The 205,349-nt window shown below is 46.1% G+C and overlaps 8 protein-coding genes and 3 long non-coding RNA genes across 23 annotated transcripts; 6 read left to right on the top strand and 5 right to left on the bottom strand.

The window, feature by feature from the left end:
• The first annotated feature begins 1,514 nt into the window (after positions 1-1,514).
• Positions 1,515-5,439, top strand: LOC125704952 (uncharacterized). The gene is made up of 3 exons (XR_007381299.1): positions 1,515-1,934; positions 3,028-3,144; positions 4,147-5,439. It is a non-coding gene; the product is annotated as an uncharacterized LOC125704952 (long non-coding RNA).
• Positions 5,440-35,753: 30,314 nt separating this feature from the next.
• Positions 35,754-89,019, top strand: LOC125705302 (LIM domain-binding protein 2-like). 5 transcript variants are annotated; one of them, XM_048971787.1, is made up of 9 exons: positions 35,754-35,969; positions 50,938-51,040; positions 65,227-65,399; positions 72,798-72,920; positions 74,922-75,005; positions 78,052-78,175; positions 81,848-81,901; positions 83,514-83,647; positions 88,755-89,019. In XM_048971787.1, exons 1-9 carry the CDS (start codon positions 35,829-35,831, stop codon positions 88,983-88,985), a joined length of 1,167 nt encoding a protein of 388 aa, XP_048827744.1. In that variant the 5' UTR covers positions 35,754-35,828; the 3' UTR covers positions 88,986-89,019. The 5 variants fall into 5 exon arrangements, with proteins under 5 accessions (XP_048827744.1, XP_048827742.1, XP_048827743.1 ...); XM_048971785.1 differs by having other exon boundaries at positions 83,514-83,653; XM_048971786.1 differs by having other exon boundaries at positions 83,511-83,647.
• Positions 88,871-91,400, bottom strand: LOC125705304 (uncharacterized). Its single transcript, XR_007381464.1, has 3 exons — positions 91,323-91,400; positions 89,270-89,489; positions 88,871-88,974 (listed from the first exon to the last, which is right to left on the bottom strand). It is a non-coding gene; the product is annotated as an uncharacterized LOC125705304 (long non-coding RNA).
• A 423-nt stretch (positions 91,401-91,823) lies between these two features.
• Positions 91,824-103,783, top strand: LOC125705227 (transmembrane anterior posterior transformation protein 1 homolog). 2 transcript variants are annotated; one of them, XM_048971669.1, is made up of 14 exons: positions 91,824-92,449; positions 93,233-93,363; positions 94,858-94,976; positions 96,709-96,871; positions 97,241-97,376; positions 97,998-98,095; positions 98,549-98,618; positions 98,854-98,934; positions 99,044-99,153; positions 100,644-100,703; positions 100,780-100,848; positions 101,753-101,829; positions 102,255-102,415; positions 102,903-103,783. In XM_048971669.1, the coding sequence occupies exons 1-14, from the start codon at positions 92,260-92,262 to the stop codon at positions 103,130-103,132; spliced, it is 1,695 nt and encodes a 564-aa protein (XP_048827626.1). In that variant the 5' UTR covers positions 91,824-92,259; the 3' UTR covers positions 103,133-103,783. The 2 variants fall into 2 exon arrangements, with proteins under 2 accessions (XP_048827626.1, XP_048827627.1); XM_048971670.1 differs by lacking the exon at positions 94,858-94,976 and having other exon boundaries at positions 92,311-92,449.
• Positions 103,784-107,480: 3,697 nt separating this feature from the next.
• Positions 107,481-149,356, top strand: LOC125704602 (prominin-1-A-like). 7 transcript variants are annotated; one of them, XM_048970387.1, is made up of 27 exons: positions 107,481-107,955; positions 121,548-121,597; positions 122,936-122,962; positions 124,093-124,298; positions 131,080-131,200; positions 131,348-131,411; positions 131,819-131,908; positions 132,714-132,931; positions 133,379-133,453; positions 133,643-133,706; positions 135,127-135,286; positions 136,531-136,683; positions 137,549-137,672; positions 138,231-138,334; positions 138,772-138,856; positions 141,322-141,468; positions 142,060-142,131; positions 142,494-142,586; positions 143,301-143,354; positions 144,162-144,239; positions 144,329-144,397; positions 144,493-144,582; positions 145,929-146,044; positions 146,854-146,938; positions 147,558-147,634; positions 148,172-148,198; positions 148,283-149,356. In XM_048970387.1, the coding sequence occupies exons 1-27, from the start codon at positions 107,733-107,735 to the stop codon at positions 148,335-148,337; spliced, it is 2,727 nt and encodes a 908-aa protein (XP_048826344.1). In that variant the 5' UTR covers positions 107,481-107,732; the 3' UTR covers positions 148,338-149,356. The 7 variants fall into 7 exon arrangements, 5 of the variants coding, with proteins under 5 accessions (XP_048826344.1, XP_048826346.1, XP_048826345.1 ...); XM_048970389.1 differs by having other exon boundaries at positions 148,164-148,198; XM_048970388.1 differs by lacking the exon at positions 122,936-122,962.
• Positions 128,429-129,842, top strand: LOC125704606 (uncharacterized). The gene is made up of 3 exons (XR_007381193.1): positions 128,429-128,522; positions 128,638-128,780; positions 128,820-129,842. It is a non-coding gene; the product is annotated as an uncharacterized LOC125704606 (long non-coding RNA).
• Positions 149,357-151,266: 1,910 nt separating the features above from the next.
• fgfbp2a (fibroblast growth factor binding protein 2a) lies at positions 151,267-152,888 on the top strand. Its single transcript, XM_048970394.1, has 2 exons — positions 151,267-152,094; positions 152,324-152,888. Exon 1 carries the CDS (start codon positions 151,295-151,297, stop codon positions 152,084-152,086), a length of 792 nt encoding a protein of 263 aa, XP_048826351.1. The 5' UTR covers positions 151,267-151,294; the 3' UTR covers positions 152,087-152,094; positions 152,324-152,888.
• A 3,532-nt stretch (positions 152,889-156,420) lies between these two features.
• On the bottom strand, positions 156,421-166,527 carry LOC125704603 (annexin A5-like). Of its 2 annotated transcripts, none has more exons than XM_048970392.1 (13): positions 166,373-166,527; positions 166,171-166,215; positions 163,127-163,211; positions 161,398-161,492; positions 160,545-160,658; positions 159,988-160,078; positions 159,645-159,724; positions 158,461-158,511; positions 158,115-158,208; positions 157,901-157,996; positions 157,559-157,617; positions 157,146-157,268; positions 156,421-156,731 (listed from the first exon to the last, which is right to left on the bottom strand). In XM_048970392.1, the coding sequence occupies exons 2-13, from the start codon at positions 166,171-166,173 to the stop codon at positions 156,669-156,671; spliced, it is 954 nt and encodes a 317-aa protein (XP_048826349.1). In that variant the 5' UTR covers positions 166,174-166,215; positions 166,373-166,527; the 3' UTR covers positions 156,421-156,668. The 2 variants fall into 2 exon arrangements, with proteins under 2 accessions (XP_048826349.1, XP_048826350.1); XM_048970393.1 differs by having other exon boundaries at positions 166,399-166,510.
• A 3,255-nt stretch (positions 166,528-169,782) lies between these two features.
• Positions 169,783-171,085, bottom strand: LOC125704943 (small integral membrane protein 43-like). Its single transcript, XM_048971113.1, has 2 exons — positions 170,524-171,085; positions 169,783-170,250 (listed from the first exon to the last, which is right to left on the bottom strand). The coding sequence occupies exon 1, from the start codon at positions 170,791-170,793 to the stop codon at positions 170,563-170,565; it is 231 nt and encodes a 76-aa protein (XP_048827070.1). The 5' UTR covers positions 170,794-171,085; the 3' UTR covers positions 169,783-170,250; positions 170,524-170,562.
• Positions 171,086-172,079: 994 nt separating this feature from the next.
• Positions 172,080-175,452, bottom strand: ccna2 (cyclin A2). The gene is made up of 10 exons (XM_048971194.1): positions 175,333-175,452; positions 175,199-175,234; positions 174,885-175,100; positions 174,116-174,341; positions 173,881-173,987; positions 173,572-173,795; positions 173,277-173,481; positions 173,088-173,201; positions 172,710-172,843; positions 172,080-172,408 (listed from the first exon to the last, which is right to left on the bottom strand). Exons 2-10 carry the CDS (start codon positions 175,223-175,225, stop codon positions 172,357-172,359), a joined length of 1,305 nt encoding a protein of 434 aa, XP_048827151.1. The 5' UTR covers positions 175,226-175,234; positions 175,333-175,452; the 3' UTR covers positions 172,080-172,356.
• A 582-nt stretch (positions 175,453-176,034) lies between these two features.
• Positions 176,035-183,809, bottom strand: bbs7 (Bardet-Biedl syndrome 7). The gene is made up of 19 exons (XM_048971193.1): positions 183,318-183,809; positions 182,836-182,901; positions 182,308-182,370; positions 182,021-182,196; positions 181,734-181,920; positions 181,417-181,489; positions 181,067-181,180; positions 180,261-180,391; positions 180,049-180,133; positions 179,872-179,974; positions 179,282-179,474; positions 178,672-178,746; positions 178,480-178,548; positions 177,815-177,954; positions 177,505-177,669; positions 177,127-177,236; positions 176,942-177,045; positions 176,688-176,811; positions 176,035-176,511 (listed from the first exon to the last, which is right to left on the bottom strand). The coding sequence occupies exons 1-19, from the start codon at positions 183,351-183,353 to the stop codon at positions 176,378-176,380; spliced, it is 2,148 nt and encodes a 715-aa protein (XP_048827150.1). The 5' UTR covers positions 183,354-183,809; the 3' UTR covers positions 176,035-176,377.
• Between the last annotated feature and the right edge of the window lie 21,540 nt (positions 183,810-205,349).

Genomic DNA, 205,349 nt, shown 5'->3' with positions numbered 1-205,349 from the left:
GGCCCCCACTGGCTGTGGTTCCAAGGTGCAGCCGACGTACACAAAGCGTGGTGCTGCTTTAACTTTTCCGGTCCTATATGGTGGGGAGACGAAGTGAAACACAGCAGCGGGGGACACCGGAGACTGGCACCCAGAAGATTCGCTGTGGCAGCACCCCGACCCAGAGCACCTCAGGTGGGGCAGCATATGTCACTGAGCCTACAGAGGCTGCCACGGGCGGAGACATGCACACTTAAAATCGGAGCAAAAAGCACGGAGCTCAATATATTTGCTGTGCTTCCCAGGTAAACGTATCTCAGATCTGTTTTCCAGTTTGCATCAGGATGCACAGGAATCCCAAAGCACAAATACGAGCCTCACAAAAGTAAAACCGCCGTTATGTTTTCTCTGACACATATTTTTCAGCTGAAAATTAAAACCGGGATTTCCTGCAAAGCACTGTCGGTTCCTTTCGAGAACAGTGTTTTAAGTTTGGTGCTCTGATCTGTAGATCTGCTCCTGATTGGCCCACAAGGAAGAGCAGCTTCCTCTGCGAAGGATTGTCCGCAATCCTCTTTCTATCAGACATATTCCTCAGCAGTCTTGATCCAAACATCGTCGGATGTAACACTGAAATATTATTGTCCGGTATTATCTACTTATACATGCATATAACATAAATGCAGTAGCCTAAGTGAAAGTAAATGCAAACTAATTCACGATTTATATAATTGTAAATACAGATATCCCGTTTATGTATAGCTTTATATGATGTGGGGTTTTTTTAGTGGTGGGAGCGAGGCTTGGCGATCTTTGTGATCCTAGGTTCGAATCCCATTGGGTTTGTGAGAAAAGTACTCAACTTCGTCTGGGACGCTGCATGCTAGTTCTCTGATCGACAAAAATGCTTGCTAAATAAATGGATGTAATGTACCCTAATACATACCTACAAGAGAGTCCTACATGTTTAATTTGTCGTAATTTCTACAAAAGATTTATGGGGACATCTAGCGGTTTCATTACAAATTACTTTCTAAAGAGGTGTAATTTCGACAGTTGTGTGACATTTTACGGGCATTTACTCGCATTTTACGCACAATTATGTAGCCGCGGATAAGTATGCTTGCCTTTTATCTTAATACTCAAACTGAACGCGATCCATATGAGCCCACCTTATGATTTCTAATCCTACTTATAACTTCCTGCGCATGTGGGCGTGAGGTCATGTACCTTTCCAGCTGTAATTTCATTAAATCTTTTTTATAAGGACTACAAGATTTTTTTCACTGCTTGCCTGACAACTAGGGGAGTTTCTACCCATTGAAAGGATCATGGGGTAGATCAGCTTTACCTGGGGATTGAGGTTTTTTTTAAATTTTTTTGAAGGAAGATAATTGACATCGTGGCTAAAATACTCGAGGCTGCAGCCCGACTGATCGGACCTAACGACGCCCGCGCTGTCAACCAAACAACAGCTCGTTAGACTCAATATAAATAAATGCAAGTCGTGCCAATTATGACATGGGTGTATCACGCAGTTATACAAGACGCAGACCCTATAAACGCGTAACTGACACTTTAGATAAATGCACACCCACAAAATGCATTTCACATTTGAGACATGAGATCCGATTGCATTCTGGATTATCTAAAGTATCATTCAGCAGCATTTGTGATTCATATAAGTGCTATACCCGTCATATTAACTAGTCCGCTAAATGGAAATTTAACCTCTGCGGTTATTTATCTTCCTACAATTTTATGTGTGTTACTAGCTACAAAAAAGACACAAAAGACCAGTGATTGAAACAGAAACTTTCCCCGTTGGGGTGACAAATTAAAACCATAAAACTGGCGCTTGCTTCCATCCTGGAGAGCGGGTTAAAATTGCGGTGTTGCTGTATATGCAGGCCGGCGTCATTCCGGCGTGACGAGCTTGGGAGCCACATTAACAGGTCAGATGCGTTACGCAACCGCCGCTTCAGATCTGCTATTTCGCACGTCCCCTCTTACGGGGACAGCATTTCACAGAAAAAGGCTAAATGATCGCCATTTCTGTAGCGATACGGTACTTTACCAGAGAGAGGAATTGCTTTTTATTTTTGCTTAATTAATGCTTACTGCAGTTTATCCGGTAACAAAATGTACGCTTAGATGAAACTATTTTCTGTAAATTTGGCGATTAGTGCATGTTTAAAGGCAGGTTGATATCAGGTTTATTAACTGTGAAACTAAATGAACACACGTTAATAAGTGATATCCATGAATCCCGAGGGGCCTGTTGGTTATACAGGCCAAGAACCAGAAGAAGCCATAAATATCACTAGTCCCCGCCATAGGTTTGCCATCAGAAACAGACTAGTTGGGTCGGAGTTAAACCCTCAGCTGGCAGGTATGGTGACGGTGGAGCAGAAGCTGGTGGATCGAAAGCTCTTGGCTCCCTTTATGCACAATGTTTCTAGGAAAAAGTTGTGTATTACGGTTTTTGTTATCATACAGTGTTAATACTTTGCTTCGCTCCTGCCTTCTATGATGCCTTTAGTACACGCTTTTTCAACGGGCAGCATTCAATGCAAAGGCGGACGCCGCTGTGCATGTAAGCTGGACCGAGATTTTGCCTGTTAGCCAGTCTGGTCTCTGGATTTGGTTGTTAACCTTTACTCTGTAAAAGATCGTGTTTCCTACTCACATGGATACGGTTTGATTGATTTTGTTTTGGACGGATATAAATGAGGGATTGAGTTTGATCACTGGCCAGAGACAATATTCAATTATGCATTTTATACTTAAGTGCTGTATTTAAGCGTCGTATTTAAGCAGCAAAAATACGCAACATATTCAGCTTAAGTACCACACTGACATTAAGCAATAATCGTGATTACGTCGATAATTACGGCGATAAAATGGCTGCGTGTGGTTTTGTGTGCTGTTTAATGATATGATTAAGTACCAAAGACCATTTTGTGAGAAATGGAAAGCAAGCCAATGTGGTCTTTATAGAGGACAGAGTAACTGACACTGAAAAGCCTGTCATTTGCCACCCTGCAGGTGATAGCAGATATCTCTTCATTACTTGGGGAGGAGATGGCAGACACTGTATTCAGTTTGGCAGCAGCTGGGGCTGGAGGGATTGAGTTTGATGCCCTACAGTAATGATGCGGCAAGGTGAGTAGCATGCGCTGGCAGCAAGCTTGGGGTTAAAACCTGAACTGGGGTGGTGCCCAGGACAGGTAATCAAACCGAAGGACCTTGTTGTTCAAACAGCAAACAAAATGGGGACATGGACCCTTTTAGGAAAACCAGCTTCTACAAGTTACTACAGAGTTCCTACGTGATAGACACTCAGCAGACATACAATCCTCTCTACTCCCTGTGTGCAGACAGCACCCCCCCAAAGGGAGTGCACCTCGCGCGGCGGCTCCCTCGCGCGGCAGTAGCTTAACCTGAGCCCCATGGTGGCCCAGGCTTAGTGGGTTAAGATGCCGTGCTTCTAATTGGAAGGTTGCTGGTTCAAATCCCATGGTCATCAGAATGATGGACCCTGAGCCTCAGTTGTTAAGGATATGAATATGGCAAATAAAAATGTTAAATATACCCAAATAAATTTCCTGGTTCCTGTCAACAGTTGGCAAGGATGACCAGGAGGCAAAAGTGTTGATCCCAGGCACCAAAATCTGGTTAACCTGCGGTTTTGGCATTTATTGCAAGTATTGTATCTCAATTTTCTTGTTTTCTTCATGAAGTCGTGTTCATGAATGCAGACCAGCACTGGAGGCAAAGGGTCTGGACATTGATTGTCTCGGGTCAGTTAACAGCCAAGCACCTGAAGGACAAAGGCTCACTTCCTGATTAGCGACACTATATTTAGACTCTTATTTGTGAGACTGGTTAATGTCCACACGAGAAAAGCAAACGTGATGCTGTTTGGGGTGGTGGGGCGGTCTGTGGCTCAGTGGGTTGTGCTCGTGATCAGAATGTCGCTGGTTCGAATCCCATTTGTATGGGATATGTACACCTGTCCTCACCCTTGTATGAATGACAAATGAAGCATCGTTATATTAAGCTGGATGTGGAATGTAAATCAGCGGAGTTCATTTAGCTTTCAGCCTGTTGAGTTTGAGATCTCTCCCCATATTCTTTGTGATATGTGCCGCTTTTACATTCTAGAGGCTTCCTGAGGTTCACTGCAGGAGGAGGGATTAAGGTCGCGTGATGCCCCCCCCCCCTCCCAGTGAAGGCTGTGAGAAACTTCTGCCTGGTCCTGGTGACTCACTGGCAACAATGACAGGTCTGTCACCCAGACACTCCGGAATCCCCCTGAGCAGAGCCGCTGCATGGGGTCCTTGTTGCGTCCTTTTCACTGCCTGAATCATTTCATGACCGTTTAACCGAAAAAACCGGGAAGCTTCAAAAAAACTAAAATGGGGGGAAATGTCCCTCTTTGTAAGGCAGCCCTTGTGTTTGATTAGTCAATTTTGCCAGGAGTCGTCTTATTAACCAATAAATATTAAATGGTGCTCTTGGTCAGTGTTTTAAAGACGGCCATCAAGGTCTAACTGTATGCTGTATTTTAAGATCATGAAAGTATCACTTAAACAAAAATGTTCTTGGGGCAGAAGGAAACATTGGTTCAGAGAGATAACCAATCAGATTGTAGAGGAGGCAGGTCCAAGCAAATAGAGGAGGTGGGACCAATCAGATTTTTGTGTAAAACTCCCACAGGTGTATTGTAACTGAAATAATTACTTTCATGTTTGTATGTTACATTAAAACGACTAAAATTTCCACTTTTTAGAAAAATTTTCATTTTAAAGCCATTTATCTCTGCAATTAGAAAGAACTTTAACTTGGTCTTTTCCCAATTGTCTGCATTTTTATTTCAAAATATTTTCCATTATTGTTCTTATCTCAGTTCACTTGACATTTCAGGCATTTTCTTTCTGAGCTGGGGTCACTTCAGGTTCCATTCCTTTCTAAAAGAATCATATCAGGCTGCATACTTGGCAGCTGCACCAGTAAGGTTTTAGTTATAAATCTCTCTGGGACCCCATTCAAAGAGTCACCACCCCCGCAAAAGTTTCAAAAACCAAATAAATAGCTCGCGAATAGAGTCAGAAGATCGTAGCTAGCTAGATGGATAGCAGAACATCCTGCTTCAGCATCTCCTACGTAATGAGCGCGCTAATTTATTATTCAGTGTAGTAACTGTTTGTGGCCAACAGGGGGCCTAAACCTTAGGGGCCCCACGCAAATGCTGGTTTGAGTCACAGTAACCGCCGCTCCTTGCAGCAATGCTTTTTGTTGTTTTATGCGACTTGTTGCCAGTTTGCATTAAAGTGTAACTCGCCAAAAGCAATATTCATGCTATGCAAATGAAATGTTAACGCGTTAATTTATTCTTTACATGTAATTTTTTTACAGCATAATATTTGCTTGTCTGTTTGCACTTAATTCTCAGAGCCTGCCTGTCTGTACGTGTACGGTGAAAAATCGTAAATACAATTAGAAATCATGTTTATGTAGCAGTCTTATTATGAGTGTTTATTGTTTCACTTTTTAACATTTTCATTTAAAATGAATTTTGACAAAAAAAAAAAATTTAAACGACACACGTCCGTTGCGCATTTCAGCAGCATTTTAACCAAAATGAAATCTAATTATATTCTCAAAGTAGACGTTTACTCATTAAAAGATAAAGTCTTTAAAGAATGGTGAGGGCTTATAGTGTGCTTAAGTTATTTTCTAATTATGCAAATAGATTTTCAGATTAATAATCAGAATATTACAAATGAACAAGATTGTTTCAATGCGTTAACTATCTGTGTTTTCCATTACGCTGTCGTTCAGCTATAACACGGGGTTAAAAAGGAAAGTTTGATTTTCATTTACTCCACGCTTCAGCACATCATAAATTAAACACTGAACTCTAATGCATATTTCATTCAGATACCATATTATTACATCATCCTCGTCTGTGCATTCAGTCCAACGTGCGCACAAGTGTTTCGCTTTCGAATTTGCAGCATTACCTTCGATACTCCAAATAAACGAAAATTGATGCCAGGCATGAATTTCGTGTCTTAGACTCTTCTGGTACTCGTGGCTACGTGAGAGTTCGCTTGATGTTCTTGTCGTGATCATTCTGTCAGCTTTGGGGCACAAGAGGCATCAATTGTCAGCTCTGCCTTTGTTGCTCTGAAAAGTCCGACTTAATTGCGTCCTGTTTCAATGGGTCTTTGCGGGCTCCTGGTCTTTTGCCCATTTGTCTTAAATAAATAACGCAATTCTACGCTTCACCAGATGATGGCAGTATTTTACTTCTACGAAATGCCAAAAATGTAACAAAACAGATGACGATTTTGCATATAAATAAATATATATTAAATGAGACTTCAAAGAATGCATATTATGTATGTCGTAATTGCGTTTACAAATATAGACACTGCAGAGTTTTGTAGCATAGAATGTTTCAGTTCATAAATGACAAACCGTCTTCTAAGCTCTAAGAATACAGCATGGTTTTAGGAAGAATTTTAGCAATTCAATTAAATCCTTCACCAATGGCTGTTAACCCCAGAGTTAACCCCTGGGGTTCATTTAAGAGTCAAGTGGTAGTGAAGACGGAATGATTAAGAAGTTTGGGTGTAAAAAAAAAATAATAATCTATCGCTTCCAGAACCTTCTTTAACTGGGCAGTGAGTCGGATGGCCAGCCTCGGGTGATCTTGGACAACTGATAACTTCTGTTACTTACTACTTGTATGACATATTAATAATGAAATCATTCAGAGATCTGAGGTGATCCACAGTATATACATGGAATACTGCACATTAAGAGCCAAAATAGTTGTTTTATTCTTTCTTTGCGATGCAAACATACATGCAAAAAATTCAATTGAAGTAATGAGGAGTGTCATGGCACCAAGGAATTCTCTTGGCACCAAGCATGTCTGATTAATTTACTTTAATCTGGAGGGAAAAGAACAGATTACAGCGATCAAGCTCCAACTGGGAACATCTACAGTCATTTCTCTCATTTTTCCCTTTATATATTTTGCTTTATATGACACCACATCCATTGCGATGATCCATTCACTGTCTGAGTCTCCTTCACATCGCATGACTCCAGTGTTTTCCTGCATTTATAATCGTTGTGAATTGCAATTGATATCTGGACAGCTGGTGGCAAGTCTTCCAGAGGGACTGACGTTATTCAGCGTAGATATACCCTTAGCAGTTAGATTACATGTATGGTCAGTCGTTTGGAGAGTGACCGATAGGCTCAAAATGAATCGGGAGAATATATTTCATCCAATGACAATTCAGAATTAAAATGTATGCGGACGGTCAGCCATTAGAGCTTTTTAATGAGGCTGCTTCTGCATGTATCCTAACCTGACAGTCGTGTCAGAATATCAACACCTGAAACCCACTAGAGTGTGAATGTACGAGGACAGAGACGTTCGAAACGTGAGCCTCCTTTGGGATGTTAATCTTATTTCATTTATTTTTTTCAGATTTCAGATGACTGGATCCCAACAACAGGTAAGTCACTGGTGACTGGTTCCAGTCAACTGATAATCTCTGAATAACATGGAACCACTCTAGCAATCCCCCAAAATCCCATAAAAACACTCCGCGATAACAGGAATGTCACTGGGATCTATTTTTTAATAAATGCAATTTAATGTTCTAAGTTTAAATGTAATGGTTTTATAACGATGCAGGATTTAATGTATTACTGGTGCCATTTGATCGGAGCCATATGAACGGACCCAAAACCATCCAGCCAGCTCAATTGCTCATTAAAACACAGACGGTAATGGAAATATTCAATTATTTTTCATGCATATCATACCATAATTCAACATGATTTCAATGTTGATATTTTAACGTACATTTAAAATGTGTGTCTATAATGTAATACATAATTGTTTGCTTTAATACGCAACGCAATGGAATCGTACTGTAGATATGCTACTAGTACCGTGAGACTGTAATGCATAATAGCTCCAGCAGGGGGCAGCAGTGGGAGACTTTCAGTTTTCTTGGTATGGTGTCTCAGCCCACATGTCAGAGAGAAAATTGGAGAAGTAACATTTGTGTAATTTTCTAAGTCACCCCTTATCCAAGTTTAAAGTTGCCCTAAAATAGATGTATTTCAATCATACTCTCAGTGATAAATATTCCTCACCACAAAATAAAAGGTTTCAGCAACAAAAAAATAAGGTTTGCAATCAAAAAGTTGCAGGGCAACTATTGATGTTACTCTGCACAGTAAGATGTATAAAGCAGATCATGAACACCACTGGCCCCTCTTGATATCTGACCCTGCATCTTTGTTTCACAAGCTTTCCTGAGCCGTGAGCACCCTCCCACGCATTTCCGCCAGATGCAATCCTTGGAGAAATCTCACCATTTTCCCAATGGCCTCCTTTAACAGGATACGTCAGATTAACAGCTGATTTGCTGTAAAAGCAAGTGGAAAGGTGGACTATTTACCAAGAAATCATTTTCATTTACAGGTTCTACAGACAGGAGGTGTTCCTCGTGTGATGTGAGACGCGATATGTTCATCAGTTTATATACACTTCAGAAGCTGATATACACAACATAGACTAAGACATACTGATTTTGGAGACGAAACTGCAACGTAATGCAGTTTGTCCAGGAGAAAATTTTAGATTCTAATATGTAAACATAATTCAGATGTACATGGCATGTAAACAGATGTGTAAAGTGCACTTGTTTACATGGCATTGTCACCATCTGAATTTATATCAGCAAATACTTAAGATCTCAGCAACATTGAGTACCTGAATATACTGACTGGCCAGGTTACACCTCCAGACATCAATGGATTTTTTTCCTTCCCTGTTGGCATGGGCATATTCCAGGACAAGGATGCCAAGATTCATTGGGTTCGAATTGTCAAAGAGAGTTTCAGGGGGCGTGAGGAATCCATTTTCAGGCATAACTTGGTCACCACAGAGTTGTGACCTTAACCTCATTGAAGGTCTTTGGGATGAGCTGAAGGAGGCCTTATGGAGGTTCGACTCGCTTGTCAATACAGGATCTCGGTGAGAAATGAATGCAAATCTGGATAAAAATGAAGGGTGCGATGCTGCAGCAGCTTGTGGAAACAATGGCATGACAACTGTATGCCAAAATCAAAGCTAAAGGCGGTCCGCTGCATGGCAGGCAAGCGCACACTGGCGTCTTTACGGCCGCAGAACATTTCCGCTGCATGGCAGGCAAGCGCGCACTGGCGTCTTTACGGCCGCGGCACATTCCCGCTGCATGGCAGGCAAGCGCGCACTGGCGTCTTTACGGCCGCGGCACATTCCCGCTGCATGGCAGGCAAGCGCGCACTGGCGTCTTTACGGCCGCAGAACGTTTCCGCTGCATGGCAGGCAAGCGCACACTGGCGTCTTTACGGCCGCGGCACATTCCCGCTGCATGGCAGGCAAGCGCACACTGGCGTCTTTACGGCCGCAGAACGTTTCCGCTGCATGGCAGGCAAGCGTGCACTGGCGTCTTTATGGCCACGGCACATTTCCGCTGCATGGCAGGCAAGCGCGCACTGGCGTCTTTACGGCCGCAGAACGTTTCCGCTGCATGGCAGGCAAGCGTGCACTGGCGTCTTTACGGCCGCAGAACGTTTCCGCTGCATGGCAGGCAAGCGTGCACTGGCGTCTTTACGGCCGCAGAACGTTTCCGCTGCATGGCAGGCAAGCGCGCACTGGCGTCTATAAGACCACAACACTGGGGCTGGCTTAGCCAGCAGGTACAGCAGGGGTTTCACTTGAGATTTCGTCAGATATTTTTTTAAGGGGGCACAGAAAAATAATTCTTAGATTTAAGGGGGATCAGAAATGACTCCAATATGTGTTCATATTTAATGCAGTTTGACATGTAAATTATATAGATATTATTTAAATATGAAATCTTATGTCCTACTTCATGAAGTCTTATTCTGACAGTTGACCACTTAGACAAAAATCTGTAAGATACTACAAGGAATGAAGTCTCTGATTGACATAGTTGTCAGCGTCTAGCGTTTGACATTCTGGAGTCCTGTGGCACCTCTTTTTGATGCTGACAATCTGGGTTATGAGCAGGATGATTTCACACCCCTGCTACATATTTTTCTTTCAGGAATCATTTACTTATCTGCATCACCATTGTTACCAACAGCTAATAGCTAACAGCTCCTGTATAACAACATAAGGCAAACTGGCTCAGTGAAGACCAAAGGCTAGTCAGTCATCAGTTCCTTTAAAAAAAAAAGCTGTAATCAATGTCTCTTTTCTTTATGGATTACAGCATGATCTTGTAAAATCAACTTGATTAAAAGATCAATTCTCAAAAGCATTACTGCTGATTCAATTAAAAAATACGTAACACACAAACGTTTAAAATCCAAAACAAATCAGATAATAGTATTTGTTTTTGCATCTAAAGATTGTGATATTTTAACGAAAATTCCAAAATGGACCATCAGCCTGAATATCCGTGTTCTGGGAGAGCATTAGCCAGCAGAATGCGAGCTGCTGTTTCAGGGCTGCTGTGCAGTGCTGATCGCCGGATGCAGCGTTCCGGGCTGCTGCCTGGCTCACTAAATAAATCAGCAGTAGCCACCAGCTAGTAAGCGAATGGTTATTTTATCATGCTCCTGGAAAACAGCAGAACGTCGTCGTTTCCTTACCGGCAGTATATGTGGCCACGTAAGGTGTAAGATCTGCTTTTTAAAATCAAATTAATGCAAGATGGCAGCATGGGGAAGGGAGACGGTAGGGGCCACAGAGAAAGCAGGCTTCGGGAACAATGGCCCTTTCAGCGAGGGGGCCGGCTGCAGAAAGCCAGTGGTGGCAGGAACAGAGCACAGATTTTACAAGCAGCCTGTAAAATCTGACTGGGATGCTGATTCGGTGTTTCTGCACAGACACATAGGCAGTGACTAAACAGAACCTTCCGGAATCACCGGGGAGAAGCCTGCTGTTTGCCTTATTTACTGTTTAAAGATCACAGGAAGTCTTGTTTGAAGCTAAAGCCCCCCCCAGAATGGTTTAGAGGACACCCCACGTTGATGCTCCGCACCCTTAGATGACAGCGTCATTGTGATCCAGTTTGCAGTGTCCAGTATCTTACCACAGAGAAAAGACAATGCAGCTAGAACAGTGTGGATCTCTGTGACAGGTTCACAGCTCTGGACAGGCTGCTATGAAATGTCTTTATTTTACCTGGCTGTGAAAATATCTTGGCAACGCTGGCAAGGTCCAACTGGCACGGTTCTTGGTTCTCAGTGTCCAGATCATCAAATATCCTGCATTTGACAGGTGGTGCCTCTTCTGTATACAGTGATGCTATACCGCAGTAAACCGATGTTACTCATTTCACACTAATTTCTGCATCTCGAAAGGACCACCTCCGCCCAGGCCAGATTAGGTGCCGATTAGGTGCTACTTTTGCCTGGTGTGTTTGCCAAGCGTTTCGGTGGAGATGCCAGAGGAACACTTCATTCAGAAGTGACAAAAATCACCCCACTCCCCGTAGGAGTAACATATCAACACATCATACGCGCAGATCACGGCGCGGTCTGTCAGCCTGCTTCCGGAATGTTACGATTCGCCCCAAAACAGGTTTGACCCACCTCTCTGGGTCTCACCCCCGCACACTATCGGGTCATTAACCAATTAACGAACCAGGTAACTCGACAGATATAAACGACAGAATCCACTAGTACTATAGCAGACGACTGTGACGTTTCCTCATACATAAACGCATCAGTTAAATGCAAACAAAAAAAACAATGAATACTAATTATGTTTGTGCCCATGAGAAGTATGACCTTTGGAGCTTGACGCTGGCTGACGACCGAGCTGTAGACTGACTGTTTAGGACAAACTGGGCCTGCAGGTGTGGCTCCGTTCTCGGTCTATACCGCAAACAGCAAATAAAGTGACTTATTAAACAATTAAAATCCCAGCCAGTGACATTTATTATTTCCATATGATGGAATGGGCTCTTCCTCAAGGGCTATATGACGAAAATAAAATACAGGACTGACTGGGTAGGCAGGAAGAGCGGAGAGATTCAGATGATGGCCGAGCTGTCTGAGGTGTTCGGCTAAGTCGGGATTGCGTTTGTGTCACTGACGGCCCTCCGTGTTCGGCCAAATTAATAACGACCAACTGCCTCTTGTTGGATTGGTGAGTAGCTGGTCAATGGAGATAGGAGAGCGTTCTGGAGTGTGGGAAAGCGCAGATAGCGCCCCCTAGTGGCGTGAATAGAGCCCTCGGGGCACCCTGAAAGGTCAGGTGATGAAGTCGGTTATTTTAGTTGGATTCTCTGTTTGATTATGTGTGCTGTCCAGGTGATTCTGCTCCACTGAAATGTAGTAGGAACTTCATTTCACATGTTATGGAAATTAATCTTTTAAAAAAAATATTGACATAGCGTTTAGGATACATACGAGTTCCAGTCCGGACGGTGTGTTACGGAGGCTTATTAGGACCAAGTGTGTAAATATCATCTGAGGTGGTGGCAGAAGTAGATCTAATTGCACAGACAAGTGATTTATTGTCTTGAGACTAGACACCAGTGTAGAACAGAACTTTGTTTATAATAAATGTCGGGAAATGAACTTGCTGATTAAAGTGGACCTTTTTTTTTAGACATGAGTGTTGTTGGGATTAAGTCTGGGCTCAGAGCTGAACATGTGGAAGCCATTGACTCCAAGCAGAGCCCGAGAGAAATATGAGAACTTATGGAAGTGGTTAGACTGCAGCATGCTGGTGAGGGAGCAAGCTGTCTCAGAAGATGGGAGATGTTTAATGCTGGGCTGGAGGAGCGTTTTGGTGTCACTGGGAGACCATCAGCTGAAGATATTGAAGTAGGACTTGCACACTTATTCAAAGGCTGCAGAGTGCCGGACAGGCTTCATGTATAAGGTGTGTGTGTGTGTGTGTGTGTGTGTGTGTGTGTGTGTGTGTGTGTGTGTGTGTGTGTGTGTGTGTATTGACATTGTGGGGACCATTTTTTCACTACAAGGGAAAATTCTATTTTATTAAAATCTAAAAAACTAAAAAAGCCAAAGTAGTCAAATGACTTCTTGTTACCATTTCAACCATATGCAGTTGGTACGATATGCAGTGAAACAGAACATTCATCCAGGACCAGGGTGCTATAACAAATCAGCACGGGACTTCAAACTGCACGTGTGTGCAAGCGTGCAGACACTGCCAGACAGTGCAATAAGACTAGACAGTGGCACAAACAAAGACCGTGCAGTGCCAACCAGTGTGCAGTTCTGATATTTACAGTCCTGCATTTTCTCTTATGGTTGAGGTCTAAGAAAGTGCATCCGCTTCAGCCCCGCATGACACCTAATAACATGAGCGTAAGAGTTTCCAGGTTGGTTGAGAAGGGGCGACGCTGTCCGTGTGTGTCCTCAAAGGGACGGCTCCACCTAGAGGCCTGCTGAGGAGGCGCATAACCAAGCAGCAGGCACCTTTAATAAAAGATGCAGGCACTCATAGCAGCTGCCTTCTCTGACAGCCTGAGTGATGACTGAAGCACAGGACGGCGAACACTGTGCTCAGGGTCACGGTGTCAGTTTAACCTGCTCCTATTGCTCCTATTTATTTTTATTTTAACTGATCCAAGAGAAATATTTATGTTCCCTTGTGGAAGAGGAGTGTGGAGACTTCTGCCCACGGACCGTACCATTTAGGAATGGAGGGACTGCAGATATTTGATATTTTGCAAACCAAACAAAATTCCAAAAAAATATTCCAGTTGAACAAATGTTGGCGTTTTGGTAAATGTTGTGTCTGTGCAGAGTGTTAATAAGTGTTCAGTCTTCAGTAGCTGTGTGACTTTAACCAAACCCTGTTTTGACTGAGGGAAAATTTAATATTTCGCTTGGCATCACCCACAATTCCACAGAGCGCATTATCAGAGAAAGATTGCTTGAAGTTTGGTCATGAAAGAGCATTTCCCAAATACTGCTGTTCAATATCCTTTGGTTTACGTCATAGCTCACTGATAAGTGTTTAAACTACGGAGAAACCATATAGTAAATGGCATTAGAGTGTCAGTCAGGCTTTCGAACTGAGCCTGTGTAAATTCCCCATCCCCCCCCCCCCCGCGCCCCCCCCCCCCACCCCCGAGATGAGCTCTCAGACCGTGATCATGTGACTGTCCGGTCAGTTAAACCCGGTTTCTGGAAGCAGAGCAGGGCTGTACTACAGCACGTTCTCCAGTGCTCTGCTGGTGGACATAAACAGACTCAGTGGTTGGTCATCCCAATGGGTGACATTGCAGCCTGGCGCCTCGGGTGGTTGTGGGTTCAGTTCCTTTTTCCATGCCACTTTCCTGTCGCTGTCTAAAAACGGAGCATCGATCATGTGCGAGGTTAATGGTGGAAACGGAGTGGAGTTATTTTAATACAGTATTTTTATTGTTGTTTCACATGTACAATAAAACACTTTGTGTTCTCTCCACCAGTGCGACAGAAAGTATTTCTTATATGTAAATAGAAGGATGAAATAAAGTGCAGTAGAGCAATCATATATTGAATTTATCAGCGTCGCATAGGTGACACTATAAGATTAAAAAGGAGCAGCCCTGTACTCATGTCCCAGTTACAGCTGCTGCCTGAGCACATGGTTTTAAAGGGGTTTGTACAATATAACATGCTGGTGGTAGCTGTTCCTGGCCAGGGACACAGTGGTCCTGGGGGGTATTCCAGTGGACACAGGGTATGGTGGATGCTAGAGGACATCCTCCATTCAGTGTACCCTGTCCTCCTAAAACCCACCCCCAACCACACACATACACACACGCACACACACACGCATATGCACACATGCATGCAGCTCTACAACCAGGAACCGAACCAAGTGTCCAACTGGATGTAGAAAGCCCCTCACCTCAACTGGTGATATGCACTTTTATTTATGTATGTGTATGTTTGAATTATTTCCCAAATTATTGTGAAATATGCACACATTTTCTAAATGAAGCCATCGGTTTTTAACTAGCTGCCATTCTCTTCATAACAAGCTGTTAAGGTGGACTGCACCTGCAGGCAGGCTGAGCTGAAATCCCTCACACTGCTCCGCAGAAACAAAGCTTCTACACTTGTATTTCATCCTGTGGTACTGGATGCGGTGCTGCCATGGCAACCAAACTTGGTGACCTCATTATTTCATCCTAATCATTTTTTTTTAAAATAAAGTTACTCTGTGTGCTTACTGTGCTAGGTTGGTAAAAAAATCCCACTAAATGGCAATATAACAAGAAAGAACGAGATTAATTCCCACGAATGTCACAAGCATAAACGCGTTAGAGATCTGCATCTTTTGCAATAGCCTCACGCATCTTGCGCATAACCTGAAACCTCTGGCACGTGCAAGACCTGAATATAATGAAGCAGCATTATTCTACATTTATAAATAAAAAAACATATATTAGAAAGAGGTATATTTTAACTGACGTCAGTTAGCACCTTTATTTATCACATCCAGATAAATATACACACATTTTATGATATGCGTGTGTCACGCATTTTAAATACTGAAACCTGATTTAGAGTAAGTTCCCTAAGTCTGGTCCTTTTTAAAATTCTACTGAGGCTCTTGTGCGATAGATTAAAGTAATTATTTCCAAAATATATCACGATTTTATTAGTACTTGTTTTGCAGGAAAACGGGAAAATCAGCAAGTACTGTGCCCCCCCAGGACAAGATAAGGGTTTAGAGCAGGACGTGTGTGTTTATTGACTGAGGGGGCATGAGTGCTTGGGTGTCGGAGCTCCTGACTGATATCTGTGGCTCACTGGCCATGCAAACATGTCTGCTGTTCTATACAATTAGCCTTAGAAAACATTCCTGCGGTCTCCCTCTTCTGGGCTGATGGGTTCATCAGCGGAATGGGCATGTAAGTATGAAATACACACAGAGACATTAATTTATATGAATCGGTGTTTGGAAGTTTAGCTGAGACACAAGGATAGCTTCCGAACAGTGAGATCTCCATGAGTGCCCATCAAAAACAAGACCAGTCTGAGCGGTTCAGTGCTGAATCTGACGACGTAAATGTAATTTCTGTGCTTTAATCCATCCATCCATTTGTAGCGGCTGCTACATTCTACATGTACACGACATGCTCTGGAATGACAGGGTAGGAACTGCTTCATATTTGGGCTCCTATGACCCTCAGTCACATCCCTCCGTCCAGCCCGCTCGTGGACCTCTCGTTAACCCCATGTTTCTTTTCGGTTTGTCCAGTGTATTTCAGTCCGCGTTCAAGTCTGTTACCCCAGGTCTGTCATTAACGCTGTTGATCGTGTAAACCCCTTCGTTTTGGATTTCGGTCTCACGTATCCTGCTTCCCCGACCGATCAATACACTCGGTGTCTGATTGGGTTCGTTATGCTTGTTTATGATAATCATCTTTTAAGTTTGTCCCAGATATTAATATATAATTTTTATAAATTATAATGGTGAATGTATGTAGTTGCATTATAATGTTATACTAATGTGAGGTAATATGACATGCCGCCCAATCAGATGGCTCATTCATCCTATACAGAAAGTAGTGGCGGCCATGTTGGTGCCATGCAAACAGGAGCGGTGTCGACTCATTTTGTCCTCTTATCCACACCCGTTGCTACATGTTTTTTGGGGGTCTAGTTTCAGTAAGAAGTTGTAGCAGATCATTTGATTTGACTGTTTAGAAGCTGCATTATGAGAACTGACAGCTGTCTTCTCTGAACACCAAGCGAAAGGGGCTTGCCATTTTCACTGGGATTACCACGTAGCACCTCTCTAAACAGAGTAAGTCTCTCAATCTCCAGTCCATCATCAATTTTCCCCGGACTACGTAAACCAAATGATATCAGCTATGCCCAAACCTAATTATTTCTTCTATATGAAACATGAAAAAAAATCGTTAGCAGGGAGTTTTACTGACAAAACTCAAGGAAATCATTGCAAATAAAATTCCATTACTTTATTACATTAGTCTTTAATTTATCACATTAGTCTTTAATTGTAAAGGGAGTGTGTCCCATTTACATATCATAGTCCATAAGTCAATGGATACAAAATGTAGGTCTTCCAAAAAGGAAACTATTAAGTCACACCCCCCATGGAACAGAAAAACAACGTCTGTTCCCAAATGTGACCCATAAGTTGGGGGGCTCTGTGCTACCGGTTTGGCTGACTTTATCTCAAAAGCCCCACAACCCAGCAAGAAGGTCAGCAATAGAGGAAGAGTTCATGTTGACTTGGGATCCTACTGGTAGATTCTGGTTATTAAGCCTGAGACCTGTATTTTATTGGATTAAAATACGCTTTTCACCAAAGGCCATGTGTGACATTAGAACTCTCAGGCTAGCTGATGAAATCCTTTGCAGACTGAGGACATCACAGTTAGGCAGGGATGTAAACAGGCCTTTTGGATTGTGAATCTATTTCAAACTTGAGCTCTATTCACAGAGTGAGCAGTAAGATACTGTCTTTGTGTAAAATCGCTCCTCTGAGCTGGTTGTATTTTATCAATGGCTGACTCCAAAGCTGTCGGATTGGACATTTGTTTCTCTTGTGTCATGTTGCACGTGCCGCGTGTCCAATGTCTGCAGCCGACCCTGGGACGTCAGGCTCGCAAGAAGAGACGAAAACGGCAAAGGTGTAACCAAACTAACAAGGGCTATAAGCTAAGACGAATCCCGTGCTCTCGGTCAAGGCCAAGGCCCAGATAAGCTGTTTTGGTGTTTCTGGGTAAGGCTGAACTGTAGAATTTCGTTAAAATGGACCGCCGCAACCTTGCAAAGCACATGTAGGTACGGATGGATGGATGGATTGATGGATGGACTTCAATATGGAGATGTGCTTGGGTAGCATCCAAATCTTAAACATTTATTTAGCCCCGAATCATCTTCTAGTTCAATTAATTTGGACGGGCGTTTCTTAAAGCATATATAGGACACTGCATAAAGCTGCCTTCTTACTTAAGGGAAAACCTACAAAATTTGATCAGTGTGATACCTGACAGTACATGCATTTCTGTACTAAATACACAAAATTCGCTCCTGCTAGGACTTACCCACCATATGCTGTTTGAAAGCGTATTGTGTTATATACAATGGCAGTCAGTGGTAGGCACTAATTAACAGCTAACCAATCAGGTTTGTCTGCTTAAAAGAGCACCCATATTAACACGCGGCGGATGTCAGAGGGCATATGGTCACCTCTGCATCGTGGAGGAATTAAGTGAATGACATACTCGCTATTCAGACCAAATTCTGTCCATGGCTAGAGCCTTTACCCTAAGGGTGGCACTGCTAATATTACCGGTGTGGTGAGCAGATGACTGTTAGCATAGAATGCAGGTGAGCTAAAAATGCCAAGCGAATCGACAGGAGGGTAAGAAGATCCGAGCAGATTTGAATATGAATTGTGCTGAGGCTGATTCCCTGCGTCAGGCCGATACACAGCTCCGGGAGGCGGGTAATTAGCATTCATGAAAGACAAATGTCCAGGGACCTTGTCATTTCTACAAGGTAAAATAAATGATTTTCTTCCCTCCATGAATACATTACCACTGAAAAACGGGCAATCAGTGTGTTTTTTCCCCCCCTTAAATAATTCTCTCCATCTACAAGCACAAATAAATAAATAAATATTTTATAATCGTTTAAAGCATCTATTGTCAGCAAAATTGCATTTGTGTATCTGTGGTGATTGGAGAGATGCGGCTTAATCAGACAGGTGAGAGTCGCATATACGATTCTAAACCAAATGAAAACTCAGACGTCCTCTCGCACACAGGACCGCATGTAATAAATGCATTAATCATGTAGGGCGGGGGATCCAGCGCCCGGTGCAGAATCGCCCGTGTTACGGCTCATTTGAATGCAAAAAGATTGATGACGGCAACAGCTATTGGCGTTAGGCTAATTGCAGAATCTTAAAATTAAATCTTTGGAGGGAAAAAGCACCACGTAGCACGTACCTGAAGATTGTTCGCATCAAAGGAATGTTTCGACCCTGAAATCACCATGGTGTTTATTTCTGCAAAAGGGGATAAAGATGTGATTTGGAGAATTACATGGAATATTCAAAGTTTAATAGTCCTTCGCTGACTTGCTTAGCGTTAACAATGCATATGTTTTGTGTTTAATTTGCATTTATCATTGTCTGGAAGAAAATGAATAAGATTTTCATTGTATGCTGCACCTTACAGTTTATTGTGTGTAAGACAAAGTCTTCAACGCATCGGGAACTCATGGACTTTCTGGAAATAACAGGTGGGCAGGAAAGAAGTTACGAGTGAAGCTTGAGCTAAACTCGGCTCATTTCAATGCCACTTGGAGACTCTTCTCTCCGTAGAGTTTTCATACCGTGTTATCACTGCAGCGGCCATGCTAAGCTCTGCATTACAGCCTTTGTGTTGTGTTATTTTTGGGGGTCGTGTGTCAGGAAAAACTAGTTAAGGATCAGGCGTCTGTTACTGCTGACATGTGGGCAGTCCTCTGCTTTATGGAGTAGTACACAAGCAGGAAAAAGTTTAACATTGTAATGAGCACGAGCAGAGGCACGAATGGGTCTTCGATAAAGAGGCCTTGGTGCCTGCGGTGGGGGGGGGAGGGGGTGTGATGTGAGGTGGGAGCGGTGGCTTGTGAAGTGTGACTCCTGTGGGGGGAGAGCTTTCTCCGGGGGCCGGCGTCTACCCAGGCCTCATTAGCCAAAGAAAGCGGACCGGCAGCCCGCGTGGGTCTATTTGCACCTCTGTGGGGAGTCGGGGGGGGGGGTCGCAGCCTAACCACTTTTGTTGTCTCCCTCAGCCTTTCCGATGGAATATTAACCAGACTTTTGGGCTCATGGAGAGAAGAGCCGTGCATGAGATCCGGCTCAACATGGGCCGTCTGAGCATACTAGCGAGAGCAGTGTAATCTGGTTTAATATTCTGGAAAAGTCTACAGGGAGAGAGAGGAATCATGTTAGGGAGGTGTTCAGGCTTCCTGTTAAAGGGGATGTGTTAAGGTGACCTGGAGATCCACACATTCGTTATGATGTGAGAGGAATCATGGTAGGGAGGTGTTCAGGCTTCCTGTTAAAGGGGATGTGTTAAGGTGACCTGGAGAATCACCCGTTCGTTATGATGTGAGAGGAATCATGTTAGGGAGGTGTTCAGGCTTCCTGTTAAAGGGGATGTGTTAAAGTGACGTGGAGAATCACACGTTCGTTATGATGCGTGAGGAATCATGTTAGGGAGGTGTTCAGGCTTCCTGTTAAAGGGGATGTGTTAAGGTGACCTGGAGAATCACACGTTCGTTATGATGCGTGAGGAATCATGGTAGGGAGGTGTTCAGGCTTCCTGTTAAAGGGGATGTGTTAAGGTGACGTGGAGATTCACACGTTCGTTATGATGCGTGAGGAATCATGTTAGGGAGGTGTTCAGGCTTCCTGTTCAAGGGGATGTGTTAAGGTGACCTGGAGAATCACACGTTCGTTATGATGTGAGAGGAATCATGTTAGGGAGATGTTCAGGCTTCCTGTTAAAGGGGATTTGTTAAGGTGACCTGGAGATTCACACGTTCGTTATGATGCGTGAGGAATCATGTTAGGGAGGTGTTCAGGCTTCCTGTTAAAGGGGATGTGTTAAGGTGACGTGGAGATTCACACGTTCGTTATGATGTGAGAGGAATCATGTTAGGGAGGTGTTCAGGCTTCCTGTTAAAGGGGATGTGTTAAGGTGACGTGGAGATTCACACGTTCGTTATGATGCGTGAGGAATCATGTTAGGGAGGTGTTCAGGCTTCCTGCTAAAGGGGATGTGTTAAGGTGACCTGGAGATTCACACGTTCGTTATGATGTGAGAGGAATCATGTTAAGGAGGTGTTCAGGCTTCCTGTTAAAGGGGATGTGTTAAGGTGACGTGGAGATTCACACGTTCGTTATGATGCGTGAGGAATCATGTTAGGGAGGTGTTCAGGCTTCCTGTTAAAGGGGATGTGTTAAGGTGACGTGGAGATTCACACGTTCGTTATGATGTGAGAGGAATCATGTTAGGGAGGTGTTCAGGCTTCCTGTTCAAGGGGATGTGTTAAGGTGACCTGGAGAATCACACGTTCGTTATGATGTGAGAGGAATCATGTTAGGGAGATGTTCAGGCTTCCTGTTAAAGGGGATGTGTTAAGGTGACCTGGAGATTCACACGTTCGTTATGATGCGTGAGGAATCATGTTAGGGAGGTGTTCAGGCTTCCTGTTAAAGGGGATGTGTTAAGGTGACGTGGAGATTCACACGTTCGTTATGATGCGTGAGGAATCATGGTAGGGAGGTGTTCAGGCTTCCTGTTAAAGGGGATGTGTTAAGGCGACGTGGAGATTCACACGTTCGTTATGATGTGAGAGGAATCATTTTAGGGAGGTGTTCAGGCTTCCTGTTAAAGGGGATGTGTTAAGGTGACCTGGAGAATCTCACGTTCGTTATGATGTGAGAGGAATCATGTTAGGGAGGTGTTCAGGCTTCCTGTTAAAGGGGATGTGTTAAGGTGACGTGGAGATTCACACGTTCGTTATGATGTCACTAGCAGCAAAAGGGCCCACATCCCACCTCTGATTTGAACAGGCTGTCGCTCACTGGACTCCACATTAGCATCTCTAGTGTCAGCTGTACATCAAGATGGAACAAGACCATGTGCTTTCACTCATCTTTCCCCTCCATTGATTTTGCACCCTTTAGTGATTTTGATGTCCACCCAGCTCCTGTAGTCAGACCATAGCAGAATTTAAAAGCCATTGCTTTTAATAGGTATTAAATTAAATTTTGATAGGAAAAAACCTGAACAGTCTTTATTTTTTGTTGATAAAATAAAGAGTGAAGTAACATTAACATTCACAGACAATATTTACTCACATTTGGAAAAAGTGTAGCACCCTTGAGTAGCATGAAGGATGGATGGATGGATGGAGAAAATGTAACATGCATTGCTAGTGTTATTGTTCTTCGCTCTTTCACACCATAAGAGAACTCGCTTTTATGATTAATCATAACACTTAATAACTGATCTATCTGACATCTGCCCTTTGTACTATAGCTCTGGTTTAATTTGATCATTTATATTGTATTTTATGGTATTTTTTTATAATTAAGACTTGTTACATGCCGAGTAATAGATGAACTTTTTCTGAGAAGCAGGGTCAGATAGCCCCAAGATCAAAAGGGCCTCACTCAGGGGCTCAACAGTGACATCACTCTGCTGACCCTGGGATTTGACCCGGCAACCTTCCGATCAGTGTCCTAGCACACCGCCCCCATATAATAATATAGGTCTATCATGTATGTTTGCATATAAGTGCAGTTTGTTAAAACTGAAAGCTACTATATGTAAATAATTCATTTTGTATGCACTGTGCCACCATACTACTTCAGTAACAAATTCATCGTGCATTTTGTGAGGTCTCGCCCCACTCCTGACCCCCCAGGAGCAAAATGCCAGGCAGCCCCACCTGAGAAGTCGCCGTCCCTGGTGAACGGAGCCCTTTGCTCTGGATCTTCTGGCTCATATCTCAAAACATATGTAGAGTGGGTGTGGGGGGAGGGGAGAAGCGGCACTGGGGGAGGGGCGGTTATATATGGCCTGAAATTTTATGGTGTTAGGATTTTACGAGCAGAAATCTAAGGGGTGCCTTTCGGACTGCATAAGGCAGGCATGGTGGCATCCTTCGGGGATTGCTGCCGCACGCTCTCTGCACGAGACCGCCTTTCACTTTTCACTTTTTATACTTCCTGACTCACCAGGCAGCCTCTGACTGTTTCCTGGTTTTTTTCTTTTATACATCTTTTCTGGATTTTATCGAATGGACCTCGCGTGACATTTTTTTTAAATAAACCATCACACAATACGCCGAACTCCTAGCAGCTCGTACCATGGTGCAAAGCTGACGCCGGAAAGCGGGTCTCTCTGTTTAAAGGGAAAATGAAATTCATCGACAGGCATAAGTGAGTGAAAGTTTGGAGCCTTAAATAAGGTCACATAAGGGACATCAGGTCGTTTACAATCTGACAATCCTTCGGTGCCTCCTGTCTGCCCTCACCTCGGTCGCTTTTAGAACCTCCATAAATAATCTCATTTATACCGACGCAGTGCCGGCTGATCGGCGTGCCGGTACCCGCTCTGTCCCTGCGCAGCCTGAGCTCAGCCTACGGGCGATCTGCTGCTTCGGGGAGATGTCTTGCGGCCTCCTTTTCATCGCGGCGTTAAAGCCACTGGCAGTTTCTCTTTTGAGGTGTCTCTGCACCTCCCCAAACAAACAGCGGGCGATGGTCCATTTTGCGCCTCATGTAAACGCGAAGCTTACAGATGATGACAGATGCAGGTACTGTGTGGGCTGGGGCAGGTATCGTAGTGACTGAACACACGGACACGTGGCAATGAGCATAAAGGTCATTTTCTTCCTTGCAACATCTGCCTGAAAATGCAGCTCGTGGCTCTGTGTGTGTTTGGGGGTCTCTGCGTGTTTGGGGGCTCTGCGTGCTTGGGGGTCTCTCTGCATGTTTGGGGGGCTCTGTGCGTGTTTGGGGGGCTCTGCGTGTTTGGGGGGCTCTGCGTGTTTGGGTGTCTCTGCGTGTTTGGGGGTTTCTCTGCGTGTTTGGGTGGCTCTGCGTGTTTGGGAGGCCCTGTATGTGTTTGGGTGGCTCTGTGCGTGTTTGGGGGGCTCTGTGCGTGTTTGGGGGGCTCTGTGCGTGTTTGGGGGGCTCTGTGCGTTTGGGGGGCTCTGCGTGTTTGGGGGGCTCTGCGTGTTTGGGGGGCTCTGCATGTTTGGGGGTTTCTCTGCGTGTTTGGGAGGCCCTGTATGTGTTTGGGAGGCTCTCTGCGTGTTTGGGAGGCCCTGTATGTGTTTGGGTGTCTCTGTGCGTGTTTGGGGGTTTCTCTGCGTGTTTGGGAGGCCCTGTATGTGTTTGGGTGTCTCTGTGCGTGTTTGGGGGTTTCTCTGCATGTTTGGGTGGCTCTCTGCGTGTTTGGGTGGTTCTGTATGTGTTTGAGAGGCTCTGCATGTTTGGGGGGCTCTGTGCGTGTTTGTGAGGCTCTGCATGTTTGGGGGGCTCTGTGCATGTTTGGGGGGCTCTGTGCGTGTTTGGGGGGCTCTGTATGTATTGGGTTTATATGCTTTCCCTGAGTTGTGTGGGTTTCCTGCTTCAGTCTGAAGATGTGTGGCAGGATGAGTTGGAAATTGAGTTTTATTGACCAGTTCAGTTCAGTCCAGATCACAAGGATTTTTTTTTTGTTCACTTATCCCATCATTCTCTCTGCCCTCTGCATGCACACATACAGGTGAGAACAAGGCTTGGGATCTGAGTACGAGGTCAGCTGTTTATCCAACTGCTGCATTTTTGGAAGGGGTCAAGGGCCTTCGCTCAAGGGCCTAATAAAGATGTGGTTACTCTGCTGAGAGTGGGGTTCAAACCAATAACCTCCTGATCATAGGCACAGGGGTCTAAACACAGACCACATTCCTGACCCTTAGTCATGGAGGGTGGATGGATATGAACTTTCCTCTGGGATCAATAAAGTTCATCTAGTCTAATTTTATATATATGTGTATATATATATATATATATTAGACTAGATGAACATTATTATATATATATATATATATATATATATATAATGTATATATGTATATATATATAGTGGTGGAGGGGTTTGCGTGTTCCAATAATCCCAGGAGCTAAGTTTATGCCCCTGGTAGGGTCACCCAAGGCAAACAGGTCCTGGGTGATGAACCAGACCCCTTATGATGAACAAAAACATTGCCCGGAAGCAGGTCATCGGGGCCCCCCCCTGGAGCCAGCCCTGAGCTATGGTTGAGTATGGTTTTTGTTCTGGCCGTAGAACAGTGGACCAGCTCTGTACTCTCAGCAGGGTCTTGGAGGGTTCATGGGAGTTTGCCCAACCAGTCTACATGTGTTTTGTGGACTTGGAGAAGGCATTCGATTGTGTCCTTCGGGAAGTCCTGTGGGGAGTGCTCCGGGAGTATGGGGTTCCGGGTTTCCTTATAAGGGCTGTTCGGTCCCTGTATGACCGGTGCCGGAGCTTGGTCTGCATGGGCGGCAATAAGTTGGACTCGTTTCCGGTGAGGGTTGGACTCCTTCAGGGCTGCCCTTTGTCACAGACTCTGTTCATAGCTTTTATGGACAGAATTCCTAGGCACAGCCAGGGTGTAGAAGGTGTCCGGTTTGGTGACCTCAGGATTAGGTCTCTGCTTTTTGCAGAAGATGAGGTTCTGTTGACTCTCGTCTGCAGCATCGCGTGGACATCAGGGGCAGTGCCTCTGGACTGGCAGACCAGGATGGTGGTCCCCCATACAGTTGAGTGTGCTCCAGCTATAGGGGGATCACACTCCTCAGCCTCCCTGGTAAGGTCCAGCAGGGTCTTGGAGGGTTCATGGGAGTTTGCCCAACCAGTCTGCATGTATTTTGTTGATGGAACGGGAGCTCAACAGGCGGATCGGTGCAGCATCCGCAGTGATGCGGGCGCTGTATCAGTCTGTCATGGTGAAGAAGGAGCTGAGCCAAAAGGCAAAGCTCTCGATTTACCAGTCGATCTACGTTCCTACCCTCACCTATGGTCATGAGCTGTGGGTGTAAAGTAAAATCATTAGGACAGTAAAATCCTAATGTCGCGCTGCAGCTTCGAGTCCAAAGGGGATGTGAGTCACCATCAGCCCTGATGTGCTGTGGCGGGCTTGGGGTGGGGCTCAGCAGCCCCAGTGCACTCCAGGCCGCCCCCCCCCCCCCCCCCCCCCCCTCCTCACCGTCCTCCGTGACCCTGGCAAGCTGTGTGTCTCAAAGACAGGAAATCCGCTCCTATTATCTGAGACCCTCACCTTTGATAGACCATCCTGCATGTCTCTGGGCCCCTCGGAAATGATGTGATTGGTTGAGAGGAGCTGAGGTTCAGTCCGGTTACCGGCCACACAGCAGTCATCCCTTCAACGTGTGTTTTTCGAGAAATTTAGCTTCACTACCATCAGTAACGAGGGAACTTGATCTCCTGCCCCAAATAGCGGCTGGCTTGCACACAGCACATTTTCTTTCTGTGATTCTTGTTCTCCTGGCTTTACATGCAGTACCACAGGCCAGCACTTAAATGTGCTACGGATTAAATTTTACATTTTGGTTTTACTTTTTGGTTTCCTGCCCTGGCAAGGTTCCCATTTCTATGCACTTTTAGTTTCCACTGATATAAAAATCGTATCACTCCCATAGCCTTAACACCCATTTCTATTATTTCGTAATAAAATTTCATCTGAACAAAAAACCAAACCTTTCTAATTTGTACCGGATTAATTTTCTTTATATTTACCAAATTTCATATGGAGTGCTTGACCCTGACACCGAGTCAAGTAACATAATTTCAGGATTTGCAGGTCATCATTTGAGTCACCTGACCAATCCGGTTAGAGATCGCCCCGCCCTGTCTGTAAACACACAGACGATGCCTGAGCCTTTTCCTAAACCTAACGCTCTCGGTGGAACGCCGGCATTCTCCTGATTGGCCGGCTGTAAGCCGTGTGGGTAAAATTCCACTCTCTCTGTGGGGCAGCGTTTTGCACTAACCAATTCCCGGGGGAAATTGCTCCACGAGTTCTCCAGACTGCTTGGCTCAGGCAAACTCGTGCTTATTAACTGACCAGAGGGGGATGGGAGGCAAGGTGGGGGGGGGGGGAGGGGGGGTGTGCGCGCATGTGTGTGTGGGCCGTGCTTCTGTGTGACCTCGCAATGGTGCAAAAATGGTGAAAAATGTTCAGGCTTGAAGGTGCAGCAGCTCTGGGCTGTGAGCCGTATCGTAAGACTGTGATGTGAAAAGATGCTTACTGCAAACTGCAAGCAAAATCAAGGTACTTTGTAGGCATTTCTGAGCTTTTACCCTCTAATATCTGTTATCAAGTTTAATTTTTACGGTTATTTTGGCACTGTATGTATCACTGTTGGAAATGGAGAATGTGCTGCAAGAAATTGCACTGATATTGTGAATAATATGATTTATGTCTTGCAAATCTCTGTTCTGGGCCTTTTTTATGTCTGTACACCATTTACCACCTTCTGTCCTGTACTGTACTGTTTCGCCATGGCATGGTTTACAGACGGCCACTGCTGTGCTGTAGAACCACCAGAAAACGCTCACATGTTGTGGTTACTGCGTGGTGTCATCGATCAGCCCTAGTAGCTGCTGCGAATCCCGGACCGCATCTCCCACCAGCGGCCGAGGGGAAGGAGCCGGGACAGGGCAGCACGGAACTAACCAAAGACCTCACTTGTTTCTTCGTAATGATGTGCCCGATGAGGTGCACTGCATCGTTACAGGACACTAGTTGTTTATGGTAGCCGTCAGGTTCTGCATTGCAGAAAATAGCGTGTCGTCTGTGATGCGCAGCGCAGGTGCGAGTCTCGAACATGCCGTTTTCACTTTGAGTAACGCTGACGCGGCGAACGATCTGTGCATTGGGGAGAACAGGGGATGCATGAAGTGTCGCTCCTTGTTTCATGAATGGCATAATAAAAATAAGAAAATGGGTATAAACAGCTGCTGCCCTTTGCAGTGCTTTGCCTCGTAAAATGCAGTGTAGGGTGTTACTCAGAGGCAAACTGCAGCAGAGCATTTATATTTGGCATTATTTATATTCTGTGTTCATCTCCAAGGAACCTTAAGATTAAGATGGAGCTTTATTGATCCCGGTGGGGGGATGGGGGTCTTTGTCCAGTAGTACAGAAAAAATAAATAAATAGGAGAATCAATAATATAAGTGGAAATAAATATCACAAAGGATAAAATGAATAAAAATAGATAATAAATATGTGAAGGAAAATTAGTAATGTAGTGCACTTTAACAATAAATAAGGAACACTACAAACAGTGGTTGTTGTGGACGTCTTACAGGTTAGAGCAGATAATAAGATCATTGGGCGTTAAGCAGACAGTGGCCGTCAACAGGAGCATCTGCAATAAGTGCGTTGAGTTGACAGCCAGAGGAGATACTGAAATATCACTCTGAGATGTGAGCGTGCAGCACGCAGGCTCTGCTAAGCTACAGCGGATGTGATAGCTTGGCCATCTCCGGCTGTACAGTCAGCTATACAAGAAGCGTCAAGAGCAGACCCTGGAAGTTCTCGTACTGCAGCTTCATGGATTTGCTCTGGATGCAGCCATCTGGAGTTTGGGGGCTGATGTGAGGTCTGACGAGATGAGTTCTGGGTCCATCTCTGAAGAGCCGGAGGGATTTAGCATTCCTGAGGGGCCAGGGGGTGGGGGCAGGGGGGGGTCGTTCCAACCCACAGGCCCAAGGTCAAAAATATGCGGGATTTTGATTTGACTTTTTAGACAAAGGAACTCTCCGGGGGCCTGAAGCGGAGGGGGGTGGTGACCTTGCAGGGCTTTAGGCTTCGATGGGGTCTTGCAGATATGGCAGTGTGCTCCCCCCTTGGCAGCCTAGAGCGGCAGTAACCATCAGACCAGTAAGTGATTCTGGCAAAAAGCTGCTGTGGATTCTGAGGTGTTGGGGGGGGGGGGGGGGGGCTGCATTTCTGTGCAGCACTGCGCTGGGATCCGGAGTCGGCTTTGTTAGCAGGTCAGAAGCCCATTTCACTGTAAAGGCAGTAAGGAGCCAATGGAAACGGATGCGATAAATTTGAAGTATGTGAGGAAAGTGGGTGGAGTCAAATTAGCCTGGTCTCCGCCTCCTTAGCAAGTTTGCAGTGTGAGATATATATGAAATAAGAAATATAAATAAAATGAAAACCTTATTGATTCCAGAGGGAGATTCTTATGCATGCAGTAGCGAGATAACACGCTCACAAACATTTAGTGCAACACAAGACACAGTGCAAATACGCACATACATTTATATGGAGTTTTTACATATAGATCTCAAGTTCTCCCAGTATAATACAGATCATCTGGATGACAAGGCTGACAGAAACGTGTATTGCTAGGGGTGAGATGTAGCGCCCCCCCCCGATTTGAGAAGGGTGGTGCAGGGGTGGTGTAGGGGGTGCCACTTAATTGTCTGTGAGGCGAATACAAACTGCTCTGTTAATGAACTACTAATTACAGTTGTTTATTTGTTCATTCGTTTTATTTATGCGTTTGCTTGCCAACTTCACTGGAGCTGCCAGTGATTATTTGATGTGCCTAATAAATCCTTTATGATATATGCTAGAAACTGATATTGGTTTTCCAGCTGCACATACATAATATCATGAAAATCCGACACTTTACCATTGTGAGGTTTATATATGGCCTTATACCTGCCTAAACAGTATCATAAACAGTGTCAATGCAGGTCTGATCATACAGTTTTACAGTGATGTCCCTACAAACCATGTGTGCATTTTTCAGATTTGACGCATTGATATTAAAAGTATAATTTTACTCCAAACATTGAATAACTGGGCGACCAGCGTTGTTTATCTTTAATCTTTAACATTCTGTTCAGGTTATCAGCATCGGTTGACTTTGTTCTCTATGAGGTATTAGAATTTTATGGCTAATGGCACCGAGCACTTTAAATGTCACCCCTGTAAATGGTAAAGGCCATTGTTTTCGTTGCTGCGCAGATGCAACCTGGAACTGGCTTAGTCTCGGCGCCGCACTGATGCTTTGGGGGTGACCTGTAACAGAATGAGTCATAAAGAAAATGAAGAGAAATGGATTGTGAGGGAGAAAGCAGACCTGCAGCTGCAGTGGGTCCTGCAGACAGTGATCGCCGGACGCGTGAGATTTCTCAGTCCATCATAACCGATACCAAACAGAAGCCATACAGAGGGCATGGATTCAGGTCCAGGTCCCATTGAGGCATCGAGAAGGCATGGATTCAGGTCCAGGTCCCATTGAGGCGTCGAGAAGGCATGGATTCAGGTCCAGGTTCCAGTGTGGCATCGAGAAGGCATGGATTCAGGTCCAGGTCCCAGTGTGGTGTCGAGAAGGCATGGATTCAGGTCCAGGTCCCAGTGTGGTGTCGAGAAGGCATGGATTCAGGTCCAGGTCCCAGTGTGGTGTCGAGAAGGCCGGGCCCCAATCCGGGCCCTCGCTGCTCTGGATTTGCCTCAAGTGAAATGAAGACTTTGTGCATTCAGTCCAGCTTCGGAGATTTCATTACCTAATAATAGCATTGCAATCGCCATCCGGACTCTCCTGATATCATTTACGGGCGCTGTTGCACTTGGCTCATTAATATTCCAATTAGATACTTTGGCACATTATTGGGTGACGACGTTAAAGCCGTGGGATGCAATGAGATTAAGAATTAAAATGATATCACAGCGGACCTCGTAAGGGGTTCAGTCGGTAAACCCCAGACCAGCCGCCTTTTTATAGCTCCAGGCCGATGTGAGTTTAAACGGTTTCATCTACCAGCTGAGACCCGACGGATTAAAAGTTAGATAATGAAGGTCTTTGTTGGAAGTTCAGAGTTGGTCAAACCTCCACAATTTCCAGCTAAACATGCAGCGGTTTATTGGTGGAGATGATTCGTTAATAAAAATATGTGAGAGAGAAGAAATGCATGGGGGGAGGAGCATGCTGGGATGTGGGGAGGGAGTCGGGGGGGTCCAATCCCACAGGCCTTAGCTAACTATGGAGTGAAATGATAAATGGGAACCAGAGAGCGACCCATGCGTCCATGAAGGATGGACCCCCTCTGGACAGCATTGGTCTTCACCACTCAAACTAGGCCAGCTTCACCGCCGGCGCCCCCTGTCTGAGACAAAGTGAAATCGCCTGGCTAAGTCAGCGCCCCCTCAGAAGATGGTGCCCTAGGCCAGCTTCACCGCCGGCGCCCCCTGTCTGAGACAAAGTGAAATCGGCTGGCTAAGTCAGCGCCCCCTCAGAAGATGGTGCCCTAGGCCAGCTTCACCGCCGGCGCCCCCTGTCTGAGACAAAGTGAAATCGGCTGGCTAAGTCAGCGCCCCCTCAGAAGATGGTGCCCTAGGCCAGCTTCACCGCCGGCGCCCCCTGTCTGAGACAAAGTGAAATCGGCTGGCTAAGTCAGCGCCCCCTCAGAAGATGGTGCCCTAGGCCAGCTTCACCGCCGGCGCCCCCTGTCTGAGACAAAGTGAAATCGGCTGGCTAAGTCAGCGCCCCCTCAGAAGATGGTGCCCTAGGCCAGCTTCACCGCCGGCCCCCCCTGTCTGAGACAAAGTGAAATCGGCTGGCTAAGTCAGCGCCCCCTCAGAAGATGGTGCCCTAGGCCAGCTTCACCGCCGGCGCCCCCTGTTTGAGACAGAGTGAAATCGGCTGGCTAAGTCAGCGCCCCCTCAGAAGATGGTGCCCTAGGCCAGCTTCACCGCCGGCGCCCCCTGTTTGAGACAGAGTGAAATCGGCTGGCTAAGTCAGCGCCCCCTCAGAAGATGGTGCCCTAGGCCAGCTTCACCGCCGGCGCCCCCTGTCTGAGACAGAGTGAAATCGGCTGGCTATGTCAGCGCCCCCTCACTGTCATGTCCTGCCCTGTCTGACCCTCCTGTTTCCTCCCTACTGTGGCCCTAACAAGCCACGCCTGCTAATTGTCTGCCCTACCTCTTGTTCCAGCCCTCGTGTGATTCACTCCAGCAGCCCCTCGTTTGATCCCTCGTTAGCCCTGCTTATAAAGTGCTTCCCTGCCTTGTGTTCGTTAGTCCCATCATTGGTGTGACGAGTCCCAGTCATATGTGCCTTTCCCAGTTTGATCCACTCTGATCTTGTTTTCAGTTCTGTTAAGTTTTGCCTTTCTCCTCATAAAACTTTCTTTGTTTGAATCCCGCTCCCACGTCCTCGGTCCTGCCTCGCGCCGTGAGAAGACGCCGTCCCACACCACTGCACACAGCAAGTCGCTCTCAAACGAGACGAGAGGCAAGTTACTGCCCAGATCTGCAGATCAAACATACCGTGTGAATGGATGCATTTTTTAATTACTCCTGATGTCTCCTAATCACTTATTTGTGTCTCTTGGCAGTTATCGTCTTTTGCCTTTGTTTCTGATCTGAACACTTTTAATTGCTCCCATGCCTTTTGTGATCCCATTTTCTGTAGCCTATTATGCATTATTTTTTACTCTCTAAGCTTTGTCTGCTAGTTTTTTGCCGTTCTCAATATAACACTTGGTAAATTAGTCTAAGGACATAAAATGCCCCATTTTTTCTCTTTTCTTTTACACCTTGTTTACAATTGACGTATATTGTGAAATAATACATATATATTAAGTGCAGTATAATTTTTGTGAATAATATTATCCCCATGGTTCATTGGGAAAAATTCGAATTCTTTACACAATTGCTGATGTTTCATTTATCAAGTAAAATACTAATCGAAGGAGGTGTTCCATCTGTGTATTAATTTTGCTTTACGTTTGGGGGGGGGGGGATTTCAAAGTTTTTGCCTTTCTTTTTCTCCCACCTCCTTCCAGTGAAACAAAATCACTGGAGCCGAAATGCAAATGAAGCCGCGCGCAGTTAGGATGCTAATGAGATTCTGCGCTCCGACATCTTCCGCTTATTTCATTCATATTCAGAAAACATTTACACACTAGGCGAGGGGCTGCCTCTCATTTCAGCCAGCCCTCCTTATTTGCCCACTGCTGCCTCTCTCTCGTTTGTTAGTCTTTTTTTTATAATTTTTTTTTTTATATAACCGATTTCTACATGTCAGTCGCGACATCTTCAGCACGCCCACGCAACAAAGAGACGGTGTGAAACGACGACGGGAAGTTCAACTTTAATATGTTCGTTAGTATTATCAAAAGTAATGAGCGTGTTTTATCCCTGCTTTATTCAGGAAAGATATGTATGTACCGGCCGACGCTTTAATGCCGTTTTTCCGGTTTGTTGTTCAGTGTTTCTGCTGATACTCTTAACTATTACTCATCATTTGTCAGACCGTTTAAATAAGTGCCAGAAACTCCCCAGGCGACTATTTTACAAATTAAACTGTCTTGGCAAATGTAGAGACGGAATTGAGGTGAGCAATCAATTAAGACCCATCTTGAAATGTTGTCATTTCATTACTTCTGGACGGCAAATTGCTCCGGTGTTTATACACAAATCAGCGGCATGTGGAAAGTAATCATTTTAGTCGCCCTGAAACCAGAAATGTTTCACTTGTCCCTGTAAAACGCGGGATATTATTGCAATTTCAAAACCCAAATCAAGTTATGCGTATGCCTAATTGCAACTCCATTGACTGCAGCATCACCCCACCGGCCTCCTGAGTTCTGGAAGACTTAAAACAAATAGGCCTGTAGTTTTGTAAAAAAAAAAAAAAAGTGATTTAAATCCAAATAATCGTATATTTGGGCATATTATAATGATCCCTAACTGAACACAAACAAAAAAAAAATACAGACACATGTACTGTAGTTGAATATACTCTGCAGACCACATACACATCTAAAGGGACCTGCTATGTTTGGACACATATGACATGACAAGGAAACTTTTTCTGGTTTAGCGCTAGCAGTACAATAATATGCAACAATGCAAATAATAGTGAAACGAAGTATTTTTATACTCACAAATGAGCACTGCTAGTATTGTTTCTGACAAAATTATACCCGGAGGGAACATATTGTTTAATTTTGAGTATTGTAGTAATTGACCTTAAGAGTAGGTCATGCTATAAAACACAGCCCTTTTTTGAAAGCCAATTATTCTGCAGTAACTGCAGTAACTGGTTTTAAACCTGCAAATCAGCTGTGATATTGCAGCACGTTACCATAGAAACATGACAGAGAGACTCAGACATGAGGGCCCGTATGTGTCCTGACCCATTTTGATTTGTCTTAACAAACATTTAATCTTGTACATTGCGGGATTTATTAAAAAAAAAAATCACTATTTTATATTTAGGTTTAATATTTGTAATCTGTTAAATTCTGATTAAAGGAACTTGTGTCTATATGTGTGTATTCCTTGATTTTTGCAAATAAAGTGTGTTAGAGATGTAGGGGGGGAGATCTGTATGTTCATTGCGTATTCATAGGAACCTAAGACCACTTTGTACAACCCTTTGTCTGTTTTGAGTTATGGCGAAAATTAAACTTTAAAAATTAAGAATGTTAAATGTGATTAGACCCTGAAATCATTATCTATGATTGTAGGGGTGTGGCTTAAGTTGGTGTAAAACAGTCAAGCATATTGCTGACCTGCCAAAGCAGTTGTTAACGAGTCTTTCATTTAAAAAATTTCCACTAGCAATTAATCAGTTGAGCCCATGACTGAGGTGGGAATCTGGAGAATGATAACTGATTTCTGGTTTATCTGTACACTCGCATGGCAGCGAAAAAAGGTTTGGGTTGAACCTGTATTTTCTGCACCCCGACTCCGGTCTTTTTCTGTGGATAATACGTATCAGACTGGGCAGTGCAGAAGTGCATTTGGGAGTTCAGGAGTAATTAATCACGCAGAAACAGGCATAAAGACGATGTGTGCAAGCCACCATCAGCTGCTGGTCCGTCCCACGCAGCACGGGCCAGTGTAAAGTTACACGGTGCTGACGCTGAGATTACCAGAGTAAAGTAAGTAAACATCCATAGGCATTAACTTAAATTCATGGTAGCACTTTCTAAATACGCATAAAAGCCTCACAAAGCTCATACCACGAAGAAAAGTCTGAGATCTTCTAAATGCCGCTGCCAATGCACTATTAACAAGAAATGAAATCTGGTCTAATGGGAGCTCGGCATCTTTTCACTCCTGGTCTGTGGCGATGTAACTATTATCAGTTACGCTGGATCTTGTTATTTGTAAATCTGACCTCCATTGGGTTTAAATACACAGGGAATTTTTTTTCTTTTTTTTGTTTTCTATGTTCTATTCCGTCTTATTTTAGTATTTAAATAAGGTATTTTCCAAATGTCTCCATGTCGTACAATTTTAGGCTTTGCTGTGTACCTTTTGTAAAGACTCGCAATGGCCTTTTTGTGGTGAGTAAAGCGCTGTCTTGTAACACAGTGATTGTAACACAGTGATTGTAACACAGTGAGAAGCTGTTTTGTAAATATAGCCCAGTGCCTTCTGAAAGGACGCAGTGAAATGCCAGTGCAATGCTAATATGACAGATGAGAAATGATTCCGAATGTGGAGCACATCTGTAATGTGACTAATTAGTCTCCCTGTTTCTTTGACTGCGTTTATGTTTTGTGTTATTTTTCGGTGCATTGTGGTAGCAAAGGGTGTATGTCCATTACGCAGACTGACAGTATGAGGGTGACTGTCAAGAAAAACGTGATAAAAACCGCTTTTTACACTTTTTTTTGTGAACTCATAACTTTTGTACTCTGTACGCCATAATGTAATATGTTAGGCCTATAGCCATAAGTATTTTTTATTTAATGGTATAACGTTAAATGGAAGAATTGGGAGAATTAGTAGAATAATAACTGGTTGTTTCATTGTGATAATGAAAGACTTTGCCCTGCAAAGTTTTCTTGTCCTCTTGCTAAGGGGGGGTGGGACATGCATCTGAATATGTCTCTTAAAACAATAAAAACGTAAGACAAACAGCGGGGAGGTTTTTAGTGCATGTTGCTGTGCTTGTTGAATTCCCTTTTTTTTTCCTTAGTAAGTAAATCCACATAGCGGCCAGAAAATTTACCCTTCAGCAAACTGCAACTCTTGGGGCAGCTTGAAGCCATTGAGCGTAACCCCCTCCCCGTCCTTCCCCTGACTGCTGCCCCTCCCCTCCCCCTCCCTCCCTCCCTCCGTACGCCGGCAGTGTGAGCAGCGCTCCGGAGCATCGCGGTCCATGTGCGCGGCGCGGATGCTGAGACTGCGCCGCATCTCCTGAACCGCCACCGGCAGCATGTCCACCATGTCCAGCGCCCCTCACGACCCCTTCTACTCGTCCCCGTTTGGACCTTTCTACAGGAGACACTCTCCCTACGTGGTGCAGCCCGAGTACCGCATCTATGAGATGAACAAGCGGCTCCAGTCCCGCACCGAGGTGAGTGGAGAGGTGAGCCGCGGATCCGCTCCGGTTCGGGCACAGACCCCGCGTCCGCCGGCACTGGGAAACGAATCCTTTCCGCATGCATATGCCGAACCAAAATGCATGCTTATACCCCTGATTTTGGAGACCGGGCAGTGCGCGAAAGCACCTCCTTTCTTAGCATCGGCATTCTTACCCCTTACATTACTCTGTCTTTTAATAGGAATAAAACAAACCCACATGGCTGAACAAATGCGAAACGGACTGCAGTGAAATAAACGCACAGTCGAAGCAGAGAACTTCGAGGTTTTTGGTCTAAGCGGATCCTAAACGTACTGGCATGCAGGACGGGAGGCGAACTAAACAATCGAAAGTTTGCGGGCACCTGGGCGCAGCGGCTGCCAGTGTCCTCACTGCCTGTTTTACTAAAGCTGGATTAATACCGTTTGTGTGATTTCAAACGCAGGCATGCAGACAGAAAGCCTGATGTCCGCTATAACCGGCCTTAATGGAGAAGTTACTGTTTTTTCTTTAATAGTTCCTAGAAGAATGGAGCAGTTCTCTCTCTTAACATACCACCTGTTTATTAGACATCATATGACATTTATTGTTATATAATTATGATCTGTCATCGGATCACTACATATAAATTCAGCCAAAATGAATCAGAATCAGGTTAAATCGTTAGAATGGCTGAAATTGCTCCGCAATACACACAGGCTACCTGTTGCAGTTTGCAGTTCTACACCATCGGCACTGATCCGTCCCTTGTTAGCCTGGAGCCTGGATGGCCGCTTAAATAAGCAGGCGGGCAATCAGAGAGATGTGCGATTTAGTGACGGTGTGGGGTCCAGGGATCATGTTTTTCAGGTACTGCTGGGTTTCCCGGGGGCGCTGCGTGCTGCCTTTGCCTATCCATCCGTCTCCGGCAGCTGCTAATCCAGGCAGGATGGGAAAGCATGTTTTACAGGGATCTGACACACAAACATCCCGCAAAAGATGGTTTAGAGACGTTGGTTTGCTGGAATCAAATGTTCTTGGATCGCGTGTGGAAACTTACCGGGCAATGGAAACATGCAAATAGCACATACACCTCAGTGGGGCGGGAATTAAATCCTCAGCCCCCACTAATCACTGTGCCACCATACTGTCCTTAACGTATGCTATATTTAGAATTTGCGCGTATATATTTTAAGAAAAATAGCACATTTTGAGTTATGTTGAATGTTAGAACTGAAACCTTAATCTTGTACAAATATCACCTGGAATATTTTAGGGCATTAATTGGGTTGAGATTGTGAAGGTTCTAAAACGAATTGCTCCATGTGTGTTTTATAAAAAGACAAAAAAAAAAGTGAACAACAGCTTCTAAAAACAGCCCAGTTCTGCGTGCGCAGCCTAATCCCATAACTGTAGCGTTGTGTTATGTTTTTAGATGCTTGTAAATCATGTCACCTATGGGATTTCAAAGGGCATTGTTTCTGCACATTGGGGGCACTGGGCGTACAGTACCTCTGTGAGCCACAGAGGGCGCCATAATGGCTCGGTGGTCCCGTTTAGGAGAGGCCTAGCAACCTGTAGGGAAGACTGGGGACTCATACGGCGAACTCATGAAGGTCACAGCAGTTCTTGGAACATTAAGAATTTACGTAGCTGAGTCCATGAGCACCGGTGTGACTGTTGAGGCAGAGCAACACGGACAAAATAATGCCCATATTTTATATTCAAATCTGTAGATTAACATATTATATATAGCAATTTATTAACTCCATTTTTTGCTCGACCCTGGAGACTGGGAAACAGCCTTGCATTATGGGTAAAAAACAGTGAAATGTCTTGGAATTGACTTAAAGGAAAAGACATTTTTTGTTATTCAACAAATATGTACAGTTGTGTGTCACTGAGAGTGAGAATCGTGCAGCAGAACTGAGGAGTGCGGGATTTGTCTTTGCGCGTCGTGTTGAGAATAGCATTTAATAAACACCGTTTATGCGTGGTCCTGTTTCGGGAGGATGTTCGTAAACCCCTCCAGAGAAAAGAGCCACTTAAAACCCGTTACAATTTCATATCATGGTAATAGCTAATAATTGTCAAAATTGTGCAAATAAGGGTTGCAGCCGATCTCCAGGAAAAAGAGAAATCCTTCGATGGATCTTTGCGGGGAAACGCACTGCTGAGATGTTGTGGGGCTGCGATGGAAAAACATGTTGCATTATTCATGAAGTGTAGCATGGGCACCAGACGCCTCCATTCTCGTGCATCAGTTACCTAGAAGGAGACATTAGCTCTATGTTATGTAGACCAGTGTGATTCTCATTTCCTAATCTCTGTGGTTTAATGGCCGGATGACGAACTTATTGATAGATAGAGGGGCGAGGACCTTACTGCGATACGAGGTATTTAGGTCAGCGACAGAAACTGGGAACTGGGATTCGTAAAGATACTGGAAAAACATGTCACGTGCAAGCAGATTTGAAAGCTCAGGAAACAAACAGAATTAAGATGGTTTTATTTTGACCTGCATTTAACAACATTCCTTTAGCGTTAAATATGAATATTTTTGCTTGGTGCTTTGTTTTAGGGCTGTCAGAATTCTTTTGCTATAAATAGGCAGTAATCCTACTATATGTTTTTATATGATTTGAGAATAGATGTCTACTCGTAGATATAGTTTATATGGTTATAACTAGGATAGATATTTAGCACTTTTACGTAGAACAGAGGGACGTCACACAGCATGAAAAGTCTTATCGATACATTTGTGTATAGAATTCATGTTTCATGTTCAGGAATTTTTCACCATTTCCTGCCAGTCTGGCAAACAGTTTTAAGGCTGATTGATTTCCCGAGTCCCTTTATGACGCTCCGTTGCCTGTCACCTGCACGCTGACATGCCGGACGCCGTCTTGTAGCTGTCAGAAAGGTTCTGTATGAACGACTGACAGTGACTGTTTGTGTCACGTCTTAATTCCGGAGCTTGTTAAGTCAGTAATGAAACTGATGCAACCTGCTGGTTAACTGTGTCTCTTTTGACTTTGCCTTAATGTCTGTGTCCTAAAAATGGCATGTTAATGTGTCTCAAGTACAGCATAGAATAAAAATATTATCAGCAATATGACCAAAGTGAACAATATTATATTTCAGTGTATGAGCCATCCCAGTTGCCACCCATTACCAAAAAATACGCACCCCTCGCCCCCGTATTTATTTACGCACCCCCTTCCGGTGAGCAAAATTCTCCAAGGTCTGGCTCTGCCCCTGGACTCATGCAGCATGTGTGAAGTTGACAATGAAGGGTCCTTTGACTGTATGCATGCTTTGTGTAATCAGAACACTGTGCGACGTCCCTGCTAAAGCCCAGTAGCTGTATAATGACACGCAACTGGATCCAAGTCAGTCACAGATCTGAAAAAAGAAAAAAATTTAGTCAACTGCCTGCTAAAGACCTTTGGCGAAATTGATATAATTCAGAAGACAAAACGTAATGTAGCTAAGGAGGCTGCCAGAGTACATGGGCAACCTCTGGCAAGCGAGTTTGTCATTCACAGGCGTCTGAATCATTTATGAATGCCTTGAAATGCATGGATCTGAAATGCATGGGCTGAGGTCCTGCCTAGCTAATGTTCTGCGGTTTGAGAACAGCACCTTTAATACGAGTTTTATGTAAGGAGATGAGTCTGGCTGTTTGGTTAATTAGGGCGTTTTTCTCCTGGTTTGGCTCTGGCCCTCTCTGTGGTGACATAATTAGCCCCCCTAATAGAATAGAATTTGGTGACTGTAGTTGACGGACGTGTCAGGCTTTGTGGTTTTGTTGTTTTTCCATACCTGGTTCCTCACAGCTGACCTGAATAATGAGATATGATTGATACCCAGAAGTGGTCCCACCTAAAAGCCAATGAACCCGTCATGGATTGTTAACTGAATCTAGGTAACTGGGGACAGGCGAATTGTGCGACTGGCACATCTGGCTGAACGGCGTCCCGGGCTGTCTGGGAACAGCCTTCTGTGGCCGATCTGGTGCGGGCTGGCTGTAGCCTGTGGATCGCCCAGTGATCTGAGGTAGCAAACGTAAAGGAGGCCGGAGCTCAATCAGCGGGGCGCATGACGGCAGACACGCAGTGCAGGTCGTAATTAATGAGGAGCTCGAAACAGTCTGAGGTGCTCGAGTGCAGAGCAACTGACGATTTTATCTGCTATTGGGGTCCCTGGAGGCGTGGAGGAGCTCCTTTGTTTGCGAAACCTTCACAGCTGCTTTCAGCCAGGTTGCATCAGGGTGCATTCTTTGAGAGCGAGTGCTTAAGTTCTGCATTTTAATATTGTTTTTTTAACAATCCTGCTTTAGGATTCCTAGAATTAATGGACGCTAAAAGTGGTTTTTTAGTGCAAAATGACCTCAGTTTGTCAGACGCGCGCTGGGCCGATGTTTGTGTTTCTTCCCGCTTAATTGTTAAAATGTCGAATTTGATTATCGCTTCTAGATTATCCCTTCGTTAACCTCGTTAAAAACACTGTTTTGCACGAAAATAGCCCCAGTCCTTTCATCTGTGTTCCCAGAGCTGTTATATGGGTGGGAAAATTGAAGAATTTATTTTTTGTCCTTCAGCAGAAAGTTTGCAAAAAAAGATGCACTACCTGCAAAATTTGACCTTTGATTTCTGCTTTTTTTGCCATGTTCTGCCTTTGAATGTGAAAATATTCTCTCCTTCTGAAAGCCTGTAACGTTGGTAGTACTGTAATCAACTTAAATTACTCATATGAAGATGGGCTGGAACAGCACCATCCCCTAAATCACAGGTAAGAGTCCCTCTATGTATGATATTTTCCAGGGTATTTATCAGTAAATGCGTCATCACCGGGTGTGTGTCTGCGGTCTCTGTCTAATGGAGCGTGTTATTTCAATCTTACAAGGAATTATAGTAATGTCCGCTTCGCAACAGCTCTGCATCCTGGCTACTTTACATAGAGCCAAATTGTTTTGTTTTAATGATCTGTTTAAATGGCACCGGCACTTAAATAGTTCAGTGACTAGATCCAACAATTATTATTGGATTTTTAAAATAATTTGAACGTGGTTTTGAGTACCTCTCCTCTGCTCCTTTGGAGACTCAGACTGGGCCCATGATACAGGTCATACCTAATTGCTGACTCGTTCCTGGCTGGGATCTGTTTGTTCTTCTATCCTACTGCCGAGGAATCCATCTCGCTTGAAAAAAAAACACTTTTTAATGCAAAACAGTTTGCGGCCATTAATTGGGCTGTTGAATATAATTAATGGTCTGTCATCTGAAATGTAGGTTCCAGCTGTACTTATAATGTTGTTACTCTGTTTAAATTAAAAAAAAATATATTTTAATGCCATAGTTTGGCTTGTGCATCCTGGTAGTCCTGCAGCTATGGAGGTCAAGGGGTGCACACACAGGCATACACACACACACACACACACACACACACAGACGCAGACGCACATACACACACAGACACGGGAATTCACACACAGGTGCACGTACACATGCACAGACAAACACACAGCATGGACATGCACAGGGACGCGGGAATGCACTCTGACACACACACACACAGACGCAGACGCACATACACACACAGACACGGGAATTCACACACAGGTGCACGTACACATGCACAGACAAACACACAGCATGGACATGCACAGGGACGCGGGAATGCACTCTGACACACACACACAGACAAACACACAGCATGGACATGCACACACACACACAGACACCCCCACATGTATGCACACACACTAAGCCTGATCAGCATTCACAGAGTGACTTTTCATGGTCAGCATCAGTACAAGTACATTAACATAAACCATTAAAATTCGGCTGCCAAGTAACCACAATGTTGTAATTATTATTATTATTATTATTATTATTATTATTATTATTTATTATGCCCCTCCCACAGATGAACCTGTACTTTATGGTCCTGTATGTTTGCTGGGTGTGGATATACCCTGGACATCCGCACTGGTACCCCTGCTGAATCTGGAGGGCGCTACCTCCAGGTCACTCAAAGCCTCGGTGTCTTTCTCTCGGGGACGTGATATGCGGTGGCTTCGATTTTCCAGGTTCCTTGCAGGTCTGATGACAGGGGGCGTCGTCCTCAGTGGCCCAACAGAGGTGACTTTGGTGCTTTTGATAATGGGCTTTCAGATCATATTTTCTTGTCGTCTCATTAGAAATCCCATCACTTATTTCCAATGTGGTCTTAATGACGCCAGTTATGATTCCACTGATCAGAAGTGCAAAGGATGATGCCACAACAGAAATTAAAGCAAATATTAACTGTCTGGAAATCCTTATGGTAGCAAAGGAGTTTTATTTCTTAAGGTATTAAAATACCATTACAAGCGCTTGGGACTGGCTCCAGGCTCGACACGAGCCTAACTGGGAAGATGGATGGATTATTATGGTACCTTTCAGTATTATGTTAATAAGGATTATTGTATCTGAGCACAATCAGACGGCACACTCAGTAACTGCTGTTAACTAGTAATTACTGCAGGTACTCATCCATATCCATATCCTTATCTTAGCAGGACAGGGCACAGGGCTGGGGTACACCCTGGACGGGATGCCGGTCCATCACAGGGCACGGGGCCGGGGTACACCCTGGACGGGATGCCGGTCCATTACGGGGCACAGGGCTGGGGTACACCCTGGACGGGATGCCGGTCCATCACGGGGCTCGGGGCTGGGGTACACCCTGGACGGGATGCCGGCCCATCACAGGGCACGGGGCTGGGGTACACCCTTGATGGGATGCTGGTCCATCACAGGGCTCGGGGCTGGGGTACACCCTGGACGGGATGCCGGTCCATCACGGGGCTCGGGGCTGGGGTACACCCTGGACGGGATGCCGGCCCATCACAGGGCACGGGGCTGGGGTACACCCTTGATGGGATGCTGGTCCATCACAGGGCACGGGGCTGGGGTACACCCTGGACGGGACGCCGGTCCATCACGGGGCACGGGGCTGGGGTACACCCTGGACAGGATGCCGGCCCATCACAGGGCACGGGGCTGGGGTACACCCTTGATGGGATGCTGGTCCATCACAGGGCACGGGGCTGGGGTACACCCTGGATGGGATGCCGGTCCATCACGGGGCCGGGGTACACCCTGGACGGGATGCCGGTCCATCACGGGGCACGGGGCCGGGGTACACCCTGGATGGGATGCCGGTCCATCACGGGGCTGGGGTACACCCTGGACGGGATGCCGGTCCATCACGGGGCCGGGGTACACCCTGGACGGGATGCTGGTCCATCACGGGGCACGGGGCGGGGATTCACCCTGGACGGGATGCCGGTCCATCACGGGGCATGGGGTACACCCTGGACGGGATGCCGGTCCATCACGGGGCCGGGGTACACCCTGGACGGGATGCCGGTCCATCACGGGGCATGGGGCTGGGATACACCCTGGACGGGATGCCGGTCCATCACGGGGCACGGGGCCGGGGTACACCCTGGAGGGGATGCCGGTCTGTCATACACAATCACATTTTGGGTGATTTACAGACACCACTTCGCTCACCTGCATATCTTTGGACTGCAGGAGAAGCCAACGTACATGGAGGAAACTCAGGGAAAAACATGTGAGCTGCACACAGAAAGAGTGGATGGAGGGTGGAGGGGCCTGTTCCCATTCAGACACCGTGCTACCATTACTTATTATTCATACACCATTATTCATTCTCCATATACCATTACTCATTCATATACCATTAGTCATTGTCCATGTACCATTACTCCTATGAAACCTAAATAGGTCTGCTTTAGAGGTTGACATGCTACTGAGACTACCTTTGTATGTAAGGTATATAAAAAACATTGACAGTTAGTTGGCTTAAACATTAAACTACTCATTTTAAAAACTGATATCATTCAGTGAGTCTGCGCTTACATATAATTGAGAAATAGGGTTAATGTTTATCTCTTGTGGATGTACAGAACGTGACCTTTGCAAAGCCGTAATGTTCGCAGTCCTCAGATTTTCACTCAGAAAACGTGACTTAATATGAATTTAAAGTTTTTCATAAGCTGGTTCTAGTTTTTTTTTTTTTAATTATACCATATTTCTTCCAAGGCCTTTTAAAACTATTTTAATACCCAAATGAGCAAAATTAATTTCATACCTTCCAGAACCCTGATCATCAGTCAGATCAGAATTAATCATTTTTCTATTTTGATGTGCCAGTTTTAATTCATATTTTGATGTATTCCACTTTGTTTGGATTTGTTTATTTATATATTGTAATTGATTAAATTAAATTTAATTGATTTAACATTAAGGCTCTTCAGAGTAATAATTTGGCAGTTATGTGCTTGTATCGATCTGTTCTCCTAAACTCAGGCAGGCTGCGTAACGCATTTGACCGGACTGATGTATAACACACTGTTGGCCTTTTCTGTGCGATTCCTCTCCCTCCCATAGGCTGCAGGATGGACAAGTAAAAAACCCCTTTTCTGAGAACAGCTTTTCTTCGTTTATTTCTATTTGTTCTATATGTTAAATATTAATCTGTGAGCCCAGGCCTGTCAAATGGATTTGGTCAAGTTGCGTTTTCAGTGGAACATTCCAGAAAGTTTTTGTTGTGAGAGGTGTGGCACTAGCATGGAGTCGGTGCTGTTTCGCTGACGTTCCCTATATGATTGATGTTCCTTATTAGCATGGATACCCTCCTGTCTGATGTTGGTCCATGTTTGACGGACGTCGTGTTTCTGATCGGTAGCAGTATGGTGGCAGCACTGGACTCCGGGAGTGAGAGGACGTGGTCATGTTCGCCTTGCCAAGTGCTCCTTAAACCTCCACCGCAGGGTGTAGAGTATTTAATAACATAAGATTAGGCCGGCATTAAAAATAAATCCAAATGCATTGCTGTAGCTTTCTAGCCGCGACCCTTTTCAGGAAAACTTTGATGTATTGATTAATTGTCCAGACAGGGAAGATGGTTAAAAATCAATATGCAGGTCAGTGAGAGAAGAGAATGTTTGTGCAGAGTAATTTGACACGTTTCTATATAGAAGTCGTATCAATTTCCCATATCGACGTTATAAAGTAGGGGGAAAAAAAGGAAAACCGAAATGGAGACTGCGCACGGACCCGACTTCAGTGTCGCCTGTACTTCCTAAGAATGCTTCATGTGAATTTAAAAGTAAAGTGAATTCTCCAAAGTCCGCCGAACGGCATGTACCTGCCGATCTCTGACGCCATCTCCGCCATCGATTTGGTCTTGTTTGGGTCGCGCTCGCTTGGTCTTGCTATGCGGCTCATATTTTCGGGGTTCGTGTCTGTTGACTTTCCCAAATTGCCTGTATAGCTTGACAACACGAGCAGAACAGAATCGCCTTTGGGAAGATGACTGGGCCGCTGCCCAGTTTGTTGGAAATGTCTTTCCAGCAATAGATGTTATCCCATAAATGTGTGGCGGCTGGTTTTGTATGTGAAGGTCATGGTCATGTTCAGGAGACAGAACTGAAAGAGAGTTGGAGTTAAGTTACCTCTCGGTCTTTTCTTCTATGAAGTGTCTGTGCCCAGTATCGGCCCACAGTCATACTGGGCCTCGCATGCTGGCGCCCCTCTCTGGCACTGGATGGTGGGAAATTATACTGGGGTGACACGCTAATCAGAGGTGGGCATTTCAGGTTCTGAAAGTAGAGATCCAGACCAAGATTCTGTTTCAACCAACCAGTTGAGTCCTCTGCCACTGTGACTCTATATATTCGACTGGCCTGGTTGAAACAAAATCCTGGTTTGGATTTTTAGATTCTGGCCCTGAAATGTCCACCCCTGATGGTAATTCATGCAAACTGCACTGGCTGTACAGGTGGGCCAGCATTGTCTCCTCGGTCCCCCCCCCCGAATCAGCTGCTTTCCACTTGACCTTTATGTCGTCCTGAAACGGCCGGGGACAGACATGGCGTCCTGCTTGTCCCTAATGTCACCATAGCAGCATGTGTACACATCCTTTCATGCTGAAGGGATTATAACGCCTTTTTTGTAACACTGTGCTATATCCACTGCACCCCCATGCTGCATCCATAACACTGTGCTATATCCACTGCACCCCCGTGCCGCACCCATAACACGGTGCTATATCCACTGCACCCCCATGCTGCATCCATAACACTGTGCTATATCCACTGCACCCCCATGCTGCCCCCATAGCACAGTGCTATATCCACTGCACCCCCATGCTGCCCCCATAGCACAGTGCTATATCCACTGCACCCCCACATCACCCCCATAACACTGCATTATAAATTGACGTACATTATTACAGCAATATGAGACTGAAGTTTTTGGGAGGACCCTGAGTCCGTGCCCCCAACCCCACTCATGGCCGTGGTGACTGAAAGGACACCCCCCCCGTACTGGCTGTCATTGGCGCGGTGGTTGGTGGCCTGAGACAGACATACCCCCATTGGCTTCCATTGGCACAGTGGGCGGTGGCCTCAGGGCAGACACCCCTCCTATTGGCTGCCATTGGCCCAGTGGGCGGTGGCCTCAGGGCAGACGCCCCTCCTATTGGCTTCCATTGGCCCAGTGGGCGGTGGCTTCAGGGCAGACACCCCTCCTATTGGCTTCCATTGGCCCACCTGCTCCCACCACGGTCATTTATGTTTATTTCATTTGGCAGATGCTTTCGTCCAAAGCGATGTACACATGAGGGAAAGATTACGTTACAAATATAGAATTTTTAAGGAGTCCGCTAGGCATAAGTGAATGTTTCCAGTGAATGCCCAGGTACAGTTGTGAGCCGCACTGAAGGAAGCACAGTCATCAACAGCAGAACAGTGATGGATGGATGGATGGAGGAATGTAATGATTGTAATTGACAGGTTAGTAAAATAAGTGTAGAGTTGAGTATTTGGTTACATGGCAGTCAGACGGAGACAAACCAGCCGCTGCAGTGGCATCGTGGGATTGTTCAAAGGCAGATTGTGGTCTGTTCTGGGTCCGCGCCAACAGCGAGAAACGTCGGCCAGACTTCAGTGCAGTGGCCCGGCTGCCAGGGGGAGAGGACATCCAGGAACACAACACCCCCCCCCCAAACACAACCGCAAATGATAATTCTTAACAGCCGTGTGCCGTTTTTCAATAAATCCTTGAGGCATCTGTAAGTGGATAGAAATAGCAGCTTTGCTAATTGACTCTGCGAGTCCGTTGGTTTGCACAGAGCCTCCTTCCCGCTGCTTCTCAGCTCTCTGCCATTAGACATACTTGGCTGCGCGTCTGGGTTTGTTCGGAGGCCTGGAGCCTCCAATCACTGTCACCGTAGTTCATGACCGAGCGCCGCGGACGTTGTAAGGCCCTTTTTTATTGGACGGAAGCGGGTGACTCCCTCCGTGCCATTGCTTGCTCTTTGATGCGACATGTTTGTGCGGATCAGAAATGTAAATTCCCAGAAACTGCTCTGTTTAAATTAGAGAGATGTTTCAAGTTTTGTGTCAGTAGCTAAACAAGCCGGAGTAACATCGTTGATCCTCTTCTTGTGTTGTTATACTGTAAATACTAATAAAAATAGTAAATGAAGTAAGTTAGGAGCTTCATTGTAATTAATAAGTAATAAGGAACAGACTCCAGTGATGTTCTTAATTACACAAACACAACAAATCCCACTTTATAACCATTATTTATCACTCCTTAAATACCACCGTTACTCATTATAATTGGACTTAGGATTTTTAGGGTTACTGCAATTAATCGTAATTAAGATGCCACAAGAGCTTGTTTCCTGATGATCTGCCTTGCAATTAATTACTAATAATTTCACCGGGAAGTATTTTTAATGTAATTACACAGGAGAAAGTAGTGCAGCTGAGCGACCGAACATGCGGCCATGCGGTTTATCAGGTGACACAGTGCGTGAGACGCGTCTGAATCCACAATCACGCGAACACGAAAAGAATTCTGACTCTGATTTAAGCCCCGTTTTGCTACACCGCACTCTCAAGATCTCTTTACAATTTTCATCAATCTTGACCATTTTCCAACCACCACAAAATGTTCAAGAGGGGAATTTAGCTTAATCTAATTACGCCGTTATTGTTTTAGCTTTGAGATTATAGCGCTAATGTATTTATCGTCTGTTGTTTAATCCTCTCGGACACAATGAAATTTATCATGTTTGTTGTGTTTCCAGGCCCAACTGAACTTCCGTTGTGTGTCGTCTTGCATTTATTAAGTTTAATGAGATTTAATGAGATTTTTTTTGTTTCTTTCTCCCGGTGTATTTTCAAAGTAATTATAACAGCAAAACGACACTCAAGTTATTGTCAAGCCTAACTTGGCTTGGTGTAGGGATGCAGTCTGGGGGTGTCCCACGTAATCCGCGTGTTGTCGTTTGTGGAGCCTGGAAACGGGGGCACACAAGTAACTTCTCACATGCTCTCTGCACTGATGTTTATCCCCACTCACACCATGCATTTGTGTGGGGCCCCTGTGGTTTGCAGGCCCCCTGTTGGCAACAAACACTCACTGCACTAAATATTAAATGAGCTTGTTGCTTATTTAGAACCAGCTAGCTACGATTTTCTGTCTCTGCTTGCTAGCTGTGTATTTAGTGCTTGAAAGATATGGGGGGGCCCTAAAGTGGCATTTTCAGGTTGGGCCCCAGATATACTAAAACCCTTCCCTGCATGTTTTGCCTATTACCAGTATGTCTCCGAATTTAATTAAAAAGAGGACTGACAGTAACTAACATAATGTATTAGTGTTATTTGATCTTTCCTCATAATATCTTAGTTAATCACACTCTGTCTTACAGGTAATCAGGCAGGTGGTAAGGATGGCTTCCTTAAAGGGCCAGTGCGCACGTCTGTGGCGGTGATCATAAACGGCTGGGAAAGCTGGCGCTCCGAGGCTAGCTATGGGAGCGCTGATCCCGAATGATCGGTGTATGCCTGACTGAACCGACATCTCCCTGCCAGGCGTGTCCCTCTGTGCCAGTCAACCCATTGGGCCAGTACTTCCCAACCAGGCCCTCGGGGACCCGCAGACAGTCCACATTTTTGCTCTCTCCAGGATCTGGAAGCACCAGACATACTTTGGTCACGCCTGTGCAGTCCTGCCACCAGCTGTAGTCAGACTGTAGGATTTAAAGTGTCCATTACCTGCTATTTGTTGCCACTGAAGAACAAAACCACACCTTGGTCTCTTCCAAAAGTTTTTAGTTTAACATTCACACCTAATTGTTGAACTTACCAGGTTTAGGCTGCAAATACCAGCTAAGCTGAAGCGGCCTGCGGGAATGTTTATACATTTGTGATGTGTGATAAAGAATCTGCTGTGCAGCTTGTAGCCAGTAGTTTGACGGCAGCCTGAGCGCCTGCAGACCAAAGCAGCGAAGGTAAAGAGGGCTTCGGGATTTACGGCACAGGGGAGTCTGAGAGGCAGGGGAAGCTGGGAGAGCACAGCGGAGGTGGGCTCACTGGGGGGAACGTGTCTGCGTTGTTTACCACCATTCTCTAGTTAATTAGTGTTTAATTAAATAATTGATGACTTGAAATCATCGATAGTGCATTGTAATTCTTTATTTACCATATGATAAGAATAATAAATATTTATAATAAACTATGATTTTAATTAAAAAGTGTTGCTTTTTCTTCGTTCTTACAAATAATTAAATATTTATTTTTGTCTCTCTTTTGTATCTTGTGTTTTGGGGAAGTGTCTGTGTTAATTTACTTCATATCTGATCATGTAAGCCGTCGGGGGAAGTCATTCCCCGTTGCCCGTCTTCCTCACCCGTCATTCCCCGTTGCCCGTCTTCCTCACCCGTCATTTCCCGTTGCCCGTCTTCCTCGCCCGTCATTCCCCGTTGCCCGTCTTCCTCGCCCGTCATTCCCCGTTGCCCGTCTTCCTCGCCCTTCATTCCCCGTTGCCCGTCTTCCTCGCCCGTCATTCCCCGTTGCCCGTCTTCCTCGCCCGTCATTCCCCGTTGCCCGTCTTCCTCGCCCGTCATTCCCCGTTGCCCGTCTTCCTCGCCCGTCATTCCCCGTTGCCCGTCTTCCTCGCCCGTCATTCCCCGTTGCCCGTCTTCCTCGCCCTTCATTCCCCGTTGCCCGTCTTCCTCGCCCGTCATTCCCCGTTGCCCGTCTTCCTCGCCCGTCATTCCCCGTTGCCCGTCTTCCTCGCCCGTCATTCCCCGTTGCCCGTCTTCCTCGCCCGTCATTCCCCGTTGCCCGTCTTCCTCGCCCGTCATTCCCCGTTGCCCGTCTTCCTCTACCGTCATTCCCCGTTGCCCGTCTTCCTCGCCCGTCATTCCCCGTTGCCCGTCTTCCTCGCCCGTCATTCCCCGTTGCCCGTCTTCCTCGCCCGTCATTCCCCGTTGCCCGTCTTCCTCGCCCGTCATTCCCCGTTGCCCGTCTTCCTCGCCCTTCATTCCCCGTTGCCCGTCTTCCTCGCCCGTCATTCCCCATTGCCCGTCTTCCTCGCCCGTCATTCCCCGTTGCCCGTCTTCCTCGCCCGTCATTCCCCGTTGCCCGTCTTCCTCGCCCGTCATTCCCCGTTGCCCGTCTTCCTCGCCCGTCATTCCCCGTTGCCCGTCTTCCTCGCCCGTCATTCCCCGTTGCCCGTCTTCCTCGCCCGTCATTCCCCGTTGCCCGTCTTCCTCGCCCTTCATTCCCCGTTGCCCGTCTTCCTCGCCCGTCATTCCCCGTTGCCCGTCTTCCTCGCCCGTCATTCCCCGTTGCCCGTCTTCCTCACCCGTCATTCCCCGTTGCCCGTCTTCCTCGCCCTTCATTCCCCGTTGCCCGTCTTCCTCGCCCGTCATTCCCCGTTGCCCGTCTTCCTCGCCCGTCATTCCCCGTTGCCCGTCTTCCTCGCCCGTCATTCCCCGTTGCCCGTCTTCCTCGCCCGTCATTCCCCGTTGCCCGTCTTCCTCGCCCGTCATTCCCCGTTGCCCGTCTTCCTCACTTCCTCACCCGTCATTCCTGTTGTTGTTTCAGGAAAGTGACAGCCTTTGGTGGGACGCCTTTTCCACGGAGTTCTTCGAGGATGACGCCACATTGACACTGTCATTCTGCCTGGAAGATGGACCAAAGAGATACAGTAATGTCGCTCCCTTCGCCCCACCTTCCCACAATGGCTCCATCCCTGCATGTTCCCTGCTGTTTAGGATTCTTTGTTGGGCGCTGGCCAGCAGCACAGTTAAAGTGACATAACAGCGAAACACAGCAGCAATAAATACCCCGGAATTTTCTGTGATAGGCGGCATAGAGATGATGAGAAGCTGCACTTTATATTTCTCACCAGACAAACACTTATGTGCGTCGTTTGTTTTCTTCTTCTTTGTCATTCCACTAAGCCAGTAAACATGGGATGTAGCACTGATATTTTACAAACACTGGTATTTTGCATCACTGGTATTTTACAGTGTACAGTGCACCATAACTGTAGTTCAGTTTTGGAAATGGCACTGGGCCACAGTCTCACAGCTAGCAATTTACACTGCGCCGCCATCAGATGTGTGTGTGCGTGTGTGTGTGTGGTCCAGGTATACATTACATTGTGGGGACCAAATGTCCCCACACTGATAAAAACTTATTATTTTGATGTTGTGGGGACTTTTCCTAATTGTTTTGCGTGATTGCATGTTGTGTAAGGTCCATGCCTGGTGAGATTAAGCAAACACAGCCATCTATGTGAATTCATCATAAACAGGCAACTGTGAGCAAAATAGCAGAGAAAGTGACCGTCCGTCCCACCTGCCCCTCCGTAGTGTCCGGCCCTCCCACCTGCCCCTCTGCAGTGCCTGGCTTTCCCACCTACCCCTCTGCAGTGCCCGACCGTCCCACCTGCCCCACTGCAGTATCCGGAAGTTTGTGGGTCTCTAGTGTGGCTTGGGTGAAGGGCGGGCAGGTTTGGACAAAAAATAACCTGACTAGTAAAACAGGATGCTAAATTAATTCTAAAATTCTAAATTAAGTCTAGAATCATTGTAACTGGGCCCTTAGGACCAGCATTAGTGCATGAGGTGACGTCTGTGGTGGAGACTAGTTAAATAAAGAGTGCGGGATTAGTGCTGGTTAACCAGCCTTTTTCTCTCACAGCTTTATTTTAATGAGCCTGTTCCCCTACTGCTCCTCCCTGACTGTTCTTACCCTTTGTCTGGACCTTAATTCCCTCAGTATTGCCGTAATACCCTTAATATGGCAGACAGTTCTGAAGTGTTTTTTTGTCTGTCAGTTTCCTACTTCTGTGATTGGTTCCATATCCACTAAGCCCTTCACTTACGCCTTAAATGTCCCATTTATGTGCCAGAATGGACTAAATTGTAGAATGACTCAGTGATAGTATTTCATCTTGATTCAAGCGTGTCTAACAGTCAAATACGCTTCTGGGAGGGTAGGGCATGTGGTTTTTTCGCCTCCGTAAGCTTACTGTGCAGCTGAAACTTCAGAAACCATAGAACGCCTCATATTTAGGTATGGCAGCCTGCGGGACCACGGGACTAATTAGCCGGTCTTTTCTGACACTGAGTATCCATCCCATAATTGTTTAGTCTGGGTTTCTAAGCGGCGTACATTTATCCGAGGGGACCTGGCCTGGTCCTAAGCTGGACACGGTGCTCTGTGACTTTTAGGGACCTTTAGGAAAACGTGAGAGGAACAGCTGGGGTACGAATGTTGCAGCTTTAGGAGAGTCACTGTTACACCCACAATGGCAGATTCTGGAGTGAATAACAGAGAGAGTGATTTCCAGCAAATGTTGGTGTTTCCTGTGCAGGAACGATGTCCAGCAAGTATCCAGACACCTGTAGCGTCTGTGTCAATAGATGAGACTCTTTTGGGGGGGTGATGCTGTTATTCTGTTCATTCTGCTAGCTGCTTGTTGCCACAGAGGTGACGATTATAGGGACAGTAATCCACACAGGCTTCCGTCTTGTGACCACTTATATCCTGGGCAGGGAGCAGCAGTAATGAAAGTTTGAAATGCACAGTGATCATTACCAGTGTCTCAGTCTAGTGTAAAGTTCACGTCTGATCAATCGTGTCCTTGCGATAGCTGCAAGTTAAACAAACAAAAATAGCATAAATGATACTTCACGGTAAAAGTCTCGGGAAAAGTTTGCTTTTCTCCTGAAAGCGCTACATTGTGCCATTCAGCGTGAGTCGATTATAGGTACTTATGTTTGCGCATTACAGCTCGTGAATTATTAGTCTCGCTCGTTAGGTTTTTGCCCTCGATTCGTTTCATGCACCCACCACCCCGCCCCCCCCGGCGCTTGCTGTCAGCTGAGATTAATCGCGTCTCCCGCAATTTGCCATTCACAGGGTTACACTTACTTATTCCTGTCAATGACGGTGATACCAAGCAAGGACGCTGTTTACCAGCGGTCAGACATGCATCTGTGTGCGCCCCCTATTGTTCACAAACAGTCACAACACTAAATATTAAATTAATGTGCCTTATGTAGGACAGGCTGAAGCAGCACCTTCTGCTAACGAGCTAACTACCATCTTCTGAGGTAGGGCAGGGCGGCGGGGGAAGCCCCCCCCCCCCCCAAAGGGACACAGCTCAGGGAATGAATACATCTCACAGGTTGGTGTGGGTTTAGGCCCGTCTGTTGTCCCTTTGGTAGGACACCGTAAAGGTGGATGGAGATCTTTGGGTGTGAATCCCTGCAGCGATTGAGATTAGCTGCTAGCGTTCATCTGGTGGAGGCATTTCGAGGCTGCAGTGTTTCCTCAATGAGTCGGTCTGTCATCGTTATGCAGATGAACGATGATGCAAGTTCCTGTGAAGCCCGGGGATGTCCTCAGCCAATCATAACAATGTGGGCGGGGCTGATATAAGCAAATGAGGGGCCAAATCACTTCGGAACCGGCCTTTTCAGTGAAGTATCTCAGTTTCCCCCATTTGACTACCCATAAACTCGGGCGAGACGTTTAATGACGTCTTCACTGTCCTTTTTTATTATAATATAATGTAGCTGTTTATGGGTTTCCTGTCCAGTTTGCTATTTAAGTGCAATAATCAGAAAATGATGCATATATTAATATAACGATAAACGCATGCGTTCTCTTAAACATTTCACCTTCAGTTCTTCCCATTTATACTTTGTTACAGAAATGAAAATGGATCTTTATGATTCTTTATTCTTTTTTATTTGTCGCGTTTAGTTCACTCAGGCGTGACATGCTATCTCCCCGCGCCCCTCGCAGTGGTCACAGGCACGCAGACATCTCTGTGCCCTGCCAGTGCTGTGGCGGGTGCCTTATTCCTGCCGGTTTGCTCTTGGGCGTCAGGCTCAGCATAATTAACCTCGCAGGCTGCATACTTCTACTCCAAATTCCCAACCTTCCCAGCTTGACAGGTTCGCTGGTTTTCATTCCGCCATTTATTTTAATTAACTGCTATTCTGTGACCTCCTGAATGACTACCAACAGCAAACCAGTTATTTGTGGGTGTGCTGTAATTGTCTAGCAGTAATGCAGAAGTTGCAAAAATATATCTGCAATAACAGATATATAATTGTATACAAAGCCCTTAAATGGACACATTTCCATTTATCTGATTCTCTTGGATCTTGAATAATTAAGCAGGTAAATATCTAGATAAGTAAAAGTTCAATGCAAAATAATTTCACAGCTAATCGACTGTGGGGAGCTGATGGTATTAATGATGTGCAGCTGTGACAGTGCATGCGGACAGACGCCGTTAAAATGCGAAAGATCCTGAACCGCATCTCCTGCGCGGCTTGGGCCCTCGCATTCGGTCATGGAACAGCTCAGGTAAAACAGGAAGGTTAATGATCGAGATGCTCCGTGGCATGTAGGCCAGGAGTCAGCTGAGTGATTCCACCACGGAGCCCTTCAGTAAGGCCCTTAACTGCCTGCTTTCTCAGTTGTATGTTGCTTTGGATAAATGCATCTAATAAATGTTATACTCCCTGGAAAACAGCTGCAATGATCTGTGACCTGAATTTTTGGCCTTTGAGTTCTGATATCAACCATGTAGAGATCAGAATGTGTGCGTGTCATGAAGGTATCTCCAAAATGAGTGAGAAATCCCTCCTTCAGCTCTGCATTCAATGGTGCCTTTGTTGTCATTTAGCTGAGGTCAGTCCTTCGCTTCCACAGCAGTTTGCTGTTATATTCTGTCACCTGGATTCTGCCTGTACGCTTGTGCCCAGCTGCATCCTGGGGATTTTACCCAGCCCAAAGCGGTGCCTGTGTGCCCATCCCCTGCCCCCATCTCCAGGCTGCCCCCCAACTCCCCACGCCTTCGCATTTATCTCCTCTCTCGCTGGCAGGCAGCCAAGCTGTGGCCTGCAGATAAGAGCGTGACTTTAAGCTGTAGTTAGGTGTACCTATGGGGTTAGGCCGTAAGGAGGTGTACCTACGGGGTTAGGCCGTAAGGAGGTGTACCTACGGAGTTAGGCCGCAAGGAGGTGTACCTACGGGGTTAGGCCGTAAGGAGGTGTACCTACGGGGTTAGGCCGTAAGGAGGTGTACCTACGGGGTTAGGCCGCAAGGAGGTGTACCTACGGGGTTAGGCCGTAAGGAGGTGTACCTACGGGGTTAGGCCGTAAGGAGGGGTACCTACGGGGTTAGGCCGTAAGGAGGGGTACCTACGGGGTTAGGCCGCAAGGAGGTGTACCTACGGGGTTAAGCTGCAAGGAGGTGTACACAGGCATGTGCATACTTGTACACAGATATGTAGACACATGTGGAAACATGTAAACAGGCATGTAGACACGCATAGACAGGTATGTAGACGTGTAAACAGTCATATAGACACGTGTAGACAGACACGTAAACATGTGTAAACAGGCATGTAGACACGCATAGACAGGTATGTAGACGTGTAAACAGTCATATAGACATGTGTAGACAGACATGTAAACATGTGTAAACAGGCATGTAGACACGCATAGACAGGCATGTACTCCCCCATTTTAATTTGTCAGCCTTTATTTATGCATAGTCTCAGGAACATCACGATTTATATTTCACTTCAGATTCTACCAGTACAATTAAATTCTACTTATTTGTATATAGCACCGTTAACAATCACCCCTAGGTACCTTACAAGAGTGTGTGGCAATTCATAATTTATAAACTGGTGCAGGAGAGAGGGAGAAGGGAAAGAATGAACGTCAGAAGGCGGTGGAGGAGAGGAAGCAAAAACTCCAGTATGAGAAGAATAAGAAAACGGGGCAGCTGAGGGACGTGGGAGGGGCCGTTTCTCACGGTCAGGGTGTCACGTGACCTGCGACCTACGGTTTCTTAGCCTGGTCGCGGGCCGACGTGGAACTGGATTAGATCAGAAAGCAGCTTCCATGGCGATCCTCTCCTCCCCATCACGAGGAAGGTTGGGCTCCTGTCAGCATCCCCCCCCCACCAGGAACACCAGGAAACATAAACAGAAGCTTCCAGAAGGCCGAGCGGCGGCGTCACAATCCGCGCTAACGGTTAGAAGCTATTAAGCCGCTCTGTTGTACGGTTTCATATTAATTACCGAGCTACAGACGGAAAACTGAGGACTCCAGCGCCTCAAGCAGAATCGGCAAATTAATTAAGCGTCCAGATGAACATTTATCACTCTCATGTGTTCCCACCTGTGCCAGTAGCTCCGCCTCTGTGTTTAGTGACTCTGGCCGGCCAGCAGTTTTTCACATTTTACTTTTTTGGGCTGTTTGTGATATTGTTGGTTGTTTCAACACGGTTTGCTGTATTATCCATCCATCCATCCATCCATCTTCCAAACCGCTTATCCTACTGGGTCACGGGGGGTCCGGAGCCTATCCCGGAAGCAATGGGCACAAGGCAGGGAACAACCCAGGATGGGGGGCCAGCCCATCGCAGGACACACTCACTCACCATTCACTCACACATGCACACCTATGGGCAATTTAGCAAGTCCAACTAGCCACCCCCTCACCCTAACCACTGCACCACCTAGCCCACTGAACATCATCCCTGGTGTTCAGGAGGGTCCAGGAATAGCCCAGCTACAAAACCCTCGAAAAAGCAGTAAATGTGAAACTGCCCAGTAGAATATAAGGCTGAATAAAGAGTTAAAAATGGATACATTTCCAGCCAGACCCCAGAACCGAGCTCGCGTTTGGGACATGACCGGGTCCGGCTGCTCGACCGAGCTCGCCATCTGCGGTCGTACACCGAGCTGCATTTCTGTCACGCCGGAAGCTTCATGAATCCTTCATTTCCGGTTAAGAACATCCACACCGCAGCCCTGGACTGACCCTTAGCAGCCAAAGTCTTTAGAGAGCAATAGTAATTTATTAATGTCTGAGTTTGGATGTTATGGTGCGGCTCTCCGTAGGGCTCTCATCCACGTCACGGGCAGCCTGGACTTGCTCAGCCCGCTCGCTAACTTACCGGTTCATCTGTCCCGATTTGATAAACAGAGTTTTAATTTGTCCCCCTCTGGCCATTAGGGTCAGTTATTTTAGTAGCTATTCGCTGCTTAGAAATCATGCATTACGTTGGTTTGTGAAGCAGATTTATTGCTTTTTATTTTTAATTTTTAAATGGGGTGTATAATTGTGCCCTAGTGCTACGCCATTTAGCATTTGAGTTCCGTGCTGAGCATCTAGAAGGTTCCTGTGCAGAGGGACTAGACATCCTAGGCTTAACCAGCCCATCCAGTTACTAAAATTGTCTAAGGCATTTATGGAAAGAAATACTGGAGACTAATTTAGATGAAAAATGCTAATGCTTATGCTAATTTGATAGCTTTGGGTGCCGTAATCTTTCTTACTAATGGCTCGATAGAGAAGCTAAAAATGTAAATAGTGCACATATTAATCTCTGAATGACCAAACATTCAGTCACGCTGGATGGTAATGCTCGTTAGGTCAACAATATACACTGTTGTTAGCCTTGTTGGTGTCAGAGTTTCTGCTGTTCTGTGTGTGTGTGTGTGTGTGTGTGTGTGTGTGTCTGCTTGGATTATGTTTATATTACATTGTGGGTCCAATTGTTCCCTCATAATGTAATAAAAACCTGTTTTTTTAAGTTGTGGGGATTTCAGGTCCCCACAAAGACCTGTGAATGCAATCCCAAAAGTAAGGCAGGGTGTACCCCAGCCCCGTGCCCTGTGGTGGACCGGCATCCCGTCCAGGGTGTACCCCAGCCCCGAGCCCTGTGATGGACCGGCATCCCATCCAGGGTGTACCCCAGCCCCGTGCCCCGTGATGGACCGGCATCCCATCCAGGGTGTACCCCAGCCCCGAGCCCTGTGATGGACCGCCATCCCGTCCAGGGTGTACCCCAGCCCCGAGCCCTGTGATGGACCGCCATCCCGTCCAGGGTGTACCCCAGCCCCGAGCCCTGTGATGGACCGGCATCCCATCCAGGGTGTACCCCAGCCCCGTGCCCCGTGATGGACCGGCATCCCATCCAGGGTGTACCCCAGCCCCGTGCCCTGTGATGGACCGGCATCCCATCCAGGGTGTACCCCAGCCCCGTGCCCTGTGATGGACCGGCATCCCATCCAGGGTGTACCCCAGCCCCGAGCCCTGTGATGGACCGGCATCCCATCCAGGGTGTACCCCAGCCCCGTGCCCTGTGATGGACCGGCATCCCATCCAGGGTGTACCCCAGCCCCGAGCCCTGTGATGGACCGGCATCCCATCCAGGGTGTACCCCAGCCCCGTGCCCCGTGATGGACCGGCATCCCATCCAGGGTGTACCCCAGCCCCGTGCCCTGTGATGGACCGGCATCCCATCCAGGGTGTACCCCAGCCCCGTGCCCTGTGATGGACCGGCATCCCATCCAGGGTGTACCCCAGCCCCGAGCCCTGTGATGGACCGGCATCCCATCCAGGGTGTACCCCAGCCCCGTGCCCCGTGATGGACCGGCATCCCATCCAGGGTGTACCCCAGCCCCGAGCCCCTGGATTCCCTCCCAGAAAGCTTGACTGAGAGGTGGAGTGCAGCCTCAGGGAGACGCAGAGGGCGGCCTGGAGATGCCCAATCGTCTCAACTGGAAATCTTGGGATTGTGGGTGCGAGTCACACTATTGGGAGGAAAACGGAGCACTGGGCAGGGGGTGGGAACGCGACGCACAGCCCTCGAGGTCTGACGGCACATCGGCACAATAATGAGAGCCAGTTAACTGGCAGACACTGGCACAGGGCCAAGCCAATTTGGGAAATATCTCTAACTCCCAAAAAGTTTATTTACCATTATTTCGTTCTTCAGAATAAGTGCAATGGGTCTGTAATATGGGGCGTTTTTATCACCCTCCCAGAGACTAAGCACACTGCTGGGCACTTAACTCCGTAATTGTCAGATAGCAAATGTGAGCTGAATGGGGAGTAGAGTGTCTTTACGAGCCCCAGTTTGTGAGGTACAAGCTGGCTGCGTGCGGGGGCAGGGGGGCGGGGGGGGGGGGGCTCCCTGGAGACATCATTACCCGCACGCTGGGTGGCTTTCTTGCTGTGGGATTCTCTCGATGGAAAGTCTCACTCCGCCACACATGTGCCCAGCAGAAATTCCTGGGGAAAGCCGGTTCTGGAAGTGGTTCCCTCTCGCCTCATGGCGCCGGACCTCGGGTGCTGAATCCCAGAATCTTTTTATTTTGACGTAACAGATCTACATGCTTTCCTGGAGCATGGTTTTTTTTTGAGTAATGTTACTACTCTGTACTACGCTGATGGCTGAGTATGGCCTGGGGATATAGAGTAACTGGTATTATAGGTTGGTTTGTCCTTGGTATAGTTTGTAAGCACCAGCCTGTTGATTCACTCTGTCTACTAACTCTCTAGTCTATTTGAAAGTAATGATACAGATTTACCCCTAAATACGTAATAACTTATTTACGTTCTTTTTTCGCACTGTACAGTGTAGGAAAAATGCTAAAATTACAAACCTGCAGCGATTTTTTTTTAAAATACGGGGTAAGCAAAACGCCATTGAATCCTTTACAGCGTAATGAGTCGTTCCATTTTTTAACTTGGCTTCGCTTGACCTCACAGCGACACATTTTGCCTCTTTTGGCCAATAAGTGCAGAAAACTGCTGGTACAGCGGAAGATGTTCCTTCTAAAAGCATTTTATTGGTCCTGGACAATGACAGTCGGTTCATTTGCGGCCCCTGTTCTGCTGTTCCACTGAAATGTGTCCATATTTATTGCACTGGCCAGATGCAGATTTTTTTGTGCTGTTCCCTTTTTCGTAAGTTACTCTGCTAAAACTGTACTGTCGAATTGAGGAAAGGGATCGACGTGAACAGCAGGCCCTTACGTCAGCAGCTGTACTCTGACGGGACACATCTGTAGATGGGCAGCCTTAAGGAGCACCTCTGTAAGGAACCCTGTAAGGTCTCTCACCATCTGGACACCACTGCCATGGTGACACTTAAGGCTCCAGTTTTTAGGGCTCCATCCATCTGTCCATCCATCCACCCAGTGAAACACACAAACATTACGTATCTATATCTTTGTGGGGACTCTGCATTAATTTCTATGGGCAAAACCCTAATCCCAATGACCACCTTAACCCCTACCCAGCCCTCACCTTAACCATAAGCAAACAAACAAAATACAATTCTTTTGACATTTTTCAGTTGCATTCATGTATTTTTTATATATAAAATTGCAGTTTCCCCAAAAAATATCAACACAAGGTCAAAATGACAGGTTTTCATCAGATCGATCGATCTGATGAATCCATCCATTCATCCATCTATCCATTCATCCATCCATTCACTTAACGTGGACTGTGTCTCAGGTCTGCACGGAATGTTTATTTTATTTTTAAAGTCCACCTCAGTCTCTGGTCCGCTGCACTTCATATCAGGGAATCGCCGGTGCCTGTAATTCCTCGTGTTGCACAGTTTGAACCCCCCCGGCTTGCTTCCGTCACACTGGTGTGGGTTCCAGATACCTTCAGGGACAGAACCGCTTCACTGCTGACACAAAGCGGTGCGTCGTGGCGGGTTCATGCCACTCCGCTTTCCAAACCCGGATATTTTGCCTTCAGAGATGCAGGGTATGGGTTCCTCCCTAAATCTGTGACAACGGGGTCCCAGGCGCGGCAAAGAGGCGAGGGGGCAGACCCGGGCGCGGCAAAGAGGCTACGGGGCGGACCCGGGCGCGGCAAAGAGGCGAGGGGGCGGACCCAGGTGCGGTAAAGAGGCGAGGGGGCGGTCCCAGGTGCGGCAAACGGGCGACGGGGCAGTCCCAGGCGCGGCAAAGAGGCGAGGGGGCAGACCCGGGCGCGGCAAAGAGGCTACGGGGCGGACCCGGGCGCGGCAAAGAGGCGAGGGGGCGGACCCAGGTGCGGTAAAGAGGCGAGGGGGCGGTCCCAGGTGCGGCAAACGGGCGACGGGGCGGTCCCGGGCGCGGCAAAGAGGCGACGGGGCGTACCCGGGCGCGGCAAAGAGGCGACGGGGCGGACCCGGGCGCGGCAAAGAGGCTACGGGGCGGACCCGGGCGCGGCAAAGAGGCTACGGGGCGGACCCGGGCGCGGCAAAGAGGCGAGGGGGCGGACCCGGGCGCGGTAAAGAGGCGAGGGGGCGGTCCCGGGCGCGGCAAAGAGGCGAGGGGGCGGTCCCGGGCGCGGCAAAGAGGCGAGGGGGCGGTCCCGGGCGCGGCAAAGAGGCGAGGGGGCGGACCCGGGCGCGGCAAAGAGGCGACGGGGCGGACCCGGGCGCGGCAAAGAGGCGAGGGGGCGGTCCCGGGCGCGGCAAAGAGGCGACGGGGCGGACCCGGGCGCGGCAAAGAGGCGAGGGGGCGGACCCGGGCGCGGCAAAGAGGCGAGGGGGCGGACCCGGGCGCGGCAAAGAGGCGAGGGGGCGGACCCGGGCGCGGCAAAGAGGCGAGGGGGCGGACCCGGGCGCGGCAAAGAGGCGAGGGGGCGGTCCCGGGCGCGGCAAAGAGGCGAGGGGGGCGGTCCCGGGCGCGGCAAACGGGCGAGGGGGCGGTCCCGGGCGCGGCAAAGAGGCGACGGGGCGGACCCGGGCGCGGCAAAGAGGCTACGGGGGCGGACCCGGGCGCGGCAAAGAGGCTACGGGGGCGGTCCCGGGCGCGGCAAAGAGGCGACGGGGCGGACCCGGGCGCGGCAAAGAGGCGACGGGGCGGACCCGGGCGCGGCAAAGAGGCGAGGGGGCGGACCCGGGCGCGGCAAAGAGGCGAGGGGGCGGTCCCGGGCGCGGCAAAGAGGCGAGGGGGCGGTCCCGGGCGCGGCAAAGAGGCTACGGGGCGGACCCGGGCGCGGCAAAGAGGCGAGGGGGCGGTCCCGGGCGCGGCAAAGAGGCTACGGGGCGGACCCGGGCGCGGCAAAGAGGCGAGGGGGCGGACCCGGGCGCGGCAAAGAGGCGAGGGGGCGGTCCCGGGCGCGGCAAAGAGGCGAGGGGGCGGACCCGGGCGCGGCAAAGAGGCGAGGGGGCGGACCCGGGCGCGGCAAAGAGGCGAGGGGGCGGACCCGGGCGCGGCAAAGAGGCGAGGGGGCGGACCCGGGCGCGGCAAAGAGGCGAGGGGGCGGTCCCGGGCGCGGCAAAGAGGCGAGGGGGCGGACCCGGGCGCGGCAAAGAGGCGACGGGGCGGACCCGGGCGCGGCAAAGAGGCGAGGGGGCGGACCCGGGCGCGGCAAACAGGCGAGGGGGCGGTCCCGGGCGCGGCAAACGGGCGACGGGGCGGACCCGGGCGCGGCAAAGAGGCGAGGGGGCGGACCCGGGCGCGGCAAAGAGGCGAGGGGGCAGATGCTAATCCTCTTCCTAGACGTCCCCAGCGGCGATACACTGACACTTCCCAAGTCCAGGTACAGATCTATGTTTCTATAGCTTCAGAGAAACGTGTAAAACTGTAAATGTGGTTTTTACCCAAGAAAATTTCCCACTACATCCCCCCACCCCCCTAACCCCATGTTCAGAAACCAGGCCCAGGTTACCAGAATCTATCCCTGCTTGTCCCTAAAGTACAGACAGTGTCACTGGAGAATCGACCCCAGACGGAACCCAGCACCTTCCCTGCATGCGGGTTCTCTATATCGTTCTGGATCCTTCCTTCATGAGCCCCAATTCTTGCATCCTGCATCCCACCGACCACATCTGGGAGAGACGTTCCTCAGCAGTCATTCGGAATGCTTTAGGGTCCTAGTCAGTGACAGAGTGCTAGGGAAGGTAGTCCCCCTTCCTGCAGTTCCGACACCGCCCCCCCCGTCGGCCTCCCACAGGCCGCTATCGCTGGCGGTAACTCGTGTCAAATTTCACACTCTTCCGTCTCCGACCGCTGGCTGCACTCCCAGAGAGCAGCATAAATTAACGCAGCTAATTAACGCGGTGTTCGTCAGTTGTGCATCGCGCGTGTACGCTGTGCTCATTGTTCAGCGAGACGCGCAGGCGACGATGCCGTCTCCTAGCTGAGCGTCCCCGGCGCCAAGCCGGCCCTTGGTCTGCATTCCAAATAAAACAGCAGGGAAAACCTTGCCGGGAATCCCGGAAACATAGTCAGATTTTAGGTTTTAAGACGATTTTTAAATGTTTTTTTCTGTTTACTGTAGTATAATGAGGCCTGAGATATGGGTCAACTTCATGCAGATTCTGTCGGGGGAAATATTGAAAAAAAAATGCACAGTTGGTCATTTGTAATCATCGTAATGGTACTTACTGCACATATTTTTATAGCTGGTTGTCAGCGTATATTTCAGGGGCCAGTTCATGTATTAAAAAAAAGTGGAGAAAATGTACATGGAGATGATGTCCTGAACTACTGGAACGAACACAAATTCAGATTTGATAATAAATGCAAATTCTGTACTGATGGAGGAGCCAATATATTTGCATCAAAAAGAGCAAACATACAATGAAATCTAAAGACGTTTTTGGATGGAACGAGTCCCGAACACCAACTGGTGGGATTCGCTCTTATTAGCATGTGACCCCTGAGTCTGGAGAGCAGCATTAATATGTATGACTCGCTGCGGCTGTTTACCATCTCGATAAATATTTAGGGGGACCGCGGCTCGCCCCTCAGAAGGTAACGGGCGTGGGATTGACGCACCCGCCCCGCTTACCTCTGCCCCCGCTGTAGTGATTTTCCAGTCCGTTTGCCGGCAACCCGCCATGCGTGGCTTCCGGAAGCTTCCAGAGCGGCTGTCAGGTGTGCTGCTGTAAATGCGGCTCCCTCTCCAGAGCGGCGGCCCATTTATTCCGCGGAGCCCCCCCCCACCGGGTCCGTCAGCCTGCGTGTTCAGTTACTGGTACCAGAGTTCATCAGCTCTACATAAAGCAGTCACGGCAGCTTTGCCCTTGCAGCGCTGTACTCTGGCAAAAGGGGGAAAACCCGGACCATGGAGGGGTCTGGGGGGGACTTTGTGTCGCGGGGCAGCTGGGCTGCACTGGTATGCAGGCTTAGAACCCAGAGCTGTGGGTTCGATTCCCGCCCGCAGGTCCGCCTGTTCCTTGTATCGTCTGGGATTCCCGTTGCAGACCACAGACTTGCAGTTAGGTAACATGGTGTCTCTAAAGTGCCCGTAGTGTGTGAGTTTGTGACCCAGCGGCGTGCTGCGACCCCATGCCCCTGTGCTTCCTGGCACTGGCTGCAGGCTCACTGCCGCCCTCTGCTGGCGAAATCCTACAGAAAATAAGTGGGTGGAGGGATGTACATCAGCGTAACTGTATCACTCATAAACATTCATATGAGTTTTTATCTTCTTATAATTACTAATTATCGGTGGGTCAGATATATTAATCTGTGTTGCACTAAGCGAGCTCTATAATTATTACCTGTTAAAGAGCAATATTTACACAATATAACAATATAATAAGCGTGTAATTGTCCTTCTGGGTGCAGACCAGCAGCATATTGTAGCTGATTTACTATGTAGTCATGCAGCACCTCTTAGCATTCAGCTAATAAGCATGAGAATATGGGTCTAGACTGTGAGATCAAAAAGACGAAGCCCCAACATTTCATCACCGTAGGCTAGAAACTCAGATACTTCATACAGTCTTGGTTTTTCCTCCCCTGGACCATATCATCCTGAGCTGTAGGACATGCAGCACTTACTGTCGTCTCAGGGGATCGACAAAGACCTTTGAGACTTCAATCCACCCTTGCTTGAGGATTGCAGTTCCAATCAAAGCCTTTCTAAGACCTGCCCGTGGTCTTTAGATTTCCTTACACTTTGCGTAAGAACGTGGGTCGAGAAGCAGTGATCTTTGGAAAAGCACCAAACCCCTCACCTGTCCCCGGGTGCCACCTTGGTGATGCTGATTCCCAATCCGACGGCCGTTCCCGTTATTTTTTCCTGTGTCTCGCAGCCATCGGAAGGACGCTGATCCCTCGCTATTTCAGCACGGTGTTCGAGGGCGGCGTCACCGACCTGCACTACGTCCTCAAACACTCGAAGGAGTCCTTCCACAACTCGTGCATCACAGTGGACTGCGATCACTGCACCATGGTCACTCAGCACGGCAAGCCCACGTTCACCAAGGTAACGGTCGCCGAAGGTCTCCAACATCCGCCGCTTTTAAAACTCGAGGTCACACGTTTCTCGTGTGGGGAAAGGGAATAAAATCACACCGGGAGATACCAGCGTGCCGTTTCACTCTGACTCTGATTTTGTGTTTTAATTTTTGTTATTCAGATTCATCGTACCAGTTGTGATTTATTTTTTCTTTATCATTTAATGTGTTAATTACCAGAAAATCTTGGGGTTTGTGGCATGTCAGCTCCATACTGCTTAATAATTGTCTTTCCAAAAAAAAAAATTTTAGGAGCTAAAAATTTCATGCAGAGCCACTCAGAGCGACTGGATTCTTTATTTTTTATTTGTGCATGAGATTGAGTGTGTGCGCCTCGGAAATCCGTCATGCCCGACAAAGGGTTTTTTTTCTTTTATAATTATATTCGTCCCTCTAGAGGCATACCAATTAAGGGGGGTCAGAATTAATTACAGCCAAACAGCTTAAAACAACAAAACCGGCATCGGGAAGTTGGATGTGGTTCGGCACACGGGAATCGGACCTCGGAAAGGGTTAAAACGTTCCGCTAATCCGCCGATGCGCTCGGGACTTGACAGAGTGGGGTGCGGAGCCGGCGGCTCTGTGTTTACGGGATATATAGAGGAGTGAACCATTTGAATGGGGGAGGGGGGGGCACCTCTACAGAAACCCACCCTTGAAATTCCCCTGCCACAGCTGCAGTTCAACTGGATCCTGACAAATCACTGCAAGCATCTCTAAGAACAAATTTACTGAAGTCTTGAGGAAGCAGGCCTAACTCACTGGCCACTTTATTGGCTACACCTGTTCAAATGCTCTTTGTGTCGCTGACATGTGATTGGCTGATCAGTTTCAAAGTATAAAATCGTGTAGATACAGGTCATATGGGTCGGGATCTTTAGTCAGTGTTCACATCAAACACCAGACTGGTGATGACAGGTGATGTAAGTGGCCTTGAATGTCACATGGTTCTTGGTATTTCAGCAACTGCTGATCTACTGGGTTTTGGAGAAACAACCATCTCTAGGGTTTACAGAGAATGAGCCGAAAAAGAAAAAGCATCCAGTGAGAGGCGTTTCTCTGGGAGAAAATGCCTTGTTGGTGGCAGAGGTCAGAGAAGAATGGCCAGACAGGTTCAAGCTGATAGGAGGGCAACAGTAACTCAAATATCCACTCGATACAACCAAGGTATGCAGAAGAGCATCTGAACATACAACACGTCGAACCTCGAAGAAGATGGGCTACAGAAGCAGAAGACCACACTGGGTGTTACTCCTGTCAGCAGGAAACTGAGGCTACAGTGGGAAAGGACTCACCAAAACTGGACCATAGAAGACTGGGAAAACGCTGCCTGGTCAGATGCGACTCGATTTCTGCTGCGACATTCAGCTGGTAGGATCACAATTTGGTGTAAACAACATGAAAGAATGCATCTATTCTGCCTTATATAAACAATTCAGCCTGGTGATGGTGTGATGGTATGGAGGATATTTCCTTGGCACCCTTTGGGCCCCTTAGTGCCAGTTGAGCATCGTTTAAACGTCACAGCCTGCCTGACTATTGCTGCTGACCATGTCCCTCCCTCTACGACCACAGTGTACCCAGCTTCTAATGGCTACTTCCAGCATGATGACGCACCATGTCACACAGCTCATATCTTCTCAGACTGGTTTCTTGAAGGTGACGATGAGCACACTGTACACAAACGGCCTCCAGAGTCACCAGATCTCAGTCCAATAGTGCAGCTGTGGGATGTGGTGGACGGGAGATTCACGTCATGAAGGTGCAGCCAAAGAATCTGCAGGAACTGCGTGATGCTCTCATGTCAACATAGACCAGAGTCTCTGAGGAACGTTTCAAGCACCTCTGCTGAATCTATGGCACAGAGAATTAAGGCAGGGCTTAAGATAAAAGGGGGTCCAACTTGATAGTAGCAAGGTGTACCTAATAAAGTGGCCAGTGAGTGTAAAATTGCTCATATGTTTTAATACCGCTGAGTTTTTTGTTCAGTGCTGGCCTGCTGGATCAGCACATGGCACACAGATGCTCAATGCTGGTAGTGTCCCCCCACCCCAGCCCCCCTAGTAGCCACTCCCCCCCCCCCCCTGCCACCAGCAATCGGGGGCAGCATCCCTGCTGCGTAGCATATAGCTCTGTTAGCCTTGGCAGTGAACCTGCCGCCCCCAAGAAGCTATACCCTGCTGTCAGGGTTCAGCCATGCCAGAAAATGAATGTACTGTCCTCAATAATCAATACTCTTTATATTACCAGTCAGATGCTATTACACGTTGAGCCGTTTCCGTAAATCAGGGCTGCGTGCTGCTTTAATCTCTGTCATCACCTCAACAATTCAGTTGCCGTTTAATTTTTTACTGTGATTTACAAGATCTTACGTTTAACTTAACTGCATTGTTGAAGCTATATTGTTAGGGAGCAGTTGTACTATAACGGTGCAGTGAGATGCAGGGAACATTTGTAATGTCATACTGATTTGTGACTGAGGTAATGACTGTGTGGACTGATGCAGCCCCTGTTTGAGTCCAAGTTCCTGCCCAGCTGCTCTCTTTCCAGTGTGGCTGTAAATTTTAATAGCGCACTGTATCCCTGAGAATAAAGACGACGTCCAGCCCTCTATTAATCATAAATAAATCTGCATTTTTTTCGACATTGTCTCCCCACGTCAGTGAATTCGAAGTGAAGATACGGTTTCCTCTGTGTTAAAGTCCAGAAACTCCTGCTGTTTAAATCATTCTGCTGGTTTATTACACGTATCGCAGCCATACGCGTCTCCCAGAGCCTGTTTCTCGATACGGCCACAGTTTCGTGCACTTGTTCGTGTTACCGTCTGCGAGGTATGTCCCTCAGAAATCATCGCATAAACACTTTTAACCAAACTCTACCTGGCGTGAATCGTAAACAAAACTCTAAATGGTGCAAAATTAAGTGAATCTTCTTGCCATTTTCTGGGCATAATTACTCTGTTTAAAGTGAGTGCTGCACATACAAGAGAAATAACAGCTTTAATATTCACAACAAGATTTGACTCCCTTGGAAAAGCTTCATTTGTTAAATTAGGCAAAGATGGTGACCACATTTGTCTGAGTGCCTGTGCCCTGCAATAGACTGGGATCCCATCCAAACTGTGTCTCAACCTGTGCTGTCTGCCTAAGGTTTTAGGCCATGCCTCCCCCCCCCGACCAGGATTAGTCTGGAGGGTGGGTGAAATGGTTCCTCTAAAATGTTCTTTGATTTCAATTGACATTCACTGACATCAAACAAGTGAAGTTTATAAACTACCCCAAATGTTTACATTTGGCAGGTTCAGCTGTGAGAAACAGACAGATATTGTAGGTTAATCCCAACAATTCAGCTTGTCTGGTACCTCGGCTACCACACAAGACAGATCCCGCAGTTCTTTGATAAAGATCTGCAGAAGAGTCTACACCCCTGTCCAAAATTATGGGAGCACTTCAGATTTTTGGAGACTGCAGAACTTCATTCCAGTTACTCCAGTTACTTAATTAATCGTCCAGTGTATGATATTTGTAAACATTTGTTAAATGTTTATAAACATTACCAGCAATATTTGTGTAGTAATTTTTAAAGCATAATGCCAAAAATGCTAGGTGTTTCCACACTTTTTGCCTCTAGTGTGGAAGAGACTGGGTAATTCTTCTAAGTCTGATCTAAACTGGAGAGGAAATCCTTCCCAAGACAAGACCTCAACACATAACTTAGCATCAGAAGCATGCAAAGCCTTGGTGAAAAACTAAAAAAAAAAAACCTACTACAGATATTCCTGTAGAACAAACGTAGAAGTCCTCAAAGAGAAGTCTTCAATGGCAGCTGATAGGCGCCGTGTTGGATCTGTATTTTCGGCAGCCTTAAAATGGAAAAATGTAGGCGAGTAGTAGAATGGATTCAAGTAAATATCAGCCAATCCAGCAAGTAAATGTCCCAGAGTCAGTCAGGAAATGGAAGTTGAAAAGAGGGTGAATATCTGGGCGAGAGCAACGCGAGACACACCTCAATCGACCATGAAGCATTTACGAGGAGGAAGAGATGAAGAACGTGCGCTAGAAGCCCTGGTACTGGAGTCTGTGAAGAGATCTGAAACGTGCAGAGCAAGCGAGGAGACCCCAGAGAAGATCTGCAAGCGGGATGGGGAGGGCAGGGGGGGGGGCTTTTCCCTCTGGCAGGTATCCGGCGATGCAGGAAGGCTCCTGGGTGAACCCGTGCATTGAAATATAGAAAAAAAAATCTCTGCAATGTAGAGTTCTTTTAAGCTCCTGTTCAGTAAAACGAACAATTTTTAATTTAAAACTGAATTTCTTATCCATCCATCCATTTTCCAAACCGCTTATCCTATTGGGTCGCGGGGGGTCCGGAGCCTATCCCGGAATCAATGGGCACGAGGCAGGGAACAACCCAGGATGGGGGGCCAGCCCATCGCAGGGCACACTCACACACCATTCACTCACACATGCACACCTACGGGCAATTCAGCAACTCCAATTAGCCTCAGCATGTTTTTTTTTTGGACTGTGGGGGGAAACCGGAGTACCCGGAGGAAACCCCACGACGACATGGGGAGAACATGCAAACTCCACACACATGTGACCCAGGCGGAGACTCGAACCCGGGTCCCAGCGGTGTGAGGCGACAGTGCTAACCACTGCACCACCATGCCGCCCTGAATTTCTTATGCCTGTTGTAAATAACCATTGCATGCTTATTGCATTAATATTTTTCCAAAACCTTCCAAATATGTCACAAACTCGTTCAGATAAAATTGCACCAGTTTGATGCAGGCAGTTCTGCTGAAGAGGGTCCGTTTGGATCATATCGCCTGCTCTCATTACAATAACGATTTCCACTTGCCATTATTTCATTAGTTAATGTGAACCCAGAGTGCATGCGTGCCCTGTTTACACATCCATAATGCTGATGTCTGTGGCTCTGGCCATTTGATTTATCTTAATTCTCGGCATATTAGGCAGTAGTACCTACAGAGAAATCACAGACATTTGTTGAATATTCTGCTTTCTGATAATGTTATAATCTTTTTATTGTTCTGAGCTGTTCTCATAGCTAACAGCAGGAAGCTCTTCTTTCAGGTCCTTATGAACCAGACTGTCACCCCAAACTCAGGCCACAGAACTCTGTGATATTACTATATGTATTCAGCCATTAGCAGCTTTCGTGACTAAGCTGTCATCTTGCGGAACTCAGTGGTACAGACGGTACAGATTCGAATGCGAGGTCATTCGTCACAAGGAACTTTACATTTGATTTTTGTTTCTACGAAGCAGAAAGGCTCAGTCAGAACCGGGGGGTGGTGGGTGGGGATTGGATTTTGAGGGGGGAGGTGCCCCCCCCCCCCTACCCCCATTTCAGTCATACGCAGAGGGCGAGAACCTGTTTTCCTAGAAGCATGAGGCGTAAGATATGCATGCTAGAATTATTACGTAATTTAAGAGATGGATGGTATCATATTATTTATAAATGATCTGTAGCCCCCACTGACTGGAAAGAACATGTCGATCGCCATCAGCATTCATTTTTGAGCCGGGGGGGTGCTACATTGTGTTTGCCACAGTATATGAAAATTATGTTTATTGAGATCACGTGCGACTTTCTTCAGTCATTTGCAAAAAATGTTGCATATATTGTTGGAACCCTTGATGAAGAACTTTGTTGTGGCCCTACAATGCGGCGAAAGTCAAACGTTTACCTTTGGCACACATGCCGTCAGTTATAGTTTTGCGTCACTTCTGCTGATGAATTCACAATAGCTTAAGTGCTGGGTATGACGTAGCGGCAGATGGCAAATAGCAACGAGTCACATTAAGGATACGATGTTCTGTGTGTGGTTTGCCCTGCTTTAGGCTGTCAGTATGTCTATTACATTGTGTGTGTGTGTGTGTGTGTGTGTGTGTACACCCATATATGTGTGATAAGAATAAGATTACCTTTCATAGGATTATCGTGGTAAATTCATATAGTTTTCAGTGGTTTTACTTTTTTGAGAGTGATCAATGAAATTTGTCAGTTAATTATGACAGTTTAGCTTGTGGTTCTACTTATGCGCTCTCAGTCATATTATAAATGTGTAACATCTTAATGTATATCACAGCTTGTTCGGTCCGCTTGTTCTGGTGACTGGTGTTGTGACTTCAGCAGAGCGTCGGACAGAATGAGGCACGCTTGTCGTTCCTGGGGAAGGCTGTGTCCTCCCTGTCTTCCGTGCGCTTATAGTGGAACGCACCTTAATCTGGACTGTTCTACTAAAGAACTCCCAGGTCCCGGAATGGGGTGAATGATGTGTTTGCTGGTCAGAGGGGACAGAAGCCTCTTCCACTTTTCCACCAGGGTGTAGTAACCCCCTCACGCCAAACTGTGTCTCTGCCATCCCCTGTCTTGTTGATTCTCCAGAGAGCATCTGTGCTGGGGGCATTGATTAGAGTGTGTCTGCTGGGATTACATCTTTTCTGTTGCTATGCCAACTAATCAGCTGATTTCGGTCGCCATAGCGACAAAATGTCAGCACTCAGAGTACCATAACATGAATTCAGTAAAATAGCTAAATGTTTTCTTATTTGGGAATTTAGGACTCATTGTCTTACGAAAGAGGCACGATTTATGTCAACTCTATTTACTTACATTTTTCCATATAACAATGGGCATTTTGAGACCAGACATTACATTTCAATGGCTTCCATATTCTGGTTCTGTAACATAACAATTATTTAGAGATGCATGGAAAGAGCAGCTTTGATTTAATATATTTAATACAGGAACAATATCCTGCTAAAGACCTCAGCATGAAAACGAGGACGTAAAATGGACCTAGCACTGCACAGCCTGCACTGGCAGATGTAGCACTGCACAGCCCGCACTGGCAGATGTAGCACTGCACAGCCCGCACTGGCAGATGTAGTAGGACTGTGGTGTATTTTTGTTACTTGCTTATTACTATAATGACCCTTGTGACTGAATTATGCATTTTGCCACCTTCATATTTTAGGACCATCTATGCAGTTTGAGTCCAATTTCATCCTGGACTTTAACCTAAAACTAAAGATGGGGGAACATTAACCAATCAGCTGTATTTGCAGCAATGTTCAAATTCATAGATGATTCTGTCGGTAGAACCAAGTATCAAAGACAAGTGTGAAGAACAAATACAACAGTGGTATAGCTTCTGACATCATCCTGAATGCCACATTGGAGATGATCTAACACTGATGATCTAAATGCGATGTTTGGCTGTTTACCTTGTCATGCTGGAGACTGTTGTCATGCTGAAGCCGTTTACGAAGACTGTGAGTTTGTTCTTCACCGAAGATGAGGTCCTCTTCTTTTCTCGCCCTTCCCTCCGCCAACAGGTCTGCACAGAAGGGCGTTTGATGCTCGAATTCGCCTTTGATGACCTCATGAGAATCAAGACCTGGCATTTCACAGTGAGGCAGTTCAGAGAGCTACTCCCCCGTAGCATATTGGCCATGCATGTAAGTGTGTTTGTTTTGTTTTTTTTGGACTGTAGAAACGATATTGCTGCTTTAACTGCCTTGTGCTTTTTTAAGGAGTATTGATGTTCAGATACAGTTTTATCTTTCTTGCAACATTAAAAGTAGCTGAGTACTGCTGGAATTCGGAGGGAGACTAGAGTTTCGAAACAAAGAGGGATGCCTCTTAATCTCTCCGGAATCTTCTTAGTCCTCGCAAGTGGAAGGATTTACAAAGTCCCTTAATTAAGATGGAGCTGGACGACCGACTTTAAACATATCATAAGTCGCCTTGTGAATTTGGGGTCGTATGTTATTCAGCTGCAGCGTTATTGCATGTTAGAACGAAGCTTGGAGGGAGGAAGCTGCTAATCTGCAGGAGCACATATGAAATTACAGCCCAGTCTGACTGTCATCTACTCGGCCCCCAGCCAAGGCTCCCGATTCGCCGTCTCACACAATGTCTGCTTTGTTCCTCGACATCTGCCTGGATTCTAATGCTTTACTCATATAATGAAGTTACAGGTAGCATCTTATTAGTGCAACAGTGAGATCTATGCTGCTAGATATAATAGCATTTAAATGCATGTTAGCTTGTTTGATTCGTTGCTGGGCTAATTATATTCATTCCTTAGATGCAGCATGTATTTTTAACAAATTATATTGAATTATATTGTTAAAGAAAAACATTTGGGCTTATGTGTTCAGGATTGGCGACTTTCATCTCTAAATGATACGAACAAATAGCATTTAGTTTATTTTTGAGCTGATGTGTGTTTGGGCGGCTCAGCCAGAAGCTGTACTGCCGCTTACCTCCAGGATTGGGGGCTGGGATCCAGTTGTAACCGTGTGTGTCTGTGTGTGTGTGTGTGTGTCTCTGTCTGTATATGTGTGTGTCTGTGTATATGTGTGTATGTGCCTGCCTGCGGTGTGTGTGTGTGTGTGTGTGTGTGTGTGTGTGTGTGTAGATCTGTGTGTCTGTATATGTTTGTTTGCGTGGATTTGGTCTATATTACATTGTGGGGACCATTTTTCAGGTCTGGGTGGGGGTTATGGTCATCATGCTGGGATTAGCAGTTTCCCCATAGAAATAAATGGAGAGTCCACACAAAGATATAATTACAAACCTGTGTGTGTGTGTGTGTGTTTGTGCCTGTGATGAGCTGGTATCTCTGTCTGGATTTAGCTCCAAGTCAGCTTGACCATGATAATTAGTTAAAAGATGGTTATGGGTTTTTAGAGTTCAATGCACGTTGAGCAGAATCTGGATTAAACACGGAGGCACATTTCCAACAAACTTAAATATGAGATGGTGAGATGACAGGCCGCACTCACTGAGGTTTGTGTCCCCCAGTAAACACACACAAAACCCCTAAACACTGTTCTCCCCCCTCCAGCGACCCCAGGCCTGATTTGCCGTCTGTGGTCTTTTTTGCCCCCCAGTGCTGAAGACAGACCTGTCCTCTGCTGCGATTATTAAGCAGGCCTGCATTCCCTCCCCAGCATGAAATCCGGCATCTTGCTCTCAGCCTGGTGTTATGACACTCTGCATGGCAGGAGTCTCGCACAAACATTACCTATGAGGCGGCAGCACACAGTCACTATCATTTTGCATGTGTCTATACCACAAAACATTCTGACATTTAAAAATAAATTATGTGTTAAGTTTTAGATTGAAATGGTAACACTGACAACAGGAAGGAAGTAAATATGAGATGCATCTCTTATAGCCCCAGAATCATTCTAGTCTATCATCTGATTCTTTAGAAAATACAAAATAATTCTTTAGTTTTTCGTAAATATTTCACATTAACATTGATTTCATTTCAAATATGAAATCTTCTTAAAAGGGAACAGAATAATTGTACTGCGAAGTATAAAACTATCAAAAGGTAATGCGTGGGGTTACTGGTGATTACTGGTGATTATTCTACCTGGTGGTTACTGGTGGGGGAAACGCCGACATGATCCTGCTACAATCCACACTCCTTCCCACTCTTGCAGGCACAAGACTCTCAGGTTCTGGAGCAATTGTCGACAAACATCACCAGGATGGGCCTGACGAACCTCACCCTCAACTACCTCAGGGTAGGAGTCCGATGCTCTGCACTGGGGCAGCCTGGAAGGTCGTCCTGTTGTCCTCCATGGCTAAATGAAGCAGGATTCCTTGCTTAGCCAGATAACTTGTCAGATTTAAGGTAGTCTGAGCTACATTTAAGCGGACAAACATATAGTACATTTAGCTCAGACTAAATTAAATCCAACAAGTTATCCGGCTAAGCAAGAAATCCTGCTTTGTGAAATACCCCCAGGAGTCTCTAGTACCTGTTAATAAATACTGCGTCGCATTAACTTCATTAGTAAGTCAAGTGGGCTTTATTATCTTACCGTCCATTCATAAATATATAGTGGCACGAAATAATGTTCCCCCAGGACCACGATGTGACATACAGCAAGTGACAAGGGGAGGGGAGGGATGTTACAGGACAGGACAGTGTGAGACAGGGGGGCTGGGAACGGGGGTGCAGTGTTTATGTTAAAAATACATACGTGTCATTATGGCCTCAGCTGCCTGATATGCACTTGAATCTTTAATTGGTTTATTGATGGGTGATCAGGCAGTATGGACAGCAATGGATTGGCAGCTGGGCTCAGGGCGGGGGCGGAGCTAATGTCAGGCACTGGTATGGCCTATGAATGCTGCACTTCTGTGGGGCGTATTAAGCTGTGTAATTTGGTGTAATTACAGCTGTGTAATTAGGTGTAATTGCTCTCAATAAAGAGATGTGTAAATACATTAGCAAAAAAAGGTTTAGAGTGTGTCATGTTTTATATGGAGTCATTTTGAAATTAATAAGTTATTGACAGTTTTGATGAATGAATTTACGGTCTTTGTAGCAATAACTGAAGGGGCGATGTGATTAAAGGGGCTGTTTTACATGCGAAATAAACCATGGCAAACAGAAAATATTAAATTAAATTGAAATTAATTCATCAAGAAAAAAATGGCAAGGGGCCCACAGTCAATCAGCACATAGCTAAAGAAAATCAAAGCAGTTTTCCATTCAGCCTGATGTACCTGATGTCGTTTCAGCATTTCATTTAATTGCATTTAATTTAATTGCATTTCATCATTCATTACTCCTCCTTCCCCCACCCACAATAAAAGGCATACAGGGATCCCCCGCCTATCGTGGAAGTTACGTTCCAGACCCATCAGCGATAGGTAAAAATCCACGATATAGAAAGACCATATAAATAAACATTTTGTTTTATAGTTTAAGCCTTAAAATACCCCTCCCACACACTTTAAAAGCGATAGGTGAAAATCTGCGATATAGCGGGGGTGCGATAGCTGAACCGCGATATAGCGGGGGTGCGATAGCTGAACCGCGATATAGCGGGGGTGCGATAGCTGAACCGCAGTATAGCGGGGGTGCGATAGCTGAACCGCGATATAGCGGGGGTGCGATAGCTGAACCGCGATATAGCGGGGGTGCGATAGCTGAACCGCGATATAGCGGGGGTGCGATAGCTGAACCGCAGTATAGCGGGGGTGCGATAGCTGAACCGCAGTATAGCTGGGGATCACTGTAATAACCACAAACTGTATCAGCAATAACCGTGTCACCTACTTCAGGTTTGAAAATGCGACCAACCGTGGACTGTCTGCTCCAAGCCGGCCATAGCATGTACGAAAACATGGATGATGTGCCGAGATTTTAGATATGGCTTTAGAGGAACTGCAAGCAACACATCTATGCTGGAAGAATACCTTCACTTAGTCTTCACTGTAAAGGGCTGAAACCTGATACAATTAACATTCAAAGAAGGGAATGGAAGGTCAATGAAAAAGATTTCTTTGTGGACCAAAAATGTAAAAAAACCAGTTTATGACGCCAGTGGGCTGCAGGCGACTGTCACCCACATATGTGAGGGAAAACTGGGGGAAACAAAAAGCAAATATGCCGGCGGGGATCAATCTGGCGTCATTATTATTATTATTATTACTACTGTTGTTGTTTTTTGGGAGCCCCCTGTTGGCCACCAACAGTAACTACACTAGGGAGAGAGGGATCCCACAGTGACGTTTGGGGCCCCATAAATGACAGACCCGGCCCTGTTGAGCAGCGATTGACTGGGCCGCAAGCAGTCGGCCCTCGCCTGGGCGGGCACCGCAGTCCCGTCACGCGCACAAGCTCAGTCTGCCTCTCATACCGCCGCTGCGATTAAGGGGGGGGGGGGGCGCTTCCTAACCACGCGGCAGCACCCGCATCCAGCTGATGGCTTTGTTTTCATTCTCAGATTAAATATTTATGCCGGCTGTTTCCGCTTAATGGCGGCCTTACAGTCAATTTCCCACGACCGCCTCATGAATTCTGCACATTGCTTCCCAAGCCTTCAAGTAAATCTCCTCCATATATTTTTTTTTCTCAAAATTGAATTATTAAAGTGAAATACCTCTTTTAGGGGTTTTTTTTTTCCAGATTCGCCACCCCAGGTTCAGGCTCGTAATAGGCTGGCCTTGAGATGTATTGAATGATGTACCTTCAACAGCGATTAGGTTAGTTGGGTTAAAGTCCGTCCAGACCTCTTGGTCGGAGTGTAGTTGTAGATTTTCATTCATTTGAAATATAGTGTTCAGGAACCAAATTCCAAATTCAGGGCAGTGTGTGTCGAGATTGACACACTGTTCCGGATCACGGACAGGCCGCGTCGTTGCAGCAGCATTAAACTGGAGGCGGAATTTTGCCTCCTAATTTGACTTTTACCTGAACCTGTGCTTCATGATCCGGTCCTCAGGGACTCACAGCCAGTCAGTGTTTTTGATCCCGGCCAGACAACCCACAACACTGACCTAAACAGTCAGGACACAGTTGTGTGTGGATCCCCGTGAAATCATACATTCCTCAGAATCGCAGTCTAATTCGCAGGAAGGCAAATGTCTTGTTTATAAGTATTTATTGATATTTAGGAGTGAGTTTGTTAGAACATTTTCTTTCAGATTTCATAAGGGCGAATCGCAAGGACGCCAGTGGCCAAGGGCAACACCGGATTCATGTGCTATTAATACCCGCTGTCTGGCGAGGTCCCTCTCCGCCACGAGCCACACGCCATGTCTGTGTGTTTTCAGTTGTGCGTCATCCTGGAGCCCATGCAGGAGCTGATGTCCAGGCATAAAACCTACAACCTCAGCCCACGGGACTGCCTGAAGACCTGCCTGTTCCAGAAGTGGCAAAGGATGGTGGCCCCACCAGGTATTTCAGGGCCCCGCGATCCCAGAGAACCTCTTCTGCTCATGGCAGTGTATGGTTGTGTGCTTGTGTTAGCATGTGTTAGCTTGTGTTAGCATATGTGAGCATGTGCTAGTGTGTATTAGCATGTTAGCTTATGTTAGCGTATGTGCGCATGTGCTAGTGTGTATTAGCATGTTAGCTTGTGTTAGCGTATGTGCGCATGTGCCAGTGCGTTTTAGCATCTGTTAGTCTATGCTAGTGCATATTAGCATGTGTGGCTTCTCCTGGCACTGTGCTGCTATGGTGATCACCAAATCCATGCCAGAATGAATACTTTGAGTTAGGACAGGATTTGTAAACCACCATTTCATTCAAAAAGACCTGGGGCCGGTTGCACAAAACACCTTAAGTTAAGATTATCCGTAAAGTTTGAGTTAAGGTCGCCTTAAAATAAAGTCCGTTGCACCAAACACCCTTAAGTCTCCTCTTTAAGGTTTCCTTCAAATTTTCCCTTAAGTATTTAAGTTTTTCTCCTTATCTTGTCCTTTTCTCCTTACCTTGTCTTATACTTAAGGTATCCCTTAACGGTTGCACAAATGACCTTAGCAACCAAACTAAGGGGAAAAAATTAAGGTACCTCTAACTGTACCTTAACTGCAACATGACCGAGTTTATGATAATATTGATTTTGCTTTATAAATTTGACCGCCAGTCAGTTTATGATTTGTCCGACCGTCTGCAGTTGGATCGCCCCGCAATCCGGAGCTGTGCTCCCCCAGCTGCGTTGCAGTTAGTGATTCCTCTGCGGGTTTGTGCTACGGGCTCCTTCCGGGCTGTAATAGACGATGTATTTCATGTCCACAAGATGTACCGCGTCATTCATGTCCGCTACCATCGCTGCCTCATTCGAAGGAGGTGTTGGAGGTGGACCTCCACCTGGAAAATGACATTTTGTATAGAATAAATTCTGATAATGAATTATTTATCTTCTAGCACATTAGGTTGCGGTCTAACCGCAAGTGTCATAGAATGTTAAGCCTGTTTCACGTTCAGCCGAGCTCGCTAACTAACCATAGCCTATAACGTTACCCACCCGTTACAGTCGATTTTATATCTATACCTTAAATACTTTAACGTGTAATAATAACTTGTTGAAAGAAGATGAGCAACTTATGTTCAGAGACCTATTTCACTGTCAGCAACAGTTCCCTCAAGTCATGTTAGTCATTTAACAATCTGAAGTTGTAAGTTAACGTCAGTTGGTAAGAGTTATCTTACCAGTTTTGTCGCATTCTCTCCTGTAATTAGAATCTCTTTTTTGGGCAGAACAGATAAGTTGTAATTGTTTGGACCTCTTTTCTTTTTTCACCAGACTTCTTGAATTAATCTTCATTGCAATTTTCATCTGTTTGCTGTTATTTGCGGATCAAATTTACTTCTTAGTATGTTCTTTCTTTTACTGTATTCCTCCAAAAGTATCTTTCCCCCTCTGACCAATTTGGCTTTTCTTGTCTTATTTTGTCCCATTTTTTTTACTTTGTGAGTAACTTTGCAGGCGCGAGTGCAAGTGTATGAAGTCTCCATGGAAACGGGACAGTTTTACTGCTGTAAAACGTCTTTCAATGTTGTAAATCCCTTAATGTTTTTCCTTAACTAAGGAAACCTTTTAAGGGGTTCTGTGCAACACCCTTAAATAAATCGCTTAGCTAAGGAGAAATTTAACCTTAAGTGTCATACTTAAGGGGAAAACTTATGGTGTTTCGTGCAACCGGCCGCTGCATTTCACTTACACGCCGAGTTCTTGCTGTGTGCTGATTGGTCAGTCTCCTATAATCATGCATGTGTCACTAATGTTAATGTGAAACAGCTGGTCAAGTCTTTCAATCAAGGCAACAAACCAGTCAAAGCTAGTAGCTCAAAGTATCCCACCAGACATGGATTAGGTGGTCACGCCTAAGTTCTGCCATGTTCAACACTTCTGCATGTTGTAACCTCAACACAGGGATGCCTGACCTTCTAAGCGCTATGATGTATATACAATAAAAAATATACAATAAATGTTAAATCACATGCAGAACAGATGAAGTACAAATGAGTCCCATTTAAAAGTAAAATATACAGTTTAAGATGAGTAATGTACTGACCTCACAGGTAGGCAGCATCCCACACACATCCAAAGACGCCCCGCCCACCACATACATAAGTGGTTACTGGACCCAGATGGATGAAACCCACCTGGAGAAAGCTTACAAATCACCATGCATCTAGCATATGTCCGAGGTTACATTTCACCGGATACGTCTGTCAAATAAACCGTATATCTGTGTGCTTATTAGATAATAATAATAGCATACAAAATGAGGGTATGAAATACTGTTTGTTTCACGTATTTTACATGCGGGCCAGTGTAGCATGGAAATCCAGGTTTGAAACCAAAACCATTTGAAAGTTTTATGAAACAGCAGCTCAAAATCGGGTTATGAAGTCAGTCTTTCGTAAGATTCCCTGTGTCTCTGTGCTGGATGAAGCGCGGGAGTTTCAGCGAACCATTCTTACCGAAGGTTATTCCTCATCTCAGCGTCGGCGAGATTTTTGTGTTCCAAGGCACATAATTAATAATTAAAGACTTAATCTTGGCGAGACACTGCATCTCATTCTGCTGCACTGTCTATTTTCGTTTGTCTTTTTTGCACATATCAGTTAAAAGTTGAGGCGCTTCTCGCGATCCACACGAGATTTAGGTCAGTGGTTCTCAGCCTTTTGTGCACCGTGACCCGATGTGTACCATGCCAGCTCGGTCGCGACCCTATATCAAGTATAGGTTTACATTAACGCTGTGATCAAGCAGGCACTGCCGTTTACACCAATTTTAGCATCTGCCGTTCGGCTCCTAGTTGAGTGTTCACTAGATTTGCCCTAAGCATTTGCAGACCCAAGACCCAAGACCTGTTTATATAGGTTAATTCTAGGATGGATTAGTTTTGGAACTTGTTGGTTTTAAAATGCTTTCACTTACATGCCTGCCTCGTTACCCTTTCAGAACTTTGGGTCGCAACGCATGGGTTGAGAATCGCTGTTTGAGGTCGTAGAGATGTGCACGGGGAATTAATTTTTCACGGTGGTTTGGGAAAAGTCATATATATTCATGAGAGAACTGTTACCTGATTGGCCATTGAATGCCTTAGACCGAGTTCACCAGCCAATCAGGTAGCTTCTCTCATGAATATTGATGAGTTTTCTAGCCTCTAAAACAGAAATTCAAGCTCAGCGATGGGGGTGCTTGAGCACCTGCCCCATTTTCCTAAGCGAGTAAATGTGCCTCCTTTTTTTGGTCCAGAGTGACCGGGGGGGACCTCTCCTCTCTCCAGTACCCCCCCTCAGAAAGTCGCGGCCCTGTTAGGTTCTGTGTACATAAATTTAGATTTGTTTAGTTAAAATGCAACGATAAAAAGAAAAGATTAAAAATAAAACAGTAAAAATAAAACTTATGTCGCTGGTCTTGCAAATAATTGCAAGCGGCTAATCGCTTCATAACAAGATCGACTCGTATTGCAAAGCGATGTTGTGAAGCACCTGTCTGTAATGTAAGAATTAATATATGCTTATTCATTCACAGTGATTCATGTGTGTTTTTGTTGCGTTTCCTTAAGATAATTTGATGAATAAATACAGTCCGTTTGGCTCCGATTTCAGCGGGACATCCACAGAACTTCAAAACGGAGATTTTCCCCACGAATAACAAAAAAGGTAAAGTTTCACGCCGCAGTCCTCCCATGTGACGCTCGCAGTGACAAACGAAATGCGCTTTTGTGTCGTGAAAGTTCATTGAACCTGAACCCTATAGATGTCTTTCTGACATGTGCTGTGCAGTTTAAGTAAAACGGAGCAGAGACACTGAGTTACCAGGGCTATGATGCACATTTACTCGTCCTGTAGTTTGGTTGTAGGTAGATTGTAGGCCTCGGCTGGCGGTGCCCTGGGGTAGCGCCTGGCCCTGGGAGTTGCATCCGTTCTCCCGCACGTCGGAGGGCAGTCCGGAGTGGATGAGCCTATGTCTTTGTGTCTCTGTGTGTGGGTGTCTGTGTATGTTGTGCGGATGTGTGTATGGTGTATGTGCATGGCTGAGAGGTGTGTTTGTGGATGGTGGGGGCCTGGGTCCAGGGCTTGCTGCTCCATCCTGGGTGCGGTTGGTCTCCTGGGCATGGTTACTGGCCTCTTTCCTTGGGGTGGGGGCCCAGGGGGGGCTCGTGCCTCTCCGGCATGGATGGGGCTCTCTTCCGGGGGCTGGTTGGCCCTCAGCCGTCTGAGGTCCTAGGGGCCCTGGCCTTGGCTCGTACGGGAGGAGCAATTGGAGATTGTGTTTTATACTCTATTCATATCACTCTTGACTTTCTCACTTACTCCTATTTTTTTTGTTCTTTTCTTTTATTTCTTTTCTTCCTCCTAATCTGTCCATCCTCTCCGGCCAGCTCAGCCACTGCGATATTTTACATGTGCTAAAAATGAAATAAATAAATAAAAAGAAATCAATCGACATGAGGGGCCCATGCGGGCGGCATGGTGGTGCAGTGGTTAGCACTGCTGCCTCACACCTCTGGGACCCGGGTTCGAGTCTCCGCCTGGGTCACATGTGTGTGGAGTTTGCATGTTCTCCCCATGTTGTCGTGGGGTTTCCTCCGGGTACTCTGGTTTCCCCCCACAGTCCAAAAACATGCTGAGGCTAATTGGCGTCGCTGAATTGCCCATAGGTGTGCATGTGTGAGTGACTGGTGTGTGAGTGTGCCTTGCGATGGGCTGGCCCCCCATCCTGGGTTGTTCCCTGCCTCGTGCCCATTGCTTCCGGGATAGGCTCCGGACCCCCCGCGACCCAATAGGATGAGCGGTTTGGAATATGGATGGATGGATGGATGAGGGGCCCATACAGAGTTTATAGAGCCCCTCATGGTAAAGCAAACATGTTTGGCACAGCAGGGCTTTCAGACCGTGATTCTGCTTGCTAAAGCTGCCGGACAGGACAAGGGGGAGAAAATTAATAAATAAAAAATAGTAGGCCCGCATTTAACAAGATATCGATAGCGATGAGGGGAAGCGACTCAGTCTGGCTTAAAGCTGTGATATTAACGGTTGGTAAATTGTATTTAGGTCGCTAGTTCGTCTCTTACTGTGCATTTATGGAACGATTTTTAAATGGAAGGTTTTGTTACAAGTCCGTGCCTGGAGAAGCTCTTTCATGATAGTCCAGAATACATAATGCGCAGCGATCCGCGTTCCACGTTCCGTGTTCCGCGTTCCATGTCGGTACGGCCGTCACGTCAGGGACCAAGGGGCACCTTTTCGTCATCCTCCTTTTATCCAGCAGCCGAGCCGACGAGACAGACGACGACGAAGCGGCGGAAAAGAAAGAACTCGGCAAGCAACGCGTCCAATAACAGCGCGGGGCAAGGCGGCGGCAAGAAGCGCAGCCCAGCGGCCGGATTCAGCCTGTCCAGCCAGGTACCTGTAAGCATCCTCCGCTGTGCGAGCCTCCGGCAGCACGCAGGCACACACACACACACACACACACACACACACACACACACAAACACACACGCACACACACACAAATGGCAACACACAAACGCACGCACACACACACACAAATGGCAACACACAAACGCACAGACACACACACAAACGCACGTACACACGCACACACACACACAAATGGAAACACACAAACGCACGTACACACAAACGCACACACACATAAACTCACACACAAAGACACACACACGCGCACACACATTAGCGTTCCTGTCTTTCTGACTACAAAAAACAGGACTGTTAAGAGACTTAACAGGGGGCAAACAGGGGTGGTTATGTATTTCGACCACCCCTTAGATCCGACCATGATGTGGGGGACGTACCGAAAACGGAGGTCAGAACCCTGGGAATTCAGAAACAGACCCGATTTAACTTTCCTTTTTACCAAAAACTTCTCCCCAGTTTCATCGGGGGACAACACCCACATCCCTCGCACCAGTGTATGTGTCTCACGTGAAGGACGGCAAGAACACACGCATCAACACAGTAACACACACGCCCAACACGCTAACGGCTGACTCACAGGCCGGGCACCTTCACTCAGCCCCCCGGGACGAGTGTGACCTCCAAATCCCTTTACACAGTTTGTTTTGCTAGATGTACTATGCGGGAACATTGACTCTAAGTTTGTCCACACAGATACAGCAAAGCCTGTACACACAGAACACACCCGCAAATAGAAAGTAGAGTTCAAAGGTGACCAGAAGACACTCGGTTTGGTGAGGCGTCTCTGAGGTTCATCGTGCCCTTGATTAACTTAGGGACAACTCCAACGGAGCCGGGGAAAGTGCAAAGGAGAATCACTTACCCTCTCTGAAAAAGGCTGTCTGCTATAAAGTACCGGCCCAAGCCCATGTGGCACTGGCGCCCCCTGTCTGAGACAAAGTGAAATCGGCTGGCTAAGTCAGCGCCCCCTCAGAAGATGGCGCCCTAAGCAGCCGCCTATGTCTCCTAATGGGTTGATCAGTACTTGTCTTTTGAAAAAGTAGGATTGGGACACACTGCCTTTCAAAGCACACAATCACAAGTCCAGTTTGTTTACGCGTATGTAGGCTTCCTCCATGGTAATACATGGTCAGACCTGGGGAGGGTTCCAGAAGCAGGATGTCTCGGTTAGCTGGGTTAACTTAAGCTAGATGTCATGATCATCCAATAAGAGTTTACATTAGGAACATTCCAACTGGACAATCATGATCATGCAATAAAAGTTTAGGTTAGGAACATTCCAACTGGACAATCATGATCATCCTATAAGAGTTTAAGTTAGGAACATTCCTACTGGACAATCATGATCATCCAATAAGAGTTTAGGTTAGGAACATTCCTACTGGACAATCATGATCATCCAATAAGAGTTTAGGTTAGGAACATTCCTACTGGACAATCATGATCATCCAATAAGAGTTTAGGTTAGGAACATTCCTACTGGAGAATCATGATCATCCAATAAGAGTTTAGGTTAGGAACATTCCAACTGGACAATAATGATCATCCAATAAGAGTTTAGGTTAGGAACATTCCTACTGGACAATCATGATCATCCAATAAGAGTTTAGGTTAGGAACATTCCTACTGGACAATCATGATCATCCAATAAGAGTTTAGGTTAGAAACATTCCTACTGGACAATCATGATCATCCAATAAGAGTTTAGGTTAGGAACATTCCTACTGGACAATCATGATCATCCAATAAGAGTTAGGTTAGGAACATTCCTACTGGACAATCATGATCATCCAATAAGAGTTTAGGTTAGGAACATTCCAACTGGACAATCATGACTTCTAGCTTATAGGAGCAGTTCACCCCAAACTCAAAAAATGTATGTTTCAGATATGCTGTTAGGCTGTTTATGCCTTTATATTGTTGCGGTGAGGGTTGCCCACTTTTGGAGACATCGGTGAAAGAAATGTCAGTTGTGAGCTGATGTAAAAATCAACGCTGTCTCGACGTCTGACCCCTAACATGAGGTCAATCTCCTCGGGGTTCGGTGCTGGGTCACTTGTTTAACCGGCAGCTTTTGAGCATTTTTCAGTTTTATTTTTTAAGGGAATCTTCAAGGATCTTGTTCTAGGTGCAGAGGCTTAGTGTGCTGAGCCTGACAGCCGCCCTCTTGTCAGTGTGTTTCACCGCCTCTGTGGTGCTCCACAGGACAGCGAGATGTCTGCATGCCCTGACACAGTTCATGTGACAGAACCTTGGGTGATGGTTCTCTAATGAACAGCACAAAGAGGAATTCATCCTGTCTGCTGTGCATCAGCTTTCACAGCAGGAGATGCGACTGGAGTGTGACAGAAGGCCTGTGCTCTGAGTCGGTCCAGGGCGGGGTCACCTCATGTCCAAATGTACGGCCTCATCATAGCCTTGAATCACAAACCCCCCTTTGCTGTGTCCCCAGCATCCGATGACATAGCTCACTTACACTAGTCTCTTCTGATGGGTGTTATCAAATTTTATCTGTGTTCTGCTTCGATGAGTGGGAGGGAAAAAAACGAGGGCAAATCCCACACCTTCCTAAGTCCAACTACAAGAAGCAAGAAACCATAGCACAAATATAAAAAGTATATCCACAGACAGCTCTGGCTGTGATAAGCACAAGAATCTAAGTGCTTGTAGCTGCTTACAAGCGGAATAGAATGTGCATCATCACAGAAAGAAAATACTGGAACACGCGTTCGAGCACGCCCACTGCTCGTCGTCGGGAAAGTTGCACTTTTGCGACTCTGTACACGCGTACGTGACGGCAATAACAACGCAGGCCCCCCTCCGCAAGGTTCACCGGGGTGGGGAGTGCAGGGAACCTCCCATTCAACAGTGACCTCTGCTGGCGAATGCGCTGAACAGCAAGCTGTTCCTCAAAACGGCGCAAATTCCACTGAAACGTCGCATCCATATTTTACAACAAGCGCAATGTGTTGTTAGCCCTGAACACGGCAGTATTGATCAGAGGATCTGACCAGAGGTTAAAAAACCCATAAATTCCCTGCCGCCTTTGTTCCCCTGCATACCCTCTACTGTTCCTCCTAGATGTTCGCTGCATGCCAGCCGCGATGTAGCTTGTAGGCATGTTTGTTTATATTCATCGACTGTGAAATGCCTAATGAGATGAGCATGGTAGGAAGCGGCATCCTAATTGGCTGCTAATTATCCGGCTTCCCAGCGCATTACAGCTGCCGGACAGATTGGAATATTTTTTTTCCTGGAAATTGTTCAGGTTTAGCTTTTTTGTGCAGAGGTAGGTGACAGGCACCGAGCTCAGACAGATGGCAAATTCAGGGCTTGTTGGTAATCAGTGGATTTTTGTTAATGACTTAATTAGCTATGCAAATTGCCGATTCAGCGCGAATATTGTTAGTCAAATCTTTTACCTAAATTAATTTGCATAATTAAGTAGAGGATCTCAATGTATATTAGTGGTAGCTCTGAAATAAACATTTCAGAAGAACAAGCTTCCTCTGTAAGTTCTCCCGTTTCCCAGGATGCTGTGGGGCAGGTGATCACTGTGAACTGTGCGTGACACATGTTCCTCATAGCCAGCTGCAGCGTTTTCCTCCGCTAAAACTGCACAATTTTATGGGTGCCCCCTGTTGGCCACAAACGGTCGCTACACAATGAAACAACAAAACTGCTTCCGCACGTAGCCATGCCAGGCTGCAGCATTTGCAATCCCATCATGCACTGGGCATCACTGGGCAGACAAGTAACAGGAGCCGGGTCAGCTGTACACACAGCTAAACACAGAGCTGAACACCAGGGTCGTCAAAACAAGGAAGAGGTAGATAAAATAAACACACTCACAACTACAAGCTCACTCCCTGTTACTTTTTCGTACATTTTTACATTGCATTGGAAGCTGCTACCCATGAAGAACCAGTCAGAACCTCACTGTTGCCAAGACTGTTTGCCTGACTTGCACTTTCACAGTTCTGCTTTGCAGTATTTGAATATTGTTACTTCATTTTATATATTTATTCTGTCTTAAAATATTTTTCTTTGAAAATGCAATAATTGAACTGTAAAATACATGGCAGCTAAAAGAAATGAAAATGGTCCTGTCTGTTCTAAAGAACAAACGTTAGACATGAAAGCTTATTATGAAACTGAACAGACGTGATGTAAATAATGTAAATAGATTTATTGCATTTTCCATTGTCTTTATTACAATTAAACACTAGGGATTTGTAAATGTTAGGGTTTGGTTATGATTTAGGTGAAGATTAAGGACTAAGTTTAGATTATATTAAAATTTCATTCTCTGCTGCATAGATTGATAGTCAGTGTCTGATAGTGTTTCGAAAGTCGTCCCATGATGGAAGTGTGGGGGTCTTGGCGCTACGCTCTCCCGTGGTGATTTTTCAGGACGTGCCGGGGTCTTGGCGCTACACTCTCCCGTGGTGATTTTTCAGGACGTGCGGGGGTCTTGGCGCTACACTCTCCCGTGGTGATTTTTAAGGACGTGTGGGGGTCTTGGCGCTACACTCTCCCGTGGTGATTTTTCAGGACGTGCGGGGGTCTTGGCGCTACGCTCTCCCGTGGTGATTTTTCAGGACGTGTGGGGGTCTTGGCGCTACGCTCTCTCATGGTGATTTTTCAGGACGTGTGGGGGTCTTGGCGCTACACTCTCCCGTGGTGATTTTTCAGGACGTGTGGGGGTCTTGGCGCTATGCTCTCTCGTGGTGATTTTTCAGGACGTGTGGGGGTCTTGGCGCTACGCTCTCTCGTGGTGATTTTTCAGGACGTGTGGGGGTCTTGGCGCTATGCTCTCTCGTGGTGATTTTTCAGGACATGTGGGGGTCTTGGCGCTACGCTCTCCCGTGGTGATTTTTCAGGACGTGTGGGGATCTTGGTGCTACACTCTCCTGTGGTGATTTTTCAGGACGTGTGGGGGTCTTGGTGCTACACTCTCTCGTGGTGATTTTTCAGGACGTGTGGGGGTCTTGGCGCTACACTCTCTCGTGGTGATTTTTCAGGACGTGTGGGGATCTTGGTGCTACACACTCCTGTGGTGATTTTTCAGGACGTGATGGTGGTCGGGGAACCGACACTGATGGGCGGCGAGTTCGGGGACGAGGACGAGCGGCTCATCACACGTCTGGAAAACACACAGTATGACGCCACCAACGGCATCGATGACGAGGACGACTTTAATGGCTCGCCGGCCCTGGGAAATAACAGCCAGTGGAACAGCAAGCCTCCTAACAGCCAGGACACCAAAGCAGAGGTCACAGTGCCGCCACCTGCACAATAATGTGGTTTCACCACTAGGGCGGCGCTCTCTGACCATGTCAGAAACGTCAAGCATTGATTTCAATCCACAGGGAAGGAAGGGAATAGACAGTTTATATATATATATATATATATATATATATATATATATATATATATATATATATATATATATATAATCGCTTATATGATGACTCTAAATACACATTTTTTGTAAAAAGGCATGCAAATACTTCTTAGCTGGATGTTGGAAAAATGTGAGAGACCAAGATTAACTGTACGTACAGTATCCCAGCAAAGAGTCACCTTCAGCAGCAACTGGCAAAGTGAAGAATCCGGAAGACTTGCCATCAAGTGGATATGCAATCTGTGCACGCGCTGTCTTGGCGCCCCCGCGTGGACGCCCGGCTCTCTTGCTCAGCCCGGTTGGAACGTCTAACAGGACACGTTCAGTTTCTACTCCTTTGTATTTTCTCTTCCCGCTCTTTACTTTCATTTCGTTTGAGTTTTTTGTTCCAAATCGCTCCTGCACGTGGGGAGTAAAAAAAAGAACTCTACTTTCCTGAATTGCGAATTTTACCGTATTTAATTATTGTTACTTAATTTTATATATATATCTTATGAATTTATTTCCTAATGACGTTTGTCCCCAGAAATACGATAACTCAACTGTAAAATACCTGGCAGCTAAAAGAAACGAAAATGCTCCTGTTCTGAACAACAAACCCTGGAGATGAACGTTCATTACAGAACTGAACAGACTTGATTTAAAGAGCAATGTAAACATTTTCCTGCGTAAATTTACAAATTAGGAATTGGTAAGTGGTACTTTAGACTTAGGTTAGGATTTAGTTGAAGATTAAGAACAAAATTTAGATTATATTAAAATTTTATTTAGGAATAAATAGTAAGAGTTAGTATTTTTGGTCGATATTTGTCATATGACTTTTTTATTCTATTATTAAAACTGTACATGTTTTCTCTTCGTTTTCCTGAATAAGTTTAATTATGGTGTTTCTAAGCAATGCATTAAGAAGTGTTACGAGTTCATTGTTAAAGTCTGAAATTCTTCCTGACCTCAGTTTGATATGGACAAAATTTCGTGAGGCTGCAGACATTTGCCAGTATCCTGTCATTTTTTTGTGAAGGGCAATAAGTTTGTGTCGGACTTGTACAGAACCGCCCCCCCCTTCATAATTAACAGTAAGAATCTAAAGTGGTGCCAATGACTCCAATAATAGTCAAGCTTTTCCTTTTTTTGTGTTAACTTTTGTATTTGATTATTTGTTAAGAACCGATGTTGACGTGTTTGATGCGGTGTAAATAAAAAAGTCATCTCAAGGTCATTAAACACATTTCTTAGAGGGAAGCTTTATAGAGAAGCTGTTGTGTTTTATTGTGTCTTAATCTGTTTGTCTTCAATGCATTTTTATTTACACTCCGCATTTTTGCAAAGGAAAATGACCTCAGCTGTTTTTTTCTATTGCATTTATGTGATAATTTGGAAATAAAGGAGCCCATTTTAAAATTCCTTTGGTCTATTAGTGCTCTTCTGCGAGCTGGTGAAGTGCTGTCAGAAATATATGTTTCTTGCTAATGTGTGTTATGTACGCTTTGAGATAATGTGTGCCAATAAAAATGTGCTTATATAACAAATTCTTCATTATCTTCTGGTAGAAGACAGCCTGTCCGTGGTTTTCCTCGGTATTAAAGCTATGCTGGAAAGTGCAATTTCAATCTGACGTCAGTTATATGGACATAAGTTACAATAATTCTCTAACTTCAAGCTTGGGTTTTCTGTAGAGGGTGAGATTAATGAGTGGTTTAATCCACTTCCTATTTTTTTTGTGGGAGTGAATGTAGCGCTCCTGGAATGAATGAATTATCTACCTGTATTTCCGGAGGCACAATCGCCGTATTAAAACTGCAGTAGCATTCTGTGTGCAATACTGCCCCCTGTCTGTATTTTTAAGATATATATATTTAAAGTTTTCGTCTTTTTCTTAATGGCTGTGTCTTTTATAAATTGTCTCAAGTGGGAAAAGATCGGGTGAGGTTGAAGTTGCAAACAGGCATCTTCTATATCACGTGATATTTCAGAAGTGAGCATCTGCGCCTATCAGCCCAGAAAGGTTTACAAAAACCCAGAATCACAGTCAGGGCCACGTTGAGTAGATGGAGAAATTTCGGTAGCACTGATTCTCGCTTGGCCAGAAAAACGACAGAGCGGACACGCGGAGGACAGACCGCCGTGGCAGTAATGAAAGAGAACAGCAGGGAAGAGCAGTACCTGGGGAAGTTGGGTGGGGGGGCACCTGTGTATGCAGAGGGGGGAAGCAACCGGGGGGGATAGACATACCTGGGAGGAGACGGGCCTTGGAAAAAAAAAAAAGAAAAGGAATCACATGAGAGTAAATCCATCCTCTTTCGGTTCCTGGTTCCGCTGGAGGGCTTTTTGGGGGATGTAGTCAGGACAGCATCAGCCTGTTTTCAAGGGATTCGATCAAACCAAAACAGAACATCAGAAAAGGAAGGACCCTTTAAGCGTAATGAGCGACAAAACATCAAAGATCCAAGCCCGGTGTTATGGTCATATGAGTGAGTCGTGGTTATTAGTTTTCACACATTAATAAAAGTATCCCAGTGCCGCGACAGTCATAATTTCATTGGTGTCCAGCCTCCTACCCCCAGCCTTGGGATCACACACCATACTGCCGCCCTGATCTGAAGCACATGTCTCCTGCTGTGACCCCCTGCAGGTGATATACAAACAGCTGCTTAATGCTGTACTGGAGGTGCCCAGCAGGGGGTGCTGCACCGGGGCATCAATCCCAATAACCTGCTGGTGCAGCACGATCCCTGCATGCGCTCCTGTGGACTTTGCCTGTAGCTGCCTACGGTGTAAAGAGCCCTATGGTGACTGTGCCGAGAGACGGAGCCGCAAGTGTTCATGTCAGCGGATGCAGGGACGGCATGTAATGAAGAAAAATCTGTGACAGCTTGCAGGAGGACTGTGTTCATACCGAATCATATCCGTCTCTCTGAGACATACATGTGTATATTCGTAAATAAGCCGCCGGACATTTGTCCCTGAAGCCTGTCAGTTCACCTCCCAGACCTACGTTAGGAGTTTAATCCCTTGTGTTGTTTTGGGTGTCGTGTGGGGCCCACCCCTTCAAAACGCTCTGACGGTTGCTCTTTCGCAATCACTTTCACATGGATTAAACGTAATTTAGGATCGCTGAAATACCTAAAGGCGGGGGGGCAGCTGCGGTGCACCGGCAAGCCGCTACCACATGAGAGGAGCGAAGGAGGAGGACAGGAGTGAGGGAGTCTCGGCACCCCGGCACAAGGCACTGCTGCATCGGAGGGGACGGGAGGGATCCCAGCACAAGGAAACCACAATGGGAAGCAGGTCGAGGTTGGCGGGGACTGTGGGCTCCAGCGGAACTAGTGCCGCGAAAAGAGAGAGGCGCCCGCTGGGAGGCGAGTAACTGTCCAGTTAAAGCCTAATGGTGCATTTATGAGTGTTATTTATGCATAATTGTTTGCACGCTTTTAACTTGATGCTTTTGTAACTTTTGTAACTTGAAACTTTTATATAGCGACACCCAGAATATGCGCGTCTGCAGGCTAGCGATTAATGCTCTGTGTGGGTGTCAGTCACACACTGCAGTCTCAGTCTCAATAAGGGGTTTGAAGGATTATACATCTAGGGAAATAGATGTTTTATTTGTGTGTGTGTTACGGTCAACTCGGTGGTACCTGCGAAACAGAAAGTGAATAATCGATAGCTCATAATACAAAAGTTTATTGTTTGTCGTTAAAGTTGGGACCTTGACCTGTTAGAGTTCCATGTAGTTAAAAGACGCTTTTCGGTATTTAACAGCACTTGCCGTTCATGATGATCGGTTAACATTACACGACGCTAGTAAGGACACAGTCTGCTCGTTAACTAACTGGTAGGTTGAGGCTTGCTAACGACCTGTCAGGCTGCAGCCGCGGGCGCTGAACCCGTTCCGGTGTGAATTGTATGAGCTCCAAAGCGAAGGGACGCTTCCCCCATTATGAGAAACATGAATCTGTGATTGTGAAATGAAGCATGTGAAATGGTGGCTTTCAAAAGCGTGGGACAAAAGTCCCTAAACTATCCCCAGTGTTTGTGCGTGGTCTTAATGGACTGACACCCCGTCCAGAGTGCCCCCTTCTTTGTGCCCAGTGCTTCTTGGGATAATATTATTATTATTGTTATTTATTTGTGCCACACAGATGTGTCGCTCCTGCATTTCGTCAGTGCCGAGCTGACCAGAGGATACTTCCTGCAGCACAATGAGGCGAAGTTCATGGAGCGCCGGCAGCGGGTTTACACCTGCATGCGGATTCCCAGGGAGCTGGAGAAGGTACCGCGGAAGCCCGGCGCCGCTTGCCCTCTCATGGGGCTCCGCTGGCAGTTAGCAGAATAGTTCCTTTAGCGTATCATATTGTAAAATGTGGTATTAGGTGCCGTGGTTTGGAACATGAAATTTTATTTGAATGGCGAGTGTGTTCGCTTAACAATAGAAAACTATTAATAAATGAATAACTTTATGACAGTTTTTTTTCCTTAACATATGGTCAAAGCCAATTATTTATGTGAAACACAAGAGGGCGCCAAAGTACACGTGATATCCAGTTGCCCTTAACGTACTTTCTTATTTCAAGCTTTATTACCTTATACCAAACAAAATGTTATGTCACAATATTATGCAGGAAACGGCGTTTGCCTCCCGGCTCCTAAGTCCAGAACTTTGTCCTCTTGTCCTGGGTTATGCCAAATCCCTCCTTGACAGCCCCAAGCGTTTAATTTGCATGTTCTATTCCACCACCAGTCAATCTGATTAATTAAATCGTTTAATCTTCTAGCCTGTAATTAGGTACATTAAGTGAAAACGGCAAATACATCGGGGGGGGGGGGATGCAAAAACGAGCTTTGGAAATTGCTGACGTAGGATATCGAAATAAATGTCCTCATTTATGTGTCAGTATAACATTCTTACATACACACTTTTTAAGCAGACAGTGGGCTGTGTTCTGGAGAGCAGATGGTTCGTTTTTGGGCAGATTCTGCAGATTATGCTCAGAAGGCATAACTGGGCATATCCTCAGTGATGCAAAAGCAATTAATTCTCTTGCTTGGATGGTTTGCCATGAATTTTGCTTTGACAGCAGCATTCTGTAGCCAGTCCACACGCAGAAGGCTCATGTTTGTGGGGGGAGAACAACCACTTCGAAAAGTAGGTCGGGCCAAAGTTTGCTTCTTGGCCCTTTCGGAATTTCGGAATGATCAGATCGTCCCTCTTGACTTCGGGACCCCGAACGGGATTCACCGCTCGGACAGTCAGCTGCCTGCTATTCCAGATGAGGACAGGCTGATGCAGACAAACAGAAAATCGGGTTTCTAAGTGACTCCTTCCCTATTTCCGCTTAGACAGGGAAAGCAGAGATTAGCCTCTATATTACTGAGCACACAGTGACCCCCCCCCCCCCCCCAACAACAACAAATTTTGTTGTTTCTGTATCAGGTTTCAAATATAAGACACTTATTAGCACAAGTACAGACTACATTAGAATTCTTTACTTTTCACATCCTGTCTTGATCTCCTTAGAGATGCTTGAGGTCTGAGCCCAGGGTCAGCCATTTATGCAGGGGGTTAAGGGCCTAAGACATTTCTTATGACAGTAGGATTCGAACCTGCAACCTTCTGGTCCGATTTGGGTAGTGTGACAGGCTGACTGATGGTGACGTAGCTTTGCCTTAATCAGATACACCCACTCATTAGTAGTCATGGGGCCCAGCAGGGAGATCTCGGCAATGATGCCCCTCTCGTCTCACTCCATTCCTTTCGGCCTTGCAGCTGATGGTGTTCGGCTTCTTCCTGTGCCTGGACGCCTTCCTGTACATGTTCACCCTGCTTCCCCTCAGGGTGCTGCTCACATTGCCCCGACTGCTCCTCCTGCTCTGCTTCAAACTCAGGTTGTGACCTCCTACCCCCCACCACCCAACCTTAACCCTAACCACACCACATTCACAGCAGAGGCGGGGGTCGTGGACCGCCTCACATCATCTGCTGGGGGGGAGGGGGAGGATGGGTCACGGACCGTACCACATCATCCACGGGGCGGGGGGGGGGCGGTTGCGGACTGCGACACATTATCAGCAGTAGGGTGGGAGGGTCACGGATCACAGATCACGCCACATCACACCGGGGGGGGGGGGTCATCATCATGACTCTGCCTTCACATGCCCAGTTCCGTCTGTTAACCCAAATCCTGAACATGACCTAAATCTTGAATTGTCCTTATTAATATTTTTAATTCTATTGTTGTAGCTTTTAATTCCTTAATTCACAAGTGTTGTATTACTTTTGTAAAGTCTCTGGATTGACCTCATTTTATTTTGCCAAAAACCTGAGTAAACAAAACTGTCAGCAAACGGTATTAACTTATGATCTGCTGTTAATACAAACATGGCAGACAAGCACTGCTGACACGTCTCTGGGGAAAAGGGTGTAAAATGCTGGTGTTTCAAGGGGGCGTCAAATGACAGAACATGGTGTAACAACACAGTGAGAATGTCGGACCTGCTTGTGAAGTGTTCCTCTTCTCTGGACACAGTGTCCTGTAGGCTATGTGTCTGTCTCTCTCTCTCTCTTTTTCTGTCTGTCTCTCTCTCTCTCTTTGTCTCATTCTGTCTCCTGGTCTCAGGCAGCACGTTGGGTCATTTGAAGATGAAGATCTGGTCCTCTGCACTTCGGCTGCCTGAGCCGGCTTCCGATTCCGTGCTACAGAATCCTTCATATCGCGAGCGTCTCCTAACGGGAGCTGGAAGAGAACCAGGACTGGTTACCTGGGGAATGCGACAAAAGTCTTTGATCCTCACATCGAAGACTTAGATGCAGAAGTTGCGCTGTCATACTAATAAAAGATGCATTGTGTATGTCTGCAGTACAGGAAGACAGTCTTTGAACTGCCAGAGATTAGACTGAAAGATAGTTGTCCTCTCATGGAAGACTACAATGTTATTGTGTATGTTGGTTTTGGACCTGGTGTGGATGTGGCGTGATGCGTGACCCCATGAGGTGGGCCTCATGACGACAGAGTAAAACCCAACCGCCTCAGAAATGCTAAGATGTGCAGTGTGCAGTGTCAGTACTTCCGTTTGTCACATCATCTACGCTTTGATAGAAACGTCAGGTCTTCACAGGAGGTCAGATTCCCGAGCCGCATCCACCCTGCCGGTTATGGTCCTGATCGCCCGCAGGTGGAGCCCATGGGAAGCTGCAGAAGTAGTGGCAGCCGTTGTTAAAAACAGCCCATCGCTCTTGCGTCGTCTGCGGATGCCATGCTGATATTTTTTCATTCAGTTCGGACGTGTTAAATTCTCTCCTGAAGACAAGGGCAATCCTACGATGTTTTTAAAGCGGCGGCCATGTGTCATAATGAGGGGCCAACCTTATCAGTAACCAATGATATATCTTGAATTGGTGAGTGACAGTGGATGGGGTGCTGTAGAGACCAATCAGCTTTCAGCAGCGGCCAGTGCCCCTATTGCCCGCCCCATTCTACGCCCCTGTTTATAGAGCTACTCCTCTCTGACGCTCTCTCTGCTCTTCTGCCTGCCATTCCCTTCTACAGAGTCCATTTGTCTCATTTGATGTTCGCTCTGGTTTCTGCCTGACCAGTCACAGCCCCTTGTCTGCTTCCAGAGGCCCATGCATGGTGCAGCCCTCCCAGCTATGCGACGTCCTGAAGGCCTTCATCATGGTCATCTGCTGCTGCCTGCTGCACTACGTGGATTACTCCATGATGTACCACATGATCCGCGGCCAGTCGGTCATCAAGCTCTATGTCATCTACAACATGATGGAGGTGCCGCCATTTTTTTTTTGCTTTACTAAATTTACTGAGTTTCTTTCCCCAAGACAGAGTTGTGCTAATTTTTTTGGGACAGTAAAAGCTGCACGACTCAAAGAAGGCAGCTGAGGTTAAGTGGTGTGTGGCTCTTTCGGGATTTACTCACTGCCCATAATCGGAAGGTAGTTGGTTCGAATCCCGAGGCCCGCAGTGATATCACAGTTGGTCCAATGAGCATGTCCTTTAATCCCCAGCTGCACAGGGACCCTGCTATCTCACTTGGATAAAAGCATCCGATCAGTAAATGAATTGATAAATCAGTACTGTGTTTTTTATTGTGTTTAAATGGCTTTTTTTTTTTTGCTTTCCCTTCTTGCTCTTTAGGTAGCCGACCGCCTGTTTTCCTCTGTTGGCCAAGACATATTGGACGCCCTCTACTGGACAGCTGCTGAACCCAAAGAGAGGAAGCGGGCTCACATCGGCCTCATACCCCATTTCGTCATCGCTGTTCTTTATGTGTGTATCCTTACCTCAATGCGAGACTGTAAAAATGCTAAGGGGTTTGGCAAATCAGGTGATCAGTGTTCTTACCTGTGGCGAGTTACTGGTCTGTAGTGAAATGACACTTCATGAACCATCTGCTATATTTTTTGACCCCACTAGGTGGTGCTCTTGGTTTGCTTTGGGCATGGTTTGTGCCCTTTTTCAATGGAGAGCACCATCTATTGAGGTCAGAAAGTCCAGGAAATGTTTCATGAAGCGTCATTTTGTCCATCGCTACAGGTCGGGCATGGACTTCCATCCCAGTTTCTCAGTCCCCAAGTGCATGCCTAGATCTTGTGTGATCCTGTATGAAGTTGCAGCCCATCCTAAGAGACACTGTGATTCTCTCATTCTCCTTGTTCTTCATCCATTGCACGTGATGCTCTGCTCTTTTGTTAATCCCCCACCCCCACAAATTGGCACTCCATCCGCTCGTCCTGTTTTCTCTCCTCACTGACGCCAGCCTCCCTCTTCGTGTCGTTGTCGTGCTACAAAGAAGGAGAATCTCAGTGGGAGGGTAACTTTCACTCGTCGCGGCTGAAGTACCAGGTGCCGGATCGTTCTGAGACGTTTGCCTTCCTTAGTGTACATGTCGCAGTTCTGCATGCTGTACTGATCATGATCCAGGCGACGACGCTCAATGTGGCCTTCAACTCCCACAACAAGTCCCTCCTGACCATCATGATGTCCAACAATGTGAGTATTAAGGCTCGTGCTGTTTCCCGGCTTCGGAGCTCACCTATAGTGTCATGTTAGGTCTCATTGGAAGTGTAGGGTTAACCAAAGTTGATGTCAGGTGGTGCTCAGATGCTGGCTCACTTCTGCCCCCTACTGGTGGAGCTACACCTCAACTCAGTTAGCAAATATCCAAGATTTAAATATTCAGGAGTTAATTGTGTGAAAACTCTGTAAAGCAACCAAAAAAATGTATGTTTCTTTGGTCAGACACTTTCCATTTACTACATCTGTACAGGGAATAGTCCTCTTCTGTACCCATAGTTTTCTGGTTGTGTGGGTGATGTTTTTTATATATATGCTTAAAGAGAATTCTTGGGTTATGTGAATAAATGCCATAGTGGTAAAGCCATGCTCAGTTTAGAGCACTTGTGGGTCAAATGTGAGGAGTTTGAGAACTTCATCTTTTCACAGTTTGTGGAGATTAAAGGAAGTGTATTCAAGAAGTTTGAGAAGAATAATCTGTTTCGCATGTCAAATAGTGGTAAGTTACCTACTGCCACTTTAAATGTGGACGTGTGATTCATTCTGAATCTGACGACTCTAAAGGGGAAAGAGTGAAATGTCGAAGTAAATGGATGGATCCATGAATGCAGATTCCCTGAGCGTAAGGATGATACTGAATTCTGTGATGTAATATTCGCACAGCTGTGTATGCGTGTGTGTGTAGTGCTGCGTTTTTATGTGTGTTTATGTGTGTTTATGTGTGCTAACGCCAGACATCAAGGAGAGGTTCACAAACTACGTCCTGGTGCTCATTGTGTGCCTCAGAAACATGGAGCAGTTCTCCTGGAACCCAGGTAATGGCTTGATGGTCCCGCCTGGCGTCCTCGCGATGACGTCACCCCTTCTGGGTGCGGCTCGCTGTGAATGTAACCAGCTGTGATGTTCCTCCTGATTTCTGCCCAGAACATCTGTGGGTCCTGCTTCCCGATGTCTGCATGGTAATAACCTCGGAAGTAGCGGTGGACGTGGTGAAGCATGCGTTTATTACGAAGTTCAACGACCTCACAGCCGACGTGCGTACTCCTCTGTTAATTACGTCCCCCACGCCCCCCTGAGCTGTATAATTATGTTTATGTCTAGAATCACAGATCCATAGAGATGGTAATTTAATCGTTTTCGCTTCCGGGATACGTCTTTCTCTGTGTTCGCATTTTCTGCATGTGTGACTGTTTGGTACCTTTGTGTAAAAGGGGGGGAGATTGAGATCCACTCAGGAATCTCTGTTTACATTTTAGTTTTGACGTATTAAAATGTGCCACATTAGACCGGTGTGACGATATTATTTACTTACTTACTGACTTCCTTACATACTAACTCACTGAAAGGCTCGCGTCAGACTGGTTAGGATTCTCACCAGTACTATGTGACCAATTCTCTTTACACCTCATTTCTTTCAGAATCTCCTCAAACTGAAGTGATTTTGATTCACTGACTGAGGTATGCAGTGCTCACTGAAAGTATTGACACGTACTTAATTCAGTAAAAATATTGCAAATTCATTGGTTTTATAACAAAAATTCATTACTTTATTGATTTGTTTTCAATATATATATATATATATATAACATTGGAAACAACAACCAACTTTAAGTAAAATATTAATTTCAAATAGTAATAAATTGAAACCCAAGTTATAGTTCTAAAAGAGCTGTTCTGAGTTAAAGATCACTGACAAGCGACCTCATTGGGTGCTTTTTAATTAGTAACACCTTTGCAATAACATAAAACAGCAGACATTTGTGTTTTATATTCATTTGGGAGATAATGACTGCAATAGCAATTGACACTTAAAATATAAATCAATTTATGGAAAATATGTGTAGATATGTTAAACATTGCTTGTCAAAGGACTTTTGTTATGAACCCAATATAATTGCAACATTTTTGCAGAATTAAGCAAACGTCCCAAGACTTTCTGTCAGCACTGCATGTGTACCCTGTGTGTGTAGTCTACATCTGTACACTGTATCCCTACACTGTATCTGTACCCTGTGTCTGGTCATTGTATCTGTACCCTGTATGTGTACCCTGTATCTGGTCACTGTATCACTACAGTGCATGTGTACCCTGTATCTGGTCACTGTATCTGTACAGTGCATGTGTACCCTGTATCTGTACAGTACATGTGTACCCTGTATCTGGTCACTGTATGTGTACCCTGTATCTGGTCACTGTATCTGTACAGTGCATGTGTACCCTGTATCTGGTCACTGTATCTGTACAGTGCATGTGTACCCTGTATCTGTACAGTACATGTGTACCCTGTATCTGGTCACTGTATCTGTACAGTGCATGTGTACCCTGTATCTGTACAGTGCATGTGTACCCTGTATCTGGTCACTGTATGTGTACCCTGTATCTGTACAGTGCATGTGTACCCTGTATCTGGTCACTGTATCTGTACAGTGTATGTGTACCCTGTATCTGGTCACTGTATCTGTACACTGTATATGCATGTTCCCCAGTTAACCTGACTGAGATGTGTAAACCCCCCTCCCCCTAGGTGTACAGTGAGTACAGAGCGAGACTGGCCTTCGACCTTGTCAGCAGCCGACAGAAAACCGTAAGTCCTGAGCGTCCGCAGGCATAGCGAAGCCCCCATTCTGCTGCTGTAACTAACTGCCCTCTCTGATTGCCAGGCCTGCACTGACTACAGTGACTCCGTGGCCAGGAGAATGGGCTTCATTCCTCTTCCTCTCGCAGTGCTGGTGCGTCTCACTAATCTGCTCTTGTGCTTAAAGTCCTCGCTCATTCTGCGCTTGTTTGCTGACCTGACACACACTGACACACACTACCCCCGAATGCCTCTTTTCCTACATATATCAGGCTTGATTGAGATCACAGTGTTTATCACCTCCTACAGGCCACCCACCATTACTGCAGGCGAGCAGCTCAGACAGGTTTACGTTGTAGTTTCAAATGACTAATCGGACATTTACCCACAATCCTCCTCAGGACCACAGGATAGGTTTCAGGTTCTTGGAAATAGCACTTCGAGGTAAACGTCTGTCTTCACCGGGGAGTGGAGAGTATTATTGATCCAGGCTTCTGCAGTGTTAAAACAAATATGAAGAACTTACACGCTGATGACTGCGGTCGCTCTGCATCCTGGAAGCTTCTCCAGTAACGCCGCTTAAGTTTGACGCCCAGTAGGAATTTCGCTTGGGGAAAAGAACAAGTACAAGCAACGCGCTTCGAGTTCGCAGCTGACTGACGGAGGCAGCGTTCAACCTCTTTGCAACTGGAGCTTCATTCCAGAGTTCTAACACCTTAGTATCAAACCACATGAAATTTCTAAATGCTTTAATCACCTATGTGTAGCCAGCACATGTCTACAAGCTCCAGAGTCTTGGCCTGAAATGTTTATAATGTGTTTTTTTTAGTGTCTGAATACTGGTGCTAAGTTTGTGTTGAATAAAATCATCTGTAGGACATTGGGAGAAATGGTTTTTAGATAGGTGAAGTATTTAAAAATGTCAAGGCATCTCAGACTACCTCGAAGGGGCTGAGAGGCCTTAGACCGCAGAGGGTTAAGTGGCCGCTAATGACTCATCCGAGTCCCTCATCATGTGTCAGGAGTGTGTCAGCTGTCTTCTTGCCGTTACTTAACAGCTAATCCGCGTGGTGCTGAGCTGTTTGAGAGCGGAGGGCCCCCTCTTCTACGTGTGCTTGGTGCTTTTCTTCATGGGGTGAGTCTCGATCCACCGGGCCTGCGACTCCCCAGTCCATTCTGATACTCATCCATATAAATTATCTAGGAACGCGTTCGTCTTTGAGATGAAGAATAATTTGACGTAGAAGGAACACAGCAATAATTCCTGTAAATGGTAATCATATTTTTTTTTGTGATACAATAGTTCTGATAGTACAATAAAAAAAAGATTCTATATGGATAAATGATTTAAAAATTGAAGAGACACTGTTCTGCTTTATATATTAATAACCTTTTTGCGGAGAGTCCCTTACTGACAGCTGAAAGATCCCCAGTTGTGTGAGCAAGGAAATCTGCAAACTGTGTTGCAGGCCGGCCCAGCAGGACCAGAACTGGGCATCACTGCATTCGATGGTAAAAGGGTGGATTGATTGAGGTCATGGGGCTTTTTTCCGGTTGCAGAATGATGACCCTGAAGGTGCTGAACAGCATCATCTTGGTGGGTAAATCCTGCATCTACATTAAAGAGGCCAACCTGGAGGACAGGCTGACGCGGCATCGCTCAGCGTCGGCCCCGAGGAAGGCCACCAGCCGGCCCAAATGTCCAGTCGGCTCCCCCAAAGGTGAGCACCACCCCAACCCTCTGCTCTTAGATCTCCACCCCGGCTGCTCGTCCCTCTCGCCACCTTGTGGCCATGTTGAGCATCAGCGAGAAGCCGGAAAGGTCAGAGTCACTTGGACTGCATGGTTCCTCACAGCCCGGCCAGAGAAGATGGGATTTCACTCTTAATGCTGTGATGGAGCCTCATCACATGATGTGTAACATCAGAAGTGTGTCGCTTGTGTTTTACGGCATAACCGAACTTTAGCAATAGAAGTTACTAGATGTCAGGGAGAGAGAAGCTCATGTGACCTCTCTGCTGTGCAGAGCTTCACCTCCTTCGCTGTAAGGGACGCCACCTAGGGCGTCCCATCGGACTCGACCCACACCCGTTAGGATACGGTTGTATCTGTGTTCTTATCCAATGAAGACATCTGCTGGCTCTTGCTGCATTGTAACGTAAGCGATTTGTCCGTTAGCCCTAATTTATCTCCCCCCCCCCCCTTCAGCGGATCCTGTGGACAGCCCCATCTCCACCCCTATCATCCTCCAGCCGGCCGAGCTGGGGAGTCTCGTCCCCAAGCCCTCCATCTGTACCCCGGTCCGACCCCCCCCGGAGTCGGACAGGGCGGAGGGCCCCGGCGCGCCCCAGAACGCATCCGAGGCCAAACTCAGGACCCGGAAGGATGACCTGCTGGGCATAGACCGCTTCACCATATGTGGCAATCGGATTGACTGAAACCTCCGGCAGTGTCCTCTGGGGGGAGCTCTAGAGTCACATCACAGCACACAATGGGATCGTCCATCGCAAGTGCATAATCGCTGGCCACACGGACGACTTGCACTCTTGGTATTCTGACGAAGGACGTCGTCGCATTGAGCTGCCGAAGACTTTACTGTAAGAAATATCTGGGGGAGGAAAATAACATTTTTTTAAACGAGAAACTAAGTCTGAGAAAAGTCTTGATTTTTACGCAACCGGTTTTAAAGTATATTTTTGCTTGTGGACTCTCAGCAGCCTGCGAGCAGTAACACGTGGGCAAAGACAGACAAGCTCATTGGGCTTTACTGATATTCAGTTGAGTCACCCGATCTGTCGGAGGATTCGTCTTGAGAATGTTTCGGCTCATGTACAACCCCGATGTTTAAAGTGAATCCTGAATCGCTTTTAGCTCGGTACAGTACTTCCTGTTTGGTTACTGTATTCTCCAGTGCAGTGGCAGCTGAACAGCCCTAAGAACATTCACCAGTATCAGGAGTATCCTTCCATGTTATTGGTTTCACTTATTTGCACTGATTGTAGGCAATTTTTTTTTCTTCATTTTTCTCGAAACTTCCCAACCTTTTGCAAGGAAATGCTGGGATTGATTTCAGATGTTGATCTGGACCCCCTCCCTGGACCTCAGGGGGGGGGGGGGGGATCTGGACCTCGGGGGGGGGGGGGAAATGTATGAAACTAGTAAGAAATTATATTCATGGTTTTGTTAAAAAAATTTATTTGAAAAAAACAAAAACCACAAATAAAGTGTATGTCGTTAGATTATGCAGAAATGTCTTTTGTTTAATGTATTTTCCACTGATTCCAGAATGTTTGTCAGAAATACCTTTAAACGTTAATTATATATCTTTTGCAAAATCGGCGATATTGTTTCATAAGCTGAGTGGCATTTTTTGAAATCCTGGTTTGTCCTGTTGATGTGTGATGCATTCAGCCCCACTTTCCCAGAATTTGAGATCTTAATCCCATTTCTGCCTCTGTGTGAGTCTGCACAACCTCCCTGTGTTTCCTTACAAAGTTTAATAGCATTCAGGTGGGTTTTGTGTTGTGTCACTGAATTATCGATGGGGGCCCCGGATGGTGGCCCCGGATGGTGGGTCCGGGGCCACACTCAAAAAGTCACTTTGGGGGCCCCTGCCCAGCCCAGATGTCTCAAAAACTGACTAGCTAGCAACTGGAGTCAGAAGATCGTAGCTGCTAGGCTTGCTAGCAGAATATGCTGCTTCAGCATCTCCTACATAAGGAACGTGTTTGTTTAATATTTAATGTAGTGACTGTTTGAGACCAAACGCATGGTTTGAGTGACAAGCACAGCTGCCTATAGTATGTGAGTGTGTGTGCTGATTGGCTGACATCCTGTCCGGGGTGTCCCCTGCCTCGTTCCCTGTGCATTCTGGGATTTTGGTTCACCCTGCTTCAGGCCCAGTGCTGCATATGACGTTATGGAAGACAGATGGAGATGTGCTGTTTGATTTTCTTCCCAGGTGAGAGTTTATACCTGCCTATGAAGGACCTGGCACATCCTGATTTTCAACGTGCACCTGAGTCGGCAACGGACAGGTTCTTGCTTCTTGTGGTGCTTTTCCACTGCCACCGAGAACCGAGCCGCACCTGACCAATCACAGTCTTCATTGTATGATGTCACCACATTGGTTCATTTGTTTTTTTCCTTCCTTTCAAACTCAAGGCTTCCAGTCGTCTGGCCAGAAGCAGAAGCAGCATGTGGTTCTGTTGGCTGGGCTCCTGCGCTTGTGGTAGAAAAATCACCAGTTTGATCCCAGGCTCAACAGAATAACCACATATCTATGGGCCCTTGACCAAGGTCCTTCAGCTTTCTGTTACTGAATGAGCTGGATCAGAATGCAGCAATTTCACATGCCAAGGTCTCTGCAGGTTCGGGGGCTGTGCTTGTGCTTGGAAGGTGGCCGGTTCAAAGCCCGTGGTTGGCGGAGTAATTTCATCATTGGGCCTTTGAGCGAGGCCCTTATCCACTGATAACTCCATGGTCCTGTTTTCTCAGTTCTACATCTTTGAATAAAAGGATCTACTAAATTAATGTTTGCTTCACTGAAAGGAATAATCAATTAAGACCAGTGTTCAGCTTCAGCTGGAGGGTATGTCATAAGACAGGGTTTCTTCATTAGCCAGATAACTTAAGCCAAATGTAAGGTTGGTCCAACAGAGATATCTCTTACCTCTCCTCCTATTGGGTAGTTTTGGCTTATGTTATCCTGCTAACCAGGAAATCCTGCTTTGTGGAACATCCCCCCCCAGGTGTTTAAGCAGATCCAGCCTGTTGTCTGCATGTATGGAAATGACAGCCCTTCAAAGTCTGCTACCACGTGGGAGTTGAGATACGTCCCATGCTTTTGATCTCAAGGGCATTTGCTAGCCGTAGTAGTTGTTTGCCGTCTAAGGCTCCTACCCCTCGTCTCCCAGTGAGAAGACTGGTCAGGCGGGATGACGGTAAGTCAGACTGTGTCGCGCAGATTGAAACAGGCAGATGCTGTCAGGGAGAAACGGAGCAGTTTAATCTTCCCGGCTCCCTCTGCACACGGAGGTCAGACTTGCTGTAAGCGGCTTGCAGGTGCTGCTGGAGGATGCATGAACGTCACGGGCAGCGAGACGCAAACCCAACGCGAGCCTGAAGAGTGAGTTTGTGTTAATGGACGCCGAATGCCAGTTTGTTTTAAGCTGAGCCTATTTCATTGGTCTGTTAAGCTTAGATAATTCACCTCACTTTTAATTAAATTAAAATCTAATTGTTTCACAAAAATGGGATTAATTCCAGCTATTTTAGAGTAAGATACCTTATAGGCACGTAATTGTTTTGATACTGAGACAAGCCACTGTTTCTGTAGTCTAAGCTAAAATGTTGTCCTCATTATGGGGGGGGCAGTGCCTGATTCATCTCAGCATCATCGTGGAAGCAGCCAGGTATGGGCACCACTGAGCAGCCGCTGCTCGCTCGTGTTCCAAAGGTACGCTGCTCTCTGTTAAACGTAGGCTTTGTTCTGTTTGGGTCACAGCTAAATGCTCCTTAAACACTAAGGCTGTACGGTGGGAGGATTTATGCTCATTTTTAAAAGAAAATCAGGATCTGAGGTCCCTGGAGAGGCCAGATTTGGGGCCCAGGTGCTGGACTTAGTTTCTATAAAAGTTGGCTTTTGTAAGCATTGTGAAGTACTGTACACTGCCTGGGGTATCAAACCCCCAACCAACTGGCGCGGTTGGATATTTCTGCCGCCTGCTGCTGGATTTCTGTGCTTCTTCATAACTCTGCTGCCCCATTTTCCAGGGTCTCCTTCGTGTCTGTTTACTCTGCGCAGACGGCAGGAGAAGCTCCCCGTCGTGAGTCATGGACGCCCCGTCCTCCCCAAGCCGAGCTCGTCTGGAGCTTCACCCCTTTTTGCGGTGGGCCTGCTGAAATTACAGGAGCGACGACACGAAACTCGCCATGCACTGCCTAGCGGGTCAGGATGCGGTGCCTGTGACCAGAAGGTCGCTGGGTCAAATCCCAGGGTCAGTAATTTCACCATCGAGCCCTTAAGCATGGTACTTAACCCCTAATTAATCGAGGGACTGGTTGACCCTGCTTTATCAAAACGATATGTTGCTTTGGATAACACGCGTCTTCAGTTAACCTCCCGCAGTTCCCGGGTTACAGTAATTCCCAGATTTAGTTGCCAGAATCATGGATGTGAATCTTCCAGACAGCTTGAGAGATGCAGGATGAATCTTAGCGTATTATGACTTGTTGATGATTCATCCCGTGTTCAGTTCAATATTCACGGGGGAGATTCTGCACCTTTCCGGGGGCCTGTATCATAAAGCAGGATTTCTTGCTTAGCCAGATAACTTGTCGGGTTTAAGGTACCCCAGTTTAAATGGACTGTATCTTCGTTCATTTCAGTTTTGCCCAGAGTATGTTAACCCTGAAAAGTTATCAGCTAAACAAGAAATCCTGCTTTGTGATACGGCACTTGGTCAGCGCCTGGCACCCCTGTATCAGTGATATCAAACACACTCCTGCTTTGTTTATCTTTTTATAGGCTCATCCCCATAACGACGGGCTTTTTCCTCTGCTCCCACCCTCGCAGGCCGCCCTGCCTCCAGCATGACGACCTGCTCCTCCCCCGGCCCCCCTGCTCCCCCCCCCCCAGCACGAGCTGGCCTTCAATCCTGCCGCGGTCTCCACGGCAACCGTTACAGGGAGACGCGCCGCTCTCACTCTCACCAGCGTGCGCACGCGCGCTCAGTGACACACGAGCACTGACACACGCGCACACACACACAGACTGGTGCTCCTTCCGCGCTCAGAGACGGCGCGCGGCAGAGGAGAGCAGGACGAGAGCAGCACCGCTGTTTGCTGAGGAGGTGCCAAACTGGGCGAGATGTTTACCAGGAGTTCCACCCCGAGGAGCCGGACTTAAACTTTGCAGACCTCTCCAGCTTGACAGCTTGTGTTTTTTCCTGCTTTGCTTAGGCGATTCGGGCACAGCGAGATACATTTGCCCCTCGCCGCCTTCCTGTCATCTTGCTCCCTTTCCTCCTCTCTACAATGGTGGTCAAGGTGGTGCTACCTTTCCTCCTCTGCTGGGGGGTCATATCTGGCCAGCCCCAGGCCACCACACAGCAGGGAGACTCGGGAGCTTTGCAATTTGGGTCTGTCCCCCCTGGGGTCTACGAGACGCTGGCGAGTTACGAGCCCGGGCCAATGGGCGCCCTCTTCTACATGGTCAACACGTTCTTGCACGTGGTCCAGCCTAACCCCTTCCCTGAAGGTAAGTCCCCCACCTGACCGGTACCAATTTGTGGGTCACGTCCCCCCACCCCGGATGCTCCTACGGCTGCGGCTCGGGAAAACGCGCAGGGGGGCGCAGGTGTGGGATCTCGCCCCTCCAGAGCCGCGGACCTTTCTGTCACTATCATGTCTGTCCGAACGTCGAGGCTATTTCACACTAAGTTATTCTCATGGTGTTTGATGAAAAAACAACGTCACCCTGCAGAGCACTTGAAAGAAAGAATTTGCATCTGCAGTAACGGCTCTGAATTAAAATTAGACAAGGCGGTAAGGTGCATGATGTAAATAAACCCAAATGATGTCCGCTGAGGTTGTTTAAAGTCGACTCCGGGTGACGCGCGAGTTTGACATTTCCTGAGATTCGGCACATTTTCTCTTGTCAAGATTCCTGCAAGTCCCAGTCTGAGCGAGGTGGCATTTTTATTTATTTTTTTATTTTTTTTTTGCATAAAAACATTGAGGGGAGAGAGGGCTGAGGGGATTATTTTTAAGTCTGTACCATTTTAGTGTTTATAATCAGTTACTTGCGATTAGGTGGGGCGACGGGCTAATCCTATTCACTGCCATATGCCGCTTTTATTTCCCAGCTTGACAAACGAACATTTTATCCGGGAGCAATTCAGCGGTAATTGGTGAAACCTGGCAATTTATACATGTATATTTCGCAACGCATAGTTTATTGTTCTTACAATTACTTCAGAACTTTAATATATAAAATCTATTAAAAGCACATCCTTTCTTAAACCATTTATGGGACCTTCTGGTAATATTATGTCATGTCAAAATCAGCAATGAATCACCAAGTCCTCCTACTGCAGTTGTGTCCAACCTTTTTCACAGTGAGAGCTACTTTTACGGAGAAAGTACTCTGGAGAGCTACTGAACTGCGACGATACATTTGATTTATCGGGTGGTCAGGGTTCCCCTGCCGACCAGGAGGAAGAGTGGAACTTGTTCCATGATAGACCCAGACTGATTTAGCGGTTCTGCAGCACGAGGTCCATCCTCCCTGAACGCAGCTGCTAAAATGCAGAACAGCATCTCGGCCGTGTCTAAACATTACGCTCTAAAATTGGTCTTAGAAAGCGCTGGCTGTACACCTCCAGCAAGTGCGTTTTCTGTTTAATTCCTCGCCTGAGTTGCAATATCTGTGTGTATAAATTTACAGCGATGAATCTGGGTTAGAGCATGAATCAGGATCGTCAGTGTTTAGTGTGACGATACCCCTGCCTAGATGGCCTATTTCAGCTGGAAGGGGGCCAACTCCAGTCTGCCCCTGTGGGGGGTGGGTACACTTAAGGGACACTTAGCATAGTGTTACTTAGGCTTGCTCTCATGTATACAATATCCATTTTGTGCAGGTTACGTATACGTGTTACAAACTGTGTACTTCTGAAATTCGGACATTTTTAGTGAAGAATAATAGTTATAATATCATTGTTTTCAGTTGTTAATGTTTAATATCTTATTAAATATATTACCTCTGTATTCGGACATTATGCTTAAAATAATATATGCAGCAATAAGCAATATTTTCAATAATTGCAGTTTGGCAGTAAACCTGATTCAGGATGCAGGGGACAGAGAGACAGCCCCCTCCCCAGAAGGGGCTCCAACCTGTCAGACAGCAGTGATGATATTTACACCCCCCATTTTCCTCTCTTCATTTTCTCGGCCAGGTTGTACCGCCTTCCTTCATGGTGGAGTTCCTCCTATCGCATCAAATTTCTCTCACCCCAATGGGAGGCCACCAAACGTAGGAGACGCAGTCGTAGGCTGACTGTGGGACAGGCGACTCGAACCCTGGGCCTGAGCTGTCGTGTTCTTCAGAGCAAGGCTCTGCCCTCTAAGATTGGGTGTTTATCTGTGTGAAAGATTGCTAAAAAAGTGCTGTATATATTATATTAAAAATTAATGTCGATATGTTTTATATGGGGGGCGGCATGGTGGTGCAGTGGTTAGCACTGTCGCCTCACACCTCTGGGACCCGGGTTCGAGTCTCCGCCTGGGTCACATGTGTGCGGAGTTTGCATGTTCTCCCCGTGTCGTCGTGGGGGTTTCCTCCGGGTACTCCGGTTTCCCCCCACAGTCCAAAAACATGCTGAGGCTAATTGGAGTTGCTGAATTGCCCATAGGTGTGCATGTGTGAGTGAATGGTGTGTGAGTGTGAGCTGCGATGGGCTGGCCCCCCATCCTGGGTTGTTCCCTGCCTCGTGCCCATTGATTCCGGGATAGGCTCCGGACCCCCCGCGACCCAATAGGATAAGCGGTTTGGAAAATGGATGGATGGATGGATGGATGTTTTATATGGGTACATAGTCGTTGACTCATTAAACATGCTGATTGGTGGTTGCAGTCAGGTGATCTCTGGGAGAGGGAGACTGGAGACACGCCCACAACACGGGTACAAGGGACAATGAGCAGGAGCGCCCCCTAGGGGCAGGTTGTTGTAAACTTCGTCGCGTGGTTCTGATATCTCTGCTGCTTTTACCCAGAAGCCTGTCGCAGGCAAACGGACTCGACAGCAGTCGGATGAGCTAAAGTCAGCCGTTTTTAAAAAGAACCATCTGGTTCTCTGCCTGCTTCACCACGGTTTCGTCACGGTTCTTCCTCGTGCCGCAGGTGTGAATCTCGTGTCACGTAAACCTTGAGAGGAGCTGGGAGCCGATGGCTGAGATCTCAGCTGACTTTCAGGGGAGGGAGGCCCTTTGTATTCCCTCTCTGCACCTTGAGTATCTTTTCACTTGAATCGTTGTCTTTTTGGGCCATTGCTTTGTCTGAATTGTGGTCTTCTGTGCAGTTCCTGCTCTAATGTCATGTACCCACACAGCTGGCCATTCGTCTGCAGGAAATCCTGCAATCCGTCCCCTTTCTGTAGTGAAATAGGACTAAAATACACAAAATTTCCAAAAGTATATCGATGTCCCTTTTAATTTGAGGAAGTGTCTAATAAATTTGCACCCATTGCTGGCATAAGGGTTTAATGAAGCACACAGTCACACAATATCCCACAACAAACATTAGCGGCAGATTGTGTTGTGCAGAAGCAGTTAGTCACTGTCCACCAACCACCATCTTTGCAGTAAGTCTGCTGGAGCTGTCCTGGTCCTCCTCACTGCAAGTGCAGTGGTTCCAAAGGTCAAAACATCTGGGAGCAAGTTCAGCTGCGAAGTGTCACAAGCTCACAGAGAGGAACCTGATCACCCAGCATTGATGCCCAATCTGAATGTCAGAAAATCCCACCAGCAATGTCCCAGTACCTAATGGAGAGCCTTCCCATAGGAGTACAGGCTGTTATAGCAAATAAGGGTTAGTCAGCTTCATATTAATGCCCTGTGATTCAGGGTGAGATGTTGGACAGGCTGGTGGTAACATACTTATATCCCTGTAGTGTATAACTTTTAATAACTTTTTTAATGTTTTATATATTCGAATCCTATGAATTTGCCACGTCAGTTAGTGTGGAATAAACCCCCCCTCGACTGCTATTCAAAGTAAGTGATAATGAAGTGAAAATGTAAGTTGTGAAGGGAGTTTTCATGACATGGCGACGTATCCAAAGTGCATCATCCGTCTTTACCTCAGCATCATCTGCGGATGCCTGTGCAGTTTGATCAAAGTTTTCTGTGGAATGTTTGCGAACTAAAAGGGGGGGGGTGGAACATGTTTAATGCTCATATTGTCATATTTAAACATGTTTTAAAATGAGCAGAGTTTTAACCAGTGTGTCATAGGAAGATGATGGTCGCTGAATCTGTAACCTCACATCCCATCACCCAGGAGCTTAGGCTTCTGTGATCGGAAGGTTGTTGGTTTGAATCCCATGCTCTGCAGAGTAGCCCCCTGAAAAGCACTCCTGGGGTGCTGGTTGCTGCTATCCTGTGCTCAGACCCCAAGCTTTACTCTCACCTCTGTGTCTGTGTCCGTCTCAAAAAGGGGGGCGCAGGATATGTTCACGTACTGGTACGAAGCTTCAGTACAGTGTCCAGTGGCTGCTAAGTGCTGTGGTCAGAATGCTGTGGAAAGGGCCGGCAGGTGAGCGAGCGCTGCTCAGTATTCGAGAGAGTTAGGCTGGTGTCATTGCGGAAACTCTGCAGGATGATGTAATCGTCTTCTGGTGAACGTGTGTGAGGGCCGCACTCATTTAACACCTCGCATATGTATCAACAGGAAGTGGATTCCCGCTGTTTACACCTGGCTGGGGGCTGCTTGCCTTTCCAAGCATTTCCAAGGAGTTCTTTTTTATCCCTGTTTAACATTACAGATGAACCCTTCAGGTGTTCTTCGTGGCTGGTTATACGTGGATCTGGGATGAGCTTCCCCAGAGTCTTAAAGCAGCCCAGTGAGGGATTACATGCAGCACTTGCAGTCATTATATTCCCAGTGAAGGTAGCTGGACTGTCGCTTTGAATGAAAACTCTATTTTTAGGGGAACTAGTTTTCTGTAAGCCGTGTGGGCTGGAGAGCTGCACAAAGGGCTGGAGAGCTTGGAAAGAAGCACTTCTGAATTCTGCTAGAAGGCACATTATGTAACGGTATATGTGCTGTTATGGTAGCTATACGAGAAAAACGAACAGATATCCTCAGTGATGCGAAATGAAGGAATGAAACTGTATTGAATCCATATTCCATTCGATTCTCTTTACAAACACAAGCCGGACATGACACAAGGTTAAAAGTAAATGATTGTCTGATATTTCTGTTCACAACCGATAGTCGCTCACGAATCCGTTTGATCACTTTGTGGTATTAAGTTCCAGGGCAAATACATAATCTCTAAGAAGAGATGGCTCACATCCTGTTATCTTTATTTTAATTTTGATAGTTGTTATCAAAATCTGAATTATCTTTATTGGCCAAGTTTGTTAAAAAAAATAAAAATACAAGGATTTTGTGTTATGTGTGTATGTGCCCTGATATAATACATACTGTAAGTATGTACCCATGAAATTTTACAGTACTTTTTATTAGACTGTCTACCAAGCCAGAAGCGGCATAGGATGGAAGAAAGGGTGAAATGAATGGATGGATTTATGCATGCACGCACGCACATATGCATGCAGGAATGGATGGATGGATGGATGGATGGATGCACGCACGCACGCACGCAGGATTAAACTGGCCTGATGCTAGGAGGAGTTGCAGGACATCCTGAATCTGCTGCTGTTGGGAGGCCCAGCCCTGCAGGTGCCAGTGAGCAAAGGAGTCCGACCCCGAGTCAGTATTTAAACATTTTTTAATTCATTTGTTTAACTAGCTAGACTCTCCCCTCTTGAGTCAGATGACAAGTTTGCCAAAAGTTAACATTTATCTCTGTTATTCAATCTAACTACATCCACTGATCTATAAATGTACATATTCTATATACATCTTACATTTTGTTCCTACAGTACAAATCTATATATAGCAAACTATAGTTATAAACAGCAAAGACAGTACATGGCCATTTCAGTACAGTAAATGACAAGGTGTCCTTCTGTGTGTCTGTGTGTGTGTCTGTTTTTGTGTGTGGGTGTGTGTGTGTCTGTTTGTGTGTGTGCATGTATGTGTGTGTGTCTGTGTGTGAGCGGGTATACCTATCCTTATGGGGACACAATGTCCCCATAACGTGATAAACATCCGTTTTTAAAAACTCTATTTTATAAAAATCAGTGACTGCTATGAAAAAACTAAAAATGCAAAAACTCTTGCATTTTACTTGGTTACTTATGGTTATGGTTAGGGCAGGGTGGGGGTTAAGGTTGTCATAGTTAGCGTTAGCATTTTTCCCTTAGAAGTGAATGAGCGGACCCCAAAAGGATAGGTATACCCTACATGTGTGTGTGTGTGTGTGTGTCAGAGAGAGAGAGAGAGCAGACACAGAGTTGAATCCTAAAGAACATAATTTATTTTGTTGCAGAGTAAATTGTACTTTGAAGGGTAATAACACAAAAGTGGAAAATTATTTTTCTCTCTCTACTTCATTCCATTTTATCACAAGTCTTAGTTTGGCAACCAAACATTTCACTGCAAACACTATAACCGCAACTGTAACAAGTCATACTTACATTTGACTGGTTGATGGAATCCGCTGTTTCCTTTTGTTTTAGAAGGAAAGCACGGATGGTGTCATTTGTATGGGCTGCATTGTTTAGAGAGAAACCTAACTTCTGCTGAAATGTGGTCACGTGGACTTTAATGTGATGCCACCCATATGTAGGTGTGCCGTATGAAACGGCGTTCCTGGGGGGGGGGGGGGGGTCTCACAGGACAGTGTGTAAGGGGGGGGGGGGTGGACATAATCCCCGAGTGGTCCAGAAGTGCCTGTTCTAATTAATTCTGCATGTATCTCTCTGTGTGTTAACATGACAGTCATTGGGAGGCTTTCTTTAAATCTGTTTGCTTATATTTCATGGCAGTATATAGCAACTGAACCATCCATGAACGTGAACAATAATCAGCAATCCGCTAAAAAGAAAAAATCTCATTAATACGTCTTTCAAAGCAGCTGCTCTGTAAAAAGGCCCAAGGAATTAATGTCTGTGATGTCATAAGCTTAATGCTATTGTCTCCTGGGACAATCCTCCCATAAGACTGTCTTTGTGGTGTCACAGTGCACAGATAATGCGGCAATTTTCACCCTTATAAACGTGTCTATGCACATGTCGGCGCTAACGATAGACCCGGGAGCGGAACAGGAATGTTTAAGGGAGGACGCTACCCTGCACGCTAACACTAGCGGATTTAAATAGCCTGGTTTCCTTTCCTGCAGCATGATCAGTCTTGCGTTTTGAGTTTCTGTTGCAGCTTGACATCATATACATCATATGGTGCTCAGCTTTGATCAACGAGCTGGTTGCTCTTGGAAAATCCCCAGAGTGCCGTCGTTTAATTAGGCCATGCCCAGGTCACGTGACTGAACGGGGAAGAAAGACATGTGACTCGGCGTCAGGCTAATGTGCTTCATTTTGGCTTCACGTCTGCATGCATGTTAGCTGTCAGGGTAACACAATCCTGTTCTGTTGTAGTCAAGGGCTTTTATACCTGAACCACATTCTTTTTGGTTCAGCGATGATGACAAAGGATCTGAGGAGTAAATATTTGGGCCCAGACTGCTGTGATGGACTCTGTTTTTTCCAGGACATGACTGTTGGACGTAAACTAACACTAAATTTGCTTCTCCCCGGATTATGCACTAGTATCTCCACAGTCTTAAAAAACCCCCACACCTAGACAGACCAGCTTCTCCATGCAGAACTAATTTATGTTACACTTTTAATTTAGCACTTTTAGTGAAATGTACCATTTTGAGAGAACACAGGGTCATGGCCCATGTTCAATGATTCAATGGTAAAGTCATTCTACTGAGTCTGGGATTTGACCCAACGACCTTCAGCTCATAGGCACAGCGCCCTAACCCACTGAGCCACACGCTGCCCACAACTGTTAGGTCTGACCAAGAAATCTCATTGGCCAGATGCATTCTATGAGTGCTGTTATCAGAGAATAACCGCAGTGGCACATCAGCTATATCACTCCGTTTTATAGGTCATTATACCACGTCTAATGTATTATTATTTACACATGCATTTTACGTGACTCGTCAGGTCTAAATGTTACTTATTTTCATTGCACTATGGCACATCTATCAAAATGTATCTATCTAGTGCTAGTTATTCTCTTTGGGCGCAGCTGAATGAGGAAGAACGCCCATGCATTTGTTGCACGCGATCAATGGAACACTTTGCGTGTACAAAATCTGTTTTACTGAGTCAATTCCTAGTATTTTGCATAAGCTGTACATTATATCTGAAGCACAAGGGCTGCTCTACAGGACAGTCATTCTGCAAAAACATTTTCTAAAGAAGTTTCCTTGTTGGGTATTGATGCAAACATCCAAATGATAAGCAAAATAGCTCGGGGCGAGATGAGCTTACAAAACCTTCAGGAACATAGCTGAACAGAACCGCACGCCATGCGTGGTAGGAGCTGTGAAATCGTCAGCGAGAATTAATCACCAGGGAGCAGCTTCGCCACAATAAAACGAACATTTCAAACTCAGGCGTACTTGTTACAGAGGTTTCCAAGGGAAACGACAATCATCTGGTGTTCAGTCAGCCCACCACCGAGTGCTAAGTGTGGCGTTGTTGCCTGTGGGGGTAACGGGCTCCTGTCTGGCTGAGACACAGCCTCTCAGTACTTGTCTCAGTCCATCGTCACCATTTAATGTCAACTGTCTGTTTCGCCACCCCAGCCTCACACAAGCTGCATGGCAAATGTGCCTGCCCCCCCCCCCCCCCGTAGCTTAAGGGGGGAGCTGTGTGGTTGTCTGATCAGAAGGTTGTGGGTTTGAATTCTGTCACCCCCGTCGCCCCCCCTCCCCTCCCCAAATTGTTCCAGGATGTGGTTCCCTCAGGGACGAAAAAAGAACGGTACTTTGCATAAAAGCATCTGCTCAGTGAATTAAAATGTAAACATTTGCTCAAAGATAGAAATGATACAAAACCCTGATGTTCGTCCTTCATGCCATCTGTCTGTCTGTGTGTGTCTCTGCTGTTAGTGACACCGAGCCACACTGCAAAGAGACACTAGTTACAGTGCGGTTCCAGCTCGCTTCGGTTTCCCACTGCAGCAGGGTCGGCCCGGTAAAGGCGTTGTCGGGTTTGGGGAGCGACAGTGACGTAAAACCAAAGATTTACTGTGCACACGGTGTACACCATGATTTATGTGCTAATATCTGCTAGTACGTCTGTGAGCATCACCGCTGTTAACACTGAACACTAGTGGAATCAGCATTATCTTGTGAAAATTGGCATTACGAATCCATCCCGTCTATCCTTTCTTATAGCACTTTATTAAGCAGAAAATCCACAAGTTCCGAGTTATAAATAGAAATGTGTGATACTGATAATGAATACTATCTAGAATATGTCCTTTCCCCCTCACATGATCCGTGCATATGGTCACAGACCTCTGGTTCCTTCTTGTCGCTGTGTATTTTGACCAGTCAGATGGTGGTGGCCTAACCAGCTCGGTACAGGCTCACCTTCGGCCCTGCTAGTGAGATACGGGACGGGTACAGCTTGCATACTTTTGCAGTTGAAAACCTTCAGCTCGCAGTGCGGGTCAGGTAATGGCGGCAGTGGCAAAGGCCCCAAAGAATCGGTGCTCAGTCTGTTGGACGGCTGTGGATGTCTGTCCTCGTGGACTGAGTTCGCTTCACATTCATACCCTACTATAAACTCTCCACATTCTTTAGGCTGGTTAGGGGTCACATCAATATAACCTTCACATCTGCCTCCTAAGTAGATGCGCTTGGGCCAGGCTGCCCCATAAGACTCTAACGTAACAAGACAAGTTCCTTTTAATGACACGTAGTTGGATGAAGTCACATGGTTCGTCTGTTCACATTTTGTGAGTGATTTTGTTGAGGCATTATTAGTGCTGAGGGTGAGTCTGAAGGGACGTAATGCAGTCAAGTTTGCCTCAATTTCCTAATTCAGCCCAGCAGCTCAAAGACCGTCATTTATTTAATGAGGCTGTACGCTAATTGGCACTAATTGCTGGGTTTGGGTGCATGTCCTGCTGGCAGTGCCTACCACAGGTGCCTGGTGCTTCAAGCCTGCGCGTGCTGTGCGCACTCCGGCCATTTACATTTGTTATTATTTGGCTAACAATACTTACATCTTTTTTTTGCCTGGATTTCTCTGCAACTGAAATGTAAAGAGAGTCGCAGGGCTTCACGACTCAAGGTACAATGTGAATCCCAGTTTTTTTTTTTTTTCTGTTAGTGGCAGAAAACAGCGAGTAAAAAAAATCAAAAGAAGTATCTCTGGTTGCATTCTGTGACATTACAGTTATTTGCACTAATATTAATATTTCAGTACTTTTCTCGGGGAGCAGAGGCGAGCTAGTTAGCTAGCAGCCAGTTGTGTTGTGCTACTGAAAGGCTTTTAGTATAAATGAATCGACAAAAAGGTGAGGCGCGGTCCGCAGAATCTCGCACCAGAACACCCAGGACAGGCCTTGTTCTTCAGCAATACATTTAGCTCTTTACCATTATTTTCCATTACATATTGCCTTTATAAAAAAGGAACAAACGATATGTAGAGATGCGTAATATATCAGTTAACACGCCATCATTACCGGCCAATTTTTAAGCCTTATCGATATTCAAAGTGAGCACCATCAAAGGTAAAGGTTCAGCTACTGTGATAATGGAGATGGTCACACCGGATGATCGGTCATTTTCCTCAGTGGAGAACAAGAGACTTGGTCAGCTCATTCAGCACGTATAACAGGTCAATAACTGCCGGCCTGCGACATTTTTATAATTCATTATTAAATCTGGCCCCCGCAGATCGATGTTTCATCAACATGTAACATCAGTCTGTGAATCTCTGTCGGCAATCCCAGCAAATTTCATCACCGACAAACCCGTGTCCTGCGTTTCACTCAGGTAGAGAGATGGAGGGAGATGATTGGCTGCTACGCTGCAATTGTAATCCCATCAATTGAGTCACCTGGACTCCTTCCCACAGTCATTGACATCACAGCTGGCTCTCTATTGGCTCTTGTGTAAGGTGGAAGCCAATCAGCACAGAGCTGCATTGCTTGCCGTTTCTAAGACCCCTTTAAATGTGTCTGGATATAAAACAGAGGTGATTTAGCTTGTGAAGGATCCACGGTTAGAGGCACGGAGAGCCCACCGCAGGCTTTCTGCTATGGACAGGCTGATTTCACAGCTGGCAGACGGCCTCTCTGCTCTCTGGTTCAGCGTGCTTGAGGGCTAGAGAGGAACAGGAATGTAAACCAGGTCGTCAGGGAAGCGTCTGGCAGAATAGCCAAGACGACATCTGTCTTCCCTCTGTACTGAGTATTAGCTTCACATCTAGACAGGTACCAGCATCAGACAAGGTAGCCATTACCTGATCCTGCCGGGCGATATCGAGGGGGCCCCCCCAATCCTGCCCCGCGTGCGATATCGAGGGGCCCCCATGATCCTGCCGCGCGCATGTGCGCGATATCGAGGGGCCTGACTATAGACTTGTCCAAAATGTCTTGGTACGCTGAAGCATTAAGAGTTCCCTTCCCTGGAACTAAGGGGCCCAGCCCAACCCCTGACAAACATCCCCAGACCATTATCCCTCCTCCACCAAACCATAGAGTTGGTATAATACAGTTAGACAGGTAACGTTCTCCTGGCATCTGCCAAACCCAGACTCATCCATCACTGACAGACAGAGATTCATCGCTCCACCTTACACCACTCCATCCGACACTTGGTGATGTGAGACCTGCATGCAGCCCATTCCATGACACTCCCATCACACACTGTTTGTGCTCCAATTAATGCCAGAGGAAGTTTGGAACTCTGCCGTTATTGAGTCGACAGATTGTTGGTGACTTCTACACACTAAGCCCCTCAGCAGTGACCCCGCTCTTATTTTACCTGGTCTGACACTGGCTGAGATTCTGTTGTTCCTAAATGCTTCCACTTTTCATTAATGCCACTTACAGCTGACTATGGAATATCTAGCAGGGAAGGAATTTCACAAACTGACTTATTGCAAAGGTGGCACCCTTTGACAGGACCACACATGAATCCACTGAGCTCTTCAGAATGACCCGTTCTTTCAGGAGTGTTTGTAAAGCTGACCGCATGGCTTGGTGCTTGATTTTATACACCTGTGATAATGGGTCTGAATAATTAACTCCCAGTACTTTTGTCCACATATCACTACATGTAATCTCAAATAAATGGGCAGAAATGGCTAAATAGATGGAATTAGACAGAATTTCACAGAACTGAATTCTAGTTCCTATTTGTTCAATTCCATTTCCTTGTTTGAACTTGAACTGTTGAGTTAATTCCTGAATTGACTCCAAACCCACATGGCTAATTAAATAATAAAAGTCTATTTACAACCTGTTCACAGAAAAAGACATATTATTGCTTAATGCATTTGTTTCACAGGAGCAATCCTACTTGTGTTTTGCTATGGATGATTCCTGTCATTCTTCGTTAACTGCTCCTAACGAAGTGTCTGCTTGTCGGGTTGGATAAGCTGTAAACGGGGGGTGGGGGATTGTTTAAACATCCTGAAATTGTGTCCGAAAACACAACACGTAGTAATGCTGGAAAACGGCGATATGATCCCTGCTGAGGATGGCAGGTTTATGGGATGGTAAGCAGTGCCGATACATTGTGGAATGAAGAGTAAATGGCATGTTAAGGAAGTTCGACATCTGATAGGAGGTGCTGTCAGCCGGGCCCCGGATATGAGGGGGCTGCCTTCCTTCCCCCTGCCTCGCACCCATAACCACCACAAAACACAGCTCACTTGCAGGGTAAGCCAACACAGATCATGGCAGAATGCTGCGCGTCAGTCTCACATCCTGACTGCTTTTCGCTGTCTTATACTCCTTTAATTCATACCGTACGTCAGCTTTGATTATCTGCCAGCTGGGAAGAGCTTGCAAATTCCGTAACCAAACCCCCAGCTGGGGGCAGAAGCGAAGCCGCTTCCCACTGGGGCAACGGGGGGTCTCCAGCGAGGCATTTCAATGGGCTGTGAAGCAAACGCAGGGTCTGGCTCGGCATTCCCTCACGACAGGCTTGATGTTGAGGGGGATGAAACCCCCACCTGGATAATCAGCATGAGGTGCGGACCCCGGCGACAGGGAGTCCTTCAGAGCCGCAGCGATGTGGCGCTCGGTCAGACGAAGGCGTGGCCGATCCTGTTTCTTCTTTACAAGCTCAAATTAGGTGCTGAGCTTTAAAACCTCCCCTGCACACACACCCCCACCCCAACACAGTCGCTCAGTTCAGTACAGAAGTCGGCGTAATGTATAGATTTAGCCTAATGTTATTCGGCTATTGATGTCGTCCCGTACAACTCGCTGCGCGGCTCGTTACGCCAGAGAAAGGTGCCGCTCACATCGGCATGCTAACAGCACTGGGGGCTCAGATTGCTTGGGAAGAACGACACGTTCCGGGGAGAGAGAGAAAAAAACGTGGACTGTCTTTGGGCCCCTTGAGGACCGAATTGGGAAACACTGGTATAGGGTGTCCTCGGGGGGGGCCTGAGCGTACAGCGTCTCTCACTTCAGCATGCCAGCACTCTCCTCTTCTCCTGTTACTGCTGGCCTCACGGCTCATTAGCACGTCTGATCAGGTGCCACAGTGCAAGGCTGTGTGCATGTCTGCCCAAACCTTCACTAGAAAGACTCATTCTGACCATCAGGGAGCATGTAATGTCCTTTGGAATTTCCCATTCTCAGCATATGGGGTTGCGTACAGTCTTTTGGAATGACCCATTCTGAACATATGGGGGTGTACTCTGTGTGGTAATAGATATCCATGTTGAGCTTTCATTTATGTCACAGTTTGCATTTGAAACAAGAATAACTTTTCAGATAACATGTCACGGTTTTGTGTGATTTTGAGCAACTTTGACTGTGAGCACTAATTAATCCTACCTGATAATTAATGAGAACATGTTTGCCGGTCTCCCTCTCCTGTGAGGAGCCCGGCCCTCGCATTAAACCCCCTGCCACTACACGCTGTGCTTGCTCTCCTCTCCCTTGCAGATATCATCGTCCAGCTCGTCCGGGGAGACCTCCAGTCCCAGTACAGCAAGGTAATGGCGTCGCTGTCCACCATGAACCACAATCGGGCCAGATCCTGCCCCTTAAATGTGTCACCTTTCAGCCGATATGATTCCGATGTCTGTTCAAGGACAATTATGATGTTGCCGTTTGAAGACAGAAATATCCCGTAAAATGAGCACTGCGATAGGACAGATGCAGGGGCAGGTTAATGTGAAGGCCGTTCTGGGCTGTAACCCCCCGGGCCCCGGGCCCCGGGCCCCAGCCCACCTCGGGACGAACACAACGGCTGCATCGGTCACACCTGAGTGTCAGTGCTGATGTCAGTCAGGGGCCTCAGGTAAGTTAATCCACCTTTGGATACATAGGACAGTATTTATATGAAAGAAAGGACAGAGAGCAGGATGCCTGACTGCAGTGATTCATGCTAATTTGGCCGTCTTACAGAAAGGCCCTCCCTGCATACTGCCTCTATCTTGGCCAAAATCCGTGCTTGTGGCCATTTCGTCTGATGCCTGAGCTGTGATCTCTCTCTCTCTCTCTCTCTCTCTTTCTGTTTGTTTTTCTCTCTGTATCTCTCATTCTCTCTGTCTCTTTCTTTATCGCTGTCTTTCTCTCTGTCTGTCTGTCTTTTTTGAGGTGTGTGAGGTGGGTTCGGGGCGGATTTCTCTGATAGTTTGTTTATTTATGATCTGAGATACAAGGCATGTGAGAAGGGTAAATTGTGTATGTTAAACTTTTTTGGGGGCTCAGGCCAAGCTTGTGGTTTGGCTGATTCGGCTAAGAGGAGCTGGATCGACAGATCCTACTGTAAGTTTGTACTGGTGGGCTGGTGGCGATGATGCTCGTACTCTTTGCTGACCCACACTTCTCGACTGTATGGGGACAGGGTGGGTGTTGTGTGAACTTGTTGATGATCAGGGGATAGTGCTAAAAATGTGAAGGGGCGTGGCTATTTGTTGAAAAGAGTGTAGCCATTTGTTAAAAGGGCGTGGCCATTTGTTAAACGGGGTGTGGCTATTTGTTAAATGGGGTGTGGCTATTTGTTGAAAGGGCATGGTCATTTGGTTAAAGGGGCGTGGCTATTTGTTTAAAAGGGTGTGGCTATATGTTAAAAGGGGTGTGGCATTTATGGCTTTTGTGGATTTGAGCGATGTGTGTTGTTTTGTGAATTTTTTTTTACTGGTGTTTGTGTTTTTGTAACAATAAAGGGTTTTTAAAAGTCAAGTCTCTCATTCTCTCTGTCTTTCTCTCTCTCTTTCTCTCTCTCTCTCTCTCTCATTCTCTCCTCTGTCTCTCTCTCTCCCACCTGATAACAATGCTCTCTCCCCCCGCATGCCGCTGCATGTGCCTTCCTCCGCCCTCCTCAGCCAGAGAACGTTGTTCTGATGCTCCAGGTAACACTGAATGCTCACTGCTCCCCCTCCAAACTGTCTTGCTTATCTTCCTGCCTTCCCCCCACTTCCCATCAGCCCTGTAGACAGTTTTTTTATAAAGTATGCTTAGGACTTGATTATCACTTTGAAATTTTCCACTTATTAATAATGAAATAAACTGTTACGCTATTAATTTTATCTCTGCTAATACACTGAGTTGTTGTGATTCCAATCCAAAATGTGCGCAGGAGACTATAGATGCATCACATTTTAAATTTTGTTTACATGTTTATTTCCTTAAACTAGAAAAAGTGACATAAATTCAGACTGAAGAAATTAGGTTAAATAAATTAGGAATTAAATTGCTTTGAGGAAACTGCTCAGAAATAGCTCAGGAATGAGGCTGAAAGTGTCATACTTTTAACTTTATGGTTGCTGGTGCTTTGACGTAGACCCTCATGGTCATGTGGCTGACCCCACCCAGTCCCCTCCTTTCTCCGAAAAAAGCTTTTCTGTCTTGCCATTTCAGGGTTGCTTTGCAAAATAAAGTCTGGAGCTACAGAGTTAGTGCTTCAGGTCTAGAAACATCAGATTTGTTACAGTGGAATATTATTACACATTTAAATAATTGTGAGTAAAATTCAGCTGTTTAAATTAAGGGGTGTTTTATACACCTTGCATCACTAGTTACTGTAAACATCACATTACATTGTAATTTCTGTACTGTATCCGCAGTTACTGTCCATATCATAGATCCTATAGTACCTGATGTCTGTGTTGTATTAGATCCTACAGTAGCTGATATGCGTAACGTAATAGCAGTCACTGTTTGGGATGCTACGCTAGCTGATATGCATACTGTAACAGCAGTCACTGTTCGGGACGCTACGCTAGCTGATATACATACTGTAACAGCAGTCACTGTCCGGGACGCTACGCTAACTGATATGCATATTGTAACAGCAGTCACTGTCCGGGATGCTACGCTAACTGATATGCATACTGTAACCGCAATCACTGTCCGGGATGCTACGCTAACTGATATGCATACTGTAACAGCAGTCACTGTCCGGGATGCTACGCTAACTGATATGCATACCGTAACAGCAGTCACTGTCTGGGATGCTACGCACCTGTTCCTGTGTCCGCAGGCCGCCCACTATGAGATGGGCTTCCTGGTGTGTGCAGCACTGGGTGTGCTCTTCATGGTGCTCATGCCACTGGTGGGCTTCTGCTTCTGCGTGTGCCGCTGCTGCGAGAACTGTGGCGGTGAGATGCACCAGCGGCAGAAGAAGAATGCCAATTGCCGGAGAAGCGCGTTGGCTGGCGCACTCTTCGTCACCTCGCTCCTCATCACGTGAGTCCTGACGCTTCAAACCCGTCTCAGTTATCAATCCTTAACTGGAAGGGGTGTGTATAGTTCAGGGGATTAGGGGTCTGTGCCCATATCCATTAGGTTGTGAGTTCAAGTCCCATAGCTAAGACGGTAACAATGTCACCCCGTGACCCTTTATCAAGGTGCAAATTGCTTCAGGGACACTTGGTTACCCTGCTGTCGATCCTTCACTAGTACATCACTCTGTACAAAAGCATCTGCTAAATAAAATATAAATGTCTCAGCCACTGATATCAGGTATGGACGTGCCACCCTCTGACTTCAGCTATGTTATACTTAAATGACTGTCTTACATATCATCCAGAAATGTCATATGTCACGTTTCATGTTCATTTGCACATGCCCTACATGAGGTCATACGTGTTGCATACACATTGCGATTAAATGCTTACTCGAGGTTTCACCATCCCCTCATAGTCCCCAAGGATCGTCACCTCAGACCCCCCCCCCCCAACCCCCTGAGATTTTTCAAAAACTGAATAAATGGCTAGAGAGTCAGAATATCACAGCCAGCTAGCTTGTTATCAGAACCGAATAGTGTAGTGACTGATTGTGGCCAACAGGGGGCCCTACGCAGATCATGGTTTGAGTGATGGTAAATGCCCTAGGATGGGACATACGGCACCTCTGCGTTGGAAATGGAATGTTGTTTCCATGATGCCCTGACATGATGTTTATTCTAGACGTCCACAAACACAACTGCTTTACATCAAGGAAACGCAGGGAGGCCATTTCTCCTGGAAATGCATCTGGAAAATCCACCACAGAATCTGTATTTTTATCAGCCTGGCCCAGTTCTCAGTGTTCTTACGTCTCCAGTGCCGAAGCCTTCTGGGAGATGTTTACTAGGAGATCATGCAGGGAGGGGGCAGAACATGCAGTGCAGGGTCCACATTTAGTTAATTCAAGTACAGTATTTTGAGGATCCTTCTGCCCAGACCTGGCTGATAAATTGACGTTAGACACCACACTGAACTTTTCCACTTTGTTAGACGTGCATGTTGAACGAGCCGTGTTTTTATGGGTTTAAGGTAACCGCCTGAAAATCTGCAGTTTAAAATTGATAATGTCTGTCTTGCTGCCACTAGCTTCCCTGCATCAGGGGGGGTATGGAACAGGGGTGTTACACGGCAGTAGCTAAACATCCTGGCCCATCCTGGGAGGATATGTCACCTTGGGCCCCCTGCATGCTTGGCACTTTCAATATTCAATCATGCAGTTGATTTTGCTGAATGGGGGGGAGGGATTTTTGGGGCGTATTTCTATGCCCCCCTGAAGCCCCTGGGGTGGCATGTACCCCCCCATTATTTCATGTGGCTTAATTTATCCTCCCTAAAACAGACTTTTACATTTGAATTATGAAGTTGTGCCCCCCCCATATCACACTTACTCCTATGTACTTATCTGCCTCAGTAGGTTATTATAAAATGTACCTGATTACTATCCAAATGCGCAATTCAAATATCACTTTTTTCCAGACTGAGGGCAATACAAGTTGTTTATATTTATATTATGTTTGTGTTTACCAGAAAAGATTTAATCTTAATAACGAAGTCTTTCATCTACGTAAAACATAAACGCTTGGTAAATATATATATACATATATCCATCCATCTATTTTCCAAACCGCTTATCCTAATGATGTGAGGGCCCCCTGCATGGTTGGCACTTTCACCAGTAGCGGCTGGTGGAAGGGAAAAAAATAAATAAATTATATATATATATATATATATATATATATATATATATATATATATTAGTGTGTGCCTACATTAAATCTGAATTATTTAAACAACATTAATTTCCACCAACTGACTGTCATTCAATAGTGAATTTCCACCGACAGATTTCCACCAATCATTTCTCTTCTTGGCCGCTCATCCAAGCGCCCCACAAGTGCAGCGAAATAGCCAATCATGTATGGTTGCTAGGCAAATATAATTAAGTTTTCGCCTATCAAAATCGCCGAAGTACATGGTTTTGGGACGCTGGAAATTTGGCCCCTCCTACATAAAACGCGGGAAAGTTTTGGATCGCTCTCAGGTCAGTCAGCCAGAGAGAGATGATGGCGATGACGACAGTTGAGGGCCAAGTTCGGTGAGATCGTTATTGAATTACCGTTTTGCGAGAAGGACGATGGTGGAAAAATCCACATTATGGAGCTGGGACCCGGCAAGCCCGAAATAAATATCACCCAGCCAACTAAGGAAATTAAATTATGGTTGTGAAATTGTTGTCATTCTCTGACTGTTCATTTGAATACTTATACTGGACTAGGGAGGGAAATTTATTGGTACGTCAGCCCAACCAGGATTTTTTCACCAGCCGCTACTTGTGTGAACATGTTTAATTTTCATTCCTTCTGTGCCTTTTAGTGACAATTATTAGTAAGAAAGAGTCCTGGCTTAATCGGTGAAACGCTAAAAGTAACTAATATATATTTGACTCTATAGGCTGAAGATCTGCATGCAGCACTGGAATAGGTTCATTTCATGGCCATTCAATACAGCCTTGGTCACAGGATCTGAGTCAGAGTCTCTGCAGAATGAAACACTCAGATGTGTTGTATATGACGTTCGCTGTGGTGTCAGGTTGCTGCGGCTCCTTCCTCCACGTCTCGCTTGTTGCTTTATGTAAGGATCCCATTAGTGCCGGAAGCCGAAGCCCCACCCTCCCCCGGGAGATGTGCGCATCGCCGGACGCTTTCGGGCGTCGCCTGGGGATCGCGTGAGCTACATTCACGCGATCGTTTTATGGAGACTTTTAGGTTAAGATGCAGAGACAACAATTGGTACAACAATTCAAAGGTGTCGTGCTAATGAATTTAGGTGGGGCGATTTTCTTTTTCTCCAAATGTTTTTAATTGTCTTTAATTTCTCACATACTTTTATATGCTTGCAGACCAAAGGATTTTTATTGCCTCACCATGCCAGCCAAAATGCATCTGAACACTGAAGTCATTAGGAATTTTAACTAAGTATTCATTACTGAACTTGAGAAATGTAAGGACTCACGTTTTCATAACGTTCGCCTATTATCCTAGTTTAGCTAAAAAGAAAACTGTATATCACAGTACAGCAAAACCTAAAACGTTGCAGCCTACATCTGCAGTGACACCAGCTACTTCATTGGAAAGTAGCGAAAGCTTGTGGCAGGGGCGCCGCTAAGGGGGGGAAAGTTGGGACAATTCTAAGGGCCCACGCCCTTTAGGGGCCCCCAGAGATCTGAATGGGTGTGGTAGGGGGGGCCAACCTCATATTTTGTCATAGGGCCCAAAATTGCTAGCGGCGCCCCTGGCTTGTGGTGATATTTGCATTCTACCTGGTGTCAGGTGATGTCTGTCTTTTGCATGTTTGCTTCTCTCCTGCTCTCTGCTCACGCACACTGTATAGTAATACTGCCGAATTTCCAATAAAACTTTTCTCATTTGCCTTTATTTCTGTTTCTGTTGTCGGCTAAAGTTTGTCCCAAAAAATCACTATATCTAGTCGCTAAATTGACTGCACTTTCGCTGTCACTAGTGCTCCGTTTCTTTGAGCTGGTTCAGTGCTCCGTTTCATGCATTGTGATACTGATGTTTGCCATAAGGAGACCGGTAATTGCCAACATGGAAACGAAGATCGATATTTGAGTGTTTTAACTTGGAGATGAAGGCATTCGCTGTTTAATCTCTTGCAGTTATGTCTAAAATTTCAGCTTTTCTAAATATGAGGTGGAGAGTTATGGTAACTCGCTGTTCTTTTGCACTGGCAGTTTTTGAGATTTAAATCAAGCCTCCGCTCTGAGTGGAGTTTGCATGTTCTCACTGTGTTGCGTGGGATGCTTTCTGCAGTCAGGATACTTACCCATACAGTATGGCTGCGAATGTGTGTCGTGGGTGTGTGTATAAATTCCCTGCGAGGGACTGGCATCCTATGCAGGGTCAGTCCCAGCCCTGCTCTTTAAAGGGATACTAAAATCTAATAATATTTCCATAGGAGATATTCTTTAAGGTTTCAGTGTGCTGGTATTCATAAGAGTTCCTCCTTAAGGTTTCAGTGTGTTGCCATCCATAGTGGTTCCTCCTTAAGGTTTCAGTGTGTTGGCATCCATAGTGGTTCCTCCTTAAGGTTTCAGTGTGCTGGTATCCATGAGTTCCTCCTTAAGGTTTCAGTGTGTTGGCATCCATAGTGGTTCCTCCTTAAGGTTTCAGTGTGCTGGTATCCATGAGTTCCTCCTTAAGGTTTCAGTGTGTTGGCATCCATAGTGGTTCCTCCTTAAGGTTTCAGTGTGTTGGCATCCATAGAGGTTCCACCTTAAGGTTTCAGTGTGTTGGCATCCATAGAGGTTCCACCTTAAGGTTTCAGTGTGTTGGCATCCATAGAGGTTCCACCTTAAGGTTTCAGTGTGTTGGCATCCATAGAGGTTCCACCTTAAGGTTTCAGTGTGTTGGCATCCATAGAGGTTCTACCTTAAGGTTTCAGTGTGTTGGCATCCATAGAGGTTCCACCTTAAGGTTTCAGTGTGTTGGCATCCATAGAGGTTCCACCTTAAGGTTTCAGTGTACTGATATCCATAGCGGTTCCATCTGCTCAATGTGAGGATAGCTGGTCCATTCTGAACCTGGACAAGCCCCTCCATCCCTGGTATGTTCTTCTGCACCGTGTCACGACAGAAGATGACTCACTCACGCTTCCCCGCAGTTTCACGCCCAACAGCTGAACGTCGAGGTTATAATTACCCGTTTGCTTGAGTCTGAGATGTTTGGCCGCTCATGTCCATCTTTCCAACAGTCTGCAGCTGTGAGCTGCCAGGAAAGAAGCTCATGAATTTCATTGATTTGCATCATCGTTTTATAAAAACCAGGTTTCATCAGGAGGGCTTCCCACCCTCTGCACACTGCGTGTCTGAGAGTCCATCCCATAATACTGCGTCTGAGCCTGGAGGTGGACACCAGGAAATAGGACAGTAGATATGACAACAGGGTAGTAGAAACACCGTAATTTCTCTATTGATCTGTCTGTCTTAGATAGAGGACATATTTAAGAACACGGCTTTTAGTAAGAGTAAATCAATGAGTAAATTAAAGACTACAATCCATGATTGGATCTAGAGCCAAAGCAATATTAAACACAAACCTGTCAAATGTGTTTTATTAACATCAATCTCTCTAAGAAGTTCCCTGTTTGTTGAGTCAAGTAAATCTTAGACCTGAATTGATCAGAACACTTGAATCTGATGACCATATTTTGACAAAAGGTATAGAATCACATACTCTTTCCATAGATGATCTTTATCTTATGGTTTCGTGGTTAATCCTGTTACCTCGTATCTCAAGGACCAGGGTTCCAGTCTCGACCCTGACTGTCTCGTGGAGTTTGTATGTTCTCGTGTTTCCTCTCCGCGAGCTTAAAAACAAGCTAAGGTGAATTAGAGTTGCCAGATGGTCCATCAGTGTATGTGTCCTGCGGTGGGTTGGTGCCCCATGCTGGATTGTTCCCTGTCTTGTACCCATTGTTTCTGAGAGGCTCCAGACCCCCCACAACCCTGCATAGGACAGGTGGGTGTAGATGAATGGGATGTCGGCCATTTAAAATATTATTATTATTATTATTGTTATGGTAAAATCACATTTTAGGAACCATTCATGTAGAAATGCAGATAATTCCAGAGATTCACATGCTTACAACTATCCGCAATTCCCAAATGTTCCTACTGTCATTTGGTGAGTCGGCAGGCTATCAGACAATTGCTTTGCATCTAGCTGTGACCTGTTCTGAGATGCAGCTTTCTGCTATGCTCTGTGGCCATTCAGCATAGTGGCGCAGGTATCTATGCTAATGTGTTTGCAGCCACTGCCCCCTACAGGTTTCAATCCTGTTACTGCAATATATTTGGTATTTGAATGATTTTTTTCCTTATCTTGTCTTCTCTGCTGTTCTTGTTCTCTCTGTGTAATGTGTGCTCATGTGACACGTCTCTGTCTGTGTACAGACGCTCCTCTACTTACGAATGAGATACGTTCTGAACGGCCGTTTGTAATTTGAAATGTTCGTAAGTCGTTATTCAACATCATTTTAAGGGTTTGCTCAAGTACAAAGAACTAGGATGCTGGGAGTTCGCACGGTACGCTGCTGCTCGGCGGGAGTAGCGGTACTGGGCAGAATTGGTGCGTAGGAAGAACATTTGATGTTGTGGACAGGAAACGGGAGCCCATCCATCCATCCATCCATCTTCCAAACCGCTTATCCTACTGGGTCGCGGGGGGTCCGGAGCCTATCCCGGAAACAATGGGCACGAGGCAGGGAACAACCCAGGATGGGGGGCCAGCCCATCGCAGGGCACACTCACACACCATTCACTCACACATGCACACCTACGGGCAATTTAGTAACTCCAATTAGCCTCAGCATGTTTTTGGACTGTGGGGGGAAACCGGAGTACCCGGAGGAAACCCCACAACGACATGAGGAGAACATGCAAACTCCGCACACATGTAACCCAGTCGGAGACTCGAACCCGGGTCCCAGAGGTGTGAGGCAACCACTGCACCACCATGTCACCCCCAAACGGGAGCCCAATGAACACAATTTAGATTTACAGTCCTCTTTGTTCGTATGTCTGAAAGTTCGTAAGTTGAAAGTTCGTAAGTAGAGGAGCGTCTGTACATCCTTGTCCTATCTATAGACATGAAGGAATTGTTCTAGGCTTGCTCTGTGGTGATTAAAATGACTATCCAGTTCTTTATTCATTGATTCGGCAGGGCGGGTGTCGTGATTGCGTACGCAGCCAATCAGAACCTCAGCAACCAGCTGAAGGGTGTGAGGAGATTGGTCAACAGCAACATGAAGGACCTGCAGACATTTGTTAACCAGACCCCAGTGGTACGTTTCTTTATGGGCTGTGTCGTGAGCATTCCTGGACGCTCAGCTACAGTTCTGTACTGTACCATGCTGCTGTCATGATGTCACCATGTTTACTGCATGAAGAAAGCAGATCACTGTGACTCACAAAGCCGATTTGTCTTTCAGCAAATCGATTACCTCATTGGACAGTATACCACAACCGAAAGGAAGGTGATCTCAGACCTGGAGAGTAAGCGCAGTCCATCTGGCCTAACTGTTAGGCCTCTCGAACCCACTCCAGTTTGTGTCCGTCTCGTCGCTTAGACCGGTGTTTCTCAACCTGGTCTTCAGGGACCCCCAGAAACACTGCATTTTTGACTGTCTGGGGAACCCCAAGGACCAGTGGCCTGTACTACGAAGTGGGGTTCCTGGCTTATCGGGGCAACTTGTCGGATTTAAGGTACCGCAGTATAAATGGTCTTCATCTTCGTTCACATACATTTTGCCCAGACTACCTTAAATCTGACAAGTTACCCCGATAAGCCAGTAACCCCGCTTCGTAGGACAGGCCCCAGTTTGGGAAACTCCGGCTTAAACCGTGAGCGTAGCCCGCGAGGCTAAGTAAGTATGTGGCTGACTGAGTTTCCCCTCTGCCAGACGTGGGCCCTTTGCTTGGCAGGGAAGTCCGTGAGAACCTGGCTAGCGAGTGTCTTCCCGCTCTTGCTGGAGTGTCAAGTATGGCTTCAGGTATGGAGATCTGCAGTGCTACTTCCTCTCTCTCTCTCTCTCTTTCTCTTTCTTCTTTTGTTCTCTTTTTCTCTCCCTCTCTCTCTTCCTACTGCCACTATCAATAAGCAGAATGTTCTGCCGGTTTTTCATTTCTAGACTTATTTAAATCTGCTACTGTGTCCACTGGGCACATAAAACAAACCGTTTATTTTTCTTCCAAACGAAATGAGCGTGGACATTCTGAAAAGAACATTTCTTACATTTAACCCCTGTTGAGTTTATTGAAGTAGGAAAATAAAGGCTTGCAAAGGAAAGGAAAATTGCACACCATTCAATAAATGACTCAATAGCCGGAGTAGTTTGTTAACACCAAAGATATTTGTGTTTCAATCAAATAAAACAGGCTGGTTTTCTGTCTGTTTACCCCCTGCTGCTGTGGAAAAGTATGGCGGGACTAGAGACACAGATTTCATATACTGTGATCATACTGCGCTGCTGTCATTCCTAGCTGGTTAAAAACATCAAGAACGAGCAGCCAATGGGAGTGTTTCTCAATCCTGCTCTCCCCAGCAGACACAAGAGCATGTTTTCAGTCCAGCTGAGCTCCTAATTAGTGAGTTAAATTAAAATAATAATTTATGTAATTCAAATATGGTGACTGGATGCTTTACTGGAGCACTCGAGTATTAATTGGGAATTTACGCAGCAGTTTTAGCTATCAGTTTGAGATGTTCTTCGCCTGAGCTGCCTGGCCATTCTCCTGGGCTCAGTGTGGCAGATGGGGGGGTTGAGCACAGACACAAATGTCACTGACTTTGCACAGACATGTGGGAGACCCAGCGTGCTCTGCTGAACATGAACCAAACCCTGGAGGTCCTGCAGAACAGCTCCAAGAGTCTGCAGGCCAACCTGAGCCTGGTGAACAGCAGCATAAATGACGCCCTGAGGGGCCCATTCTGCAAGGACAACCCAGCAAACAATGTCTGCACGTCCATCAGAGACTCACTCAGCCAGCTCTGCATCCACGCTAACTTCTCAAGGGTAGACTCCCTCCCTCGGACCCTGCACCTTCCTCCACCCTCCATCACATTCCTTCATCCTCCTTCACATTCCTCCACCTTCCACATTCCTCCACCCTCCACATTCCTCCACCCTCCCACACCCCCCCTCTCCATTCGACCCTACTCCACCCTCCTCCACATTCCTCTACCCTTCTATACCCCTTACCCTGCTTCATCCCACTCCGCCCTGCTCCACCTTCTTTCGCCCTCCTACACTCTGCTTAATCTTCCTCCAGCATCCTACGCCCCCTCCACCTTCCTCTACCCTCCTAAAACTTGCTTCATTTTCCTCCACCCTCTTTTACCATCCTGCATTCCCCTACATCCTCTTGCACCCTCCTACACCCTGCTCAACCCTGCTCCACCCTGCTTCACTTTGTGATGACCTGTTCTCTCTGCATTGGGCGTAATCTCATTTTTGTTCCAGTTGGCCAGCGTGAATCAGCAGCTAAGTAAGGTGAACGATGTCTTGCAGACCAATCTCAGCAGTATAGTTCAAAAGGTGAGCAGGTGGTTCTTCGGCTTTAAGATCACTTAGTTTCCATATGGTTTCCAAATGCGTCAAGATTACAGATCGCATCCTAACTGGCTAAACTCTCCATTTTATTGTCTCAGTGGTCTGCTGTTGTCTAGTTCTCTCATCATCATTTCTTCCTACATTTTTAGTTACTTGGATGCCTTTTTCTTGTAGGGTTATGCATCATTCAATGACATACCTGACTTGGTAAAAAACCAGACGAAGAGTACAATAACAGGTGAGTGTAAAACCCAGTATCCATGTTGTGTTTTTACTGCTGTTCAGGGCAGTCGGTGGATTCTGCTTGACTCCATCGATTTTCATAAAAATTCATATTTTCACTTCATAAATTATGCATTAATACTTGAACCACTACACAGGGCGAAAATTACCCTTCTCAAATTTCTTAGTATGAAATATAATAAAAAATAATATGAAAATTTTCAAACTTTATAGATCTACAATGTGTATAAAATTCTGCAACTTTGGCTAAATCGTATGCAAGTGTGTTACCCAAAATGAATATGCTACTTCGTTTAGCTGTCAGTAATGCTGCCTGCAGGGGCACCCTGGGGTGGAGGGGGGGGACAGAGTGACAGTGGAATGGTCTGGACTGGGGGGCCCAATGTGATACACCTTCATGTGGCCCAAAATCTCTAGCAAGGCCCCTGTCTGCCAGTGATGCTCTCTCTCATTCCTGAGTGTCTGCCAGTGATGCGTTCTCTCATTCCTGCGTGTCTGCCAGTGATGCTCTCTCTCATTCCTGAGTGTCTGCCATTGATGCGTTCTCTCATTCCTGCGTGTCTGCCAGTGATGCTCTCTCTCATTCCTGGGTGTCTGCCAGTGATGCGTTCTCTCATTCCTGCGTGTCTGCCAGTGATGCTCTCTCTCATTCCTGCGTGTCTGCCAGTGATGCTCTCTCTCAATCCTGAGTGTCTGCCAGTGATGCTCTCTCTCATTCCTGAGTGTCTGCCAGTGATGCTCTCTCTCATTCCTGCGTGTCTGCCAGTGATGCTCTCTCTCAATCCTGAGTGTCTGCCAGTGATGCTCTCTCTCAATCCTGAGTGTCTGCCAGTGATGCTCTCTCTCATTCCTGCGTGTCTGCCAGTGATGCTCTCTCTCAATCCTGAGTGTCTGCCAGTGATGCTCTCTCTCATTCCTGGGTGTCTGCCAGTGATGCTCTCTCTCATTCCTGGGTGTCTGCCAGTGATGCTCTCTCTCATTCCTGGGTGTCTGCCAGTGATGCTCTCTCTCAATCCTGAGTGTCTGCCAGTGATGCTCTCTCTCAATCCTGAGTGTCTGCCAGTGATGCTCTCTCTCATTCCTGAGTGTCTGCCAGTGATGCTCTCTCTCATTCCTGCGTGTCTGCCAGTGATGCTCTCTCTGTGACATTTTATACTAATTAATGTGCCTAATAAACTCCCCTTATAAATAAATAGCCCTGATGTGTTTTGCAAATTCAGCTCCAGATAAATTGTTGTTTTGAGTAAAACAGTTAGCTGCTAATTAAAGCATAATCGGTCAGTTTGTAGCTGTTAGCATGTAGCCCTCGGTGTTTTACAGTAAATCACTGGATCACAGAGGGACGTGGTCTTTCACATCTCGCCGGCCCAGAATCCCCGTAACCTCCGCCTCGCTTCCCACGTTTCCCTCTGCAGGTGTGCAGAACCACCTGGACGGCATCAGCACCGACATCACCAACTTCTCGAATAAGCTCCACCTACAGGCCATCCTGAAGAACTTCAGCAATTATGTCAGTCATGTCCACTCGCTGGTCGAGGATGTCTACCCGCAGATCGACCGAGCGGACTTTTATAGGTCAGCCTGGTGCTAATCGTGCTCTACACTGTGATCTGGGCCGCTCAGCTTCCTCTTACATACTCCAGTCATCACGGGCCCTATTTCCTGCTTCACATCTACCTTATTAGACAGCACTTTCTCCCCGACACATGCGGAAGTGGAGCACATTCAAACACTAGTCCTTTGCATTGAATTTCTGTAGCAGCCACTTTTATCCAAAGCCGGGGACAACAGAGAAAGCAGGGAGTGAGCAATTGGGGGTTAAGGGATCTTACTCACACGTCCTAACCCACGTCCCCACTAGTCACCATAATAATATATAATATGTAATTCCACTACTTTGGACAGTAACGAGTAATGTAACTAATTATCTTTTCAAATTTAAATAATGCAATTGAAAGTACTGACATTGAAATGGGCTCATTGCTTGTTGCCGATATCTTGCATGAAAATTCTGAAGGACAGATGCAGCCTATTCCCCTAATTTCCTGTTTATGATCTAACGACATCTGAGCTTATGGTCCTGCACTGAATGGGTGATATTAGGTACAGTGAGAGACTAAATGTAACAGCTGTATTGCCTGTGCTGTCACGGCAACAACACTAAAATAATATAACTATCCAGACAGCACAGATACATACGCACCATGTCCCTGGGCAAAGCATCTCTGAGGTCCTTTGCTCGCTGGCAGGCCGTCGCAGAGAAATCCCTTCGGGACACTGGTTCGACGTTCCCCCAGCGTCTGCACGATGTATTTCAACAGCGACACGATGTTACCGATGTTATCAATGTGCGACGTTTAGCCTACTCTTATTGTTCCCGATTTGGCTATATAACCCACAATATAAGTTTACATGCTAAAGGGTAGTTTTAATCTGTTTAACCCGCATGGAGACTCACTGTTTCTAAAAGGAACACGATTATTTAATGACGTTCCCATCTTAAACCCGGCGACATATGTTTGCTGCCTGGGTATGTATCCATTAATAAGAGAATTGAAGTAATACAAGTTATTTTCCTTACTAACTAATAATTTGTACATGCAGTAATTGGTAAATTAATTGAATTACTTTGAATGAAGTAATTAGTAACTGCAACCAATTACTAATTTTCAGTGACTTGCAGTTACAACACACCATGCCTGTTTTCTGTACATGCCTACTTTACAGCCACGAATATTTTTAAGTTGCCTGTTATGAAAGACGCTTCTCTGCATTGCTGTATCGTGCAGTTAATAAGCGTGACGTGTGGCCCCCTACAGGTGGACGTGCTGCGTTACACTCTGCTGCCTGGTGCTTCTCATCCTGACCTTCACCTTCCTGGGCCTGCTGTGTGGGGGCTGTGGCTACGACAGGCACGCCTCGCCCACCACCCGTGGTTGCGTGTCCAACACCGGCGGGAACCTGCTTATGGCGTGAGCAGCACCTCCCTGCAACCCGCACACACACACGCAGAAACCCAGGGCGCCCTTCTGGTTGGCCACACATAGAAGACTTCCCTGCAACCCGCACACACACACACACAGAAACCCAGGGCGCCCTTCTGGTTGACCACACATAGGACACCTCCCTGCGATCCGAACACACACACACATGCAGAAACCCAGGGTGCCCTTCTGGTTGGCCACACATAGGACACCTCCCTGCGATCCGAACACACACGCAGAAACCCAGGGCGCCCTTCTGGTTGGCCACACATAGGACACCTCCCTGCAACCCGCACACACACGCAGAAACCCAGGGTGCCCTTCTGGTTGGCCACACATAACATGCTGCTTCAGCATCTCCAAAATAAGGAATGCGTTTATTTAATATTTAATGTAGTGGCTGTTTGTAGCCAACAGGGGGCACCATACAAACGCATCGGTTGAGTGATGCTAAACACCGCTTTCCTTAAGGGTCCACCAGACGTTAGTCAATAAAAATGACTAGTCAATGCTAATGCTGTTTAATTGTTTTAATGGTGCCATTCCATTTTTTGGGGTGCTTGGTCATCTGAGGCAGTGACCAGCGTAATTTCTAATGTTCTGGTCCCTTCAGTTATGAGGGACCTGTATGATGAAGCTGGATTTTTGAGTTAGCAAGATAACTTGCTGGATTTAAGATAGTCTGGGCTAAGTCTAAGTGAATGATAAAGATCATTCAAACTGGGGGACCTCAAATCCGACATCTTATGTAGCTAAACAAAGAATCCGGATTGGCGGCACGGGGGGCCGACCGCTTCCCTGTGAGAATGGGGACAGGGTCTCCAAGCGCTTCTTGTGTTCCTCCTGACATCAGGGGGGCCGGCTTCACTTTCATCTTCTCCTGGCTGCTGATGGTGTTCGTGTCGCTCACCTTCGTGATTGGCGGCAACATGGAGAAGCTGGTTTGTGAGCCGTTTGAGTCCCAGCAGCTGTTTAAGGTGAGGGGGGGGGTCTGTTGTTATCTGTGACATCCAACAAACTGATGTTGGCTTCAAGTGTTGGAATTTACTAACCCCTAACATCAGACGATTGAGAAGTCTGTGGTTACGAAGTTATTTAGCAGCTGGAAATTTTTATTCAGTTCAGATATTTTAATGTTTTATAACGTTAAGTGTTAAGGCTGCTGATGGTGTTAAACGGATTTCTACAACAACTGCTCTTATTTGACTGGATGAAACCTAAAAAGCCCCGCTGTCCTACCCCAGATCGTCCAGTGATGATGACGAGTTATTTTTAGCACCTGATTTTCAGGAGGAATTCAGAGGGAAGTCAGATATGATACAATATGACAGACTTGACGGAATTGCGTACCATAAATTCCTTATATGCGATAATGAATGAAGGACAAGAAAAAAATTGCCTTAAGTGACACCAGGGGGCAGAAGCGTGCCTTGTCAGTGCCTGGTCAGTGCCTTGTCGGTGCCTTTGTCGGTGCCTTTGTCAGTGCCTTTGCCTCCATGCTGGCGTTGCTGTTGACGGCCATTTTTCTCTGGAAGGTTATCGACACCCTATATCTGTCGAACCCCGATGCAAGGAACTTCATCCCTGCCCTGCTGAACCACAACGCAGAGGTCAACCTGACTGTAGAGAGCCTGTACAGGTGAATAATCATGGAGGATGACGGGTTAGGTTAGGAAGTGAAGCACTGTCTTCTGTCACTGCCCTGCTTGTTTTCCTGCCATCTCTGCCCCACACACAAGTCCCAGCTGTCTTTCAGCTTCTGATTGGCTGAACACACCTGATCCCAGTAATCAGCAGTGTGTGGGGCAGGGAGAGCTGGAAAACAAGCAGGGCAGTGGGTCCCGAGGACCGAGTTTGAGAACCACTGGTCTAGCTGCTATTCCAGCAGTTCATGTAGATGTAGTTCCACTGTGTGTCACCAGGGGGCGGTAAGTGTCCCCAAAAGCGGCAGTCACATCACACAGTGGAATGTCTTCATTCACTTCCCCTACCTTTACAGATGTGCATGTTAATGCTTTTCAGCATTTTTATTCTAGTAAATGATTTTAACTGGACGTTACCGTGTCGTTACCTCAGCAAATGCAAGGAAAACAGGGGCATCTACTCAGCGCTGCAGCTGGACAATGTCTTCAACCTCACAGGCCACCTCGACATGAGCGCGGTGAGTGCTGGGTCCCGGGGTCACGTGATTCGGTATGCGGGGTCACGTGATTCGGTATGCAGGGTCACACTAACGCCGCTTGGTCCACAGAGACAGAGCTCGCGGAGAGACAGGGCACCTTTAAGGGCTGCTATTTGCGGGCTCTTGTGGAGACTCGTGTAGCGATTGGTTGTAGCCAGCAGGGGGCCCTCAAGGTTTGCCCCCCTCCCCTGTTGGAAACAAACCATCACTACAAATGGTGTGAGTGCTGGTAATTGCCCACCTGTACTAGTACTGTGATAAAAAAAAAAACCGACACAACAATCGTAACAATAACAGACATTAATCACCATGGGGGGGGGGATGTAAACAGAAATAATTATAAGAATAGTAATAAAGGTGGGATGAGGAAAACACAGTGTAGGGGAATACAGAGTACAGACAACCATAAGGAACATAACACTCATTACAAGGACATTAGACAAGAAAAATTATATCAGCAACAATATCAGCAACAATACTAATAATAATAATATCACAAATAGCTATTATATATATCCAGAAGACACACAGCCGTGATCCTACACATATACATGTATATTTCAATCCCTATATCTATAACATACACTAATAAGTAATAATAATAATGATACTGATCGCTCAGCCTCGTATGTGCGAGTGTAGGTGTGAACTCATTTGTCAGTGGATATGATGGTAATTGATGCTGTCAGGGGACATGCCAGCGCCCCCCCAACCCCCCCGAGCCCAAGGCGAAGGCAAGAGGGAACCAGGCAACCGAGGCCACCCCGCTACCCCCCAAAGCACAAGGGCCCACGGCCATACTACCCACCCAACCCGAGAGGGAGCCTGCGAGGGACTTAGGGGGCGCCAACCCCCCTACAAGGAGGCCCACAGAGGGGAGATAGGCAGCGAGCCCCCCAGTCCCGCCCGCAACACCTCCACAGAGGAAAGCAGGTCCAGGGCCAAAGGGCCCCATCAAACGGGACCCCCCCCCGCCGGCAGACAGCCCACCCCCCGGCAGGACGGATCGCCGCCCACCGCAGCGACCCGACACGCCCCCCCCCCGACATTGCAGGATGATCTAAGGGAGGCCCATACAAACAAAGTGCCCCCCCCCCAACCAGGAGTGGACCCACGACGACCGGGGAGCGGCAGACCCCCCACCCAGCCCAAACCGAATCCCCCAATTTGCCTAGAAGGGCCCAGAGCGTCCCAAGATACCCCAGACCACCAGGGCCCCACCACGGCACAGCAGAGCCAAGGACCACCCGGCCTGTGGCCCACGAGAGGAGGCCGCCTGCATCCCCCCCATGATGGACCTTCCACCCCACCCACACAGGGCCAGAGACAGAGAGTTGGGGGGGGGCCCTCAGCCCCCACTGCTTCCCTGTCCCATGTATATGTGTGAGAGAGAGTTGTGTGTTTATGTCTTCAATGCATTAAAATTAGTGGGTGCAGTTCGAGTATGAGGGCCCCACCGCTGGCAGATGGCAGAGTCCCCCATCCCCCTCCCTGCACCCCAAGGTCCTAATGTAGCATCGACTGTGTATATAACTAAAGTGCAATAAACAGGTGAGCAATTGAGGCAGGGGCACCCCACCGCTGGCAGACGGCAGCACCCTACCTGCCTAAACCCACCTCCACAGCCCTAGTGTGATGTAGTGTCTAAAGTGCAAGTAAAAATTGAGGGGCAGTGGGGAGGTGCGGCGTGCCCTAGTGTGGTGTGAAAAATTAGATCACTAATCAGAGGACTGATTGGCTGAAGAGTCCTCACACCTGGGTTTGCACGGCTGACCTACAGGTTACCCAGAAACCTGCACACACACACTGGCCCTTTGTGGGTAAGATTGGCCGCCCCTGAGGTGTACGGATCATAGCGTCCAGGTATAGAAGGTCAGAAAGTCTTTGGGAGCAGTATTTTCACGCAGATGCTTCCATGATCACAGAGGGATTCCTCTGCAGGAAGGACAAGAGCACCTTTACAGCCAAAATGAGCTTTTCAGCTAAATGGCTCAAAAGTACTTGATAGTAATGTCCTCTGCAGCATAGAGGAGGTTAATATGCTCTACGTTCTACACTGCCTTGTTCAGCTTGTTGGGCAATCCCCTAACGCAGTCACATGACCAGACTACGGAAAATCAGGGTGGTCCAGCACAGTTACCCTGTTGTTTCTAGGACTGAGGATTTCCGGGCGGCGAAGCCTCTAAAGGGGCACCAGAGAAACTGTAAACACATAAGTCCCTTACAGCGCAATTTTAAAACGGCCTATCTAGCCAACCTATCTCTTTAATTAATTTAACATTTGTGTTTTTCCCTTCAGATTTCCATTAAAGAAATGCTCTCCATTGTTAACGCTTTAATGACTTTAATCCTCTCTGTGTAACAGACAAGCGAAAGTCACTGTGGTCCCGGGCCACACACACTTTTCTCAGAATGTTAACCGAATCTGATCATTTGTTTTCCAGCACATGCAGGACATCTCAAAGGAGTTTAACAGTGTCAATGTGGATCTGAATAGCATCATACTGCTGGACCCCAGTGGGAAAGCGAACCTATTGAGTTTTAACCAGACAGGAGTTGACAAGATAAATTACCCAGAATACCTGGCTGAGGTGAGTCTGAATGAATGTTTCCAATGGCTGTGGTGATGGTCTGCATATGTGCTCTTCAGCCCAGGGGAAATGGATTACTGGTAAAGCTTGTAAAGTCTCGTATCTCTGCACCACCTACACGACAGTGTTCAGAGTGTATCCTAAATGTACCACATTTGCGTAAATGTGAACGTCTAAGACGTAATCGCAAAATCACGTTGAACTGTTGTGCTTATATATGGAGCTTGGTGTTGTTGCAGTTCTCTGAGATGCTGGAATCACCCTCAGTGTTTTTGTGGTTCTCCGAGATGCTGGAATCACCCATAGTGTTTTTGCAGTGCTCCGAGATGCTTCAATCACCTTCGGTGTTTTTGCAGTGCTCCGAGATGCTGGAATCGCCTTCGGTGTTTTTGCAGTGCTCCGAGATGCTGGAATCGCCTTCGGGGTTTTTGCAGTGTTCTGAGATGCTGGAATCGCCTTCGGTGTTTTTGCAGTGCTCTGAGATGCTGGAATTGCCTTTGGGGTTTTTGCAGTGCTCTGAGATGCTGGAATTGCCTTTGGGGTTTTTGCAGTGCTCTGTGATGCTAGGATCACCTCTGTGTTTTTCCTCAGGTTAACAAGAGCATCACAGTTGTTGATCTGCTGCTGTTCGCTGACAACCTGGAAAAACAGCTGACCCAGCTGGTAAGTCCAATAAACAAGAAGGCTGAAAAAATAAGTGTTACATGTGTGTTTCTCAGGATGGCCCAGTAGGTGGCGCCATTTGCTCGTACCTCCAGGGTTGGGGGTTCGAATCCCGTCTGTGCTCTGTGTGAGTGGAACTTGCAGTGAGAATGTTGCTGTATGAGCCCAACAGTGGGTGTACCCCTGCCTCGTACTGCCTGAGATAGACCCTAGCACCCCCAAGATCCTGATGAAGATAAGGAGCTATAAGACTGATTACAGATACTTTGTTTCACTTTTAGTCCTGGTTTCTGAATTAACTCTTGAAACGTGTGAAAGTGCAGGTTCAGGATTTGACATAAGAAATGTCTTGCCCTCCGCAGCCATCGGGGGCACTGAAGAGCAGCCTGACAGTGCAAGTGTCCAGGATCCGGGACATCTACTACAAGCAAGTAATCCCCATGCAGAACAGCACGGTAAGGAATCGCCGCCGACAACGCAGGAATTTGTGTAGGCTACGTGTGAATCCAGGTCACACCAGTTGGCCATTGAGCCGGGCGTCGTGGGAAGAGTACAGATCTGTGGAATCTGCCGTTCATCTGTGGTCTACTGCTCACTAACTGGTGCATCTCTGTCACTTCCAGTGATGATTTCCGTGGATACGGGCTTCCATGTTAAATTTCTGTGCTTCTGTAATGCAGAACTGCTACGAATGCTAACATTAGAAAGGCAGGTTCTCTTCCGTCGTCACCTTGCATAACATTTCTCACATCCTTTCTAATGCTGACAAAGAAATACGTTGAGACAAGGGTTAGCATTTTTAAAGTATTTCTTTGACTCTGTGAGTGAGGTGAGTGATGCTGTTTGCCGATAACGGTTTTGAGGAGCTCGGCTGTATCACTGATGTTTTATGAAGTAGCTTTGTTTGGAAGAAATGCAACCTCGAAGTGCTGTCTCACGTCTGTGACATCATTTCCCAAAACATTCCTTATCTGAGGGATTTGGGGACGGCCACGGTAATCGTGGGCCTTTGCTAGTGCCGCACAGCGTTACAGTATTAGCATGTGTCCAACTGTAACTGGACTCTTATAGCACAAAATGCTTTGGGTGCCTTGCATGTCTGGACCATAATAACTTGAGTTTCTTTTGTTAACGTTTGTTACATTCCCCCCCCCACCCCCCCCGAAAAGACCACTTTGAGCCAGAGTGTCCAACGGCTGCAGAATCTCACGTCCAACCTTCCAGTAAGTGCTCAGCCCCCCCTGACACCTTTTGCCTCCCCGCCCAGACAGCATTCGGCTTAATGCGGTCTCCTTTCTGACCTGGCACTACATAGTCCAGATAGGCCTTCAAAAGTGAATCTGTATATCTGTATATTGTACATCTGTGTATATGTATATTATAGTACTTATAGTATCACAGCACATACATAGGGCATCTGTATATCTGTATATTGTACATCTGTGTATATATATATTATGGTACCTATAGTATCTCAGCACATACATAGTGCATCTGTATATATCTGTATATTGTACATCTGTGTATATATATATTATAGTACCTATAGTATCACAGCACATACATAGCGCATCTGTATGTCTGTATATTGTACATCTGTGTATATATATATATTATAGTCTATTATTATATATATCTATATATCTATTCCCACCTTCACTGTGCTCTTAACTGTACATACTGCATTTAACTGTGCATACTGCATTTAACCATACATATCACATACTATATTTATTGCACTTGCTGCTCTTTGCACTTCTGATTAGATGCTAAACTGAATCTCGTTGCCCCTGTATTTATACATGTGTAATGACAATAAAGTTGAATCTAATCTAATCTAATCTAATCTAATCAAAAGTATATATCTGGTTTTTTATATTTGCAAAGGTAATTTTGGTTTTTTAATTTGTAAGGCTTGTTTAGGGTAGTGTAGTTCTGTGCTGTAAGAGGAGCTGGCAGGTGGGCAGACAGACAGAAGGATAATGCAGAAAATTATTAAGATGTTTTAAACTTTTTTTCTTGCTTTGCAGAGCAGAATCGCAGGTACACTGACGGTCATTGACGGCGCACAAAAGATCACCCACAATGCAACACACATAATCACCCAGGTAGCTAACATTACGTCGGTTATTATTCTGCCATAAAAAACAGGAATATTTCAGGATGATGAAAGGCCGCCATTGTTCTCCTGCTTTAGGAAACTGGGATTTACAGGGATCGCTTGATTGGCTACTTTCAGCAGTACATCAACTGGGTCAAGACATCGGTAAGTGTTTCGTTTTCCGACTGTCTACAGAGTTTTCCTGGGGCTCTTCTCCTTGACTCGGGGTCACAGACTTGTGCGCTCTGCCTGTTTCCCAGCTGGCCATGGACGTCGCCTCCTGCAAGCCCTTCAGCAACGTCATGGACTCTGTGGACCTCGTAGCCTGCAGCTTCGTAGTGGACTCACTGGTAAGTTGAAACAGCTTCTCGTAGCACGTGGGGAACGTGCGCAGGGCTAAGTACAGTGCATCTACAGACTTGCCTCAATCGCCATGGTGACAAAACACCCGGGGGGGGGCACTCTTAGCTTCGGGGTTACAGGTTTTTGGGTCAGACCTGTGGGACCGTGTGGCGTTTGTCACATCAGCACTAATGGCGTGTGTGTGTGTGTGTGTGTGTGTGTGTGTGTGTGTGTGTGTGTGTGTGTGTGTGCCCTTCACGGAGCCCCTGGACACACAACAGGATGGGTGGATCTCTAATATGCTACACAGTTATGCATTTGTTTTTTTTGGGAGCCACACTCAAAAAACCACTTTGCCCCCCACCCCCCCCCCCCAAAATGGTTCAAAAACAAAAAAAAATGTAATAAATATAAATAGCTAAGCAGAGCGTGCTGCCTCAGAATCTGCTAAGTAAGGAACGTGTTTATTTAATGTTTAGCATCGGAAGGGTTTGCAGTCAGGCCATCTAAGACGGATGGAGACTTTATGGAGACATTATACATAAAAGGAACCCAGGGTGTCAGCTGGCACTGCACCAGCAGGAAGACTGTTCCACACTCTAACTACACACTGTGTGAAGAAGTGCTTCCTCAGATTCAGATTAAAATGTTCTCCCGCTAATTTCCACTTATGGCCACGAGTTCCAGTATTTAAACTAATATTAAAGTAGCCATTTGGCTGAACGGCATCGACACCTGAATCTTATATACCTGGATCATATATACCAGTTAAATGCAGTGGGAGTGAATACTGCCTCTTCTACTGCAGTATCTTTGGGGATCACTGCTTGTAGTGCCCAGGCTGTCCCATCTGCCCAACGTCGCCCTCAGCGGGCAGGAAGCACGTCGTTTGTAATCAGGCAGCACAGAATGTTCCACTGTGTCAGTCCATAAGTCTCTTAAATAGCCTTCAAACATTAACTTTTTGAACACGTAGAACCAAAGTCACGTACAAATAAATGGTGAGCCCTCACTGAGGGCCTCCACACTGCAGCAGTTCTCCGGTCTCAGTTCTGGGTGCCTCACAGCTAATGGACAACAGATGTGTTGAGTCAACAGTGTGTGAGATGGTGGGGAGCCTCATGACGGCAGCCTAAGGGTGTCATTGATCGCTGACTTCCTCAGGCACCTGTACTGGTCACTCCATGTGCAGTTCCATCAGTGGGCTCTGCACATTAATGCTTCTGAGGCCTTAATTCCAGCACGTTCCACATTAATGTCATTGGTTACGGGCAGCAGCGCTTGTACACCCAGTGCTTTTCTTTTTCTCCTCGTCTTCCCGTTTATCTTCATCTTCTTTACCTTCCATCTTCAGAACCTGTTCTGGTTTGGCCTGGGCTGGGCCACGGTGCTCCTCCTTCCCAGCCTGATCCTCTCCGTGAGACTGGCCAAGTTCTACCGCCGGATGGACACGGAAGACGTCTACGACGAGTGAGTGCCGCTGGAAGCGCAGGCCGAATCAGGAACTTAAACCCTAAAGTCCCACTGCGTCGTCTAATTCTGCCAACCCTCTGCGTCTCCTCAGTGACCAGCCCTGTCTCTCTCTCTCCTTCTCTCTGCTTCTCCTTGCAGTTCCTCCGTCTCTGGCACTTGGCATTTTACGTTATGATAATCATTCCCTCCTCTTTCCTTATCCCTCCTTCCCCTTCATCTCCATGCACTTTGCACTTTAAGGGAAGCGATACAGTTCGCTTCACTGCATTCCCACTCTGTCCGTCAGTTTGCTTTTCGTCACCATTAGCCAATGCTGAGCGCTTCTTCGTAGCGTCGAAACACTTCAGAAGACCCCACCCCCCCCATCTTCCTCGTACTTAACTCTCTGATTCCCGCTTAATAAACCTCGTGTTCTGTTAAGTCACAGGGTACTTGCTGTTGAACACGTTTGGTGCTGCATTTTCGCTGAAGTGTAAATGAGCTGTTTATGTACAGTTAAGTGCACAACCTTTACTTTGTGCAGTATATTTTATATAGCTACTGTAACTGCCCCTAATACGGAGGGGCCCCTACAAAGAAAGTCCAATTCAAACATATTTGTGTTATATAAGGTTATATAAAGAATTTGTGTATTACATAATAGACAATTGGGCTTTTTCATACATTGTGAATATATTCATACAATTGATTGTTCTCACAAGTCTTGTTTACGTTGCATTATATGATGTGATTATATATCATATGACATCCCATCTTCCATTTTATTACATATTAAATCTCTTTTAATGTTTTCCTTTCTGATAAAGTATGGAAATTGGCATTAATGGTTATCATAACGAGCTTTCACTCAGTGTCCAGAGCACCGTACCGATGAGCGAGATGGTTCCTGAGGTAGGACATGGGCGTGCATGCAGTTAATGCGTCCGGCCTCTTGCATGCTGGGAAGGAGATGTGTGCACGTGGAATGTCGCACACTTGCATGCCACCCAGGAGAATGTTTTGCATGCAATTGCAGGGTCTCCTCAAAGGGGGCAGCGGAAATGGTGGAAGCGGAAATGGACAGGCTGCTCTGCCTGGGTCTCACATCTGTGCTTGTGGCCATCTGAGCTAAACACCGACATGTGATAAGAGGAGCATCCCTGCAAATTAACAGAGGGGCGATTCTAGGATTTTTTTTTAAGGTGGAGGGGCATACGAGGGACATAATTCCTGCGGAGGGGCCAATCTTATCATTAGCCAATGATAGGTCTTAAATTGGTTAGTGGCAGCGGAGGAGGCACTACGGGGGCCAATCAGCTTTCAGCTGACACTGGTGGCCCTGTAGCCCCGCCCCCAGCATCCACCCCTGACTGAAGCATTCATCTGTGTGTCTTATTTCAATCATCCTCTTTAAGACACGCAGCGCTGCATGGCTGAATCTCACCCTTGTTGGGTAACGGTTTGCACTGCATGACGAAACGCTGCACTGGAGGCAGATAACCTGACCTACACTTCTTTATGCACCCACTAGCCCCTACACCCGTACCCCTGTGACCCAATCCCACCTGGCTTCAGTTCCTCCATGCAAGACAGGCTGGTGAGAGTGAGGTGAGTGGGGCTGGACCCAGCAAGGTACTGGCACCAGTGAGCCGAGACCCCTTGCATTCCTCCTGCATGCCTCTGGCTCCCTGCAGTTGCACAGTCTCGCTTTTCCCCTCCAGTCGTCTGCTCCATCTGTACATGCTGCCGTTTTCCCACAACCTCATATCGTCCCCTATTTGCTTCCTGTCACTAATGATTTGCAGCCCGGGAAAACTAAAAGTCTAAATAGGTATTTCCGCAGATGACCAGCGTTTATACCAGGTGGGTATAGGGACTCGGCCCTTTCATCTCAAGCCAGCAAGGTTGCTGTAGGTTTAGAGGTCATTGGGTTTTCGGACTGTAGCTGAAACACAGACTCACGCTATTTCACAGGTCATTCAGGAACCATCAGGAAGCCACTGTGTCTGACTCATGTAGCGTTTGTAGGTCAGCCAGGAAACACTGCAAGTCAGTGTAACACCGCAGTGCTTGTGAACCTGTTAAATAAGCATGATCTGTTCTCTCTCTCTCTCTCTTCGGTTATTCGCCTTCCAAGTGCAATAGAAACCTGGAACTGAAGCCGATTGGACGGTAAGTTAGGTATCACAAATGCCAAGTAACACATCATAAAGAATGCAGAATCTCCTGCTTCACTGCCGCTTTTCTGACGTCTAGCTCAAGTTCCCAGAAAAGAAGGATGTTGTCTTCACAAAGTCACATGACCACCTAAGACCACATCAACGGACGTGACCCCCCCCCCACCTGTCCTCCTTCCACCCAGCTGGCCCTGTTTGACCGTCCATCGTCCGCTTGGTCCTAAGGAGAGCTTACCGCCTGCTTTAGGTCACCAAATATTACCAAACCAATGTCTGAGATAAAACTCCAGGACTTCCCCATGGTCACCCATCATTCACTTTTACAAATCAATTACGTCTAACTTTCAGATATAAATGTGTAAATGTTGCACACTTGCAGAAGTTTACAATTTTCTATATTGCTGTGAATGTTTGTTTTTTAAAACCTTGTCGATATCTCCCTAACCCCTTCTTTGTGTAAATGCTTTTATCTCCATACACTATGCAGGCAGCTGTTCACTGGCTATTTAAACGTGTATCTGTAAGGGGTTAATCAAACGGCGTCTTTTCCCGTGACGGGAAATGAACACACATCATATGACACGACGGACACCACAGAACGAGCTGAACTCCAGGCCACTGGCGTCGGCGGCTGTTTGGTGACGATGTTTGTTAGGTAATTCACGGGAACGATGACGATCCCCAAGACACCGAGGAGGAAAAAATGACCTGGTTGCATGGCAGATATGGTTTGAGTAAAATACAGGAAACATTCAGCTGTTTCGAAAACTGCGCCGTTGACCCCCCTCCCACTCTGCCACAGATAAGGCAGTGTCACAGTAACTACGTTGTTAATCGAAACCTCTTGTTACTCAGGTCTCTTTCTGGTGCTGCTCACAATAATCCCCTGTTTTGTTCACTACTTTGATGTTTTTTGGCATGATGACCATAACGTTCCTCTGGGGATACACAGCATTTCAAAGTTATTATGCCTGATTACCATGATATTTGTATAGATCTTTTTGTTTTATTGTTTGCTTCTAGCCTCTTCCTCTCTTTGGTTGAAATGGTTTAACTGTAAGACTGACATTAGCACTTATAGCCCTCGAGCGCCAGGACGTTTGTTGCACTAGCTTCCCGAACCATGGGCCTTTGGTTCGACCCCCCCCCCCCCCCCCCCGCCTCCCCCCGGCCCCACCAAATAAACATGAATAAACATGATTTGCCATTATTGTGCATGTGTGGCTTTTAAGCTGAACGTCGTCACGGCAACAGCAGGAATACAAGCCACGAGTCACGTGTGGGATGCAGCTGATTAGGGAGCAATCAAACCCTGCATTTTAATGGCAGAAATGCAAGTCAGACAAAAGTGCGCGTCCAATATTTAAGGTTTTTTTTTTTTTAAACGGTCATCAGTGGAGGAGTTCAGCACCATTCAAAACACACATTTGCACGGGGCCCCTGCTGGTCAGAGACACCACGTTAAATGCTAAATTAAAAGGTCCCTCATTTAGGAGATGGTGAAGCAGCATGTTCTGCTAACCAGCTAGCTACCATGACTCCACTCGCTAGCTAATTATTTAATTTTTTTAAAAGCCTGAGGAGCCCAACGGACCCCCAGGAGTAACAAACCCGGCCCTAGCTGTCAAGGTAAGACTTTCTCTGAGCGTCAATTTAAGATCAGCTATTCCGCAGCCGAAGGTGCCCACACTGCCTATATACACAGGAAACAATCAGGTCATCATCCCCAAGGTTCGACAGGCTGATGGCTGAGGTTCATGTCAGCTACACCCCTCAAGCTGAGACCAGGACGATCAGCTCTCCAGAGGTCAAAGGTCAACTGGAAACACCCCCCCCACTTCAGATTGCCTCCCCTTGTAATAAATAAAAAACCCCTACAGCAGGGGTGTCAAACTGCAGTCCTGGGGGGCCTGGAGCCCTGCGTAGATTAGTTCTCTCCCTGTTCCACCACAAATGATCCAGTTCAGGAGCTGTGTGGTAATTAGCACAAGGAGTTGAATCAGGTGTGTTAAATGAGGGGAAACCCAGAAATGTGCAGGGCTGCGGCCCCCCAGGACTGGAGTTTGACACCCGTGCTCTACAAGGACAAAGGTAACTTTCAGTCGTGTGGGAGCAGATGGCAGCAAACGGCACTCCCCAAAGCGTACAAGCCGGTGTCTCCCTGCGTCAGAGAGTGAATATTAGTGTTTTGTGTGCCAACGTGGTTTGGTTTTGGAATCCAGGCCCTTTAGTGCTTCTCAAATGCTTTTTGTGCTGGAAAAAAGTTCCAGCACCAGCCCCCCCTTTGCTGGCAAAGTGCCACCAGCCTAAAGCGTTTCATTGCACCCATCAAGGCACCAAAAGTAAATAAATAAATGACTCCTTCGGAAGTTGGGGCCGGCCAGCCGCTCTCGTCCACAAGAGGGCCTTTCTGCCGCGGGGCGACTGATTGCTAAAAAAACAAGGGCCTGAGAAGCTTACACAAGCTCACCTCTCAGAGGATATACGCCCCCCCCCCCATACGCGCTAATGCGACACCCACCACCCGCCTCACAATGCCAGCAACTGTTGAAGGTATTCTCCACTTTCTGTGCTAAAACCCAAAGGACCCGATGGGCTGATCATCCCACCCCGTAACAAACAAGCTACAGTAAGACGGGCAGCCAGACTTATGGTGTGTGTGCCACTTTAGCAAATGTGTGCTGGAAATATTTGGAATACCAACCACAGGAGATAAGCCACAGTCTGTTTAACAGTAACAGAGATTCAGGCTCTAATTCTGGCGACGACAGTGTCTTTGAAAGTCCTAATTTGCTCGGTATGAGTTACTTGGCCCACATGGTACTCCACGGTACAACACGGCACTCCACCAGCCCAGCCCCAATCGGTTTCTTATGTTCCTACAGGGTGCTTGACAGTCCCTGGTTAGTCATGAATTATGGTCCCATTACAGAAGGACTGGCCCCCACACCCGACAGCCCCCAATCAGGAAAAGGTTTGGCGATTTACCTGAAAGCCCCCTTTGTGCTGTGAGCCCATAAATGGGAGGGAAGAAGCCCACAGCTCTCACAGTTCAACAGGAGCCTCTCTCTACACCAGCGTCCATTTCGACATGAAGGACAGGGTCCCTGTGCTGCTGCTGGCCGCCTTCTGCCTGGGGGCGGCGGAAGCCCAGGACGACAAAGGCGGCTGGGGCGAGCCCATCCCGTTCAGCACCAAGGCAAAGGAGTCGTGCTCCATGGTGGTGAGCATGCAGGGGGAGGCCACCAAGCTCAGGATCACCTGCAGGAGCGCCAACAAGACGTATTGGTGTGAGTACTTAGGCAAACCCGAGGCGTGTCGCACCTACAACGTCAACCGCAGGCACTACTTCATCCAGATCATGTGGGAGCTCCGCAAGCTGAGTAACGCGTGCGAGGGCCGGCACCAGCTCAAGCCGCAGATGTGCAAGAGGGCCACGGACGAAGCCCAGATGATCTTCACCACGGCAGGCTCCAAGCCCGTTGCCCAGAAACCAGCCAAAACCCCTCAGGAGAGACCCCCGGCCCAAACGAAACCTGAACCACCCAAAACCACAACCCTTAGACCGGATACGGTCAAGCCAGTTCAAGTTAAACCTGCCCAAGTCAAACCAGAGCTACCCAAGCCGATCCAACCTAAGGCAAAGCTGGCCCAAGCCAAGCCGGCCCCGGTTCTGCCTTCCCCGGTCCAGCCCGAGCAAGTCAAGACGGCAGTGAAAACAAACACGCCCAAAAAAACGCTTCCAAGACCCTCCAAAACAACAACACCGGCCAGACCCACGGAGGCGACTACAAAAGAAAGTGCAAAAGCCATAGCTGAAGATTACTGCTGGGAATCCCTGCAGAGCATCTGCACCGTCGTCATCGGCTGGTTTCACAACTAAGAGCTGCGGTAAGCAGGAATCACATACCAGCACTGCATTGATCATTTGCCTGAATATTATAGCATCACGAGGAATAACTGCAAAAGGAAATGTTTGCACGCATGATTCTACAGTGTTGTGATTATTATGTAAAATGTAAAACGCAGTTTCAGTCTTTACTATTTGTCCTGTTCATGGAAGCATGTTTGCCGTGCTTGTCCATCTATCATTAATGAATATTATTTTTCACTTGTCTAGCTTTAGGTCCCCAGCAAAAAAAATACTTGAAATCTTCCACATGTGTTCAGTCTGACTGCGCTGCTCCCCTTGGACATTTTTCCCTACTGAAAGTCCGACATGGATGTCATCTGATCACACCACTTTGTCCTTGTGGGCCGCTCGTAATTCACATCAGAATATCTGCAGTTTTGCTTCGCCATCTGACTGGAAATGCTAGCAGAGGATGCTACAGGAGTAAAGGATGTTTATATCAGTGTGGATTCACTGCCATTTTATATATACAAGCACTCAGGGCACTGGACACCTCACACAATAATGGCTATATGAAGGGTGTAAATAAATTTGAATGCGTCAGATGTCAGACCGAACAAGGTGTACAGAAAACACTGTGTCTCAAAGTGTTTCACTGATATTCTTTATTGTATTAATGTATTGCGTATTAATGTATTAGCATGCTTTTGAACAAATAACCTAAATGTAAATGATTAAATCCCTGTACTGTGTTAATAATGATAATTCAGAAAGGTGTGTGCTGTTTGCATATACAATATTTTTCATTAAACCTGGAAACACGCTTTTAAAATACGGAGGGGAAAATGCGCATTTTAAAAATATTTCTGTGATTCCTATAGTTTCCAGCAGGTGGCGCTGATGTAGCAGGAGTTGAGCCTCCGGTCCCACTCATGGAAACCAGATTATTCTTGGCTGGGTTTGAAAGTTCAATATCAGAAATGCAGTATCCACTGCACAGAATACATTTTTACTTACCTGATATAACATTCATTTTCATAAGTAAAACACAAAAACGAAAGTGGTTCTTCCAGTGTATCGATTCATTATTGATACTTATTTCATGCATTTTTAATAAGAAGTTACACGTATTACATTCGGCCTTTACAATGTTTCATAAACAATAATTCATAAATCATTGCAAATAAATTGAAAAACACCAATAAATTATTACACTGTGCTACATTTCGCACTGCCTACTAAGGAAATGTCCTTTTAAATGAATGGGATTTCATTACAAACATGGTAACGTCAAGGGATCAAACGTGGTGCACACTGACATTACATTTGGTGGTGCTGTGCGTTAACATGGCAGGGATGTGGGTCTTGTTAACGTAGAGGGTGGGGGGGTGTTATACAGGGCTCCCTACCTGATCTGCTGGCCAGTTATATTCCAGGATCGAGCCTGAGTTTACACAGCCGCTGAGAGGCTCAGTGGGCTAAGTGTCTATACCGGTGAGCAGAAGGTCACTGAGACCCCCGGATAATCAATCAATCAATCAATCAATCAATCAATCAATCAATCAGCTGATCAGAGGAAGCTGGAGTATCAGGACATGCAGAAACCAATAAACGCAAGATTCTTACAGGCTCATAACTGTTTAGAAAAATACTTCAGATTTACACCGAGGAACCCATTGAGTCCATCAGCTTTTATTTTTTTGGATGATAAATCTGTGTTGCTACTTCACAATTAACTGTGTGTAGTGTGGTGAGCAACATTTACATTTCGGAAAATGGTACAATCATTACAACTGCAGTTAAACAGAATATCTCACTTTTGGAATGATATGCAGTATTACTCCGATGTGCAGTACAGGTATTAGCCTATATAAGCTAACAGCGTGTATAACACTGCCTGAAAAAGTGTATAGATCATTTTACCGTCTTGTTTATATCCAGAGGTCAGTATATCACATCTTCAGGATCTGATACCAATATGAAACAATGTGTGCAATTACAGCATTACTATTAGGTCAAATGCACTAGTATTCAGTAACAGTGATAACGGTAACAAAAAAAATAGTCACATACTAGCTTGATTTCAGGGGTGCTCACTGATTCTAAGAGGAGGCTTTGGTTTGAATGAAAGAATCTTTTATTAGAAACGAGAGACAACGTTACTTCTAGTTTCACTGCATTTGAGTGTCACCTGAATGTTTCAGGTAAAGCGTTTAAAGCTTTTCGTAGAGATTTTATTTAGCCAGTAAATGAGTTACAGATTTAGAAACAGGGTTTGCTTTTCACCTGGATTGTTTAGCCTAATATTTCGTTCACATCTCATCTTGAGAAGAAAATACCGAAGAACTAATGCCTAAATACCTAAATACATCTTAAGTCTTTTCAAAATACTCTTAAGAGACTTTCCCTCACCCACAGTTTAATGCATTTTTAAATCAGAATGTCCCCATGGTGCCGTGGACACCTTAATTTAATTACTAATTAGGCTGTTTTTCTGATATTTGAGATTCCATAGATGCTCCTATTACATCTGTTGTAGGAGGCAATCTGGGCGGAATTAATGAAGCAACTCCAACGCAGCCGAAGTCAGCGGTTTGAAACACCACGTCCGAGATGAATTACAAATTACACATTCATGCATCTGCCAGTTGGTGCTTATGGCCAAGAAAATGTACAAGTATGAACAGGTGACTGGCAAAAGGCAGTCGGAGAACAGGTACATCTGGAAGAGTATGAAAAGGATCAGGTATTCAGCACTGAGGATTCACATCTCAGCCTGGCGTAATTTGCGTAGATCTATTACTTAACATTACTACTATTCAAATTACAGTGAAATGACAGGCGATATACACGCCATCAATCATTACATGCAATATTATATAGCCAGGTAATGTAGAAATAGAATTCCCCAGAGATTAAAAAAATGCATCGCTTATATCATTGTTAAGCGGAGTGCCTCAAGTAAGTCTGCCCTTTATGCTATCGATCAAAATATCCAAGAGCTGAACATTTTTATAACTATGAACAGAGGCTTTTTCCCCAAGCACGGTCTTTCCGACCTCCAGCTAATGTAATAAATTAAGCAGATTTTGTCCGGGATTCTGCATTGGCGGGTGGTGGGTGGCCTGAGGCCGCCGCTAGCTGAGGCCAAACACTAAGATCGTCGGCGTGGAGGATCAGCGGCAGCGGGTTGCCATGATGCAAAAAGGCGGCGCTTCGTGATCATGTGACCAGGGCAGAAACCCTGATCACGTGAGCGCCGCAGACACGCGCCTACAATATTGTTTTTTCTGGTTAATTTACTCTTTTGTAAGTAATGCTAGGTAATGTAGACTCCTTAATTAGTTCAAGACCACATGAATCAGATTAAAAGAGAAACACGGTAAACTTGCCAGAAACATTTGCCTAAAACATTTTCACACTCCATGGAATTATTAAATATCCGTAGCATAAAATAAGACACCATACCTTACTACACATATGAAATTAATCTGAGAACGTGTACGATAGCTCAACGTATCCAGATGCAGGTTAAGGATGCATTCGTTTTCTACCAAACGACTTCCAAACTGAAAGGAAATCTCTTGAGGAAAATTTTTGGTGCATAAAAGTAAGTGTTTTGAACCAAGTACTGTATAGTGCATTATAAATCGTTTTTAAGGAACGGTTGTAGTGCCACCTGCTGATCGTTTCCCATGACTGTTCCAAAGATGAATGAAAGTTAAAAACAAGTCATCATATATAAAGGATTTCGAGGAGAAAAACGCAATATAAACATCGAGATCTGATATTTTCCCCCCACATTAAGACAAATGTGAAACGACACGACAAACTACTTACAGCATTTAAATTTTACTCCATACAGGTTCGTGTTGCGTTTGCTTGCAAATATTACATCCTGGGTAACGAATCCCAGCGCCCCCTATTGAATAGGAGTAATATTGACCATGAAGCACTTTGCGAAGCTTTCGGCTTGTAGACCGAAACAAAGTAGGTTTATATCTGAAACAAAGAGTTATCCTGCTTTCACTTTTCATAACTGAAACCCGATTAGAACATGCAGATAGGTGTGCGATTCAGGCAGACGGGTATGTGTGTGAATTTGTCGTCCCAGTTAAAAGGACTTCTATTTTACGGAGGATACTATCACTATATTTACAGCTTATCGTAGATGGTTGTAAATGTATAGGTGCAAACCAGAGGTTTCTCTCTATTCACATCCTATTAGATTGATAGACTTCAATGTAAAATGCTATTTCTGTACGATAATCTAAGCTTTTTGGATACACTCTGAATATCGAAGGTAATTAAATCCCCATCTTTGAATATCGTTTAAATGCATACGCAAGAGGAAAGAGAGACCATTGTCTTTCAAAATTTAATGTGAACAATTTGCAACATAATTATTTCAGAAACATGTTAATTAGCACTGTTACTGACAATAATATATATATATATTTTTTTTACCAAGTAAAAAGGTCAGTCATGACAAACATTATAAGGTTATAGTAACATTTAGGTGTAACATTAAGGTAGTGGTACACAGTTGCAGGTCTGTGTTAAAAGGTATTACTGGTCCAGACGTGTGTGTGTGTGGCTTTTCTGGTCTGTCCTACGCATCGTCACCACCACACAACAAAAACAGGGCCTTCCTGTAGTCCCCGCTTGTGTCACCCTGCAAAGAACACAGCAACGTGTCAGTCGCTCATTGCGGGAGTAAATCCTGAATTTGTTCTACATTCAGAATGAGACCCAGGTACAAGCCTCAGCCTAACACAATAAGCACCAAATGCTTCCTGTCTGCACTTTCAGCTACTCTGCAAGTATCAATGTTTATTACGAATACTTTGGTTCCTGTGGGGAGAGTCTGCATGACACACATGTAGGAGAGCGAGCTTGGCAGTGAAGGGCAGCCACCTGCAGCGACACCCATGGAACTGGGGGTTAAGGGCCTCGCTCAAGGGCCCGCAGACATACTACTATTCTGCTGATCCCTGGCTCGAACCAGCAACCTTCTGATCACAGACAGAGCGGCTTAACCCACTGAGCAGCCCCGCTAAATGTTTAGGCCTGAAGTCCATAAGGGTACCTTGATCATGGAGTACAGGGACTTGGCAAACATCCGCCTAAAGTTGGCTCTGATGTCCAACATGTCCAGCTCACTCCTGGACACCATGATTCGAATCAAGGTCTGGTCGTCTGTACCAGCTCCCTGCGGAATAAATGCGGACGCGCCAAGTTAGTCACGGTGCACAATCAATGCTGTTTAATCCTGCCTGGCATCTGTGGAGCAAGGGCTTCTGGGAAAACTGGACAGTGGGCTGTCGTCTTGCACCCTCTGATTGGCCATGCAAGCTGTCAATGACACAACCCAAACGAAACACACTGGTGCGTCCAGACATAACGCAAGAGGCACAATGTGTGCCCATCTAGTGAAGGTTTATAGCATCAGTGGCTGGCACTGTGAGAGGAAAGAGAGAAGTTCTATGGGAAGAATCCTACCTGCATTGAGTGGAACAGGCATTCGGCGAAATAGGCTGGGACACTTCGAGCACACTTCACTGTGAGGAGAAAGGGATGCTTACATTAGATAAAAAGGGGACTTCAGTCAACATGTGCATTTTAACTCGGAGCGTCTGAAACACTGGGTCAGCACAAGCTGCTGGAATAATAAAAGGCATGTTTTATTGCAGGTAGCCTATACTGCCCAGTGTGGGTGCATGTTTACGCCCTGCAATAGACGGGAATCCCATTCAGAGGGAGCCCCTGCTGTGGGCCAGCGAGGGGTCGTTCTGCAACCCAGGCCAGGATGAGCAGTCGGAGGGTGGATGGCTGTGTGCTCACCTACAGCCAGCATTAATGCTCTCAGGCTCCCTGAGGTTTCTCGCTGAATGCTTTCTTCAATCTCATACCCCGACAGCTTCATATATGCATCAAAAACTGAAAAATACCAAAGAACATGGCTGATGAGTTTGTCCTGTTAGAAATGTCTTGGCGCCATGTCGCCCAGACAAACGCGGAGGCCTCTAGCACAAAGCCAGACAGGGAAGCTACAGACCTTTCCGGAGATGCTCTGCACTTCTGTTGCCCAAGATGGTGATGAACGTCTCCTCATCTGTGCCGAACTTTGCCTCCCCAGCAGCAAACAGGGCCTGAGGTGGTGGTGGGGGGGGGGGGGGGGTTGTGTCACATGCCTGATTTCCATGCATGATACTTAAATGAATATGGCCCACAGAATAGCAACGCATGCAACATAAGTGAAGGATAAAGATTATTATGGGATGTAAACCTTCGATATTTCCCGCTACATCTCACAAGTCCCCACTTTGATCTCTGTGACTTAGGACTCAATTGGGGGGGGGGATCGTCACGGGTATGAACTTATTCTCAGCCAAATTACTGACCTTCGCATCCTGTTCAATGGCCCCAGCATTGACTCCCTGTTGCCGACTTGCCTGAAACGAAAATTAAAATCAGTCTGATTTTGCACTACAGCAGTGACTTGCTCAGCCCTGCCCCCCTCTGGGGAATATTCTCACTAAAAATGCAGCCCAAAACCTTAGAAGTGCTGTAGTAAATGTCCGGCACTGCCTAATAAAGGTAGCTGATCATGAGAAAGACCTTGGTGTGTATGTTGATGCTTCCATGTCCCATTCTCGCCAGTGTGGGGAAGCAATAAAAAAGGCCAATAGGATGTTGGGGTATATCTCCAGGTGTGTGGAGTTTAAGTCAAGGGAGGTAATGCTAAGATTATACAATTCCTTGGTGAGACCTCACCTAGAATATTGTGTGCAGGTTTGGTCACCATATCTTAAAAAGGACATTGTGGCCTTAGAAAAGGTGCAGCGTAGGGCCACAAAAATGATTCCTGGTCTTAGAGGAATGTCATACGAGGAACGGTTACTTGAGCTAAATCTGTTCAGTCTCAAGCAAAGGAGATTGAGGGGGGACATGATCCAGGTATATAAGATTCTAACAGGTTTGGATGCTGTTCAACCAAATAGTTACTTCAGCATTAGTTTAAATACACGAACTCGTGGCCATAGGTGGAAATTAGCGGGAGAACATTTCAAGCTGGATTTAAGGAAGCACTTCTTTACGCAGCGTGTAGTCAGAGTATGGAATAGCCTTCCTGATAATGTAGTGCAAGCTGAATCCTTGGGTTCCTTTAAATCAGAGCTAGATAAGATTTTAACGACTCTGAGCTATTAGTTTAGTTCTCCCCAAGCGAGCTTGATGGGCCGAATGGCCTCCTCTCGTTTGTATAGTTCTTATGTTCTTATGTTCTTATATAAAATACACATGCACCTTTTAGTTCTAATTTAGTTCTAATCTACATGTATTTATTTCCTTATTATTCCGTTTGTACTGGGTAACTTTTCATTTCATTTGCATGTTTTCCTGTCTGCCCTGTGTGTGTCATCTTTGCACTTGGTCTCATTTTTATTGTGTTTGTCTGCATGTTATGCACCTTGCAGCTGTCTTTACAAGGATTTTCTGTGGGGATCAGTAGTGCTTCTTATTTTACTTTAGCTTAGCTTCACTGGATCCAGTGGCCGGCACGCACAGCGTATCAGATGCTGCGTACCTGAAGGAGGATGACCAATAAGCGCTTGAAATGGCCGGACGTGTCCCCAGTGACATCATCCTCGAGATTTTTCCCGAACTCTGGAAAGCAGAAGTGCGATTTTCCACTTTATCTCTGACTCACACACTTGTGATTCCACTTCTCATTCCAGAAACGCGAATACTGAATTGCATAACTCGTGACTAAATCAGGACCGGAAATCTTCTGACCACGTGTTATCCAGTTAGTGTTCTTCGTGGGAAGCGTCATGCACACATTCAACTATCAAAATAGGTTCTGGTTTATATCAGCACACAAACAGACGTCAACCTGACCCAGTCATCAAGGACACGACTGGCCTCACCTTGTTTGTAGGCTGCAATGATGTCCCGGATCTGGGCGGGTGTCCTGGAACTTAGGATCTCAACCAGAACCTTCTCATCTGTCCCTGCGCCCTGGAAACCATGAGTAAGGGAGACCCCTGGTGGTCAAACCAGTGAACTGTCCGGGTTCCGTTCTGACACAATTCAACGGACTCATGTCTGAATAGGAGTCATACAGCATACACTAGGATGTGTAGTACTGCTTATTTTCACATGCATTTGCTTAATTAATTTTTTTTTAAGAACTTTGGCCATATGTGCGAGTCGTAATAAGCTGCATATAGGTTGTAAGTCGGGGAACAGTCTGTAATACTTTCATATAAATCAGTATTTACATAACTGACGTTGTCCACACTGACCCCATCAAAGACAAACGAGGGCGCAGACAACATAAATAAAGTTGTCTCAAGTGAAATTATTTGCACTCTTTGATAGTTACATACCCATCGGAAGCCTGTTGAACACATACAGCACTGTCGTAGGTCTCACGGGCAAAGTAAACAAACACACAGTAGGATAAAAGGGCTCCCTTCATTACCTTGATTGCATGTCTGAGCTGAGTTGCATCGAAGATGGTCGGCGGCATCATCAAGCTGACAATCAGTGTCTCGAATTTCCCGCCGAGTTCAGATTTCAATTCATCCACGAGATCCTGCCAACGAACGCGAGATAAGCAGCTAAGCATTCTGCACGCAGCCGGCGGAGGACGCTCGCTGGCAGAACACAAGTCTTTGTGAAGATGCAATGAAAACAGACTGAATCGACCTTGTACTTTAAGTGTCACAAAACTGAAGATGCATTTAGAGCGAATAAAAGCGATTATCAGTAAAAGTAAGGCCTGTGAATGCTTGATATTAATACTGGGTATATTTACAGCATGTGGATTATACAGCAGAGGTCTGGTTTCCCCACACAAAATATGAGAAAAAGTACTGAAGGTATTTGCCTTTATTCATTGCCATTGTGCTGAAGGAGAGCAACAATGGAGTAAAGCAACAACTTAGATCAGATATACAACCAAAATAAAACCATAATGAAAAGTTGTTATCTTTAAAGCGAATATGTTTAACTGGCTGTTTATTCATTGGATTCACTACTGGATGTCGATCCACCATTGGCCGATCCCGGTCACCGCGGCCTCTCAGAGAGCCACCATTGGCCGATCCCGGTCACCGCGGCCTCTCAGAGAGCCACCATTGGCCGATCCCGGTCACCGCGGCCTCTCAGAGAGGCACCATTGGTCGATCCCGGTCACCGCGGCCTCTCAGAGAGGCACCATTGGTCGATCCCGGTCACCGCGGCCTCTCAGAGAGGCACCATTGGTCGATCCCGGTCACCGCGGCCTCTCACAGAGGCACCATTGGTCTTTCTCAGTCTCATGTTCGTCTCACCTTTCCATGAAGGGTCTTGAACGCAGCCTTGATCTGCTGCCGCTGGCTGTTGCTGCGCGCGGTCAGGAGCTGGAGGATGGCGTCCTCGTCGGTGCCTGGAGACCCGAAGCACAACACCAAGCACCAGACAAGTCAGTCAACTTCAGACATGACGCGTGCGTCACACACAGAGGTGACATAACGTTCTCGTCGATCATTAGCGCCACAGTGGGACCTTCCTCAGATCTGTCGCTCAAGGCGATGTGAACCCAGGCTCTTTAAATAATGACAAAACTGAGAAGTGATAAGGACAAGCATTAAGAAATACAGTGAACCGCTGGAATGGTGGAGGAAGATTGAGCAAATATGGCAGAATGTGCAGTAAAGAAATATTTAGTTTAAGAGTCGTGAGACTTTAACAGACCTTGACTTAAGCGGGGAAGAGCCATACTGTTTAACATGAGAAAAGTTTGATGGAAAAAGTGGCTGAGAGCATCACTAAGAAGTAATAACTGTAGACCAAAGAGGCCAAACGCCCAGAACAACGATCCAGGGGAGGGTTCAAATCAGCCCTGGAGGAGGCGCTGTCCATTCAGCAGCCTGCTCTGGAAGACCCAAGCGTGACCTTGGTCTTGAAGCATGGTCTTGAAACCCCATTTCCAGCCCATGACAACAAACAGGGACTTATCAGCTGATCCCGTCTCAAACAGCACATCTCTCGCTTGTTTTCTTCCTAATTCAGTTGTACGTTACTTGGCACCCAGTTTGGGTCTTCCTCATTACCTGACCAATCAGCTGCCACCTGGGAGGGCCCCGCCCCCCGCCCTCCACTACGTCCTGCAGCTGGCGACTGGCAGACCTCCAGCAGGCTAACAGACCCACCCCGAAACCTAGTAATTAACTGTGCTTGTCCTGGATTAACTAGGCAGCCTAATTACTTGGTTACCCTGCAACAGAATTACTGCCCTCGGATCACACCCACCTGTACGGTGCGAGAGATTCCGTCTGTTCAAGTGAGGAACTTCTACTTTATTATGGTACGTGCCATTGAAGCTACAGGTAAAATTTCAAAAGCATTTCAAAACTGTATTTAAGCAGTTATTTGTGCAAAAGGGTATATTGATGGTCATCTTGCAGATAAAATTCACAATAAATGCGTGGTACATTTGATTGTGAAGGACCACCATCCCCCACCCAAACCCGGAATTCCACTGCTTTTGCTCAGGAATCCGCAGGAAGGATTACAGCAGCAGACTACACTGGATACCGAACCCTTTAATGCAGTGGATCCCAACCCCCAGTACCGGTCCAGTGTTCCACTGGGCCACAGAATGATAGCGATAGATTATCACCCATCCCGTCACGGGATCATACCTATGCTCTGCAAATATAATCACCCCCCTCCCCCATTTGACCGGTCTGTGCATTTTTCGTGTAACGTAAACCAGTCCACGCACATCAAAAGCTTGGGTGCCCCCCCCCCCCCCCCCAAGTCCAGGTGGGAATCAAAGGACTCCGTGGACTTCCAGACTCCGCCCCCTTGCCGAGTCTCAGCAATCCTCAGCCTCTCGTCTCTTTTCATGATTATTTAAACAGCCAGTGTCAACACTGGGCCTCACTGTATTGATGCCTGTGCGGCACAAAGGTTCCGACCAGCACAAGTGCATGAGAAACCTGACCTTGTACAAACAGCATCCAAGCTGCCCAAGGAGAGCGTGACAGGATGCCAGGCAGACAGCGGCACACTCACCCAGCCCCTTCATGGCCTTGAACAGGACTTCAGCATCCTGGTTTGCATTGAAGTTGGCGAACGGTTTCACGGTCCCTCCAGAAGCCTGCGGAGAAAGTCAGGCGTTTGAATTCAACATAAAAAGCACATCATGAAGGTTAACTGTGACTTCTGTTCCTGCACATTAGTACCTTGGATGGGGGGCTGGGGAGATGGGGGCTGACCCCTCCACTGGGTGTGACGGGTTGGCTGAGATACAGAATCGAACCAACCAGAGCAGAGTCTGGCTCCCTCCCTCTAAACCAGATTATCGATTCCCTGCATCACTGTCGCCCCCTGAGCAGGTAAACGGCCAGACTGCGATCACACGAAAGCGGAGGGACGCAGAGGGACGCAGAGGGACGCAGAGGGACGCAGAGGGACGCAGAGGGACGCAGAGGGAGTGCACCAGCACGGAAAGGGAGCCACTGAGAAACCTTCCTGTTTTCATTGGCGCTACACTTCCTCATTTTCCACCCCGGAAGAAAAACAAAACCTTAACTTTCTATCATTTTCTATCATTTTCCACAGCCCACAAAGAACATCACATCATTTGTCTTATACTGTGAAACAAATTTTTTTATGTGCCACACGAGCAAGTAAGTATCTGTGAGATATTAACACCCCAGAGAGAAAATGCCACCATCACCTTCGGGTAAACAGTCTCTCCTTGAGAGCACGGACCCCACCCAAGTGAAAATGAAAACATGTGCTTTTAGATTAAATACAAGCTGTGCCGTCATAACACCTCACTACCCCATCATAAAGGTCATAAAACACCATTTAAAAAGACAACCACAGAGATGCATGCAATGAAAGGAGAGACCCATCCATCCAATCACATCTCCTGGGCAGGGTTCACATGGGAGAGGCGGGACCTATCTCAGGCAGCATAGAGCACAAGGCCGAGGAACCTTGGAAGCGATTCCAGTTCTTCACAGGGCAAACAAACAAACTAATGGCAACTCAGACGCCAATTCACCTAACTGCATGTGGGCTGCGGCAGAAAGGCAGAAGAAATCCAGAAAAAAGAACACACACACACACACACACACACACAGAATGGCGGGATTCAAACACCAAACCCTGCCGCGTGAGCTCACAGTCACCCATCACATATAAATGATATATTCCTAATGCAAAACATTCATGCATAAAATATCATATTAAACAAAGTAGCAAATTTAAATTTAAAAATATATTATTTGCTGAACTGTATGTAACGCAATACACAGTAGAAATTAGATATTTTTTAAATTAAGTTACCGAGCTAAGTTTTAATCTTCATTGTGAGCTTGGAATGCAAAATGATAATTCAGTTAATTTGGTAACTAGAGCGAAATGACAGCGAGGTATCGCTCCATTGTCAGACGACGCTAAGTCACGTTAAAGCAACACAGCCGAATCGGCTGGGTGACGCGGTTCCGTACGGGAGGGTCTGTCTTTAAGTTACTCTGTCAAGCACTTCAAAAATCCACCGGGACATCAGGAGGAATTTCCGGCAGATAACGTGAGAAAATACCAGATCGAGAAGATCGTGAACAATTATGAAAGGCCATCGCTAACAGAGTGTGGAGCTGAACAAAGATGCCAGAGGGGATGAGAGTGTGTCAGAGGGAACCGTGGAGGATGTGACCTCCCAGTCCATTACAACCAGGAAAACACAATACAGTGGAGCAGATGGTTATAAACATTTTATAAGAGAAGCTAAATATTTAATATGAGAACTATTTCAATGGGGAAAAGAACGTATTAAACATGAGTCACGGAATGCAATATCTTTACACAATATCTCTCTCAAAGGTCACATCTAGAGTTATGTGGTTAAGAGTCAGAGGTAAAGACTCCTTATACTTCAGGTTCAGATATTTAAAGATGACTAATTTCAAAACGTAGAACACAAATGCCACATATCCCAGAATGCACTGCACCCCAGGCATTGCCCATGGTGCTTAATCTGTGCGTCCGACAGTGGATGAGCACTGAGTGATGGCATCCATTGCTAGTGCTAAATTAGTTACCTAGCCGACATGCAATCACAATAAACTGAAACACTAGGCTGTTTATTGGCATTAGGCATCTGATCGCACTGGAAGCTAATCAAGAGATTCGGTGGCTCCTTTAGTATCATTAAATGCCGCAATGCAAAGTCTGCAGATGAATCCGGAAAATCAGCAACGGAGTCCTGAGTATGTGGAAATCGGACGAACGGCCAATGAGCCGCCGGTTTGGCTGAAAAACAAAATAACGTGGATGTGTTCTGGGTACGTTACTCTGGTCTGTGTTTAATACTTTCCATCTGCAGTTTTAAATCCCCTTTTTTCCCCAGTCTTGCTTTGGGGTGACTGTGATCCCCTCAACTATAGAGTAAATCATAGAAAAGGTCCAAAGTAGAGTTTTAACAAAGGTCATTGTTTCTTATAAATGCCACAATCTGCATAGGAACTCTATTATCTAACAGCATTTCTTCGCAAAGTAAAAAGCATTTGTGTAATCAAACAATGTAGTTATGGTCCATTTGTGAACAGTCCAAGACAGGGACCACGCCCATGCTCTCGGACGCAGAGCAGCTTTCTGGTGTCTCTCAGCAGACTGCCTTGCTTAAGTACTACGTGGAAGCATCTGGACCAGGGCAGGCCGCCCACGCACATGACTCACCACCAGTTTCCTACATCCGAAGTACAACCCAAATTCAACAGTGTCACAGCGTCTCACCCAGAAGTAACATAAAACTCTGGATCATGTGCACACGCCCACATACACACAAAGACCGAGCCACATTCACACTGTCCATTCCCGGCCATTTAAAACATGAAACCTTGTCTTTAACATGCACACACCGAACGGCAGAAATTTAAGATACGTGCCTTAAATGTTTTGTGCGTGAAAAACCAGTTCCCATTTTTCCCCACAAATGTTCAGTTACGTGCAAAACTCGCCGGGCAGGTCGATTATCAGCCGCACCCTCAGTCAGAAGATAACTCTAAAAAAGTTTCTAAATCTTAAAAAGTTTTTAAATAACTTACCATTGCAATTACTTTGGGTTCACCAGCGGGAAAAAATGTAACAGACTGAAAAATGAAGGAAACAACAGTATTAGAGTTAAATCGCGTAAATAAACAAACTTTAAGTAAATAATAACAGTACAATAAAGCATTTAAGGGACACTTTGTTTGACTTTTCGCGAATAAATAAGCAACAGTATCAGAATTATAAAGAGGTAATTACAGGTAAGTTTTAATGCTCGACTATACTTAGAGTCCGTTTGAAATGGCGTGGATCTCGGTTAAAGTGACAGCAAAGAGGCAGCACTGCAGTCCCACTGATGCCGCTACGCCCGGAATGCAGCGCCTCCTCGGCGCGTCGGGCGGCTTTACCCCGGCGCTACGCCACGCCTCGCCTCGCTGTCACTGAGGACTATGTGCGCACCGCGAAGCCTGGGAAATAGAGTTCTTCAGCTCCCTTCCCTTTTCCATCCATCCATCCATCCATCCATGGACGCACCTAGACATTTCGATAGCCCTGACAAATGGTCCCCAGTTGCTCCCCAGTCAGGTGCTGATCCCCCAGCGCGACCAGTATCTTCCGTCCATTTCATATTTTACATCTCATTAACGCAAAAAAACAGATTTTAATATGCCGCAGGAATAATTATACACAAATATGGGGATACGTCCTGCTGCGCTTATATAACTATCATGGTAGGATTGTAAGTATTTGTGACTTATCGGATATAGAGCATAGACAGGTGTATGGAAAGCGTGTATATAACGTGAGCATTATCGAGATATGTCTGTAGACAAAAATAATAAGCCGCACTAAATCTGGATCGTGAAAATGACCCGGAAACGTCGATTTCGCAACAACTTTTTGAAATATTTTTTCGCTGCAGTAATTAAGCTAATTAAGCCCGGGAGTATAATTAGGCCTGTTATTAATTCATCAAAATGAAGTGTGAGGATATTTTTTTAGATTTATTTATTTATTTTTCATTTTAAAAAACCAAAATGTCAAATGAGCCGATTTTACTCGCTTTTTCTGGGGACAGAAAGCAGCAGCAGAACTGACCCACCACTGTGTCCTGCCGGGCAATTCCAGCTGCTTAATTGAATCTACTGAATTGAATAATTACAATTACGATGGTCATGTAGCCAATTACAAAGGCAAAGCTTCACATTTTACACATATTCCGCACTCAGCAGTTTTCAACAATACTTGGAGTCAAACTTACAGTCGTTTTCATACTATCAGGGTTACGGTGCTACTATTTCAGATACATTTACTTACAATCTGGTTAAAATATCTAAATAAAAACATCTTACTTTTTATATTTTCACCAGTATTCTGCTAAGGAGGCTACGTTTGGTAAACCTCTTACATTTATGTACTAATAATACCAGAGGCCCCAAAGTGGAATCTCCTGTACTGAGGGGACAGATAACAGGAGAGGTCTGTCATTTCTGGGCCCTGAGTTTGTGCAGTTTGTTTCCCTAAATGAAAACACTGCAAAATGCTGTTGACAGCCTAGGCCGTAACTTTGGGATGAGCATTAGGGGAGCTGAGGTCCCCACCCATTTAATAGGGTTATATTGGCTGGTTTTTATTATTGGGGGGGGGGGGGTACAAACCCCACCCACCATAATTTACGCCCATGCTGACATCATCTGTTTACACCAGGGGTGTCAAACTCCAGTCCTGAGGGGCCAGAGCCCTGTACACTGCTGGGTTTCCCCTCATTTAAATTAACATAGTTCTTTGTGCTAATTACCGTAACGCTATTGAACCAAATCATTTGTGTTGGAACAGGGAAAGAACTAAGCTACACAGGACTCGAGCCCCCCAGGCCTTGGGTCTGACACCCCTGGTTTACAGCATATCAGTCGGTTTTAAAATCACAGCCTCAAAATAAATCACACATGGAAGACATGCAGTATCTGACAGTCAGACATTACTGAACCGTGTTTTACAAATGAGCAGATGGCGTCATGAATATTTTTATTGTGCTTTCAAACACATTGTTTTTCGGGAATAATGTGCTTTGGAAGCAAAATGAATCCACAAACACGTCCTTATTTAGTGGTTCTGCCGCGTGTAGCATGGCGGTCTTGTTCAGGAAGATTCAGCATGTGACATTCTTGTGGGTTGGATAAATTCCCCCTCATTCTTTACGCCATTTTCATTGCATCTCCCTGCACAGAACACCGTCTTCTTGGGTCTGAGAATGGCGGCAGAGTTCAGGTGGAGTTTGTATCTTGCATTTTCCTTTATATTGAGAAAACATGCAAAACACTGTGCATGAAAAGAACAGGACATACGCTTTATAGTGACTGATGTACTGGGATCTTGTCCTCTTTCTGATTAATTATATTTCACCATGGCTGAGTCTTCATGACTCATTCTAGCTTATTATTTCAACATAATAAATAGCTAAATGAACACATTTCTACAAGGAATATCACTATAAATCACTATATCACAAATAAACTAGATCAATGAGTTCGCTTCTGGTGAGGAACAGGGTTCATAAATTCATTTGGACTCTGCCTGCAGTCTTTAGTATTGAGTCTGATATGTATTTAGATATCACACAATCTCTGATGTTTTCTGTTTGTTGGTGCACTTTGACACGCAGCATGTGTCAGCATCTTCATGAGGGTGACGTGGCCTTCAGCAAAGTCACGTGGTTCTGCTCAGACCAGGAATCATGCCTGAATATGGGGAGACTGGCCTCACTGTTATGGAACAGTCTTCTTTTGGACTGGATGGGACTATGAAGAGAAATTGCAGTGCTGATTTAAATTTAATACTAATTTGAAATAAAATTGCAGTGCTGATTTAGATGTAATCTGATTTGAAAAGGAAGTGCTGAAGTAGTTGATGAATTTATTTGAAGAGAAAGTGCAATACTGTTTTAGACACTGAATTTATCTAGAGAGAGTGCAGTGCTGATTTGGACGTTGGACTGACTTCACTGGAAAGGCAGTGCTGATTTGGATAGTATTCTTCAAAACAAACACCAGACTTAAAATGCTCTGCAATATCTCCCAGCTAATGCCTCTCCAACCTGACACATTATATCACACTCTGCAGACATACCCAGTGTTCTTCAGCCCGCACTGAGGTAAGCAAACAGCAGGTGCACTTCACTGCAGTCACTGACTTCTCTCTTGCTGTTTGTTTAGCTTTTTTTGATCTGGGGACGGAGCAACAGTTTTAGTGGAGCCCGAGACAACAACGAACCCATCCCTGGATCAAATTACAACACATAGCTGTGTTTGCATGGTGTGACTTCACCTAGCAGGAACCAATGGATGATAGCGTACCTAAGGATCCAGGCAGAGCAGAGAGGAGGCCTGAGGTGAGCTTCATAGACCTGTCCTGTCCTCGGTCTTTTCCACACAAAGAGGTCTTTGTGCTTGTAAAGGAAGCATCAACGTACCTCCTTCCAAAGCTGGATGATGGACGGAGCTCAAACAGGTGTTTTGCATGTAAAAGCCCATATTTTCCCCTTGATTGAATGAATCAAGTTATGAAGTCTTGACAAGCTAAGTGATCTGTATCATGTAATGCGATTAGAAGCCACTTTATCATTTTAACGCTGATAAATGATGCAGTGACAAGTTTTGTCTCTTCACTGACACTACGTGCTTTATTTTCTATGCATTTTATTTTTAACATTTTGAACTTTTGTGATTTATAAATGTGACGTCTTGCACTCGAGCACAACAGCGAATAAGCAAAGCGTCCTCTGTCCAACATTAGAGCTAAAATGTTCAGTTTAGAAAGGATTTCACAAGTTGAAAACCCTTCGAAAGACAGTAAGCAATCTGTACAGATACATTTCAGTACTAAAGCTCAGTGACTGATGAAAAACAATGAAAACAACACAAAGTGTCATCAAACCATTTTGTTCAGACATACAGTACATTTGCGACCAGGTTTTATGGTTCATGCTGCTGACTACCGAAGAAATCCGAGAAATATTGCACATAAATATTAATGGTTCATTAATTATGGCTGTTGCAGCGGGGATTTTTGCTGTGCTGTAAGATGATTGAAAGCCTCTAGCAATCCCACACGGCTCGATGTTTTAATCAGGTAATTACCTGGATGGGTACAACAGAGGCAGATTTGATAGGTTAGATTGTAAACCAAGCTTTGTTTTTTCTTCTTCTTGACAACGCAAACCACTGAATTTTTAAACAAACATAAATAACAAAATGCATCATACCTCGTTCACAGACCAAGAACATTTTAAATTGTAGTCAAATACTTAAGATACAATAATCAGGCAGAACAGATCTGTGTGTGAGACAGGCAAGGAAATCCGTCACCGGGTCAATCCCACAGTTACGGCGTCACTTTAAAAAGCCCCTGACCTTCCTTGAGATGTGCCGGCACCCCCTGCTGGCCAGTCCTCACGGCGCACACACCGCATGCTGTCCGGGGGGCCTCCGGATCGAGGGGCCAGGCTTGAGGGCTGCGTTCCCCACCGAGTCTCTCAGCTGCTTGATGAGGAGCCACAGCAGCAGCAGCATCAGAAGCAGCATCGCGGAGAACATCGCCACGTAGATGCCCAGGTTCCAGGCCCAGTCCACCGCCACGGGCCACGAGGCGGATGGTACCAGGGACATCCGGGGAGCGGGCATGTTCCTGTCTGGCGGGGGCACTGGGGCAGTTCAGCAGTCCTTAGTGTCCAGGTACCATATCATTCCTTCCTGTAATCATGCATCCAGGATGCAGATCTAGGTGCCAGTGGATTCTTTTATGTCAAAACAATTTAATCTCCTTATGTGGTGGCAAATTTACTAGCCAGCCACTGTCCTTTATGCAGGGGGTGAGGCTGTTTTTCTGGCTTGGAGTCCTTGTCGGGCCAGTGCTTTCCCCGCCTGTGAGCCGGTAGACGCTTACACCGCTTTCAAATTCATCACAGCATGTACACACACACACCCCCCTCCCGCTCCCATTGGCTGCCGGGCTCAGATTCAGAGGGCCATATCAAATAAAGCACAGCGGCCAATCACAGGACGCACAAACGAAGCGGGATGTAATCAGCTCTGCAGCAGGTTGTTGTAATCTCAAATGCTTAATGCAGACAGGCAAATACATACTCCATCAGGGAATTCGTTTAGCACTCGAACAAAAGTCTCCTCAGAGATCCCCTCCGGCAAATCAGACAAATATCGGCAGCAACTGCCTTTACTGGGCCCATGGCTTAATTGAAACATTAGTTTCTCCCCAGGAGCAAACCTGAATATGAAAGTTGAGTGGAAGGCGATACTTGTGATTAATGGATTAAGCAGACAAAAGCCGTCAGACACGAAAAACAGCCAGGGACACTAAAATATCCCTGCAATAAACAGCTTTATTTTCACATTTTAAACACAAGCCATATTATAGCCACGAAAAAGCCAGCGTAAATAAAATGTTTGCGGTTGGACAAAATTAGCTCAAATAAGAGCGGCCTGCGAATCGCCAGGCAGGATCTCCGCAATGGTCCTTGGACACCGATTGTTCCAGGAAACAAACTGGAAAATCATTAAGATTTAAGTCAAGGAAATACGGCCGGTGGGAACAAGGACCTCAACCTAGAGGTAACAAGACCAAATAAATGCAGCCAGCTTCACATCCTGAGGAACAGCCGCTGCTCACCTTCAGTGCGATCACTGGAATTCGAAGATCGTAGCGAAAACACCAACATTACAGGTTTAAGTTCATGGCACTGAGTCTGAGGTACCATTGCACGTCAATTGGAGATCATGGGAGATCACCCCCCCCCCCCCCCCCACGGAAAGGAATCCCAAAAATGGCAGGAAGACAGACCTTCCCAAAGTGAGTGTGGGCATTACTATTACTCCTTGAAACTGACAATTTACAAGAGTAACGATTGTTACAGTAATATTACAGAGATTCAAGTTCACACATACAAGAGAGATAGGGGAGCAGGCTGGTACAGCAGCTTTATTGAAGAAATGGTCAAAGCAGATGTCACGGCAGTGCAATCACACCTCAGCAACAAGCGGACTCCCAATTTTAAAAACGTGATTAACTAGAATTCAAAATTTCAGGCTGTATCAAATGTAACAAAAAGCTACAAGATTGCACATTAAAAACTGATTAAAAGTAACATTACACGGGTCAAAAGGAGCCCCCGATGGATTATAAAACTGTACAAAACCTACAAATGTTAACGGGGCAAAATAAGATTAAAATCAATTCAGGATCAGCTTCTCTGGTGGCTCGATGAGGGAGACTGTGTGGTACCTGAAAAAGGCAAGAATTCACAGGTTGAAATCCATCTGAAAAAAGCCTCAACTCCTCCCCGACGAACCTGAAAGCCCTGTACACTAGACAGACCTCGGTTATTAACAAAAATCAGACTAAAATGAAATAAACTTGCTATGGAATCCTTGTTGGTGATGCCACAAGAGGGTGATTGGGCTTACACACACCTCCCTTCAATACAATGAGATCACTACTGGGCTTTAAAACCCAGGGAGGTCTCCCTGCCTCCAATACACCATTTCCTCAGCCCCTGAAAGGCCCACTAAAGCCCAAAGCTTACTTCGAAGTCTTGTACTTCTCCCTGACGGACTGCTGTGCATGCCGGGAGGCACTGAGGTAGGTCTGGTGTAGATCCATGATGCAAGGGGTCAGAGCCTCCAGGGTGTAGCCAGTCATCTGCTCCAGAGGCTCCGTCTGAAACAGGGTGACGAAGCAGTCAAACAATGACTATAACTCCACAGCTGCTGATGTGTGGCATCCAGAGGACTGCATGACTACAGATAGACAAGAACATCCATCATCTGAAACCGTTTGCAATTCATACAAAAAGGAACATCTTCCCGAACTGGACTGCTAAAGATCACTGTCAGCAATATGAAGCAAAGTCAGATGTAGAGCAACATCTTAAAACCCAACTGGGCCACACAGAGGACCATACCCAGGATCCTCCAGAAACCGTGTAGTGCGCCACAGTGAACGCTGCTGCGGCCATTTGTGACGGAAGGTATTTCAGGAAAGGGTCCGAGTCGATCAAGCTCAGCTCACCCAAGAACTGCAAGACAAAAATAGAAATCAGAGACCTCTCTACCCACAAGGATCCCAATCGCAGAAGTGAGGGGAAACTCACCAGTGACAAGCTCTCAACGTTTTTACAGACCGGCTGACACAGGAAGTACTGGGTGAGAAACTGGTTGATCGTAGGAGCAGCAAGATCAAAGGACAGGACTTTGAGGACAAGGTGCTCCATCCTCAAGACCTGCTTCTTTGTGTACGTGTCATCGGTGATATAGACGAACTCTGACACCATTGGGGGGTAGATCTCCTCAAACTTCCTTCAAGGGGGAAGGAGACAAACCATAAATTCATTCTCCACAAAAGCACGGCCGAAGGTTAGAGGAACGTCGTGGGGCCGCCACACTCACGAGGCCAGGAGCATGGCAGCCGTGCCGACGAGCTGCAGCTTTCCTCTCAGCACAGACATGGAGGACAGGAAACGGTCGATGTAGTTGACCGCCAGGTAGAGAGTCTCGTTCTGGAGCTTATACTCCTCGCCAACTTCGACGAGCCAGTCGACAAGAATGGCCCTCATGCTGCTGGTGATGTCAGGCTGCTTTTTCATGTAACCTGCTTTCGGTCTCGATTTCAGCTACGGGAAGGAAAATGCGTCATTTCAGACTCAACCGAGGGTGAATCCCGTACAGTTTGACAGACTACCGATCCACATTCCTCACCTCCATCTCTCTTAAGTACGTGTGGATCTCAGATGCATAATCTGCAGCTTGGCTCACAGTTGGCGGCTTCTCCTCAGCGTCGACTATCGACATATCCATCGGGGAGTCTGGGGGAAGGAATCAGCAGCAACACATGCAATGAAACTCGAGTCATTCATGAGTATGTACAAACACCGAGACCATTAACCAGCTACACAAAACCCTACCCAAAGCTTGCCAACAGACACCATCTTACCAAAACTGACTTCCATGGGCATTTCAATAGCCGCAAGCGGCTGTCGGAGGCCAGTAACTGTTGGGTGCAGGGGTAGAAGGGCATTTCCTGGTGCCTTTGTTCTAACTGGCTCCTGCTTCTTTGGGACCTCTGGTTCATCCAAGTGGATCTGGAACGGGGGCTGTTTGCTCCCCACAGCACCTTTACAATCATCTTCGTTTTTGCAGGACACTTGAGAGGCTGCGACCTACGATTTTACAGCTGTCGTCAGTTGCAACTCGATCAAAGGCCACTACACTAACAGTTACGCTGTATTACAGGAAAATGCAATCCTAACATGAAGCAGACACGAGTAATGAGGTCTGCAAGCGAAATACAACGAAAAGCCAAGTTGAATTTGTCCTGATAGTAATGGAGTCCCCACCCCATCCTCCGCAACTGGATGGCGTTACTTAAAATGGCGGACAACACAAGTAATGTTGTGATATTTAAAAAGTCGCCAACGAAAAGGTTGTATTTCGCATCGAGCAATAAGGCATGTCTGCAAGAATTACAGATACATAAGATGAAGCACAGGAAAATCGGGATTCTTGCATACTGACATGCCCAAGTCGTACTGCCAGAATTGCATTCCAATGCATGATTAAGATTATCAATCTTAATTCAAGATTAATTAACATGTAATGCAAGTTAAACTGGCGAAAATAGAGCTGCGTCCATTTACCGAGAAGTGCTATGCGAGCGGGCAGCGACTGCATGACCAGGACGGTGCAGGGCGACCCGGACCCACCTTGGCTCCGCGCTGCGACGGCGGCCGGCGCCGTTGGTTGTTCTGCGGAAGCGCCCCCAGCACTGTCCGGGTAGTCGGTCTGGCGCTCGCATCCTCCCGGTTCTCCTTGCCAGCAAGCCGCAATCCGGGCGGCATATTCTCTTGGTTCCGCCGCTCGGTCACAGCGTCCGCTCCTCCGGGGCTTATGGTCGCCATTTGTTCTGTTTCTCGATGGAACTTTCGTGGAGGAGGGGATACTAGGCTATTTAACGTGATCAGAAAGCAAAAATAAAAACAAAACGCGCCGCCGATCAATTAAAAACGAAACGGATTACCGAGGTCCGCACGTTGCTTAGGGGCATGGGCTGTTACTGCACATAGGGAGCAAATATACCATTAATACTTCGTGATGCACGCAGATCCAAATGCGGAAGATAATGGATAAAATAAAGAATGCGCCTTTAAATACATATCTAACTAGAACTCCTTTGCGTCCTCCATGTCGGCTCCCTCCAAAGCGCCCGAAATCCTAATGAAAATCTCACAACCTTTCCGCTCACTTGCAAGTTGCAACTTTCCTAGTTCAAGTAGCCCGCGACTATTAAAACCATCCAATCAGGGCTGGAGCCTTCTGTGACGTCACTAACATACGGCAGCCGAAAGGTCCAAAAGTGATTTGGGGGCGACACGCACCATAGACCGTTGAAAGTTAAATGTATGGCCTTTGTGCCGCTTCGGGCGGGATTTAAAAAAAGGTTTTGTGATGAGTTCAGTGGTTTCCAAAATAAAAGGAAATTTTCAAACAACGACAGTATTAGGGGTTCTCAAATACCAACTTTCAGTCTCCCTTAAAATTCTTAAATATCTGCGCATTATCCTGCACAGTACCCTGTCGCGTAAAATGCAATACACGTATTTTGTGTGAGATACACTATCGTCCTAGAGGTTACGGTACACAGTAAGTCTATAAGACGATACTCAGCTTATTTTACCGAAATCGTAAATCCCAACTATTTATAATAGTACTACTGTAGTGGTAATTTAAACGGGAACAATTTATTACAGTACAGTAAAATGCATTAATTGGTAGTTATATTTAAAATATAATTCAATTGCTTGAAATCGTTTAGTGATGCAAAATGTGCTTGATCTTAAAAAAGACAAAGCATCCTAACTGCTTCAGGAATTTATTTAAATATACAACAAAATATATGTGTATATATAAACCTACGGTAATATGTAAACTTTGTATCCTGCAAAACACTATTATACAGTTTCATAACAAGTACTGTTATTAGCATGTTAGTAGGTTGGAATGCATGGAGTTTGTACATCATTGTTTTTGACTGACCTACAAACATGTAAAATATACCATTATGTTTAGAAAAACAACGCTTTGAACAAAAACTCTTCGATAAGATGTTTACACTTAAGTCTGAAATCAGCTAGCGACGCTCCTGACCACACAGAGCATAGGAATGTTCTCAGCGATTTGCTTTGCTTTTAAGGGGAACTTACACTTCATTAAAAAAATCCATTAAAGAATTCAGATCATAATTATCCAGAATTTCAAGCAGCTGTGAAACTTTGGTCTTCACATTCTGTCCCTTGAATTTGAATTTGTCAATGAAGAGATCCGTTATCATGCCTGAAACAAAACAAAATGGAAACTTACTACGAGACGACCGAATGTTTTCTCTGATGTTAAACAAAGTCTCAATGTGATCTGTAAATATACTGAACAGACATTTAGTTTAATAATCTACTTGGTTATGTGGTTATATGTGACGTGCCTATACACAGATGATATTTCGGGAGCCGTACCATACAGCCTTTCCAGATGGGCTGGCTGCCTCTGGTACTCCTCTAGAAGCTGAGCTGACTCTTCCAGAATGTTCCGATATTCGGGAATTAAGAATTCTGCATTCCCCTCATGAACTTGCAGTTCCTGCACCCAGTAAACATGATCAATAGGATCCAAGCAAGACGATTCCTGACAAGTTTGTGTACCGACTAAATTATGCACAACCGTCATCAGGAAAAGTGTCACTGACTGCATTAATTCCTTTATGACTCACTTTTAATGCATCAATAAGCTGAACCTTTTTGGCCAGAAGTAGCTGGTATTCAAGCTTAGGATGAATCATCCTGAGTGTGTGATTCACAGAATCTTCATTGATATCTATATATGAGATAAAACAATGAAAGCATTTACTCAATGTGCTTTAAGTCAGCCTGCCGTTATCTGTGCATGAAAACTCACTGTAGGAGATACTGAGGTTTATTTTCCTTTTGGTTGCCTCCTTGGTTAGAACATCCTTCAGGATTGAGATTGTGGAAATGTTGTCGGATTTAAAGTGACCTTCACCTTTGCTAGAAAAGAAGACAGAAAAGAATAAACAAACCATTCAGCCATCTTCTAACCACGTACCCTGGTCAGGGGCAGGAGGACATGGAGCTGATCCCAGGGACAGGTTACACCACTGGGCTTCACGCGACATGGGATGCCAGTTCATCGCAGGGCACATACACACCCACATTCCAGCACACAGTCACACTCTCTGTTTTTGTTTACATAAATCATATGAATCTCTCCCAAAGTAATGATGGAAATATGAGACGTCACACTTTAACGTTTTACCTGTATGTGGTTTCAAGCTGTGTACCAAGGAAAGTGTTCTGGAAGTAGAAGGTCGTGTTTTCCCCGGCCGGGGTCTTCTCAGGCACCTCCGGCAGGCAGAAAACAACCCACGAATGAATCTCTGCGAAGCTGAACTGGCCAATCAGGCTCAAGGTATTCATCGGCCTGAGAGGAAGGCGACGAATGGAAGAGAGGGAGGGCGCTCGTATCAGACACTGCCTGGACCTCGAGCGCACGGATGTGTGTGAGGCAATGCAGGCGGCCCGTCCACCCCCAGGGGGGTCCCTTACCACGAGAACCGCCGACTCACCTGGTCTGATCTATGGAGTGCGTCCTCTGGTGGAGGGACAGAGGTTTTATCTGGTACTGGCGTACCTGACAGGTCTTGGGCTGCAGGCGGGGAGTGACATAGGCCTGCAGAGTGCCGTACTGACCTTCGATGGAACGAACCTAAAGGGGACTTAAGCTGTTTTAATGTCTTTCTGAGAGATCATCCATCCATCCATTTTCTAAACCGCTTATCCTACTGGGTCACGGGGGGTCCGGAGCCTATCCCGGAAGCAATGGGCACGAGGCAGGGAACAACCCAGGATGGGGGGCCAGCCCATCGCAGGGCACACTCACACACCATTCACACACACATGCACACCTACGGGCAATTCAGCAAGTCCAATTAGCCTCAGCATGTTATGAACATGCAAACTCCACACACATGTGACCCAGGCGGAGACTCGAACCCGGGTCCCAGAGGTGTGAGGCAACAGTGCTAACCACTGCACCACCATTCCGCCCCCTCTGTGAGATCATTCATTTGCAAAATGTAATGTGGGAATATCTAAAATAGTTAAGAAAATAGTAATAATATAATAATAATAATAATAATAATGACACAGCACATCGTGCAGAGTCAGGATGTGGAAATGCTCCTGTTAGGGAGGGACCATGAAGTGTGTAAAACGTCTTAAGGAGACACACCTTAAGCTGAAGTCTAGTGGTGTTTGCTTGGCATCTGTAGGTAGCAAGAAGAAAATTGCCGTTTGGTTGCTTAAAAAAAAGAAAACAGACATAATGAAGCAGCTTGAAATGGTCTGTTTTCATTAGAAGCGGAAGATGTTTTTCATGGGTCAAGGATCTTTCATTGGACAGTAATGGAGGACAGCATCTCACCTCTGAATCGCATTCGCTGAAACTCACAACCGCTGAATTTTTGTCTACATCCAATAAATCAATCGGGACGTCACTCTGGAAAAGGAGAATGAAGAGAAATACCTCACCGCTGTGTCTACGTTACTGTTTCCCAGTCTGGTCCTCGGGGACCCGCAGAAGTCCATGTTTTTGCTCACACCCAGCTCCCAAATGCAGACTGTCTGGCAGGGAGCTGCGAGGGAGCAAAAATGTGGACTGTCTGGGAGGGAGCAAAAATGTGGACTGTCTGGCAGGAAGCAAAAATGCAGACTGTTTGGCAGGGAGCAAAACAAGGAACGTCTGTGAACCGAATTGTAATTCACATAACCTACATAACCAGAATATCCAACACTCAGGGATATTATTCTTATATTAAAATAAACTGGGATGATTCAAGATGAGTTTGAAACATCATAATACACCGCAGTCAGAAATGAATGTGATACAGAAGATCAGAGAGGTTTCGATGGGAGGAGATTCTATACAATGTGCAACACAAGCTGCCGGGAAGGACCCCGAAACTGGAGAACCGGGCCTAAAAAGTGAAAAAAACATAAAGCATGTCTGGTGGGCGCCCCCTACAGATCCTCACCTGCAGCAGCAGGTTGTCGATAGCGGTCTGCACCTCTAGGGTGAGGCTGTAGCTGGCGTCCTCCTGACACAGAGCGAATTTGTCATTGATGCTGAAGACGGGCACGGCTGACACAGCCGTGCTGCACTGTGAGCTCTGCTGGTACTTCTCCCTCTCCTGGAGTACCTTCAGCTGCAGCTGCTCCAGCTCCGCCCTACAGGATCAGAGCTGTTACTGCAGGTCATGGAGGCACCTCATTCGTCCATTTTCAATACCTACTTGTAGAGTTGTGGAGGGTCTGGAACCTCTCCCAGACGTTAGGGGGGTAAGACAGGGAATAACCCAGGATGGGACACACACATAACCCACACACACACACACACACTCACAACTATGGACAATTTGGTACCTCCAAGCTGTGTCCTTCAAAACATTTACCTTGAATTTCACTGAATGGAGAAACTCGCCAATTCCCTAGCAATGCACCTTGCTCCAAAGACATTAAATTAATTTATTTTCCCACATGTACCACACAACTGAGCTATGAACGCATAACCTCATTCCAAAATTACAGCATTTCCATTTACCCAAAGTTACACTCCTCACAGTACCTGAGTGCCACGATCTTGCCCTGCGTTTCCTGACTCATCCTTATCTCCTCCCCTGGACCAGCTTCATCCCGCTGAGGTTCGGAGGTCAGCCCCGTCACCCAGCCTGCACCAGGAAGGACGCATCGACAGCTGCCCACATCAGCTCCCCTTGGTGAGGCCCTGGTGGGGCGGGCTTACCTGTGTATGTAGATGCTATAACCTCGTCGAACGATTCTTTCCCCACGGAACCCCCCTGGATAGATGTGACACTCTCTGATAGCACCTTAGAAAACAAGAAAATATGTATACATTTATAAAGAGTAATCGAACCATAGTGCACTGACTTCAGGTAGATTCCTCGTCAGTATAATAGCCAATATTCATAATATGACTCATGCTGGAGAACTCACATGTTCAAAGCGCAGTGTGGGGTCCCCGGAGCTGTCCAGCCCATACACCTCCACTGTTCCATCATCCCTGCCAACGAGGATCTCTCTCACGCCGTCCCCAAGAATGTCGAACGAATCAAGGCAAAGAACGCCTTACAGGTACAGAAAGATGTGATTTCAAAATGAAAGACCTCTAGGCCAAGTCCGTATGTCCATCGACGCATCCACACAGACTCCAGCGACTTATTTAGGCGACAGGGTCACATGCTGGCACCTCTGCAGTTTGTAAAATGTTCACAAAATAATTTTGGAAAATGGTCGATTCGTAGGTTCTCTGTGGAAAGACCTGGTGTTTCTTAAAGGGGATCAGGGCCATGGAGCACAGGAACTTTGGAAAGAGAAAATAACCAATTTGCTCTTTAACCTAAATGAGAAAATAATAAAACTACAAGACCCAGGCCACTTGTTCCAGTCTCTGTCCCTCACACAAACAGAATGAGCTTACTGTAAAGAGCAGTGTTTCCCAACCTGGTCCTCAGGGGCCCCCAGACAGTCCACGTTTTTGCTCCCTGTCAGACAGTCCAAGTTTTTGCTCCCTGTCAGACAGTCCACGTTTTTGCTCCTTGTCAAACAGTCCAAGTTTTTGCTCCCTGTCAGACAGTCCACATTTTGTTCCCTATCAGGAGCTGTCTGAGGGTCCCCGAGGACCTGGTTGGAAAACACTGATATAGTGTAATCAACTGGTAACACACGAGTAGAAGAGTTTGTCCCGCGAGTTGGTCCCTCCCCCAATCAGCCACACTCAATGACATTTCACACACTCATACCTCCTTTCTTCTTGTCATTAGGGACTTCCCATCTGTGAACGGGGGAGGATTCCATAACTTTAACGAGCCCCAGTTTTCCATCTGTCGTCCCATAGAGAATTTCCCCTTCAGTTCCTGAAAGAAGTAACACTTCGGTGTTCAGTCTGAAGGCACGATGCTGATGTCAGCACAGTAAGACGCAAAAAACGCTCACTTAAGTTGGAAATACAAAAATGAACTATTCATTTCATCACCCATCACTTGCACACATCCACGTCAACAGCAAATTAGATAAAACAACTTTGGCCATAACCAACTGTGCATTTGTAAGGAAGATGACTGATTTCTAATGAACTGCAATTCAAACATACCTCCATCTCTGTTTTTTAATTCCAAAACAGATGGTGGTCCCGGTACTTTAATTTCATAACAAAGTTCAGATCCCTACAAAAACATAAATATAGATGTTGAAAATAGGCCAGAAGGGATGACAACATTTGCTCAAAACTCTACACCATAGATCATAAACGGTCTCACTCAGAACTGATGCATGTTTCCAGGAACTCATTCGTAAAAGCGAATCATTTACTCTGATCATCCACAGGACCTAACAATGGCCTAATATCATTACTGTCATAATGTGTATCCAGCCGTATGACTACACTGAGTTCTGGTGAGCAAAGCTGACCTGCAGTACCCTGAGGACCCGGTCCTGGCAGGCAAGAACAGGAATGATGCGGCCCGGGCTCTCAGCTGGCAGACACACGATGTCATTGATTTTGTCCCCGGAAAGGTAGTAATCCTGGTCCTTGCAGTCGCAGTAATGGTTATAGATATAACTTGCACAGACGAATAGGTCTGCCCCAGCAACATGCCTGTTCAGAATATGCCCAGGTTAATTGTCACTGGGTTGCACTCCGGCCTGGTAAGCAGCTCTGATTGGCATGATCAGCATGAATAAGAGACGTTTCCTACATGGCATTGATGCTCTCGGCAAGGTTGGCCTCGAAGGAGAGGAACTGTTTTCCTTTTTTGGTGTAACCTCTGACCGCAGAGCCGGCTGCAACAAAAATCTTCTCCTGGGGAGTCCCAAGTGCCCCCCCAAGCTCCAGCCGTGAGACCCTCTGTCCTGGGAGGGTCTTGAAGACTGGCTGGAGAATTTACACCCCAACACACACACATACAACAGGTCGAGTAAATACAGAACCTTAAGAGGAACTAACCTTTTTGCAGATCGCATACAGCACAGAGGCAAAACTTACAACAGCTTCTCCCTTCTTCATGCCAAAACAAGTTATGACGCCATCGTGATCCGCAACAACCACCTGCAAAAGCAAAATGACGAAACACCTGTAGCACGTAGACGGTCAAAAGGTAACGACTACGTTTAATCAAATGCTTCATGCATCACCTTTAAAATCACAAATATGACACATCTGTGGTTTGTCTTTTATGTAGATTTATCAGAAAATTACATTGCATTTGTTCCTTTTAAGATGACAAGCAAATTAGATGATATGAGAACAGCGAGCATTAATTTGGCCGTCAAAGCTGCAGAAACAGAGGGAGAATAAAGACTCCCGTTATTCTTAATTATGCATAAATATACAGAGGAAATTCAAAACATAATGCAGCCAATATTTAGGTGATTGCATTACAAAGCCAAATATAGAGTTCCACAGTTTTTAAATGCATTAACGTTTTTATTCCTGTTACATTCTCACATAGCTGCAGAGTTATGGAAGCTGACAGGGCGAATGTCACGTTAGTCCGTAAGGCTCAGCGCTTACCTTCTGAGTCCCCCTTCGTCCCGCTGTAGGAAGGAGTTTCATTGTTTTCTGGGAGGTGACACCAACCTGTTGTTAAAGAGGGGGAAAAAACCCACCCATCAGCCTAAAGTGTAAAGGCAACGACCTCATGCCGATCCTTTCACTGCAGTGAGTGATCAGAAATGTCCGCTAAGACGTGACAGGCAGCAGGTTTGAGACGGGGATGTAAGGTAGAAAATAACATGCCGCATCTTGTAATAAACAATAAAGGCGCTGTGAGGGTACAAGCAGTGAAGTTCGGCGTTTTACTGTAAGATGGAACCGTTATCTTACATAGATATCTACTCTACTTATAGTTAGTTATTCGTATCTTGTGGAAATTGTCGACTTTTTACTTTTCGAAAATGTATTTTAATACTAGATTATTGTTGTTTGGATTGTTAAATGGTATACTATTAGTCTAAGAGACTATTTACTCTAATCTACCTTCTGGTTCAGCTTACCTGCAGATAGTCAACGCGGTTTAGATTCAGCTCCATTCTCTATAGGAAAAACCGACGCTTCGCTGAAAATGTCTGAAACTAAGGGGTTGATCTGGTTAGTTTAATGGTTAAAATCTGTTTCATATGGATTTTGCACAAGAGCGCACCACCACGTTTGTTGAACCAAATGAGTGGATTAAATCAACGGATTAAGGTAGCCAGCGACCCACTGAAATCTATATAAAACAATACAATACATATTACAAAAATACGAATCACTCGGTGCATCGCATGTCTCAAACGCAGACGTCACTGACAATCGCATTAAACTGTTATTAAAAACAGTCGGAAGGCATAACAACCCCCATTTGGTACAACGTTAGCAACAGCAGCAGAAACTCGTTTCCATGGAGAAATGGCAGGCAACAAAATTAAACCTGATTGGACTGAGAAAGAGCACCGTGTGTCAGCAACGTTGATTTTCATTGGCTGAGGTTTAGTCGCTGCTTGTAACTGAGGTTTATCATGTTTATGATGTCCGACTTGTATTTATTTAAAGGCTTTTCCTGAATTCTGATTTCTTTAAACATTGACTTCATTGATATTGTTATTGATTTATCGACAGACCATCATACGTTTTAGACGTTATAATAACAACACTCTATTGATCCCCAAAGAGAGAAATCCTCTCCTTGCCTGCCCCCTCTTACTGTCCATGATACACAAGCACATATGTAGAAAAACGTCAGCTTGGAAGCCAAGGCTGGACTTAACCTACTCCTTAGGGTTCAACTGGAAACTGCCCCATGGCCGAGCGGTCTCAACCCTCCTGCGCAGCGAAAATGGCCTTTCAAAGTAAGGGGTAGTCTGTTCTCCCAAGTAAGGCGTGGGTTCGAATCCAACTTCCGACAAAAGTTCTTCAATCGCTACAGCACAATTTGAGCCACTGATCGGCTTTAATTGCTTTGTTTTATTTTTGCGTTTCAGGCAAAACTACATAACACTTAAAGACACTACGGGCATGTAAATGGAGAACGAAATTATAGTTATACCGAATCTCCTACACACAATACCAAGGTTACCAACTTTGGTCAGCTGACCGGAGTGAGACGTTCAATTCCCGTAAGATTTCTTTGCGCCAGCCTGAGAGTCTGAAAACACGTCACACCAGATGCATGAGAGATGGAAACCTGGGATATTCAGTCGAATCAGATCAAATATGATGCTAAGTTAGTACTAAGTTAAAATATGTTCCGGACTTGTAACATGCACCCATGATTTGGAACAGTCAGCAGGCTGTCTCTGGCCACGCCCCCTACACTCGGTCCGGCCCCTGGCTTTTCCTGAATTCTGATTTCTTTAAACATTGACTTCATTGATATTGTTATTGATTTATCGACAGACCATCATACGTTTTAGACGTTATAATAACAACACTCTATTGATCCCCAAAGAGAGAAATCCTCTCCTTGCCTGCCCCCTCTTACTGTCCATGATACACAAGCACATATGTAGAAAAACGTCAGCTTGGAAGCCAAGGATGGACTTAACCTACTCCTTAGGGTTCAACTGGAAACTGCCCCATGGCCGAGCGGTCTCAACCCTCCTGCGCAGCGAAAACGGCCTTTCAAAGTAAGGGGTATTCTGTTCTCCCAATTAAGGCGTGGGTTCGAATCCAACTTCCGACAAAAGTTCTTCAATCGCTACAGCACAATTTGAGCCACTGATCGGCTTTAATTGCTTTGTTTTATTTTTGCGTTTCAGGCAAAACTACATAACACTTAAAGACACTACGGGCATGTAAATGGAGAACGAAATTATAGTTATACCGAATCTCCTACACACAATACCAAGGTTACCAACTTTGGTCAGCTGACCGGAGTGAGACGTTCAATTCCCGTAAGATTTCTTTGCGCCAGCCTGAGAGTCTGAAAACACGTCACACCAGATGCATGAGAGATGGAAACCTGGGATATTCAGTCGAATCAGATCAAATATGATGCTAAGTTAGTAATAAGTTAAAATATGTTCCGGACTTGTAACATGCACCCATGATTTGGAACAGTCAGCAGGCTGTCTCTGGCCACGCCCCCTACACTCGGTCCGGCCCCTGGCTTTTCCTGAATTCTGATTTCTTTAAACATTGACTTCATTGATATTGTTATTGATTTATCGACAGACCATCATACGTTTTAGACGTTATAATAACAACACTCTATTGATCCCCAAAGAGAGAAATCCTCTCCTTGCCTGCCCCCTCTTACTGTCCATGATACACAAGCACATATGTAGAAAAACGTCAGCTTGGAAGCCAAGGATGGACTTAACCTACTCCTTAGGGTTCAACTGGAAACTGCCCCATGGCCGAGCGGTCTCAACCCTCCTGCGCAGCGAAAACGGCCTTTCAAAGTAAGGGGTATTCTGTTCTCCCAATTAAGGCGTGGGTTCGAATCCAACTTCCGACAAAAGTTCTTCAATCGCTACAGCACAATTTGAGCCACTGATCGGCTTTAATTGCTTTGTTTTATTTTTGCGTTTCAGGCAAAACTACATAACACTTAAAGACACTACGGGCATGTAAATGGAGAACGAAATTATAGTTATACCGAATCTCCTACACACAATACCAAGGTTACCAACTTTGGTCAGCTGACCGGAGTGAGACGTTCAATTCCCGTAAGATTTCTTTGCGCCAGCCTGAGAGTCTGAAAACACGTCACACCAGATGCATGAGAGATGGAAACCTGGGATATTCAGTCGAATCAGATCAAATATGATGCTAATTTAGTACTAAGTTAAAATATGTTCCGGACTTGTAACATGCACCCATGATTTGGAACAGTCAGCAGGCTGTCTCTGGCCACGCCCCCTACACTCGGTCCGGCCCCCGGCTTTTCCTGAATTCTGATTTCTTTAGATAAACATTGACTTCATTGATATTGTTATTGATTTATCGACAGACCATCATACGTTTTAGACGTTATAATAACAACACTCTATTGATCCCCAAAGAGAGAAATCCTCTCCTTGCCTGCCCCCTCTTACTGTCCATGATACACAAGCACATATGTAGAAAAACGTCAGCTTGGAAGCCAAGGCTGGACTTAACCTACTCCTTAGGGTTCAACTGGAAACTGCCCCATGGCCGAGCGGTCTCAACCCTCCTGCGCAGCGAAAATGGCCTTTCAACGTAAGGGGTATTCTGTTCTCCCAAGTAAGGCGTGGGTTCGAATCCAACTTCCGACAAAAGTTCTTCAATCGCTACAGCACAATTTGAGCCACTGATCGGCTTTAATTGCTTTGTTTTATTTTTGCGTTTCAGGCAAAACTACATAACACTTAAAGACACTACGGGCATGTAAATGGAGAACGAAATTATAGTTATACCGAATCTCCTACACACAATACCAAGGTTACCAACTTTGGTCAGCTGACCGGAGTGAGACGTTCAATTCCCGTAAGATTTCTTTGCGCCAGCCTGAGAGTCTGAAAACACGTCACACCAGATGCATGAGAGATGGAAACCTGGGATATTCAGTCGAATCGGATCAAATATGATCCTAAGTTAGTACTAAGTTAAAATATGTTCCGGACTTGTAACATGCACCCATGATTTGGAACAGTCAGCAGGCTGTCTCTGGCCACGCCCCCTACACTCGGTCCGGCCCCTGGCTTTTCCTGAATTCTGATTTCTTTAAACATTGACTTCATTGATATTGTTATTGATTTATCGACAGACCATCATACGTTTTAGACGTTATAATAACAACACTCTATTGATCCCCAAAGAGAGAAATCCTCTCCTTGCCTGCCCCCTCTTACTGTCCATGATACACAAGCACATATGTAGAAAAACGTCAGCTTGGAAGCCAAGGCTGGACTTAACCTACTCCTTAGGGTTCAACTGGAAACTGCCCCATGGCCGAGCGGTCTCAACCCTCCTGCGCAGCGAAAATGGCCTTTCAAAGTAAGGGGTAGTCTGTTCTCCCAAGTAAGGCGTGGGTTCGAATCCAACTTCCGACAAAAGTTCTTCAATCGCTACAGCACAATTTGAGCCACTGATCGGCTTTAATTGCTTTGTTTTATTTTTGCGTTTCAGGCAAAACTACATAACACTTAAAGACACTACGGGCATGTAAATGGAGAACGAAATTATAGTTATACCGAATCTCCTACACACAATACCAAGGTTACCAACTTTGGTCAGCTGACCGGAGTGAGACGTTCAATTCCCGTAAGATTTCTTTGCGCCAGCCTGAGAGTCTGAAAACACGTCACACCAGATGCATGAGAGATGGAAACCTGGGATATTCAGTCGAATCAGATCAAATATGATGCTAAGTTAGTACTAAGTTAAAATATGTTCCGGACTTGTAACATGCACCCATGATTTGGAACAGTCAGCAGGCTGTCTCTGGCCACGCCCCCTACACTCGGTCCGGCCCCTGGCTTTTCCTGAATTCTGATTTCTTTAGATAAACATTGACTTCATTGATATTGTTATTGATTTATCGACAGACCATCATACGTTTTAGACGTTATAATAACAACACTCTATTGATCCCCAAAGAGAGAGAAATTCTCTCCTTGCCTGCCCCCTCTTACTGTCCATGATACACAAGCACATACACAGCTTGGAAGCCAAGGCTGGACTTAACCTACTCCTTAGGGTTCAACTGGAAACTGCCCCATGGCCGAGCGGTCTCAACCTTCGACGCAGCTTAAATGGCCGTTCAAAGTAAGGTGTATTCTGTTCTCCGAAGTAAGGCGTGGGTTTGAATTCAGCTTCCGACAAAAGTTCTTCAATCGCTACAGCAGAATTTGAGCAACTGCTTGGCTTTAATTGCTTTGTTTTATTTTTGCGTTTCAGGCTAAACTACATAACACTTAAGAAGCGTTTTGTTTCTTTTTCCTTTCCAGAACAACCGTTATATGTATTTAATTCGAATGTGTGCACGAACATGTGTGAATATCTAAACATTTTCAGATTTAGTTCTTCCATACGTAAGGGTGTGTCTTGGGATAATATATATAATTTCTCTCCCCCAACAACAGTGCACCTTGATGAATTCAAACTGCAACAAAATTCACAGCTAACCAAATCACTGAAATCAATGACAATTTAGCTAATTTTGGCAATACCAGGTTTCCGATGTGTGCTGAAACACTTTTATATGTCTGCTGTTCGAGTGGCACAGTTATTGGAACTTTTTTAAATACCAAATTTTATTGAGCCTCAATTCGTCATAGCCTCAGTGGTATCAGAATATACGTCTTACACTGAGTTTTTAATCTCTTCTGAAGAGGAAGATGCTTAGTATAAAATACTCCATCATAATGTCCACATAGGCCTGTAAGATGTATTAACTTAAATACACCAGAAGAGGGCGCCAAAAACCCACCCACATCGCGTGTGATAAAAGCTCTATTGTTTTTGTATTTGCCACACTGACATGACTTATAATAATAATAATAATAATAATAATAATAATAATAATAATATATGCAACCAGTAATATTAATACTATTAATAATATAAAGAAATATTATTATTATTTACTGGTTGCATATAAAAAGCTATCCCACCCCTAGCGCGTGGATAGTTAAACTTGCAGAAGGGGCGTGTCTCTCCACCAATCTTCATGCTGAGACGAACCAATGGACGAGGGGGAAAATATCAACCTTTTTCCGCTCTTGCTTTCATATTGCTATCGCCAGGGGGCGCGTTTTGTGTTGTCGTGCCATTAATCCAGGCCGTAAGTGGCACAAGAAATTAGTTTATACAAAATATTAGATCATAACACATTTTAGAAGAATGTACCATAGGCTTATATCTAATGTTAACATATACGCTTGCTTGTGGCCGTGATTGACAAAAAGGGGTGTAGCGACGCTGTTTGAAATCGTTTTAGTATCAACTGAAAATGTAGGCTATATAGCCAAGTAATGTAAAATCCAATTATTCCTTTGCAAAACCCAATTAGGCATTAAAAAAGGTTAACGCCAGCGCCGGGGATGGCTTTTGTTTAATAATCCCATTACTGACGGCTCATCATGTATAAAATGGTGCAGAAGGAAACTAAGTTTCCACTTGTTAAATGTGAATCTCTGAGAAATAGTCGAGCTATCCCACCCCTAGCGCGTGGATGTAATATAACACTCCTTATGTTCATCTTGCTGTAAGTATTTATTGTTATAATAATTTCAATCGAATGTCTGTTGTTTCTTATTGTAATTTACATTCGGCTGTGCAAAAATGGGCATTCAATAGTCGTATTTCTTTTCCCCAAACCGGTACGGTGCAAACGAAGAGCTTCGGTTTTTTTGCGGGAATCACCTTAGAGACAGTTACAGTCCGCTGTTATTGGCTTTGTGCTTCAGGGACAGGCGCGCTCTCAGTTCCTCCCGAATAAACCACAGCGTCGGCTTTCTGAGCTGTTGCTCAACTTACGTGGACTATTTTTCGTTAAAATATGAATGCGTATTGTCGAATTTACCTGATATACATATCCAGATAGGTGTTAAATACAGTACATTAGATAAATGTTTTTTTTTTTTTTTTTTTGGGAGGGGGCGGGGGGGCTTGGAATTTTGTCAGAGGGCAAAAGGCGTTTTTTTTCTAAAAAAAAAGGCTGAAGTGAAGTCAGAAAATAAAAAGGCTGTTTTCCAAAATGTTTCAAGTGAATAAATATACAGTTATATTTTCCATATACACTCACTCTGACAAGGATTTCGGTCGGAAGATGTATTTTACATATTATATATACACACACACACACACACACTGTATATATGTATACATACAGTATATATGTATGGATCACTGACGTGGGCTGTCGTCCCATCTTGGGTTATACCTGCCTTGCGATCGTAGCTTCCGGGATCCTGCATAAGACAAGTTGGTATGGAAAATGGATGGATGGGTGGATGGATGGATGGATGGATGGAGGCACCTGTATGTAAAATATTCAAGCACTTGAACTTATTCATTATATTCGATATTGCTTCATTAGGCCTTCAATCGGAAACTGGTTACATTTTAGCTGTTTCAATAAAATATTTACTGCTCCAATGATTTTATTATTATTAGCTGATTCCCATTAAACAACAAAGCTTATTCTAGCCAGGCAATGCTAAGAATCAAATCACTTAAAACCACACTGTTATTAAAATGAATCTCGGCCATTATCGTGTTTTATTTTGCACTGTCCGATTGTTAAATTATATACTATATTGTTATATATGCTACATATTTTCGCTATTATAGTTTTACGCTTGATAATAACTCAATTAATATTATTGCCCAGCGTAAGTATTTTCTAATCGTAGAAAATGGCAAATAGACTGGCAGGCAAGCGACTGATTCTTGCTGTATTATCTCTACATTTTCCATAAAAAAAACCCTTAGCCGAGAATCCGCGCAAAAATACCGAAGTAAAACTGACAATTATATCACGTCAAAGACTGATTAAGGATCGAATTCCGTTTGACTGCAATCTGAAAACTAGGGTTGTGCTTTTTCTGTATCGGACTAAAAATAAAAGCGTGACAAGGGCAAGCAGACGGCCAAACGTGAGCGGCAACTGGAAAACAGATACTGCGGTTATTTACGAGAACGCAGGATACGAATGACGGGACAACAATCATCGATATAATTATCGTATTTTTCTCTGAGCTAAATACATAATTTCTAAAATTGTTTATATATAATTTATAAATATACAAGAACGAATTTGTATTTCTGTTTTACTGATAACATTTTTAGAGGATTGAAAAAAGAACATTATTTAATAGGAATAAAACCCTTGTAGTTATTATTATTATTATTATTATTATTATTATTATTATTTTTATTTAAAAAATGTAATATTGTGTTGCAGATATATTTTTAATTTTATTAATTAATGTAGGATCAATCGTCAAAATTGACAGTCAAGGGTGCATCAGTGTGTGGTAAAGTATTTTTTAACTGAAAGTCATCCTTAATTAGGACATTTTGGATGCCAATATATTATTGTTGAAATAGTGGCATAATTAATTAATAATGGAGGCCTGATAAGCGAGCAAAAATTCGCTTTATTTGTTTTCCTCCGTCGTCACACGCAAGTGGTTGCATCTCCTAAGTGAACGCAATTAACGGAAAAAGATTTGGAAACAATTAACGAGCTTTGAGGACCGTATACACTGCATACGTGATTATGTAATAATTGAAATGTGTGGAGTTTTCCTCTGACATCGGCCCGTAAACAGTATTTTAATAGAATCGTCAGAATTTTGCGTTATTGTGCGATGACTGAAATTGACGTAGTGTTGTGGTCAGTGTAATCTCAGTGTGGGTCAGACGTGTTGGTGACAGAATTTTAGTATGTGGTGCACGGTGTCCCCCGATTTGAAGAAATCCGTGCACGGTCATCTCCGGCCTCTTATTTCATGTTCAAAATGTACATCCTTTCTAAAAGACCCAACTGTTGAACTCTACAGGAGGGGTTCAAGAAAAACGGACCCTGGTCTGCATTCCTTTATTGCGTTTATTGCTTTAACGCTTTAATCTCTTGTTGATATTAACTTCCCCGTTTTATTCCCCAATCCATCTTTCATATCACTTAGGCCTATTCAGTTCGCGGTGGCAGTGTTTAATTGTTTGCTTGTTTCTAACAGTTTGTTTATAAGTTATAAATTATTAATTCATCAAATTATGACTTATTGTTTAATCATTGGGCATTTAAACAATCTACACACCGTTTTTTTTTTTGTTTTGTTTTTTTTTAAACGAACAAACATATGCCGAAGAACAACTTAATAATCCTGCTTGCAGGTGAAGATTCCTTTGGTTGGCCCAAGAAAATTAAAATGCCGAGATAACAGCCGTTCTTATTGCTTGATCAAACACAATCAGGAAATTAATTAATCAAACTCAAGAGGACGCAGCCTGTAAATTAAGTAGAAGTAATGGATGATACAATAATCTGCCGATATTATTTTCTGTCATGCAGAGTAACAAACTGAACATTTATTGAATATATATTAAAAATTATCCGGCCATCGAACGGACCTTCCGGATGGCCGCTTGGAAGTGACGGCCAGGCGGCTGAATTTTGGGCTCGTTTTAGGTACCGCCAAACTCATGAAGTAATTGAAACTACCATCTGCGAAAATGTTCCTTTTTGCGGTCCTGGGTTTCCTGAATCTTTCGAGGAGCCGGTTTGTCTTCTTATCTGCGGGAAAGAACATCTTATTATTTTATGGATTGCCTCATTTTCTGCATCGGCAGAAAATCAACTTCATACGCTGGTGTGGTTGGTTTCATAAACATACCCATTATACAGAGACAATGCTTTTACTGTGGGCTGGTCGGGCTCCTAAAATAGACCGGCAATCGGGCGGTCCTTGTGGAGAAGCGGAGCCTTTGTCTTCATATGCAGAGATGAATGGCCAATGTCACGCAGATGATTAGTTTGCACTATTAAATTGTCAAAAGGGAAGGATTTCCCTAATAATGCGTTTCTATGAAGAATTATGGAATTTAGGGCTGCTGGAAACAAATCGAGAACTAACAAGGGTTAGGACGGGTTATAGGCGATTAGCAAACCGCTGAGAAACTGACGAAGGTCAAACGGAGTTCTCCAAAATGCTAAATGCACGCGGAATGAAGACAACGTAGGAAAATGTGGAGCGGAAGCACTCGTTTTCAGTACATCTGAGCAGATCGGTGCTTAAGTCGATCGGTGCATTAAGATATGCCCTTTGTACAGGAAACAAACTCGTTCAGGAGTCCCAAAATGAAACTTAACTTGATTGACATAAGGCTGGCCTATTTTCTCCAGTCTAAGGGGTCTAGTCTGATTTGTAATGCAGATCAATATTAATGCAGGACTGCTGAATTATCTCTAACCCCCCCCCCCCCCCAAGTGTTTACGTTCTCAGTATGTCATCCCTTAACATGCACAAATACTATCAGCGCGATTTTGTGAGCTATATACCAATAGGATATAACTGCATTTGCTCTGAACAAAATATATAATCACCAACGAAGTACGATAATAATATCGATTCATGTCGATGTCTGCAATTTGAAGTCTATCTGATCACGGCGGCCGCATTGTCTGATTTATCCCCTCTTTCGCCACTTAATTCGCGGTCTTCGTTGTTCTTATTAGCCCCGAAAACCCTACGTTTCACGTATAGCCTTTATTCTGCCATTTAACTCTTTTGCGTTTAACGACAACAACTTGGAGCGATGCGTTTTGTCCATCCTAACAAATCGACGTCGACGCCAGCACTCGCCCCTTTTGTGCTCATTATTTTGCTTGAAGATTTATGTATTTTTGATACTAAATTCCTTCTGTCATTTAGACTGCTGCCTTGTTGACTTTTTCTGACCCGGTGACCCGTTGCCTAAACTTTCCCATATTTAACACTGGTTCCTTTTTCCCCTCCTCTGGCGTCATTTCGTTCCTACGGCCGGCAGGCGCTGTTTGCTCTCTTCTTGAACTTCAGTGCGCCGCGCCCCCCCCCCCTCCTCCGTGAACTCCGCATCTTCTTCAGAGAAGCGCATGTCCTGTGCCCCCCATTCTCACTACCCGGATCGCTAATTAGTTAAACAAACTCCCTCTCTAATGATTCCCGGCGCTCTTTGTGCGTTTTGTTTCGGCTCGGTGGTCGCTGCCGGAGCGGGGGGGAGGGAGGGGGACTTTTGCTTGTCCTGCTGGAGTCTTGGCCCCCGTTGACCTGGGGCATCACGGAGTTGTTAAGTCGGGTGGACGCCCCTGCTCCGAAGCCACCCACACCCACCCGTAAGGCCAAAGGCCAGGGCAGAAAGGACACCGGATGCCACCAGCTTGCCCGAGGTGACAGAAAGGAGCGCGTGCGTGGGAGGGATGCGATCCCGGTCGGTGTCCTGCATGCCCATAGCCGGGTGAATTCGCGGTATTAAGGGAAAGATGGTAAACAAACCCAAAGCCACGTCTATCAAACTCTCCCTGTTCATCTGTTTAGTGTCACCGGGACTAGCCTCCCATGCACGTTGCTTATTCAGAAATTCACATCGCGATGTTCTGCGCTTCCCCGTTTCGACCCCAGCCTGTGTGCTGCTCGGAGGTCCCGACACAAATTGATACTAATTGCACAGACTGTACAACTGCCGGCCGCCTCAGCGCCTCCGGCTACAGGCGAATTGACAAGGGCTTGTCTGTCCTTAGGAGCAGCTGGTTCTAAGCATTGGCACACAAACCCAATCTTAACACAGCCTCCCTTTGCCCAGGGGATTGGGAGGGCAAATGTAGTTAAAATAAAGGAAGATTTATCGAAAAACCCCTTTGGGTGCCGTGACAGAAAATATCTAGCAAAGACAGCCGCTTCCCGTAGTGGCTGCTTGTCTAGACCCCAGTTATTAAATATAATGAAGGGCGCCAATTAGCAAAAGCGAAGCAGGTGACATTATTGCGTCCAGCTCTGAGGTAAACGAGATTAGACGTCAATAAACATTATAACAAGCGTGCTGATGATATAACTTGCAACCCATTGCAAAGGAAATAACAAAATGTTAAATAATCACTGATATTTTTAAAAACGAAAATCACGATTCCTGTTTATATATTACGCAATTCCTAATGTAAATTAAACGCTTGGAAAAACGACAAGTGCGAAGACAATCCCCAAATAACCGTGAATCCCACGATTTTATTGAAATCAAAGGGATTAATTGAGGTGTGAAAGAAACCGACTTTCCTTTAGCGGCATGTGGAGGTGCTTCGTTTTCCCAGCCTTGTATTAGCTACAATAAAGGGCTTTAGAACTTTTCTTTTCCATTTTGAAACCTAAATCGCAAACTTTTCGTGCACTTGCTTGACGGTCTCCGCTATTTTTTAGTAACAATGACAACATTGAAGCACACCGTCGGAGCCCCACAGCTGGGGATCTTTCGGACGGTTTTGGGTATCTTTAGATTTCATCAATCAAAATGACTGCAGTTTTCCATAAAAATGCTGAATTCGAGTCTGAAAACAGGAAACGCAGACAGAAAATACGAAGCTGTCATGTCAGATGATAAATGACCATCCCTCAGACAGAAACAAGGACAGGAATACTTGTTTGTGATCCGCGTTTCGTGTTGGGAGTTTAAAGTCGCACATACAGTGTTGAGAAAAAGTATTCCCCCCGCATGGTTTCCTCTGTCGCATATCTCTGACGTTGAATGTTTCAGATTTTCTGGGGACTTTTTGTGGGCAGATTACTTCGCTGCCTCTGGAACTGGAAATCCGAGGGCCTTTAAATGTTCGATTTGCTACATGTGATTCGTTGCTTACATCTAATGTAAATTGTAATCATTTAATTTCTTAATCAGAGACATTTGCAATGCAAAATATTTGAAACTGAAATTTTAAAAGTATTCTAAGCTATGAATTGCCTGAAATAAATGTGTAAGTGCCCTGCAATGGACAGGCATCCCATCCAGGCTGTACCGCAGCCTAGAACCCCTTTCCGCCTGATATAGGCCCCACCCTCCATGATTCTGACCAGGATAAGAGGTTGGAAAATGGTTGGAAACCATATTTTGAGCTTCTGTGGTTATAATTGAATGTTGCCAGATTAAACCTTTAGTTCAGGGGTGGGCAATCTTACCCGCAAAGGCCGGTGTGTGTGTGCGGGTTTCTTGGTAACCTTTAGGTCAGCTGTGCAAACCCAGGTGTGAGGACTCTTCAGACAATCAATCCTCTAATCAGTAATCTAATTAGGGAGTTGCAATGAAAACCCGAATACACACTGGCCCTTTGCGGATAAGATTGGACACCCCTGCTTCAGTTATTCAATTCTTCACCAGAATTGCACAAAAGGGTGTCACACCTGTTTGTTTTTCCATGGCGCCTTAAACAGCTGCACATTCCACCCCCTACCTGCCCCAGAGCCTTAATGCCACAATTAGCTTATTAATTGGTGCCAGTAGTTGGAAGAAACTGCCCCATTAAGATCATCACTTTTGACCAATACCTGTGATGTTGTGTTACAAGCTTAATTCACTGCAGAGAGCGTGAAATGACCTCCATCGTACAGCACTACAGTCACGTGATCTGGGCAGCATTATGGCAGTTATGATTCTATCTAGCTAACAGGCTAATACGGCTAATCAAAGCCCCGTCACCCTACAGCACATGGGACTGGGCCTTTGCCAGGGCTAACAGGCTAATACGGCTAATCAAAGCCCCGTCACCCTACAGCACATGGGACTGGGCCTTTGCCAGGGCTAACAGGCTAATACGTCTAATCAAAGCCCCGTCACCCTACAGCACATGGGACTGGGCCTTTGCCAGGGCTAACAGGCTAATACGGCTAATCAAAGCCCCGTCACCCTACAGCACATGGGACTGGGCCTTTGCCAGGGCTAACAGGACTGCCTGCCTTCTGGAAATCATTTCATCGTCATGGAAGAACGTCTACCAGCATTAGACACGTAAAACTGTACCTAATAACATGCCATTAACAACCTGATCCATAAAACGAGCTTCTTTTGATTTGGTCTTTGGCTACTTTCCATAAAACCACCCACATTTTAACCCTTTGTCGATGACTTCCCTGCTGTCTCGTACGGTTTCACCTCGCACGCTCCCATTGGCCACGTCCCAGTCGGCACCTCCAGCCCATTGGCCGAGTGTGTGTATGTGTGTGTGCGCGTGCCCCAGATACACAGGCAGCCATGGTAGGGGGTCTGCGAGGGTCAGACGTGCTCCATTCAGGGCACGGCCCGCCACTCACACCTGCAGGGGGCTCGCTGTTCTCGGATGCGGGCCCTTATACTCCAGAGCCCCCCTCAGTGGGCCCCATAGGCTGTGACCTGGACTGCATAAAGAAGCTGTATGAAAATGATAACACAGGATAGAAAGCGGGCCGGTCCTGGCTGTTTAAGCCATTCAGGACACTCGAGGAAAGCCGATATCCATGAATTTAAATCTAATTTGGGTTGACGCGCAATGAAACAACAGCACTTTCTGTATACAAACCCAGCTTTTCCTGACATTTGATCTCACTTTGTTCCTCTCCTCCCTCACATCCATCTTTTCTTCTCTCTTTCCTTAAGCCGAATTTTAAATGGGCCTTTACAGTTCGTCCGATTCCCTTTATTTCCGATTGTCGCGAATGATAAATGATCCTTATCGGACACAATCGGTTCCCAAGGAATTCACGGGGAAACATGTTGCCGGACGCATGCGGACAGATCAGGTCCTTGTGCACGAAGGGACCGGAGGAGGCCGCAGGTCGCGGCCCATACAGTGAATCTAAAGAAGAGCATCTTATAACGACAAAGAACTAATCGGGGTGTTTGAAAGCCGTGTCGTCAATAACAATAAGTGACCCAATACACAGTGAAGCATCCAAGTCAGTTTAATGTTACAGTTAATTTAAAAATAACCCAATATGACACCCTGAATGCTGAAAGAATGATACAATATATCCTGCAGAAAGAATGAATGAATGTATGTTAATAGGATGGTGCACATGCCATATATTCAGTATCATGCGTGTCTATATGGGAGTTTTCATTGCGCCGGTAAAAAGGCTTGAGAGAGCAGGATGGGGGGGGGGGGGGGGGGGGGGGGTCCCAGGAGTTGGCGGTTTCATTTTAGGGTGCGTGCAGGGCAGGTATGTGACGTTTCCGGCAGCGAGGCCCAGCCTTCGGTCGCTCATAACACTCTAATTGATGGACAGGGGGCCGATTTTCATGCATCCTCCTTTATTGCGCTGCACCATCTGCCGTGAAATAGAACCTTAATCGGATCACGCGATCCCGCCAGGAACCGGCCAGCAGCTCCGGGCTCGGGAAAAAAAAAAATCGTTATTAAAAAAGTTAGGGGGAGAGTCGGAATGGGGCAGAGCAGGATGAAAGTGGGGGGATATTCAGGATTATCCAAGGCAGTCACTGCCCTCGTAAAACAGCCTTTATCTATCACGTTACGTGAGGTTTACATGCACATTGCAATATTTTTAGCAACTTCATATAGTGAATTTTTTTACATGACCACAAAGACAGAGTATTTTTTTTTGTTTTGATTTTATTACACTTCGTTATTTGATTTTCTGTTGTGGTGTAGATAATGATTAAAGAAAGATTAAAATAGTATGCAGTGTGTGTCTGTGTGTGAATTGTAATTCGCAGCACTGTCTAGACGTGTAAGCAGCGTGCAATATCTATGTCTAACATTTCCTTGAATTGATGTACGTTAGGGTGAGCAAATCATAACATATGGATGGAAGAGGAGACGCTGGTGTTATTCCAGCTACACACAGGCGGCTCTCGGACTTACATACAACCAACTTGAATAATCCACATTAACAAAAAAATAATCAAGATTTACAAGAGTTTGCAGAAGTGCTGCAGCAAAACGGCAACTTAGACAAATGAGCAAATACTTTACCTTTCATTTAATTGGGACGCGTTCTTCAGTATGTAATACTAGTAAATTTTTGGCTTATGTGCTTTTCGCTATAAGGTGTCCTGAATGGGTTGGGGGGGACTTACTCAGAGTTTGTGTACTGGTGTCAGTACAGATCTGCATGAGTGTATAGCTATGTCCCCCGCCCCCCCTCCTGATCCCCTTGAAGGGTGTAATGAGGCATGTCTTCACACAGGCAAAGCGGCTGCAGGAACATGATTGATGATGCCTAGGGCAAGGCCAAGCCCCCGCTGGATGAAGGCCCCCAGGATCTCCGCTGCGGACGGCAGCATGAATGGGCCGGTCCGATCGGACCCCAGGGCCGCCGCCCCACACACCGCGGTACAGGGCATTTTTAAGTCTCAGGCGCTGGACTTCCTGGTGATGGGGGGGGGGGGGGGGGGGGGGGGGGGCACGGGACTCGAACACACAACCTCTGGGACACGGGAGCCGTCCAGGTGCTAGCCCATTAAAAGGTGAGGGGGGCCTGGCAAGGCACTGGGAATGCAAGGTCCTCCTCCATTAAGGAGAACATCTGCACCAGATGTGGGGACACAGGACAGGGCGTCTGGCTCCCCGGCCTTAGGGAGCAGGGATGTGTAAATAGGCAATACTTTATGTGAATGAACATTAACACCAGCAATCACGCAGGGGGTCTCTCTCGCACTGCCAGCGTCTGTTCATGCCATTTCATAGAGATTCAACCTAATTTCCTGCCCCATTTCTCCCAGGACATTTATTTGTCTGATGTTTTTGTCCAAGGCGACTCCCAGGGATTCGAACCCAGGCTTTTTCCATTAGCCACACGATGCTCGCTGAGCTACCCAACAGAAATGTACATGAATGTCCTGCATATTAAAACCTGCCTTAAGGCAGCAGAATCTTTTCCCCCAGATTCCTCTGCCTGACTGAGGTTGATCGGCAGCGTAAGGCCAAGATTTCAGGTGAATGAGAGTAACAGGAAGAGGACTGAAGAGGGCCTGTCCTTCTGACCTGAAGAGGGCCTGTCCTTCTGACCTGAAGAGGGCCTGTCCTTCTGACCGGAAGAGGGCCTGTCCTTCTGACCTGAAGAGGGCCTGTCCTTCTGACCTGAAGAGGGCCTGTCCTTCTGACCGGAAGAGGGCCTGTCCTTCTGACCTGAAGAGGGCCTGTCCTTCTGACCTGAAGAGGGCCTGTCCTTCTGACCTGAAGAGGGCCTGTCCTTCTGACCTGAAGAGGGCCTGTCCTTCTGACCGGAAGAGGGCCTGTCCTTCTGACCGGAAGAGGGCCTGTCCTTCTGACCTGAAGAGGGCCTGTCCTTCTGACCGGAAGAGGGCCTGTCCTTCTGACCTGAAGAGGGCCTGTCCTTCTGACCGGAAGAGGGCCTGTCCTTCTGACCGGAAGAGGGCCTGTCCTTCTGACCTGAAGAGGGCCTGTCCTTCTGAACTGGGTCTGCGTCTCGGAGGAGCATCTGTGCTCTGCGGGTGTCAGAGTCTGCCTCAGTGTACGCAAAGGAGGGGGAGCGCCGTTCTGTGGGATGGACGTGTCCTTGTCCTCTGGGGGGGGGGGGGGGGCTGGTAGGGGCAGTCGGTGGAATTCCACAGGGAACAAACACTGAACGGGGAGAAAAAGAGGAAGACAATGGTGATGCACTGAGCAGGAGAGGGGCCTTTCAAACAGGCATGTAATGTCCCCCCCCCCTCCCGTGACACGGAGCATCGACAAGCTCGCCGTCGTTGTGCGGCCTCACACCCGTCCAGACACAGATCAGTGCTGGTCTCAGTCGTCAAATGGACCCTCGTGAAGATACTTTTTTTTTCTCCCCACGTGGAACCTGACTGAGCCGAGTGGCAGGTTGCCAAGATGCCTGCCTCCATCTCAGAGGAGCACATCACCGTCTCCAGGGCCGAAACCCGGAACTGAACGGGCATCCATCTCCGTGCTCTGCGAGCGAGCCTCCCCCAGGAGAACATTTCCTGATGGAATATCAAGCAGGACGCGACCGGTTGGGCAGGATTCCGTCGTTATCGAATCCGGCGGCAATAAGGTCGGAAAATCTAATGAAACGGCAGCGGAGGGTCTTTGGGCGCCGAAGGCCCCTTTAATTCGGTTAAAATGGCTTCATTTAGCCGACCGTCTGGCCACAAGGATGCTGATCGCCTGTCTCCTCCAGCGCGGATCATTAGGAATTTGCATCCTTTGGCACAAAGGGCCCCATTCCCGGTTGCCAGATCAGGTGAGGCATTAAATCTTACGCACAGCATTCGGATCAGAACATCTTCCACCAAATATTAAATTAACAAGTTCCTTATGCAGGAGATCTTCTGACCCCAGTAAGCACCTGAGAGGAGCGGGGGGCCCAGAAAGATGTCCACCCCCTGTCCGCGATCCCGAATTCTTCTGCTCAACGTGGGGACAACCGGAGCGGCAGAGAAGCCAGCCGACGCTCGGCCTGGACGTAGGACGCTCCTTAACCATGTTTGAGTCTTAAAAATGAGCTTTTTGTTGGATTTTGTAACGTGATTAATATACTTAAATACAGAGACGTCAAAGAAACGAACGTCAAAACATTACAAATTATTAACCTGTTATATAAAAAAACAAATGAAATACTGATTGTATGAAAATTCTTATATTCTTAAATATTCCACATTAAGTCCCAGCACACACACGCACACACAGACACACACGCACACACAGACACACACACACACACACACACACACAGACACACACACACACACACACACAGACACAGACACACACAGACACACACAGACACACACACACACGCACACACAGACACACACACACACGCACACACAGACACAGACACACACAGACACACACAGACACACACACACACGCACACACAGACACACACACACACGCACACACAGACACACACACACACACACACACAGACACACACACACACAGACACTGGAGCTGAAACAGCAGCCAGGCGTCACTCACCTGCCCCCCCTCCGCCCCCCCACTTTCTTAGCACTGACCAGTCAGAGCTTCCGGCCACGTCAGCTGGCACGACTGCTGGGGGGGGGGGGGGGAGGAGCCAGAGGCCCCCAGTCATAACATATTACAGAGCCAGAAACATCCATCTGCACATTAAATAACCGCCTGCTAATTTGATTTCTACATTTGATAATGGATGCTTGGATAAATAATAAAAATAGGATGGAAATCTGAGCAAATGAACAAAGACTCGCTGTGACGTGCAGACGGGCGCGAGCTGCTTCGTAACGAGCAGCAATTTGTCCAACAGCCCGTTCCGGATTATTCCTGGGCTCCTTCTGCTCAAGGTGTGGGTTTGCCACAGAGCAACACCCGGCTGTCCATCTCCAACCTGGGGAGGGGAGTGGGGGTGCATAATGGGTGTTTTGTGGAGGTGCGTGTTCAGGACAGAGGGAGGATGCTGTGGAGCAGGAGGGGGTTAGTAAAGCCACATGTGTGCGTGGAAAGGCGCTATATAAGCGAGATGCTCTGTTGAAGTGCGTTCTTGCCGTTTACGTACCGCGCGCTGATCTCCCCGTCGTCTCCATGGAAACCACCACCCTGCTCCCTACCCAGCCAGACAGCCAGCACTCCTGACAGGTCCCATAAATTATTCTGGATTTTCATATTTCAGATTTCATCTGCATTCGTCCTGCGGGGCCCCGCCAGGGCCCGGCGGAGTGTCTGGGAGGGGCCCCGGCGCTCACTGGTGGCCCCGGAGACCCGGCTAATTGAATCACAGCGCTGATTGAATTATCCCATCCGCAGTCTGCTGCCGATCCGCGGCCCCCCTATTGTACTTAACCCTGCTGCCCTGCACCTGCTGCCGACCCGCGCCCCCCCCAAACCCAGCAGTGGGTCGCTGCCGCATCGCTTCCCCCCCCACAAATCTGCGCAGAGACGCCAGCGGGGGCCTCCCTGCCCACAAAACGCAGAACCCGCCCAGGCCCTAATCAAATCACCCTTCAAATCGATGCCTCCTTCGTTCTCAGCGTGCATTAGCTACCATTTCTCTCTTATTGTCTTTATCGATCCCGGTATTGACGCCGACTTGCGAATACATCCCCCGGCTGAGAGGCGATCGTCTTTCACCGAAAAACAGAGCGATCAGATCTTGAAACCGGGCCAGTCACAGATGGGGAGAGCACTTCCGGTGGGGTGTGTTTGGTTTTAATCATCAGTCCGACGTGGCGGTTTGCCCCAGCGGGGGGCAAACAGAACAGTGAAGTGACAGCAATCCTGCCACCCCCGACACCAGTGGGAACAGGGTTCAAGTCCTAGCGGTGTGTTGGACAAGAAAATAAGGAATGATAAGCAGCTCTAAAAATCATCAGAGGAACATGATGGACATTATATAAATACCATTTTTTCATTATTAGGATAAGTGGGATAGAACAGCATCGGAGTTTTGGGATTTTCATGGTCGTCAAGGCTGCGAATGATTGATCAATGGCAGAAAGTACTAAAAGGCTGGAATATGATGCAATGAACTGAAGATAAAGTGAGCTCGGTATCAGTTAGGGTTTGATACTGGAAACGTCACAGGATACAGAAGTTGTGCAGAGTGTCAAACACCAACAAAGTGAGGTCACGAGGAGGTGTGTGACTGGGTGGGTTAGGATGTTGATCAGAAGGTTGCTGGTTCGAATCCCAGGGTCAGCGGAGTGATGTCACTGTTGGGCCCTAGAGCAAGGCCTTTCACCCCAACTGCTCCTGGAACCCGGTGACCCTGCATTGTCAGAAAGAAAAAAAAAACTGTAATTTTGGATGAAAGAATTGGCTAAATAAGATGAGAGCTTCATTGCCGTTATACTTCAGTACAAAAATGGCTTTTTCTTGTGCAGCAATTGTAAAATAATGACAGCAGAAATGGAAACTGAAAAGAATATTTATCGCAGTATAAGAGGTATAACACGATAAAGAGTTAAAAACCTGCAAGCTAGTGGAGAGAGTATGACCACTCTGTCTGAACATGCCGCCATCTTTGGTCGTTTGTAAAATGAATAGATGTACTGCGATGCTGTTAGACAAATGTTCAAGTTGTTCATTCCTGACCTGAGACGGTATTTGGCCCTCCTGCCCGTGGACGTCCGTGTCTGCAGTCCGTCACGTGATCAGCGATGAGCCGCATCCCACTAAGCAGAAGCATGGAATCCCCCCCCCCGCCGTTGTTCAGTGATGAATCAGCTGCTGTCCTTCCCGTCCTTGCGTGTGATACGTACCAGGAAGCCATTCTTCCCGTTCAAACCACGGATGGGTTTACGGTCAATGCACGAGACGGACAGATACGGATGGACGAATACACGACGCAGAGCGAGAATTGTGTTGCCATTCGGTTATCGTCTATTACTTCCTGTTATTGGATCAGGCCCGTTTTAACCGCGGCCCGCGTCCACCGTCCAGAGGAGGCTCTTTGACTTTATTGTTCTCCACTTTGATAAAAACCAATTGAATTGATGGCCTGGACTATTGGATTTTCTTCAGTTCAGAGAAACACACCGAGATCTCAATTCAGTAAGGAAGCATCAGTATGTATGAAAAAGCAACCAGGATGGACACTAACACTGGATAGGAGGATAACAAAGGTGAAGAACATAAGCAGTTTAAAGTGCGAGTGAAGATGTGATGAAAAGATTCTAATGGAGATGCTGGCTGGGACACTGGGTAGAGATGGGGGGGGGGGTTTAGCTCAGCGGGTTAAGACACAGGTTAGCAAGTGAACAGGGTAGAGTGTCTGCATGCACATTACGCACCGATCCGTCAGTGATTAGGCAGCCAGACCATCGCTAACTGTCCTGCAGTGGTTTAGGTGTGAAACTGGTGCATTTACATACAGGGGCAGGTTTGTTCTTTCAGGGGCGTCACTCAGAAACCCCCCTTCAGGGCCCCCTGGCCACCCCTTGGATGTTTAAAAAACTAGCAAGCGAGTAAAGTAGCTACTTCAGTATCTCTGAAATAAGACAGTATTTAGCATTTAGCATGTTTGCGGACAACGGGGCCCCCCTAAAGATCAGGGGCCGCATACAAATGCGCGGTTTCAGGGCTGGTAAACACCGGCGTTGTGTACATCGCATTAGTAGGGATTAGAGATGCACCGACTGTATCGGCCGATACAGAAAAAAAATTAATAAATCGGCCATCAGTCGGTTCATACAGAATGTGAAAATGAGCCGATATTTACCGCCGATAATTCCCTTTGTGATGGTGACCCATATCGCTTTGCATACCCGCGTACTAAAGAGCTACAAAAATCTCTGCTGGGTTATAAGATATGATATAAGATAGAGTTATCAGATATAATGCTCTGGGACTGATGTATGCCACAGTTGGTGTTCTCTTACCAAAAATAAATACTTTTTCTTCTTTTTATAATGTAATTTTAAAATTTATTTTGGCGGAGTGTCCCTTTAAACTTATTTAAACAGAACATCCCAAACATCTGGTATCGGTGCCAGTGTTTGAAATAACCGGCTATCGGCCCAGAAATTTCCTTATCAGTGCATCACTACTAGTGAGGCATTTGTGGCAGTAAATTGAGGATATATGGCAATACCAGCCCCAGCTGAGGCCTGACATGCCAGGGCTGCAGGTTCAAATCCCGCCCTGGTCTGTGTATGTAGTGTTTGCGTGCTTCCTC

Source organism: Brienomyrus brachyistius, chromosome 12 (genome assembly GCF_023856365.1).
Source record: "Brienomyrus brachyistius isolate T26 chromosome 12, BBRACH_0.4, whole genome shotgun sequence".
In the NCBI taxonomy this organism is placed as follows: domain Eukaryota; kingdom Metazoa; phylum Chordata; class Actinopteri; order Osteoglossiformes; family Mormyridae; genus Brienomyrus; species Brienomyrus brachyistius.
Note: the sequence above shows the minus strand (reverse complement) of the source record. Positions and strands in the feature narration are given on the sequence as shown.

What these genes read in the sequence shown, in the direction of transcription:
- LOC125704602 (XM_048970387.1), top strand. Translation starts at nt 107,733, where the DNA reads ATGGTGGTCAAGGTGGTGCTACCTTTCCTCCTCTGCTGGGGGGTCATA. An exon ending in AAAAACAGCTGACCCAGCTG is followed by an intron (nt 142,132 to 142,493) that starts GTAAGTCCAATA and finishes TGCCCTCCGCAG; the next exon opens with CCATCGGGGGCACTGAAGAG. An exon ending in GCTTCGTAGTGGACTCACTG is followed by an intron (nt 144,583 to 145,928) that starts GTAAGTTGAAAC and finishes TTCCATCTTCAG; the next exon opens with AACCTGTTCTGGTTTGGCCT.
- LOC125705302 (XM_048971784.1), top strand. Translation starts at nt 35,829, where the DNA reads ATGTCCACCATGTCCAGCGCCCCTCACGACCCCTTCTACTCGTCCCCG. An exon ending in CCCCACGAATAACAAAAAAG is followed by an intron (nt 81,902 to 83,510) that starts GTAAAGTTTCAC and finishes CCTTTTATCCAG; the next exon opens with CAGCCGAGCCGACGAGACAG. An exon ending in GCCTGTCCAGCCAGGTACCT is followed by an intron (nt 83,654 to 88,754) that starts GTAAGCATCCTC and finishes GTGATTTTTCAG; the next exon opens with GACGTGATGGTGGTCGGGGA.
- ccna2 (XM_048971194.1), bottom strand. Translation starts at nt 175,225, where the DNA reads ATGCCCCTAAGCAACGTGCGGACCTCG. An exon ending in GCTGCCATGCTCCTGGCCTC is followed by an intron (nt 173,482 to 173,571) that starts GTGAGTGTGGCG and finishes TCCCCCTTGAAG; the next exon opens with GAAGTTTGAGGAGATCTACC. An exon ending in ACGTTGAGAGCTTGTCACTG is followed by an intron (nt 173,202 to 173,276) that starts GTGAGTTTCCCC and finishes TTTGTCTTGCAG; the next exon opens with TTCTTGGGTGAGCTGAGCTT.
- LOC125704943 (XM_048971113.1), bottom strand. Translation starts at nt 170,793, where the DNA reads ATGCCCGCTCCCCGGATGTCCCTGGTACCATCCGCCTCGTGGCCCGTG.
- LOC125705227 (XM_048971669.1), top strand. Translation starts at nt 92,260, where the DNA reads ATGAGAGGAGCGAAGGAGGAGGACAGGAGTGAGGGAGTCTCGGCACCC. An exon ending in CTGCTCTGCTTCAAACTCAG is followed by an intron (nt 94,977 to 96,708) that starts GTTGTGACCTCC and finishes GTCTGCTTCCAG; the next exon opens with AGGCCCATGCATGGTGCAGC. An exon ending in TTGGTGCTTTTCTTCATGGG is followed by an intron (nt 101,830 to 102,254) that starts GTGAGTCTCGAT and finishes TTCCGGTTGCAG; the next exon opens with AATGATGACCCTGAAGGTGC.
- bbs7 (XM_048971193.1), bottom strand. Translation starts at nt 183,353, where the DNA reads ATGGAGCTGAATCTAAACCGCGTTGACTATCTGCAG. An exon ending in GACGAAGGGGGACTCAGAAG is followed by an intron (nt 182,371 to 182,835) that starts GTAAGCGCTGAG and finishes TTGCTTTTGCAG; the next exon opens with GTGGTTGTTGCGGATCACGA. An exon ending in GGCAAGATCGTGGCACTCAG is followed by an intron (nt 179,475 to 179,871) that starts GTACTGTGAGGA and finishes CTGATCCTGTAG; the next exon opens with GGCGGAGCTGGAGCAGCTGC.
- fgfbp2a (XM_048970394.1), top strand. Translation starts at nt 151,295, where the DNA reads ATGAAGGACAGGGTCCCTGTGCTGCTGCTGGCCGCCTTCTGCCTGGGG.
- LOC125704603 (XM_048970392.1), bottom strand. An exon ending in TCAAGACCCTTCATGGAAAG is followed by an intron (nt 160,659 to 161,397) that starts GTGAGACGAACA and finishes GTTCGTTGGCAG; the next exon opens with GATCTCGTGGATGAATTGAA. An exon ending in CCCTGTACTCCATGATCAAG is followed by an intron (nt 156,732 to 157,145) that starts GTACCCTTATGG and finishes TGTTCTTTGCAG; the next exon opens with GGTGACACAAGCGGGGACTA.